We start from the raw sequence: 262,240 nt of genomic DNA, 5'->3' as shown, positions 1-262,240 counted from the left end.
CATCAAGCTGAACAAAGAATTTTTTAAAAATGAATAGAGTCTTCACTTGGGATGCAAATGATTTGATTTGGCTCGGTACGTTTTCAAGTTAAGTTAGAATCGAACCGAACCTATTCCAATAGCTCCTAAGAAATTAAAACTGGAACTATGACCCTAAAACCAAAGCGAGCTAAACCATAAAAATTGGTTTGATTCAATTATGAACCACGGTTGTGGAACTTTAAAAAATTACTAGAATAATATAATAGTGCAATAAGACACTATTAAAGGTCCCCAAGCTACTGATTCCAAAGGTTACCAACTATTTGTATAAAAACAAATAATAATAATAATAATAATAATAATAGTAAATAAAAGAAAAAAAAACTATAATTTATTTGATTAAGAAATTATTAAAAAATGTGTATAAAAATTATAATAATCTATACAATTTTAATAGCAGAAAGATAGATGAATATATTTGTGTATTTAAATTGGAGTTAATTTTATTTATTTATTTTTTAAAACAGTATGTAAGCTTTAATGATGGGATGCATACTTCACAAAATTTTTAAAATTCTATAAGTTGAGAATTCCATAGGTATCAAAATGATATTAGTGTTGGGAATTCCAAACTTTACCTTCAAAATTACTAATATTATTTGATTAAAACTTATGAAAAATGTATATAAAAATTCAAAAAATCTACACACTTTATAACAGCTTTAATTTAATTTAAAGATGAGATGCATGTTTCACTATTTTTTTATTTTTTATCACAGTTGAGAATTTGGTATCAAAATGCTATTAGTGCTGAGAATTTCAAAGGTTACCAAATATTTGTGTCGAAAATTTATAATATTACTTGATAAAAAAATTAAAAATATATACATATAAATTCAAAATATGTATACCCTTTAACAGTAGATATAGATATAGATATCTAATAAAAAAATATTAAAGTTAAAGTTAATAATGAAAAATATATATATATTAAAGTTTTGTTTACATATTACACTTTTGGCATGTTATTAATCTTTTTTAAAAATAGAAATGCATTCTAGAATCCGCAAAAGTGGTTTTTATTGAACTATTTTTAAAGTAAGCTTAATTTGTAAAATTGAATAATCCAAAATGTATCCAATTTGAGTTTGGTTTGATTCTAACTTTGATAGAAATGTTAGGATTGATTCAATTCTTATTTACTCTTTTAAACAAAACGTAAAATAAACAAAATTGTAAACACCCTTTTTAAATGAAACATGATACTGCCATTATCAACCATAATATCTTTTGTTCATGAATCTCGTAGATCCACCTACCCTATTAATGGAACCAAAAATAAAATTGGTCTTCATGTGAAATTAATGGAACCAAAGAGAAACAATTGATTCAGTTTGAAGCTTTTTTATAACTCAATCCCCATAAAATGAAATTTATATATTATTATTATAATATATAGGTCAGTGGCTAAAAGGATAATAGGCCTAAAGCCAAATCTTGTTATTCTATTATACATATCATATAAAATATATTTAATGGTTTGATTCGGTCCAGTTAAGTCTTATCGGACTCCAAACTTGAAACAAACAATTTTTGAAAGATTCCAAGATTAAATATAAATGATTAAAACCATAAAAAAAAATCAGACCAAACAAAATTCAAAAGGTATACAAATATTTTCATAAAAATGTTACGATGGATTCAATTCTGATTTACCACCCTTTAAACAAAATCGTAGCATCACAACCTCTAATTAATCAATATATTTTATATATATAGTAAAGAGTAATGCTATCGAAACTGAAAAATTAAGCTCATTAAAAATTACTGTATTCAAGTGTGAGTCTCTCATGTAATCTAATCAAAGTAATTAATTATTTTTTATTCATTTGTATTGGTTAGTCAGCTTAATTATCTTTACACTTTAAAAAACATTTCTTTTTAGTAGAGCAATAATCATTTAAATAGTTTATTTATTTAGGCTAGTGATATTAGCGTTCGTTCTACTAACCTCCTCTGACTCCACACTACAATTATCTTATAATAAAATTACAAAAAAAAATCTTACAACATATAATGTTAAGTTTGTCTTCTACGTTAACCTAAAATTCATTCGTCTTTCATCTTTTTTACCACTCTTTCTTTTTCTCTCGTGACTGAACAATACTCTATCCCTCTCGTCAACACTCTTTCACATTATTTACATCATCGAAGCTTTTTTCCGAAGATTCTTTGTTTTTTCTTTTCACTCCAAGACTTCAAGCTTACCAACTAACCAACATCACATCTATATCACTATTAGTTCCAGAAATTTTGTGAGTCTTCGATCTATTGGATTTGTTTGTCGGTTTACAATTTAGATCAGTGGGTGTATTTTGAAATATATCAAACTGTTTTTGGAAAAGTTAAAATATTTACTGACTTTTTTAAACGGCACAGCCGTGGACAGGGAAGAATTTACGTGACCTTAACGAAGCGCTCAATGAGGTTCAAAGGATAAATTTGTTATTTAGCTGCCGTCTCCATATTGATTCATCTTAATTTCTTCGATTTAATTTTCTACCTAAATTTCCCCTCTATTCTTACACATTAATTTGTTGACATTAGGTGAATACTTTATATTGATTTTTTCTCCTCCTTCCATCTTTCTTTCCATTATTGGTCTTTAATGTGAACAACCTTTGGATCCCAACAAAATTGAATGTCAAGAAATGGACAAAAGTAAAATCATCAAAGATTTCCTTGTTTTGTAGTGTTTCTATCTTCCTATGAGTGGTGAGATCATGAGAGATGGATTATTGAAATTAAAAAAGGCAGTTATGAAATTGAAAAATTTAGAAACAAAAAATGGTAACTGCTTTTACTTTGTGTTTTTTACTTTTGCTAATATATTGTAGCAAAGCAAAACCACGAAGTATGTTTAGTAATATTTGTTGTCATTTGAATAGTACCGAATCGCTTTCGAAAAAGAGACCAATGATACTTTTGATTACTTCTGCCATGGGCAAAGTTAGGATTGTAAAGTATGGGCGGCTAAAGATAATAAGAAAATTTGAAAAAGAACACAATAATTTTAATGTTAAAGATATGTTATATATATTAAAAAAAAATAGATCAAAAAACGATAATATTCTCATATATCAAATTAAGCTATAAAAATAAAAAAATCGAGTTTCCTGATCTCAGAGAGATTATTATTCTTCTATGTATTCTTTTGACTGATTTTTAATCAATATTTGTTTAAAAAGATGAGAAATTGGACCCCCCCTTTCAAGTTTGCAATTTCCTTTCTAGACCCCCAAACAGGCCAAATCCTTTGAGGGAAAATACCAATGCGTGTTGAGAGGAAGTGGCTGAAGAGCAGTAAAAATTAATTACATATCACATATGGATTGGGTTAATAGGAAAAGGAAAAGTAGTACTATAGATTGGGTTGATAGGAAGAAAAAATAATAGTACTAAAAATTGATTATATATGGACTGGGCTGATAAGAATAGTAGTACTAATTTTTTTATAAAAAAAAAAATTGGACTTGAACTATAGCCCAAGTTAGCCCATTAAAAGCTCCGCCCATGACTTCTACATTGTATTAAATAAAAAAAAATAAAAATATATTTTTATTTTAAAAAAATAAAAATAAAAATAAAAATAAAAATAAAAATAAAAAAACTTGCAAAATAATTAAGAAATATGTAATGAAAACAAATACAAAATGTGATTCGGCTTATAGCTTAGGTTTTCAAGTGAAGATTGACAAAATAGTTTACCTTGTGAAGAAAAAATGAGATATATAGACGAATCTCAAAAACTCTATATTTTGGAATTTTCAGAATCCAACCTAAACAAGAAGATATACTAGAATTTGCATTTATTTTTCATTGCATACCTAGGCCAGTTTGGTAGATATTTTTGTTACGTGTTTTGTATTGTGGGTGGTATATCGTAACGAAACAAAATATCATAACATATTTGATAACCATTGTTGTCATTATATGTTACCGAAAAGAGGTCCAAAAAGAGAAAAAAAATAAAAAAATTTCTAATTTTATGTTATCAAATATGTTTTCAATCACAAGTGAATACACTTTATAATAAAAACATTGTTTTGTTTTCTATTAAACTAAAATTATAAAATGAAAATGAAACGAGTATTGTTAATTGGTCAATTAAACAAGAAAAAATAATACGACCAATTAAAATTTTCTAATTTTATGTTACCAGACATGTTTCCAATCACAAGTGAATACACTTTATAAAAAAAACATTGTTTTGTTTTCTATGAAAACAAATCATAAAATGAAAATGAAATGAGTATTATTAATTGGTCAATTAAACAAGAAAAAACAATACGACCAATTAAAACAAAAAAAACATTTTAATTTGGCAATACCCGCGCCATGGGGAATCAAAGTATTACTTTTATTGTAAATGGATTAGATTCTTTTGATAAGTATTGCGTGCCAAAGGGTTGAATAGAATTTCTTGACCGAGTATTATTAATTAAGAACACACCACCGTATATTATATATATGATCAATTAAAAATATTAGGACAAAAGAATTTGATTAAAAATATTAGGACAAAAGAATTCTCTTCAACTTTGGCTTCAAAAGCATCTTCCCATCCAATTTACTTCGAATGACAACACACTGCCACGTAGACCCACTTCGTGATGTCTACCAACCTCTCAAATAAAAAAGAAGAGGGGAGGGGGTTAAGTGCATTCGACCCTTAAACTTTCTTTTCTTTCTCAAAAAATCTCCCTTAAACTATTACAAAGACACTTAATTTTCTAAACTTTTTCATTTATTGCAAAAAATTCTAAATCGTTAGTTTGCCGTCTGAAATCTTACGTACAAGAAGGCACGTGACACACGTGACCATGTAAAAATTTAAAAAGACAAAAATAACCTTTTGACCATTAAATGAATTATATGTACAAATACATATACATCCCTCTTCCCTGAATCATCTTCCACAACCCCTCTCTCTCCAAGCACCTTCACCGCCGTCCATGGCCACCACCTCCACTAATCGTCCATGGCCGCAACAGCAACGACCACCGATCTCTTTCCCCCCAAAAGATTCTTCTTTCCTCACAACCACCCCTACCATCTATAGTCGCCACCACCCCCTCTCTCTCCAATCCACCTCCCTTTTTTTTCTTTTTCTTTTTTTAACTTCGGTGATGACAAGAACGACAAAGAGGTGGATAATCATTAAAGAGAGATTTGCTTTTGTTGATGAGATCCGCCAACCTACATCGCAGAAGATGTGGCAACGTGTGTTGAAGCCTTAGGGTTTTGCAAATTTCGATGTTAGAAGGGGAATTGATTGAATTATTATTATTTTTTTTCAAAGGGTTGTAAGCATCAATTGATTGAAAAAATTGCATGTAAGAAATTGCAAAGATTGTGGTCAGAGATCGAATCGTCACTGTAAATTGCTAAAATACGAGATTGATAAATTAGGGTTTAAATTGGCCTTAATGACAAATTGGGGTAAGAAATAACTCACTCAACTTTTCTATTCATATATATACACAACAAGTCAAAAATTTCTAAGGTTTCAATTTGCAGGGGTGAGTGTTAAAACCATTTCAATTTGTAGAGGTGAGTCACCCTTTAAGTATATTGTTGTTCTTCGTCTTTGCTGAATTAAATTCCAAACGCACCAAAAAGCTATAATTCCCCTTGTTCCTTTCTAATCTCTCTCTAAAATCACTAAACACGAATTTGCAAAAATCCTTGACAAAAAATCATGAAGAACAAGTTATTGCTCTATTTTCAACCGTCGTCCACGAAACAAAGATAGAGACTAGTGCTTTGATTATCCCAGAGGTTATATATGTATATATATTTCCCAACATAAACAACAGTAATTGAACTAGATGAGAGAGCTTCATACACACATTTGAAGGAGGGCGTGTTTGGCGGGCAACAACTATATAACTGAAATAGAGTTGAGATAGGGTTGTGATGTACGTGTTATCATTTTACTGGACTTTGGAATTTCTTTTGCCATGTCAGCAACTGAGATTAGAAAATACTTTAAACGACATCGTTCAACTCATGGATAAAAACATAATTTTAATTTTTCGTTAACGGCGGTTGACCGTTTGTCCTGAATTGCCACAATCTTATAGTTTAGGGGGTTATTTTTAGTTTAGAAGGGTTTATTGCAATAGACTCATAGTTCAAAGGGGTTTAATGCACTTAACCCTAAAAAAAAAAGTAGACAATCATTTATGAGTGGCACGTGACGAGAGTTGACAAACAAGCAACTTCCATATGCCTTAATAATTACGAAGAAGGACAAGAAAACTCACATACAAATATACAATCAAAGTACTGTTCAATACTCAACCTCCCTTTGAGTATCACATAAATATTAAAGAAATATTACTAGGTACTAGTTAGTTATCCTTTTTTATTTTAAAAACAAATAAGTCCTTGAGAATTGGGATGACAATTTGACTCGCTCCCGCAATTACCCACCTCGTCCATGTCCCCTTTTTAGCAGTTTTGGGGGACCTTTTAGCTTATTTGGGCGGGGATGGTTTGATGTAATAAAAATCCGCGCGAACTTGGTGCGGGGGCGGGGGAGGTCGCCCTGCCCGTTTAGATAAACAAATTACTTAAGTACCTTTATTTCATTAGTATATATATATTTCTCAGTATATATATTAAGTATACTATATAACAATATTAAAGTAACAAATGAATTTGATTAAAAGAAAAGTTGTAATGATAAAGAACTGAAGATGAGGGGAAAAAAAAAAAAAAAAATCTATTTTAATAATAAATAAATTATGGTTTTAAACGGGGTGGGGCAGTTACCCGCGGGGTAAAAATATTAAACGGTTGCGGGAATAGGGTAGAAAGTTCCCTTATTTTTGCGATTTTGGGCGAGAATGGGGACATGGGCGGGATTTTTTAAACCTTTAGGGGGGAGGGTACACCCGCCCAAACCTGCCCCCATTGCCATCCCTACTTGAGAACTATAAAGTCCTACTTTTAATAAATATTTCCAACTAATTTTAGAATAATATTTTTTACCCAACATTGTCATTTCTTATAAATGCCTTAAATGTTATTTTCTTATTAAAATACAAACTATACCTTTTATCTATAATTTTTAAATTAGTATCAATATACAATAATAATGGAAAAATCACACAAGGACAATATTGAAAGAAAAGTAATGTAAATCAACTTACGAACTTAATTGGAAATATTCCGTATTAAGTTAAAGTAGGACGTAGTTGTCCATTGATATATATATTTTTAATTTATTGATCCTTTCAATTGAAAAGCAGGTCTAATAGATATTTTTTTATTAAATATCAGTAAATAACTAAATGTCTTGCAGTAGAGGGATACTCCATGGCCATCCAAAGTAGAGGCTCTGAAGTAAAGTAAGCTGTTTATATTTATATGTGTTATGTGTATATATATTTTATAGATTAATTTTATTGAGATGTTACAAAAATTCATAATTAATGATGAATTTCCTCCTCTGAAGTAAAGTAAGCTGTTTATATTTATCTCTCTTTCTATTTTATATCCTTTCTGGCTGCCAAACACATAATACTCATGTTTAATATTTAATTCTTTGTACTCATTCAATTATTCAAACACCTAAAATCATGAGTCGCTTAAATTAAAATATCCTCTCTCTTTTTTTAGATCATTCCTAGATGTCAATCTCATTCAATTTATCTTTTTTCATTTTTATAAGATAATGTGTGTGTGTGTATATATATATATAGATCGATCTCAATCAATTTATGTTGTTCTTCTTCGTTAGTTAGATCATGTATAGATGATTTTGTTTTTTCTCAAGAGATAACTATATCATCCAACAAACACACAGCATTCTATGTTTAATATTGAATTAATCACTTTCTTCTCTCTCATTCAATTTAGTCAAACTCCAAAACTTAATCACAAATTTTCTTCTTCTTCTTCTTCAATAAGTAGAATCATGAGTTGCTTAGAGTTAAAACGCGAAAATGGATACAATTTGCCTCACGCTCCCGACTTCGCGTCCCAATCCAGTGACGACAATTTGAACACCCCTTGGATGTTTTATTTGCTTTTATTTATTATTTTTCTTTTTTTACTTGTTTTGGTTAAGCAAGACTAGCAAGCCCATCGCTATTTTTTTGCAAGTGTTTTTTTTTTTTTTTTTTTTTTTTTTTTTTTTTTTTTTTTGTGTGTGTGTGTGTTTGTGTGTTTTTTTTTTACTATTTTTGTGGGTAAAGATATCAACGTTTTTTGTTTTTGTTTTTTCGGGCAAGTTATGTTGGCATGTGAGCTGCAAGAATAATTTTGTTTTGTTGTAATTTTGTTTTGTCTCAATAAGATTGTTCCGTTGGATTTTTGTTTCCATGAGCTTGGAATTTTTAATCCTTCAGTTTCTTTTTCTTTTAGGAATACTCTTTTCTAGTTTGAAGGTTTTTTTAACTAGTTGGTTAATTTGTAGTATTCTAAATGGAGAAGACTGAATCAGTTTCATGCCTAAAAAAGCTTAAATTTTATATCATGAATATTGAGTTGGCTATGATTGAGTTGTCTTACTAATGTGAAATCTAACCAATATAAAATGCTAAGCTAATAATGTGAAATCCAAATCCCCCATAATTAATGTTCTCTTAATTTCATGAATATTTAAATGTTCTCTTAGTTTCTTTATATATAAGTTTTTATTATTTTGTTGATTATAAAAAATAACAATAATTTGTTTTATACTTTCCTTCTCTTATTTTTTTTATTTCTTCGTTGAATACCCAGAATTTTTTTTTTTTTTTTTTCATTTCCTTTTTATTATTCTTAATGTTACACAAATTAGATGTGAAATTTAATTTTATTAATCTTACTTTCTTTTTTTATTCATTACCGCATGCTATTAGCTATGGTTCAGTTTTTTAAAAAAATATGAGTCACAATTTTTCAAAAGAGATTTTTTTTAGACCGAAGGAGTAATTCTCAAATGGAAAATTGATTTTAGATAATGGTCTAGATATTTGTTTTAACTGAACTTTTAATAAATTGCAACCAAATCGATTGGTTAAGTTTTTTTAAAATAATTTTTTATTTTTTTAAAATAAAAAATGTATAAAAAATTGTTTGACTGCTCAGTTACAAAAAACTATCTTTTTTGAAAATTGAATCAAATAGACGATTGCACAATATCTAATTGGTATTACCTTCATTCGTAATTTTTTTTATATATACCAAATAAAAAAAATAAAAGAAACCCATTGATAGCCTAATGGCTATTAGAGCATTCGCACCAGCCTCTCCTAATTTTGGCTCAAAAAAAATACCACTTTAGCTTTTTAAGAGTCACGTCAGCAATTTCAAGAACTGCGTTCTTTTAAACTTTTTTCTAAGGGCTATATTTTTTATTTTTTATCTTATATAATGAACACTCATTATATGGATAAAAAATTATAACTTTAAACATTACATTATCCATTATATGGATAAAAAATGATAAGACTAATATTACACAAATTTAAACATACATTATCCATTATATGGATTAAAAGTTAGGATTGATGTTAAACTTCACGATATGCTAGCAACATTCTAACTCAAATTCAGTGCCAGTTTGACTAGGAAACACCTCTTTAGCTTCTTTCATCTACACACAAAAATTAAGAATAAATTAAAAGCCAAATATTAAATTATTTACGAGTTATATTTAAAACAATAAATAACTCACCATATCATTGAAACCACTTAGGCGATTCATTTCAATATTAGTCATACACCTAGAAAATTTATTGATTCGCTTTCGGATGGTGAACCAATGATTCATCAAAACTATTGCATTTTGCGAAGATGAAACACCAAAATGTTGTACATAGCTCTCAAGGATTCGCATTCATAACTTTTTCTTCAAAGCTATTGCATTTTGGGAAGATGAAACACAAAGATGTTGTACATAACTTTCAAGGATTCGCTCCCGTAACTTTTTTCTTACTTTGATCGGCCTCTATATTCGCATCAGAAGTAATGGACATCCACACCCAACATAAAACCTCATTTTCGGTAGTGAACCAATTTCGATTTCAGATAATCGGGAATCCATGGAATTTGATTGAGTTTGAAAATAATAACTAAGATTGATAAAATAAAAGATGAAATAGCTTGAATTTTTTTTTCTTTCCCTAATTGGTACTCACACACACATGCCTCCACTAAGGCTCGAATCCCTCTTATCTCTTTGAGAGGTAGGGGCCTGGTACCACTAGGCCACTAGCATGTTGGTGAAATAACTTGAATAGTAGAGAATAAAGATGGGTTAGATGTGATGAATGATGGTAGGAGTTATGTATTTATAGAAGAGAAATAAATTTTTTATTTTTATTTTTTGAAAAAAGTTAAAAAAGAAAATAGATTAAATTTTTTTTTTTTAAAAAAAATTATAGCCTTTAAGGCATTATTTGTGTAAGCGAAAAAATGCCTTAACATCCAAATGCACTATTTGTGGCAGAAATTTAAAATTTAAAGCAAAAAAAGTTTAAAAAAAAATCAAATTTTAAGGAAAAAAAAAAGTAGGTTTTTTAATTTATTTTTTGGCCCAAATCGAAACATTTTTTGGACAAACACCGTCTAAAAAATATATTTTTTATTTAATAAATTTTATTTATTTATTTTTTAGAAGAGCTTAAAATCACCTATTTTTGAGTTTTATATTTTTTATTTAATAAATTTTATTTATTTATTTTTTAGAAGAGCTTAAAATCACCTATTTTTGAGTTTTTTCAAAAAATACCTGTTCCCAAACAGGGCCTTGTGGCAGACCATTGCTGCCAGATGTCAAAAAGAAAACAAGGCTCCTAACGTGTTTTGTCAAACAAAAAATTAAAAAACAAAATTAAACTGATCGAGCTCGGGCTCGCGATATTCTAAGAGTCAGCCTCCGAGACAATATGGGCCCGTCCAATTTCTGCGAGCCCGTTACAGTGAATTTGGGAGCCGAAACCTGGGAAAAGGCCCTTTGGCCATGGCGCTGCGGATGCTCTTACCCAGCAAACACAGCAAAGCCCAAAATTACAATCAAGCATGTATTTCGTTACTAACATGACAAACAAATTCAGAGTTATATTGCATATGTACGTATTCAGGATTAAATTGCTCAAAAATACTCACTAGATCACAATACTTCTTTATTGAAAAAGTGTTGCACTTTTGTTAACAGTTATATCATTATTTTATACTCATAAAAAGTTACACTTTAATATCACAATCGTGTTAAATATATATTTTGAAAAATCTCAAAAGTATTAAATACGTGATCAAAATAAAAAAATAATTAAACCAAGTATTTGGTTCAATTATTTGCATATCACACGGTTTTATGCTATGAGTTTGTTGTTTTGTGTCCACGTTACTTGCTAGTTTAACATGATATCTTAGGAATACCGAGAATTTAGTATTGAGTAAATGGTGAGATACTGCATGGAAGTATCCTAAGATTTTCAATATTTTTATGATTACTGCATGAAGTTTCTGTTCAATTAAATTGAATAGAGAATCTTTATATTTGCAAATTGAATAATGACAGAAAATCGGATAATTATTTGTGAACTTTCACCGGATGTCTTTCAAAGGTGACTATTCAATATCTTCTCTCACTTCACGTGACTTGGGTACTGAGCAATTGGGTGGATTTCATCTTCAACCTCACAAATTGCATGAATCAGATTTAAACAATAAATTACAGATACTAAATCAAATCATGTGCCTAGTCTCAAAGAGTGTTCTTTACTTAAGCCTTTGGAAATCTAGTGAAGAGTTCTTAAATTTTTATTTTTATTTTTATTTTTTCAAAAGAAGTCCGATAATATGTGAGAAAATTTTGAAATTGTATCAGACTCACAAGCTTCGCTTAGCGTTGATTGTGGCAAATCTATAGACCAAATTAGAACTCATGGACGAAATCAATAGATCGATTGAAACAAATAAAAAATTAAATAAATCGATACAAAGCCCCTCGGTTACAACATTGAAGATGTTCCCGTTGGTAGTATCTAGAAATTCCGATTTGCTGGTAAGAATACAAATTCATTCTCAAATAGATATTAATACAATCATACCTATATCTATACGTGTGTGCGCGCGTGCGCGCATGGAACTCCAAATGTCACCTCCCCAAGTTTTTCTTTTCTTTTATTTTTTTTTATTTTTGATGAGTAGCACCTTCCTAAGTTATATCCCTCCATTATTTTACAGTCAAACAATATATGCAAAGATGCACTCCAAATGATTATGATAACAACCTCAATTTAATCGATCAATGGCTTCAACTTATAATCCAATGGTCCTTAAAAATTAATTTAAGCATTTTATCATCTATTTTTTTCCAAAGCATCAGTCCAGTACTGGAAATATATAAAATAAAATAAAATATAAAATATAAAAAGCAGACAGATTCATTTTTTATCTTTATTTTCTGTTACATAGATTGATGTTTATTTCAAAGATGACTTTAACTTAAAACACTTCATCCACTGCCATCTTTATAGTTAAACAAAAAAAATTAAGTGTCAAGAATTATACATATGGAAGTTACTGATCGATCTTATTTTTCTATGCCAAAGAGACAGAAATATTCATGAATATAAATTTGAGAAAACAAGAACTCCACAACAAACAAGAGATAATTAATTTCATGAAATGTCTATCCGAGTTTAATTCCTGATGTTGTATTTGAGAGCACTAAACCAAATTCAAGGCACAGATTTGGTACTCCCAAACATAACTTAGATTGTACTTTCTGTGAACTTACTCAATGCCCATAAGAGTAATGATAGGGGAATCGAAAAGGAATCCTTGAATTAACACCGAATTTAACGTGGCTGGCTATATTTATCACGTGTTAAGCAATTATTTTTTGAAAAGTGTTTAAGTAGATGAGGTGGATAAAAATACGTCAGATTCGGAATTTATTCGGAAAAATTATTCGGCGACCCTATCATTTTTCATGTTTTAAAAGTCCAAAAAACTTTCTTGGAAGTTATATATATACAACGTACAGATGATGTAGGCAAAGGAAATAACTACCAAATTGTTCACAATTATAAATGTATTTGGAAGATTTCTTAGTAATTGACCTGAGGAATTAGTCTTCCAAATGCAAACTTTTCAAGCCACATTTGATCTATAAATAGACACCAACCCAAAGAACAAATATATATATGTACCTACTTATTGGTTGGTACGTTCTGTCTGAGCAATAAGAAATCTATAGAGCTACCCTCATTAATAATGTAAGTTAATTTCCGGCACAATGTACGTAATATTGCTGTATATCATTGTGGTTAACTCTATATTTTACAAATATGTGTTTATGTATATATACATGTAGATTATCACCTGTATCATCATTATTTGTTTGAAATTATAAGTTGAAACTGTATTCCCATATATTGTTCTGTACATAACAATATATGTGCATAGATATTTTTACAAGCAACTATATATATTCGTCTATATATGTGTAATGTTTATATTTTGTAGATTTTAATTAGTGAGATAGTTAGAAAAATTCTTTTTGTATCCTTCTTTAACTTTTTCCTTAAAAACTAATCTATCTAAAACACACACACACATATTGTATACTAAAGGTTTCCTTTCTTCTTCTTTTTTAACACACACACACATATAAACATATAGTAATTTTTTATTTTTTATTTTTCACATGCAGTCACGTTCAATGGACTACTCTATGAAAGCTCCTAAGAGTACTTGTGTTCTGAAGTTGAACATCTGCTGCTCGAGGTGTGAGAAAAAGGTGAAGAAACTGCTGCAAAACCTTCGCGGAGTCGATTCAGTTTTCGTAGACAAAGAAAATGGAAAGGTGACCGTCTCAGGCACCGTAGACCCACACAAACTCAAAACCCTACTCGAAAAGGCCGGCAAAAAAACGGAGTTTGTGTACTTGGCTCAATCCCATGACAACAACCATGACAAATATGCAAATTGTACCATCAACACCAATAGTAGTCCAAGGCCAAGGGATGTCGAATGACATAGATTCAAATATGGTGGCACAACTCAAGCAATTGTCCTCACAAATTCAACGGTTGAAACATGTTGAGTTCACTCATTCCAAGACTGTCCGGTTGACTTTCAAGGGCGAAGCTGACACCCACGGTGCCAAGATAGTTGTGGATGACAAGATCGTTGTGGATGACGGTGGTGGTGGTGGTGGAGGAGCTGCCCCGTGTCGTGGTGGTGGTGGTGGTCATCATGTGGTGCCCCATGGCTGCCATGATGGGGCTTGTGGTAGTGGTAGTCATCATGGACTACCTAGGAACGTTTGTGCTATGCACAACCAATGCGGTGGCGGGTACTGGCCACCACCGCCATGTGGGTGCATTCCTCCACCGCCCCCGCCGCCTCCAAGGCCAAGCTGGAACTATCCGTCAGGGCCACAGTATGTACCAAATTATGATCCAAGTGCACCTCCTGCGCCAGTTGGATACCCATACCACAGCCACTTCAGTGATGATAATGTGAATAGTTGCGTCGTGATGTGAGCTGCTACAACAATTTAGTTTCGTTGGACTTTTGTTTCGATGAACTTGGAATTTAATTTCCTTTTCACTTTTGTTTGCTTTTGTGAGTGTTTATGTTTGAAGTTATCGAATCAATCTTGATATTAAAATTAAATAATTTTTAATTTTAAAATCAAGTCATTAATTCGATGCTCTCAGACATTAGCTTTAGAAGTTTGAAAGTTTTTTTTTTTTTTGTTACTATTGTAAGTATTGATGTTACGTCCGGATGTTAGTTATGTATATTTGTCTATTGTTAAATTGTTAGTCATGTAAGTTAATTTTGTGATGGAACTTTGTAACTACCATACTTGGTTATAATATTATAAATGGAGAAGACTAAATCATTTTCATGCCTAAAAAAAATGAAACTTTATTAACAAGCGTTGGTATTGATTGTTGTTCTTACTTACAAAGACTACCAACCAAATATAAAATGCTAATTAATAAATGTGAAATCCAAATCCCTAGCTTCTCAATCTTTACAAGGTTGTCTTTCTTCCGTGAATATGACTTTGCATACGTTTGTTGGATAGTTTTTCTTAATTAAGTTGACTTACCTTAAAATTTATAGAACTTTTATTCCATATATCTATATCCTTCTCAATTTCTTTAGATGTAAGGTTTTTTTAAGCAAATATAATATGAAGTACAATACTTGAGTCCTTCCACGAGAGGATCATGAACTTTATTCTCCTAACTGAAGTGGTCCAATACAATTAATATTATCCAACTTCTTAGAGGTTAAACCCAAATCCAATTTTATTTTTTTTTCCAGAAAATATTAGATGACTAATATTAACTTCCCTCTTAAACACCATAGGATGATATGATAGATTATTATATAATGATAGGAGTATAGGACATGAACAGGATAATATATTTACATTATTATATTACTGTTGATATTTTTATAAATTAAAACACAAAATTTGAAATAATATAAATTATTTGTCATATTTTATATAGTGTTACTCACATGACAAACAACTTCATAGTTGAGAGTTATATTGCATATGTAAATTCTGAATAAAATTTCAAAAAAAAAAAAAAAAAAAACAACTTCTCATTATATCTCAATACTTCCTTATTGAAGAAATGTTAGCATTTTTTTTTTCTTATAACAATAAGACCAGGATTTTATACTTAAAATTTTATATTTCAATATTAAAAATAGGGTAAAGTGCAATAAACCCCCCTTAGCTATTACCTTTTTAACAAAGAACCTCCCTATACTATAAAAGTAGCAAACAACCCCCTGAACTTTGCATTTTAGTTGCAGTTTACCCACTCTGGTGATCTGCCGGCTGATTTTGATAGCATGCATGTCACGTGACGACTCAAATTTAATGACTATACCACCCTTATGAAGGTTAAAAGATCATAACACCCTTCTACTACTTGATCCAAAACCCCACCAAACAAGCCTTGTCATCCCAAAAATCTCTCATTATTTCTTCCTCAATCTCGCTCGACTGATAGTTATCTCTATATGCCTATATATATATATATATATATATATATATATATATATAGTTCAAAAAATGTGGAGGGTTATGCGTCCAAGAATTTTCAGAGGAAGCGTCGTCTAGGAAAAACAATTGCAGAGACGTGTTTCTTTTAGTCTTCGCTGAAGCTCTCACTGAAGCCCTCTCAGTTAATGGTCTGACCGGAGCTCACCGGTTTTTGAGATTGAGCTTTGTTATTGCAATCTGGAACACACCGGAATTTGGTCTAAGATTCGTCGGAATCAATGGAGTAATTAGCTAGGAGCTTTTTCCCATATTCAATGCAACTCTGGTTGAAATGGTATTCATTGGGTCAGTCTGGAGCTCTGAACTCTTACCCCTTGTAGGTAACTGAAGCTCTGTATCTTCGTCGGTGGTGTATAGGTGAGTTTCTTTGATTTGGTTGCTGCAACTTTCTAGGTCTCACCTGTTTTTCACGAATGAAGATTCTCCGGCTGTTTGGGTAGCTGAATCACAGTGCTTTTTAGGCTAGTTTATCACTAACTAAAGTTTTCTAGTTTGAACGCTGTAGCTGTCGATGGATTTCCTTTTTCTGTATATAAATCCATGAAGCTCCACACCTTAATTGAATCTTCAAGGCTCGTAATATATTCATCTTTTCATTGAGATCAACTACTTCAGATGAAGCACCATCTTTTGCATTTGCTATATTTGGTTGCTGACTTGGTCTTTGTTGCGTCCGGTTATTGCCAAACCCATCAAAATTCAAGTAAATGGACAATTGGTATCTTTCTCTTATATATATACACCCACACATATATACATAACAGAGTTGCTCTGTGTTTCTTGATTTTGAACTTCTTGATGTTGTTTTAGGGTCCGCAAAGTAGATTATCATATTCCAGTTTCTCAGAGACTTTGATTACATTATGGCTCCAAACTTGGCACGGCTAATTTCAGAAGAGACCCATGAAATTGTGACTTTGATTTCAAATGGATTAATGAGGGCATTTTTTGCTGGTTCAAACGGATTAAGGAGATCAACCATGGATCAATACAAATAGAGTGTAGTCTGTACTATGCATATACATTTACTTATATGTATACACAGTGGATTTTGTTGTTGGGAAAGAACTAAGAAGAAACAATGATGGTGGTTTGGTTAAGGGAAGAGATAATGGGTCAGTGGTAAGTTGCATAGGTGTCCACATTTTAGTGGCTCTTCTTATTACATTGGTCCCACATCATTTAACCAATTTTATATTTACATATGAATGTTAAACCACCCCTTTTTTATTTAAGGGGTAAAAATGTCTTTACCAATTTTCGGTAATTAAAAGAGCCGGAATAATTTTCTCTTTCCTAAAACTAAGCCAAATTCATAGTTGGAGGGGGTTATTTTTAATTGAGGGGGGTTGTTGCATTTGGGGTATAGTTGAGGAGGGTTTAATGCACTTTACCCTTAAAAATATGTTAAATATAGGTTTCGAAGAATCAATGACTACAGAAAGTGTTGTAGCCAACAAGTACAATGCGACACAGATACGTATACTTATACGGCCTGTAGACATATCCTTAATTTCTTCATACTGGTGTGTGTGTGTGTGTGTGTGTGTGTGTGTGTGTGTGTGTGTGTGTGTGTATCACCCCATTATCAATTATTGATGCCGTGCTGTGACTGCTTGTCAGTTGTTTTGTGTCCACATCATTCGTTACCTTGCTTGACTAACCATATGATCTTTTGTTAGTTGATACATTAATTAAGTTGATACCATATCATGTAATAGATGGGTAAAGAACGAGTACTTTAACATGATGACTTCATGAAGCTTATATTTGTGAATTTTATGGACTCTTTGGGTTTAATTAATGACTTTTATATACTTTATAGTTTATGCATTGATGTTTATTAGCTTGGACTTCGAAGTTACCTCAAGTTAGGGTTATAAAGAACAGCGTGACAATTCAGTATTCAAATTACCGAAGCATGTAAACAATTTAAATTCAGTAAATAATGATTGTCTTAGGCTGCATAAGAAGGAATATCCTTCTTATGATGAGGTGACCCAATAAAATATCAATAAATGTTAAAATTGTAAAAGAAAAAAAATAATAATAACTACATGGAATAGTCCTTCCCTCTTTCTCTCTCACGCAGATATATATTACTTCGGGTTTCTGATTTTTCTTTCCATTACCGGGGCATTCCTTTATCTAATAGATCTTAAGGATTTTTGTAGCTTCTCCTTTTTGAGTGTATAGGTACAATCTTTCAACCTTCCTACCTTCCTCATAAACAGAAAGAAATAGGAGGAAGAGGATATCTGAAGAAAGACTATCTGCATATCTAAAAAGTAGCAATAGAAGGAAGAGGTATCTGGTTCTATTATTTCAGTTATTGGTTGCTTTTTTTGCCTTCTTCTCGAGTGGTTGCCGACCCATTAGCCTGTCACCTGTATATGATTTTAGAAGAAATGGGAATCATCATCGGTGGTGTCATTTTACGGCTCTGGCAATAGGTTTAACTCCAGATCCATGACGCCGAGTTGGAATTTGGAACGATTCCATGGAGCTTGCTTTCTCGAGGAGGAGCTGATTGAATAGCCTATGAATACTTCTTAAAGTTTTTATTGCCTGTAGTCATGCCCCATTACATAACAAACAAGGGACAACAACTTTAATTATTTGGTTTGGCACCAAAGTTCACCTCTACTCACAATCCCACTAAATAATTCACTGATAATGAAATTCCAATCACGCCCCAACACACACACACACACACACACAAAAGAATTATTGCGACTTAATACAGAACAGATTGCTGAAGATTTTGGAGCCCATTTAAAATGTCAAAAAGACAAACGGGCAAGCTGATTCAGTTTTTTTCGGATGATTCGAGGAATTCGTTTTGACCCAAATAGACCATAGTTTGATCGGAAACTGCCTAACTCACAAAAATCAAGAGCTTTGTTGCTGAGGTAGGACGTCTTTCAGTCGAATTCAATCGTTTAGGATTCTGGAATTGCATTTTTACAATTTTGAATATTTCGAGATTTTTGTAAGAAGACTAAACGGATTCGAATTACTTTCCTTTCCAGAATTTAACAGTTTTTAGTAAATATGTTTCTTTCCTTATTTTTACAAAATTATCGAAGCAAGTTTGTTTTTGAGCAATTTCCTTGCGCCGCAAGTTTCCTTATATTTTTAGGGTTTTTTCTATACTGTTAAGGTTTCTTATTTATACGTACATGTACTTAAGAGAAGATCATTAATTCATTTATCAATAAAATTTTGGATTCCTTTGTGAATTCTCTTTTTCCTTGTGGACATATTCAAGGTACCTCACTTTGTGGATTCAAGGAAACACTCGTCCTTTGTGAACGGTTGATCCTTTACCCTGGTCTCTGATGATGATTGCTAGTTTTGCTAGCACCCATTTTGTCGACATTAATTGTAGAGTGAAGGCCCCAGCCATACATACTCAAGAATGGTTAGTGGCAACTGGTTTTGGGATTACTGACAACCAGGTTCGTGTATGGTTCAGTTCGAGTTCGTGCTGATGATGTGTCTCGTAACCAACCGAATTTAAGTTATGATCATGTCTATCCACGTAAGCCTCCAGCCTATACAGATTCTTTCATTGATGAGAAGATCAAATTTAGATAAATTGCAATTGATCCACACGTTGGGGTGGCAATTGTTACCGTCCCGTCAATAACAGATATGGGAACAATTTTTACATCGTTAGGGTGGGCATGCGTACAAATTTTAACCCGTCGCGGGTCACAGGAGAGACGGATTCTGATAAATATCCGTCCCACCTTATATACATTTTTTTTTAATTATATATATATATATATATATATATATATATATATTAAGTTAACCCTAATATGTAAAACAGTCTGTCGCCTCACTCCTACGTCCTCAATATCCAAAGATCAGTTCTCTCAAACCTTTCTTACCGCTTGTTGCAACCTCACTCCTCGGTGTCAAAAGGCCAAACAAAACTTCTCTTTATAACCTTTCATTTCCTTCAACACCCAACTCGGATCGTTTGGAGTCACCACTTAGGCAATATAGATCTCTTCATCTCTATCGCCCCCCTTACTCTTCATCTATTTCTTCTATACGTCTCTGAAATTTTCAAAAATTTGATTTATAAATCTTTTGGGTCTGAGTTATTTATATTTCTATATATTCCATATTTTCTCTTTGCCATTTTAGGGATTTTTTGTGAATGATGTTCTCCTTGCCATTTTAGGGTTATTTATATTTTTATATATTTAATATTTTCTCTCTGCCATTTTAGGGATTTTTGGTGAATGATGTTCTCTCTGCCATTTTAGGGTCATTTATATTTCTATATATTCAATTTTTTCTCTCAGCCATTTTAGGTTTTTGGTAAATGATGTTCTCGCTGCCATAAGCTACTAAATCATCACATAATTAACTAAAAAAAAAAAGTAATGGGGCGGTATGGCCAAGGCAGGCAAGGTCATAATTATCTCCCATTGGGTGCAACCTGCCCATCATCTCTATTCACACGACATAAACTATACATATAAAAAATTAGATCAGCCCGACGGTTTGACATTTTGACTTCAGCATCATATTGATTTAATGATGCATTTTGAGTGATGATGAAGAGAAATCATTTCCTTAAAAGGGGGAAATGAAAATAAATTAAGTTGATTCATTTGAAAAATCTGATGAAAAAAGGACAATTGAATTTGACAAAACTGAAGTTTCCTTTTCTGATCCGCACAAAGTGTAACCGTCAGATTTCAACCTATTGCAATTCATGTTTACATTATTTTTTAAAACATTTAGAGAGACGATTGTGAGATGCATGATTTTATATTAGCTAATTTTGGTGTAAAAAAGAAGTCCAATCGAATTGTAATTTTTATTTTATTTCAAGTCTCAGTGTCGAAACGGAATTACATGTGCAATGATGCCTTGCACATTTATGTTTAAATTTGGATAGGATTGCAATTAGGGTTTTCAATCAAAAATTACAATCTGAATAAGTCTTATCTCTAAATGTTTAAAAAAATAATGGCTATGGAGCTTCAGCTAGGAGAATCCGACTCAACTGGGACCTTTCATCCTCCTTCGTTTGCCCTACCTCCTCGACCTCCTGACCTCTCTCGCTTACCTGGGCACCAATTGTGGTAACCGATTCGAAAAGCTGTTGAGTCTGACGGTCATTTGGTTTAAATGAGTTGGCCTAATTAATCATGGGCCTTTTGTCTGCATTATTAATGCTGCTTTGTGGGCTTGATGTTCTCTCTAGTACTGCTTTTGAATAGCTTTGGGCAAAGTCCACCCTTTTCCCTGTAACTAGGGATGGCAACCGGGCGGGGCGGGGCGGAGATTTCATTCACCATCTCCATTCCTGATGAATTTTTCAATCCCCATCCCCGCTTAAAATTTTTCCACCATCCCCATACCCGCCCCCGCCCCCGCCCTCGATTCCTTATCCACGTCCCCGCCCCCGGCCCCGGCCTCATAATTTTTTTTATTAAAAAAATACATTTTTTCTTATTTTCATATATATAATAAATCTAATTTAGTAATAAATTATTATATGTAAGGGTATATTAATAACTTCACACTTAATTGGGGCGGGTTTACCCCATCCCCGCCTCCGGCGGGGATTCATAATTTGCCCCCATCCCCATTCCCGTTTAACTAAAATGATCCCCATCTCCACTATAAACGGGGCGGGACGGGCCCCGGCGGGGATGGAGAATTTGCCATCCCTACCTGTAACAATCAATCTTGTACATATTTATTAGTTTTTTTAATTATTTTTTTTTTCTTGTAAATTAATGTATTGAAAAAAAAAAAAAAAACCATTAAGCAGACTACTAATTCATATATATTTTAACTCCTCCACACATACTACTTTACGCAAATGCAGACGTACTAGTATATGCAAATCCTGTTTTTGTTAATGGTTTTAGATACATCATTGATTAAAGAAAAGAGAATATTTGTTGCAATTGAAACTCTTACCTTATTTATAGACATTCTCTTTCTTAATGGCTGGCTAATATGTATTACAATCAGGATTAGAATTTATTTACGAGAAACTTCTAAAATATCTACAACTCTAGATAATTCTCTACTACCAACATATTCTTCATTTTTTAAAACATATCCTCTATTCTACGCACGAGTTCAACCTTCTAGAATTCTCTAACACAGAATTTTAGTCAGGCCTCCCATGTCACTTGTGGCACAACCTCCCTTAATGGGGGCACTTCTAAATTTCAAAATTGATGGATATGTTAGAATCGCATAGTCCACTAATATTTTTAGACAGTGAATTGCAGTAGATCGCTTTACTTTCAACATTTTACGATAAACTTGCTTTATTAATATACCATGCGAGTCGATCCTGAATCTTGACTTACCCTAACCTAACCATGATTGAGACTAAACCCCACGTCCTTTTCAAGCCCACTTTTTTTTTTTTTTTTTTGGTTTCAAGCCCACTTTCATAGGCTTAAATCCCACACATAGGTGAACTCTAAGGTATTTTCCGACATGGCAGTCTGGTAATTTGTTGACACCACTCCTCGTCTGAGGACTTTCGAGCTAAATTACATAAAGCAAGAGCTGAAGTGAGAGTGAATTCAAGAGCGGGGTATAAAAACTGCAAAATTTAAGTCATATATAGTAAGAATAAGAGCGAAATTGTGCGTAAAACGTGAAAACAGGAGTGCGCCCGGAACATGAGAGCGACACCAATTAAGAAATATTGTGTAACTTAGCTTCCGAGCCTTTTGTACTGTGTTGAAATGAGGCAGTGCACCAGCCAGTAGGATCATGATGGAGTTGTTTCCAACATGCCCATGTTGGCAAGAAGCGATAACAATATTTTTGAGAGAAAAGAAATGAACAATAACATATATTCATGTAGGGATAAATTACAAGGAAATGGTAGTTTGGAAAAGGCGAGGGAAAAAATTAAAATATATTAATCAATTTATTATCATACATTAATGTTAAGGTGTAACCAAATGTATTATAATTTTTTTTTATTGAAGAGAGGTCATATTTGTACTCCCTTTCGTACACTTGCATCCCATTTGCCTTTAATGCATCATTCTTTATTTTCTAATCTATAATTAGTCATGCTATGAATTTTAACTATTTTTACATTTTTTTACTCTTCTTAGTACCTTTTTTTTATATAAAAAAAATGGATCATCAAAAGAAATAATTTATCCACCAGAGATAACTTATTTTTTGGATTCTTTTTTTATAATTTTTATTTTTGGGTTTGGTCAAAAGAAATAATTTATTCAACAAATATAACCTTTTTTTGGGAGATTTGTAAAAAAAAATAATAATAATTTATTCAACAAAGATAACTCTTTTCTTTTTTTGGATATTTTTTTTGTAAACTATTTTTGAATTTTTTTTGTTAGTCGTGTCAAAATAGATAATTTATTTAATACAGAACTTTTTTTTATGTCCTTTTTTTTGTCCCTTCAAAAGAGATATTATGTATAACTTTTTTATGTCCTTTATTTATTTATTTTATTTCCTTTTTTTGTTTAATTTCATTTTCTATGTTATTTATTTATTAATTATAATAATAATTATTATTTTAAGGGGAGGGTTTGTTTAATTTCATTAGGGGTGCATATAGTTTGGGTTGGACAAATTTTAGAGTTATTTTGAAATTAAATTGGTCCTCCCGAATCGAGGAGAAACAATTGATTCAATTCGATTCTAAACTTTTTTTATCGCTCTATTCAATATATATATATAATGAAATTTATATATTATTATTATTATTATTATATAGGTCAGTGGCTGAAAGGCTAATAGACCTAAAGCTTATTCTATTATATATATTATATAAAATATATTTAATGGTATGATTCGGTCCAACTAAGTCCTATCGGACTCCAAATCTGAACCAAACAATTTTTAAATGATTCCAAGATTAAATATAATAGACTAAAAAACCATGAAAAAATAAGATGAAACAAAATTCGAAAGGTCTACAACAATTTTGTTCAATTTATATTTTCATAAAAATGTTCCAATGGATTCAATTCTGATTTACCTTTTAAGCAAAATCGTAGCATCACAACCTCTAATTAATCAATATATTTTATATACAGTAAAAAGTAATGCTATTAAAACTAAAAAAATAATCTCATTAAAAATTACAAATTCAAGTGTGAGTCTTTAATGTAATCTAATCATAGTAATTAATTATTATTACACTTTAAAGAAAATTTCTTTTTAGTAGAGCAATAATCATTTAAATAGTTTATTTATTTAGGCTAGTGATATTGGCCACCACAATCCAATTATCTTATAATAAAAAATAAAAAAAAATTCTTACGTCATATAATGTTATGTTTGTCCGCCTTTGTTAACCTAAAATTCATTCTTCTTTCATCTTTTCTAGGGCTGCAAAAGAGCCAAGCCGAGCCGAGTCGAGCTCTAGGCTGTTCGGGCTCGGCTCGTTTGTTTATGGGATTAGCTCGGGCTCAGGCTCGGCTCGTGACGAACTCAAAACTTTGAGCTCGGGCTCGGCTCGTTTAACAAAAAAAAATAAAAATAAAATTCAAAATTAATTAGTATTCTACATGCCACAATACATTTTTCCATTGCTTTATCAATTATCACATAAGCAAAAAGAAAAAGGGCAAAAAAAAAACAAAGGTGCAGTAGTGCAAGCTTTTATGTTTCAAGAACAAATTAAGAGTTAATTTCGAAAAAAGAAAAAAGGACAAAATTGAGCATGAATGCATTATGCATTTTCTATGAAAATACAACACATCAAAAAGTTATAAATTCCCATGATAATAATATCTATAGAACCACTGAAATATTGCATATATTAAGTAAAAAAAGAAATCACAGAGGAAAATAAGTAGGAGATAAATTAATTTAGCTACCTGTGGCCATTGAGCATTAGTCTCTATAAATTTAGAAGAAACAGAAGAAAAGGCTAAACAAAATTGTCTGCAACTGCCTAAAGAATGTTTTGAGGTTGTCTAGATCCATGGAATTAAAATGAAAATAAAGTTTGCCCAAAAATTAATTGATGCAGTACCTAATTGATGGCGAGGACAGAGGATGGCCCACGATGATGACGAGGATGGAGGGACAGCGGCACAGACGATGGTAGGAAACGGACGACGTCCATGGCGAAGATAGAGGACCGCGGCAGACGATGACGATGACAGACGATGCGTTCAGATCTAAGAGAGAGAGTTATGGCTATTGAGTTGATTAGAGAGAGACAGAGAGGTAGTTGTGTAGATGGAAGGGTTGTCGTCGCCGGTGGAATTGATTCATAACTCGTGAGTGAGTGATAGAGAGAGAGAGAGAGACTGACGATGTTGTGAAGAAGAGGCAGATCTGAATGGTGGGGTGTAGTTTTAGGGTTTTTTGATATCTTACAAAATCAACGGATGAGATGGGTTCTAATTTAATGTGTGAGACGAAATCTTATTTGGGCTATGGATCTATAGTGGATTTTCTTTGGGCTAGTGAGTTATAATGCTTGGGCCATATTAATGAATAATATGAGCTGGGCCAAACTTAAAAATAATATGGACTAAACATTTTAAATGTACAATAAAAACAAATGGGCCTGATATATATAGAATGAGCCTGATATATATAACGAGCCTGATACGAGCTTTGTTTACGAGCCTTAACGAGCCCATGTTCACGAGCCTATGCGAGCCGAGCCCAACGTTGCTCAGGCTCGACTCGTTTAGTAAACGAGCCTAGAAATTGGGCTCGAGATCGGCTCGTTTGCTTAATGAACGAGCCCGAGCCGAGCCCTTAACGAGCCGAGTCCGAGCTGTTTCATTTGCAGCCCTAATCTTTTCTACCACGCTCTTCCTGTCCCCTTCCTGACCGAACAATGTTCTACCCCTCATCAACACTCTTTGGCATTATGCTTTTTTCAGAAGATTCTTTATTTTTTCTTTTCACTTCAAGCTGATCAATTCACCAACAATATCACATCCCTGTCACTCTCAGGACTAGTTTGGTAGGTGGAAATAGAATAAAATAAAGTGAAATTGAATGTTTTTAATTTTATTCTTTTGTTTGAAAAGTAATTTTAAAAATGAAATGTCCATTCTTCACCTTTCTCCGAGAATGGTCATTCCATCAAAATCATTTAACTTTTTAACAAGAGGAATAAACATTTCATTCCCTACTTAAAAAAATACGGAGTAAAAATAATAATATTAAAAATCGCTACTTGAACGATGTAATTTGCTAACACACTTTTCTCAAACTACGAGATCCAATAAAAGTTAACTTTTTCTTGATATTTCCTCCTCAATTTCCAAATATACATCAAAAAAATATATTTACGTATATATATATTTATTTAATTGGTTTACATATATATAGATTAATTTCTTTTTAAGCCATGCATAATCAACCGAGAAAATAAGAATGGACATTCCATTCTTATTCCATTTCCATTTTCATTTCCATTTCTATTTCATTCTCTGGTTCATTCTAGCCCTTAATTTCCAGGAATTTGTGAGTCTTCTAAAGGATTTGTTTGTTGGCTTACAAATTGGATAAGAGGGTGTATTTTTAAATATATTATACTGTTTTTGGAAAAGTTAAAATATTTATTGACTCTCTTAAACGGCGCAGCCGTCGGTGGGGGTGGAATTTAGGCGACCTTAACGGAGCGCTCGATGAGGTTCAAAGGATAAATTTGTTATTCTTCTCCCGTCTACATCTTGATTCATCTTAATTTATCTCAATTTCCCCTTTATTGTTACGCATTAATTTGTTGACATTAGGTGCATAATTTATGTTGATTTTCTCTCCTCCCTCTATCTATCTTTCCATTATTGGTAACCTTCCAATCCCTACAACATTGAATGTCAAGAAATTGACAAAAGTAAAATCATCTAAGGTCTCCTTGTCTTGACGTGTTTCTATCTTGTATGAGTTGTGAGATCATGAGAGATGGATTATGGAAATTAAAAAAAGGCCTGAGATTGAAAAATTTAGAAACAAAAAATGGTATACATGTCAATTGCTTTTATTTCGTGTTTTCTGTTTTTGTTATTGTATAAAAATACGAAGCATGTTTGATAACATTTATTGTCATTTGAATAATATCAAATCGATTCCAAAAAATAGACCAAAATCTGAAGCATAGAAATAATGTTTTTGATTGCTTCCGCACGGTAGTAAAAACACTATTAAATAATATAAAATAAAAAAAAACTTGCAAAAAAATTAAGAAATATGCAATGAAAACAAATACAAAATGTGATTCGGCTTACAGCTCAGGTTTATAAGTGGAAGCTGACAAAAGATTTTACCATGTGAAGAAGAAAAGAGATATATATATATACGAGAAGCCATAAGCAATACGTTCTTTTGATAAACCTTACGCTATTTTAACTAAATGGGTCACAGGGTAGAGTAAAATTTCTTGACCGAACATTATTAATTGATCAATTAAGTAAGATAAATAACATTATTAAGAAACACATGCACCACCCTATATTTTTCATATAGTACTACCAATTAAAAATATTAGGACAAAGAATTCTTTTCAACTTGGCTTTAAAAAAGCATCTTCCGATCCAATTTACTTATAATGAACTTTTTTTGGAAGATGACAACACGCTGCCACGTAGATCTACTTCGTCATGTCTACCAGCTCCTCAAAAAAAACGTAAGCATTCACGTAGTTCTCTCCTCGTCATTGTCAACGTGACCAAACCGCGTGGACAGATCATATTTCAGTGATTTCTAAATAATTAAACTTATTACTAGTAACTTGTACGTTAACTTTCAGACTCAGTCTAAGACCATCAAACCGCGTGGACGGATCATATTTCAATGATTTCTAAATAATTAAACTTAATTATTAGTAGTAACTTGTTAACTTTCAGTCTAAGACCATACAAAACTAAAGCAACATAGATAATTATATATATTGTTACCAAACAATCGTCGTGCTTAGTTTTGTAAGTCTGATGCTACTTGCTTACTTTTTTTTAAAGTAGAAGGTTAAGTTTCAGATGTTTCATAAATATAAAAATAAATGTGTAAGCTTAGTATGTTTGATGGTACTTGCTCACCCTTTAAAATAAAAGTCTGAAGTGAAAAGTTAGAGTGTTATAAAAATAATAAAATAAATATTATTCACACTGTATAACAGATGTGGAATTTTTCCACCAAACATTCTTTCTAGAGACATCTTTTTATTTTTTTATGTTTTTTTGGAATGGTTCTTAATTTCTAGAGACATTTGATCTCAATATAAATTTACACACATCACACGACAACATTCGATACCCCAACATACTTCTTTGTTTGCAGTCGCAACAACAAGAAATCCAGAGCCATCATCGTGTGTGAGTTCTCTGCCACAACTCTCTCTATATATATATGCCATGATATTAATTGTAGTAGTACATATTGTACAATTAATATTCATGTCTGTATCACATTATTTGTACATTCCTCTTGTTTGCAGTTGTTTTTAATTTGAGCAAGAAGAAATCCAGACGACCGTGTGTAGGTAAGTTTTCTGCAACAACTCTCTCTCTCTCTATATATATATGCCATGATATTAATTGTTGTATATATTAATTGTACAATATTCATGTCTGGATCATCATTGTTTGTACATAGTTCTTGATTGCAATTGCTTTTAATTTGAATCAGCATTATTTATTTGAAATTACAAGTTGAAACTGTATTCCCATATATGTGCTTTTGTTATTATTATTATTATTATTATTTGAAGGCAAGCATATATGTCTTTTATGTGCAACTATCTCAATATGCATATGTATGATGTATATATGTGTATATATAAATTCTAGATTAATTTTAGTGGGATGTTACAAAAATTCATAATTAATGATCTCTTTCCTCTCTGAATTAAAGTAGACTGTTCTCTCTTTCTATTTTATATCCTTTTTGGCTGCCAAACACATAATACTCATGCTTAATATTTAATTCTTTTTACTCATTCAATTATTCGAACTCCAAAAATCATGAGTTGATTAAAACTCAAAATATCCTCTTTTTTTTAGATCATGTCTAGATCTCATTTAATTTATCTTTTTCATTTTTATAAGATCATGTATATATATATATATATATATGTATATATATATATACATATATATAGATCTCATTCAATTTATGTTGTTCTTCTTCTTCAGAGATAACTATATCATTCAACAAACACACAGAATACTATGTTTAATATTAAATTAATCTTTTTCTTCTCTTAGTCAAACTCCAAAAATTAATCACAATTTTTCTTCTTCTTCTTCTTCTTCAATAAGTAGAATCATGAGTTGCTTAGCGTTAAAACGCGAAAATGGATACAATTTGCCTCAAGCTCAAGCCGCAACAGGAGGATCGGATCGCGTGCAGCTGAATGGAACATATACATGTCATTCTTATCTTTTTGGCTTCTCTGTAAATTCTCTATTACCTTACCTTATTCAGAAGATCGAAAAAAAAAAGGGTCAAAATAAATTTTTTATTATTATTATTTTTTTTAACTACATTTTAGATCATGTATAGGTCTATTAACTTTTAAATTGATTTAAAGCATACTAATTTTATTTTAATTTTTCCCAGTTGACATCCAATGGATTCAATAACTCATGTTTTCGAGCTGAACTGCCCTTGCGAGGAATGTGTGCAAAAAGTCAGGGAACTTCTGCTGGGAATGGTTGATGGAGTCCAAGGTCAAGGTCAAGGGTTTGATCATGTGGAAATAATCCAATCCAACATTATATTGCGGGCATCCAGGGATGGGGGCGAGAGTGGGTCGGGAATGCGCGGCCGTGGTGGCGCAGCTCCTCCTTCATCCCTTGGTGGTTACCAGGATGGTGGTTATCGTGAACCACCACCGCCGTCAAATTATGCTCCAACAGCGCCTCCAGAGACAGTTATGGGGCACCCATACTACACCCAATGGTACCAACCCGGTGATGATAATTTGAACCCCCTTGGATGTTTTATTTATTTTTCTTTTTTTAAATGTTTTGGTTAAGTAAAGCTTCTCCATCCCAGGGACGGCGGCGCGAGTGGGTCGGGAATGCGCGGCTGTGGTGGTGCAGCTGCTCCTCCATCCGTCGGTGGTTACCAAGATGGTGGTTATCGTGAACCACCACCGCCGTCAAATTATGCTCCAACAGCGCCTCCAGAGACAGTTATGGGGCACCCATACTACACCCAATGGTCCCAATCCAGCGATGATTATTTGAACCACCCTTGGATGTTTTATTTGCTTTTATTTATATTTATTTTTCTTTTTTTACTTGTTTTGGTTAAGTAAAGTATCCACACACTGACCCACAGCTTCACAAATTGCTCATCGCTATTTTTTTGCAGGTTTTTTTTGTTGTTGTTGTTGTTGTGTGTGTTACTATTTTTGTGGGTAAGATATCAACGTTTTTGTTTTTGTTTTTGTTTTTGTTTTTGTTTTTGTTTTTGTTTTTTCGGGCAAGTTATGCTGGCCTGTTAACGTGAGCTGCAAGAATAATTTTGTTTTGTTGTAATTTTGTTTTTCTCAATAAGATTGTTCAGTTGGATTTTTGTTCCCAGCCATGAACTTGGAATTTTTTATCCTTCTTTTGGGAATACGTACTCTTTTTTTCTTTTTCTTTTTTTATTTTCTTTTTTTTTATCCTCTCGGTATATCCGATCACTCTCCTATGGTGGTTAGATTTGGCTCCCTTACTCTAAAGAGAAACACTCCCTTCAAATTCTTCAATTTTTGGGCACTCTACCCTTCCTTTCTTCACATTGTTGCTCAAGCCTAGCAGTTGAAGGTTCATGGATCAAGAATGTATACCCTTGCGAAGAAACTTGAGGCACTGAAGGGTCCTCTCAAGCATTTGAACAGAAATACCTACAGTAACATGTCTTCCAGAGTTTGTTCTTGTAGAGATGAGCTATTTCTCTACCAGAAGAGCCTTGATCTTAATCCACATGATGCCTAGCTTAGACTTAATGAAAAGGAGTTGTCAAACAAATTTCCTGAGCTCTCCCTTGCTGAGGAGATGTTTTTTAAGCAGGAATCCCAAGTGCATTGGCTTCGAGAGGGGGATCAAAACACCTCCTACTTCATGAGGAGTTTCAGTTCCAAAGCAAATAGAAGAAAGGTGCATTCAATCTCTAACATTAATGGCAATTAACCTAGTCCAGGGAGAGGACATGAAAAGGGTTCTACTCACTCACTTTCAGTTAATTCTTGGACAAAGCTCAACCCAATATTCAGGTATGGCTAATTTCTCATCTTACATTTCCAAGTCTATCCCATCCCAATTCATTGACAGTCTCACATCTATCCCCACAGACTTGGAAATAAGATCCTGCATTCTTTCATTCCACCCCTACAAAAGCCCAGGTCCAGCTAATGGGTTTAACTCATCTTTCTTTACCAGTGCTTGGCCTATTATAGGCCAGGATGTTATAGCTGCAGCTATTAGGGATTTTTTCCTCTCAGGCAGAATTCTGACTGAGATTAATTGTTCCTATATAGCACTTGTCCCTAAAGTCCCTAATCCATCAAATGTCAATGATTTCAGACCAATTTCATGTTGTAATCTTACCTACAAAACTATTTCCAAGCTGTTGGTAATGAAATTAGCTTCTGTTCTTCCTTTTTTGATCAGTCCATGCCAAACTGCTTTTGTAAAAGGTAGGCACATAACTGAGAATGTTACACTGGCACATGAGCTCTTTAATGGTTACAATATAGCCAATCACCCTCCCAACTGTGCCCTTAAAATTGACCTTGCTAAAGCATTTGATTCAGTTCATTGGCAATTTATCCTTAATTCCCTCCACTTATTTGGTTTTCCCAACACTTTTATTAATTGGGTGTCTCAATGCATTTCTACTCCATCATTCTCACTCTTTCTCAATGGAGAGTTGTTTGGATTTTTTAAAGGTAATAGAGGAATTAGGCAAGGGGACCCCATTTCCGCATTGCTTTTTGTTGTTGTTATGAAAGTGCTTACCTTAATCATAGATAAGCACATTATGCTCAATCCAAGCTTCAAGTACCACTGTAGATGCAAAAAGATTCTCAATCTCCCATCTCACATTTGCAGATGATACTTTGATCTTCTCACATGCTTGCTTGACCTCAGTTCAAACTATACTGGATGCTCTTAATGTCTTCTTTTCATGTTCTTGCCTAAATATGAATCATGCTAAGTGCAAAGCTTTCTTCTCAAGAGTTGACAGTCAAACAAAAGCTGTCATTCTTAACCTCTTACAGTTTGAGGCTAGGAACTAACTTATTACATACCTTGGTTTGCCCCTTTCATCCACTTCTATCACTACAAGGGACTGCCAAACCTTAGTTGAGAAAATCACAAGAAGGGTGAGCTACTGGACATTTAAATTTCTGTCTTATGCTGGTAGAGCAGTCCTTATTAAGGTTGTGCTGTGCTCTATTCAATCATATTAGTCTCAAGCTTTTGTCCTCCCAAAGAAGGTCCTTGACCAAATCAACCAAATCTTGATGAGATTTTTCTGGTCAGGGGTTGACCTCAAGAAAAGTGGTGCAAAAGTTGCTTGGCAGGCTGTTTGTAGGCTTAAAATTCATGGGGGTTTGGGGTTTCCAGACCTTGAGCTCTCTAAAATCATTGCCAATCTTAAGCACTTGTGGAAGCTTTGTTTGAAAAAGGAAAATTTATGGGTGGCTTGGTCTTACAGTTATCTTTTGAGAGTTAAGAGTGTTTGGACTGCAAAACCAACAGCTCTAAGTTCAGGATTTTGGAGGAAGCTACTTAGGTTAAGGGACATGGCCAGAGGTATCATCAGGCATAAAGTTGGGAATAGAGCTTGTACTAGTTTATGAATGGACTTCTGGTTGCCCAATGGACCTATTGTCACTCAATTAGGCCTAAATGATATAGAAATTCTTCAACTGGACAGCCTTGCCACAGTTGATAGGCTAATTTTCACAAATCATTGGCTAATTCCACCCTCAGTGCAGTACCCACACTTCTTCCAATCACAGGACTTCCTTGATCAGCTCTATTTTCTTCCTTCACTGTCATTTAATCAGGATAACATTGTATGGTTACCTTACTCCACAGAAGAATACTCATTCTCACAAATTAACCATGTCTTACTTCTCTCCTCCATCTCCTTCATTTGCATGAAAGGATCTTGTTTGGTTTAAACATAATGTACCCAAACATAGTTGTATTTTTTGGCTTGTTGTGAGAGGAAGGCTTTACACTTTTGACTCCAAGCCAATGCTCAACCAACATTATGTCAATAAGTGTTATTTGTGTTACACAGATTGTGAATCCATGGATCACTTGTTTTTTAACTATCCTTACAGTACACAAGTTTGGAGATTCATCCAGCACATTGCAGGCTTGTACATTCTCCCTAATTGTTGGTCGGACCTGGTTAAGTGGTGTTCAAATCACTGGAACTCTCAAAGCTTTTTGACACACAAACTCCTACTGTCTGCTGCAATCTACTTCCTTTGGCAGGAAAGGAATACAAGGGTGTTCAGAAATGTTGAAGCACCTCCACAGCATATAATCTCTCAGATTAAGTCTTGCACCAGAGCCAAACTTGCTTCAATTAACCTAAGAAGGTCCTTAGATCTGACTCTCATTTCCACAGAGCAAGACGTCTATAGTCTTTTTCTGCAGGCCTGTTCTACCTCCTATTCTCAAAGCTGGTTGCTAACATGAGGTTTAAAATGTTTGTTGTTGTCACTTGTCTGTCATAGGTGGTGTCTCTGTCAAGGGTGTATGTTACTGAATGTCAATAGTCCACCTTGTATGTTGCTGCTACTGAACTTGTGTTCACTGTCCTATGTGTTGCTGGTTGTAGTTTTTGGTTGAGTTGTTTCTTAGTTTTTGTCCTACTATAATTGGGGCTTCTTGTACAATTTTTCATTATTTATACACAAGCTTACCTTTTAACCACCAAAAAAAAAAAAAAAGAAAAAAAAAGGAGGAGGTTTTTTACTATAGTTGGTTAATTAGTGGTATTGGAAAAGACTGAATCAATTTCATGCCTAAAAAAGCTTAAATTTTATATCATGAGTATTGATTTGGCTATTGTGAAATCTAACCAATATAAAATGCTAAGCTAATAATGTGAAATCCAAATCCCCTATAATTAAAGTTCTCTTAGTTTCATGAATATTTAAATGTTTTCCTGATTAATGTTCTCTTAGTTTCTTTATATATAAATTTTTATTATTTTGTAGATTATTGTAATTTTTAGACTTATGTACAACTTCCCTACAATTTATGTTATATATATATATATATATATATATATATATATATATATATATATATATATTTCTAGTTGGTACTTACACACACATGTCTCTACTGAGACTTGAACATCTAACTTTCTTCTAAAAAGTAGGAGGCTAATGCCACTAGGCCACTAGCCTATCGATTTTTTTTTTTTTGTGTAAATTGTTATATGCTTTCCTTCTCTTATTTTTCTATTTCTTTGTTGAATATTCAATTTTTTTTTTCATTTCCTTTAACTAAATAAAATTTAAAAAAATATCTTAATGTTACACAAATTAGATGTGAAATTTAATTTTATTAATCTTACTTTTTTTTAACTCATTCCGCATGCTATTAGGTATGACAAGAATAAGTTTGTTTGGTTAAGTTTTTTTTTTTTTTTTTAAAAATATGTAAGTCACAGTTTTGCAAAAGAGATATTTTTTTTTTTTTTTGGGACAAAGGGAATACTTCTCAAAGAGAAAACTAATTTTAGAGAATGGTCTAGATATTTATATTTTTTAAAATTGTATAAAAAATTGTTTGACTGCTCAGTTGCTAAGGATGTTTTAAAATAACCATCTTTTATAATTTTTCAAAAAAAAATATTGTTTTTGACTTCTTTTCGAAAACTAAATCCAATAGACCGGTTACATATATCTACTAGTATTACCTAATTTACCTTCTTCATCCGTACTTTTCTCTATATTCCAAATAAATAAAAAATAAAAGAAACCCCATTGATGGCCTAACGTGACAGAGTTATATTGCATATGTATGTATATTCCGGATTAAATTGCTCAAAAATGCTCATTAGATCACAATACTTCTTCATTGAAAAAGTGTTGCACTTTTGTTAATTAACAGTTATATCATTATTTTATACTTATAAAATATTACACTTTAATATTGCAATTGTGTCAAATATATATTTTGAAGAGTCTCAAAAGTATTGAATATGTGATCAAAATAATATAATAATTGCTGTTGGGGGAGAAATTCAAGCGATCCGATATGACACCATTTTCCTGGAAAGAAAAGAGTAGAAGATAGATGAAACTTGACGCCAAGAGCTCTCTGACGATCAAGTCAGTCACCGGAGGTCTAAAAGAAAGGCAGGGATTTAATAATCATTTTTTATCGTACCTTTATTGACTGGTAAGATCTCATTCTTATAGTCGTTTTCCCTTAGTTCATTTGCTAGATCAGAGGAGATCGTTTGTTGCCAAATTTGTCGGGGATATGATTTACTCCTTTAACTTTCTCAAATTGTGTCAATGTTATCCTTACCCTGTTGAACGACGTCGTCTTTCAATATTCTGTCATTATCCTGGATAAGAAATGTTATTATTCTTATCCAATGGAAATCTTTATCTTTGATAACTAAATATTATCGTTCGAAAGTAGAAGAGGTCTAGCGGTTGGTCAATACTTAGTTGCATTTATCTTTAGGTCAAGGTAAGTTTTTTTTCCCTATCAGTTGCCCCACATTCCCAAGCTTGCTCGTCTAGCTTTGGGAATGTAATTTTTTTTTTTTTTTTTCCTTTCTTTGCCCTAGGAACAGTTCCCGCGGGTACTATTCCCACGGAGTATTGTTCACATGAATAGTAACTTCTTTTTTTTTCCTTACTCTGGGAACAGTTCCCGCGGGTACTGTTCACATGAACAGTTTCCCTTACCCTGGGAACTGTTCCCGCGAGTACTGTTCACATGAATCGTATTTTTTTTTTTTTCCTTGCCCTGGGAACTGTTCCCGCGAGTACTATTCCCAATGGTGGAATTAATACAGATACCAAAGCAAGGTTCTGTTTTGGAAGAGTATAGATTTAAACCCATGGTCAATTAGCCTGGGTCCTTTTAGTACAGGACATTTATCTTACTATCCCTTATAGTATGGTGATATTGATTACAAGATTCATTTAGCCCGGGTCCTTTTAGCACATGACTTTTATTTACTATTCTTTATAGTACAGGGACATTGATTATGGGATTCATTCAGCCCGGGTTCTTTTAGTACAGAATATTTATTTACTATCCCTTATAGTACGGGGATATTGATTACGGGATTCATTCAGCCTGGGTCCTTTTAGTACATGACATTTATTTTCTATCCCTTATAGTGCAGTGTTATTGATTACGTGATTCATTCAGCCCGGGTCCTTATAATACTGGACACTCATTATCATCCCTTGTAATACGAGGATATTGCAAGTATAAAGATAACTGACCAAGAACTAATACAACTGAAAGGAATTTTATTAAAGACCATCTATTGCCTCAAGGCTTATTGAAAACAAAATAACACGTAAGGGAGTCACCCTCCATTTAAAATGATTAACTGAGATACCCCAGTCTTTATTTTGAATAACTTGATAAGGGTAATTCCAGCTGTGAGACAATTATTAGTCGGTATACTTATCTGAGTCCTCCTCATCGTTTTGGTTGAAGAATGATTTCTTATAGCTGGTAACATTTTCATCCTTGGTGAAAGGGGCTGACCTCTTCTTATCCTCTTCTTCCTTTCCTTTCTGTGCATTCATGGCGTTTTCAGCGTTCATGTGTTTTTGCGCTCTGATCAACAACTCTGTCATGCTGGTGAGAGGTTCTTTAGACAAGGCGAACAAGAATCTGGAGGTTTGGAGTCCTCCTATGAAAGCGGTTAAAGCCACGTTGTCGTCCACCTCTTCTACCTGTAACATCTCTGTGTTGAATCGGGTGATGTATTCCTGGATCGACTCTCCCTTCTGTTGCTTCACGGTAAACAGGTAGGTGGTCGGCCTCCCATGCCTCTGACCTATAAAGAAGTGGCTCACAAATTGCTTACTCAGTTCTTCGAAGGTGTTGATGGTTCCTAGCTTCAGCTTGTTGAACCAAACTCTTGCCGATCCCTTAAGTGTAGTGGGAAAAGCTCGGCATATGATTTCATCTGGCACAGTGTGTAAATACATAAGAGCTTGAAAGGTCTCCAAGTGATCAAGGGAATCTTTGATCCCATCGAAATTTTTGAGCGAGGGCATCCTGAACTTGCTAGGCAGGGGGAATTTCATAATAGTGTAGCTGAATGGCAAATTGGTCTTCTGCACCAGGTCATCTATGGTGGCAGGACCTTACCCTTTCATAGCCTGCATTACATCGTCCATTCTCTCCTTGAGATCCTTGATCTGCAGTTCGAAATAGGTAACTTTCTCCGTCTTTTCTCTAACATAGAAGGTTGTGCCTGTCTGAGGCTGGGGATTCCGTGGAGGCGGAAAAGAAGGTTCTCTGTGTCGGTTTCTGACTTGGCTTTGTTTTGCCTCAAACTCGTGAGAATGATCGTTTTCTTGGTCCTCCTCGTTTTCTCCCCTATCATTCAGATTAGGAGGATATGGGTCGGACAATTCTTGTTGAAATGGTGGTCCCGCTGGGATAAGATGTTGCAGGATCTCTGCATTTTGTTGGATCAACTGGTCCATATCCTGATTCAGGGTTTGGACTTGTAGTTATAACGCTACAAGCCGTTCTTGGTCATTCTGGACGCCTGGGTGTTCACCCAACCCTTCTCTTTAACTGGATCCTTGCAGAGATGTTTCTTTTCCAGTTACTATATCGGACCGCAAGTGCATATACCCAACTGAGTAATTTATTGATTTAAGGGAATCGTCGTTCCCACAGACGGCGCCAACTGTTGGGAGAGAAATCCACGCGGTCTGATACGACACCGTTTTCCTGCAAAGAAAAGAGTAGAAGATCGATGAAACTTGGCTGCACCGGTGTGGTGCCTGCCAATAGCTTTCCGACGATCAAGTCAGTCACCAGAGGTCTAAAAAAAAGGTAGGGGTTTAATAATCATTTTTTGTCGTACCTTTATTGACTGATAAAATCTCATTCTTATAGCCGCTTTCCCTTAGTTCATTTACGAGATCAGAGGAGATCGTTTGTTGTCAGATTTGTCGGGGATATAATTTACTCCTTTAACTTTTTCAAATTGTATCAAGGTTATCCTTACCCTGTTGAATCACGTCTTCTTTCAATATCCTGTCATTATCTTGGATAAGAAATGTTATTATTCTTATCCAATGGAAATCTTTATCTTTGATAACTAAATATTATCGTTCGAAAGTAGAAGAGATCTAGCGGCTGGTCAATAATTAATTGCCTCTATCTTTAGGTCAAGATAGGTTTATTTTTCCCTATCATTTGCAAAGCTTCTATAGCAACACAATCGCAAAGCTTTCACTGTCTGCACTGGTTTACAACATCTGGATGGAAAGAAATAGGAGAATTTTCAATGGTTTACAACATCTGGATGGAAAGAAATAGGAGAATTTTCAAGAGGAAGTCTCTGTCTCAAAATTCACTTCTCCACCAAATTCTGGACTCCATTAGATTGAAGCTCATGTTTGCAACTATCAAGGATTCTCCAAATGCCAGGCGTATCATTCAACACTGGGACCTTCCTTCTTCAGTTATCCGTCCGCCAGCAAAACCGCCTGACCAGAATTGACGTGCAAAGTGGAGTCCATCTCCATGATCAGTGCTTACTGCTTTGATGTGTAATGGTCACATTTGGTTTCTTTTGATTGGACCGTAAAGGCTTGGGCCTGTTTCTTGTGGGCTGCTTTCATTTGGTTAGCTTGGGCTTTCCTACCTATTCATCTAAAATATTAACTTTACCTTTCAAAAAATAATAATAATAATAATAATATAATAATTAAACCAAGCACACACCATATCCAACGTAAATTTAACGTTATTTTTTACTGTGTGAAAACGAAATATAGATATATGAATCTCTCAAACCATAACCTTTATATAATATACCTTTTTGTCTCTCTATAGTTTGGAATTTTCAGATATCAACTTAAACACATCAACCTTAAATATATCCGGTTACAATAGAGAGTATGAATCAGATCAAAACACCCCAAAATATAACGGGTATAAAATTAGCAACAAAACCGAGCAATTGGGACCCGAACCTTGAATTTATGCTACAAATTAATCAGCAACTTCTTTATTGCTTTAATCCCAATCAATTCAATTTATATAATTTGAGGGTTTGTAGATTTAGAAGGTCATGATTTTCAAATTAAAAGAATAATATTTGAAGATTTGTTTTGACTTGTTATTTGTACAGAAAAGTATTCTTTCAGTTTTCTTGAAATATTCCTCATGTTTATCAGGAAAGAAGAAAGAAGGGAAGGGAGAATGGAGAACACAAGAAAGAAGAGACTTCCGTGGCTGAAATATCAAAGGGTATTTTAGTTATTTCATTTACTAAAGTTGGAACTAGGGAGAAACTACCAAGAAAGTACATTAACTCCAAATATCACCTCCCCAAGTTATTTTTTTTTTTTTTATTTTTTTTTTTTATGAGTAGAACCTTCCTAAGTTATATCCCTCCATTATTTTACAGTCAAATCAATAAATGCAAAGATGCACTCCAAATGATTATGATAACAACCTCAAATTAATCAATGGCTTCAACTTATAATCCAATGGTCCTTAAAAAATTAATTTAAGCATTTTATCATCTATTTTTTTTTTTTCAAAGCATCAGTCCAGTACTGGAAATATATAAAATCAAATATAAAAAGCAGACAGATTCATTTTTTATCTTTATTTTCTGTTACATGGATTGATGTTTATTTCAAAGAAGACTTTATTTTCTGTTACATGGATTGATGTTTATTTCAAAGATGACTTTAACTTAACACACTTCATCCACCGCCATCTTTATAGTTAAACAAAAAAATTAAGTGTAAAGAATTATATTTATATATAGAAGGTACTGATCTTATTTTTCTATGCCAAAGAGACCGAATTTATAACGACCTTTATTCTATCCAAACATAATATTGTCCGCTTTTAACTTTTCGAACCAAAAACTTCACAGGGGTCACTCATCTTGGTATTACGTGCTCGGAGTTTTGGTAGGTTCACGACCATTATGACGCGTTGTGTCATAGAAAGATGTCGAATCTATATATAGCACTTACCCCATTCACACCAAGCAATGTAATATTGTGCACATATAGCTTGCCTAGTGTGATAGCCTAGTGGTGCCACCTGCACACACTCACACAAGATCGCCAAAGAAATATTCATGAATATAAATTTGACAAAACAAGAACTCCACAACAAACCAGAGATAATTAATTCCATGGAATGTCTGATGAAGTTTAATTCCTTGATGTTGTATTTGGGAGTACCAAATTAAAATTCAAGGCACGAATTTGATACTTCCAAACATAACTTAGAGTGTACTTTCTGCGAACTTACTCAATGCCCATAATAAGCTTTACTTAATACCATAGTTTGGCAGCGATTGTCATAAAAAAGAGAGAGATATATGGAGAGAGACTTTGAGAAAATGAATCTAGATGATGTTTGAAACCGTGTTCATATATGTTTAAAAAATCCAAACAACTTTCTTGGAAGTTGTATAGATACAACAGATGATGTGGGCAAAGGAAATAACTACCAAATTGTTCTCAATTATAAATATATTTGGAAGATTTCTTAGTAATTGACCTTAGGAATTAGTCTTCCAAATGCAAATTTTTCACGCCACATTTGATCTATAAATAGACACCAACCCAAAGAACAAATAAATGTACCTACTTCTTGGTTGGTTCTGTTTGAGCAAGAAGAAATCTAGAGCTACCCTCATTAATAATGTAAGTTCATTTCCACCACAACGTACTCTAGATCTATATGCCATAATTAATATTGCTGTATATATATTTACTATATATCATTTCTCGAACCGAAGCACTTTCTATACGTATATCATCGTGATGATTGTGGGATATTATAGTAGATTTTTTTTAACATATTATAGTAATTTTCTTTTTTATTTATCACATGCAGATGTCACGTTCAATGGACTACTCTATGGTGGCTCCTAAGAGTTCTTGTGTTCTGAAGCTGAACATCTGCTGCTCGAGATGTGAGAAAAAGGTGAAGAAACTCCTGCAAAACCTTCGTGAAGTCGATTCAGTTTTCGTAGACAAAGAAAATGGTAAGGTGACCATCTCAGGCACCGTAGACCCACACACACTCAAAACCCTACTTGAAATGGCCGGCAAAAAAACCGAGTTTGTGTACTTGGATCAATCCCATGACAACAACCACGAAAATATGGAAATTGTACCATCAACACCAATAGTACTCCGAGGCCAAGGGATGTCGAATGACAATGATTCAAATATGGTGGCACAACTCAAGCAATTGTCCTCACAAATTCAAGGGTTGAAACATGTGGAGTTCACCCATTCCAAGACTGTTCGGTTGACTTTCAAGGGCGAAGCTGACACCCACGGTGCCAAGATAGTTGTGGATGACAAGATCGTTGTGGATGACGGTGGTGGTGGTGGTGGTGGTTCTGGTGGTGGAGCTGCCCCGTGTTGTGGTGGTGGCCATCATGTGGTGCCCCGTGGCTGCCTTGATGGGGCTTGTGGTAGTGGTAGTCATCATGGACTACCTAGGAACGTTTGTGCCATGCACAACCAATGCGGTGGCGGGTACTGGCCACCACCGCCTCCATGGCCAAGCTGGACCGCTCCGTCAGGGCCACAGTATGTACCAAATTATGATCCAAGTGCACCTCCTGCCCCAGTTGGGTACCCATACCACAGCCCATTCAGTGATGATAATGTGAATAGTTGCATCGTGATGTGAGCTGCTACAATAATTTAGTTTCGTTGGACTTTTGTTTCCATAAACTTGGAGTTTAATTTTCTTTCACTTTTGTTTGCCTTTGTGAGTGCTTGTGTTTGAAGTTATCGAATCAATCTTGAAATTAAAATTATATAATTTTTAATTTTAAAATCAAGTCATTCGATGAGTCATTCGATGCTCTCAGATAATAGCTTTAGAAGTTTGAAAATTTTATTTTCTTATTACTATTGTAAGTGTTGATGTTACGTTCGGATGTTATTTATGTTTATTTGTCTATTGTTAAATTGTTAGTCATATAAGTTAATTTTAAGAATGTGATGGACTTTTGTAACTGCTATAGTTATTATAAATGGAGAAGACTAAATCATTTTCATACCTAAAAAAAAATGAGACTTTGTTAACAAGTGTAGGTATTGATCGATTGTTGTTCTTACTTACGAAGACAACCAACCAAATATAAAATGCTAATTAATAAATGTGAAATCCAAATCCCTAGCTTCTCAATCTTTGCAAGGTTGCCTTTGTTCCATGAATATATGACTTTGCATACCTTCGTTGGATATTTTTTCTTAATTAAGTTTGACTGACCTTAAAATTTATAGAACTTTTATTCCATATATCTATATCCTTCTTAATTTCTTTAGATGTAAGGTTTTTTAAGCAAATATAATATAAAGTATATTACTTGATGAACTTTATTCTCCCAACTGAAGTGGTCCAATTAATACAATTAAGACACCTGTTTAAATTTTTAATTTTTTTAATAATGATTATTATCCAACTTCTTAATGGTTAAACCCGAATATAATTTTTTTTCTCACCCTATTTAAATTTTTTTAGAATCCCTTAAACCCAAATTCTTTTTTTTTTTTTTCGGAAAAAAATTAGATGACTAATATTAACTTCCCTAGTAAACACGATAGGATGATATGATAAATTTTTATGCAGGGATGCAATGATACGATAATTTTTTATATAAGGATAGGAGTATAGGACATGAACAGGATAATATATATACATTATTATATTACTGTTAATATTTTTATAAATTAAAACACAAAATTTGAAATAATATAAATTATTTGTCATATGTTATATAGTGTTACTCACATGACAAACTTCAAAGTTGAAAGTTATATTGCATAGGTAAATTCTGAATAAAATTTCAAAAAAAAAAAAAAAAAAATACTACTCATTATATCTCAATACTTCGTTATTGAAGAAATGTTAGCACTTTTTTTATATTTTTTTATAACAATAACACCATGATTTTATAGTTCAAATTTTATATTTCAATATTAAATATATGTTTAGAAGAATCAACGACGACTACACGAAGAGTGTTGTAGCCAACAACATACAATGCGACACAGATACGTATACTTATCCGGCCTGTAGATATATTCTCTCTTCATACTGGTATGTATATATATATATATATATATATATATATATATATATATATCACACCATTATCAATTTATAATGCCGTGTTGTGACTGCTTGTCGGTTATTCTGTGTCCACTGGACATCACTCGTTAACTTGCTTGACTAACCATATGATCTTTTGTTAGTTGATATATTAATTAAATTGATACCATTATCTTTTGTTAGTTGATATATTAATTAACCATATGATCATGCAATAGCTGGGTAAAGAACGAGTACTTTAACATGATGACTACATGAAGCTTATATTTGCAAATTTTATGGACTCTTTGGGTTTAATTAATGACTTTTATATACTTTATAGTTTATGCATTGATGTTTATTAGTTTGGACTTAAGAGTAACCTCAAGTTGGGGTTATAAGGAACAGCGGGACAATTCAGTATTCAAATTACCCAAAAAAATTGATATATAAGTGCATATAAACAATTCAAATTAGGTAAAAGCGAAAAAGAAAGGCCCAATTATATAACAAACAAGAGACAACAACTTTAATTATTTGGTTTGGCACCAAAATTCACCTCTACTCACAATCCGACTAAATAATTCACTGATAATGAAATTCCAATCACGCCCCCAACACACAAAAGAATTATTGTGACTTAATGCAGACTAGGTTGCTGAAGTTTTTGGAGCCCATTTAGAACGTCAAAAGGTTAAACAGGCGGGCTGATCCAGTTTTTTCCAGATGATTTTGACAAATCCGTTTTGATCCGAAAAAACTCTAGTTTGATCGGAAACGGTCTAACTCACAAAAAGCAAGAGCTTTGCTGCTGAGGTAGGACGTCTTTCCGCCGAATTCAATCGTTTAGGATTCTGTAATTGTGTTTTTATAATTTTGAATATTTCGGGATTCTGTAATTGCGTTGGTATTTAACAACTTTTATAATTTGTTTCTTTCATTATTTTTACAGAATTATCGGAGCAAGTTTGTTTTTGAGCAATTTCCTTGCGCTACAAGTTTCCTTATATTTTTAGGTTTTTTTCTATGTTGTTAAGGTTTCTTATTTGTACGTACATGTATTGCACAACAAATCATTAATTCATTTATCAATAAAATATTGGATTCCTTTACGAATTTCTTTTTCCTTGTTGATATTCAAGGTACCCTACCTTGTGAATTCAAGGTAACACTCGTTCCTTGTGAACGTTTGATCATTTCCGCTACGTCAGTTGACGATTGCTCGTTTTGGTACCACACACTTTACCGACGTTGATCGTAGAGTGAAGGGCCCTTGGGCAGCCATACATACTCAAGAATGGTTCGTGGTAACTGGTTTTGGGATTGCTGGCAACTAGGTTCGTGGTTCAGTTCGCGCTAGCTGATAATGTGTCTCGCAACCAACCGAATACGGGTTATGATCATGTCTATCCACGTAGGCCTTCAGCCTATGTGAATTCTTTCGATGATGAGAATATCAAATTTAGATAAGTTGCAATTGATCCACACGACATAAACTATACATATCCGGACAATCATAAGTTTAAAAAATAATTGGGTCAATCCGCCTGTTTGTCATTTTGATCGACTTCAGCATCATATTGATTTAATGATGCATTTTGAGTAATGATGAAGAGAAATCATTTCCTTAAAAGGGGGAAATGAAAATAAATTAAATTGATGCATTTGAAAAATCTGATAAAAAAGAGGGCAGTTGAATTTGACAAAAACTGAAGTTTCCTTTTCGCACAAAGTGTGACCGGTTGGATTTCAACCGATTGCAATTCACGGTTACATTATTTTATAAAACATTTAGAGAGACAAATGTGAGATGCATGTTTTTGTATTAGCTAATTTTGGTGTAAAAAGAAACCCAATCGAGTTATAATTTTTATTTTATTTCTAATCTCAATGTCGAAACAGAATTACATGTGTAATGATACTTCGGTTTGATGCAACAATGATACCTTGCACATTTATGTTTTAAGTTGGATAGGATTGCAATTAGGGCTTTCAATAAAAAATTACAATCTGAATAAGTCTTAAAGGTCTCTCTAAATGTTTTAAAAAATAATGCCCACGGAGCTCCGGCTAGGAGAATCCGACTCAACTGGACCTTCCATCCTCCTTCGTTTGCCCTACCTTCTCGACCTACTGACCTCTCTCGCTTACCTGCCCCAACATAGGAGCAAGTTGGGCACCAATTGTGGTAACCGATTCGATAATCAGCAGCAACTCTGACGAGCAAGAGCCGTTGAGTCTAACGGTCATTTGGTTTGAATGAGTTGGTCCAGTTAATCATGGGCCTTTTGTCTGCATTATAAATCGTGCTTTGTGGGCTTGATGTTCTCTCCAGCGCTTTTGACTAGCTTTGGGCGAACTCCACCCTTTCCCTATAACAATCTATCTATCTTGCAAATTCCCAAAAAAAAATCTATCTATCTTGTACATATTTATTAGTTTTTCTAATTATTATTTTTTTTCTTGTAAGTAAACGTATTGAAGTATAAAAATGTACAGAGAAGACAGGTCCAAGGTTAATGTATTAAAGTATCCAAATATAACAATAAGAAAAGAAAAAAAATCCAATAAGCAAACTACTAATTCATGTTCAAAATGGTATATCTTGTTTGATTTGAATTTTATGTTTTTGAGCTACCAATTAGTGTTCAAAATGATGTATCTATTACTCCTGTTGTAATTTAAGTGTCGCTTAGGATGAATGGTAATTTTTAAGGAGACATATGGACATACATTGTATGTCTGAAAAATTACTAACTTACCCTTTTAAGTTTTCAATATTGAAGTTTAAATTTTTTAACTTAAAGACCTATATAGAAAGATGTGAAATATATTGTTTGAAAAAGAAGAGTGGACTATTATTTTAGGACAGACAAAAAAGAAAAGCATCACACTTATTTTGGAAGGGAAGGAATACATGATTATTATAAATATTTCAATTTTTTATTTTTTAACTCCTGTACTAAATATTACTATTTAGAATCTATCTAAAATCCTATTTTTGTTTTTAGATACAACATATTTGGTTCGCTTTTGAAAGGATATTTCCACAGCCACTCAGCCCTTTGAGTAAGGCTAATTCTCACACTTTCTGCGCTTGTAGCGCTTCTAAATTTATCTCCTGCCTCTATTAAATAAAGGAGAAATTTTGCTGCAATTGAAACCTTTTTCCTTATTTTATAGACATCCTCGTTCTCAATGGACGGCTAATATATTTATTTTCCAGAAACTTCTAAAATATCAACAACTCTAGATAATTCTCTACTACTAACATATTCTTCTTTTTTAAAACATATTCTCTATTCTACTTATTACTTCAACCTTCTAGAATTCTCCAACACAGAATTTTAGCCAGGCCTCCCATGTAACCTGTTGTGTTGTACCTTTGGGATTTTGCATTTGTAATATAGCCTTTGTTCATGGTGCCCTTTTTTGTACTGCATTCTATTATCAATGCATCTTTTTTGAAAAAAAAAAAAAAAAAAAAAAAAAAAAAAATTGGAAGCAATTTACCCTTCACAAAAGTTGGCAAAGTTGATTGAAATGCGTTTTTGCTATGTGTTTTCGAGTACAAAATCATCCATTTGAATTTAGAATTGAAAATTAAATTTTAATTAAATTTCTTTGAATTCTAATTTCAAAGCACCAATTTATGCTTCCAAACACAACATTTAGTTTCCTCCATACAAATGTGGTTATTGTGATAATGAAAATAAATTACTTATGCCAACACGATTAAGAAGAAAAGACAATGGGAATCTGATAGGTTTAATAAAATACAATTCATTTAAAAAGCAAACCAAATATTATTCATGTTAAAATTGAATGGAAAAAAAATAACATATGAAAACAGAAAGCAAGAATATATATAGTGGGCTATTAGGCCTTACATTCATATCGCACACATCTCAAAGGGCTACATATATTTTATAATATCTCTTTTTATACATAATACAATGGTAGAGGCTCCTCTATATAGGAAAAGAAATTAAGAAAAGTGAAAGAGATAGAAAATAAGAAACAACATTGAGAAGTGAAAGAGATAGAAAATAGGAAACAACATCAATATTAGAGGATTTTTCTCAACTGATTCCCCTGTAACAATAAATTTTCAATAATAGGAACCAACATTAATATTGGAGAATTTTCTTGAAGATTTTTCTCAACTGATTCCTCTCATAACAATAAATTTTCGATAATAGGAAACAACATTAATATTGGAGGATTTTCTTGATTCCTCCAATGAGGATAAACATTTAATACTCCTTCTCAAGTTGAAGCATGAATGACATGAATGTCCAACTTGCCACTGAGATGACAAGTAACAACAAGTGCGAATGATAAAGAGGTATAACAAGATGACCTCAATAAAAATGGATCCAGAAATCTGAGATGAGTAACCGTACCCTCCATTAATGGCGTAGCCACACAGGGACAAGTGGGTCCCCACTGAACTTTTAATTTTTTTTTTTAATTTTTCCCTTTCCCAAATTATTTATAAAAAAAAACATTTCATCATGATTTTTTTTCACACTTTTGACTTTGCCACAAACAAATGGATTGTTTTCATCACATTTTCAGTCTTTAACATTTTCCTTTCCAGGAGTTTTCAACATTCGAAAAATTCATAATCCAAACAAAGTAAGCGGAGCAAACATTTACTAGTAGCTATAGACTCAATTCAGTTGTACTGCAATGCGGCAGACAGGTAATCTGATATATTTGTTTTATCATCTAAATTTACGATTAATATTCTTTGATATTATAATTTTAATTAGAAAAATTATTAGTTATTACTATCAAAATTATTTTAGGGCTTATTGTTCGTTCAAAATTTAGTTTGTGTAATTATGTTACTAATTATTATTCTATAAATAAGGCTTAATTTTTTTTTTTTTTATTTGCAGCCCAAATTAATGAAATCACATATTCACTTACTCTATCAAATTTTTTAATTGATTGGATTATCTGGTTATAACTTATGAGGTTAGTTATCTTCATATCTTACTTTCTATTTTATTTTTTTGATTTTTAATATGAATGAATTTTTATTATGAGTAAATTGACAATGTAGTTATTAAGAATTTTTATTAAGAATGTTTCTTTTTCGTATCTTATTCTTGATTCAGTGTATATAATTTTTTTTTAGTATATTTAATTAAAGATTCATAAGGATATTCCTAGCTACGCCACTGCCCTCGATTGATAAGGAGGTGTAAGAAGATGCCCTCAATAAAAATGAATCTAGAGATCCGAGACAAATAGCAACAGCCTCAATTGATGAAGATGTGTGAGAAGATGACCTCAATAAAAATGGGTCCAAATATCTGAGACGAATAGTAACAGCCTCAATTGTTGAAGATGTGTAAGAAAACGACCTCAATAAAATTGGATTAGAAGACGATAACCAAAAAATGGCTATGATGAGAAGAGAGAAATGAATACATAACTTTGTTTGCTCTAATACCATATTAACTAACATCTACTCTAAAAGTTTAAGCTGTTGAGAGGATATAACTTTAATATTTAAATCTTTTAACACGCCCCCTCACGTGTGGCATTTTTTTTGTCGAACATGTATTATTTCAATTTTTTAATTAGGGTGACAGTGAGATTTGAATTCGAGACATTTGGCTGTTGAAATGATATACGTGATTCAGGCACTAAAATTTACATTCAAGGTACAGAAACCTCAAAGGGCTACATATATTTTATTATAATAATCTCTCTTTTCATGTACAATATGTAGAATGGTGGAGGCTAATGGCAAACAGAAGCATTTAATAAATTTTCAAATCTTATGCATGTGATTTTGAATTAAATCAAGAAGTACTAAAAAGTGATTTCATACATTTGGATGATTGATTAATCGTTAATACTCCAAGAACAAACAGCGAATTAGACTTACTCCTCCTTTAGCATTGAACACCAGTCTACCTTCACCTCTATATCTCCGGAATACACAAGTTTATGGAAACCCTATATCTCTCACTCTCGTTATTTTGTATGTTGTCGTTATGTGCATGTATCTACAGCCTCAACAACTTGAGAGATCGTATATAGATGAAGCTAAAGATGAGGATCAAAATGGATTCTTATCCTAGCTCCAATTAGATAGGGATAGAGTTATCTCATAACTATATTCCATCTAATTAATTATAATAAACACCATAATATTATTATAATTGCATGCACTCTAAGATTTAGAAATTACAACAAGGCCCAATCCTACTAAACAATTACATATAAGCCTCTTCACTACCGAATATCCATAAGTAGCCCCAAGGAAACTACACACCGTCTCACCTAAAGTATACTTAGTTCTTATATTCCAAAAGATTTTTCAAAATAAATATTTTGAAAAATAATTTAGTAAACATTTTACTAAAATGCCCTGGCTAGGTTTCAGTGATCAAACTTATTAAATTTCATCAAGGGGATATTCTAACTCTTATAAAAAGTGTAGATTGCATGTTGTGCATTTGTAGTCCCACAAGTACTTCAACATTAGCCACCCAAGATACCGTGGTATTGACCTTAAAATATCTCACACATTGGTAATTCAAAATGACTAGTACTAAAACTTGAGTTCATTAAATTCCTCAGGATTTAAAGGCTACGGATTTAGTAGATAAGCAGCACACCAAAATAAAGACAGTACTTTGTATGGTGTGATATTTTGGTGATCCAGTTTTGTGTACTTTAAGCATACTAACACACTAACTTAGAGTCAACTACTCCAATGGTCTAGACAAACCATCCTATCTCAATGCCCAACTTTTATCACCGATTGCGAACGATGCCAAGGTGTAAGAAACCGGTGAGCTCAAATCTCATGCATGTAAATCTCATTCACACACTTACGTCACCTATAATGCAACTTGAGGCCTAAAATGCATCTCATGCAAATATAAGAAAAAATCCAATGCATGAATATTTAATTTAATAAATCATATTTATTAACTAAATGTCAAATATTAAAAAACAAATAATTGGATCTTAGAGCTCATAATCCCAACAGAGGCTCTTTTCTATATAGGAGAACAAATTATGAAAATGGAAAAAGATAGAAAATAGGAAACAACATCAATCAATACTGGAGGATTTTTCTCTATTGATTCATCCCGTAATAATAAATCTTCGATAATAAGAAACAACATCAATACTGTAGGATTTTTCTCAGCTAATTCAACGATCCAATGACAATAAATCTTCAATTAGTCATAATCATATTTAATCAAATGATACTATTTAAGACAGAGTTGCATAGATACACGATAGAAACTCTTAAGAAATTACAACAGAAACACCAATATTTGGATAATTTCATTGTGTAACTTATACAATTGGACCAAAAACCGCGCCCGGGGGGGGGGGGGGACATGTGGTCCAGGAAACAATCAACCTTTCTTAGGAAGTGCTATAGATAAGAAAACTGATGAGACTGCAGTGAATAGAAATACAATGAGGAGAAGACTAGCAGCAACACTTGCTTTGTTGAAGAAATGGTTGATGCTGGATCCTAAAAAGAAGGGCTTCAGATCTATGGTCACACCAAAGCCTGCAGCAGCACCTGTGGCTAGTATGTAGGACATAACCTGCTCAAACACATATATCTATATATGTCAAATTCTGAACTTAATGTATATACTATATATAAAGCTTGTTAGACACACACATATACATGGCCTATTAACTAGATAATATGAATTAATGTATAGACTGTAAAGCTTGTTAAACTCCTCATGTATAAACAAAATCCGAACTTGCATGGAGTGGTTGGATGCCTTAGAGTGGGACCCACGTCCTCCATTTCGAAGGACCTATATATATATATATATATATATATATATATATATATATATATATATATATATATCACCTAAATCCTTAATAGCTAGCCGGATGTTTTCAAGTGGAACTCATGCCTTCCATTTCAAAAAAACTGTTAGAAATATGTCTAAAATTCATTTATGACATGGCAAAAATCTTTTGGCTAAAGAAGTGTGATGGTAAAGCTTCCAAAGGAAGCTTTGAAATTCTTGGGCAACAAGAATAATTCTTGGGCAACAAGTGTCATATGGCTTCCAAAGGAAGCTTTGAAATATACTTGGACACTAAGTATTTTTGGGCTATATATAGCCTTGCACACATTTGATGAAGGCATCCGAGAGGCATCCAAGAGTAAGACAATATTCGAAAAAATACGAGATTGGGAAATTTAATGACAAGAAAATAAATAGGCACACACAAACGAGATAAGGATTTATATGTAGTTTACCCTCACAAATAGGGTTATGTCCATGGGCGATAATGATTCGTATCACTATAAAGAAGAAGATTACAAACTGAAGAACGTTTTGATTCTTCCTCACAATAATCTCTCTTCTCACACCACTCACTCACCAACAAAGAAGACTCACTCAACACTCAAAAAATACCCCAAATAGTATATGATTTACACAAAAAGAAAAACCCACCCAAATACAAACTTCAACTCTCTCTTGAAGATTGTACACACAAAAGGATTTTCTCACACATACAAAACCAATATACTCTCTTGATCCGAATATTATCTTACTCTTAGATGCCTCTCGGATGCCTTCATCAAATGTGTGCAAGGCTATATATAGCCCAAAAATACTTGGTGTCCAAGTATATTTCAAAGCTTCTTTTGGTAGCCAAATGACACTTGTTGCCCAAGAATTATTCTTGTTGCCCAAGAATTTCAAAGCTTCCTTTGGAAGCTAATTTCGAAGCTTCACCATCACACTTCTTTAGCCAAAAAAAAATTTTGCTATGTCATAAATGAATTTTAGACATATTTCTAACAAATCTCCACATTGACTAAAATTCTCCACCTTGGCAAAAATTTCGAATGAGCCACAAAACTCCATCCTTGGCAAAATTTCTCCGCCTTAGCAGAAATGATAAGACAACATCATAAAGAGTCTTTCTTCAACACAATGTGAGTAATAAAAATAACGCCATCATCATCTCCAACACAAAACAAATTAATAAAGAATTTTAGTTAAGTTTGAGTCATCCTCAAACTTAACCCTCGGGCTCTCATTTTTCAACCCATGCATGTCTTGCGCAGGCACAAGCATACCTTCAGTATTTCTGTCAAACTTTAAACGCTTATCAAAGATACCCTCAGAAATTCTAAGTTTGACATCTCCTTCATCAACCTTCTCCAACCGCCCACTAACCACCGGTTGGTAATGAAAAGTCATCTTCTCACCCTTGTGGAGAATAGGACGTCCTTGACTTTTCCTCGCATCTCTATTGTGACCAACTACTTGCCTCCCACACATCTTAATGGCACTTGAATGGACTATCTCATTGCCACCAAGATTATATCACACCTGTCCTCATGGGTCTGCCTCCCTGTAAGGACTGCTGCAATTTCGGTTGCCATCTGAAAACGGATTGTATTCTCCCACTATATTGTGTAGTCCCCTCACAACCCTTTTGAGAATTAGGATCGTAACTCATCTTTCTAACCTTTTTTTTGCCAATACCTTACTGAATAAGCAGGGCCTGCATCTTAATGCGCCAAAGACTGAAACTAATCTTGCCATCAAATTTCTCAATCTCGTATTTTGTCGACATCTCAAAAAACTCCCCAAAAAATTTCTCGGTGAATAGTATCGAATTTGTGAACAGTACCCGAAGAGTATATGTACATAATATACGAACCGAGCTCTGATACCAGCTTGTTATGAAATAAGGATTGAATAGGAGTTTATGAGAACAAGAGAAAAATAATGACAAGAAAATAAATAAGCACACATAAAAAGGGACAAGGATTTATACGTGGTTCACCTTCAAGAATAGGGTTACGTCCACGGGCGATGATGATTCGTATCACTAAAAAAAAAAAGATTACAAACTGAAGAACGTTTTAGTTCTTCCTCATAATAATTTCTCTTCTCACGCCACTCACTCACCAACAAAGAAGACTCACTCAACACTCAAGAAATACCCCAAATAGTATATGGTTTACACAAAGAGAAAAACCCACCCAAATACAAACTTCAACTCTCTTGAAGATTGTACAAACAAAAGGTTTTCTCACACACACAAAACCAATATACTCTCTTGATCAGAATATTTTCTTACTCTTGGATGGCTCTCGGATGCCTTTATCAAATGTGTGCAAGGATATATATAGCCTAGAAATACTTGGTGTCCAAGTATATTTCAAAGCTTCCTTTGGAAGCCAAATGACACTTGTTGCCCAAGAATTTCAAAGCTTCCTTTGGAAGATAATTTGGAAGCTTCACCATCACACTTCTTTAGGCAAAAGATTTTTGCCATGTCATAAATGAATTTTAGACATATTTCTAACAAATCTCCACCTTAACTAAAATTCTCCACCTTGGAAAAAATTTCGAATGAGCCACAAAACTCCATCCTTGGCAAAATTTCTCTGCCTTAGCAGAAATGATAAGACAACATCATAAAGAGTCTTTCTTCAACACAATATGAGTAATAAAAATAACGACATCATCATCTCCAACACAAAACAAATTAATAAAGAATTTTAGTTAAGTTAAGTTTGAGTCATCCTCAAACCTAACCCTTGGGCTCTCATTCTTCAACCCATGCATGTGTGCCTATTTATTTTCTTGTCATTAATTTTTCTCTTGTTCTCATAAACTCCTATTCGATCCTTATTTCATAACAAAAACATATCACTACTCATCCAGAACCTAATACACTATACTTTTTCCGGGAAAAAATGCTAGATAAATGAACATGATAGTGTTTGGTCGAACTATGTTCACACACACATGCATTTATCTTACAAAATATATAAGATGGAAGCTTGAAAGAAAATAATGGGAAACATTTAACGGGAAATTAAATAAAAAGATACAGTGGAGAAAGAAACATGAGCATCTTGTATCACTCATAAACATATGCGTATGAAGGCCATATATACCTTATCACCAAAGAAGTCAAATTGATAGAGTCCGTCACCACCAAGCCGTTTCCCCATGCTCACTTGGAAGATTGTAAACGCAGTTTGCAAGAGAGTATATGCAATGCCAAACACAATTGTTGCAAGCATGTAACTGCAATTTACAAGTTCAAGCATCATTATATATATGGATTAATTTCAAACTGACGTATACACTCTGTCGTCTAATATTACTCCATATAGAAGCATATACTTATTATATATATATATATATACACATATATTGCATCTAATAACCAAGCTATTGATAATTTTTAATAAACCAATTTTGTTAAGCAGAACTTGTTAATTAGAAACTTAATTACAATATATAGTATCAATCAAAAACATAAAATAGGATTTTTATTAAGATTAGCTAAACTTTTTTTATAGATTTAATAAACAAATAAAAATAGAGACTACTATGTCAATATTTTTATTGGAATTTTGGCCAAATCTAAGTGAATTTAATGTATTCATAAGATGCACGCTTGAAGACTTAATTTGTATATAAGTGGATCCCAAAGTGTTTAATTAAAGAAGAGTTAGATGATGACAATTATGCGCTTACCGATAAGCATAAACATCATTAAACCGAAGCTTTATATTTTCCAAATTGATATACAAAGTGGCAGTGTTGGTGGTGAGGATGATTAGCGATATCATTAGAGAAATGAAGGTGACAACCCTCAGCGTAGGCGCAACCACCGATGAAACGGTGGTGGACGGTGGAAACACGGAGGTGGAGTACGGTAGAGGCGCCATCTAAATAATTTCCAGATATAATTTTTCTGTGTACTTGACGAGTTAATTAATTTGCTTCGATTGTTATTCTTTTATATATAGCAAATTACTCAGAAGCTGTATCGTAGACTTTGGGCCTGCGGGGAGGGGTTGACTTTGAATACTGCGTCTTGATCTGCCAGATTCATTGACCTAACTATGATAGAGGAGCATAGAAACAAAATTCTCTGCCGAGTTGTTTGGTTTGATTGGTTTCTCATTAACCCTTCCTAGGTGAGCCGTCAACGGATAAGTAGGAATAGCATATTAGGCCATGTTCTTTGAACAATTAAAAAAAAAAACACATTTTAAGATAGGTATGCAATTGGTACTTAATTTTCTCTACTTACAATTGATAGATGAGAATTGTTTTTCACAATTGATAAGTTTTACCACTCAGGTGTGAGAGATGGGTTGTGCTTCTCATATAGGAAGGGTTTAGTGGATCGAGATATTGGTTGTGGTGTTGTATTACATCGGATGGATTCTGAATCTCATGGTTTGCAATCGCAATATCGGTTACGGTATCATTTATAGTCGTAATGTAACATATTTGGACGAATATCGATGTAAATGATCGATTTATGGAGGTATATAACGGTATCGAACCTTTAGAAAAGAGTTACGGTAAACTATGATTCCAATACTTATATGTATAAGAGTTTACATGTGTGTGAGTTGGAATTTGCCCAGTGTGTATAACATCACACCGATCAAATCCCAACTCTTATATTATTATTATTATTATAAGAGATTGAGACATAACCTCATTTTTTTATTTTTTTATTTTCAGATTGAGACATAACGTAATTGACTAATTCTATACCATTCCAACTTTATAAAAAAATTAAAAAATAAATAAAATTGACCAATCTCTCAATGTAAATTAACTAAGAAAGTTTTACAAATAAGGGGAGAGACATCAAACAACCATGTAAAAAATTTATGTAAGTATATTAATTACTACTATATTTAACATGATTAGGGAGGAATGGTAACTCAAACAAATGAACAAATAATATATGTTAATAAATGGTGTCATCTTCTTAGAAACTTCAAGGAGACAAGTGGAAAATTTTTGTTTTTTTATTTGATTTCATTTTCAATATGGTCCCCAGTTGTATCTACGGTTGGTGAAAGTTGACAAAATTACGACTTCCAAGTAGATAGACTCGAAGCTTCAACATGGCTTCTTCTTCCTTGACACAGTCTCACACAGTTATACTCTTAATGTCATGCAAGTTGAAGGAAACAATGATGAATTTTTTTTTTTTTTTTTTTTTTTTTTTGGGCAAAGACAACAAGACAAGAAACCTAAACTTCACAACACAACACTCCACACCCTCCATAACAAAAGGCACAATGGAAGAGGGAAGAGTAGGCAGAAAGTGATCCAATCCAAGCCCAGGACGTGAAAGAACAGCTAAAGCATGAGCCACCCGATTACCTTGGCACCAAACATGAGACAAGGTAGCAGAAGAAAATCTTTGAAGATCTCGGGCAATATCAAAACAAATAGACGCAATTTTCGCTAAACAAGATTTGCCATTCAACACCCCATCTACAACAACTTTAGCATCCGATTCAAACCATAAACAAGAAAATCCTAAAGCAAAAGCACAAAGGACAGCACGCTGACAAACCACAGCTTCCGCCTGCAACGAAGAAGAAGCGGAAAACGGACAAAAAACAACTGCTTGAATTACTGCCCCTCTAAAATCACGAAAAACAACTCCGCCGCCCCCCAATAACGACTGCCGACAAAAGGAAGCATCAAAATTACATTTGACAGTTCCAGGTGGGGGAGCACACCAAGACGCGACTGAAGGACTTGCTGTCCTAGAAGTAAAGATGAGCTAAGAGACCGAGCATCTTTGAATTCCCAAAAACTAACAACTGCTTTTTGAACTACAAACTCCGGCTCCCATAAAATCCCATCAAAAACTAACCGATTCCTTGCCTTCCAAATACCCCAAGCACAAAAAGAAATCAAACTAAGAATATCCGCAAAGTCCGAAGAAATCATAGCCTAATGCATAAGAAAACTCCAACCAACCCTAAAGGAAGAAAAAGAAATACCTGAAAAATCAATACACAGTGGAGAAAGTTTCCACACCTGTTAGAATGAGGGCAAGAAAAAATAAGATGCACAACAGTTTCGTCCTACAAATTGCAACGAGGACAAATAGACGAGCCAGTACACCCGCGAGACAATAAAGCCACACGAACTGGCAAAGCATAAAAATAACATATCCAAAGAAAATGTTGCACCTTAGATAGCGAACGACACCGTCAAATAGAGGACCAATCAATAGAATGAACTGGAGGTCCTGAAAAAGGAGACATTGACACAACCAACCTATAAGCAGACCGCACGAAAAATTTACCCCGACCTCTCCGGAGCCCAAATAATAACATCGGGTTTATCCCAACGACTTATATGAATTTTAAGAATTTCCTGCACCGTAAGAGGAGGAAATAACTGAGCAAAACATCCACTTTCCAAGAAGATATAGCAGGGTCAATCAACCCCGCCACGTAAGAGAATGGAACAAGATCCTGAAGTGGTGAAAGTTTCTGATCCATCATAAGGACCAATGATCATCCCAAATATACGTAGAAGTGCCATTCCCAATCAATGATCGTAAGCCCTGCCGCAATAAAGACTAGGAAGACCAAACACTACGCCAGCCCCTAAAGAAGCATCCAAGAAAGACGAATTTGGAAAATACTTAGCCTTCAGAAGCTGATACAACAAACTTTGCTTCTAAACCTGAAAATGCCAAACATGCTTCGCCGAAAGCGCTAAATTAAAAGCCTCGAGATCGCGAAATCCAAGACCACCCAAGTTCTTACTCCAGCAAAGAAGATCCCAATTAACCTAATGAATTGCCCGATTTTTATCCTTATTACACCACCAAAAGGAGCGAATATGTTTCATCAATCTTGACACAGAGTAGTGGGAAACTTAAAAGAAGACATAACATAAGTAGGTAAAGCACTCAAAACCGCCTTAATCAACACTTCTTTCCCACCCGTAGACAAAGACTTGGTTTTCCAACAAGATAACCAATCCTGAATTTTAGTCAGTAAAAACTGAAACACGTCCCTTTTGGATCTACCCAAAATAGCTGGAACACCAAGATACCGACCCTGCAGCCCCTGATTGTGCAAACCTAGAGATCGACAAATAAAATGGCGATCAAAACCTGTGGTATTAGGTGAGAAAAAAATTAGAAGATTTAGAGAAATTGACTTGTTGCCACTGATCAATGTTGATCAGTCTCTCTTTTATTCCATCCTTATCACATCCTCATTACAAATTGGGAAGACCAGTCTTTATCTTTCCTCCTCAAAGTATTTTAGTTATGGTGTGATAAGAAGTGCCATATATATATATATATATTCACTTTGACCCAAAAAAAAAAAAAATCATTGTCTTAAAATTGAAATTAAAATAAAAAAAATTAATTCAAAATATAAAGCATACAAACGAAATTATCCAAAAATAAAAATCACTTGAATCAGCTTATTGAATTGTAATTCAAACATGGGGTTAAACAATCTGTCACCAACTAAACCACATATTTTTTTGAATTTTGTTTATTGTGCGTGCGCGTGTTTATATATAGGGCTAAAATTATAAAAACTTTTCTCAAATTATTAAAAACTATTCATTAATTTTCTTAACTAAAGAAATTATCATATCAGTCCTTCTCCAGTTTAATACCCTCTAAAAATAACAGGATCGTGTCACGTGAAAATCACATGCAAGAATTGCATCATTGACCAAAATATCCTTATAATTTGTAATGACAAAATTATCTTTCTCACACTATATTTGAGTGTAATAAAATATTAATATATTATCAAAGACATTATTATCATTTCGAAATAATTTAATGATTCCGTCACAAAAATAAGGCAATGTCATAATTTTTGCTAGTTCGGAGTTGTTTAATAATTGAAGAGTTATATGACCATTTTGAAAACAAAATAAAAATTTATATGACCATTCTGGAAACAAAATGAAAATTTTACTGTATGATTTTAACTTATATAATCAATTCATCTGAAATTCGCATGTCACCAATGTGCCGCTTAGGCATCTGCGTTCGACATGCCGTTAATGATGGTTGGACTAGGAATTAGATTATCTTCATTTATTAATTAGTCTTTCATGTGGATTATGAATTAATTGTGCCATTCTAACGTGAGAATTAGGTGTCATCATTAGTTGTTGTCACGTTATCCTAAATTAAGACTTTCTTAGTAGTTTTTCTTGACTTCAACCAGCTCTTCACTATTTAAATTAGGTCTACAACTTGGGCAAGTTGAATGGACTTGGCATTCATCTCGGGTTAGACCCATATAGAAATTCTTTAGCCCAAGCTAAGCCCGAGCTGCCCCTACATAACTAGTCCAAGGTCGCCTCAGAATAATTTGTGTGTAAAAAATAAATCAATTTATGATTCACCCATGACTTGAACAAGTATAAATCCAAAACACACTACCAATTTAGCTGTCACACTCCTGTAATGTAAGTATAGTTATAAGAGGGGTGTTAAACACAGTCGCGGGCGCTATTGTGGAATCTCAATCGCAACTTTAGTTGTTGACACGTGTATTTTTTTTTCCCAATAATTAATTATACTATTTATCTGCCAACTTCCTTTTGGGGCTCTCGTTATGTATAATTACTATACTAGCCTCTTATCCTTAGAAAGAAATTGAGAAATCATTTGGGGAAATTCTCTCTTCAGAAACCTCCATGGTTCTATCTCACTCTAAAATTTTCTTTTTTACAAAATTCCATATCTAAATGTTTGAAGTTCTAACTCTAAAATTTTCCTTTTTACATAAGTCCATATCTATTTATTCAGTATTCTTTGTATTCAAAGTATTTCTCTGATTTTTCAAATTAAAAAATATATAAAAAAAAAAAATCAAGTAAAAAAGTACTATAATCTAGTTCTCTCTCTAAAATTTCTTTTTTTGAAGTTAAATGTTTGAAATTCAAATCTAATTTTTTCAGATCCGTATTCTCTGTTTTAAAGTATTCGGTTATTTTTCAGATAAAAAAAAAATCAGATGAAAAAAAGTATAATCTGGTTTTCTTGCATCTGTCCTTTTTTCTCTCTAAAAAAAACTAGCTTTCAGCTTCGATTCTCTTCAGATCTGATTTTTTCAGATTCATAGTCTCTGTATTCGATGTATAGCTCTGGTTTTTCAGATCCAAAAGAAAAAGAAAATGAAAAAAAAATCTATGAAAATTCAGATGAAACCTTGAATGATTTCTCAGTTTCTTTCTAAGGGTGAGAGGCTGCTATAGTAATTATACATAATGAGAGCTGTCAATAGCTAAAGTTGAGACTGAAATTCCACCGTCGCGCCCGCGACTGTGTTTAGTACCCCTCATAGTTATAAATATATACTCTCTCCGTCCCATAATAAAAGTGTCATGTATTGAGAACCGTGACTCACAAATTTAATCATTTGTCCAATTAAGTGAATTTGATAATGCAATTTAAATATCACTGAAAATGATAAACACCACTTAAAATGAGATAAAATTTTAATTGACAAAGTTATCACTTAATGCTGAATGATGATTTTTTTTAATAATATTTATCCTTTAATTACCACTTAATTCTTAAAATTTTCAATACTTAGGTGTTGTTTGATTATTCAATTCAGCACTTAATTCTAAATATATTAAGCACTGATCCAATTAAGTGCATTTAATAATGCACTTTGTATATCACTGAAAATGGTAAGCGTCACTTAAAACAGGATAAAATTTTAAGTGACAAAAACATCACTTATCACTGAATGTTGAACACAGGAAATTAAAAAAGATTTCAAAAAATATTTATTTTTTAATTACCACTTAAAAACTTCAACTCTTAAAATTTTCGGTACTTAATTTTCAGTTTTATCAAATAATACCTTAGTTTTCGTTATTTATTTCGAATTAATAATTTGTTTTCAAAATGTTATTTGTCTTTTTAATTTGAACAATTATTTTTGTTAATAAAATATTATTTTATGTTTTATTTTATCAAGTAATTGCCCCCTAAAATGAAATCCCAGCTCCTCCTGCTTCATGCATGAGTTTTTACCATATAACACTATTGCTTAACAAATTAAAATATAATAAATTACAATCACCTTCGTTAAAATTACACCTATATTCTTCTCTCTTATTTGAAGAAAAATTACACCCCCTCTCATACTTAGATATTTTTGTCCAGTACGCAATTATTGTTGGAAACGGGGACATTAAAAACATAAACTTTGGATGAGGTTTGGAATAAATTCCGCTAATAATTTTTTGTGGATCTCTAGATAAGCGCGTTTCTCTCCGCAAGGAGATGAACGTGGTATATTTACTTTCTTAAATTCGTTTCCGGGTGAATGAGAAATTAGCTCCAAAATATGGTGTTTTGATAAGCCTAAATGGGTATGCAAAATGTGGGAAGTATTTGTCCCACATGGAAAAAATGTTGAAAAAAATTGAAATTTAAATAAGCTGAGTTTAGGATTTGGGCTTGGGCTTGGGCCTAGTTGTAAAGTCCAAATTATTCTTTTTTGGAATTTTGGATTAGGCCTAATTTTGGGCTGGGCTTATTTAAATGGGTTTCACAAATGGGTGGGTTTTTTGGGTGGTTGGTTTTTTGAATTAAAAAAAACTACTTTTTAGTTTTTCTAAAAGGTTACACCTTTTAAATTAAAAAACCATATTTTAGTTTTTCGAAAGGATTACACTTTTTAAATTAAAAAACCACTTTTTAGTTTTTTCAAAGGGTTGCACCTTTTTCCGAACCATCATGACCCATGGTTGCACTCACTCAAAAAGGCACATTGCAATCTATTGGAATGAATGTGGTTATTGGTGAACAGACACCATGTGAACCATTGCAACCTATTGGAATAGATGTGTCTAGTGGTGAACAGACACTATGTGAACCATTGCAATGTGTCCAATAATGAAGAGATACACCCAATCCGAAAAGACATTTCTGTTTCTATAAATACTCCCCTTTGGATCATTTGCAATTCATTCATTTTCATTTTCTTCTATCTCCCTCTCTAGACTTGAACCCAACCCAAGTGGGTTCAAACCATAGGTTAATGGTTCGAGCCACTTAGACCCTAATCCAATTTCATCAAGCCATATTAAGATTGGTCCGAACCATTTGGTTCGGATTACACCAAATTTAGCATTTATATAGTATATAGATGCATTTTTGAGTCAAAGAGAGTATTACACGGAGGAGGTTCGCCGTATCCACGAGTTTGTAATGCTGCTACTGGTGGATGTAAATCTTTGTATCCTGGGAGATAGAAGCCACTGAGTCCGTTAGTACCATAGCGAGGCGAATCTGTCTTAAGGACATAGTATCCAATACTAGCCTCGGTCCAAGTTCATTCCTTGTATATTATTATTATTTTATTGCTTTATTTTGCATATTTAATTAAATATAGAGTTGTATATTTAATTAATGATTTCTTAGCATATTGTTAATTATCTCATGACATATTAGTATAAGGGTTGTTATATCTTAAAAGTCACATTAAGCATATATTTTTCCAACAATTATACAAAGACATCATTAAAAAAACAAAATTAAAATTTTAAATTACTAACGCAATATTAGAAAGTGATTTCTATATTTGGCGACATCAATTCCAAATTGAATTAAACTTCCTTCAATTTCAAATTTATGGCACTTCCAAACAAAACATAGAGTTTAATATTTTAAACAAAATAGAAGGTTAATACAATTATAAATTGTGATTTACTCGTTAAAATTATGTGTGAGTAAAAAGAGTAATGATACAAAAATTGATGAATAGAGCCGCGAGACTGCTTCTTCTCTTAAATGTTTATTTCAATAATTGTCACAACAAACCATACGAAATTCACATATAAAATTTTCGAAGGGAAAAATATACCGAGCATCTCATGGAGCGCTATGTGAACGTATTGTTTATTTAAAAATAAAAACAAATTAACTTTAACTAAGTCAAAAAAATATGTTATCCGATTATCTTTGCAATTTTTACCTTTTTTTTTTTTTTGCCCTTTTCTTAATTTTAAAAAATAAAAAATTATATATTTTGGATAAAACACCTTAAATATGTCAAAGAGTTGTAATTTGAATAACGTTAAGACTCTATTCGTTCCGATATAAAATATTCTTTTTAAATTTTTTTTAAGTAAAATATATTTTTTATTTTTACTTTGTTGTATTTGGTAAAGATTTACATCGAGTCTATTAGGCGGAATATGTAAAATAATTTGTCGAAAATGAATTAATAAGTTATTTTTATTAAATTTTAATATTTCTTTTTGATAAATATTTTACCATAACTAAACACAAAAACATTAAAAAATATATATATTTTCTGAAAAATATTTTACCTCCAAACACACCATACTTAAATGTTTAAGCAATTTCTACTGTTATTGGGGGATAATTTTGATGATTTATCTAAACAGTGACTAGAGTTCACTGACGTTATTGGGGGATAATTTTGATGATTTATCTAAACAGTGACTAGAGTTCACTGACCGGCGATGACTAACTGCAGCCGTCGATATTAAATACATTTCTGTATCGTTTTGTGGCCTCTTCGAACTCAAATCTGATCAAAAGGCGTTTACAATTCCACAGATCGAAGAAGGTGCAGTTACAGGTGCAGTTATCTTCCATGGAGTTTAGGTCAACAGATTCGTCGACATTCTTCGACAGAGATCGCCACATACACTTCCTAGAGATGATGTACAATCTCTTGCCGTCCGATTATCAGGGCCAAGAGATCAATCGCCTCACTCTCGCCTACTTCGCCATCTCTGGCCTCGACGTTCTCGGTGCCCTTGATCGCGTACGTATATATATATATATATATCTTTCAGTTTGTTTTCTCAGATTCAATTATAGCTATAACCCTAAATCCCCAATTTTGAGTCAAATTTGTAAAGTTTATTGGCTACTACGAAGATCTGGAATTGCGATTATGATGAAAAAAAAAAAACGAAAAAGAGAGTGCTTGAGCAGTTATATATATATATATAGGTTTGTTTTGTTAGATTCAATTATAGCCATAACTACCCTAAATCCCCAGTTTTGAGTCAAATTTATTGGCTTCTAAAGAGATCTGTTATTGCAATTGTGATGATAAAAAATAAAAAATGTTTGAGCCGTTAACTATATTCATTTTTTCTTTCTATATTGTTATATATATATATATATAGCAATGAGACATGAAACACACTCGTCGTTATGGCAATTCTTTTGTTAATGTGTCATGGTTTTTATTTTTTTTTATTTTTTTCATACCTTGTATAGATTTGTTACATTGCCATGCCAAGCTCCAATGTCATTACGGCGATTCTTTTGTTAATGAGTCATGGTTTTTATTTTTTATTTTTCATACCTTGTGTAGATTTGTTACATTGTCATCTTAAACCAAGAGCAAAGCTTCAGTAAGTATGTTATCTTATGCAGATGCGATTTTTTTTTTTTTTTTTTTGACTAAAAATACGTGTTAAAGGGGGAATTCGATTTAAGTTTAAATTAACAACTCATCATGACGTGAACTCCTGTGCCTCATAGATTTTTGGTGTAACTTTGTCATGCCAATAGTGGAACTTCAATAAGTGTGCTATCTGTTTTGTGCACTTGGCAAAATAGTAAACGGTTTTTGACAAAGAAAAAATAATAATAAGAAGAAGAAAACCTTGTATTGTTTGAACAGCCTCTTAGATTGGACCTGACATTAACCAAGGTTCAATTACTTATAGTCATGGCTGGTGGTGATATCTCCATGAGTGTTTCCTTTTCTCAACAATGTGTCTGATTCTACTCATTTGTTAGGTTGACAAGGAAGGGATCATTAGTTGGGTTTTATCATTTCAAGCTCATCCAAGGAATGAGGCTGAACTGAACAATGGTACGGGATTCTTGCTAAAAAAATGTGAGATCTTAGTCTTGATTTCAAGTATTATGCTTGGGATGATACTAATTCGTTATATGGGCTATTTGATTTCTGCAGGACAATTCTATGGGTTCCATGGTTCAAGAAGTTCTCAATTTCAATCCAGTGATAATGCGGTATGACAAGATGCTATGACCCGAGTTTCGTATTTAAAGTAATGGTTGTTTGGATCAATTGACTTAGACTGGAAAGCTTATAACTTCATGTATTTTCCTGATTGTTTCATGTCCTAATATATTTGTTCCTGCTTTTAGGTTTGGATTCCAAATGGAAGTCACCTGGCAAGCACATACTGTGCACTAGCCATATTAAAGACTATTGGCTATGACCTGTCACTAATAGACTCGGAATCAATTTTGAAATCAATGAAAAACCTTCAGCAGCCTGATGGGAGGTAAGTTTGCTTTCTGCTTGACAATTCTTGTTCTTGGATCACTGGCTCTTCATGAATTTAATTTTTTGGAAATTCCTTACAAGAGTGATGATTTATTTTCTCCTAATAATAACCTAGCCATATCTAAATAAACTATAAAACAAGATGTGCTACTATTTTTGCATCTCCTACAGCATATGATACACATACTAACAAAGAGGGTAAAAAACTTACTGCAACCAAGGTATAAAACTGAAAGACTTGAAAGGACTAATAAAATTTGTAAGAACAATGAATCCTGGCAACTCCAAACAATCTCCCTCAGATTAATAAGTTAAAAGAAAAAGAAAGAGAATTTTTTTTTTATCAACTTAACAATGCAAAGTTCCTTATTCTCAGTTTCATATTCTTCTCCAACATAAGCACCAGAAACTGCAATGCGGTACGGTTCTCCAATGGCAGTCATTTCCTATTACTGGTTTGAATTGCCAACTTCGAAACTAATTGCAGGATCACCATCTCACTCCTAAAAGGGAGGATCTAATTTTGCAGAACACTCTAGCCTATCATTTCATACCGTGAAACATAGCAAGCTGTATAGCACCTTATACCATGAAGCATAAGTATGTCTATTCCATCTATCCCTTGTGCTCTTACGGTGTCAACTCCTCAATTCCTCCCTTCCTATTGAAGATCGATGTATAGACAACACATTTTTGTCTATATATGAGCTATCACTTTCAACTTTTACCTTGTTCTCACACCAAAATTACATTCAACATAATCAGTGTCTTGCTTATTATACAAATTAGGATTCTAGTTGGTTTGCAAATTAACAATTAATACCCATGACCTATTCATTCTTGCAAACGTATCACAAGCTCTCCTTCTCTGTGACTTCTGTCATTTCATTATTGATGAGACACATAGCGATGGAGTTCAGTGCTGCGTACCTTGCTTCAAGTATAATGAGATTAAAAAGCAACTTCCTCTCTGATTTATCTCCACTTGGTTACTGTTTCACTATACGTGTCCTCAATTACATCAACATCTTATTTGACATTCCTTTCCATCTCACCGTAAATCTGACATAGTTTTTATATAATTACTGTGTAAGTTTCGGTTTCTTTTTAGTAGTTAATAAAGACCTTACGGAGGTACTTTTCCTCAATCTGCTTCTTCAGTTTTCAAAATAGACCACTTCATTTGTTGACCACCCTTTCATGAGGTCAAACTGATTCTCTTAGCTTAACATTTTTCTGTTTGTCACAGTTTTATGCCCACCCATACTGGGGCAGAGACAGATCTCCGTTTCGTGTATTGTGCATGTAAGAAGAAATATGTTACCATTAGGTTGTTTTAAGTTTGAATTTTTGTTTGATGAAAAATCACTATAGCTATTTATGTCATCAGCTGCAATATGTTTTATGTTGGACAATTGGAGTGGCATGGACACGGAGAAAGCAAAGGAATACATATTAAATTGCCAGGTTTTAAAGCATTAGCTCTGCCCTTTATCTGTTTTCCCTGTACCGTCTTTCCTCTCTAATGATACATCTTTCTATCCTTCATAAGTATACTTCTGGCTATAGTGGTTGTCATACATACTTAAAAGTAGCAGTGTTTTTGCAGTCATATGATGGTGGCTTTGGGTTGATTCCTAGTTCAGAATCTCATGGTGAGTGGTTACAAATTCTATACCTTTTTTTCAATCAGTTTATTCTCTGTTATTCACATTTAGGGTATCCAACCAGTCATTTGCAACAGTGTTTGCCTTTATTATTCTTTTTATTTAATATTATAGCTTCATAGTAATATTCACAATTTGTTTGGTTGGTAGATGCATGCATAGAAAAATATTTGGCTGTCGGAAGCCATAATGATTAAACTTTGTTTTTATCTTTTCTTAATAAATTAACTTAAATGAAGTTGAATGGAAGAAGCTGATGGTTAAGTAAATTTGTCTATCAATGTTATAGTCGGCGCATTATTTCGGATTGTAACTTTACCTAGGAACATTTGATTTATTTGCTTGTCTGTAGCTTGGGAACAGTTATTATAGGGATTAAGGGCAACAATTTTCTCATATGGCATTTATTACACACATTACATTATTTTAACAACCAGGGTTTCTGTTTACTCATCCTCAATAATTTTCTCGTACTTTCCTCTTGTCCTATCATTATCATCACAAAGAAATTTATTAGCACAAACAGAAGACAACTTCACTTAAAGTGGACCATTTTGCCAATCCCATATTATCTCATTAACCGTGTGTTTCTTGTTCCTTCTACAGTTGTATTTTTGTCAGAAGATAATAAACATGTAGACACTCTAATCTGACCCTAAAAGTGGCCTCTTCTGTTCCTCTTGGCTATCCCCAAACTCAAGTAGTACTGTAATTCATTTAGAGAGGCTAGTTGGGTAGTGAGTGGGGTTTCAATTCCCATATGACGTGTGAGGTATTTGACAGACATCTGACGTAAATTTGCCAAATCATTTATTACCTTCTTTTGTTTTCTTCCCAAGAAGTTCTTCAGCAAGAACTGTTGGTGTATTTGTTTGAACAAGTGTTTTCATTTTTCGTTACTAAAAAGGAAAAAGAATCTACATGAATCACCTCCTTCTTATATTTTTATCTGTTTCAAAGTTGGATTATCTCATAATACTCATGGAAGGTATTTGTTTTAGTGGCACAGGTGGTGCAACTTACTGTGCTGTTGCATCTCTCCGATTGATGGGATTCATTGAGGACGATCTATTATCTAAAAGTGCATCCTCTGGCATCATAAATGTGCCACTGCTTCTGGAGTGGACCTTGCAGGTTATTTTCTCATTCAATCAGCAGAAGATAATGACTTTACCCTGATGCCTCGATGACTCTTCTTTTAAATAGCAAATAGACAGAAAGGCCATTCAGAGCCCAACAACAACAAATGAGTAAATGCTCATGAAAAATGATTGATATAATTCTGGTAGTCTAGGTGTTTTATTTGCTCTGAGAGTAACTTCACTCCATGTTTTTTTTCCGTGTTTTAGAGGCAGGCAGCTGATGGTGGATTTCAGGGTAGATCCAATAAGTGTAGTGACACCTGTTATGCCTTTTGGTAAGTTCAAGAGCACCTTCAGGAGTTCTATGGGCCTACATTTCTTGTGGCTTGACTAAGCAATGTGCTTTTATAGGATCGGAGGAGTTTTGAAGATCTTAGGCGGCCACAAATTGGTAAACGAGAAAGCTTTACGCAGATTCTTGTTAACCTGCCAGTCCCAGGTACTGCTACCTCTCCTTTCTCTTTTAGTGGGTACCTGTTCATCCCATTTATACAGTTAAACTAATTATGATGGTCAAGTTTTCCATCATATGGACTGCGATATAGTGGATTTTATACCGTGTGAAATTCCTAGTGGTATTGGGGTTACTTCCATCCAAAGTCCTCTCTCTCTCACACAAACACAAACGTGTGCTAATCAAAAAATTTCATATTGTGGACTCTTCGGATAGTCCATTGTGCCCAACTCTAATACGGATAATTATAGTTGTCATCTGTTTATTGGATCACTTGCATGCTTTATATGGTTGTCTAGAAGACTAACCTTAAAAATATATAAATTTTCCTATTAAATGAATCGATGGTGAACTAGCTTTTCTTTTTATATATTGAATGATTACAAGAATCCAAAAAATGTATGAAAAGAAGTTCCGATATAAACGTTGAAACCCTCTACTTCATGTAAATCTGTCTCATGTTTTTAAGATATTGTTGATAACGTTTTACCAACATTTTCTCCAAACAATATTTTATATCTTCCTTGATGTAACTTTTGAGCTTCTGATTCTCATTCCTCCTATTTGTTCCCATGCCAGTATGGTGGTTTCAGTAAATTCCCAGGGCAGCTACCGGATATTTACCACTCCTACTATGGATTTTCTGCATTTAGTCTTTTAGAAGAACCTGGCCTGAACCCAATCCGTGTTGAATTGGGAATGACATACGTTGCTGCCCCTGGACCTTGATTCAAGTGTTCTTCATGCTCGCTCTTTTACTGTCATCTGATCCGGCCTCACTAGCATGCCAATTAGATTGCAGTGTGTTTCAGAGAAAATATCATCAGAGATATAAATTATTTTGCCTTTTTCATTCATTGTATGTTCTCAGTTGAGAAAGAATGTAATCTAAAATGCTCGGTCTGTTTATTTTTTTAGCTAGGCTCGGGCTCTACTTCGTCTTGAGACAAGTTCAAAATTGAATAGGGACTGTTCGCGTGTTTGTTACTCGACTTGGTCTGCCATGTCTATGTTGTGTTTATTTATGAGTAAGGGGGTGGGAAACATTTTGAATTACACATTTTTCATGTTTAAACTTGACTAGTTTTACAAACTGAGTTCATTGTTGAGCTCATGAACTCAATCGTTCAGTGAATGAATGAATATAAGTCCTTTAACAAGTCGAGTTCAAATTTTCAAATTGTTAATTTCATATGTAATACAGTGGAGATCAAAACAAAATCAGGCTATGATATTTGGAAGATTAATGCTTTCATCAACAAGCCTCGTTTCAACCCAAGCGGGGATGGGCTTGAGACACCAAACTCTTGAGTTGAAGTTGACCTATAAGTTCAACTCACAAAATCATATATGATCTTGAAATGTGTTGTGTGATGATGAGATATCAAAATGAGTGTCTTTGTTTTGCTTGTTGGCTTTTCAAGCATAGTGATGTTGAACAGTAGATTCACCGGTATTAAAATATGAAAAATAGGTGAGGAAAAAAAAGTGATTCTTTCTTTCGGCCAATGCACGCATGAGATATGGTCACGGGCAAGCAATTAATTGCTTTAATTGTAGTGTAGGAAAACTTCCAAAAGCATCAACCTGCCCACAAAACCATCACCCATTCTTTTTCTCCTTTTGTCGTTTGTAAAAATAGTACCTCCTCTCGTATTAAAATTTGTACGGGACAATACAGATTCTTTTTTCCTTTCAGTAGGGTTAATCACGATGTTTGTACATTTGCGTCAATTTGCTTCATCCTGACCTGAAAGTATAGGTTCGAACAGAGGAGGTATTGCTCCATCGCGAGTATACGGCACATTAAAGTTTCTCCAAACTTTAAACTAAGAGGAGTTTCGTGCACTATATTAAATTTTTTTTTAATCAATCTTGTTTGTAGGTTAATAATCAATGGTCACAATCCGTTTGGGGATCTTCCCATGGGTGCATATAGTGGTGGTAAAATAGGTCATGACCTACCAATCCGTTTATCTTTATCCGCTTTAAATGAATATGAGTGAATCATTTTAAGATATGACTCAAAATGGGTGATTCATATTCAACTCATTTTTGTAGATGATTAAACAGGTTGAATATAGGTCACTCATTTTAAATCATGTTTCACCCATTATATAAGAAACTTGATTTCGCATCCTCTATTTGACTCAAATTCACATCTTCTTCCTTTTTAAAATTCTCTCACATGATTTCAAATTCTCTCACTCTCCCATTCTCTCTCTAAGATTCTCTTGCATCATCCTCTTTCTCTTTCTAATATTCTTTGCAGTATTATAGTATTATTTTGTTACATCCACAACACATTGTATCGTGTATTATAAGTGCTCTGCTTTCCTACTTAAGGGATTCCATGGAAAGGTGTGTTAGAGCTGCATCAATATTCTTAGTTTATCTACTGCACCAAAAAAAACTATAATAAAATAAATAAATAAATCTAAAATAAAATAATATTTACCTTCATGCATGTCTAATCATAAAATAATATAATATAAATTAAAAGAATTTGTTAAATAAATTGGAAGATTCACAATAATCCATATTTTTTTTACAAGCTTTTATCCATATAAAATCAAGAACTATAATAATGAAATTATCTAAAATAATAATCTATTAGCGGGTCATGACGGATTGATCTAGTCTATTTTGACCCAACTCATATTTAACTCGTTACAAACGGTTTGAATATAGGTCATAACTCATATTTGACCTGCTCATATTCAACCCTGCCCAAACCCGACCTAACCCGACCGTTTGCCACCCCTAAGTGCATATTATAGGATTGAACCATGTACATTCAAGACAGGATTACAGTACCATGAATTAGCAAGAAATGTTAGGTTAGAATATTGAACTCATTCTGGAGCATTAGGTTAGAATCTTGAACTCTTTCTAGAGCATTCAAACGTAATAACCAGGAACACTATCAAGAAATCAACAGAAAAATAAGAAATCAATCTAAAAATAAACACACCACACCCAAAGAATACAAATATTTACGTGATTCGGCGTAAGCTTACATGAAGATAAAACAAACAATTTTACCATGTCAAAAAATAAGATGTTATAAGTTTCAGTTCCCAAACTCTCAGTCTCTATCTCTCTAACACTCTCCAACATTGACCATCAATGTTGCCTCACAGCACATCCCAAACCCTAAATGCCTTGTATTTTGGGCTACAAGAGTTTAGCACGCAAAAAGCTCATTTTTCCGGTCAAAACTTAAACACAACCTGAATCAAAATTCCGATCACACCATCACATTATCCTCCTTGTGGTATTACATATGTATACGTATGCAAAACATTGTGTACATATATTGTACTCTGTACAAAACAATTGGGTAAACAAAAACAAAAAACCTTGTGGTCCTAAAATATTACAGTGCTATAGACAGACGCATCTGTACTAATATCACTCACATGAATGATTACAGGTATCAGACAACTCAGCGACATGGAGATTGAATAAAACAAACCACCTCACAGGTCCCCGCACTATCACCAGTGTCAGACCATCTCTCACCATCATATTGCCCAATTTGCACAGAATTCTGTCTCCCCATTTAAAATTCAAGTTCCATTACAACATTAGGGTTTTGCAAATCAACGATCACATTCATCCCAAACACCCCTAACTAAATTATGAATAAAAAAAAAATTAAAAATAAAAAAAAACCCAAATCTCAAAAATAGAAAATTTCTAAGGAAAAAAAAAAAATTCATTTGGGATTCCTGTTAGGTGGTACAGTGAAGAACTTGATTGATCTTTCTTTGTTCTAATTAGCAACAATTAGTGTGACAGAGGACCCCATTGAATTTGAAGGAGCTTCATCCATCATCTTTCTTCTATGAAGTTTGTCCTCAGCATCCCTCAAGAACTTGAACTTTGGTGGTGGTGATGACCTAATCCTATTGAACTCTGCATCACTTGATGACTCAAATTTGGGATGTTTGCATTTATGGTGACTGTGTGAACAATCCATGGGTGTGAGAGGTGGAGTGAAACAAGATGGTGAAGCAAGAGGCGTCAAGAATGGAGGAGTCTCCACTGTGAGGAGCAGATCACTCAAGCTCCTACTCTTGTTGTTGTCATCCTCGGATTCCAAATCTTCCTTTGTTTCTTCTTTGATGGTGAAGAGAAATCTTGGTGGGCCAGAGAGGCTTTGGAGCCTCATGAGCTCAGTGTCCTCTCCAAAGGGTTTGAACCAAAAGTCATGAGATTGTGATTCGTCATGGACATGGGTGTCTGTGATTGTTGTTGTTGCTGCAGAAGAGAGCTGTTGAGGGTCTAGAGCTGTGGAGGTTAAAGAAGATGGCTTTTTGCAGCAAAATGTGTACAAGAACTCTCTTTCAATGTCTCTGTTGGTGGTGGTGAGTCTCTTCTTCCACCATAGCAAGTAGTAGAGCTCACCAATTAGGGCTAATAAAAGACACCCAAAAACAAGACTCAAACCTAGCCCTACACCACTCAGAGATCTCATCTTTTTTTTTTGCATATGTATATCATCACAGAAAAAGAACACCACCAATGTGTGTGACCCCAAAATCAGTTAGTATACAATACAATACAATACTTCAGACCTTTTGGGACTCTCAGAGAAAAAAAAACCCCAGTGAAGAAACATTTTACTGGACACTTCTATTGAGTGGTCTCATTCATTTGTGAACAGAACAGAAGAGAAAACCCAAGAAGTGAAACTTTTGACTAGAGCTCAGAAATACCACTCTCTCTCAGCTTCCCTCTTTAACATAAGCACAATATATACCAAAAGTCTACATGCAATCTCACAAAACCCGAGTAAATCTGCTTCGCGTGGAGGGAATTATCTCTTCGTGTTATCAATTAATTATATCTTATTACAAAAGAAATAAATAAATTTTTATCATTATATATTTTTTCATCAGTTTTTGTAAAGGTTAATATCACAGTTATTGAGGTAAACACTTAAGATGAGGGAATTTATTCTTGTCTTGAATACACAATGAGTTATTTTTTAACTCTATTTATTAAGGTCTTACAAACACTTAAAAGATGAAAAAGAATCTATTTTTATCCTATACATAAGCTTTTTTTTTTTTTTTACTAGTAACAGAAGAAGACATGATACTTGAACACGGATATACCCGTTCAGAGAATTAGACGTTCTATTAATTAGGTAATGTTTTACGGACGAGTCCTTAATGAATTCATGAATAGCACAAACAATAAAAAATGAAAGAGTATGTTGTTAGACTGTATTAGGATTGGAAAAAAAAAAATTGGATATAGGTATCATTACACATGTAACACCATGTCATGGTCACAAAACCTAAAACAACTACCAAGCAAAAACAAAAAAAAAAAAATGACACCCCTTTTTATAAAAATCATATTCTTTAATCATGATGAATGATTATAAAGCTTTTGTAATCTTACTTTTTTTTTCACTTTAAATCACAAATAATAAGCCATCCAAATGTAATCTCATCTTACAGTGTCAAAATCAGAAACAAGAACCACAAAAATCTAAATTGGGTCTCTAAAAAGTTTAGATTTTTCAACCTTAAAAGCACTACTTATCTTTGGTTTTGTGCACGAAAAAACACTAGAGAAAGGGCAGAAAGTCGGCAAATCTTTTACTATTAGTTTATATGGGTCACAACCCTCGAGGGATGGTCACATGGGATCACAAAGAAAAGAAAGCGATGTGTCATTCAAATGTGTGATTATTATTATTGTTTATTTTTGGATGAATGTCCCAAACCCATTCGTTTTTTTTGTCAACACACTTAAAGTGATATGCTCGTGTGTGTGTGTGTGTGTATATATATATATATATATATATATATTTTTTGATATTATTATGAAATGCCTCAAATATAAATAGCAATATTTTTTTTACATTACTATCCCTACAAGCATCATGTAATGTATTAATTATCTTATAGTGGACCTTGCTAAGAAAGTTCAGTTTTTGTCTCCCTCCTAGCAAAGTGGGCCGAAAGATTCATAACAATTCAAGGCTAAGCCCAAAACAGTTTTTGCTTCCAAAACCAACAAGAAAAAGAAAGGACCCTACCCAACCCACATCAGTTTTGGACAAACCCAAAATGGGTTGAGGTTTTCAAGAGGAATTTCAGTCATCAGAGATAGTTATGTACAAACTTAATTCTTGACATTATTTTTACAAAATAATTTGTTGAACATACATTTCTTGGTCTCATACACCAACCAATAAACCTCTATGTATTAGAAGTAAATAGTGCCCAATGGGTCAATACGTGCAACATTTCTCGTAATCAACAACATTCAAGAGTTCAAAGTGATTAGCGGTTGGAAGCATGGCCGTATTTGGATTCGTTTCTTAAAATACAAGAGGAAGGCATGGCGGGAGAGCGACACGTGGGACAACTTGAATGGGAATATAGCCACATATCGATGCATGCCACGTGGTACGAGTGCATACACACGGGCAAGGTCCGTAACTCCTCACCCTCCTCAAAATCACACAAGCAAATCGCACACGTGCTATCTTCTCCCACAAGGCCCGTACCCTTCTGATGCTTATGGGCTGGGATGGGCTCTGCCACCGGATTCTCCACCGCGATCTGTATTTCTCCGAGTTCGGACACGATTATGGGCCGGTGTTGTGGGCCACCACGACCGCGCAGACAGCAGCAACAAGCGATTGCATAGTAGTATATAAAGGCAGCAAAAGCTATAACTCCAAGTGGAACAAGGAGATGTCGAAATTGGAATAGGAAAGAGATTCCATGGTTTGCCATGAAGAGATATCAGGAGGGTTGAAATGCCTAGAAGAGTTCATTTTAAACTATGTAGCTGTAACGGTAATTTCAAGATGAAATATTTGTCTCATTTGTGCAGGCTTGGAGCTTATTATAAAATTATAAGTACTGGAGGCCCATACGAGTGGTTGCATTCTAGGAGGGCCTAGGCCCATTTAGATTATAGTCCAGCCCAAAGTAACTATAGGTAAAGTTATGTATTTCATGGGTTGAAATTTGGGCCCAAATTCTTGCTTGGGAAATAAATGTGCTTCGTCTTGCTTGTTTGACTTTTGCACTCGAGATAATTTTTTTTTTTTTTTTTACCATATAAATTAAATTGCAAATATGATGGAAAAAACAAGTATGCTGCATTGTCAATATAATGTTATTGCAATATTATAAATCGACGTAACATGTTGTATTACGTAAATGTATTGTATAACTATTGTATAGATATTATATCTGTAACGTAATATGTTGCATCCTGATATTATATATTGTATTATTGGTTTAAAGTGTAGTACTAGAGAAAAAATACATGAGATAATCCGTTATGCAATCTATTGTCTAGAGGTGATTCCATCTTTTCTTTTGATCAATTTTTTTTTTTTTTTTTTCTTTTGATAAATTCTTCCAAAACAAATAGGTGGTATAATAGTATCACGACTAAATACTTTGTTTGGTTGCAAGGATGAGAGAGGAAAATTATGAAGGATTTTTTAATCTTTTTGTCCAAAAGAAAGAAAGAGAGAGAGGAAATAGGAGGAATGATACGAGTCTCCTGTACATGAGATACTTTCAAAATTGGACAAATCCGACTGAAGAAAGAGAAAATAAAATAAAATTACATTAGCATGAAATTAATAGTGGAAAGTATAAATATAAAAACTCCATTGCGAGTTTGATTAATACTCCATATTTTTTTAAGAAAATTATGAATTGTAATTATTTTATAATTTAAATAATATGAAACTTATACTAATGAAATAAAAGGCATTATTGTAAGTTTATAAAATTTTCTATAAGATTTTTATTGAAATTTTTTTAAAAAATTAGTTGACTGTAAAGTTTTTTCTCTCAAAATTTTGTTTAGGAGAAGTAAACTTGAAATCAAAAACTTTCTAATTCCACACTCCCAAATCCCAATTGGACAAGAACAGTGACGTGCCTTCTAAATTATCTCACCGCCTATATACATATATAGAGAGAGAGAGGAACTGTGTCGTTTTACAAGTCCATTAATTTGCTGAAACTCTGTTTATCTCTCTGGTTAACTTTTTCCGACGATCTCCGGATCTTCTCTGTCTCTTCCATGGCGTCTCCGTCCCAAGCAAGCCTCCTACTCCAAAAACAACTCAAAGGTAGTAATCAGTATATATCTTTTGAATCCTCCAAATCTCTTTTCCAGTCGATTTGATTATAGGGTTTCAAATTTGGTTCTGATTTTTTGGGTTTCAATTGGTTGATCGGTGTCCCTCTGTATAGATCTCTGTAAAAACCCAGTCGATGGATTTTCAGCCGGTTTGGTCGATGAGAGCAACTTGTTTGAATGGAGCGTCACCATTATTGGTCCTCCTGATACCTTATAGTGAGTGGTCTATTCGTTAATTGTGTAAAGATTTAATTTTTATGTTCTGGTTTCAACTTTTTACTGTCATATTTTTGGATTTGATTTTGTTTGGTGTTTCGCATTGGTAAATTTCTGTTTGAATGAATGGGAGTTAACGAGGCAAGTATCTTTATGGGTTTTGGGGTACTGATTTGTGAATTGGGTTGTTCTGATTATTTGGTTTGTAATTTTTGGTTTCAATAAGCGGATGGTCAACTTTGCTTGGGTTTTCGTCTTGTTTTCTTTGGGGGGTTTTAGGTTTGTGTAATTTAAAAAGCAATCTTTTTAGTTAGGTGATTTTGGATCTTCTTTCTGCTTGATTGTAAATTTGTTCGTGAGGGAAAAGTGGTTTATTGAGCATAGTATTGGTGTGAATTTTCACTTATCAAAAAAAAAAAAAAAAAAAGAAGTATTGGAGTGAATTTTCTGGGTGGCTAGTGTTACAAGTATGATAAGAAGTTGGGATTTTTTGGCCTTTTACGAGTACTCATAACATTGGACTGAATATCATCCGTTTTTTATTGGGAGGAAGTTTCACCTTTTGTTTTATAGTCTGTTATGTTCCTGTAAAATTGATGTCTTTGACGTGTTCTGAGGCCTTTTAAACTCAGTTCTGTGCTTTTACTAGTTCCTTCACGCCTAGCTTCTAACTCACTCTCTTGAAGAGTTGTCAGTCAAGATGCGATTATTAAATTGTTGTTTTTTGCACTCTATACTCGGTTAGGAAGTTAGTTTAGGCTGACATTGGTTTCATTGCTTAATTAGGCACATTGTTGTGTAGGATCATTGTGGTCTAATTTATTTATTTATTTATTTTTTCTCTCCTCTAAATCATTAAAATTTTGCAGTGATGGGGGTTTCTTTAATGCCATCATGACATTCCCGTCCAATTACCCAAACAGCCCTCCATCGGTGAGGTTTACCTCCGAGATGTGGCATCCCAATGGTTAGTAGTTCTCTTCTGTATTTAATTTTGCTGTATGCTTATTTGCCTTTCTGTCATGTTTGCTAACAAAGGATGATGGGCTACAGTTTACCCTGACGGGAAGGTGTGCATTTCAATTCTTCATCCCCCTGGTGACGATCCTAATGGCTATGAGCTTGCCAGTGAGCGTTGGACGCCAGTTCATACAGTATGATTCGATGCCATTTCCTTGTGTCATTGTTATGTTTCCTGTCCAGTTTTTTGGAGTTATCACACATCATTCCATTCTATCTCTTCATCATCAACTTGTTTATGCTTATACACAATATTGATACTGATAATGTTCTTTGATTGAGTAGTTTCTTTAGTAGCAAGATCCCTGATGTGACTGATACCTTCACACAGTAACTAATATAAGTTGTTAGTTCTGTTCTCTATCATACAAACCCGTTATATATAGGCATTTGGATGAACTTGCGTCATTCATGTATGCATGTTCTTCCCTTCCTACTTTTAGAACTTAAACAACTGATTTGGGAGTCTGCACTTGTTTGGACTGATGGCACTTCCAATACTAAACTACACATGGTTCATGGAGGGGAAAGAAATTAACACAAGACGGAAAGAAATACGGTCATCTGGTAACTTCTGTCATGCATGATTTCCACTGTATGACTTGTCCATCTGATGACTTCTCTGATTGGTAGTGCTACTTGGGATAGGCCAGTTTGAAGGCCAACTGCGAGGATAGAATATTGAGAATCTAGACCGTGCAAGATTGAGGTGCTTGTTTCTATCCCTACACAACTCCAGTTCAGTTCAGCGTGCGCGTGCTTGAGTTAGGTTGGGTGGATTTATTTTGTATGGTGCTACTCTTCATCCTATTGGTGCATCGGAAAAGATAACAAATAAAATGGGGATTCCTGAGTATGAAAACCAGAGGAGGTTAATAGACTAAACAAGATGATAATTGAGTTCAAAATTTTGCCCAGATTTTTTTTATTTTTTTAAGAATATAATTTGCTTTTCAATTCTTGATACACATTCCCTTGCTTCTACTACATAGAGAAACTATCTGAAGATGGCATTTTGAGGGAAAGATTGAAGGAAAATCAAAACCCTTGCTGTACGGAGAAAGTTAGAAGAGTATGAGTGGGGGGTGGGAGATGCATGTCTTTTCCACCTACTACCATGCAAATTTTGGAGTTCTAGGAATTCCACGATTCCTCATTGACCTCTGCAATAATGCCATTAGCAACCTTCTCAAAAGAATATGCAGAGATTTGATTGGAAGTAAGGGTAACCAAGATAGGTCATTACCCTCAATGGTCCCCGTAAATCAAGGGTGCTGGGAAGGGTGTACTGAATACGACCTAACCTTTGGCGAGCTATACAAACTGCCTATTTTCAAATTTTGGAAGTGCGTTTTCATGCTTGGCCCAAACATTTTACCTGTGCACTAAGTTATGGCCCCTATTGGAAATGTTCGAAATAAAAATTAGAAAACTTCATGAGCGAAGGAAAGGAATTAAAGTTTTAAAGTGAGAGTGATGTTATAAAATATCAACTATGAGTTTTATGCCATCATATGAGAATTATTAGGGTTGGATTAATGAGGTTTTGTTGACAACTTATTTTTGCAGATGCTAAGCCTTGATCTTGCTTGTCATGCTTTTTAGTTTTGGCTTGGCATTAGGTGGAAGAGTTGGAGATGGTTTTTCAGTCACTTAGAGCTGATAGATGTTATAAACACATTAGCTGAATGAAAGGCCAATGGGGGAAGATTCACCACACAAAGGCTTGCAAATTGTTAATGATAAGACAATGGAAAGAAAGGGATGTCTCTCTAGTACATAGTTATTAAAGGCCGAAGACGCACTGCGGTGCCAGCGTCTCCTAGAGCCTAAGAGCAAAGGCGCAGGGTAAGGCGCTAGCCTGATTAAAATAGGTTGCGTGTGTGATAAAAATGAATATTAAATATAAGTATAGAAAAAAAATTAGGATATGCAACAAAAACTAGTGAATATAAAAATTGAGGAAGTTTTTAACATGTCAATTTATGGATAGCTATAGTAATATGCAGGTATATTTTCAGTTTGCATATGAATTCGATTACATCAATGTACAGTTAGATCAAATCAGGATAAATGCAATGCAAGTAATTAGAAGTTTTTAAAACTCAAAATGTTGACATATCAACTAAGAGAATCAGGTAAAGCAATGCACATAATTTTATTTATGTGCATGTGCATTTACTAAAATCAAATACCGTTAGAGATATGCAGCAATCATGTAGATTTTAAACATATAATATATTATCATAAGACTTAATTAATGTATGTAGGCAGCCATAAGCTTGTGAGTTACTTTTAATATACGTAGAGATTAAACAATATGATCAATCGAATATGACCATGATGTGATGTAGAGTAAGCAAATTAACGGTCATTAAAAAGATAAACTATATGAATTGATAATTAAAAAACAAGAGCACTTTTTTTGTGTGTGTGCCTGGAGCCTGCTAAAGGGAGCAAAATTTATGTGACCCTGATTGAAAGGGCTTGGCTGAGTCTCACCTCGCCTGGGAATTTTCTGTAGCCTAGGCACGTCTTTAACAACTATGCTCTCTCTACTGTATTTTTTTCAGAGTTCTTAGGGGTGAGGAACTCACTTATCATATGAGGAAATATTTCTGAGAGGTCTCAGTTGATGGAGGTCGGTTTTGAAATATCTTGTTGTCTTACTTGACATTTGTTCAGGCTTTAGACCTTCTAATGCTAATGCGAAGGATCAAGGGTGTTCAGAGAGTTGCTTCTATTGTTTGGAAGAGAGAACTTTGTTTGTTCACTGAAAAATGTGCAGCATTAATGAAATTCTTATTTAAACACATACATGCACATACTGCAAGTTTTATTCTCCCTCCTCCTTTCATGCATCACTTTGACTTCACATAAATAGTCATTTGTTGTCTTGCTTTTTATTTTGAGGTATCTAAGATAAATCATCTAATCCCCCGCCATATTAAAAAGCGTTTTACTAGATCAACCTATACCAGTTCTTTTTGCCTATTTATTTAGATTATATCACCAACTGCCATTGCACCTGCTATCTTTCTGATGTATACATCTATATAGAATACAACACTGATCAAGACTTCTAATTTGCAGGTAGAAAGTATAGTTTTGAGCATTATATCAATGCTTTCAGGTCCTAATGACGAGTCTCCTGCAAATGTTGAGGCCGCAGTAAGTGTCAGCGTTTTTCTGTTCTCTATTCAGATTTTGATTACAATATGATCATGATAATTATTAAATCTAGAAAAATAGAAATCCTTTTTTTCAAATTCCATGTTTGTAGATTATTGACACTTAAAAAATTCTTTAGATCCAGATTCAGAAGTCTTGGATGAGCTCGATAAGTTTTGGGTCATCCTTTATGTGTAAATCCAAATAGTGAACTAGTGACATGCGATGAGTAAATTTTCGTCACCAAGGAGGGAGCTAATTTGGTTTCTATACAAGGATGATAGTTAAACGTGTTATTCTTTTCCTTTCTCGGGTATATAGGAAATTGACACGAGGCTTCAACCCGATTCTTTAAATTAGAGAGATCTCTAATTGTCCCGGATATCCCCATGGGAGCTGACAGTTTTCCTCTATTGCCCATTTTTCAATTGCTTAGACATGTTTATGTGCCATTTGAATTTATTTGACGAGTTTAAACCACCTAATTCAAAATGTCGTGTGCTCATCAATTGGTTGCTCTATGTTTGATGTTCTTTTGTTCACTTCGCATCGAACTCATCTTGCAGAAAGAATGGAGAGAGAGAAGGGATGAATTCAAGAAGAAAGTCGGACGCTGCGTGAGACGGTCTCAAGAAATGTTGTAAAGTATCTATCATTGCCGCCGCCACAGTGCTGACTGTGACACCACAAGAAACCGTCATATTTCACGGTGTGCGGGGGGACTAGCTATCCATCGGACTACTTATTGCTTTGTGTAGAATTTTCATTTTAAGTTTTGTTTCTCAATCTATATATAACCTATATTTTGTTTTTAACATCATTGATAACTTTATAAATTAAGATAATTAATGTTGAAATGTGATCAACTTTACGTCTCAACTGTTCTTGAACTCGCATGGTGCTTGTTTTTGTGGATCTTCATACTTAAACTGTTTGAATAACACTGCCTAGTCTTGTCTATCGTCTCATTTTTTCCTGGACACTAGAAAACTTGCATTGAGAGAGTAAATTGACTAAATTTGTAGTTGCCTCGTGTTATTGTGTGTATGGTAAATATTATATAAAATATAAAATGCAAACGTTGGTTCTCTACCCTAAGATAATGATTTGGAGTCGAAAAGTCCAAAAAAAAAAATAAAAAATCGAGTCCGAAAGTCAAATTTTTTTTTTTTGGGGTCCAATAGTCAATTTTTATGATCAAATTCTATTGAGTTTCGAGTCAGAATAACGATTTGGGGTTGAAAAGTCTGATTATCATGATGAAATCATCCCCTCGTTGAACAAGAATGGCTGTCGTTATCATATGATAATTTGAATTGAAGGATGATATAAAATCGGTCTGTATCTAGTATCATTATAAAATCATACCCATAGTAAATGTATTCATCATGGATAGTAGTTCTACCAAGGTCATGATCGATATCAATATCAGTGTTTTTCTTGAAAAGAAAACCAGAATCTCCTGAATTGGAGTGAGTTATTTATAGGCAAGCAAGCTTTTTCAATCACCTTGTAGTCATGGAAAAGGAACTATATCTAGATAAATATGCCCATCCTGATGGAGATTTGGGAATCCACAATGTTCTATGTGTAAATGTACTGGCTTTGTGTGTGAAAGGAAGAAAGTTGCTTCACTATCATGGTCCATTTACATCTTATATTAGAGGAATATATCCTGCAGAATCTTGTGTTATCTTCCATCCCGGAAAAGAGGGATCGATCCAACGTTTGAAAATATCTGAAAAAGAAAGAAAAGCTGCTACAGAGTCCAGACATAAAATTTCAATATTTATACCAGCCAATGGATCATATAGGTTTGATTTGTGCCTCTTATATAGATCGTTGTTTGATTTCATGGTCAAAAATCGGATAAAGCTTAGAGAAAATGAGTTCAAATCTGAGAAAATCGTCCCTTCATACAAATATTAACCAACCAATATGTATCCGGTCTGTCCTTTTCAGCATCTTTGATTCACAGACCGTCATTTTAAGCATGTGTACGTGAGAATATAACTTTAAATTTAAAATCGTCACGATGTATATATGTCAACTAGTCTATATCTACCTAATACGTCATTTTCAGCATCTTTGATTTGTAGAAGCGTCTTTTTTTAGCACTTGTAATAATACGAATTCAAATTTAACACCATCACTTTTTACAACTATCAACTAATCATTTTTAACATGTGTTTGGGCATTCTAAACACGTTATTTAAAAAGGTTATGTTGCATTGCAAGGGTAATTAGTACACCACAATGTTCAGGATTCTGTTGTCATTGTTTTCCGATGCCCACCTCTGATATAGAAATTTCAAATTAAAGTTGTACAAAGTGAAAGGTGGACTGAGGTGACACCCTCTGATATAGAAATTTGATTTTGGGATTTACCTTAGTACATAATCACCAGCAGGACCTAGGTGACACCCTCTAATATTATATATATATATATATATATATATATATATATATATCATATACACACACACACACCCCAAAGTTGAACCTCCTAGTCCTAAACAAGAAACAAAATAAATAGAATACCCAAGTTGAACCTGAAATTGTCTTAATTGAAATGAAGCTATTATACATCAATTATTTTGCCATCATGTTAATAGCATTATAATAATTATATCTTTTACTTCTATAAATGTAATCAGATGTATTTAGCATTGGATCCCGTATCACAATTCTTAATTGTACGACCTTAATATACATGTCTAAATAGAAGATTCATGTTGAAAGATTTGTGTCTCCAAGAATATAAAAGGTGTTATTCTATATAAATAGTACTAATGGCACATATTTATCAATCGATGGAGTTAAAGTTTTATAGTTTTAAGAAAATAAAGTTGGTGACATGAAAAAATACTATTCACTTTTACAGAGGTATTACTTCTAGACATATAAATATCACTTTTTATGCACGCAGATACCGTTTTTTGTGTATTAGGTATCACTTTTGTTTTAGGTAAAGAGAAACCACTTTTATTCACACAGGTACCACTTTTTGTGCATCATGTATCATTTTTTTGTGCAACACAAAAAGTGGTACCTGATGATAAAAAGTGATACATATGTGTCTAAATATGATACCTCTATGAAAGTAAACGGTGTTTTTTCATATTTTTATTTTTTCTAAACTATAAAACTTTGACTCCATCAAATGATAAATATGATTCATTAGCACCATTTATATGTAATAAACCCAATATAAAATCATAAAAGTTAAAAACTATTGTACATCACCTCACCTCTTAGGTATGTTAACTTACTAAAAGATTAGTAGCATTTGGGGTTTTAATTTTCTTATACATAGAGAGAAGACATTCACAAACTTACTTACGGTCCTTTTGGGGTTTGAGGTTGCTGTTGAAATAAAAAAATATATATTTTTATCAGTAGGTTAAAAAATTACAATTATTAAAATACACATTATAGATTTATAATAGTATTTTTTATAATTAAATTATTTTTAAATTTATTGGGTAACAATATTTGTTTAAGCACTTTAAACCTGAACAAACAAAATATGGAATTGAATCGTACCTGTCATTACCAGAGTTATTACTCATTTTGTACTTAATAAGAAGGATCTCATCTCAAAATTATCCATGACAGATTTATATCTGTAGCAAATGTGGATGCCTGGATGGAAGTGAGGGTAATTGTTTTTAATAAAATTGTCTAATGAAAAAGAGTTACCTAAAATATTCAACCTCCATCAAAAACATAGTTTTAAAAGTTCCAAATTATATCTTTATTCAAATGCCCTACCAAGTTAGATAACTATTAAAAACAATTTTAATAATTATCAAACACATCTAAACATAATTTTTTAAAATAAAAATATAAGTTAAATAACTATTAAAAATAATTTTAATAATTATCAAACACATCTAAACATAATTTTTTAAAATAAAAATATTTTTAATGATTACCAAATACATCAAAACCTAATTTCTCGCTTTTAAACGGTTTGATTGAAACAAAAACCCGCAACTTTTTCCTGGAAGAAAATTCTTGTAGGATTTTGGGACAAGGAAAGAGATTTGAACAAATTTAAGGGTCAAGATCATTCAAATCAGTGTGGAAAGAAACTGCAAGCCCACCTATCATCTTTCACTAAGAGCAGAAAACAGGGAATAAAAAAGTAAATCAAACTACAAAACAACATTGACGGAAGACCAGAACCAACACATACGCAACCAACCACTTCAAATTTGAAAATGTCAATCCCACCCACGCTCTAAGCTCGTGTAGTCAATTTCTAACAATTCTAATTAGGGCCGCAATTCGGGCGGGTTGAACGAGTTTGAGGTATAACTTGAACTCAACTCACCATATGAAATGTTAAACTCAAATCTAACACTAACCCTATCCTCAACCTTAACTACTTAACCCGAGCTTAACCCATCTTTTTACTTTTAAATTCGGACTTACAATTCGGGCTTAGATTCCGGGTTAAAACTTCGGGTTAATTCGAGTTACTCATATGGCTAATCTTTATACCGAAAATTTAATATGATCTTGAATTAGTTTTATATTAAATTACTCTTACAAAAGAAGAAGTTTAAAGGCTTTTTATAAATTTTTAATAAATTACAAACAAATTTTCAGAAAATTAATTCTCCTAAATGCTAACATACAATAAGTTAAGATTTAATAAAAAAAGTTGAAAAGAAAAAAAGTAATCGTAGTTTAAATTTTATATATAATGTATTTAAAAGTAAATATATATATATGAAAATAATATTAGAATTCGGGTTCGGATTAACTCGGGTTGCTAGCGCTTCAACCCAAACCCAACCCTAATTAAACTTGAGTTGAGATTTTTTAACCCAAGCCCAATCTTAATTGTAAAAATAATTGTCCAAACCTATAAAAAATCGGGATGGACTCGAGTTAGGTTCGGGTTACTCAACCTAAATTGCACCCCTAATTCTAATGCATCGTAATCTTTTTTTTAAATACCAACCAAATAAATTTTTATATAATTTATTTTTTCCAATCCTAAAAAAATATAACATGTAATGATCATATACATTATATATGGTAAGTCATATTATTATTAATATTATTATTTTTTTGTTGGGAAAGTTATATTAGCTAGCGATCGACAGTTGAATAGTGTATTTACTTCAGATATGATTCAATGGTTTATTTGCTGGACTATGGAGCTTAGCAAGCCCAAGTAGTGGGATGTTCTTTGTGGCCAACTTCCGCTGCTCCTACAGTGACTTACCCGGCTTGGGTGGGGAGGCGTCATTCAGAGATGATTAGTCAGATCCCTAACCATTCTGGACACGGATCTGTGAAGGGCTCAGTGGGAGCGAAAAAAATTTATTATTACATTTTTTACCCTTAAATTTATATTTTTTTGCATTTATACCCATAAAATCTTGAAATAGTCTCAACTGAAATTATAAAAAATAAAAAAAAAAAATAAAAAAAAAACCTCTATATAAATCTGCCCCAGGTTAATTAAAAAAACAAACACTGGATAGTGTTTTTAATTTTTAAAATCATAAAGGAATTGTTACATCATAAAATCGGATCAACCCATATTTTATCGATTCTACTCTCGGTTTTTGTTTGACCCGAATAATAATCGTGGGGACATTGAACTTCACGCGCCAGTAGAGGGCGTGAAGGTACCAGACCCTAAAGCGAGAAGTATTTCGAAATGAAAAGATGTTAAAAAGAAGACACAAAAGCAAACAAAGTAAGCTGCCTCTCGAGTCTTGCCTTTCCCTTGCCTCACCACAGTCTTCCTGCTTGCTGTCTGGCTGCTGTCCACCGTGACCTCTCTCTCTCTCTCTAAAATCTCTTTCCTTTCTCTCTCCTAAACCCCCTTTCCTTTCTCGTTAATTTTTGTTTTTTCACCTTCCAGATCATTTCCTCTCTTTCTCTCTATACACATACAAAATTATATATCTATCTTTCTCTGTCTCATGGAAGTCTTGCCATGTCTCGTGACTCGAAAGTCCCAATCCAAACTCATCGCCATCATAGAATCAATTTTTCCAGAATAAAAATCCGAACTTTCCAGGTTACTTCGCTCTCTCATGACTTCTCACTTTCTCTCTCCTCCTCCCAATCGTTGTTTTCTCTCTCTATAACGCCGGCGGCGAAGATATGCGGTCCCCACGGTCGCTCCGCAACGGCGGCGGCGACGCTCCCTCGCATCACCCCCGAATCCAAACGCCTCCTCACTTCCAATCCACCGTCTCCGTGCAGAAGCTCCGGCGATTCAACACGCTGATTCTCGTGTTCCGGGTCGCCGCGTTTTGCTTCTCTTTCACTGCTTCAATTTTCATGATCACTAACTCCAGAGGTTCCAATTCACCTCATTGGTACGACTTTGATGCCTTCAGGTATAAATTAAATGCTTCCTTTTCTCTGATGTGTATAGTCTCCTTGTTAATTGGGTTTGGTTGCTGAGAAAATGTAGCAAGGAAAAGAAATGTTTCAAATTTAAGCTACCTAAGCCAAATGCACATTTTTGCCTATCTGGCTAGGTACAGTCAGTTTTTCATTAGTTTCGAAAAAAAACAAAAGATTACTAGAAATGTGAGTAAGAAAGAACTGTTTCTTTTCCTCCGTTTTCTCTGCACCCAAACAGATAGCAGAGGTAGGTTTTTGCAATTAAACTGAAGAGAATGGTTTAACAGGTTCGTTTTTGCTGCGAATGCTATAGTTGCTCTATACTCCTTATTCGAAATGGGAGCTTCTGTTTGGGAGATTTCCAGAGGGGTCACTGTCTTTCCAGAGATCTTACAGGTCTGGTTCGATTTCGGCCATGATCAGGTTCTCTCTCTTTCTCACTCTATATAGACATACATATATATATTGCAGCTATTTCTTTCTTCAAATTTGGGAAATTATCACCTTCTCTCTCCTCTCTCTCTCCCTAAATTTGAAGAATTTTGTGTTTGGATGATGTGATGTTAGGTTTTCGCGTACCTGCTACTGTCGGCGGACTCGGCGGGGACGGCGTTGGCTCGGGAGCTGAGGGGGACGGACACGTGTACGGCGGAGAGCGGGTTCTGCGTCCAGACAGATATATCGATCGCCTTGGGATTCGCCGGATTTCTGTTCCTAGGGCTATCGTCGCTGTTGTCGGGATTTAGGGTCGTCTGTTTCGTAATCAACGGCTCTCGTTTTCATATCTAGTCTAGAGTGAGAGTGTGTGTGTGTGTGTGAGAGAGAGAATATTTTGGGTGCGTGGAGAGTGTTCTCTTTTACCGTGTACCGTACTGTGATTTGGACTGATTTGATATGGTCTGGGTTTGGGTGCTTCTTCTAGGTACAATGTTTTAGCTGGTGTGTTACTTACTGTGCATATGAGAGCTCTGTATTCTTTATTGCTTACCGCTTTGTCCTGCCTACTGATGTTAACTTAAAGGAATTATGTTCTTTGATCAAGGCAATTGGTATTAAGTTTGTTTATGGTCATTAATCTGTTTCAATTCGGACTCGTTTGTTTGTAACACAACGGTTGTTTGTGATTCAGCTCCAGTTCGTGTTGGACTCAGAATCAAAAAGTTGAGCTCAGGCTTGCCTTACCTTGTTTGATCAAGCTGTTGAACACAATTCAAAGTTAGAACCATACCGAGCCAATAAAACTGTTCATACTAAACCAACAAAGAGATTAAATTATAACCAAATTGATCAGAAGTCCACAACAATTCTATCATACAGAAACGATAAAATCACTAAAACTAAATCAACCCTTTTAATTCAATTTTTGTGGCCTAAACTTACCTATAAATTATATTCTAATATTAATTACTTTTGGCCTTAATCAAACTATATTCAATCCAATTTTTGCAATGGAGATACAGTTTTCTCTATTATCTATTTTACAAATGGGAAAGAGATGAAAAAAATTTGAGTGATAATTTTAGTTCAAATCAGATAGAATGAATGCTTAAGAACGTTGATAAGTTCTTCTCATACGAGTAAAAGGTAAACCGTACTGAAATTGCACTAGAATGAACATGAAGGTTACCACTACAATAAACTTCAATTTAACCGTGTACATATCTATAATTGTCTCGTACGAATAAACAACAAAGACAAGAGAAACAAAGTGAGCTCAAGAACCACCCTGCCAATTAAGAAAAGGGAAACTTTCAGGATAATGCGTCGCCAAAATGACAGCTATGAAGATCCAAATCATAAGGAAGCCGATAATGGCAGTCCTCACTACTTCATCCCTGTTCTCATTCACCCTGGGATCACTATGATAATAGAGATCTGGCGAACTAACAGACGGATAATTTGAGAGATCTGCAGTTGGTTTCATCCGAATGATCTCCGTATTCATATCCTGTATATCAACAGGGTCTGAACATTTTGGGCATGAACACTTGCCACCAAGAAAGGGAGGGAATGCCTGAAGATACTCAGAGAGAACCTTTCGGTAGTTTTCTCCAACAATCCTCAGTTTTTGCTGCGTGGCAGGTCTCAAGACCTGCAAGAACTATGGCTTAGTAAAAAAAGTACTTGAATTCTAGTGTCTGAAAGATAATAGCTTAAATTGCCAACAAGCTGTCATAAAACAGTGAGAATATTGCTGTGCCAAAACTGTTTAAAAAATAAAAAGTAGACAAACTAGGAACACAAAAATTGAAGCAAAAAGGACGATAAGCATTTGCCATAGCTTCTATGAATCTGTCTGTGATTAGATGGCTATTCATACATTTAATAAGGCTTCAAATGATCAAAAATAACAAAATTTTCTTTATTCAGCAAGGAAAATTCGATGTCAATCTGCAGCAGGATACTGGAGAAGACACAAGAATAAGTATCTTATGAGTCTTTAAGGGCCAGTTTAATTTCAGAGAATTTGAAAAAAGGAAACGAAATGAGAGGAAATTTTATCTTGTCTGTGTTATGAAATTATGGAAAGAAATGGAAGGAAGAGGAGGGGATCCCTCCAACAGTGCTTTTGCCATCCTTCCAAAAACAGGAGGAAACCGAAGGAAAGGATAGAAGTTTCGTTTTCATAATGCCGATTTCATCCTTAAATTTCTTAATAACGAAAAATAAAATACCACTTGGTCTTTTAAATGTAAAAAGGTATAGCGACAAATTTAATAAAACATAATCCTATCCTCTCTCCCCAAAACATGATAAAGTGTTAACACACTAACACGATGAGAGGTTGGCAATATCCTTTCATTTCTCACATAATTAATGTTATTTTTTCTTTTCTTTTCCATCCTGCTATGCTATACCAACATACCCTAAGAGATGAAAGAGCTTACTTGAAATAAAGTTCGTGTTATCACTCGGGCAACTGGAGGAAGCCGTACAACAATCAAACAGCAAAGACGGTTCGGGTAATGGTCTTGCAAAAGAATAGCACAAGACCTCATCACTTGCATGGGAAATCCAAATGGAGATATTCCTTCACAATCCATCAAGACTGTGATTTGAGGGTTTTCCGCATCAACCAGGTGCAAAACCCCGTGTTCTATCTGCGAAACTGAAGAAGAAATAAATTATCCTCTTGAAATTTATAAATGCATCAAAATCATACGAATAATAACAAATGAAATAATAAGTCAAAATTCAATAATGGCCATTATATCTTTGGGATTTCAGAAGTGATTTAAAAATATAGGAATATATAATTTACAGGGGTCAAATGTGTACCAACTGCTTTAGCAAAGAGAGATCTTTCATTAGATCTGAAGTTAGAGCAAGCAAGTCCAAGGCGAATAATGAGGCAATGTCGTTGCTTCACATCATATCCATGCCAAAAGACCCATTGTGACCAAACCTCAAGTTCTTGTGGTGAAAGAATAGTGTAAGCCTGCCTCCACCGAATTGTCTTTTTGACTGATGATAGAAACTTTTTGAACACACCATTGGCAGCTGCATAAAATCTACGAAGCTCTTCCTCATTAAGCCTGCAGAGATGCTACCATGTCATGCTTCATGACATCTAAATAGAAGGTATCATAATTATTAATTGAACGATAACTAACTATTAATCACGATGACTATCCCAAGTACTAGAATTTTTTTGCTTGAATGCACACAAAGACAGAACTGGCACAATAGGACTCCCAGGAACCTAACAAGTTCAACTTATAAAATGAGAATATCCTAACAGGAAAAGATCCACAATTGAAAAAAGTAAATGCCACAACATGGCAATGGGATATCACCTTTCTGGTAAAGCAATACCCTGCTTCTCAAGCTCTTCGTGGAGTTGTAGCATCCACTTTTCAGAAGGTAGGTTTTTTGGAACTTCATTGCAAGACCTGACAAGCCCATATGGAAACTGAGTTAAAAAAATAAATAAAATAAAATTTGGTGACAGGACAAAATCGGATTCTCTGAGACATAGAAGTCACAAGGTGCCAAAGAAATAGCATCTGGAGATACAATCGAACTAGCATAAATGTGATCATGTTACATCTTCTGCATTAAAATAGTAGCACTAGATTTAAGAGAACTCAAGCTAGAAAACTGTAATATCATGGTCAAATTTAGGATTAGGCTTGGCAGATGGCATGGGAGATGCAAGAATTCCAAAAAGTAATTGGCATTTTTAGACATCTAGGAGTTGATGAATATAACGATATGAAAGAGAAAAGAGCAAACAGTCATTAACTCTGTGCGCGCGGGCATGTACGTGCGTGTGTGTATGGGGGGGAAAGTAAGGAAGGAGGACTCAGTGAGCCTTATCATCTGGAGTTAATTGACCCAAAAAACCTAAATAAAACAAATAACTAAATTACTAAAAAGCACCATTAAGGTGGGTATCGGGCCTGCCTGGGGTTGAGACCTTGTCCCAGGCTTGTCCCAAAATCAATTTCGGGCTTAAAACATCCAACTCAGCCCACTCCATAGTCAATAACAGCTCAGCCCAAATAACATCAGGTCAAACAGGCAGGCCTCGGGCTTGGTGGCCCAATTGACAGTGCTGCTGACATATGGTCACTAAACCAAGTAACAGACACAGGCACACAGCAATACAAAAACCTTTGGTGGCTGAGTTTCTGGACTCAACAATCATAAATCATCATGACCAATAAAACATCAATACCTTAATCTTAAAATGCAAGAAATAGCAAGATATGCATACAATAAAAAATAGTTCCATTAAAAATATGCAACCAAAAGGATAATAAAACAAGTGCTATATATTACAAAATAAAAGAAAATGTAATATTAATTATCTTAAAGCAGAAACTATTAATTACCTTGTGTCAGAGGTTGACAATTGGTCAGACACGGCTGATGGTGATTCAGCATGTTTTTGAGAATCGTTAGAACTGTCCAACGCTTTTTTTGCATATGCCGGTTGATCAGAGAAAACTGTTGCAATTGTGAGGACTAATAACGGCCTTGACAACGTCTGGTAAAAAACAAAAACAAATTATCACTTCTAAGAAATTCAATAATTAAAAAAATATAAGATTAGAAAAATTAAAAGAATAACCATAAGCCATTAGGGGAAAAGATCACAAGAAAACAGACAACTGTTACAAGCAAGAAAATGATCAAAAGTGTTGTGTGCTTTAAGAAAGCCAATAACCTTTAATTCTTGAAGCAGTAATAAATAGCATACCCTTCTCTCATATAATTTTAACATACACAAACACAGACTTTATGTAGTATTAATGCTGCATGTGTGTTGATTTCCGCCTAGTTAGGCGAAGGAAAAAAAGATCATCTCAAATGCACTGGAAACTTATTCCATTAGGTACCACTTCTCTTTGAAGTCCAATATCAAGTGGTGGAACTAATATGAGAAGTCCACAATGGGATGACCAGATGGTCTAGTGCATGAACGAGAATCAGTGCCCATCACCAGACTATTTATCGAATATCTGTGTTTGAACCTATGTGGTGTGTGTTAATAAACCAATGACTAATCTGGACTTTAATATATGCAATGCCATATTTCTTTTTCTATTAAAAGAAACTCCTACTTGCGATCTTTTCTTTCTGCAGTACTGGATGTGTAATATGTACACATGGCCATGGTTAAATAGTCATTCTGATTTTTAGCCAACCATATTGTAGTCTAAACTACCATTACCGTTTCAAAACAGGTGAAGTACCCATATTGTACACTCTATGTTACATAAAAGCACTGTTTTAATCTAAAAATGAAAGAAGAATGTTTTAAATATAAATATTTAGTTGTGTCACCATGTCCTTAGATTTCAGGATTTAATAAATCCAAACATTAGACATATAATCAATCCCGAGATACATAACTGAGTCCACGCAACGTAGGAGCATAGTATAGAAAAGGATACATGAGAATCAATTATGATAATTATAATTAGCAGCACATATGGCATCATCTTGATGGACAATCGACTCAGAAATATAGGATATTCACTTCAATTCATGATGGCATGAATCCCAATTTTATATAAATTGAAGTTCGAACTCAACAATAATTAAAAGATCATTTTGAGAATCCCTCTCCATAATTGACACTTTGAGAAAGCTCTGCCATTTCATGAGCTCCTTCTCACTCTAAGATCCGTCACAGTTTATTTCTCTCCAACCGATAATTTTGACAACTTATAATAAGAGAAGCGCAATTAAGATTGTGATCATTGAGGTGTGCAAAATTTCCATAGACACCACTGAATCCCTATCCCATTTTCCAGGTTTTGTCATGCTGGCATTTTTGTAACTCTATATCATGTCACGTCCATATTTTGTATATGCATTGATGCTACGTAGAAGATATGAAACACAACAACAATATGATAGTTGAACAAATAAGAGTTATACATACATCTATAACCACTAACCTGCATGAAATTAACCAAACCCTTGAAAGGAGCCCATCTTTGGATCCACTTTAATGGTGGATAGCAAACAAGTTGCAGCGCCTGGAGACCATGCCATACAAGAGGACAGTTGGCCATCGAAAATCTTCGAACTATATCTAGTGCTACGGTTTTCAGCAGAAAGAGTCCAATATCACCAATAGCTCCACTCCCCGGAATACCTTTTCTCATTGAAGTAATATGTTTTAAAGTTGTTTGTGTCAATCCCTTGGATGTTGAAGCAAGTACAGATCTTTTGGACAGCTTGTTACTTGCAATGAGCCTAGGCCCCATGTCATTATTGGAATGCCGAACACGTAAGGAATCTCCCATTGAATTGGATTAACAAAGCTCCAAGGTCCAAATCACATCCTCAATCAACCAGTAATCAGTATTTCTGTTCAAGTTCCGAATGATACCCCAAACTCAATATTTCATTTCCCATTATCAATTAAGCACTAGGGCGCATTTGATAATAAATGCTTCGAACTCTAATTGCAAGGTTTCAACTTCGTGTTATAAGCACCTGCAAAGACCACCATCAGAACATGCTCCAATTAGTACAGGTGAATCCCTAGCATGACAACAACGGATTTATTATAACACTAGCAACATCATGTGTTGTGTGTGTATATTTATATTTCAGTTGAGTAATCCGCATATGATAATTCAACCGAACAATAAGTTAAAATTCAATTGTTCCTCTTTCTGATTTCCAATCAAAAAGAAAATTCTAAATTCCTCAAATTATTATCAAAAAGTTTTAAGAAAAAGATTAACGCTAAGACAAAAGCTTGATTCCACCGAAAATCACAACGGAGACAAAATTCAAAGCGAATCCCATACTTTCTGATTCACAAACTAATTTAGCTTAGCACAACTATTCCTTATATTCAAATTTTAACTCCTAATTTCTTTTATTAATATTATTTTTTGGAAATTAAAGCAAGTTTAAATTATTAATTATGATTAAGAGATACAATCAGATCCGAATACTAGCGTAAATACCTGAACAATCGATCATGTTAGCTAATCATAACTAGAGAAAGAATCAAAGCATCACATGAAGAATGAAAAAAATAAAAAGAGGAGAAAATTATAAATGATTAGAACAAAACTTGAAAAAACTACATTAGCATACCTTAAATAACACCTTCATTGCGATGGAATTTGATAATCACGACGTTTTGTTTGATCGCAGAGTTTAAAGGATAAATCCAGAACGAAGGAGAAGGTTAGGGCTGAGTGATTTGTCGGGAACGATCTTTGAAGGCGACTCGAAGAGAGATTATTGACTGAAAATTTGTAGAGGGGGGAGGAAAATAGGAGGGAAGGGCACGCGTATGTCACGCGCGCCGTCCGGTGTCTCTAAAATGAGATTCAGGTATGGGATTCTGATACCTTGCCACGTGAGCATTAAAAAAACAAGAAGAGGTTGGACACGAGAAATTTCCAAAACTATCCCTCCCAGCGGAAATGTGATGTGGTAGGGGCAGGATCCTCTACGGTGGGTCGGTGATGAAGTTTCAAAACATCCCTCCACAAGGCCCGTGAAACTCCGGTTTTTAACCGTAGCGGTGACTCCAGATAACAGTTGGAAATGAAGCATACAAAACCAAAATTTTGGACAAAATTTTGAGTTAGCCTTGTTAAGAATTTCTTACATGATTTATAGTCGAACGTGTTCCTTTCTATAAAGAAATGAATATAGTGTATTTACTTTCTTAAATTCGTTTATGAGTGAATAAGCAATTAGTTTTAAAGTAAGAAATTTTTAAGAGTATACAAAATGTGATAAGTAATTGTCGCACGTTGAAAATAAAATGAAACGAGTTTATATAGTCTAAATTTGGGAAGGATTTTTGAATTCTTCTTTTCCTCTCTTTCTTCTTCTCTGACCGATTAACAAGTTTTATTTTATTATATATATAACTATAATAATAATATAATATTATAATAGATGGTACACTAGACCAATTTTTAGACAACAAGAACTGTTTGCACTCAAGAAAAAAGGAAACAATGTATTAAAAACAAAATGAAAGTATCAGTCATGTTGGTGACCCGTCTCATTCACGCTCAAACTTCTTTCCTTTCACCCAATAAAAAAACGAAGAAGAAGAAAAATTTCTTAATCATTCATTTAAATATCTTCCACTCATTGCTTCTTCACTCGCTTTAATTCCCTCCTATAAAATTCAGTGTTATTTAAGTGGGAGAACAGAAAAAACGAAGAAGAATAATAGTTTCTTAATCATTGGGAAAAAGAATTACAGTATATTTAAAAATGTAGTGGTGTATTGTCAAAATCTAATGATAACACATCAATGAAAAACTGAAAAATCAAAATGTAACAATTCTAATTCTTTTGACTTGTGTAGTTCAAAACAATGTTGGGCTATAAGGAACACATGACTTCATGAGCCTAGCAGATGCGCTCAGTATTTATATATATGTATGTATATATTGGTAGGAAGAATTTTTGGTGTTCCTTAATCAATATTGTTAAATAAAAAAAATAAAAAAAAAAAAAAAAAAAAATGGTTAAAGAAGAGAGGTTTTAATGGACAAACTATAAGAAATAATTGTAGTTAATGAGTATATAGCAAGAAATAGATGAATTGTGACTAGGGGTTTTTATTTTGATATGCTCTTATGATCTTATCTTATCTTCTTTACCAATCTATTTATATAAATGTCCAGTAATTGTCTATTAAATTTAGACTGTATTTGCTTTTTTTAAGATCTTACTCCTTCGAATTCATCTCAATCTCTCCCTAGTACAGGCTCTATTTTTGACCCATCTATTCGTATATATACATGTGGTTTCTATATACTGTATTTACATAATCTTCATTTGCTAATTTTTTCTTTATTCTTTATTTCATATCTCAAAATTATCAAAGCGTAATATTGGAGCCAGTAACAATCTACAGGTTCAGATTTCATTCTCTCTCTAAATTTTACTTCTTGTCGTTTTGTTCTCTTCATTTTCTTTTTTCTTTTTTTATAATAAAGAAACTTATCATAGATTTTCTTTTTTCTTGTCTTTGATTGAATTTTTTTAACTAATCAATATATATTATGTGTTTGTTGTGAACTTGTGATGCTCTGTTAGTTGTTTTAGTAGGTGGGTGCATTTAAAACCTAGAATTTGTAAATTATATTTAGGTGTGGGAGAAAATTGAAGTTGATAGAAAATATTTAAATTTTGAGGATAAAGTATTCCGACACCTTCGGAGGTTGTTATAAATACAATCATATACTCAAGTTTGATATTATTAACAAACACACACCAATGGTATCTAACATGTAATGAATTGACATTGTTGCTCTTTCACTTTTATATTAACCCATTTGAATGTGAAAATTATCTTTCTAACCTAAGATCTTACTATATTTGTTTTTTTATATATAAATGTCCAGTAATGTCAATTAAATTTAGACTATATTTGCTTTTTTTAAGATCTTACTCCTTCGAATTCATCTATCTCTGTCTCTCTAAAACAGGCTCTATTTTTGACCCATCTATTCATATATATACATGTGGTTTCTATATACTGTATTTACATAATCTTCATTTGCTAATTTTTTCTTTATTCTTTATTTCAAATCTCAAAAGTATCAAAACATAATATTGGAGCCAGTAACAATCTACAGGTTCAGATTTCATTTTCTATCTAAATTTTATTTGTTGTCGTTTTGTTCTCTTCATTTTTTTTCTTTTTTTCTTCTTTATAATAAAGAAACTTATTATAGATTTTCCTTTTTCTTTTCTTTGATTGAATTTTTTTAACTAATCAACATATATTATGTGTTGGTTGTGAACTTGTGATGCTCCGTTAGTTGTTTTAGTAGGTGGGTGCATTTAAAATCTAGAATTTGTAAATTATATTTAGGTGTCGGAGAAAGTTGAAGTTGATAGAAAATAGGGTAAAGTGCATTAAACCCCCTTGAACTATTAGTCATTTGTAAAAAATTTTCTTGAATTACAAAAAAAACCCCTGAACTATGATTTTGTTGCAATTTACCCCCTTAAACTATTGGTCATTTGCAAGAAACCCCCCTGAACTACAAAAAAATCTTCTGAACTATGATTTTGTTGCAATTTACCCCCATGACATCAGCTCCCGGCATCGAAAATTTTGAAAGACCAGTTTACCCTTATAACACACTGCGTCGTTTTAACTTATACACTTCTTACATTTTTTTTTCTGCCAAAAGATATTTTTCACCCAACACAACCCAAAACAGAGAGCTAGAGAGAGAAATAGAAGAGACTAAAGAAATCCGAGGTCGGCGGGATGGCTCGGTCTCAGATGATGGCAGCTTGTGCCCGAAGGACTCGGCTGTGATGAGAGCTCGGTTGACTGAGCAGTGAACTGTGGAGGCGGCGGCGAGCTCAAGGGGGCTCGGCGGTGAACTGTGGATGACTATGTGCTCGAAACACGGACGACGGTGTGCTCGGCTATGGAGATGGCGGAATGGGCCAACGAGCTTAGAATGGACCAGAGAGCAAGGTGAGCTGAATGGCGGGTAAGACGGTGATAGCAATGGGCTGACGCAACGGTGCAGAGAAATGCGATATATATGGCCGACGGATCTAGCAGGTGGTGCAACGGCTATGATGGAGCTATGATAGGAGACCCACCGATCCTAGCAACAGATTCCTTGGCTTATCCAAACACTCCTCAGACGACATCTACCACTTCGATCCCAGCCACAAATTCATCGGCTTCATCGTCCCTTTCAGTCAATCAATTCGCATGGATGGGGTAAACTGCAAAAAAATATAGTTCAAGAGGGTTTTTTGCACATACCCCAATAGTTCAGGGGGGTTTTTTGCAACTTTTATAGTTCAAGGGGTTTCTTGCACATACCCCAATAATTCAGGGGGTTTTTTTGCAACTTTTATAATTCAGGGGGATTTCTTACACATACCCCAATAGTTTAGGAGGGTTTAATGCACTTTACCCTAGAATATTTAAACTTTTAGGATAAAGTACACCCATAGATTACTACAAGGACAACCATATATAAGTTAAGTCATTTTTGGACAAAGACACCCTCTACGGTTGATATTGTTAACAAACGCACCCTAATGATCTCTAACATGTAATGAATTGACATTGTTGCCCTTTAACTTTTATATTGACCCATTTGAGTGTGGAAATTACCTTTCTAACCTCATCTAGGTTTAGTACGTACAGACCCATTTGTTTCCTTATCTCCTCCCTTCGCTCTCTCTCTTCCTCCTCTTGTCGCCCCAACACCAGTCGCCCTTTTTTCCCACGACATCGCGAGCAATAATTCCACCAAACCACCACCTCTTCATCCTTCTATATATATATATATATATATACACACACACACACACACACACACTTAAGGCGACGGTAGTAACGACGAGCTGTCGTCAAGGATGAATTGCACCGGTGAATCAGATGATGATGATGATGAACTAGAGGCCTTCGATTTGGCTTGGTCGATTTCGTCTTTCGTTTCGGCGATGACAGCTCCAACATCGCCCTCATCAACTATAATAGTGGCGAAGTAGCTGTAAAAGGTCTCGACGTTCTTGTCGGACTCAACACCCACCACGAACTCGCCTTTCGAGCGCTTATCACACTAGCTGAGCGTGGATTTAAGGGCCAAATTGAGGATTACTGTCATGGGTAGTGGAGGTGAAGCTGGGTGGTGGCGGCGATGGTAAGTGGTGGGGGGTGGAGTCGTGGAAATTGCTGTGATGAATAGATAGAGAGAGATAAGGGGTGGGGCAGTGGTGGTGGCGATGGTGGGTGGTGTTGGAGTAGTAAAAGGACGAAGAGAGAGAAAAAGAGAAAGGAAAAAGAAAAGGGATGTAAATGGGTTGTAAAGGGGAGATAAAATAGGCTGTAAATAGGTTGTGAAGGAAAGATAAAGGAGTTGTGTGTGTATATCTATATACCCCCAAATCGTCCACGCACGACTTCGACGGTGGTCGCGGTAAAGGCAATGCCGACACCACCATAACTTTCACTCCTAAGCGGAAGGATCCAATGAGATGCTGTGGGTTTGGTGGTGGGATTGAGAGGCGATGACCGTTGGTTTGGTGGTGGGTTTGTTCATTTGCTGGTTTTCTGTGATGGTGGTGGTTGTTTGGGACTAGTATGTACAGAAGTTAGAGGGGTGATATACTAAGGGTAAAAATGTCATTTAAAAGTTTGATATTTTGCAGTTTAAATTAATTAAAATTATTGAAAGGCAATATTGACTTTTCACAATTTTAAGGGCTTGTTTGGATTCATTTTTTTTACAAGGGATGCCTTTGTCCAAAAATAACTCAACTTATATATAACAGTCCTTATAGCAAACATAGGGGTTTATTTGGCCGTATGTTCATATAAATTTGAGCAAAGTCTCAATTATGCTTTTCTTTTTTCAACATGTATGACTTGCAGGTTCTTGCAACTCTTTAGTTTTCTTTAGATTACTAGAGAAAAGTTCCTTCATGGTTAGAATTTTATTGTTGGCAATTTTATAAATTGTAATTCGAGAACCATTTTATTAAATTTATATTAAGGGATACTTTAGTCATTATAATATCACTTTGCAACAAAATGGATAGTTAGGGAGTTTTATGAGGTTTGTTGACATAGTTAGGGAGTTGTATGAGGTTTCTTGCCAAAAATTTAAAGTACAGATGGGAATTTATGCATTTTGCTCTATATAATAGGAGTAAGGGCATTTTTGTCTCCAAAACATTTTCCATAGACTCGCATCCACTATGTTAACAGAGAGAGACGGTTGGCTTCATTTGATTGGTTCGTAACATTTTGTTAACATAAGCTGTAGAGGTTAGACCAATATTCTATGCTAATTGATAATTTCGGCGTTGATTATATTTTGTACAACATGATATTTAAACATGTTTATACTTTATAGATGGCTGTGGGAGTGTTTTCCGGACAGTAGTGCCCAGAACACATACAAATGATCTTAAGATTCTGAGACATAAATCCATGCTAGCAAACAAGTTAAACACATAATACGCACGGGATATTTTTTTTTTTATTTTTTAAAAAGTTACATTAAAATAGTTCTACAATCCATTTTAAGCTGGCAATTAGGAGAAACTTGCAGCCTAGTTGCCTTCAGCCTAATAAGTAGACTATTTAACCTCTGCCTCACAGCCACATTATGATGACCTAAAAAAAAAAAAAAAACCGAACGGAAAAGAAGTGAAATTCCAAGCGAAGGAATAACCATCCTAACTACGCAAACAGAAATGAGAAAATATGGTAGTCATCTAAGCTCTTCAAAAATCTTCGCAATTACATCAATAACAGATTTTCAGTTGCCTTCATACTTGGGGTCAGCAATCACATAGTGGTAAGCAATTACCAAAAGAAATATGAACATGCCAAGAAAATTGGCAATGAATCCCAAGTCTTGATCATCAATCATCTGCAATAACAAAACCACAAATTCCAACATTTCAGTATCAAATTCCAGTATTCAAAAGTAGAGCATTAGAGTAGGAAAAATTTGCATAGACATTTTCATTAAATGGGATGATCAATGAGCAAAGTGCATTCTAGTTTCACTTCCCTTTAAATTGATGGCTACAAGGCACTGTCATGGTGATTCCCATTTTCCATGATCATAGACAAAAAGAAAATTCTCTGCATCTTATTATAATTCTATCTCCCAAGAGGAAAATGCTAAGTGCAGTCGCGACTGCACTTAGCTCAGCCGTTGAGCATGTGGGGCTCACGTGGGCTGAGCTTGCAAGTAGCAGCTCTTACCTAAAATTTTGCACATTGCCACAATAATCTGAAGCATGCCATATGCAAAATGAACCAATTACCTGAAAATGCTAATCAATTACTTCTAGAATGTGCAACATGGTATGCATAGGTTTCTAATCCCTCCAAAATTCAAAATTAACACAAGATAACTGCAGATACATGCACTGGCATGTTGTGGCTAATACAAAGAAATGACTATCTTGGCCTTAGGTCTTAAAGTTTTTTTGGACACACGAAAGCCGGTAGATGAATCAAGATTCACAAAGTTAATTCATCGTCATCCTTGCCTTAATCCCCATATAAATCAAGAAACTTACAAATTTAATCATCCAACCTTTTCATCCTAGCACAACAGGCGTCTAGCCTCTACGTAGCTTTACTACTACTACTACAACTAAAACTTTATCCAAACTATTTAGGATCAGCTGCATGAATTCAATTTTTTCATTCCGCCCTATCTAAGGCCATGACCTTAGTCAAACTATGTAGCCGGGCATTTTCAATTTCCCCTGGTGAATATATTTGAAAATTTCTATCTGAAAATGTCATTCTGCTCTTGAACATCCAAGTTCCAGAATAGAAGAACTTTTACATGTATTCCTCAAAGATATATCAAATCATATCTGATGAATCCAGATATAATTGGGTCAACACACTTTTTCAAAAGACAAAACGTCGGAAAAGAAGAGGAGGAAAAAAAATCATTCGGTAAAAACTAACTCTTATAATTTTTCTCAGGTGCCCGTTCCTTTTGATTCTAAATACTACCATGCAAAATTTCTTCCTAAAACATATCCATGTTCTGAGAACAACCCGATCTCTGAAGCTAATTAAACAAACCTTTAACACACGGACACTCTTCCTCAATGGTGTCCCGATTGAACTCTCTAACAACCATCTAAAGATACCTAGATCAAATCATTTTTTCCAGCAGTCACTGCCCAAAACTCCCTGTGGAAGATACCAAGGCACCCAAGACCCTTCCCAACAAATCAGGTGGTCGCACACTTAATCTTACCAATCCTAACGGTGACCACAGTAAAATGCTACCAAAACAGAAGGCTTCACTTCCCATCATGGAGGCAAGTCAACCCAAGCTTATGGAAACACATCCTACAACCCACAACTACTGAAGGTAACTTTTCACGAGTCACCCTTCTCTCTTCCACCCACAACCCTACATAGGGTAACCTAACTTCTCTACCATAAAGTCAGTACAAGGACCAAACCGAAGAACCATCCCTCTCTTCTAAAAGTAGAAGCAACCCACACCTGGATTGTACACAACCACACAATTCGTAACTTGTCCAATGCATACGAAGTCCCCATTTCAGTAGTACCATCCGGACATTTCGTCAAACATATAGTTTACACACGATAATCACATCAATATTTGCAGATAGATAGCTATTTTACGCCAATCAAGTTCATTTTGAGCATGCAAAGCACAGTTCAACATTTTTAGCATTTCAGTAAATATATTCATGTACACAAGGAGTCCTTTTTCTTTCAACATTTGCTTGCGCATGGCATATATATATTCAAGCGTGTAAATCATTTCTATAGCATTATAACGCATGCTAGCAAACAAGTTGAACACATAAGCACAATAATAGAGTTATGGTCAAGGGCATCAACACACCCCTATTCCTAAAACTACTCAACACAACGTCGAACCCTATCACGCTATAAAGAAGAAAGGTCGACCCAGAATGACACCCCACAACAATGACAACATCGAACTCATAGGGTTAACAAACCCTCTCCAAACCCACATTACCCTAATGTGAATATCCCGCGTCCATGGCAAAGTAAGGACACACCATCTTCTAACCCAAGGCAAAACAATCAAAAAGGGATACATGTGAATGTGATGCTCTAACTACCCGACACGACGGCTCCTGAATCAACACCAACAGGTGGCCTACATTCTCTGTGGCGGGTGTTCCGTGGCCGGGTGCAAGAGACACTGGCAGGCAACGTGATGAAGAATCGGGCCTGACCCGAGAGCTTAAAGACCACATGGCCCACACCTACTATTAGAGACGTGGGAAAAAAAGATAGAATTAGAGATTTTTGTTTATTTATTATTATTATGGGATATTTCAACAATTTATGATTTTATTTATGGTAATAGGTTGATTAGGGGTTTTCTTTGATGCCTATTTATATGTTGGTTCAAACATTGTGAAAGTCAGCTTTAATGATTAATTATTGATTATTATTCAGAAATTATTGTGTTTCTACTCCCTCAATTCTGATTTCTCCCTCTATGATTCTTTTCTTCACTCTAATTCTGATTTCTTTCCCTATTATTCTTATTCTATTTTTCTCTCAATCTCTTTCTTAACCTCTTTCTTATTTACTTGAATTTTGTTTTCAAATCGCCCCTACCCGCTGTTGCATCACTACTGGTGCACGATTCCACATCGTCTGGATGTGGAAAGGGAAAGTGTTACATATGTAGGTTTTGTACACTCCAATTGATACGAGGCCTTTTGGAGTAAAACCCAAGAGCAAAATCTTGTGGGCTCGGGCCCAAAGTGTACATTATCAGACTATGTGGTGGAGTGAGTCGTTACAAATGGTATCAAAACCTGACCGAGCCAGAAGTGTGCCGATGGGGACGTCGGGCCTCCTAAGGGTGTGGATTGTGTCAACCTTGTGGGCGGGTGTGCCGTGGGTGGGTGTAAGAGGCACTGATACCACACTATCAGGCTACGGGTGCACGATCCCACATCGCCTGGGTGTGAAAAGGGGAAGTGATATATATGTAAAATTTGTACACTCCAATTGGTACGAGGCATTTTGAGGTAAAACCTAAAAGCAAAATTGTGCGGGCTCGGACCCCCGACAATATCATACCATGTGGTAGAGTGGGTTGTTACACTCTCCACTTCACAATACCGACAACTATTGCCCAGGGTCACTCTACCCCCAATCTATTTAAGTGAGATAAGGTAAAGGAATGGAATATACCCAAATCAACCCACACATTACCCCGTGACATGGACACAAGGAATGTACCTCGAGTCACAGATGGACCTGCCGAAAACCCTATCGGAGTCACTGCACACACGTCGACCTGCGCCCCATGTCCCTGATGACCACTCCCCTAACACCCAGGCTGCTGTCTATATTGGACTATATTAGTCTTTGCAGGGCGTTGTTGTAGCCCCGTCACCCTGTGGGCATCTCCTCCCTTCTGTGGACAATCCCTCTTGAAGTGACTAGACTGACCACACCGGAAACAAGTTTTTTGCACCTGTGGACACTCGGATTTGGAGTGACCTGTCTGCTTAGATTGGACTATAGTAGTCTGTGCAGGGCGTTGTTGTATCCCCGTCACCCTGTGGGCATCTCCTCCCTGTTGTGGGCAATCCTTCTTGAGGTGACTAGATTGACCACACCGGAAACAAGTTTTTTGCACCTGTGGACACTCGGATTTGGAGTGACCTGTCTGTTTAGATTGGACTATAGTAGTCCGTGCAGGGCGTTGTTGTAGCCCTGTCACCTTATGGGCATCTCCTCCCCTCTGTGGGCAATCCCTCTTGAGGTGACTGGACTGACCACATCGGAAACAAGTTTTTTGCACCTGTGGGCACTCAGATATGTAGTGACCTGGCTGTTGACACTGAAAGCATATCACCCTATCCCGAGATCCCATAGGTGTGGAAGCAGGTGGTGTTAACCGTGCCGGCCGTTGTCTTGTGAGTGAAAAGCACTCTCTACTTGCTTCTTTTTCAGAGGACCCTCTGAATGAGACTCCGTGTCCTTTGACTGTCTTTTGGAATCTCTAACACTTTGCGAGTCTCGTTCCTCTTTCTCCGCCATCTTAGCCCTCTTAAAAACCCCGGAATAACCAAGCAAGTCCACGATCGCACTTTTGGGCCTTATGTCAAGCCTTAGGCCTTATGCGAATTGCCTAGTCTTTGTGCTCTCATCCGCCACTATATCTGGTGCAAAACGGGACAAAGAAGTGAACCTATCCTCGTACTCTTCAACATTCATATTCCCTTGGACTAGGGCTAGAAATTCATCCCTCAAGGCATTCATAACCGATATCGGAAGGTATTTCTCGTGAAATAACCCCAAAAAGATTCCCCAATCCATCCCTTCCACCATATGGGTGCTCGTGACAGACTCCCACCACACCTCTGCCTCCCCCGTGAATTGATACGAGGCAATGAGAACCCTCAAGTTATCATCCCCAATCCCTAGCACATCAAGTGCTTTCGTAGTTTGCTCGAGCCAATCCTTTGCTACTATTGGATTTAGCGCGCCCGTAAACGTAGGAGGATCTAAACTCAAAAACTCCTTTAAACCCCTAAAAAATCGAATTCCTTCCACGAGATCTCGTGAAGCAGGGGTTGCTCCGCCACGACCTCCGTGTGGTAGCATAATTCTAAAACATAACAAAGAACAACGATTAATGATAGATGTGAATCAATTAATCATTTCTAAGCACTTTGTACACATAGACGAATCAGACTCTTCAAAACTACGTAAGTCACAAGTCAAATAAGAAACTCAAAGTCAACATGTAACCCGACCTTTACCCTTCATCCCTAAGGTTTTCGAACCTTAAGTTCTGATACCACAATGTCACGCCCCGAATCCCAAAGACTCGGTACATGAGTGAAAATAAAAGGGAATTGGACCCAACACCCGAGTTCCCAATGCGGAAGCAGACCTTACCCCGTCAACCTAGTTAACTCTCCCCCAATCTCACATAAGATGAAGAATCCCAAATCTACATCGAACCCAAATGCCTCAAATCGGAAAACTAAACTGATCAACTTGAAATGGAAGACAAGGGGAACGACTTTCTCTCTTGGAGTTTCTTCAAAATCCTTATCAGGCCCTCAAATGTAGAGAGAGAAAATGGATCTATGGAGGTACATATATGTATGTATAGAGGGAGAATGAAGAGATGATGAATGGTTGGTCAAGCCCTCTCTTCCACTTATATACTCTCCCAACTTTATGGGTAATTACACTAATTAACCCAACTCTTTAAATGAAACTACTCTTTACCTCCTAGATACTTAATGAAATTACCTACCTTCCACCACACACTTGTTTATTAGGGCTTTAGTGACTTTCACTTGGCCTTCGTCAACCCCCGAGCACTCTCGGCTCAACCCGGACCCACTCGCCCGACTGCAAATGAACCCAAACAAGAAAACAATGAACCTGTAAAATCCCAAACACCAAGTAACAAACCCAGACACCCAAAATAAATTCCCTCAGGGCAAAATCACATCAAAACACACATATAGGAAAATATATATATATATCCGGGTCTCTACAGTTTAGAAATGTCTGCGAGTCTCTTTAGTCCATTTTAAACGGATAAACGGACTAGGCAGTGACTTATCAAAACAAAAAAAAAAAAAAAAAAAAGGGACTAGGCAGTGCATTATATTAGTACAACATTGGTGAACTACCCTACCCATTCACATGGGAAACTAGATAGAATAATTATCAATAGAATTGTGTACAACTTTAATTCGAAAATCCAAAAAACCCTAATTCAAGACAAAATTACATAACATAACATTATATATAGAAACAAGAATAATGGAGTAAAATACAGAAGCTCACCAGATAAATAATAATTACATTGAAACCATCACTACCACATATAACAGATCGAAATCCTTTTTCTTTTTTTTTTTAATGCGCACGCGCGCGCGCGTGTTCTAGACAAAGTGAGCCAAATCTGAATTTGATCATAGAAGTTTTTTGTGACAAAACTAAATCTCTTCTTGTTCTTAAGCAAATTTAACACACGCTTTCTTGATCATATCGACACAAACAGAAAGATATACAATCAAAATCAGATGATTACACACTTTAAATTAACCTAGTTTACTGACAACACACATATATCGTAGGGGACAGATCAAATTAAACCAGATCCAATACAGAGCCAACTAAATTACAAGGTATTTTGTGTTGTTTCAACACTCATAACTCAACATCAAACAAGTTTCCAACCAAATGCCCTGTTTAATTAAGTATTTCTTAGTATAATCACTGCGATATATAAATAATATATAATTATACACACACGAACTGCATATATAGAGAGAGAGAGAGAAGATCACATTAGCATACCTTCGTTGGGTGGAATAGGATATTAGATGTGAAACGGAGATGAGATGAGAGTGGTTTCTTCTCAGACTGGTAGAAAAAGCTTGAAACTCGCTTTTGCTGCTTCGGGGTAGACTTTCCTCGCTTTTGCTGCTTCGGGGTAGACTTTCCTTAGGGGTATATGTGTAATTAAGAAAAGGACTTGGGAGCATTCTGTAAATTTAAAAGAATAGATGGGTTATATAATGGGAAGAAAAAATAAAAACAAACAAAGTTTGTGGCTGCTGGGATTCGAGCCCAGGTCTCCACGGCCACAACGTGGAATTCTAACCACTAAACTACAGCCACTAGTTGTTCTCCACGTTAAAGTATTTTTTATTTATACTTTCTAAGATTGATTGGTCACTTAGAACTCTTCTTATTACAGTAGACGTACTTTTATATTTTTAAAAAAATATCTAATTATACTCGTATATTTTCATACTCATATTTTTTTCTCACTGTATTTTACTAACTATGCTACAGAGAACCTGAGTCTGGTACTACATATTTTGTTTCAATTTTGATGAAAAAAGTGTAGCAAATCATGGAATATCTTTAGGACAGTGAATCAACATAATCAAAATTATTTGAACTCAATTTATTTATTTACAAACTTAATTTCAAAGCGAATTTCAGTTTTACAATAGATCTAAGAGATAGAGGATCGGGATTGCACTTTATGTTTGGTTGAATGTGAGGGATATAACAGCAAGGAATGATGGGTATATTTATTATTTGCTCTCCTTCATCCTTCTTTTATGGTTCCTTTCAACCAAATAAAAACATTGGTTTAAATTCCGATACGTTGACCAACTGACTCTGTTAATATTTTAATTAAAGCTCATACTTTTTTTATATTTTAATAAAACATTTCAAAATCAAAATAATTTTATTTTTGAAAAATGATACTCCGTATTTCATATTTGAAAAATAATATTTTTGATGATTTTAATATCCCGAGTTAAAACGACAGATATAAAAATATGATGTGGTTATTCAAAATTTTAACTTAAGTAAATATCATTACTATTCTTGTTTATTTCCATAAAATACTCCATCTCCCTTTCCTCATATTTTCAGTTTTCTATAATCCATTTCCTTATCTTTTTAGTTTTCCATAACCATATCATATTCTTTTTCTTTTTTCACATAAGTTTCATGGTACTCTAATTTAATAATTTGATTTATACAAAATCTAGAGCAAAAACTGCAATGTTTTATAATTTTTTCATGCTTCAATTTTTTTTTTTTTTTTTCAAATTTCTCTTCTTCTCTTTGTTTTTTGGAGTTAGATAGATCATTACTTTTGATCATTATAGCAATTAACAAATGTCTATCAAAGTAATAGATTGATATTAATGATAAAAAATACAATCTGAAGTTTCTCAATAGTCCTTGAACAGATGTAATTTGAAATATAAAATAAATATACATATACATGATGGTTGAAGCTTTAATTACCAACAAAGTTACATAAACTTAGAAAAAAGATAACAACTTTTTAAATAATCAATTACCTTATATTTTAGGGGAAAAAAAAAATACCTTATATTTTAAAATGGATTACATTTTATTTAACGCATAGCCACATAAACTTGATCAAGTAGTAAGTTTTTATTTGTCGGGTCAAATAGCAGGACTCTTCATATTTACTCTCTACGTGTTTTTCCTTTTCGACAAAAACAAAGAAAGAAAATATCATAATTGTTCCCAAAAATGGGAAAACTACACTTATCCTTTGAGCCCTCTGAACACTATAGTTAGAATATAATAACTACATAAGATAGAAATGTAAAATTCGAAAGAAAAAAAAAACACATATAAAGACCTACGATTCAATTGTTTAACTTTTACCATCGTGAATTATTATCCTATTTCAATTCTTTAAGAATGAATTTTAAAATTTTAAAATAATTTTTAAGAAATTAAGTAAATGCTTCCAAATATACCATCAATCTATTTCTAATTTTGTCACTAATAAGTGCTATGCCTAATTTTTGTGCCAAAAAAAAAAAGATAAATAAATAAAATTCTGCTTTCCTTTTTTTATATATTAATTGTATCTTTTTTGGTCCGCTTAGCTAGCATTACCTAACATCATAAGTGAGAAGTGTTGTTTTTCTTTTTAATAAACAAATATAAATTGTGAATTATACATGTAATCGTATAATTTAAAATTTAACACCTAAACCCGAATCTTTAATCATGTTCAAATCGTGTCAAACGAAATTAAAGCAGGCGTAGGTGTCTCCGACGTGGCAGATAACTCAGGTAACGTACAAATACAGAAAACCCGCCTGCATGCGTATCGGAATTTTCCATATGGACGAGCTGTAACTGACGTGGATAAAGATAAAATCAACAGTATGATTTGTCATCCACTATTGGGCATACAATCAAGTGTACCAAAATTACGGTGTTCTCTTCTCAACAGTCAAATTGGGTCCCACAATAATACTGATCCACCACCATCATGCATATATCACGGAGACTCACATGAAATGCGTGGATACACCCGTACTTAAGTATAACCTAATTACGATGTGGTGCTGTTTGATTGGTAACTGAACGAAACGGGACAGAAACTGCTAACTATAATATGGTGCGTAGATGTGGTATATATATATAGTGTACCACTAATTTTATATAGTGTTGATCAAAACCCTCTACTAATTGACTTCAATCTCAAAGGTAATTCCTAGTGTGTGTGTGTGAATGTGTGTGTCAGTGTGTGTGAGATTTAGATCTGAAATCGTTAGATGTGAGCAGGGAGAAGCTATGATTACGCTATACATTTCGTGTTTTTGAAGCTTCATTATTGTCTCTCTCTCTAGTTGGTACCGTTTGATAGCTCAATTTCATATTTCGCGAATTCTTCTATAAAATTGTTTCAGTTCTCTATAATAACCTCATATAGAGAACTTCAATTTCTGGAATTGCCTTCCGATTAGTTTCAACGATCAGGTGATTAGTACTTGATTTGTTGTGATTTTTTCACAAAAAAAAATAGTGTTGAGTTGATTTTTTTTGGAGTAGTTGTTTTTTGGTTTTAAGTTTGAAACTTGAAGAAGTGTAAAGTTTCATTTGTTGAATGTCTCATGAAGTTTAGTGAAATTGATTTGAGTTGTGGGTTTTGTTTGATTTGATGGTTATTTAGGGTTTTGGTTGGTTTTGTTTCAGAAATTCAAGAAGGGATCTGACTAATGGATAAGGAAGCTTCAAACGGAGTGAACCATGCAACTACAAAACCACCTCCCAATCCCTCTCCTCTGCGAAGTGCCAAATTTTTTCAGGTGTGATATGCATAGTGATTGATTTTAGTAGCTGCATTGTATGTATAGCTAATGATCTCTTATATTAATTTATTTTTTCTTATATTTAAGTAACTTTCATTACTATTAATTCTGTTGAGCCCACAAGGAGTTGGCGTATAAGATATTTTTCATTAATTGGGGATTAATGGCACATGCAGAACTGTCTGCAGTTATTAGAGTGACAGACACTTTGGGTGCTCAAATTTTTAGTTTTCCCAATTAACTAGGAATTATAAAAAAAAATTTCCCTTGCGTATTTGTGAATCGTTTATGTTTTGGTAATTTTGTTTTTGTTTTTTTAAGATTCTTTTGCAATTGATCCGATATTCAAGTGAATTTGTCAAATCGGCTGCAAAGATATATATATTATGTATATATATATGCAGATCTGATTCTACCATTGTTTTAGACATCGGCTTAAAATTTGCGAGCCACCATTGTGGTGAAGTGATGGCATTTTAGGAATGTGAAAATATTTTCTTTCCTAATACATGTCATAGCTTTTGGAATTACCCCTTAAAATCTCTTTCTGTTGATGGCAGGCCAACATGAGAATTTTGGTTACTGGAGGAGCTGGATTTATTGGCTCTCATCTAGTGGACAAATTGATGCAAAATGAGAAGAATGAGGTAAACACTTTTATATGTAATCCTCTGTTATGTGTTTGTATGGATCCTTTCGTTGGTAAGGAGAAGCTATTTTAGTATTCGTGATTGTAAGACTGAAAAGAACAGCCACAATGTGGTTCCCTGTAATGGTATTTATCAGATCAAAGATGTTTGTATGCTAAATATTTTTTATTCTACTTCAGGTGATTGTCGTGGATAACTACTTCACTGGATCGAAGGACAACCTAAAGCAATGGATTGGTCATCCAAGATTTGAGCTTATTCGTCATGGTATGTCATTCTTGTATAGGGACGTGCTGTCGAGATCATCTTCAATAATTCTTTCACTTCAGGATGTTGCAGCTTTATACTCCTGATGAATGATTCTGTTTCTTCTTAATTTGTTTCTTGAATCTAAATTTGATTTGGTAACATCGTTTGATATGATGTAATGTATTTTCATGCAGATGTCACAGAGCCATTGTTGGTTGAAGTTGATCAAATATACCATCTTGCTTGTCCTGCATCTCCAATTTTTTACAAATACAATCCTGTAAAGGTGTGTCCTCGAGAAAAAAAAAATCAGCTGTTTAACATGTCTTTGTCAGGATTTAATTTCTCCTGTTGCATGAACAGAATAATTTTCAACCAGGAAAAATCTCGTTTTTAAAATGGCAAATTTTTTTTTTTTTTTTTCCGTCTGTGCCTGTTCAGCCAAAGCTCAGAAACTTAAAGCCACTATACATTTCCACACTCTAAAACTAATTTCATTAACACCAAGATTAAATTGGAGTTCTTCCCCAACTAGCAGTGTCATATCATCAAATACAACCTGATGGCGTGACCTAGCTACATGTTTGGCTGTATTGGTTAGCAGCAAAGGGGAAGAGCTACACTGTAGCCTGAAGGAGAACTAATATTGGAGTACCAAGAGACTCCCGTTAGGGATAAACTGCTTTTTGATGCATTTTCTATAATGAGCCATGGAAGTGTGCTTGATGAGTGTACATTTTGGATTTTTTGTGAAGTTTGACTTCAATCATTTATGATACTTGACAGACAATCAAGACAAATGTGATTGGGACATTGAATATGCTTGGACTTGCCAAGAGAGTTGGAGCAAGGTTGGAAACTGCATTTCTGTCTTTTTGTTCTTGATTTTATAGATCTCCCAGTTGCTCAAGTTATTATAATGGCCAACAGGATTTTGCTTACATCAACTTCAGAGGTTTATGGAGATCCTCTTGTGCATCCCCAGAATGAGAGCTACTGGGGTAATGTCAACCCTATAGGTATGTCTAGGATACTAGACTTTATAATTGATGATTAATTTCATAGTTTGATTATTGGATGCAATTCTAGTATTTGAGATTATAGCTAATGCAGGAACAAGAATAGGAAAGCAAGTCCATAACAATTACAATTACATGTACCACAATTTATTGTGCAAGAATATATTAGGACAATTGTATGGCTATGGGTCTTATTGTATCTCATTTTTGTTAGGTTTAGTTGAATCATTATAGGTTTAGAAGGCTTTATTTGCTGGAAAGTTTTTTATATTTAGAAGATGCTACATTCTAAAGTTTTTATTTTATATATAATATACATACTTACATATATATATATATATATATTTAAGTAACATTTTTTATTTGGTTAGAGTTTATATATTCCAGAAGTCCTACTTTGGCTTGGGTTAGCAGTTTTTCATGGATTGCAGTCCAGCCTATTGGTAGCTTGGAAGTTCTCTGTTTTGATATAATTTGGATCCCATTTGGTTAAAATATTGAGTACATCTCTAGGGTTACTAAAATAAGGCCCTTTGTTCTAAAACAAGATTAGAGTTGAACTAATGGTTTTCTTGGTTAGAATGAGTCTGGAACTCCTTATTGATATGAATGTGGATCTCAATCGAGTCTTTGAGGAGTTGGTTTCCTATTCTTTCTCTCTCTAAATTTTCTTGTTTTCTTAGTTTCTTCTGTTATTGAACTGGTTATCGCAATTCTTCCCCCCCATATCAAACCAAAACTTAACATCTATTGTTCTTCAAACCCTAACCTTATCTCTCTCTCTCTCTCTCTCTCTCTCTCTCTTTTCTTTTTTTCTTTTTTTTTTTAGCAATAACATCACTTTTCCTTGTAGTCAACGATAGAATAGAAGTACTATAGGTTGTCCTATTTCTATTTCTCATTATTCAGCTAGAGGATTATTTGCTTTTTTTTTTTATAAGTAGCTAGAGGATTATTTGCTTATGATGGTTTTTTGAGGACCTATATGAGAACTTGGTATAATTATTCTTTTATGATGTATCTGTTTTTGGTACAAGATATCAATAGAATTGTTACACTTACATGTACTAAATTCTTAAAATTTCTATCAATAGCAAATTTATTAGGACATACATTCATCACATAGGGATGTTATCCTTTGTACTTTACAGGGGTTAGGAGTTGTTATGACGAGGGAAAGCGTGTGGCTGAGACTTTGATGTTTGATTATCATAGGCAACATGGAATAGGTCTCTCTCTCTCTCTCTACACACGCGCACACACACACACACATATATATATTTGTTGATTTTGTTATGTGGAACAATAGATTGTGATGCAATTTCTAACTGTCTTAAAATGTTGACTCCATAAAAGAAATAAGGATTGCTAGGATCTTCAACACTTATGGACCGCGCATGAATATTGATGATGGGCGTGTTGTCAGCAATTTCATAGCTCAAGCAATCCGGTAACTTCCAATGCCACACAACTAGTGTTTTTGTGTACCTTAAGATTCAACCACTTGAGCTCATTTTTATTCTTCTTTCCTCATGCGTAGTCTCAGCGTATTCCTTGTTATATTCCCATCTCATCCATAGGCAGAATTAGTGGAGATTTGTATTTAATTTACTTTGGAATGTTAGCCGTTACTTATTGTTGTCCGATGATGCAGTGATGAACCCTTGACTGTTCAATTACCTGGGACACAAACTCGGAGTTTTTGTTATGTCTCTGACATGGTATGCATAAACATTGTAATATTGGACAATTCAAAATTGATTCTCTATTGTGTGTTAATAACATGCCTCCGCTCTTGTTTTCCATTTTTGAAGGTTGATGGTCTTATTAGACTTATGGAAGGAGATAATACAGGGCCAATCAACATTGGGAATCCAGGTTATGATTTGTTTGATTTACAAGAAATGTGGTGCCTGGACTCAAACTCTAGCCATGCAGAAAAAAATATATATAAAAAAATTCCCATTACGATTACTAACACCGTGTTTTTATGCACAGGTGAATTCACAATGCTTGAACTTGCTGAGACTGTGAAGGAGGTGAGTTTTGAATCTTCTCATGTTTCTGTTTAACTTTTAAATCACACCCCCCTTCTTTCTTAGAGAGTAAATCTCTCTCCAAGTCGTCACAAGAATTTGAATTTCTTGCTGTTGTAATTAAAACATGTTCCATCCTGGTTATTGGAACTCATTAAATATTTATATACCTACACTAGTGTCAAATGTCCAAATATCACCATTTTCAATAGAAATGGAAATTAGACAGATATATATAAATCATGTAACGCATTCGATGTTTTGCAGCTTATCAATCCTGAAGTGAAGATCATAACTGTGGATAACACTCCAGATGATCCTCGACAGAGAAAGCCAGACATCACGAAGGCAAAGGAGTTGCTGAGCTGGGAACCTAAAGTCAAGCTACGTGATGGTCTTCCCCTCATGGAGAATGATTTCCGCACGAGACTTGGAATCTCAAGAAAGGAGTAAAAATGGCGGGGATGAGCAAGTTCTTGAGAAATGCTTGAGTCTGGCTTTTCTATGTCTGTGCTTCCATTGTGTGCCCTTTCCTTTTTCACCCTCTTTCCTTCTATTATATCACCATGTGGAATAAGTTGGTACCAGAACTCCTATTATACTACATAGTTACCATATAAGCACACACAGAATATGCCCTCTATTGTGGGTCTTGAGCCAGTACTTGTTTAGTATATAGAAAAGAAATTTGCTGATTTATGGGTTAAGTCAATAATATACTTGTCTTGTGTTCATCAAAAGAACGCATAGAATAGAATTGTTCGCTTGTTTTTTTTTCCTTTGGATGAGAAAATGAAAGGAAAGGAAGATAGGAGCGATGGGAGATATGATTGTTGCATGATTTGATAATTATGCCATTCCATAACTAAAATAAGGTTTTTCTACAAAAAGGACCAAAAATAAATAAAGAAGAAGAAAAGAAAAGAAAGAAGGTGGATGCATTCTCCCTCCTTCCTCCCACTTTTGGGGGGCAAAGAGACAGTTTGGTCAAGAGGGGAGGGCTTCATTCCATTTATTAATTTCTTTCTCTTCCCTCTTCCTCTCTACCAAACAAAAATTTATTTCTATCCATCATCTTTTCGTGAAATGCCAAATAGGAATCAGATATAATCCTGTTGTTCTGCAATAACAAAACCAGTAAGTGTTCCGAAAGGCCATCCTATCTGCTCAGGTGAATGTAATCCTTGGGAGAAAGACTTGTCAAATATTACTAGATTTTATTACGTGGTCAAGTTGTGATTGACCAAGACCATGTAATTCCGAGCTATGTAAAAAATCTCTATTATAACACCTTCCTACCCCATACATTCACTTTACATGGTCAAGTTTGATTGACAAGATCATGTAATTCCGAACTATGTAAAAAATCTCTATGATAACACCTTCCAACCCCATACATTCCACCTGAAAAAGTGGGCCTTCCAACCCCATACATTCCACCTGAAAAAGTGGGCGTAATAAGTTTCTTTAGTCTGCACAAAAAGTCAGTTCGCTTGTCTCAGGTCTCAACATAAGCTCATATATGATTACTTCAGAATTATTAGAGTGACTCCAGTGATTGCAAAAATAATTTTTATTTCCAATTAAAAAGTATTTACTTATTTTGACTTCTCATTTCTACACTGTTCGTGATGACTGATGAACGGTTGCTATAGGGCTGAGATAACAAGCCGTAAAAGGTTTTCACCTGATTCACAATGATGTGATTAAACTGGTTGTGTGGAGGCTTAAGAAACATAGATGTTCTTTATTTGATAAGATACACATTCCATAGAAATTTGCTGGTGAATATGCAATCTGATTAGTGACTTAGTGTCCATGGTTAACTAACAATTCTAAGAGATGAGATGGCGAACGGAGTCTGCACACACGCATTGAAAAGAGCTGTTTATTTGAACATTATTGACGATACAGAACCATCATAATTCCCATAACATGAAACTAAATAGAAAACAATAATTGAATGAAATGTCCATCAAAGAAGATTAACAAAACAATTCAGTTGCATAAAATGATATGAAGTAAAAAGTATGTGTGTTGGACTGCGACCAGATTTCTAGGCTTCTGCTACCACTCGACTCTTGGGTATTCTTTCCTTCTTTTTACTGACTTTTTTCGTTTCACCCCCATCTTTTGCTTCTGTTTGGTCCTCAATCCGTGCAAAGACAGGCTTTGGTTGAGCCATGACCTGACCACCCTTTAGACCACCCCATTTGGTATCATTCTGCAATTGAAAGTCAGTTGCGTTAGTATGATACATAATTGAGAATTTTCGTATAATATATGCATACAAATATAGTTGTAAATGTGTGTGTGTGTGTGTGAGAAAGAGAGAGAGAGGGACCCAAGTAATGGTATTGAATTGTTCCTCTGAGTAGCCAAGCTGGGAATATATTCTCGGACATAAGCTTGGTGTGATTGGGAATAAAGCAATTGCTATAATCCTCATTGCTTCCAATATAATTACAAGGTCCTGATTGAAAAATAAAAATAAAAACAATAATAAGAAATTTAGAAACAATAAAATTGGCAAGAACACTAACACAAATTCTGGCAACTGATGACAATAACACATATATATTGAACAATGGGTTTTCATTGGCTCAGCCAAGCTAAATTCAGGACTAGAGAGCTTATTTCAAAATTTGATAACCTTAAGCGTTCAACTCTAGAATCTTGTGCAAAAAAATTATAGGGAGAGAGACAAGAGAACCTTTGCTGCAGCTTCAGAAGCAGCACCCCCTTGCTTAAAAAGAGACCATGGCGCACGTTCATCCATGTATAAATTCCCAGCATTCCCAATCTCTAGCACAGCCTCACATGCTGACGATAGTGAGAGATTTTCATAATTAACCCGAGCCTTCTCAACCTATAAAATGGAAGAGAGTGAAGTTTAGGATCAATTGGAAAGGAGGTCATAATCTATGGCAAAAGGTTATAAGTTGTCAGAAAACATGTACAGTTCCTATTTCCTAAGACCTTCAACTCAATTCAGCTAAAGTTTATAAAGACTCAAAATCCAACTTCTCGGATCTAAGAGATGAATCATTTTGCGCATAGGTCGTCTTGCCTTCGCTCACTGCTCATGAATTAAAACCTAAAACAACCTAGATGATATGCTGCAAGAGGATGGCACAACAGTAAACGTGATACACCAAAAGCATTTCTTTTTTTCTTTTTAAGTAACATTCTACTTTATGGAAAACGCTTGAGCATCAGCGCCACCGATGGGAGTTCGAGTCTCAAAGCAGCCTCTTTGGAAAATACCAAAGGTTAGATCTGTTTCAAATCCTCCCTCCCAGGACCCTGCCATGGCGGGACCAAAATTGAAATGCTCTTTATTCTACCTAATGGAAAACTGAAGTTTGTTATAGTTCTCGTGGCAAAGGGAATATGCCACAAACAGAGCAGTGCAATTAAATAGGAAGTAAAACTAGTTGATGGAAGCATGAAGTCGCCACTCTCTCCATGTTGTTCCCTCTTGACATCTAAAACCCATATAAGGTTTATTCCCAATGGGAATGAAAAGAATAAGATAGTAGTCAAACCTATCAATATGTGGACAAGAAAACATGTGTTGGTGTGCACGTCACACTAATGACATATGGAATGACCTAGGATTCCCAATTCACTTGAAAACGAATTAAAAATTCATGAACCCAAATTTGGGTCAAGGATCGTGGGGGTGCTAGCAACAATGAATCTATATTTGATCGAAAATTTGAAGGTCATTTTTCTGCATGCAACTCAGTCCATCATGCTTAGGGTCTTAATGCAGCATCTAACAATCAAACCATGATACCACCCATTGATAACATTGAACTCTAAAAGGATATAAACATGTAAGTCATCATCTGACAGATTACAAGAAGAAGCATTCTGAAGGCACTCAACACTTTTATCATCTTACAAATTGCCAAATCCAGGAAAGTCCACACCCTTCCTCTACCAATCTTAGGCCGCAACACATTAATCTGGTTTACCCAACAGAGGAAATGAGAATATACAAAACTTTGGTATGCACAGTATCAGCTTGTAGAGGGAAAAATCTGCGCAACTTGTTATTCATATGAGCAAATCTAAATGTAGGGAAGGCCACCCGGTGGGTCCCTCATCATCATGCTTCAGCAGGTAAAGAAATGTTCAAATCTATCAAGTACATTTAGAAAAGAAAAGAAAAAGAGAGAGCAAACATATTATTTTGATTAAGCTAAAACACAACCAAATTCAAATAGTCATTTTACTCAAGTCCAAGCATATGAAATAAAGGAAAATTTCAGTTGAAACATTACCAGCTTCTCCACAGTGTCCTTGAATGCATTTCCTTCAGCTGCAATGGCCGAATCCACTGCCAAAGTTGATTGGCAATTCTTTTTCAGAAGTCCGAGTGTACGGTTCAAAAGATTCCCTACACAAATAATTTTAAGGTTTAAACTTATATATCATTATCTCAATATCAGAAATCAACCAAAAATAATTAGCAAACAAATCTTTATACTCCATTTTCGGGAGAAAAAAAAGGCGATACCAATTGTATTGGCAAGATGTGCATTGACCATATTGACGAAACGGTCCTCTGAGTAGTCCCCATCATTACCAAATTCCACCTCCCTAATGAAGAAGTACCTAACAGCATCAGGCCCAAATCTGTGCACCAAATCATTCGGTTCAATCGTATTGCCCAGTGACTTCCCCATCTTCATGCCATCCTAAAATTTTAAAAATAAAAAGTATAGCTGCATGAAATGAAAATAGGAATATGAGATAAATTATTAAAAGCTTTATAGTCACTTGCACATCTACTGTTGTTGCAAGTCCGAACAAACATTGATAATATAGTAGTCTAAGGTAATATCTGTCTAATATCACAGTCCATAAATAACAAATTGAGACATCAACTAAGGTTTTAAACCCGATTAAACATGATTATGAATGCAAAAAATTCAAACTTTAGGTAAAAAATAAAAATAAAAATAAAAAAGAAGAAGAAGTCATAACTAAGCATTTTATGTGAGTTGGCTCAGATGAATTATATGATTGTGGGAAGGGAGTTCAAAGTGCAAGCGAATATGTCAACGTGGCCAATTCAAGAATAGAAAAAAGTCATGGGCAGTTTGGACACAACAATAAAAAAAAGTATATATTTTTGTAATATACAAATATCATATGAAAGGGCTAATATTTGATTGAACAGAAAAATATCAGTCTGTCAAACCTAACAAGCAGGCTCAAGTAGGGCCTCTGCAAACAACGTTAAAGATTAACTCAATACCCATTCCATCATCAGGGTATCTTCAATTAATAGGTATCGCACTTTGTAATGAATTCTTTATACGGATATTATAAAAAATGAACATGACTCTAATTAAATTTCCAAGTTTATGTACTAAAAATTGTGTAAGAAAAAATTCATAAAATTTGATATTTGTAATTATAATTACATTTACTACTACTCGTTATATTATTTTCTTTAAAAAATTCTCTTTCCTATATCAAAAAGTGTGTTTGACGCGTGGCCAATCTCTGCCCTGTGTACAAAACTCAAAGATCAGTATGCTCATCCTATTTCCAAAATCTTCGACAAGGCCTTTAACAAGACAAAGAAGTGCTTGTACTATATTGGTCATTTGCTTAGGAATCTAAGAAGTGCCCATCAAACGTCCAGAATTATGGAAGTTATTTCTAAATTACAGAAACATCCAAGAAATGTCGAATACATATCTAGGAGTACTGAAGAAGTGTTGGTATCTGAAATGGATGGGGCTCTTCTTTAGACATGTCCTTGATACTTAGGCAGTTAGGCAGACGACGAAATGTCACCATGGTTCTGCAGTGAACCCATAATTGCCTTTCACTCCAGCTGGTATTTTACTTCTAATCCAGAAACAATTCAATTCATATCCTTGCAGCCATTTACCACTTGATTTTTTATACAATGTAGCTGATCCGTTGAGTTTTAACTTGTTAGCAAATATGATAGTCACGATTTATGGATTTGACTTTATTTATGCGTATGTCTAGGCATAGAATATGCAATGATTTTATTCAGTTTCCTTTATTGTAATATTAACATGTGCTCTTTTTAGTATTCATATATGAGAGTTGTGAATGAGTGTATATAAATCTCATTCAAACATTTTAAATATTTCTCTTCTCTTTCTTCTATATTGTATTTCTACTTGGTATCAGAGCCAGGGTGGTCCGACTACAATGAGGTCATTGCTAGTTCGGCACCACCCATTCGGGAATGCTCTAAGGTGACATCGCTCATCCGGGAGGTGTCAAGTAGGCAGGGTGGTCCAACCTCAATAAGGGCGTTGTGAGTTTAGTACCACCTATTCAGAAATGGTCTGAGGAGACATTGTTGATTCTTTCAACTATATTGTTTAAACATGTGTATGAAGGGGAATGGTCTGAGGAGACATTGTTGGTTGTTTACAGTCTGAGGAGACACATTGTTGGTTTTATGTCTTCTCAGACCATAAAAAGAAACAACTATGTCTCCTCAGACCATTTATGAAATGGTGGTGTCAAACCCGCAACGCCCTCATTGAGGTCGGATCGCCCTGCCTACCCGACACCTGCTGGATGGGCGATGCCACTTTAGACCATTTCCGAATGGGTGGCGCCGAACTCGCAATGCCCTTATTGCAGTCGGACCACCCTTGCTTTGATACCAAGTAAAAATACAATATAAAAGAAAAGAGAAAAGAAAAGAGATATGTAAAAGGTTTGAAAGAGATTTATATACACTCATTCACAACTTTTGTTGGAAATTGTCTCAAATTCCTATTCTAATTAGGATTCTATTTTAGAGTTGTATTCTATTAGGTAATTTCTTATTTGGCAAGTCTTGGCCTCTAAGAAATTGTAATCCTTGTCCAACAAGGAATTATGTTTGTAACTCTATAAATAGGTACATATGTTGTAGGTTGAGACTTATGAAATTGAGAGAGATGTAGTCTCACGAGGGAGTTGATAGGTAGAGGTAGTATGCGGATTGATAGAGTAGGAAAAACACCAGTGACGCTAATAGCGAGGAGATAGGCTCGTGGAGTGGTATATGGTGAAAAGACATGTACGTGGTGTTGGTACTCTATTGTTGTAATATCTCTACGAATCATAGTGGAATCTTTTCTTATCCATGGACGTAGGCTGTTTTTGGCTAAACCATGTATATCTTGTGTTTGTGTGTGATTGCTTTGCTGGCTTTTATTGGATCCTCATTGTTCGCGTGCTTCCACTGCCCAACAACTTTCATATTTATATACTAAAAAGAGCACATGTTAATATTACAATAAAGGAAACTAAATAAAATCATTGCATATTCTATGCCTAGACATATGCGTAAATAAAGTCAAATCCATAAATCGTGGCTATCATATCTGCTAACATAACTCAATTTCTATTAGAAGCTCCTCAAAAAGGTGGTCCAACCTTCATAGGTAGCATCTCTTCATTCCAATTGGGATAAAGGGATGGAGAGAATGGGGTAGAGCATGAAATATAGTGAGGGGGTAGCCTTGTAGTCCAATATACAAAACAAAGGGGACGAAAGCATTCTAGCATACAAGAAGCTTCTAATGCCCCTCATGTCTGTCTCATATCCTTATTTCTTTTTGTAATAAACGGTATCACAAGGAGAGGTGGGGGGACAAAAAACATTTTTTATTAAAAAAGTTCACATATAAACAGAGTAGATGTAGCTTACAGCAAGAGTATATTTGGTATCATATCATATGCTCAACTGCCCAAGTATCCAAGTAAAGTCCAGGAGACAAGACAACAACCAGAGCACTTTGGTTAAGTACTCATCCAAATTTGCTATAAATATACTCACAGAATTGTTATCAAAACTCTAAAAATCTAAAGAGATTTAATCAAGACACGGGATATTTTTAGCTGCATATCCAACTATGGTACCCGGTAAACAATAACAAGGAGGTTAACCAGTTTCAGACAAAACCAGATCCACCAAAGCTTCTTAACTAATTACCACCGGTATGCTGACTACACTAATCGTTAATAATAAAGATAAATTTTAGGAGGCGAAGTTGCTAAATTTAAAAAGTTTGATTTGTTTGAAGAAAAATATATATATTATAGTATTAGGCAACTCCAAGCTTCCGAAAACAATAAACAAAAAAAAAAATTTAAATCGTTTAGGCAAACCTAGGCAACTTCCAAACATAATGGTCCGCGTAGACCTGATGCATGTCACCGAACAAACCAAATAATAGATGTTGAACAACATCAATTAGACATGAGGAAGATATAGTATGACAACTTGCTGCATTACCATTCTTTAAAGTTTGTTCAACCTAACATTCGGAATGTGAAAATAAGATTTATTTTACAAGTAGAAATCTTATTGCAACCAAAATACATGTGAAGTAGCATGAATGATATGAATATTTCAGCCATGCCTCGGTATCCTTGGATTTGGCTGATGCATAGACACATGCGTGCACCCAACACAAAAAATCCAAGCCCATTAATATGCCTTTAGATAGAGATTTTACATGAAAACAATAAACATTTAAATGAACTTGGATAAATCGCCAAGTTCTAGTGTAAAAAAAATAAAAAATAAAATAAAAAAATAAAAAAAAAATGAAAAAGGAAAAGTGGGGGCCTGGCCCAATGCACAAGGCTCCCCTACAAATGTGAGGTATGGGGAGAGTCAGATGTACACAGCTTTATCCCCGCTTGAGGAGAGGTTGTATCCGTTATTTGAACCCATAACAATGGAGCAACCTTACTGTTGCACCAAGGCTCACCCTCAAGTTCTAGTGTTCTACAACTAAATGCTATTTTAAGAAGGCTTAATGCCTAATGTAAGCCAGATATTGCTATACATTGAAAGGGAAAAATAAAAAATAAAACAAAATAAACTATAAGTTCTATACCAGGTTTTATGTACCTTCGTCAAGAATCCATGGCCAAACACCATCTTAGGCAGGCTTAGTCCGGCTGACATTAACATAGCTGGCCAGTAAACTGCATGAAATCGCAATATATCCTGCAAAAAAATAAAAATAAAAAATAAATCAAAAACATGAATAAATAAAACATAATAATTTACAAACTTAATTGTGTAATTGGTTGAATAGATCCACCCATGAATCAGTAGGAACAACATGAAAGATGGAAAGTAAGGATTATATATCTCAAGTCAAATTTCCGAAAGAAAAAAGGATTATATACCGCAAGTCTCTTAAAGCTAGTGAAAGAATGAGACAAGTGAAAACTGTAGCAGATAATAGAGGCAAGAAGTAAGAATTAATATGTAGCTGTTCCAACATCTCCAATTACCGACAAAATTTCAGGAATATGAAGGAGGGTGATTAATCTTATAGATGGACCTCACCAGGATAGCAGGACCAAGATATTTGTCTAAGAACCTTGATTATTGAAAATCCTTCTTTGAATTTGATTGAACAAACACAAACCTTTAATTTAGAAACTGTAATACATGGTCGCCTTGGTCACACCATCGTTTACCAATTTAGGAACAATTTATCTCATGAAGCTAAAACTAATAACTTAATTCCAATTTTCTTCTTCTTCTTCTTCTTCTTCTTCTTCTTCTTCTTCTTTATTTATTTATTTGAAGAATTTAGAGAGGAAAATCGCTACTTGGTTATCATGATCTGAAATTTGAGCTGAATATCCCAACTTGGCTCCTTTGAACTAACAAATAGACTTTAGTCAATTAGTTCTATCAAATCCTTTGACCAGACACAACTTAATATAATAAAGGTGGCATTCGTCTGTTTCTAAAAGCTCCAAGTTAGAAGAAATTTGATGGATTAATGTTGGAATATCATATGATGTTTGAGCCATGTTGGTTTCATTTTAAGGTACCAGACAAAAAACATGAAAAAGAACGCGCATTCTGAAATGCAATGAAAATGTCATACCTTGCCAATTAAGTGTACTGAGGCTGGCCAACCTGAAGAAACTGCAGTTTGTAAATCAGGTTGTTCTTTCTCCTCTGACAGTGCAGATATGTAACTGCTTAAAAGACATGAGAGGAAGGGAGGGAGAGAGAGAGAGAGAGAGAAGAAAAATTCTTAACAAATTTATTTACAGAAAAAGGTCAACACAATTATTTTATATAGCAAATCAATAATATCTAACAAAAAATATAAATTAATTTTCAAAAAAGAGGTGTTATTGGTAATTGAACAGCGACTTTATTATATCAACTCATTTTTTTCTTAATACATCAGGCACTTTGTTACATCAACTCTGCTTTGAAGGATTTGAATTTTGGCTCCAAACTTGGAGATACAGATGGGGAAGGTTACACGTACTGGCTGATGTTCTGGATAAATGAACAAAATCGCAGTTTAGTCTTGGCTGAGAAAAATGATATAACGCAGTAGTGGCATGGACGGATAGACTGGCCTCATAGATTGCATTCTCTATAGCAAGAGCCATCATTGAATTACACCACAAAAGTCGCATGGCAGAAACATAGCAACTCCAAACCATGGACGTAAATTTTGATAAAGTCCAATAATGATCCAATGGACTCAAGTAAAACACAATTTAAACAGAAACACAAACAAAAAGAAAACCACATGTTTACAGTAACAACTACAACAAAAAGTTCGAGACACGGACAATAACCAAAACAATACATGGATTCTAAAAGTCATCATGGGAGTATGAGACAGATAAAGGTTTGAAGTGATAAAGTTAAAAATACAAGCCCAATAATTATGTTAACTTTGATGGCTAATAAACATACAACATGAAATTATTCCATAATACCAAAGGATGAAACAACATTACCCCAGTAAAGCATCAAACCATACATATATAGTCTGCTTGGAGTCACTGGGAACTGCAATACCCCAATCCACTGATGCACGAGATATAGAGAAATCTCTCAGTCCGCTTCTTATCCAACTTTGTACCTAAAAGAAGTTCTATTGGTATCATTGAAGAAAGTGGAATTATAGAATGAACCTTCAAGCTAAGTCATTAATGCATAGGTTCAACGTAAGTGATGCAAGAAAGAAGCAATAATGCTATTCACAGAGCATTACTATATGTGGTACTAAGTGTCTATATATCTGGGCACTTGAAGATGGAACAAAACAAAAACAAAAATTATTTAGAATAGAAAGATGAGCCGATTTTAATTTGACAAAATGAAAGTTTAAGGTTATCTTATATGAAGTGGAAGTTTCTCCTTCAATTACTATTGTAAAACCCTTTTGAACCATACACATGGAAGTTAAGTAGTTAAACTAGCCATGGGGATTAAAGCATGCTTTCAAAGTTTTAGTTCATTTCAGAAGGCCAGAAATTCCGTGTAAATGACCAACTACGCAGTGTGTTGGGAGGACAAGATTGGAGAAAGGCTTAACCTTTGGCATTAAATTCAATTCAAAAGACCATGAAGGATTAGTCAATATGATTTTATAATAAATGCTGAAAAGAATAGTTCGTAAATTCTAGAGCAATCTTCATATTTTTTAATGAATATATTCTCTCTCATGAAGTGGCAGAATCAGCTAAAAACAAATATATATATTTTGAAAGCATGTATAACCAACTTCAACTCATATCAAATTTTCTTTTCTAGAATACATATGATATATTATGACAGTTTCTACAAAATGTAATTAAAGCAAAAGCAGTCAAAGTTCTATAAGTTGTAATTCTTTTGAACTTGGCACTTAAACAAAATTAAGTGATTGTATTCAGATCCTATATTCATGAGGATCCAGATTAGATCCCCTACACTAAAAGAAAACTATTTTCAACTCATGCAAGTCAGTCAGCAAAGTATAAATCAGCATTACCAGAACCTTAACAAAGGCTAATTATGCTGGGTTTCAATGACTTGAGGTCTCACCTCATTTAAACGAAAAGAAGGCTGCACAAAATCTGGATTTTGTGTCAAAGTCTCTTCCAAGCGCTTTTGATATTTTGAAAGGGCAAAAAAGTAATTGTCCTCTTTCCTTGGGACACATGGCTTTAGATGCATGGGGCAACAGTTGTTATCAAGCAATTCTTTCTCATCCTGTGGAATTTTTTGGAGCCAAAGATAGTGCATTAATAAATTATTACTATGTAAAAAGATGTAGTCTAATCAAAGAACAGAAAAGAAACACAGAAACATAAAAGACATACTTATGCTCAAGCAAATGATAAACATAAACATAAAAAGGAGAGAGAGATCAAAAGGAAGGAAAGCAAAAAAGAAACCAAAAGCAAAACATTTGTTTCACCAAACCAAGTATTCACTTCAATTTTCAAGAAGTATACCAGCACCAGAAAATCACCAGATTCACCACTATATCAATACATGATTACAAGTAATATCTTTAAAGCTTCAGCCACATGATCTAAAAGATAGTAAAACTAAAAACGACTTAGATTACAAGCATAGATAGGAAATGCATGATTAGTATAAAATACCAATGTCTAACCACTCACTAAGGTATGAACCAACAATTAGGCTGGCTTCACCGGTGAAACCTCCTTGATCATATACATTCTAAATTATTGTAATCCATTAATACATTAATGTATTGACAGCTAAAAATTCCAATGTTATTCCTCAAAGATATATACACTGAAAGGAATTATGATCAAGGTGGTTCTTATTTCCATTACAAAGTGAAGGTAAACATATATAATTTGGGATCTTCCCACATGTACTCACATGCCACCAATAATTTTCATGGCATAATTGGGGTTCATCAAAAATACTGGTACGAGTATAAAATACCACAACTCCAAAATTGCAAGTTTTAACACAAAGTAGTACCTTGTACTCCTCACAATTGACACAATAAAGCCCCTCATAGTCAGCGCGGTAAATGTCGCCATTGGCAAGAACCCTAGAGTAAAACTCCTTCACAATGGCTTCATGTTTGGGATCAGTAGTCCGAATGAACTTATCATAAGCTATGTCTAACTGCAGTCAACAAATTAAAGAATAGAAATTCTCAAACGAAGAAATTCGCACAATAGTTCAAACATTCAATAGAAAACTATATAATGCGTATTGAAGCTGAATCCCTATGCTATAGAATTGTACCTCTTTCCAAAGCGTCTTGTAACTTTGGGAGATGACATCACAATGTTCACTTGGGCTGGAATCACGGGTAGCAGCAGCAGTGGCAATCTTCTCCCCATGCTCATCTGTGCCAGTAATGAATATAACTTTCTTTCCTAAAAGTCTCTGTCGCAAGAAATAGAAATAAGCAGTACACCCGAAAAATCATAGTGCAACCCTAGAAATGATTCAAATGTTACTGCTAAAACCTCCATTTGCACTCATCTAATCCTGTTTTCATATATACAAAACTATTCATATAGACAAAAAGCTTACTTTACAAAGTTCATGAATAAAGATAAAAAAGATATGGTGTTAAAGGCAAAGCTTGTTTCAGTTTCAAATTCTACTTCAAGTAGCAGAACTTTTCGCCCAGAATCAGTGCCACCAACAATGCAACACCGCCACCATATGAGACATTTCACTGTAACGTTAGCATCACATTGTTGTCCATTTATGAAGAATTTGAATAAACCAGCATAAAATTAAAGTTTGCTTATGATTTTTTTTTTTTTTTTTTTTAAAAAAAAAGAAAAAAAGAAAAAAAAGTAGATGTTGCTTATTAGCTACCAACAGAGCAACAAAATTCAGTTCAATTTCTGGAAAATGTATAAAAACAAAAGCAAGCTGAAATTGAAATCTCATATTCTATATTGTCATCTTCTACTAGTTGTCTTAATTGAGGTATGACAATCAAAACAATAAAACATACCATACTCGGTAATTCTCTTTTCCTTTCACTTTCCCATCAACCAAACAATAGATAAAGAACTTTACAATTACTAGTAATTTAATCCCAAAAAAAAAAAAAAAATGGAGGAAAATCCAATGAAAGTGGAGATAGGGTTTGATTGGAGGTCGAGGAAGGGTACCTGAAATCTGGCAATGGCGTCGGCGGCGATGGTGGTGTAGGCACTGCCCATGTGAGGAGGGGCATTTACGTAATAAAGCGGAGTTGTGAGGACAAATGGTTCAGAGCTTTTTCCGAGCTGCTGAGTTGCGTCGTTTGGGAGATTATTACTGGTTGTTCTGCAAGTGCAGTACAGAGCTCGTTTGGAGGAAGACGCGAACAGGTTTTGACGAAAATGGAGTTGATTCTTCAGATTATGTGCCCCTCTGGAATAGTATAAGGTTGATGATGAGAACAACGAAAGGCTGTTTTGTACAGAGAACTGTACTCTCCCCGCCATTTTTAACGGCGGAACCCTCTCTCTCTCCCCTCCTCTCTATCGACTCTTTGCGTCTCTTTTCACAGACACACACAGTATTCATTCATCTTCTATTCTTCTTATCAGTAGCTTCAAAAGCACAAAATAAAATGGGTTGACCCGTATGGGTGTCAAACCCTCGAATCCACATGGCAAATGCCATGTCATCAATAATGGCCCAGTTCAGGGTAAACAAGCTACCTACATTAATAGTGATGGCCCACGTAACCTAATCAACGGTCAAAGTTACCCTGGCAGTAGCATATTTTAAATTAAAGAACAAAGACATTAGTTGAAAACATAACTCTAAATTATTTGGGATCCGAAGAGGTTTTTGTTTGATGGATGAAATTCAAGGTTGATCGAGCCACTCGGCCCGCCTGATAGAGAGAGAAATACTATTTTGACTCCCTAACATTTAACCCCATCTTATTTAACATTACTTTATAATTATTTGAAAAATTAAGAACAAAGAAATTAGTTGAAAGCTGGACTCTAAATTACCTGGGATCTGAGGAGGTTTTTGTTTAGTGGATGAAATTCAAGATTGGTCGAGCCACTCTGCCCGCCTGATAGAGAGAGAAATACTATTTTGACTCCCTAACATTTAATCCTATCTTATTTAACATTATTTTATAATTATTTAAAAAATTAATCCCTTCTAATTATTTGGTTAATGGACTCACGTGTGATTTGATAACATTACCCACTCTCACTTGGGTTATTAAAAGATGTGTTGTAGGGCCAAGAGAATGGGGACAAAAAGGAGGAAATGACCTCCCACATGGAGAGTATATCGCCATATTTTATTTGTCCACGTTTCACACCTTCATCAAGGGAGTCATTGATATTCTTGTATACTGACATCCTCTTTCTATGTCTCTCGAATTTATCCGCGCATACACCTCTCTCTCAATCCACCTCAAATCCTACTTTATTGCAAATTTGTTACTTTATTATAATTTTGGAACCCCCCTGAATATTATGTACCAAAAACCCGAAATTCTATTTGATCCAAATTATTTTATATACCCAAAATCAGAATTGAAAAAAACCACCCCCAGCCGAACTCGCAACCTAGTGCCCATTACCCAAAAAAAAAAAAACCTAGCGCCCTTACTAGTCGTTTATGAGTTTATGGGAAAAGAGTTTAGGGCAGCAGATCCAAATTTGCGAGAAGATTTCCTCTGTAGAACAAGAACAGAACAGGTGAGTCCTTCCATCATGTCCATGTTTAATTTTATATTCAAAACTTTGTCTTGTCTGAGGTGTGTTGCATCAACTTCACAAACCCAGAAACTGCATTTCCTTCAAAACCACTCATTATCATCATCGTCAACAATCAAATCCACAACTAACACTTCAAATCAACACTCATTCACGGTCGAGTACCTCGTAAAATCATGTGGGTTTCCTCCGAAAAATGCTCTCTCGGCCTCCAAGTACATGAACTTCAGACAAACCAGATTCTGTTCTCGCATTCTTCGGTAACCATGGATTCACCGAAACCCAGATCTCAAGTCTCATCAGAACATCCCCTCCGGTACTCTTGTCCGATCCCGAGAAAATCCTTTTGTCCAAAATCGATTTTACCACTCTAAAGGCGTTTCTGCCCAAGACTTTGCCAAAATACTGGCTGCAACACCAGACATTCTCAGAAGAAGTTTGGAAAGCCAAATCATCCCATCATAGAATTTCTTCAAGAAATTGTTCAAGTCGGAAGAAAAAACAATTGTAGCTATTAAACGTTTTTGCTGGGGTTTTGTTGTGACATATTTGCAGCACCCAAAATTGAAGCTCTGAGAGAAATAGGTATGCCCGAATCAAATATTGTCTCTCTCTTGGCGTATCAATCTAGAGCTTTCAGGACTACTACTCGTAGGTTTAAGGAGGTTGTGGAGGAAGTAAAGAAAATGGATTTTAACCCTAAGAGAATGAAGTTTGCTTCAGCAGTTCAAGCAGTGATACAAAGAAAATCAACTTGGGAAAAGAAGGTGGAGCCAGGTTTATAAGAGGTGGGGTTTGTCTCAAGAGGAGATTTTGGTGGCTTTTGAGAAGCGTCCGTGGTGTATGACGGTGTTGGAGGATAAGATTATGGAGATAATGGATTTTTTTGTCAATAAAGTGGGTTGGGAGTCTTCGTTTGTTGCGAGGAGGCCAGTGCTTATTTCCTTTAGCTTGGAGAGGAGGATCATTCCAAGGTATTTGGTTTATGAAATTCTGTTGTCGAAAGGTTTGCTTGAATCAGATGTCGGGGTCTCCTGAAAGTTACTTCCTAAAGATGTATGTGAAAAAATATGAGGAAGAAGCTCCTGAGCTTTTGAAGTTATATGAGGAGAAGTTGAATCTTTCAAAGTTACTATGATATGGGAAAATGAGGAACATAGTGGACTTTTTATGGTCATTCATCTCCTATTACAACTATACATTGGTTTCTCCTATGGTAGTGAATTTGCTTTTGTTTGAAAATTTGAAATACAACATGGCAATCAATTCACATTCATTAATCTTGAGCAAATTTGAGTTCTCTGTTTTAGTTCCGGCGGGCAATTGAAACTTGAAGCTCGACAACATGGTGCATTGAATTCTCTGGTACTTTTGTAGAGGTTAAGGCTTGGTGCCATATGCCATTGTCTGTGTATCTGAGAGAGCAGTCTAGGTGATCTTGGTTTTGTTCACAAGCTTGGAACTAGTTCAATTTGGTAAATTAATGATTTTGATTTTCAGTTGTAATGATGCAAACATCTAACTCAGTGTTGTACTTTTTTTCCCAGCAACTGTTATCTTCCTCTTTCGCTTAGATCATTAATGAATGAGATTATATAACATTGTTCTCTCTATGCAAGTGTAACATTTGTTGGTTCTATTCATGATTCAATCCACATAATACCATCTTCCTCCATTTCTGCATTGAGAACTTTCTTCAACTTTGAATGGGATGTCCAGTTTTGTCCAGTATAATTTCAGTTGTACACTTTTTCTATTGCTCGTCAATTTTGCACTTGTGGTTGGCATCGACGGCACAAACGCTATAGGCTGCTTAACTTAATGCATTGCTGTCATAAATCTCAACAACAAATATATCTACCCATTATTTATGATGAGTAGTCCATGAAATTTCTGTTCCTTTCGGCGAGTATGAAGTATGGAGAAGAAAGCGAAGAAAGTGTTAATAGATCAGCATGGAGAATGGAGTAGAACGAAGTTGTTGGGACAATGTCAATGGAGCTCTTGACAGGAACAAAATATATTTAGGTCCTTTTATTTACCTGAGTTATTATGTGAATGCAGTACAAACTAAAGCGACAAACCTAGCCTAAAATGGTGTCAAAGTCTGATGGCTTGATTCGTTTTACAGATTACAACAATGGGACAGGTAAGAATCCGATCTAAGACTCAAGTTACAGCTAAAGTTATGGTTAAGTGCAAAAGAGATTGAGATAAAAGGTTTATGCATGCTAAGATGGCTAAGAATTAGGCCAAGCTTATCAATTTATTTGCCACTACTCATATTGTCTGACTTTTCTCTGACTCTTACATGTGAATCTGCATCCATCAATCTCTGCTCTCTCTCACCATCTTCCTTCAGACTTCATAAAAGTCATTATTTTCAACCTCAAAACCACTCAAATTGAAACACCAGAAAATAGACACGCATGCATAGACACATATAGAGAAGAGAAGGATCTGAGCAGAAACGAGAAATATGTTTCTATTTAAAACAGGATCATTCAGTTACATCATTAAACACCTAATAAACCAACAAAGTGACAAAGCCCAGCTGCTACAAACCCTAAAGAATCAACCCCCAAACCCGTACAGAGTCCTGCCCTGCCTCTTCAGGGCATACACCACATCCATGGCGGTCACCGTCTTCCTCCTGGCGTGCTCGGTGTAGGTCACTGCATCTCTGATCACATTCTCCAAGAAGATCTTGAGCACACCTCTGGTCTCCTCGTAGATCAGCCCACTGATCCTCTTGACTCCTCCTCTTCTGGCCAGCCTCCGAATCGCCGGCTTGGTGATGCCCTGAATGTTGTCGCGGAGGACCTTGCGGTGCCGCTTTGCTCCGCCCTTGCCTAGCCCCTTGCCACCCTTGCCGCGGCCTGACATTTTGATGAGAGTTAGAGAGAAAGACTGAGATTTGTGGGGACGTTTTAGAGAGAGAAAGCGATTGAACTTGTGGTGATGTGAGAGATGTAGATGAGTGGGGGTTTATATAAGATGGGTTTGGGAGGTTTGAATTTGGGCGGGGTTATCATAGGCGGGACGTTTGAGTTTCGGTGTTTGGGGGGTCGATCCGTGTGCTGTGATTTTGTTGATTTTAGGCCGTTGATAAGGTTGGGATCGACGGTAGTAGTCGTTTGTTGGGAGGCGGAATAGTGACGTGGATTTCTTTTGTTTGGTGGGCTTTAATCTTTATCCAAACAATCCAACATTTGAATTATTATCATTAAACCCCCAAACACTTCCCATTTTGTTGAAGACTAGTAGTAGTACAATAATTAGAAACAAGTTACTTTATAACTAAATTTTAAAATTAATTAATTAAGAATACTTCAATTATCATTAAACCCCTAAACACTTGAAATTGGACAAATGCTGAAAAAAAAATTTATTTATAACTAGTATATTAAAAAAATCCAGTCATTTAATAATGCATTTTAGCCCTTTTTATATGTATGAGTCGTAGGACTATTTTGTGAGTCACAATTCCCAAAATCCCAACTATTATGGAACGAAGAGAGTACTATCTAAGCTTGATTTATATTATTTCACACTAATAAGCGATATACATAATATTTTTTTCCTGACATGTTTAATAATAAACATATTTGATATACACTAATCACGAAAATGTTACTAACTTGTCTCCATTAGATCTAATTTGTTTCAATTCTCCCATTACATTGTTATTTATTTTAACTAGCACATCTTGTCTAATTGAAGAAATCCCGAAGACCTTACTTTTTATTTATATAAAATAAAATTATAAAAGTATTTGAAGAAATAACATTTTTCATAGCCTGTTGCACTTGAAAATTATTTTATTTTATTTTATTTTATTTTTTTCACTTCTTACCGTGAGATTTTCTTTTTATCTAAAAAAAACAAGTCATAATGGCAATTCACTCATTGTTTTGATTAATGAAAATGAAAAGAAAGTAAAGTAAAAGACAAGTCTAATCACTTGTTCATAACCTAGGACCATAGTTATATATTTCTTTTAGAAGAGATCATATAATTGGACAATAGGTGTTTTGGTAAAGACCATATCTTTGGTTTTAAAAAATTAAGGAAATGAAAAAAGATTTGAGATGATAATTATGAAAACTACCAATCCTTTAAATAGTGAATTTTTTTCAATTGTTTGGCTATGTTTTTTGTTTTTTGTTTTTTGATAACTAAAAATTAAAAAATTGTACAGAAATCAATTTAAAATAGTGATTTTAATAACTGAGTATTTAAAAAACTGAACCATGCAAAGTTTTTATACATTTTTTTATTTTCAGAGTAATAAACCAATTAAGCTTTTAGATTAATGTCTTTGATAGTTTTATGAAAATAGTTTTATATTTGTTAAATTTTTTATAATTATTTTATGAGTGACAAACAAGCATGCGTTTTTTGTCTTTATATATATACATATAACGAAATCTCATTCTACACTTCCCCTCCTAAAATAAAAAAAGGTAGATTACATGTAGCTTTCTTATGGTTTGTCATAATTGAGTAATTTACACAGACCTCCCCTATGGTTTGCCCTAATTATAGGGAGTACCCTTCCTATTTCGGAAATTATGCGAACCTCCCCTGCTTTTGAAAATATCCTACATGGACATCCCTTCTGTTAGAGTCAACGACAAAAAATGATGACATCGGCTACTATTTTTCATGAAATGCAGAAAATACCATTGCCTATATTATTTCATATTACATTTAAAAGATATATATATATATATATATATATATATATAAACCAGAATATATATCTTTCCTCAATTTCTCTCTCTAAATTTTTCAACCGGCGACAGAGAAAGCTTCCAGCCATGAGTTCCGACGAAGGTAATGATCAGATTCTAATGAAGAAGAAAACTTTAAATTAGGGTTCGACCCATAAAGAATTTGTATGCCTTTTATATCATCAAACTTCAAATTCCACCTTTCTATCACTGTGTTTCAAGCTAGGGTACGTAATTGCCTTGACCCAAAAAAGATCTGGATTGATTTTCCCACACCGTCTCTTCTTCTTCGTCGTTTTCCCTTCTCTCTCCCACTATCTTAATTTGTTTTTCCTCTCTCCTGGTTCCAATTCATTGGTGTTCCTTTTCTTTCTCCAATTCTCGAATATATTTGTGGGTAGTGGTCATCTCGGTTTAATATTTAAATTGAGATTGGTTACTAAATCTCTAGCCTAGTTTTTTTTCTTGTTTGTGTTTAGATTTTTTATATATGTACCAAATGATGGATGCATCAATTAATTAACCAAGAGCCAGAATTTTTAATTATAATTTTTTTTTTTTTTTTTGATGAGTAAATCATTATATATAAAGAGATAAAAAGGCTTTAAGCTAGGTAGTCAAACCAATAAAAATTGCATAAACATACCTATGTAGATGACAATCAACAACAGCAACAACAACAATCAAAATTAAGACAGAAGGCTAGAATAAGAGAGAAAAGAGAACCAAGAACCGATGATGAATAGGAAGAGGGAGTGAACCAGAACTGAAACCATGGTTGGAGAGAGAGAGAGAAAAAAAAAATAGACCGATGAAAAACAAGAATATCAAGAATACCAACAGCGGCTCTCCTCTCTAAACAACCCTTATTTGAACCCTAATTCAAGGTCCGCAATTTGGATACGGTGAAGCGCATTAAAGGGTGAGAGAAATATGGGGAAATAAAGAGAAAAATTATATATATATATATATATAATATAGTCTTAGGGCTAGGAATTAGAATGGTTGACATGGAGAGAGAAGGAAAGGTATAGAAAGAGAAAATGTATAATTAAAGTTTAATCAATAATATATATAAGGGTAGTTTAGTAATTTATTGTAATAATTGGAGGGTATTTCAGTAATTTTGACAGCTCTGTTAGTATATTTGACGGTCCGTCACACATAAGAGAAGTCAGTGTAGGATATTTTTAAAAGTATGGGAGGTCCAAGTAATTTCCCAAACAGGAGGGAGGTCCCTGTAATTATGACAAATCATATGGGAAGTTTGTGTAAATTACCCTACAATTATAAAGACTTTCCTTTTGGTTTGAGAAATTATGTGAACCTCCCATAAAGAATGAAACTAACTTACACACGTCTCCCTTCTTACTTCATAGTAACGGATCGTCAAATGTACTAACGGACCTACCTAATTTACTTAAGTGCCCTCACGTTGCAATGGTAAATGATTGAAGTACCCATATAGTTTTTATTCAACGTGACATATATTATGAAAACTACCCATGATTATTCTCGTTGACCATTCTCATGTGCTAATATGAATGGCAATCTTCAATGGATAGCAACCAACAACTTATAGTTAGGGGTGGGCAAATAATCTGCGAATCTAATCCGATCCGATCCAGACCGGATTGCTAGCTAGACCCACGAATCGGTGGCGAATTCAAAAAAACCGAATTCGTAGCTCATGGATTGGGTTGTTAAAATCCGATCCGTTCCGCGAGTCCATTTCGATCTGATCCGTGAAATATGCAGTTCATCAATTTAAAATCTAGAATAACATCTATGTAATTGACAGAACATAATTTAATAGTTCATCAATTAAAATCCAGAATAACATCCATGTAATTGACAGAACATAATTTAATAGTTCATCAATTAAAATCCAGAACAAGCATAATAAAATCTAATAAGTATATGAACCTATTATGCATTCAATACAGATTTAGAAATCATGTCACAGTCCGTTAAATTGCTAAAATAAAATTAAGCAATTATATCTTGTACATCCGTTAAAAGCATGCATAATTGTTTAAACTTTCATACTGTTAAATCCATTAGTATATAGATATTAATTATACAATATGAGGTTTAATATAACATGAAATAATGTTTAAAGTCCTTAATATTAACCCAGGACAGTCCGGGAACCCCAAAAGTATCCAAACAGTGCTCCAAACAACATCCAGTTCACGTTTAGGCATGAGAGCAAGCTCTCAAAAGTTAAGAGTCAACTCTCAAGCAATGGGAGCCAGCTCCCCTACCTTGGGAGCCGGCTTTATGACTTAGGGAGCCGGCTCCCTTAATCCATGGAGCCGGCTCTCTCTCTCACAGAGAGCCGTGATCAAAAATCTTATAAAACCGGTTCCATTCCCTTGGGAGCAGGCTTTGTCCTTACTTCCTGTCGTCGTCTTCGCCTCCGACGATACTAAAAACACTCTGTAATGTCTTATTTAGGTTTCCGAAAGTCCGTCTATGTCCCAAAACTCTCTCAGAAACTTTTAAATCAAAGTATGCATCATTACCAAATTTTAAAGCAGAATATGAAACAATTTGTTCAACAATTAAATTTCAATTAATCAACACATAAATATGCTTTAACATCTGAATTACATGCATACATAATCAATTTTTAATGTCTGTTAAGTTCCCGGAGACTATTTAGGCATGCACAGAACACAAGTCAAAGAGAGAGAGTAAGAAATAGAACTTGCCTCTAGGTTTCAAATTGAAACTTTTAACCGTCCTTTGTCTAGACTTTCCGGCGACCTCTGATTGTCGTCAACTCCTTTGTTGCCCTAGGTTCAACCCACGAGTAAGCCTCAATAGCTTCTCATTGGTTCAGCCCCTTGTTTCCAGCCAAATCCTAATTCTTCTTCTCAGTTTTCTCTCAAACCTTTCTGTAACTCTCTCTGCCTCCATTGTCCCGTGAATAGGGTTCTAAACCCTTGATAGATACATAAGGTTATATTTATATAGGCTTATCAAAACCATAATCCTATTCATAACCTACGTCTAATAAGTCGGATAATCTTAAAAGAAAAGAAAAGAAAATATAAATATAAATACATATACATATACATATGCAGCCTTAACGTGCTAACCTAATATATACATATAATTTATAATTATCTATATATATATAACCTATTAACATAATATTACTATTATTATCATACAAATAAATAATTAATAATAATAATATTCTATCCTCTTAAACATATATACTCAAATATATATACAACCAATCTTGTATGGGTAATTATCCGTACCCATAAGCAACATCTATTCTAAAAGTCCATGAGACCTAACTGTTAGTCCATTACCACTATCCAAATCCCTCCATTTTAAACTAAAAATAAAATAAAACACATATTTAAACATCAACTAAAAATTACATTTAAATTAACACAACAACAATTAACAAATAAACTCAAACAACAATTATTTTAAAACTTAAGCACACGCTTATAATTAAACAAGTAATTCATTTAAACATATAACATGAAACCATATAAACATATAACCACGTAAACAACTAAAAATGCACATGAAATAAAATTTTAAATTTCAATTATATCCTTTTAAAAACTAGGGGTATTACATCGGTGGCCGAATAAAATTTGTCTAATCCATTGAGAGGAGATCGAATTAGGATTAATACCTAATTCGATCCGTGGCCACCCCTACTTATAGTATAGTACTATCCATCACACTCACCACCTTATAAAGTTTTCCTTTAAGTCGGTCCGCTTCTCAAACCCCTCCAGCAAGTCTACGCTTACCTTATTGTCTTCCGCTCACACCGTAACCTTCCACTCATCACCAAACTCCTCACCTTAGCATGCACCGCCGGCTCATACCTATACACTCGCAAACTTTTATTTTTAATATTTAACACTAACTCATTCCTCTTCAATTTCATCATCAAAGCCTTGACTAAGTTTCATTTCCCTCTACATGTCGTTATCTATCATCATCGTGTGCTAATTGCCCATATGTCATCAGCCAATTACATTTTCATGGTCGTGATAAAAAACGTACGCTAATTTATTTGCCTTGGGATTCGGTAGGGTTGTACATTCTCATGCTTTGGTTTGTGGGTACGGTATGGATTTTTTTGGTCAGGTTGCTCTTGTTAGTTTCTATGAAAAACGTGGCAATTTGGGTGCTGCTAAGAACGTGTTTGATACAATGTCGTAGTGGACAATTTTTGCTTATAATTAAATGATTTTTCAGTACGAGCATAATGGGTTTGCTTACAAAGCTATTGGGGTTGTTCCTCAATATATGGAATTATGGTGTTAAGTTTGATTCAGCGACATTTATGAGTGTGTTGTCAGCGTGTTCTTAGTTGGGGGCTCTTGGTCTCGACTGTTGGGTGCACGAGTATATAACTAATAATGGTTTGAAATTGAATGTGAATCTTGGTACTACATTGATTAATACGTATGCAATGTGTGGAAATGTAAGGAAACGATAGTAAGTTTTTTATCAAACGAGTGAACGAAAGGTTACGACTTAGACAACTATGATTTTTAGATATGGAATGCATAGTTATGGTAGCGAAGCACTTTACCTATTTCATCTAATCAGAACTCATGGGCCACCTCCCAACGACGTCACATTTCTTGCTATCTTGTGTTTCTCGTGCTTATGCGGGATTACTAGGCGAGAAGCGCTGGGCATATACAATTATGTGGCCAGATTTGGGTTTAAAACCAGGAGTGGAGCATCATTTTTGCATGGTTGATACGCTTGGACGTGCTAAATATCTCAAATAAGCATTTCAGCTCATAAAATAATTCATATTGGAAGGGATGAGGGTATTTTGACAATTCAATCTTGCTTTTTAAGGTTTGAAATGTTTTTCACTGCGGCTAAGGGTAATATGATAATTTTAATTTATTTAATGCATAACATCAATAAAATCCGTCATTGACTAGCATTGACGATTAAAAAGGGAGGTCTATATAATAACATTTCATTCTTATGGAAGGTTCGTGCTATTTCTCAAACCATAAAAGAGGTCCTTGTAATTGTGACAAATCTATGGGAAGTCCGTGTAATTTACCAAATTAAAAAGTATTGTATTTCATTTATTTTCACTTTACCATTTGTTCCCAACTATGAAAAAGTATAAGCATCATCATTTCAAAAAAATTCAAAAGTTATCAATAAAAAAGGAGAAAGATTAATATATATTATATATCATTTTCATTAATATTTATCTAACAAATGATGTTATTTTACCATTTGTCTGTTTGTCGCGTCATTTGTATACAAGTCTCGTGAAGGGAACATGGAAGAGGATCCTCTCTAATACAAGTGCTTAAAGTGCATATGTAACTAGGACGGTAAACGAGTTAAATTTGGGTTTGAATTTTAGGCTTACATAGTAAATGAGTCAATCATAAACAGTATTGGATTCGGCTCATATACGTTCATGAACATGAACTTGTGTAATCTCACACATGTTTGTACATAAGCCTTATAGGATCATAAACACGTTCATAAATATAAACTTGTATAATTCATGAATATAGACCTGTGCAGGCTCATTCAAGTTCATGAACAAGTCAAAAACAATATTAAAAACGAGCTTAAATTGAGTCAAAAAAACTTTTGTTATGAAACTGGTTGAGTTTAAGCTTTCTAAAATAATACTGAGTAAATCTTAAGCTGAACTTGCCACAATCCTAAGTTGAACTCGAACTGAGTTCTCTAAAGAGACTCAAGCTCGACTTGACTCGATTTATTTACAACCATATATGCAATATACATATTTTATTACTTCGTTAATGCAACAATCACCCAGCAAATTTATGTTATTTCACAAATAATCACAACACATTTAATTTGAGATAATGATAATTCCATTTTTTAATATATATATATATATATATATATATATATAGGGGTGGCAAAATATACCCAAACCCAAAAACCCGCCCAACAATTATTGGGTATTGGGTGACTAGTCTAGTTAAATGAGTTATTAATGGGTAAATCATTAATGGGTAATATATTTAATGGGTTGGTAGTTGGTTAAGAGAGGGTACCCACTTAACCCACCACACATAATATTTTTCAAAATTAAATTACTTTATTTCATTTTATCTCTCCTGTCTCTCTTGCTCCTCTTGTTTTCTCTCTCGACTATTTATCTCTCTCATCTCTCCCTCCTCGTCTCCCTCTCCTCATTTATCTCGTTTTCTCGTCTTTCTCTCCTCATTTATCTCGTTTTCTTGTCTCTCTCTCTCTCCTCTCGCTTTCTGTCTCCTTTCGTTTATCTCTCCTCTTTTATTTTTCCTACCATTTTTTATCTCCCAGGGGTGGCAATTGGGATATATATATATAAACAATCAATAATGAATATATCAATATAAGATCTATGTATAGTTGACGTATGTGGACTGGTCTTTGGTAGGGGTGTCAATTTTTACTGCCCCGTCGGGGCCCCAGTCCATCCCGGCCCGTTAATAACGGATATAGGAACACCTTTTATACCGTTGGGACGGATATGGATACAAATTTTGTACTCATTGAGGGTCATGAGGCGGGTAAAGGTTCAATATACATATCCGCGGGGCCCCGGCCCGCCCCGCTAAGCATATAACTAGATTTAATATATATATATGATATTAATAACTTATTTGGGATGTAAACTTGGTATTAAATTTACTTTTGTTTTGGTTATGGTGGAAGTTGAAGTTTAGAACTTCTTGTGATTTGGTTGTATTAAATCATTGTTTTTGTTGATTATGTTCTCTATGTTATGTGCATGTTATTTTTATTTTTATTTTTGTTGGGATTCATAATTTTATTTATGTTGTGCCATTCCCAATCTTTCCACATTTAAATAGCAGCAGCTTAAGTCCCAAAAAGTAGGAGAAAAAAATTTGTTAGTGGAGCGGGCACGGGGCACAATATTTCCTAACGAGACAGGGCTCGACATGAAAATTTAACCTATCACGGGTCGCGGGACGGGCATAGACTTGACAAAAATTAAATGGGGCAGTGCGGGATTTAGGGAAACCCGCTCCACATCCGCCTCGTTGCCATCCCTAGTCTTTGGTTAATTGGTGCCTGTTTTGTTAGGTTTTCTATTTTGCTGGGCCTACTATTTTTGTACCTGGGTTTAACTTTGCAACTCTGTGGCATTGCTTTTGTTGCCCTATCCATTAGGCTTGATTTTATTTTGTTTTGACCCTAGGTGTGCATGTACAATTCTCTTATTTCTATTTATTTTACTCACTTACTTATCAAAAAAAAATAAAATTTGCCCCTTCAAAGAATGTAAAGAAAAAAAAATATAATATGTATTTCTATTTATAAGAACTGTTTTTAAAATAACAAAATTATTATTATTATTATTAGTAGTTGCTTTTTTTATTTTAAGTACAAGGTTTTGATATCAGTTTTTCAATTTAATACGGTAGTGAATGAAATCTTATTTTAGGGGGAAAAAAAATGAAGCCTTGTTTGTCATTCTGAATTTGCTTTTTCGATATCACTGCAAAATAAAAAAAAAAGATTAACCCGTTTTGATTCGCTCATTTGAACCATTATTCATTTATAACCCACTATTGACAGGTTGAGAATGAACTACAGGCCCATTTATACCCAATCCAAAACCCGTCCAAACTCACCCAATTGCCACCCCAATATATAGCATGATAGGGTTACACTTTGGTCTTTCTACCGGCAAAAGCAGATTCATTTGACGAGTCGAGAGCTGAAACGCGTCGTTGTAATTTGCAACTGAGAGAGAAATGAGGAAATTCGATCCATGGCCCGTTTTCTTCAGGCGAGAGTGGAGCCGTAACTGGCCATTCCTGGTCGGTTTCGCCGTCACCGGTGCTATCGTCACCAAAATGTCTCTTGGCCTCACTGGTTCGTACCCTTCTCTCCATTTTTAGTACTCCATTTTTACTTTGCACGTAGACATCGTCACAATCTGTAATTGAATCTGATCGTTTCTATATTCATACGTTATGCAGAGGAGGATGCGAAGAACTCTCCATTTGTGCAGAGGCACAAGAAGTATGTATCCGATCTACCCTAATTTCACAATTAACATCAAACCCTAGATTTGATTTTTCTGTCTGATTAGAATTTTATTCTGTTTTCAATTTGTTTCAAAAGTTGCATTAAAGTGATGATATATCCCAATCTATTTTGTTTTATGCTCATATGGAATATAGATGATTAATCGGCACTTTATGTTTGCATAAGTATAGAAATATTATTAGGTTTGATTTAGCTCATGTCGGAAAACACATAACAATGTAATTGAAATGATTCACAGAGACATATATATTTATGTATGCATGTAATTACATTTTCGTTTATAAAATATAATTCAATTGAATAACGAAGATGCTATACGTTTTGTTAATTGTGGGTAGTGGACTGATTTGTTTTGCTGTTCCATTCCTTTAGAACTGGTTAATTATGTAATTTTGGACCATGATCCTCTACGTTAAAAGAAATGATATATAAACCAAAGTGTCTGGCCTATTTGATGCACCGAAATGTTTTCAATTATGAGATGGCTTGACATGGTGGGTCCCATGTCTTCATATTACCATCTGATGTTTGAAACCATTTCAGTTCAAGTATAGCACGATTCCTAAGTTAAAAGTTGTCTACACTATCTTAAGTTGAATTTATATGAGAGGGACGCATAGCCTTTTTTCCAGATCTAAGGTTTAGAGAGTTCCACATCACTCACGATAAAACATTAATATAAACAGTGTCGTTTAACCAAAGGCGACATAAAGGAATAGGGAACGCCTCCACGGTTAACTCATACCTTCACTAAACCACCATCGCTGCTTCTGGTCGATGCCACAGTCGTCATCATCATCATCAGTAAATGCTCCAATATAGCTACTGCTTCTTATTATGAACTTCTGCATGAATGCAACAATCTTCTATATGAATATATATGCGTGTATAAATTGCATATATACACATACACACACACACAACATTGCTTTGTTAGTGATGACTTTGAAGGGTTTGATAAGGCGTTGAAGGAAGTTTTTAGATTTGGTGATGGTTGGTGATTAGCCCTCAAATAAATTGAAGAGTTTAGTGTGATGAGAATTTGCAATTCAATCTTCTGGGCGGGGATTCGATAAAAAAGAAGCAGAGGAAGATATTATTAGGCTATTGTTGAGGTGGTACAACGACAGATGAAAGATTTCGTTGGTGTTCCAAATTTGTTTTGGACTTTTTAAATTATTGATGCTTAGAGAGAGAGAGAGAGTAGTTGGTGGTAGTTCGCCGATGTCATTGTTTATCATAAGTCAAAATTTTCTTTATTTCTTTCTTAAATGATGACCTTGCAATGCTCTAAGCCGTAGAGAGGAAGAAAATAAATGTGTCATTCTGAAATAAATTCAACTTACGATAACGTAGACAACTTTCAACATAGAGGATCCTAGTCCCTATTTTTAATGCGTCTTCAATTTTTTTGTATCATATATTGGGTTGTGGTTAATGTTATATGGATGATAATATTAACAACTTGTAAACCTATGCAATAATAGGAGAAATAAAAGGAGAAAAAGAGCAATAATAGGAGGGAAAAAATAGAAGAATAATAGAGGAAAACAAGAAGAAATAAGGGAAGAACTCTGAATATAAATTATCAAAACGTAATAATCTCAATGTATCAAACCTTATTTATATTATACTGAATTAAATCTTAATCAAAACACTAAAATAAAAAAAAACTAAAAATAAGGATATATAAAAAGTCTAAAAAGATAATACTCCTTAATCCCAATGGGTAGTCTTGGATTTTTACATGTATTGTAATAAATCATATTTGTTGGACTTTTTTTATTAATGAATTTCGCATCCAAAAAGAAGTAGTGAAAACTTCAAGTTGTTTTGGTGTGACTGGTTATTGCAATAGGTACTTTCACTGTTCACGTTATTGTGATTAGTGATATCATTCTCAATATTGTAGAGCGGTATGATTGTGCTACTGTATTAGTGAAGTAACTGGGTCTTTGTCTCTTTCTAGTCAATTTGTTGTTTCATCTTTATTTTTTTCCCGAAAGTTCAAGCAAACCCCCCCCACCCAACACACTACACTAGCACATTCGCTATGGTCATTATGGTTTTTTGTCCATTGAAACAGTTTTTGTAATCTCCTCTGAAATTGATAAATATCTTAATATAGAAGTTGTCACCTACTTACTTATTTCAGAAATGTGATTGCTTTGTTTCTATATTTTACTTACACTTAAACAGTCCTTTGACTCTAATTATTCTGGACAACCCTCTTCTCCCAAGATACACCTATACCTAAACTATTCTGTAACAATCCTTACCAGAACCATTAAGAAAAGTGTTAAACCTTGAGAAGTCATGCATCATAATATTTTTTGCATTTGATATCGATTATTACATCAAAATAACTCCTTGATATTGTCCTTGTTTCCTTTTTCCCTTTTCCCTATTCCTAGAATCTCATTGTGTTTACCGTATACAGTGCCATGAAGATGCATGCTGTATTTTGTTTTTTTCTCTTTCATTGGGATTCATGGTATTCTTTCCCTTAATATTGTTCAATGAAAATTAATATTAATAAATGTGATATCGAAAATTAGAGAAAACTTCAAGTTTTTTTGTTGATAGTGTGGCTAGATACTGTAGTAGGTATTGTTCACTGTTCCTCCATACAAAACTTATAAATATTTTCAGGATCTGTACAGTAGAATAATGACTAAAGTTTGTATTATGTGTGGGGTGATTCATGATTTTTCATCAAGGATAAGTGTTGAGACCATATATATTTAGCATAGTTTAGTTGAAATAACAAAGGACACATAACGAGATATTTCATGGTGCATGTAGTTTCTGATGACATAGTAGTATTGGATACTTTCAAAGGAGTCTAGCAATAGAATTGGAAACATGGAGAAATTTGTTAGAAGCGAAAGACTTGAGAAGTAGTAAAAACTAAAACAAAGTAATGTTACCTGGACTCGGGTACATGTATCGGGTACAGGTACTTTATTTACGCATCGGATGTGTCAAAATCTCTAAATAGGACACATGGATCCTGCTAAGTATTCATATTATATAATATTTCTATTTTATTTTCTAGAATAAAGTAATGTTTTTATGTAACACGGTGTTTTGAAGCAATAATATAACACAATTGAATTATTGGATGTGTTTTTTATGTTCATGTGCAACCAAAGTATCAGACGGATCAGACACATCCCATACCTATGTCTGAGTATTGTGTGTCGGACACAAGTACTTCACTTGCTTTTGAAAAGTTCATGTAACATAACTGGGATGGATAATAGGATTGACTAGAAATGATAGGGTGATAGGGTGAATAATCAATTTGTGAGGAATAAATTAGGAGTGACGAATGTTAGTGATAAAATAAGAGAAACCATGCTTATTAGGTGGTTTGGACATATATAATGTAGACTTGTAAACGCACAGTAAGGAAAAAAAAAAAAAAAGATTAATTTGCACAGAAGGTAAGATAAAGAGGCTGACCAAAGACTAACATGGAATGAACTAGTTAGAAATGACTTAAAAATTAAATATTATTGGAGACATGACTTAAAATAGAAAGAAATAATTTATGTTGCCAACCCCATTCACATGGGATAAAAGCAAGACTGATGATGATTATTATTCACTATTCACTGTTCACATTTTAACTATCAAGCTTCATGCTGTTTTATCAGTGAACCGATGAGTTTTTTTTTTTTTTTACTTACATTGTTTTACCATTTTGTTAAAATGGGCAGGTTTATGGTTTTTAGTCTGTTGAAATGGTTTTTATATTCTTTTTTTCAAGTTGCTGAATATCTTAGAAGTTCTGGCTTGCTTTCTTCATTTTTTTTTTGGTTGTTGTTGTTGATAAAGTGCGATTGCTTTACTTCTTTCTTTTACTTAAATCACTGAAAAACCTCAAAGAACCTATATTATATGTGAGAATCCTCTTCTATCAAGCTATACCTATACTAATCTATTCTATGGCAATCCTTTACTATAACCATTAAATAAAGTATTTAATCCCGAGTAATCATGTACTGGACTATTTTGTGCATTTGATATCAACTATTGCATTGAGGTATCTTGTACTTTTAGAATTGGCCTTCTCTGTGTGTGAACAAATGTGCCAACTGATCTTGTGCATGTTCACTTTTTTATCCCTCTTTCTTTAATTTCATGGTGCGCTTTCTTTGGATGAATTGCCATGAAGATGCATGTCGTTTTCTTCCTAACATTGGGTATCTCATGTTGTCTTTAATTGGATATATTGCAATAAAGGCCCAAGTTGGGCGTACGTTCTTTATGGTCTTTGGTAGGATGGAGAGTAAAAGGAAGAAAATGGGGTGGGAAGGTAGTAGGGGAGAGGGAAGTGAGGGAGGGCCTTTCCTTTGGGCCCACCAAATTCTTTCTCCTAGAAGAGGGGGACAAGATGAGGGCCGGAGCTCCCCTTCCTTTTTTAATATGCAGGCTTTCATCCCCTAGTACGCCCTTCCATAATATGCAAGGCAATAATGTTGAAATCACCTGGTGGACAATCCTTCCTTATTTTTCTTCTTACTGAACTAAACAGTCGATAAATGAATAGTGTTTAAATTTTTTGGGACACCTAAAGACAAACTTGTTACAACTTCATTTTAATTTCACATATGTTTTTTGCAGGTGAACTTTTAAATTCCAAAGGCGCTCTGTTGGATTGACACTTGATTCGATGGAAAGCACTGCTGAATTATTTTTCTTGTTTCTTCTTGCCTAGTTTTCCTTTTTCCCAAGTACTAAAAGGAGGATAATGTTTGATATCTGCTATTCTGGAATTTCGATTCAGCTGCGACTGCTTTAAATAAAAATTTTGTTTAAAACACAAGATTAGTTGGATTCATTTGTTATATGCTTGATGGCTTCTTTTTGCATCAAATGATGCCGAATGCTTGAAATTCCCTCAATTAAGTAGGTTACTGCAAGGTCGAGTACGAAGGGAATAAATTCCAGTCACTGTTTTTTTCCTGCAGTTTTGCTGGTTGGTGAATTTCACAACTATCAATGATGTAGTATGGGTAAAATTTCACTTTTTCGAATTTACATACAGAGTTACAGGTGAAATTTCACCATTTCAATAACCAATTTCGCTATTGGTTGAATGATTTGACACATTGAATATTTGCTCATCCCTAGTTTCTTTAGAGCCTAAAGGTTAAGGGTAGAGTTTTCTTGGGACCTTGTGAATCTTTTCTTCTTTCCTCCTTTTTGTGGCTGATTGCAATGTATTTGTTTCTTTCATAACAAATCCTTCCCTCAAATAATTTAGAGAAGATTCCATCACTCAGGCATGAATTATATATATATATATATACACACTATATAAACAATCTCATCCCTAAACAAAGACAAGTTGATCACAATTTTTTATTACCTAATCATTGGGAAAAAGTAAAAAAAAAAGGTTTCTTGTTTTACATTGTTTTGGTTTTGTTTGAGATCAAATATCTAGAAAGGAAATGAATTGCTATGGTTGTGTCATCTAGTCATCCCTCCAATATTGTGTAGTATTTAATGGTTCTCATGCCATGTGAGGGCAAGTTGCAGTAGCATCCAATGGTTCTTGTACGTTATGTCCACTTCAGTCACCATCGTTAGTCGACCACCAAGCATTTGATTGAGGCTGCCAAGGAAGGACGAAATAATTATCGGTAAGAAAAAGGATAAACTTTACGAGAGCTGCTAGTGGCCGTCGGTTTTTTATTTATTTATTTATTTTTTAAGGATTCGATATCATTATATATTTTCGTAAATCAGTTGATTTGGTCGATTTATACTAATATTCATTTTAATTCGTTGCACCGCGACGATACCACGATTGTGAATTATGGTTGCAGGGTTCTAATTGTTTAATTCTATTCATCAAATGAGATAAATTTTAAAATGAAATGGGTATAAATATGCTGTTGAAATTACCTTATCATGTTCCTTGGGTACAAGTTCAATGTATCTTGGATGCATGTTCAATGTATTCACGAACACCTAATCACTCAAAATATCACTCAATTTTGAGTAGTGACTATTGTTGTTTAATGTCTTATTTAAGCATTAGAGGGTACTTTATCATTATTAATTTTGAATTGGGACTATGGTTGTCTAAAATCTTATTTAAGCATTAGAGGGTACTTTGTCAAATAATGACAAAGAAAAAGACATTAAACACAAATTGAGGGGCCCATAGAGTTTATATGAGACAAGAAGAAGCATCAGACAATTTAAAGAAAATTAGTGGCGGACGTAAGAATGTTGTGCCTATGACAAAGAATAAGGGCATGTTTGGTAACTTTTTTGTTATAACTGTAAACAAAATAAATATTTTGTTGTGTAGTATTTTGAATGGTATTTGGAAATATATTTGGTCACAATCATTTGTTGTAATATTTTTTTAAATAAAAATATGAAAACATATCTAATAAAAAGTATTGTAAATTTGAAAAGTATAATGGTTAGTTTAAAAAAGTTATTGAGTTTTTCATAAAAATAAATTTTAGGGTTGATCCTAAAATGGTATTTGGATTGCTACCATTCACTAAATGTTTTAATAATGTGCAAAACAAAATAGTTTTACCAAATATATTAGTACCTGACAAAAACAAAAATACCAAAAAACAAAACCGGTATCAAACATGCCTCAAATGAATCTAATGGTGATTTTTGTTTTCGCTTTTTGTTCTGATCTTAAGATCTCATTGGTACAAATCAATTAATAAGGAACAATTTTTTTAAAATATAACACAAACAATTTTTTTTTTTAATGTAACACACACAATTTTTTTCCCGATAAATAATTCTAATTTCAGTAATTATTGTAGGATCCCACAATGAATAAATGACTAGATGAAGCTTTATAAATTAGTTGTGCCAGTGCCAGTGCCAGTCATGATTTCCATGAATGTCATTTATCAGTTGGTGATTTCAGTATGAAAAATGATAAATATCATGAATTTATTTTTATGAAATGAATTTTGAATGGACGTGGCTTAATTTTAAAAGAAAAGAGTTCTAATAAAAGTACGTTTTAATGTGTATTCACGATTTGCAAAAGAAGAACAAAATTATAATTAAAATTAGGTTTTTATTCATCTTTGTATCAATGAAGATAAGACTGTAAAACACATAAAAGAATAAAAAAAACCAAAATTAAGGTTTTATAACTGTAAAACACACCGTTGAAGAAAAAACTATAATCAAAATTAGGGTTTTATTTTCATCTTTGCATGGATGAAGGTAAAGAAAGTAAACACAAAAGATATAATTAAAATTAAAATTTTATTTTTCTCTTTGCATTGATGTTGTAAGACTTTAAACAAAAAATGATATCATAGTCACATACACTAATAGTGGCCATAACTCAAAAATTTTCAAAGCATTGATCGGGAATTTATCTACTAGGTAGATGATAATTTGTTACAAAACTATCATAATCCCAATAAATTCTAAAAAGGATATCAAACAAAAAATCAAGAAAAATAAAACAAAGTCTTATAAATCTTCACTAAAAGTTTTAATTTTTGTTAACTAGAGAGATAATTTAAGTAATACGTTTGGACACTCAATTAACTCAAATAGCAAAGAAGGTAACAAAAAATAAAAAATAGCAAGTTCAAAACGGAAAATAAGTGGCTCAGGTAAAATTTGAGAAATATGAAATCAAAATTAAGAAAAACGGTGCCATATTTCCTTTCCTGACCCGGGTCATGAATTAAAATTCATGATATGTATCCCTGCTTAGTCCCAGTATATTTCACACGAAAGGTCATGTTCAAGACAACTATTATAATTTCGTGAATAACTCTAGCAAAATAATTAAAATATTAATAATTAACACATTCAATGGTCAAAAACTAGGGTTACAATTTCGTGAATAACTTTGAGAAAGTATTTACCTAAAAAACTTTGACAAAGTAGCAAAGTAACAGGTAACAATCATGATTGTCATTTTCTTTACGGTGATTCCAATGAATGTTACGTGAAATCAATCACATTAAACGGTTCAGAAACAGTAACCATAATTTTGTGAATAATTATAACAATACTAACAATTAAACTTAATTAGTCGTGTCATTGACAGTCATAATTTTCATTTTTTTGTTGGTGATTTCAATGCATTTCACGTGAATTTCATCACATTTAACGGTGATGTACAGTTTATCCTATACATTGCTTGACCATTCAAAAAAAAAAAAAAAAAAACGGTTACACTGTGGTAAATAACTCTAATGAAAGTACTTCTAGCGAAATAATTAAAATACTATAATATATTTTAGAAATAAACTCCTAATAAAATAAAATTATATAAATATTTTTGAAGATAGACTTGACTAAATAGTAGAATGCACTCCGTGCAGCCCTAGAAGTATGGTGTCATTTTCATCCACAAGTGATTTTTTATAGTACTTGTTTTAATATATATATTTATTGGATTAATTTGACCGACACGATTTTAAGTTTTGTTAAATATTATTTTAAAATTTCTTTTAAAAAATATTATCATCCATACCTCAAATCACTTTTCCATCACAAACACTGTCAAAATTGGTGTGCAATGACATTTTTACCCTTTTTTATTTTATTTTATTTTATGTCTTTTAATTTAAAACCTTATAATTGTAAAAAGACAAAATTACCCCATCCTCACCCTCAGTTTCAATCACACATTCTCTCTTCCAAGCCGGCACGGCCACCCCCATCACCACACCATCATTGCTAGAGTCGACCTTTTAACTAATCTACCTCTTCTTTCTTCTCCACTGCCAAATTCACTTGTGTTACCCTTCATCGCCAATGATTTTTTTTTTTTTTTTTTATAATTATAATTATTATTATTTCAATAAACGGTTCTTTTGGTTCCTTTTCCTTTCCTTTGAAGGATTTGGAAAGAAAAGGAAAAATGGAGAAAACTTGGAAGGTTACACATAAAGTTTCCTTGTTTGTTGAATGTAAAACACGTAATTAGTGAGAAAAATAGAGTCCTATACATAAATATATTCGTGTATATATACACACATATACATATGCGTATGGTGTTTTTCTGGCTTGTCGATGGAAATTCCTAGAAATTTTAATTCGTCATCGCAGCTTTGGTCATTGCTTTTGGATTACTTCACCTAATGAAGAACACAGCATCAAATTACCACCAACTTTATTAACCAAACCCAAATTTGTTCAAACCCTAATCTTCTCTCTTCATCAATTGAATTCACAAGCCCTAATTTTTCATTCAGAATGTTCTATTCTTTACAACATCAGCACACGCCAGACTTCGACCTCCCAAAAATCCAACAAGAACAATCAGAAAGAGAATGAGATGCTCTGTTTCCCTTTTCAACTATTCCCTAACTACAATTATTCCACCTCCAGACACAACAATCCATCAGAAACAAATCACACCACTTGTTCTTAGTAAATCGACGTCGTTAATGTGTGTGCATCCATCGGAGATTTGGTGGTGGATAGGTGGAGATCATGGTGGTGGTGCCTCTGTTAGTTGTTGGGTGTGGTGGTGGTTACTACAGGTGATTTTGGGGTGAGGTGGCAGTGGCGGTTATGGGATATTGCCACCGTGGTGGTGCTGGGCGGCTACCAGTTGCAGTGGTGGTGATGTAAGAGGTGGTTGCTGAATTAACGACACACCTCAAATACATATATATATATATATATATATACACACACATATTATATACACACATATTATATACATACTCATATATATATATATATATATGATTGTAAATTTGTAAAATATTTAGGGATAGTTTAGGTTTTTAGTATGTTTCTTTTAAATTAAAAAATTAATTTTTTTTGACAAAGTCAAAAAAATATTTAAGTCATCTTATATAACGTCAAATGTCTAAAAATAATCGTTAAAGTGTTAGTGAAAAATAAAATAAATATTAAAAAATAATAATTTTCAAAAATTATTTGAAAGTGGTATTGCCAAACTTAAAGCCACGTTAGTAAAATTAACCCATATATTTTTTTTCAAACTCTTTTTAATAAAACCATTAAAAAAATAAAAAAACACTGTAATTCCACATCAACTTGACTGATGGACTACAAAATTTGATTTAGAGAGCAGCCAAAAAAGTTCCCACATCATTTTCAACACGTCACGTCACAATAAATCATTTTTCGAAAAGTCACGACACAATTATTAGGCGCTGAGTCATTTATCTGGCACTCTTGTTCCAGTGTTCCGCAAAACACCAGATTTAAACTCCAAAAGGCTCTGAAGTCTGAACCAACTTAGGTTTGTTTTTACACGTGCTTATTTCTACGCCACTGGAGACGCTGACGTGTAATGACGTGGCTGTGGACCCCACGCAAAAGCCGACAACCTCCCCAGAACCAACCCCTGATATTGTATTATACCTATAAGAGAGAGAGGTCCAGCTAAAAGCTAGCCTGGACATTGCCGGGAAATCGAAACCCTCCGGCGATATTCAGCCGGGTCTTTTGAAACCGAAAGATCCTAATTGAGTTCTTCTTTCAGTCATTATATGGTTTCGGTTTCGAACATGGGTATCCCTTGGGACGACGTCGTCATGATCCAGTCTGGCAAGAATTCCGGCGACCCTTGCGTCGTGACGGTGAACTGCCTCGACAAGGCTGGGCTCGGGTGCGATGTCTGCCGAGTCGTGCTCGAATTCGGACTCTGCATTACCCGAGGAGGTAAGCAATTTTGGGTTCTAATCTCAGATTCGTTTGGTTTCAGTGTCTGGTTTGTTATTAGATAGATTTTAACATCTTATCGTTTTGTTAATGGAATTAAATGAGATTTCAAGAAATTATTGAATGTGGGATCTTCATTTTTTTCATTTGTTTTATATATATTAGGAGTATGAAAAGGAAGAAAATATGGAATTTATGGACAATTATGATGGGATTCAATAAATTTGGTTGATTGGTGTTAATTTTCTAATGCTAAAGAGGAATTGGGATTTTGAATCTTATTTATGTATTGGATAATCATTTGTGTTGAATGATAAATTCAACAATTTTAGGTTCTTAGATGATGGAGTTATTGACTAAATATTAAGCATATTGACAGATTCTTAATGCTGTTAATGAGGCTAAACAGGTACAAGGTTTGAGCTGTTTAATGTTTCGGGTTTGTATATGGCTTTCCTTGTGACGTCCCAGATCTCTCCGGAGTAAGGAGAGTGTGTAAAGCGGATAATATCTACACAAGGGGCGGGTCATGACATTCCCAATCCTCTTCCCTTTTTTTTTTCTCTCTAAGCTAGCTTGAAATTTGCAGGGTATTGCTTCTGTAGAATATTTGAAGTGCTTTTTAAATTTATTTATTTTTTTAAAAAAAATTTCTTGCTTTCACTTGCAATGAAATCAACAAACCAACATACCACCTGTACTTTCCATTATCCGAACTCGGCAACAATGCCAACAATGTCAGTCCACCATCATCACTAGAAATGTTAATGCACAATTATAAGAAACTCAACTGCCTCTTTGATCATCATTAATTCCTCCGATGCTACCAAGTACGAGCAACTTTACATTCTCATCTGTTTATTCTGGTGGAGCACCTTTGATCAATTTTGTGATTTATTATGTTTTTCCCTTTTCATAGGAAGTATATATATATTTTCTTAATAATTTTTTAATGCAGATTTTTCTACGGATGGAAAATGGTGTTACATAGTATTGTGGGTTGTTCCACATCCAAGCTCACTGAGAGTTGATTGGGATAGATTTAAAAACCGGCTTCAGTCTTCATGTCCTTCATGTTTGGTTTCATACTACTTGAATCAGCAGTCAAATGTTCCCCCACCTTCCCCAATATACATGTTCACAGTGTTTTGCGTGGACCGGAAAGGATTATTACATGGTGATTTGAAATCATTACTTCTTGTTCTATGTTAATATAATTTTCTCCTAAAATGTCTGATGTTGTTGTGCCTTTTTTTTAGATGTTACTAAAGTCCTTAGTGAGCTTGACCTTACAATTCAAAGAGTAAAAGTGATGACAACACCAGATGGCAGAGTATTGGACCTCTTCTTCATTACAGATGGCATGTGAGTCTTTCTATTGGATAATTTGTAAAATTAACATCAATAGGCATCGGCATCCAACGAACTAAGCTTCCACTCAAAAAAAAGTATGCATATTATGCTGTTTCCGTTCTTCAAACTGCTTTGTTGCGTTATTGTGACGTATAAGTAGCATCACTAGCATCGGTAGTTCGTCTTTAAAAAAAAATTCAATATTATCGTTTTTACGTTATATCAAAATTTATTTCTATGCTGTGTCACTAAACTTATAAAAAATAGGTATAATTTTTGTGTTCAATTATCATTAGTTAATATATAATTCATATCTAATAAACCATGTACTCTCACAACCATTAAGAGTGGTTTAGTGTCTAGACTCTTGTATGGTTTGAGTTTTAAACTTGAATGTAATTTATGTATATTTCGAGATTTTTGTTTTCTCCTCGTGTTTTGTGAGTGTGAGAGTGTGAGGAAATCATAGGAGTAGCACTCACTCTACAACTTGTTGAGTACAAATGGAACCACTACCATCATCCTCTTTGATGGACGGGTAGGATGCATTAGAGTCAACAGTTAGGATTTACTTTCTTTACATAGTCTCTACTCTTCTCTAAATTCTTTCCAACTCTACAAAATCCTACAACATTCTAGAATCCTCCAACGGTCCACACAACTTTGAAAGCTCCAGAACCTAATTCTCTACCCTTGCCAAGCAGATGCCAAGTCCTCCTCAGCGCTCGCGTGTCGCCTCCGTGCTACCTCTTTTGGCAGGGGGTTACAATAAGCTCTGCATAAGAACATAATTTGACCTTCACTGACTTAGTTGATGAGATTCTTATATTGACTTTAAGAGCGAATCCCTGATATGTTGTCCAATTGACATGCTTCTGCTCTTTTCTTCTGAACTTTGTCCATGTTTGCTCATGTAGTAGTTTTAAAAATAAAACTTGTTTTCCCATGTCATTGTTTTTATGGATATGCTTTTTGGTTGGCTGGTGGAAAACAAAATTTACACAATACAGAATCATATGGGGGAGTGAATTTTAGTAATTGAGTCTTAATCTTTATTATTTGGTATTGAATCTTTCAGGGACCTATTACACACACAGAAGAGACGAGATGACACATGCGAACATCTAAGTGTTGTATTGGGCGAGTGTTGTATCAGCTGTGAAATTCAGTTGGCGGGGCCTGAATACGGAAGTCAGCAGGAATTCTCTTCTCTTTCACCTGCAGTTGCTGAAGAATTATTCAGCTGTGAGATGTCAAACAAGGAAGCTCATCCACAAGCCATCAGCCCCGCTAAGTCTAATGTTAAGAAGACTACTATTAAAGTAGATAATATTTTGAGCCAAGCACATACCTTGCTTCAAATTCAGTGTGCTGATCAAAAGTGCCTCTTTTACGATGTTATGAGGACTTCAAAGGACTGCAATATTCAGGTATCTCATTAAGAGTTATTTGTAATTCAACTCTAGCGGGGTATAGGAGTTTCCATATTCTTAAAGCTGAATCCATATTGAAATAGAATCGACTGCACACGTCTTCCCCTTTTCGCAAGTGTCTGAACTATATGGATCTAAAGTTACTATTTGCCTGATCCAAAGCACTTCACTTTTCATTTTGTTAATCTTGCTCAATTTGTCATTATTAATTTGGACTGGCAGTTAGAATTAAGTTTATTGGGTGGCTTTGATCACCTGATTGGGTAAATTTTATCCTACGAATTCTTGTGTTTAGGACCACCTCTTTTGCGTGTCATCATCATCATCCTTGCCTTAAATCCCACATGAATGGAGTCGGCCACAAGAATTATCTTTTTTTCATTCTTTTCTATTACAAGCCAGCTCTCCTATAATATTTAATTTTTTAAATTTCTAATCATTTCATTTTAACATCAGTCACACACTCTGTCTTTTACTGTCTATGCAAATTAAACTTTCTCTTCGTATCGGTGCATCTCTAAGTCAGTCCTCTCTAATCTTGTCACTCATAGGCGCCACACCTAAGTTTTCCCCTACATTTTGGTTTGCAACCCTATCTCTTCTAATCACTCCTATCATCCACCTTAAAATCCTCATTTCTACTACATCTCTGCCTTTATTCTAACATTATATAATAGGCCACATCAATCTATGCTTGCAACTGTTAGTTTGCCAATGCATGGTTCTGTTCTTGTTTCTCATATAGATTGCTTATGGAAGATTTTCTCCAAGTGTGAAAGGCTACCGGAATATCGACTTACTCGTTCAGCAAACGGATGGGAAAAAGATTGTAGATCCCGAGAAGCAGGATGCTCTATGTTCTCGTCTGAAGGAGGAAATTCTTCATCCATTGCGAATTACTATTACCAACCGTGGCCCCGACACCGAACTCTTGGTTGCCAATCCAGTTGAGTTATGTGGACAGGGAAGACCTCGTGTTTTTTATGATGTTACATCCGCTTTAAAGATGCTTGGGATATGCGTCTTTTCGGTAAGAAATACTCAGCACATTCTATCATCATCATTATTTTGAAATATGATATTCTGTGTACTTATAAGATAAGGGCTTGCTCGAGATACTACCACTTGGCTCCCCCATCACATTGCCAGAATTAGACATTGAAATTTCATATATTTTCTTCCAGGCCTGTCGTTTTTCTTATACACACAGACACACACACACACACATATATATGTATTGGTGTGTGATTAAACTCGGTCTTCCACTGGTCTACAGGCTGAGATTGGAAGACAATCAACATGTGATCGTCAATGGGAAGTATATAAATTTCTTTTGGATGAAAGCCCACAATTCCCATTGGCAAGCAGTAGAGCTAGAAGTGAGATTGTGGACAGAGTAAGGCGAACTCTGATGGGCTGGTAGGCTGCTCCATTACTGAATTTGGACATCCACGAAGAGAGATTTTGTCTCAGAAATGTCTCCGCGAGCTTTCAACTATGGTTGTGCAAATCGACTGTATTTGCATTCAAGTACATCCATTCCAGCTTGCTGTGAAAACAAATCAGCGTCACAGTGGCAAAGCGGATCGGCGGCTATAAACCGCAGCGCTTGGCAAAGGAAACCATCAACCTTTCAAGATTTTTGGTTTCTAAGATCTATATATGAAACATTTTGTATTTCCTTGTTTTTTTCAGTCACATGCTTACTACTTTTTGTTGTAGTTCTAGCTTTGCAGCGCTACTGAAGTAGTAGCATGGAAAATATTTTCTTCAATTCCTTGTCCGCCTTGTGCACTGTATGTTCTCCTTTGTTGGTTGATATTGGTTATTTCCTTTGTCAAATATCTAGGGTAGCATTGCACAAGTGACTGTTCTCGGGATTCGAACTCATGTTCTCACATTTAACAATACAAGCATTTTACCTGCGAGGTTGAAAAGATCGGATTGGATAGTGGAGAGTTGCACAAGTTGCTGTCCTAAAGCTGCAAGGCCTTCCTACAATCCAAGTTCGCTAGCTAGTGTTCTCCTTTGTTGGTTAATATTGGTTATTTCCATTGTCAAAACATCTAGGGTGGCATTGCACAAGTGACTGTAACTCACGTTCTCACCGTTGACAATCAAAACATTTTACCTGCTAGGTTGAAAAGACCGACATGGATGGTGGAGAGGCACGTAATCTGCTGTCCTAAAGCTGCAAGGTCTTCCTACAATCCAAGTTTGCTAGCTAGCGGTCTTCTTTGAGCACGTTTACGGTGACAAGTGTGCATTGTTCTTGTGTCTAAGTTGCCAAAAGACTATATAAAATATGAAATGTAGTACTTGAAGAGAGTAAGGAACTTAACGGGAGAGATTTTGGAGGGAAAAAAATTCTTAGTAGGAAACGGTTTAACGGCTGAAAAAAATGAGGGTGCATCTTTTGTGGTGGCCAATCATAATTCAACTCACAGCTTTAACTCCTTTTATCATTCGAGTTGGTTTTTAATTCAAAATTTCAATTTCCAGATATTCTGAGTTTTGTCTATATTATTATTATTACTACTACTACTACTAATGTCTCCTAATTTCAATATATTTTTTTTTTCTTTTTTTTTTTTTGTTAAAACCAACTTTTGAAGTAATTAGTTTTACTTTGTCTTCCTTTCTAAATGAGGAAGGAGGACTAAATTTTTTTTGGGTAAGAAATTATCATGCTAATTAAATTTGCTGTCTTTCTAGACAAGGCAATTCTTTTTCTCTTGGTGTGAATGTAACCTGTCCCGATTCTGCTTGTTGATGTGGCTCAATAACAAATATATATATTATCTTTAATTATAAAATCATATTTATTTTTTTAAAAAAATTAGAGTACGTACTGGAGAACTTAATTATTATTTTTCAATTTTTTCTAAATTTATAATTAAATATGATGTCTCCATTTATTTACAATTCCCATGGAATTGAGTACATCCCTATGCGAAAGACTTAAATATTATCCAAATAGTACAAGATTAAAAAAAAAAATTCTCAGATTCTTTATGTTACTCAGCATTACCAATTTTTTGTAAAACTTTCTTTCCAATTGGTCACTTTTTGTTTTACACATAAGGCATAATTTTAAATAATAGATCCCACAAAAAAAGTATATAAAAAAATAAAAATAAAAATAAAAATCACATAAAGCACATTATGCTTTGTGTCATGATAATACCTTAATCATACTTTGAATTAAAGAATTTTTAATCCACGTCCACTTTAAAAGAAATAAAGATAGAATTAGTGAATTATTTCTCATAAATGGAGAGAATATTTTTCATGTTTTGCCATCATCATAAATGGAATCACATGAACTCATTCAATGGCTAGGCCGCAAACACGGCGTCGTATGCCCAAAATTGCTCTCCTTGATTTTGTCAAATTTGAGAAGAACCCATTTAGGATCTCTAATCTCTCTCTCCTCCCGGGAAAAAAAAAAAAAAAAAAAAATCTCTCTCTTCCGAACCCAACCCCCCCCCACACATAATCTAGGGTTTCATTCTTCATGCGTTCACTTCTTGTCCAGCCAAAATTTGAACAAGCGAGAATACACTTTACATTGTCCATACCATCACACGATCAGGTACCATTCGAATCTTGTATTATAGTTTGATTTTGAACTTTTTTTTATTCCATACTGATTGGCTTATTATGATGGGTTCATCAGATTCAAGGCGTTGCCTTTTTAAATTCCATTTTGTTGATGCATGTTTGGTTGTCCCAAGAAATTGAATGCCATCATTGTAATTCATGTAACAGTTGAAGAATCTCATATTCATTATCTAAATTGCGTTGTAATTTATTGGATGGTTTTACATTTATAGTGTTTGATGTTCTTGGTTTGATTGGAATCTTGATTTTCTGGTATTATAAGGTGTCAGTTGAGAAATGTTTAAGAGTTGATTGTGTAGGATTGATTTCTACGTAATTGGAAGATGTGGGTTGTTTGAAATTGTCGTTTTTCAACAATCATCTGTAGTTTAAGGTTTGAATCATTGGTTTACAGTATGTTTGAGATTAGGGTTATTTGTCGACCATAACGGGGCATTTTCATCCGTTTGTTACTGTTTCTGAGCTTTCCAACAGTCAATTCATATTTGGTGGTGTTCTACACAATTGGTGTTCGGGTTTGTAGTTTTGTTTAAATTTATTTTACTGTCAGCTGCAAATGATACAAGCATGATTGCTTGATGTTTGTTCTGTTATTATTAAATTGTTTTTTTTATTATTATTTTCTTCTTATTAGTGTGTGTGATTTTCTAGATGAGTTTAAGGTTGTGTTGATTCAGAGTTGGTAAATTCTGGATATTCAAGTGATTAAAGATGAATACATGTTCATTTTTCAGTGATTCGGATTTTGTGGTGACATGGACAGGGGAGCTTTTAATGATGTTTCGTTGCTGACTTCCAGAGCCCTCGGTGGTGGTCTCGAATCGTTGTTTTTCTCATACTTCTGAGAAATTTACGACGCAGCGATCGATATGACTCCCGATAGAAGCAGAAGCCCTCCACGAGCCAAGAGATTCCGTAGTAATGAACGTGCATCTTACCGTGATGCACCTTATCAGAGAGATCGACGCATGTACAGGTGTGTTTTGTTGCTCTTTTCAGGAAAAATAATTTTTTTTGTCTACTTGTACATAAATTTATCTAATAGTGTGATAATCATATTAGTTGCAGCATGATTCTTGTTTATAGAGTTCTGTAAAATATACTCTGGTTATTTGCAACAACACCATTCTCTTTATATTTATTAGCTACCCGGTTTCCTTCTTTTTCCTAAGTTATTCTTTTTGCTTGCTTTGTACTTTTGTAGTACAACTTCTGTTTAATTGTTTTTGGTTTACAAAGTGAGACTGGTGATTTAATTGATTTCAGTTTACAAAATGAGAATTGCAATTATAATGCATTAGATGGGTTCATGGCAATATTTATAGTGGCAACAAAGGACATAACAGACCAGATAACATTTTCTTTCTCGTCATATCAGTTTTATTTCTGGTTGAGAGTGAATGTGCTCGTAATTTGCAAATTCATTTTTTGTGAGCTTTCCAGCTGCGCTGGAGTGGCCATTTGTGCGTTCTACTGTGCTACTTGACATATTATATCATACAAAAAAGTGACCAGAAAAGTGAGTTACTTAAGGATTCAACTTCTGACCTGTTGTAAGGAAGTGTGAGTATAAACTCCTGGGCCACCTTTTGTTTGTGATAAACTTTTTTGAATTTATTTATTTAATTTTTATAATATTTGAATACATCAAGTCAATAATAAATAAATATATTTGTACATATATTTACATAGACACTCCATAATCAAACATAGACAGAAAATGATATATAATATATATGTTTATGATCATGTACCATGTGAGATGAGTATGTAAATGGACAATACTCTCACACTCCTGCTTTGTGTTTTAGGTCAAGGCCTCTCGCATTTTCTGTCAGTGCTAAGTTTTTTCTAAACTAAAAATATGCCAGCAACCTTCATTTCCTTGTGAATTGTGATTATAAGAGTTACTATCGATAAATTTTAAGTTTGATTGTCTGCCATTGCTGCTAGTGTAGTAGTGGAACGTATGTGTCAAACTTGTAATTGACAATCTTAAATGCTTAGGCATATGCCCGGGTTGTTGTAAGGTTCTTAGGTTTTGTATTTTTTATATGAAGGCATTACACAGACTCCTAATAATTGTGAAAGGGGGGTAACAGCACTCAAATATCCTTACTTGGCTGCTTAAATTGAAATCTGTCTAAATTCATTAGTTTGACTTTCAAACTGGGGTTTTGACCAGATTTTGAAGCTGTGGATATCGGATGAGTATTTTGGAGGGAAAAGAAAGAAAAGAATTCTCCTTCTGTTGGGAGTACATACCGGAAGCTACTGATTACAGAAAATGCGGCGATCTTCTTCTTTTTTTTTTTTTTTTTTTTTTTTCTCTCGCTTAAATTGAACCAGTTTATACAAACTTCATTGAGCACAAGAGTTATGAATAAAAAAGGAAGGCTTTAGGATACTTCCAAAGACTATATGGAATTACATCTAGGCAGCATAAATCATGATATCTTTATTGTATTGCCATTGGTAAGCTATTATTCTCGGTCCAATATTAATGGACCTCGATATTAAAATTGAATAACTATATAGTTGAACTCACTTTATTACACCCGACAGTGTGAGCTTTTATTGTGTACCAAGAATTGCCTCTCTATGGTAGTCCCAATCTGAAGCATTATTCAGGCTAGCTTGCCTTTGTTGATGTCATTTCGGGTCATCAATTTTATTGATTCTTGTCTTCTACTTCCACCTTTGCCTTTTTCAGCTAACATATAGTTTTAAACTATCTAATTTCATTTGATTTGTTGATTCCTTATATTTGATTTTTTTATTTTTTTGTCAATAGTTGGTTTTTTCCTTTACATTTAGTATCTCTTAACATTTATCTTTGGGTTTATCCATACTTTTCAACTCCAGGCAAGATTATCTTTGCAATAAATGCAAACGACCAGGGCACTTTGCCAGAGATTGTCCAAATGTGACCGTGTGCAACAACTGCGGACTTCCTGGGTAAGATGAATATAATTTCATTCTGGAATCATCTCGCATTTATTACTGAATTAAAGCGTCTAAGAAATAATGTGACAATACTCCAGAACGCATATCCACAACGATGGAATTGAAATGAAACTGAACTTTAAGATTCAATCATCAATTAGTCTATTTGATCCATTTTGACTTGTCTTGCATTGAACTGCTTTGGTAGTTGGCCTGATTAGCAGTTCTTTATGTTGTTGTAAACAGCTTCACTCGTCATGGAAAATTGCAAATATAAGATAATTTCCTGGCTCCCAAAGAGCAAAGAGTGGCCTTGGGCTCAGATGTACCTGATGCTTTAATGATCTGATCTTTTGATTAGTCTTTTATGTTTTGTTTTCAGTCACATTGCTGCTGAGTGCACATCAACAACCATGTGTTGGAACTGTAAGGAGCCAGGACACCTTGCGAACCAATGTAAAAATGATCCAGTCTGTCATATGTGTGGTAGGATGGGTCACCTGGCTCGTGATTGCTTCAACCCGAGTCTACCCGCTCACGATGCAAGGCTCTGCAACAACTGCTACAAGCCAGGCCATATTGCTGTTGACTGCACCAATGAGAAGGCCTGCAACAACTGCCGTAAGACCGGTCACCTTGCCCGTGACTGTCCCAATGATCCTGTCTGCAACATCTGCAATATATCAGGGCATGTGGCCCGTCAATGTCCAAAGTCAAGCCTGCCACCACCGGATATAGTAGGTGGCCCTTTCCGTGACACGCCTTGCCGCAATTGTGGCTTTCAAGGCCATTCAACTCGTGACTGTGTCGCCATTGTCATCTGCAACAACTGTGGTGGGAGGGGCCACCAAGACTTCCATTGCCCTTCTGTCCGAATGTTTGACCGTGACTTTCGTAGGTGTTGACTTTGCTACTGGTTGGATTTATTAGGAGGAACCACCTGAAAATTTTCTATTACGGATTCGTTGATTTTTAGCAAGAGTTTTTTTGTTTTCGTTTTTTTTGGGTGGAATTTGGAATGTTTGGAGGCTTGTGTGGGCACGCTTTTCAGCAAGTTGGTGTAGCAATCTTTTCTTTGGAATGATGATCTTGTTCTTGTTTTTCTTCTAACATAATTGATTTGCAACCTTATGCAGTTGCTACTTTGATCTATTGTCTATGATCAATGAAATTAATCACTTTGTATATATATATATATATATATTGATAAATAGATGTTGAAATCCTCAGGATTGTGTGTGATATCAGTTGGTTAGCCTTAGTCACACGTTTCAAAATATGTATCTTTTTTAAAATTTAAGTTCACGAGGAAACATGAACTTAATCTATGTCTTAATTTGTAAATTTAAAAATAATGATGCCAAAATTAGAAATTGTTGATTTATGGAGTATTATTTTTTTCTCTCTCAAATTTTTAAGAAAATTAAAGAAAGTTTCAATATTTCTAAAATTGACTAAAACACTTATATTGCGACAATTTTTGTAAGATTTGTGAAAAGTAGAATGAATCATTTAAGACTTGTTTTAATCCAATGGTATTGAGTAATTGATGATTTTATTGAAGGAAAAGAATGGCTCCTTATAATTTCTTTTAAAGGCAATTTTTATTATTGTACTGTTTTTGTTAAATTTCTTCCCAACTATATTCTTATTTTCGCACTAATTGATGACAATTACATCATGAATTTTAATTTGCATCCCTATTATTATTTTTTTTAAAAGATAAATGGGCTCCTAATCTGATGCCAAATCTCCGTGTAAATATTATTTTTACACATTGTAATTTAAAAAGTATTTAGATATGATATCCCTGCTCAACAAATTTACTCCTACACACAGACTCATTCAGACAGGTCCAGAGTTATAGGAAATTCTTTACAACTGCAAATTAAAAGTAGTTGATGAAACATTGTATTGGGATTCTGAAATATTGAATCTTTAACATACATTTGCTCCTTCATCACTAGTTCTTCTTGTTATCCATATCATGTGAATTTTGGGTCTTAAAGTTTTTTAAGGATAGAAATGTTGTCGATTTTGAGGATGTGATGGTTGCATAATACACTAATATTTCAGTCAAATTTGATCAATATAATATACTATTTCTCTTTATAAATAATTTGTTGGTTTAAATGCTCCAAAGAATGTATCTATACATGTTTGGAGAATTTAAGAGCATCTCCAACCGTTGCGTATATATTTTTGTGTAAATATGATGTGTCAGAATAGATTTATACAAAAAATTTGTACTACCTATTTTTAGCTCCAACGATTATTTTATACTTTTTGTTTAAAAAAATATCCCCTTTAGAATCCCTGACCTGCATACTTTTGGTAATTGTTACCCACAAAAAGACCGAGTCTTTCATTCCCTCAAAGACAAGTCCCTTACACTAGTTATGGAATGAAAAGATTTAACAAAGTTATATATGTTGCCCTTTACAACTTGCCAAAGAAGTTGAGGTCTCCACCCTTTTATAGACATATTTCTACTCCATGAACGGTTTGGATAGATTACAAATGCAGCACTACGATTAACTCTTTAGAATAGTCCATGAAAACATACATTGTTATCCTCTCTCCAAAGTTTTCATGTATTCTAGAATTTTTTACACTTCACCACCACAATCAAATTAATCTGTACACAATTACCAACACTCTAATAATTATTTAATATTTATTTTAATTATTCATAATTTAAATATATACCTGCTTATTTTATATATGTTCTGCTAGATGGTGCTAGTTAATCTAGACAAAATTAATTAGTCCAATAAACATTCAAAGATAATCTTAAAATACCATAAATCTATACCATGATAACCAGGATAATGATGGAGACCCGTTCAATTAATTAATTAACGGAAAAGAGTGCCTACGTTTTTTGATTAATTATATATATATATAGGTAGTACATCCGATTAATTAATTACACTATGAATACATGATTATATTTAATATTTTATTTTAATTACAGTAACTATTATAGTCCTATATATACGTGTGTGTCACGTGTGTGACTTTGGAGCCAAAAAGTCAACTTATATTCCATTTTGAGAAGTAGAAGCAGTTTGAGGAACTCATTGATGGAAGAGCTTATGTGTAAAAAAAGCTAATTTATTAATAAAAGAGGTTATGCCGTTGTCATGAGGAGTTTTGTGGCCATAAAGTGGACGACAATGATTGGAATTTTTAATAGAAATGAATCGTCCGATATTTGTCCCCTCTTCAATTCCCAATGAACAACAAGATCTTGACCTATTATTTGTTCTATTTGGTCGATCTGATACTTAGTTAACTCTTTGATCTTTATGTTCCCACTTATACCTAATTGATAACGAATCTGAATGGCTTTTTGAGGTCCAATTCCATCCATTTTTGTTGAGGCAATTCTTACTTGTTCATCGGCAACTGATCTAGCTCCTGAAATATATGACATTCTTGATCCTTCCTTTGACTAGTCTTCTCGGCTGGAATCATAAATGGGGTGTCTCCTCTCGGAGAATCTTTTGGATAGGTAGTAAATTTTGAAAAAAAAAAAAAAAAAGTGTGTAAATGGTGTATGCGCGTTTATTTTGCCAATGCAAAAAAAAAAAAGAAAAAAAAAAGTGTGTGTAAATGATGTATGCGCATTTTTTTGCCAATGAAAAAAAAAAAATCATCATTCAAAATAATAAATGACCTCCAAATTATGCACAATAATTTATTTGTTTAGTTGTTGAATTGTGATTAATCAGATTCACCTTATAGTAATTTTTATTTCTATTAAATATTGTCAGACTTTAAATGCGTAACGGGATTCTATAAAAATTAATGACACAATAATATTATATGAACCCACGTAAAAGACACTTTTTGATACCTCGTCCTTAATTGCATTAAATATCAAATTTTATTATTTCTAAAAAATTAAATTTCAATATAGTGGTTTTTAGACTTAGAGCATAGAATTTTTTTGGGAGTTTGATTTTTTATTTTTTATTTAGAAATATATATATATATATATATATATATATATATATATATATGTATATATATATATATATATGTTTAGTTAATTAATGTATTTCTTTTTTAGAGCCATGTAATATTTTCTTCCGAGCCTTTCATGGGGCATGGAAAAATTGGAAAACCGATAGAGACGCGGGCTCATTTATTTTCTTTTAGAAACCTAAAAGTGAAGAGAATGAGTGAATTATATTATTGAGAGAAAACTTGTGAATTGGATTAATTAATGTATTTCCCGGTTATAAAGAGAATTCTAATAATCAATATGACTAATTGTATAAAAAATTAACTCTTAATTTATTGAACTCAAAATTAAGCATTTCTACATTAATAAAATATTTAGAAAAAATGTATAAATAAAACAATTATATTATAGATATTAGCACGGTAAAAGTTGACATGCAATGTTTTTATTAATTATATATTTAGAGTTCTAGTATGAAGAGAATGCAATTAAATAATAAAATAACGCTAAAAATTGATTTATGCATAACCCTTCATTTTAAAAAAAAATAATAAAAAAAAAATAAAATAAAAAGTGACATGTCTAAATGACAAAAATGTGAAATCAATAATTTAGTCTTAAAAAATAATTAATGTAAGTATTTAATTATTAATTACAAAAATGTATGGAAAAAAAAATACTTACTGAGATTTATATAGTTGTATACATATATAGGATAATAATAACACAATGTTTTTAGCAAATTCTATAAATAGAGAAAATATGTACAGAGTGTGTGACAAGGCCCAAAAGAAAGAAAACCAAACCAAGAAACTAAATATAGCTCCAGACAAACAAATGCAAGCCCAAAGGCAAGACTGGCCCAATGGAAGAGACCCACTACAACTCAAACATTTGACTGTTACTTTTTACGGTTAGTTTGGAAGACCTCTCTCTTGATACCGCGAGGAAAGAATTGGGGAGATCCAGTCTGAGACAAAAGTTAAAATCTAGACACTAGGACCTTCATAAATTTAAGTCCCATTGTTATAACAACCTTCGATATATTACCAATTAAGTCATTAAATTTACTGATATAAACTAACTCACATAAAAGAGCGTGCGCCAAAATTTGAGTTGCAGGAGTGTGAGAGCGAGAGTGCAAGCAGTGCGAAAAACAGTGTTAGTTTGGAAAGAATTGTGTGACTTAAAATATAATATCTCTTCTTTAAAAAAGGAAGAGTTTAAATTTCATAATAAACAATTTATGAAATGTGTATGTGAATACTTACCTAACTAGAAAAGAAATTATATAAAATTATATTTATAAGGTCATGAGTTATATTTATATATATAATAAAATTATATTATTATTTTATTACCGTATCATTGTCTTTTTTTATAAAATTATATATATAAGAAGTTGAAGAGTGAGGGAAAGAAAGAGTCATTACAACCAAAAGAAAAAAACAGAAATAGAAAAAGGGTTTTGTTTGAGCGGGTTAAGATGGGTATCACTCTTAACCCATCATTGACCATTGAATTGTATGAGTACCCACTTTTTACCCGTTACTGAACCACTCGCTTAAATTTAAGTGTCCAAATAATTTAATTTTTGTGAACAAATTTGAGCGGTTTAATTAGTTTAGACATAAATTGTCACTCCTAATTGAACCCAATCTTTTTAAGCTGACATGGCTTGAATTTATGGGATTTGAAAAGCAATGAGATTATATACATACTTAGTCCTAGAAATTTAGATACCAGAACAGGTGTTGAAGTAAATATTCCAAGATCCTTCTTCACACCCTTTTGGCCTAAGCTTCCCCATCTATGTGGTTTGATTTTGTTTATGGCGATTAACTACATAGGATGAAAGGGAGGAGGGAGATGACAGCGAGTCCAATGGACAACCCTGTGTAATTAGGGATTTTTGTATGTAATTAGTTTTTTTTTTTTTTTTTTTTTTTTTTTTTTTTTTTTTTTTTTTTTTTTTGGATGTGGTTTAGGTTTTAATCTTACTTTTGAAAAGATTTCAGATTACATCAAGTGCCCAAATAATTCGAGGAAAACTCGACTATGAAAAATATCTCTCTTTCTGTGCGGCAATGGAGGACGTGGCTATGAAGAAGAGAGATTTTCTCTTTTTGTGCTGCAAGATTTTCTTCAATTTGAGGCACGTGAAAACTGAAGGTGATTAAAAGGGTAGTATGGTCATTAGATAATTAAAAGGGTAGTATGGTCAGACTAAAGTGGAATAATATGAACGTGAGTGCTTTTTTCCTGTTAATTTTAGGTGGACAATTAATGAAATGAGGTAATGAGATCATGTTTAGAAAAAATTAGAGGGTTGTATAGAAAAAAGGGAAGGTCCAAATATTTCATCAAATAACAATACGTTTAGAGTATCTCCAGCGGTTGTTAAAATTTTTTTTTGTGTAAAATATACACTGCCACATATGATTTATAAATTTTTTTCATCTCCACCAGTTCGTTAAGATACATTGCCACATCACCAATGTATAAAAAGGTTGTGTATTTTACATAACCACGTAAGCATATTTTCTCTCTCCTTCCCCTTTCCCCCTTTCGGTTCTCTTTTTCTCTCTCATTCCTTTACCCCTCTTTGTCTCACATTTTTAGAGCGTCATAGAGAAGAATCTGCAACTGGCGGCAACATAAGAACTGTTTGACCATCTTTTATTTTTCTTTTTTAATAAAAATAGTTTAATTTATCACTTTCGTTTCATTTTATCTTCTGTAATTATCGTTGCAGATTCTAGGGTTTTTCTAGATTTTTTATCATTTTACATTTTATTCTAATGAGATAAATATGTACTAGCCAAATATTAGATATATATTTTAATCACAATTTTATATAATTATTGTTTGATGCATAGCTATACAAGTTATTATTATTATTATTATTATTTTTGTGATTAGTCTATTAATTCAATCGCAATTGTTGTTGCATATTATTTTGTCTCTGTAGAAAGTGAAATATAGGAGAAAATTATTATTTTTTTCCTAATTGAGAAGGATTAGGACGTGAGGTTTTATCGCGAAAAAGTAAATGAATTAAGTAAGTTTGTAAAAGTTATGTAGAGTCTTGGGTATGGTTGGAAGTCTTTTGGCTAGGGTTGGAAGTGGTTTAGGTATGTTAACCCAGTTGAGGGTTTTGTGATTAGCCATGGAGTGTGAGAGAGAAAACGGTGGTAATGGTGTTAATCGGAGTTTGCACAGTTCGTGGAAGTACAATGAGTAAGAAATTTGAATTTTGTTTGGAGGTTTAGTCCCTGCTTAATTCTAAACTAGTAGTTCAATTTTCTGTTTTCACATTGATATAATAAAACTCAAAATTGTTATTTTAGTCTGCTTGGTGTTGTATTTTGAAAACAGTTTTTAAAAAATTAGAGTTAAATGAGTTCAGTTTTTAGAGAACAACTTTGACTTGTTTTAAAAATATTTTGAATTCAGTTTTCACTTTTTTTTAATACATTTTTTTTTTAATAAAAAAGAAATTCTATTGAAAATTTTCATCTACCTCTCAAATACATATAAAATTATTTCCCCAATAAAATTTAAAAATAAGTTAAAAAATGAGATTTCTTTTAAGGAGAATAATAAAAAATATAGTTGTCGTTTGTACAAATCTTTATTATTTTGGTAAGTAAATAATTTGGCAACTGAAATAAAGAAAAGAATGTTGTTGTGTACAATGTAAATTTGTAAGAATGTCAATATGCTCAATATTTTTTTTACCAATCCTCAATAATAGTTATTTGTAAAGTTTTTATTCATCTTTATTTGACAATGTTGTGAAAACATATGTGAGGATGTTTTGTTAATTTTTTCAAGTCATGTGTTCGATACACTTCATGAGTTAAGAATATATTTAGAATTTGTAAGAACTTTAACAGAATTCTTCTCCTTCGTTATTTAAAAAAAAAAAAAAAAAGAAAAGAAATAACTTAAATATGGCTATTTGTGCAATTATTGTTAATTTAAGAATAATGCACATCTAATACTTATAGTGATACACAATACTCTTTAGTTTTCATGAAACTATTTTCAATATAGACAATCAAGTAGATTTATGAGTTTTTGTTTTTTGAAAATTATTTTTGTAATTTTCTCAACCAAGCATATTTTCAAACTAAAAATTGTTCACTGTCCTTGAAAATAGTTTTCGAAGTTGTAAATCAAGGAAGGCCTTATTTGTTAGTACAGTGATCAAATTGAATACTATAGGGGAGATTTAATGATTTTAACCCTTAAAATGGTATATTGGTCATATAATATTTAAAAAGTTGGCCTTCCCGCAAATAAACGGAATGGAGATAATATGATGATTTTTTCAAAAGTAATGGAGTTTTTAGATTTTTTAATTTTTTTTTAGTGTAAGAGAGTTATCTGAGTGTTTTGATATAGTATAAAAGGATTTTACGATTTTAACCTTTAAATATTAAGAACACAATATAGAGAAAGAATTATACATAGATGCTCAGCTATTAAATTTTTTCTTTTCTTTTTTTTGAGTAAGTTTAGAAAACTTATTTAAAAAAAAAAATTATTTCAATACTTTTAATTGTATTTCACAAAAAAGACAAAAATGGACCACGAAATTAAACCCAAAAAAAAAAAAAAAAAAAGTGTAAAACTTGGAAATAAGCCTCGAAAGTTTTGCTTCTGAATTGATGAGAAAAAAAAAAAAAAAAAGCAACTAGGAAATAAAAGTGAATTTGATGGATACCTTTGCTTATGAATTAAACGAATTGATGAGTGTAAAAAGCATTAAAAATGCCAAAGCATCATGAAATTATTGAATTATGAGTAGGCAAAAACATAAGTAAATGCTGTTAACATATGAAGTTATGCTGTAATTAGTTGACTCATAACTTCAACAGTAGCTCGGGAAAAATTTCTAAAATTATAACCGAATTTGATTTTTTTTATAGAGTGCTCTCTCCATTCTTTCTGTAAACCCTGTAGGTCTGAGGGGTCTTGTCCACATTAATACGGATGGAAAAGTGATTTGGTACATATGAATTAGGTGTTAGTACTATCAAATAACACCCAACCTTTATATTTGGTATTATTTGACATACCCAATTTTTAATCTAGTGTCTCGCCAAACGTCCTGGGAGGCGCCTCGGTACTCGCCTTGCGAGTTTAGGCCTATACCCTTATGCCTTAATTGTGTTTTTTTGTTTAATTCGATTGTCAATTTTTGTCATTTTACATCAAACAAAATTTTTGTTACTAAAATAAATAATAATAATAAAGAAGCAAATTTCCTACACTATCGCAAAAAAAAAAAAAAAAAAAAATAAAAGTACATTTAATATTGTTTCGTTATAATTAAAAGTGAATATATTACTCCCGTAAGTCAAAAGCGTGCAAATGATAGAAATGTTTTTTTTTTTAAATCTTCATAACACGTCCATTATCTCGTATTAAGAGAACATACTTTTATCATATTTTAAATAATGTTTTAAATGGGAAACAACATACTTATTTTTTTTCTTAGTTGGTATTCACATACATATGTCTTTAATGAGGTTTGAACCCCTAATCTTGCTATTTGAGAAATAAGCATTTAAAACCACTAAGTCACTGTCCAGTTCGTAAAAACAACATAAGACAACATGTAACATTTATCAATTAATCTAATAACCTTTGTGAGATTGGCATCTCATGTTTGTGATTTCAAATTTCAATCAATCTAAACGTCAAAACTATGATGCTATATTTGGTGTGCATGAATGGAATGGAATGAAATTTGGAATGGAATGAGAATGAGAATGGAATGGAATGAGTATTAACATTCTTATGTTTGGTGTGACACGGTGAATCGTTATGGAATGGAATGATTATTACCATTTTATTGTTTGGTTGAGTATCATTAAATCTGGAAGGGCATGCCTTTTCTCAAAAATGCCCTTTTCATTGGAGGAAAGAAAAATAAAAAAATTATAACTAAACTAACTCACAATGATTGAATATTTAATTTAAGAAATTGATGTAAAGGCTAAAAAGTTATATATATATATATATATATATATATATATATATATATATATATATATCAATCTTAATAATATATAAAAATTCGTGCACCATAAGATCAACTCAAATAAAGTTAAGGAAATAAATAAATCATCAACCCAACAAAAAAACCTGGTAATATTTTCAAGTACTTGTGTAATTTTTTTATTTTATTTTTTTTATTGTAGATTTCTTGAAAATTCTAGTTTTGATAAAATTCTAATCAAACAAGGTTCTCCAATCATCCAATGATGAACTTTGATTACACAAATGTTTCAACACAAAGATACAAAAAAAATAAATAAAAATAAAAAAGTGATATATTCAGAAGATAAAAGAAATTTAATACCTACTTATCAAAAATAAATAAACAAAGAAATTAATACTTGTAATTTGTTTGAAAGTCCTGCAACTTTTTTGTCAATGGTAGCTCTGGGTATATTCAGAAGAGAGGGAAGATGAAAGACCTTTATCACGTCTAATAAAGAAGCCGATAAACATGAAAAATAGAATGTGAAAGATTTTTGGTGAATGCGAAATATTTTTGCTTTATTAGAATGTAATTAAGGACTTATTGGGAATATTACAAAAATATTTTATCTTACTATGGAATGGAATGACCATTCCATAGGTTTACTAATGGAATGGATTTTCATTCCATTGGAATGGTCATTCTATTCCATTCCTGCACACTAAACAACTGAATGGTTGGAATGAGCATTCCATTCCATTCCACCAAACGTAGCATGAAAATAAACAATGGAACACTAATAATATGTTAGGTAAATTGCACTAACACTCCTAAGGTTTTAGTTAACGCCTCTCAACGGACATTCAATGGCTTTTTATATATTGACACCCCTTTTAAACCTCTGAAACTATATAAAATTACATTTTAACCATTTGATTTGTCAACAACATTATTTAAATTATAAAATTACAAATTTAACATCTTAACTAAATTTAATGGACCAAACTAATCTCTTCATCTTTTCTATACATTTAGATATAGTTTAAATATAATAATACTTATACCACCACCACAAGTTCACAACATAAATGTAAAAAATAAAATAATTTTTTTTTTATTTTTAAAATAGTCGAATAAACTGTACACCACCAGAACCACCACACACAAACAACCACAGTAGAAAAAAAAATTAAAAACAACTATGGATAATCCATACTTATATATCCCAAATGCCATCGAAACCACTATAACACCGAGGCAATATCACCAACACACCCAAACAAACCACCATAACCATATCCAAATCACACCACAACAACCACCATCAGAGTAGAAAAAAAAAAAAAAAAAAAAAAAAAAATAGACATGTCCGAGATCAGGAAGAGGGAGTAGGAGTGTCGGCGGCTAGGTACTAAAATGAAAAAGAAAAAAGAGAGTTAAAAATTAGGATAGAGAAAGAGACTTAATGATGATGATAGTTTTATCAATTAAAATGGGCTGATATTTTGTAAATTAATTGAATTAAATAATGAGGGGCAAATATGACATTTGAAACCACAGGTGGTATCATTGTTAAAAAAGTCATTGACTTGCATTTGAGTAACATTGACCGAAACTTCAAGGGGTGTCAATACAATTTACTCTAATATGTTATCGCAATCTGGAATATAATATGAAATAATGGCATGGTAAAAAAATTCTACCGAGGAGGGCAGTGGAAAACTATCCTAAGATCATCTTCAATGGCTGTGTGTATATATATAAATATATATATTTGTATAAATCAGATGTGTCTACAATTTTGTACTACTTAATTTTAGCTCCAACCATTATTTTATACTTTTTGTGTAAAAATACATATGTCAATAACAACAAAGCACGTGTCACGCCCAATACCCCACATAATTTTTACAAACCTACTTAGTATATAGTTGATTCGTTAATGGAATGAAAAAAAAAGGAAGGAAAGAGAAAATATATTAATGTGGCTGTGTAAAAAAGTTGCAAAATACACAATTTGATAATGTATCTTAATATACTTCCGGATATTAAAAAAAAAAAAAGTTTTACACATTAAGTATATTTTACACAAAATGGTCTTTTTAACACACCACTGAAAATACTAAGGAAAAGTTGTTGGGCATTGTCCATTATATATATGGAATGTTTTCTTTGGACTTATATATTTGAATATGTTAGATCGCAAACTGTATTTGAATATGTCAGATTCCCAATCATGTTTGTTTTTGAGCCAAAATTCATTGTAAGTACCATTGTAATTGTGAAAAAACTTCGATATGTAATTGCTTGAGCAAAACTCTCTATAACTAACCATTTTAGATATAATTTAAATTCACAAACATTTTTAAACTAATAAGCAGAAAATAATAGATTATCTATATTAGTTTGAAAGAATCAAGTAACTTTGAATACGAATAAACAATAATATAAGTGTGACAGTAAACAAACTAATCTTCTTGTAGGCAGCTGGACTTGTACTTAATTGGAATGGAAATAGCATGCAACCTACACAAAAATGGCTTCGCTTGAGAACAATTAGTTATTTTTTTAATTAGTTATATTATTTAAAAAGACTTCTTAATATGTATTTAAAGGTCACATAAGTTATGAACAGTGAATCTTTTAGGAATATAGAAATAGTTAAAGAGGTTATACCATTAGTCCGGACTAATGGCACATTGGTACTTCATACATGTACTATTTAGCTTCTTATATCATGTTCACGCTTATAACTGTATACATTTGAATCACGATGCATGTAAACTAAAATTTTCATTCCAACAAAAAATCGTACATTTTTCTTCATTTTCTGAGCTCTTGAGGATACACCACCCAAACAGTACACTTAGGTTAAAATCAGGTCTCGCAATTTATAAGTCTAAACCCCAAGGGGTAACCTAATGACACACACTCTCTCACCTCTGCAACTTAGAGATTCGAGATATGAATCCCCTTGGCGCCACCCTAAAAGATTGTACGGTGAGAAGGAGAGTGCATGTGCCCGGTAGCACCACATTGTAGAGAAAAAAAATAAAAAATAACTAAAAAAAATAAAAAATAAAAAATCTTACAAGTCCAAGTAACCAAACTCAAGGATGCTCTCAAACTCAAACTTGCCTCAAAAACAGCCAGATATACAGGGAAATTAGGAAGAGCTATTCTCAAATTCAAACCCATGTCTTTTTTCTGGGAAGTAGAATATAAAGAAAATTCAAACCCATTGCCAATCAATCTTAGAACAGACCACACTATGGGTTCTAGACAATCATCAGTTGATACAAGTACCATAAAGTGCAGAAGAATGGTAAGCAGCCATTAAATTGAAGTGGTAGTGTTGCCGGTTTACTGTAGGTCCAATGTAGGGTTCGCAAATGTCAAATCAAAGTAACAGCAAAGGCAACTGAACATTTTACTAGTCATCTAACAGAACATTGACACATACCAGCCATCTCTAACAGAAACTCATATATTGATTGCAAATACCAAACAGTGAATGGATTGACGCATAGATGCATTTATTGAACATAGGATCATCGGAGTCCATTCTAGTCCTAGAAGGCATGCATGAGTTCACAACTCTTGAGCACCAAAAACATTAAAGTCACAATTTAGATAAAATTCATGCATTAACCTTTGACTCCCATCCTGCAATTACATACTCTTTCGCATCCTTGGTTTTCTGAAGTGACTCTCGAGAGAAAAGCAGCTGTTGAACAAGAACACAAATGTCATTGACAGTACGGATGAATGAAGTGACCATTGGTACTTCCGCACCTTCTAAAGTAAAATCTATGGACTCTCCAGATACATCAATTCTTATCCGCCTGTTCATAAGTACTTTTCCTTCTCCTATGTAGACTTAATTAATCCAGAATGAGTATCTAGACTGCAAAAGTCGAAAAAGATACATATGCCAAATGTCAATAATCTCAAATAAGAAAGTAAAATAAAAAATAGGAAAATTCAACAGGGGCATAGACAGGCAAAATCATTAAAGAATTTGACATGAAGATCAATTAAATAACAGCTTAACGTAAATATGGGTCTCTAAGGTGTTGCCAAAGTCTACAGAACTTGGAAAACAAGCATAATAAGGGATTCTATGCATTTGGAGAAGCTTCCCTGTTTTCATGGGTATTACTTTAAATAACACTAGGACATAGAAACATACCGCAAAATAGAACATGTCATCCTCTCCAATTGACTTTGCTTTGCTATATATGGTAAATATGTAATAAACAGTCCAGATAGTTGCAGATGTTCAAACCGGCTTCAACAGCTCGAGAGCCTACACATCTCCCAAACATTAATTAGTAGGCGCACTGAGGAAAAAATTTCCAAATCGCTTGTGTATTAGCTGCACCCAAGCATATAAAGAATATATGAAAAAGTTGAAAATCCCCAACTTCAATTAATTCCCAATAATTGAGACACAGGAAAATAAATGTACATTACAAAAAAAAAAAAAATCTAACAGAAACGAGACACGATTGCCACGGAAATAGTTGACAACACGGGTCAAGGGTGGGAGAGATGACATTTCATAGGTGTAAACATAAGCAAGAACTCTGTATAAACCTGGATGGATAAAGAAGTAATCATCTAGCTAACCCCGAGCAGTTGGAATTAAGGTATTGTTTAATTAGAGTTGTGCAAAATATCTAAACATACAAATCCGAAATCTACAACATCAGCATATCTATCCTTAAGAAAAATACAATCTTTACGCTTAATATTTAATGCTCACTATCCAAAGATATAGTCCTAAAAGGCATGCATGAGTTCACGACTCTTGAGCACCAAAAACATTTAAAGTCACAATTTAGACCAAAAGCTTTGGCTCCCATCCTGCAATTACACACTCTTTCGCAGCCTTGGTTTTCTGAAATGACTCCGGAGGGAAAAGCAGCTGTTGAACAAGAATACAAATGTCATTGGCATTATGTACATATATATGTCTACAGAGAGAAATGCTTGTTTTTTCAACTCCAGCGGTGGTAGAAGTTTAAAATGTAGCACAAGCTGCATTTTCTTATAATAAAAATATGCTCAATTTAATTGATTTGTGATATTTTCCACGTGCGACAATCTGTTAAATTCATATCTATAATCTATTTGAAATGAATAAATAAATTTTCTGTAAGGTTAAGCATTATACATCAAGGAAACTAAATGGTATTACAAATTCTTGAGTACTTTACCACAATGTGAAGACTGAAGAGGTCTCAAAGAAATTGAATGGCTCACTTATACCTATTAAACCTCACTGTTCTAAGGTAAAAGTTTATCATCATGGGTGGGCCACTGTGGAAAATGACAGCCGCCTTGTAAATCAAGTGATAACTTGAAATTTTGACATTCCTCAATCACAGTGATGATGATCCAAAATTTTAGATGCCCCTGTTCTAAATGTTGAACTCTCTTCGTAAACTATGTAAACACTATGGCACCATTAAAAATCAACCACTGTCTAAGCTTCCCCTGGTGTAGGTGCAGAATTTCGCTCAACCAATAATGATTGAGAAAAATAAAACAACTCACTCAACAAATAATGAAAATAAACAAGAACAGTATATCGAGAAGCGTAGAATTGCTTGATCGCTTTATTGGAGGTCTTAGCCTCTATTTATATACAAAAGATTGCAAAATTATGGTAGGACTCGCGTTGCTTGCCCTCCAATTCTTTCTATATAAACATTCTTTTCTAATAGAGTTCTTTCCATTGTCGAATTTTCCATACATAGAACTTGCCTTGTACAAAACTTCCTATCTCAGAGTTTTCCTTCTACATTAAATCCTTCAACTGGTAGGACTTGTGCATTCTTGGGCTGAATATATTTTGATCCGGCTGGGCTTGAGTAACAGGCCGGATGTTAAATATTCATAAGCTGGGCTGATGACTTCTTGATTCAGCCTTGATGGAAGTTAGAGGACAAATAGCAATGGTCTTGGGCTGTAAATACCCTCAATTTGGACTTGAGCATGATGGGCCTTATATGTCCTTGGAATGTAGATATGGGTAGTGGTGACGTGTGCGCTTTTTATTGGAGGGAGTTTTTTTCCCTCCACACTTTGCCCCAAATTTCGTTTTTAATTGAGCGACGTGTCACGAAGTGATTCCTAAGACGCTTGGAGGATGGAAGACACGCATGTTGGTTGGCAAAGAGCAGAGTTTGACTGGGAATGGTTCCAGGGAAGGGGCGTGCAGGACCACAGGATGGTACCTCTTCAGAGTTCAGGCAGGTCGACTCGGTTCAGTTCGAGGTGCTTGTCGCTGGTCGTGGACTTGACTATGAAGAAGGGAGTTGGCCATCCCTGCACAAACTGGTCGGGAGCTGGAGCCGTTCCCCTGACGAGGCCATGGCAGGCCGAAACCAGTCAGCATGTATCCTTGGGAGGGCAGGTCGTGGTGGCTGACCAGGGTGCTTGCGCGAGTTGAAGCAACGCCTTGGTGCCTCACGGGCCGTGCCGCTGCGCCAAATCTCTAGGCCCGTGACAAATGGTATCAGAGCAGGACTTGGGGTAAAGCACGGTGGGGTGCCCCCTTGTCGGTCCGGGAGGGGTCAGAGAATGAAGACGGTGCATTGAAGTTGCGTCGATGTGGAGGAATCAATGCAGTTGGGAGGGAGAGCCTCCATCTCCCCAGGAAGAGGCGTCCGTTGAAGTTGCGCATTGAAGGGCCGGAGGGCCGCGCGCACCAAAGTTCGTGCTTAGTCCTTGGGTGATGCAAACCATGGTGAAGGGCGAGCATCAAGTCGGCAGAAGGCCATTGCTTGCTCGGGATGCCGCGGAGGCGGCATGACGGAGAAGAGTCACGTCCTTGAGGAGTGGACGTCCCCTTGGTCCGAGGCCTATCATTGGGTGAGTGCAGTGCAGGGAGCTGCACAAGGAAGCGATGGTGGGAAGGCGAGCATACCGCATGGAGGCAGACTTTGGAAGGGAGTGGACGCAGTAGTGAAGCGCCGCACTGCGACGAGGACGTCGCAGGATTTGGGTGGGGGAGAATGTCACGAAGTGATTCCTAAGACGCTTGGAGGATGGAAGACACGCATGTTGGTTGGCAAAGAGCAGAGTTTGACTGGGAATGGTTCCAGGGAAGGGGCGTGCAGGACCACAGGATGGTACCTCTTCAGAGTTCAGGCAGGTCGACTCGGTTCAGTTCGAGGTGCTTGTCGCTGGTCGTGGACTTGACTATGAAGAAGGGAGTTGGCCATCCCTGCACAAACTGGTCGGGAGCTGGAGCCGTTCCCCTGACGAGGCCATGGCAGGCCGAAACCAGTCAGCATGTATCCTTGGGAGGGCAGGTCGTGGTGGCTGACCAGGGTGCTTGCGCGAGTTGAAGCAACGCCTTGGTGCCGCACGGGCCGTGCCGCTGCGCCAAATCTCTAGGCCCGTGACAGACGGCTCCTATTAAAGAGGGAATTGAAACCGGTTTTTTACTTTGCTTCAGAAACGGTTCGAGATCTTTCATTATTACTCCGTCATATAAGATTTTGCAAGAGTTACATTTGCCCTTGCTGCACTTCTGCGTTCTTCATTCCATCGCTTTGTCAGGTTAGTCTCGCATCTTTCTCTTCAATCTTTCATTATGAGTACTTCATCTACTCCCGAACGTATAGACCTTGGGGATTCTGAATCCACACCTTCATCTTCCCCCGTTGGCATTAGGGCTCCCCCTCCTAGGGTTTCTACAGATCGCCCTTTGTTGAATCCATTAGGTACTTCCCCTCTTCCAACCGAGACATCCACCTCAGGCTTTGATTATGTTCTTACTCATGAAGAGAAGAGAGCAATCATCTCTATTCGCCGCATCAAGTTTTCTATTGCTTCGGTAATGGAAGAATTTGATATTCCTGAGGGAGTAGAAATTGCAGAATATCCCGAGGGTGCCGATTTTACCTCTGGCGAGGGAATTGAGGAGGATGAGTTGCTTCTTTCGGTGGGGCATCTTAACGCCCTCTGATTCCCTCTTCATCCCTTCTATCATTTAGTTTTCAATAAGCTGGGTCTTGCCCCCCTTCAGGTAAACCCTAATTTCTTTCGCATCCTTTCGGCACTGTTGGTGCGCCGGAAATTAGAGGCTCTGGATTTGACCCTTGCCGACCTTCTGCTTACTTACAATATATCTAAGCATGGGACCGAGCCTGGTCGCTTCTTTTTTACCTCTCCCCTTCATCAAAGGATATGCACGAACCTTCCTTCATCCGAAAAGAAGTGGAAAGAAAGGATGGTTATAGTTAAAGGAAAATGGTTCGTGCCCCAATCAATTACGCTCCCCATCCCGCGCAAGTTCGGGAAATTAGGTATAGAATACTTAACCTCCCTTCATACCAAGTGTTCTGGCTGTTTTCCTTGCCAAGTCTTAATGTTTTGCCGTACTTATGAGTTTCTTGGTGTTTTTTCAGCTACATTCCCATCCTCCGCAGCAAGGAACAGACTTTCTTTTCTTGAGGAACGAGTCTGGAGTGACCCCTCGCCTATCGAGGACCTGCTAACTTCTTCAAACCTCAAGGATATTGCTTCCAGTGTTGTTACTGCAGACCTCATGGATCTATCTTTACCATCCTTTGACAGTTTCCCCATGATTGAGGAGGAGGTACGGAGGGCTGAGGCTTTAAAAAAGAAAGCCGAAGATGCCCAACCTTTGGTTGTTATTAGATCAACTGAGGATGAGGTGGAGGTTGAGGAACCACCAATGAAGAAATCTCGCCTCAACCCCTCATCCTCTGGCAAGGGCAAAGTCCCCTCTAAGAGCAAAGGGAAAAAAGCTGGAGAGGCCGAACCTAAAGATGAAGTTAGGGCCTTTGTTCTGGCTGAGACTGGGGCTCCTTGGACTCTTTCCTTCACCAGGGCGGACAGGTCAGTCCTGCACTCAGGGGATTCTGTGATTACAGACCCTTCGGCTGCACTGGCGGTGGCTCGAGGAATGTGGCTCCCAAAGGACGAGGAAGCCATCAGCCAAATGGAGTTGGAACAACTACTCCCCTCTGCCCCGGTCCGGGCCATAGAGGTTCGCATTGCTCCTTCAGAATTATGTTACTCTTACTTGCTTATGTTTCTACTTATGCTTATATTTGCTCTCCTGTTAAACAGAGTCTATACCACACCATGGCCCTCTGCGCCACTGCTGAAGCTCAATCCCTCTCCATCAAGAAGCTGGAAAAGGATCTTGACAATGCAGAGAAGAGAGCCACTACTGCCTCTACTAATCTGAAGATAGCTTCTGAAGCCAAGGATGCGTATAAGAGGCAGTTGTCAGCCTCCGAGGCTAAGGTGGATTCTCTTCAGGCCAAAGTTCAACGCCTGACCGAGGCTCTTACTACTTGCTTCAAGGCGGGGAAGCAAATGCAGAGGCGCTACTCCTGTCTGGCACACCTGGCTAGTGCTAAAGCGTTCCGGTCTGGCTATAATCAGGGCTCAGGCCCTAAGACGATGGATCCGGAAGCTTTTGACAAGCAGGTGGGGGTGCACTTCCCATACGATGAAGGGCCAGAGGCTTTGGAAGCTGAAATCTGCTTTGCCGAGATGGTGAAGGCGCACCTGAAGGGTACTACTAGCTCGTTTGCTCCTGCGGCTTCAATTCCTCCTACCCCAAGTCCTAATGTAGTGGATGCTTTTGAATCTACTCCCTTCGATCAGAAGAGGAAGTAGAACCATGTATTTTGTTTTTATGGACAGCCTGTTTGAGATAATGAATATAACTTTTTGTTTTAGGCTTACCTGACTTGTTTTTGCTGTATGCTCTTGATACTGTTCATATTTCTCTGACTGGTAATGTGTTTAAACAATAAACATTGTTTTTATGCTTCGGATTTATGCTATCCGTGAAAACACAAGGATTGTGGGAAGAAGGAGATCCTTTTAACAGTTTAGTTGATATCGCAGGATGATTCATAGGGACAATGATTTAACTGTTAAATGAACCCTCCTTGCCTTTTACTTGCCTGCAGTAGACGTATACATACTCTTTCCTTCTCGTGTGTTCCTGATGTGGGGTGGATTCTGATGAACTTATGATATATCCGCATCCACAGGGTATTAAACACTTGGAGTCCGGAGGAAAGAGTTCTGATCCGGGCACTAGAGGTCTAAAGCGAATTACTCCTCGGCACTGAGTGTGGAGGAACATTGCTGAATAGGACACTTAGGGTCTAAATCTGTCTCGGATACTTAGGATTCGAGGCGAATTATCCCTCGGCACTGAGTCGTGGAGGACTAGTGCTGAATAGGACACTTAGGGTCCGAAGCTGTCTCGGATACTTAGGATCCGAGGCGAATTATCCCTCGGCACTGAGTCGTGGAGGACTAGTGCTGAATAGGACACTTAGGGTCCGAAGCTGTCTCGGATACTTAGGATCCGAGGCGAATTATATATTCCCTGGCGTGGAGCCGGAGGGGGGTTTTGCCGAGCCGAACACTTAGGGTCCGAGGCGAGATTTTTGCCGAGCCAGACACCTAGGGTCTGAGGCAAAATTTTTGCCGAGCTAGACACCTAGGGTCTGTGGCGAATGACCTACTCTCCGGCGCTGAGCCTGAGGGGAGGTTTAAATAAATCACTCCTCGGCGCTGAGCCAGAGGGGAGGTTTTGCCGAGCCGGACACTCAAGGTCCGAGGCGAATGAACTACTCCCCGGCGCTGAGCCTGAGGGGAGGTTAAATGAATTACTCCCCGGCACTGAGCCTGAGGGGAGGTTGTGCCGAACCGGACACTTAAGGTCCGAGGCGAATGAACTATTCCTCGGCGCTGAGCCTGAGGGGAGGTTTAATGAATTACTCCCCGGCGTTGAGCCTGAGGGGAGGTTGTGCAGAACCGGACACTTAAGGTCCGAGGCGAATGAACTACTCCCTGGCGCTGAGCCTGAGGGGAGGTTTGTTTTATATTTTTCCTGAAACCACTTATCATGAGGCCGAGGACTCAAAAATGATAGGAGGCCAAGAAAGCGAGTAACAGTGGCTGTGAAGTTTTCCATTCGTTGACTTTGGAGACCTGCCTCCTCCACTGATACTCCCTTCTTGGCAACCAAATGTTGTGGACCACGCATATATGAACCGCATTTCTTTTCTATTTCTATCCGATGTGGGACATAGACTAAATTTTGTCAAAAAGGTCGGTGTAAGGAATGCCTCTGGTATTGAGCTTGACAGCCTTAAATACCAGTGGGCCCTCCTTACACCGTGATTAACTATTTGAATATTTCCATATATAACAGAATGTGGCACATACTTTTTTGTCGATGTGGGATAGAAAGGTTTAAGCACAGGCCATAACTCATGTTTTGTTACCTTTTTTCCCTTTGTTTTTTGTTTTTTTTTTTTTTGTGAAAAAATCAGACGAATGCCATGCATAGTATGGCCCCCCATTTTTATAACAAGAAACAAAAATAGAGGAAAGTTGTACTGAATATAGAAGCAAAATAAAGAAAAGCTTGGCTGACTGTGGACATACGCAGCTTTATTTGTGAAGAAGTTGTAGCAAAATGGACAAACTTAACTAATGGAAATACCTTTTCAGGTGTATTGCGTTCCAAGGACGCGCAATGGGACGTCCGCCAGCTTCGGCCAAACGATATGCTCCTTTCCCCACTACTTCGGTAACCCTTTAGGGTCCGGTCCAATTAGGTTCCAGTTTCTTTACATGAGCTGTCTCCTGCTTCAAAACCCAATCGCCTACCACAAAGCTCCTGAATCTGACGCGTTTGTTATAACTGTTACACACCTGCTGTTGGTATGCCGCGAGACGAATTGCTGCTGCATCTCTCCTTTCGTCCACCAGATCAAGGCTATGTTCGAGTTGTTGCTCATTATTCCCCTCCAGTACCAAGGATGTCCGAAGGGTTGGGATTATGGACTCGGTAGGAATGACAGCTTCGGATCCATATGCCATAGCAAATGGGCTTTCTCCCGTGGGTCGTCTTGGAGTGGTTCGATAGGCCCAGAGCACTTGAGGGAGATTCTCGTACCACTTTGTCTTCAATTTCTCCAATTTTTTCTTTAAGCACCCGAATATCGTGCGATTAGTTATTTCAGCTTGCCCATTGCCTTGTGGATGACTAACTGCAGCCAATTTTTGCAGGATTCCATGTTCGCATGCTCATCTACTACGAGTAGCTTTATGTTACTCACCCCTACGATACTAGAGCATATTTCAGGTATAGGACTCAGGATTTGAAGATTCCATTGCTCCTTGGATGGCTTACAGTTTCTAAGTTTCTATTTTATGCAAGTGTTAGCATAAGATGCCTCTTTGTAGCCCTATTTGTTTAAACTTGTATTCGTTGATTCGTATATGTAAAGTGTACGTAAGTACACTCTTTTCAATATATTTAACATGTATGAGATGAGGGCGAAGGCCAATGACATGTATCTCGTTTTCTATGCACTTTTGTTTTCAAAATTTATTATGAAAATATTGGAAAATGTTAAGTCATTACTTCATAACTTTCGCATCGGGTGTTGGAATTTCATATCTTTTCTGCCCGGATTCAGAATCAGACGATTCTTGAATCTAATTTTGTTAATTTTTCATTCTCCTTCCAATGGTGTGCACAGTGGCACCCTTTTCAGTGAGAAATGACCATTTTGCCCTTAGTTGATCTCTTTTCGGGTTAGGCATTCTTGCTTCATTTGCTTGGCTCATTTGAATTCCGTGGCTTCATGGAGAGTCATTTTGGGGCCTAAGGGATGACGTACATCTCTTGAGGTCATTTGGCTTCTTTCGCTTCCGCATTTCGGATCCATTAACGAGTCAACTTCTGGTTCATCACTGACGCACCGGGTTGAGAAATCCGGGTCGTTACATTTTAGGAATGTGATATAATAAATGTATTATGCGTTGGGACATGATAGGTTATTTTTTAGGCCCAGTGAGGCTATTGCATTTTTTTTTTTTTTTTGTATTTCAATAGGTTGTAGATGGACTTTTTCTGTGAAGGTCATGTCAAAATTTTATATATTTTATTATTATTATTTTGGTATCTTTTTGGGTCGTTACAGCTAAGTAGTGAAAATCCTATATTGCACTCACAAACTTAAAAGAATGCAAATTACAAAAAGTTACACTATATCCAAGATATTCCATACAAGAAACGAAACCGCAATGTGATTCGCATTAAATTATTTAGCAACCAAAAGTCAAGAAGCACTTTTTACAATTTAACAACAAATTCTTTACCACAAATCTTTTGTATAACAGTATAAACAAATCATTCATGATTCCTAATTATAATATGCCAAAAGGTATAATTATAGCATGGAGACAACATTTTTTAGCTTCCAATTTTTATTCACCTTCTCATCTCATACTTCCCATAATTTATTGATCTGCAATTCTTTCCTAAGAAAATTGTGAGTGTGGCCAGCGTGTGATCCCACGCGCCTGTCTTGTAGTTGCGCTGCACTATATAATTCATTTCTAATGATTGATCCTATGGTTGATGATCCGGTTGCACCTTATGATGGTGTACCGCAGTGCACCAGATTACCCCCCTTCACTCCGGCGCTGCCCTTGCCGCCGGCGACCCTCCGTCCGCCGGAAAAAAGCCGAAAATTGCAGAAAAAATTTAAAAAAAATTTAAAAAATTAAATTAAGCCCAAAAAATTCCAAAAAAATTCTAGAATATTCCTGAAGCCTAATTTAACCCTTTTGAACCTTCTTGAAGATTCATAACATCTTTTGATGAAAATTACATGGCTTTAATAAATATTTACAATTTGAAATACAATGGAAAAAAATTAAATTATATCATTAAACTTTCAAATGGCTAAATCGAAGTCTTAATTACATTCATCCAAAGATAAAATTATATTTAATTAACCTATAAGCTTCATCTATGGTCCAAATAATACATCATCATTCATTCACAATTATGCATACATCATCATACATCAATATATATATATATAATTTGGATCCATGAATGGTGATGATTTTCATAAAAACATGATCTCTAATAATAAATCAAACCATACTCTGATACCACTGTTGGGAAACGTGCAAATTTTAAAAACTTTTTGAGGAATTTTCATACATAGATCTTGATTCATCATATAGAAACAAGTTTTATACAAAAATAAAATATGACGTATAATTCAATTAGTAGATTGAATACTTATATTAAAGGTTTGAGTAAATTTTTAAATCTTTCCTCTAAAGTGAATGTTCTCACTTATTGTAGATCCCTTTGTAAGATCATTTCTCCTTCTTCTTGATAGCCATCTTCCCTTTAGGAATCACAAATATACCTTGATAAATGACCTTGGAGGTAAGGCTTGTGGTAGGCTCCTTTAGAAGAGAAACCAAACCCTAAAAACTAGAGAAAGAAAATATATTCTTTCTTTTCTTCTAAAAAATATACCTTAAAATATACCTGAACCCTTGTATATATAGGCAACATAAAGATAAGGAAAGGAAATAATAAATCCTTTTCAATCTCTAATTCACATATCTCAATTCTAATAGGACTCTAATATTAACTTAGGCTATGGGTGAGAATCCTTTGGGTTTACTATTTTTTTGGTTACTATAAATTAATAATTGGTCTTGTACATTAAACCATGGACCCAATTCAATTAATTTATAAATTAATTTCTACCCCACTAAAAGAAATTAATTGCACTCCAATTAAATAGTAAATAACCTCTAAATCAATGTTGCACTTTGACCCTTCCATGCATAATTATTTATCGAATTATAAAACCATCAATCCGACAACATAATTAATATAATTATTTTGTTACCTTTGATTATTTCCAGCTTGATCAAAATAAAAGTTTGTTTAACAAAAATAATAATTTAAATAAATAAATATATAATAAATCAATTTGTCTAAAAACACACGAAGGCCTTCGAATTTACTTTGTGATCAACCATAATCAATACAGAATAAATACAAGTAGCAATGATGCAAATAGTGAAAATATAACCCTCTAACTTTTAATTACATAATTACCCAAAATGTCGGTCTATGGATTCCGAAAATTCCGTCGAAAAAATCAAAGTAATTACTAATTAATAAAAGAGTTTATATTTCTCTCATGCTTAAGAGTCAAATGCCACAACAGTGATAGGGAGCAATTGCATACGACGGCTCTCGCAATATATCTTAACCTAACGCGGATTCAATTCAAGTCTTAGTTAATAGTGAGTCTATCCATAATTACGGACTATGAATAATTTATGATTATTATTTATATTCATGTATCGATCGCCATCACATACATATATAAATATCTTTTGTAATCAAGTGGACACTATCAATTCCACAATGAATCGAAACATAATACATTGAATTAACCAATTATATAAATTATAAATATTTTAGATATGTCAGAAACATATGTCACTATAATCCAAATAAGAATTTGCTATGCTAAGGCATATAAATCCCAACACCTACATCTTTCCATTCCATTCCCACTTGCATTCCATTCCTACCTCATTCCATTCTTACGCACCAATTAATAATGTTTCGTAGTTTCAATGGCGATAGTCCTGACTCTTAAAAAGACAATAACGAAAGTGATTATTTTGTCACGGACTTGGACCTTTCCGAGCTCACGTGTGGCCTTAAACACGTTCAACCTCCCTTGAATTGTTAAGTTAGCCTACCCGAGTGTGCTAGCTTAGTAAAGACTAAGGCTGGACAAGTGCTTGCTTGTAAGTGTATGTATAGGAAGAGAGTTAGGTCGGTTAGCAAGAGAGTTTGGGAATGTAGAACTTGTATTGCTTACAAAGAGAAGATTACAACTTAGGTTTCTTGGTGAGGAGCAAATGAACTCCCACCTCCTATTTATAGGCCTTTGGCCCTTACAAAAAAGTTCTAAAAATGTACAAGTGCATGCGAAGTCTAGAATGGAGTTCTAGAATCCTCCAAAGAATAATCTATATAACTCTAGAACTATCTATAATGTACAAGACAAGTCTAGAGAATTCTAAACTATTCTATACAACTCTAGACAAGTTCAGAATAGACTAGACAACTCCACACTATTCTAGAGAATTTCGGAAGTTCCATACTTGTGTAGAGAAGTCTAGAAAACTCCCAGTCCATGTAGGCTGCCATCTCATCTTCTGCTGGGCGCCTGCGTGGCGTGACAATTTTCTACAAAAGAAAATGTCCTGGGGTAATTAGCTAAAGGCTTCATAGATTCAATGGCAATACTCTTGACTGAAGATCAATAACGAAATGACTTTTTTTTTTTTTTTTTGGAGGTAACACAAATTTCTTGAATGGCTTTTATGAAGAAGAAAAACCAAGTGAATTTTTCTTGACAGTCTGTATATGATTTATGTGTATTCATAATGCCGTTTTAAATTTTTTTTCGTTATATTTTGATATGTGTGTGCATTTAATAAATAAAAAATAAAATAAAATAAATTTTGACGATGCTGATGGATCATTCATAAAAAGGATAAATTATAATATTTCTGACCGAAAATTGTTAGTCCACGGTAAATTGAACTTCAAATTAAACTCCTCCAAAACACTAAGTTCACGTGAGGGCAAGCACGTATGTGAGTGAGTACGTTTCTTGTCTAGGTAAAATTTTTTTAAAAAAATAAGAAAACAAAATATTCAAACTTTCATTTTCTTTTCTTTGCCTCGACTTTCTCATCAACCAAACGGTTGTTATAGAAATTTAAGCTGCAATCATGATTCGCAGTCGCGGTATAGGTCGCGGTGTAGCGGCCTCTGTCGAATATCGGTGTAAACTGGTTGGTTCATAGAGATGTGTAATAGTATCGGACCCTTATAAAGGGTTACGAACCGACCTATACTACGAACTATGGCTGAAATTGATTACAACTTGTAACATTGAATCAAGGTCCTTGTTTTACAAATGGATAAATAAAATTACTTATGCTACAATTATAATCTATATGAAATTGTAAAATTGAATTTTTTATAAAAAAAATTCAAACCTAATTGCTATAGCAAATTAATTCACAATAAAAATACTGTCACTGATTTGTTCAGGTTATTACTCAACATTTTATCTTACATTCGAAATCATTTATGGATAAGCACTGATTGAATCAAATTAATGTTTTGTAGCATTGAAAACTCTTTAGACCCTCTTTTGCAACTGTTTTTGTTTAGTATTTTTTTTTTTATTATTGCATATGGTGTTCCGTAGCAAAGTAAAATATGGAAATATATTTGATAGCATTTGTTATGATTTGAATAATATCGTGCTTGTTTTCAAAAATGGCCAAAATTGAACACAAAAAATAATAATATTAATATAAATAAAATAAAATAAAATGTTATTGTGAAGATGGAAGAAAAATAGCCAGAATCCAAAATTGCCCATTTGATCAGGAGGAAGTGTTATTCCACATTAGAAGTTTTGTGACAGGTGGAGGACCTAGCCCAAGTTGGGTCTACCCATTCAACATACTCGCCATCTGGTTCGGCGTTTTAGGTTTGGGATTCTCGAGCCAATATTCTTTTCGGACAATTAAAATTTGTTTGGTCATAGACTTATTGGGCTTTGGCCTAGTCCAAAATATTTGAAATCTTGCAAAACCCAAATGATTCGGATTAGTTGGTTCGGAAGGTTCGGGTGGGCAAGCAGTTATGATCTAACTAAAGCGATGTCGGTTCAGCCCGAATCAGTGAAGATGTGTCGGTTTGGGCAGAACGCCCATAGCTGGTTCAGGCCAACCGAACTGATACCATATCTATTCCGAAGCAATATGTCACGGGCCTAGAGATTTGGCGCAGCGACATGGCCCGTGCGGCACCAAGGCGTTGCTTCAACTCGCGTAAGCGCCCTGGTTAGCCACCACGACCTGCCCTCCCAAGGATATATGCTGGCTGGTTTCGGCCTGCCATGGCCTCGTCAGGGGAGCGGCTTCAGCTCCCGACCAGTTTGTGCAGGGATGGCCAACTCCCTTCTTCATAGTCAAGTCCACGACCAGCGACAAGCACCTCGAACTGAACCGAGTCGACCTGCCTGAACTCTGAAGAGGTACCATCCTGTGGTCCTGCACGCCCCTTCCCTAGAACCATTCCCAGTCAATGAATGTTCTTAGCCAACCAGCATGCGTGTCTTCTATACTCATGGCGTCGTTAAAAATCGGATCGTGACAAATAGGTATGGTATCATTTTCTGATTAAAAAATTAAGGCTGTGTTTGGTGGAATGAAACTGGAGTTTTGGAATTAGAATTGGAATTGAAATTAAAATTGGAATAGAAAAAAAAATTTATTTAATTTTCTAAGTTGCTTTTCTCCGATTACACTAATTCCATCCAAAATTTCAATTCCATTTCTACTAAACATAGCCTAAGAAATATATATATATATATATTTATATATATACACTCGATTGTAAATAAATAAAAAATGTCACAACATAAATTACCAATGCCACTATACATGCCTATTAATAATGAATGAAAGAGTATCAAAATTATATTACAGAGAATTGATCGCGCCAACAATCTCATATTCGAGAACAAAACATAAGGGCCAGAATTCATTATACACACACACACCTGAAAATTTTCAAATAAAAATATATTAAAATCTCAGAAAAAGATTAGTTGGGAACCAAAAAGAAAAATCCATAATTAGCTCACTGTCACTAAAAAAAAATTATAAATCAGCCAAGGAGATCAATTTTTGAGCCTCTTTAAAATAAGTTCATCATCCTTCTTTTTTAATTATGCATCAATTTTTATAATTACCTCGGCTTTTATCATCCTAATATTATTTATATATCTCTTTATTTATTTGAGAAATACTTTGTTATTTGCCTTCAAAAGAAAGGCATGATTTCTAAAAAGTCATATTTGGCCATGAGTTCTAAGCGATGACCGGTCTAGAATTTTTTTCTAGTGGTGACATTGAATAATAGTACAATTAATTTTTTTTTGAAACAAGATAATAAATACAAATGGGTAACTGTTGATTGACAAATACATTTCTTTAAAAAAAAAATAAAAAAAAATTGATAAATACTTTAATAATTGTATATGATGATTTTTCACCTTTGGAATTGTTGTGTCTCATTTTCAATCGGATTATATATATTTATGTTCATACATATAATTAAATATGTATGTATATATATATATATATATATAGATAAATAATATACACAAATAAGATTCACACAAACTATTCAATAAAAGAAATGTGAACAATTCTATTTGTTCGCCAATCCTCAAGTCACGAGCCAAGGGCACTGAACGAACCATCCAGTAGGCAGTAGCCCATGCATAAATAAAAATTGAGATCAAATTTCCAACTTCATAAAAGAATTTAAAAACTAAATCTTGCAAAATTTCAAATTTCAAATTTCTCATATCCATCCAAATACTGTGAGAAAAACTTCTTTGCATCCGAGCAATATCCAATTGTTTATTATCGACGTGGGCAATACACATATGCAGGAGCTAGGAAGTGTACTTCAATTGTAACTGGGCATATTGGCCAATTGAGCTCCAATGGCATAATAGACTAAAAGTATTACTTGAAAACTACCAATAGCATAGGTAGGGATGGCAATGAGGTGGCCCTTCTCGTCCTTGTTTTCTCACCCTTTGTCCAAAACCATTTAGCTAAACCCCTAGGGACTTTTTTCGTCCCCGCAACACCTTGGGCTTACGTCCCTAAAATCCGTCCCGCACAAAAACTTAAATGGACCCAAAAAAATGTTTTAAACAGGGCAGGGTGAAAGTGTCCCTACGGACCGTTTTATTTAAGGTTAGTCAGATACCCTACGAGAGAGGATATTTTGTCAATTCTGGGTATAACTGAGGGCTGATTTATGATTCGGCTTACAGCAAAGTTAATTACTCTCCACTAAAAAGAGAAATTTATATACCACCGAGTATGTCTCCCGTCAATATCCAAAGTCCAGTCTGTCTCCACCAGATATAGAACGAGTCCCTTGCCACGGAGAAAAACTTTAATACTCCCGTTATATTGATGTCATGATATTAACGTAATTTGTAGTTATATTGATGGCATGATATCACCGTAACTTACACTTATAATACTCTGTCTGGATTGTCATCTGCAACATCTGTGGCTGAGAGATCACCAAGACTACCAGTGCCATTCTGCCCATTGGTGTATAAATTTAAACTTCTTGTTCTTATTGATATGAAATTTTAAGCCTAAATTTGGATTTCCAATATCAATTAAACCGAATTCAATAATGTTTGGTTTGATAGATTGGACTTGATTTTTTAAAAATATTTTAACAATGATAATAACAACATCAGCCACAACCAAAGGGATTATTAAGCCTAATTTGTATTTCCTCTTCGAGCTTCACTGTGCTTGAAAGATGCAGCATAATACAATGCCTATAAATAACACATTTAGCCTCTGTTTGTTTTGAAGTAAAATATTCTTTCTTGAAAAGTATTTTTATTTTTCAAATAAAATATTCTTTTATTTTTACTTTGTCCGTGTTTGACAAAGGTCTAAATCAAGATTGGGTCGAGTTTATTAGATTGAACATGTAAAATAACTTACCAAAAATTTATGAATAAATTATTTTTATCAAATTTTAATTTCTTTTTCTCCGTAAATATTTTACGACAACCAAATACCATAAACTAAAAAAATATTTTCTAAAAAATATTTTACATCCAAACAAACAGAGCCATAATGCAGACAAAATTTGTAAGAACTGAAGAGCAGAAATTTTTAGATGGTTCTGGGACCATTGGTCTTGGCCCATGTATATTGGATACGTAAACCAAAAAAAAAAGTTCATAGAAACTTACCCATGTTCAATACAATTGCTTACGATGGTGATTTGCCTGAAACCAATGGTCCAATTGCTTACGAAACTAATGGTGATTAACCCGAAACCAATGTTCTCCGAACCATCTAAAAACCACATGTGAACCATAATCATGCCAGATACTCTACAAATCCAAATCAACACAAAAAGATCATCATTCGAAAATATTCACAGGAAGTCCTAAATTAGAGATTCGGTTGCATATTCTACTTGAATCAAGAAGAGTAAAATCATCTGCAATCGCTAAGGGTTAATCCAAAAGGAAGGGAAAAAAAAAACATGTGAGATATCCGAAATCTTAATTTACTTCATTTTCCTTCTGCGATCCTGGGATGAAGACCGAGAGTTGCAACAAGGTGAATAGGAACAATGCCGGTAGTAAACAACAACACCACATATCATCAAGTTTGCAATCTTGAGATATATGTTGTTGTCCTTTTGAGAAATCACAATAATCTGCATCAAAACTTCCAGTAACGCATCCCATAAACTGAAGTCACGGTAACCATAGAGGAGCTCCCTAAACACACAGTACTCAGTAGTAAACGATATCCATGCAAGGCCATAGTAGATATCCTCCACCAAGTGTGACAAAATAAAAAGTGCACATAGATGGAGCAAACACGTTGCGGATTTTGCAAAGCATCCAATCTGATGTTCATACATAGAATTTTGTCCGAATTTACGCCGAGCATGTGCTTCGTATACAATTTGTATGTGTAACATCATCCCAATTGGGAGGATAGTAGATCCAATATTCATATGCCTCTCAAAAACATTCCTTATGCCTTCTATATTAACGAAGCAGCACATGCCAGCAAGAGCAGACACCACTCCATACCAAAACCAAAGTTCACCAATGTTTTCTGCATTTAAAAGTAAGGTTAACTATTGAGCTCACAATAAAATTACCAATATAACAACAACCACACAACAACAATCATCATAAGGGTAAGTTGTAAAAAAAAAAAAAAAAAATCTTTGAACTTGTAGAATGTTGCAAATAACCCTTGACATTACATAACTCCTATCGGATGACAGTGTTTCCATTGCATGCCAAGTGACCAACAAGTGATAGTATTTCCATTGTAGGCATTGTGGAGAATTGAGAGAGATTCAACATTTACGAAAAGTATATCCAAATTTGATAATTTAGATCCATTTATAATTTGTTCTATAACAAATTATTTTTTTTGGATGCCATTTTTTTTCCTTACAAATATCACAAAGAATGATATATTCAAAATAGAGATTAATAGAATAATGTTGCATTAATATATGTGACACACATGCATGCGATTAAAAAATATTATTGTTGCTAAAGAAAAAAAAAATTTCCTAAATGAAAATCTTTTCTATTGTGTCAGAGAATAGGCAAGTGAATTTCTTATTTCTTGTGTACATGAAGGGTAATGTGTAATGAAATCCAAATGAAGATGAAATAGACAGAACCAAAAACCAAACTGAACAAGAAGTACGAAAAAACACTTACCGTTGTACTTTTCTCTGTAGTAGTTGTACTTTTCTCTGAAGTAGTAGGGTAATTTTTCTGATAACCAATATACAAGTTGCATTCTCAACCAATTTATTGATATTTCGCAGCCCATCTGTTATAAACAACATAACCCCAAATTTCATTCGGCTATAACCAATCCCAATTCTACAATTCTAGTACAGGATCTTTTTGAGTTGGCAAACCAATAATAATAATAATAATAATACTTTTAGATGCTTTCACAACACAATATGATGAACAAAAATAATGATAATAACCTTTCCAGTTCTAAAGTACTTCAACCTAATCATCCGAGTTTTTTTCCACAATTTTCCAACAAAGAATATACATTTTCAATAAGCACTTTCACCTAATAATATTTAGGGTTAATTTCACCTAGACCCCCTGAGGTTGGCGCATATTTCACCTAGATGGAGATTTGGTTTTTAGCGACCACTTAAACCCCAATTTGATTTTTGCCCTCAAACACATGCAAATGGACATATTTACCCTCAAAATTTTAATACTACAAAATATCTTTAATTTTAAATGACATAAATGCCCCTCTCTCATCTCTCTCGTCTGTGTCTGCAGTCTCTCACCCACCCCCTTCAACCACCAACACACCACCTCAAAAATGCATAAACACCCACAAACCACCACCTCTGTAATCAATCAAACATACCAAATCCTACACCTAATCACAATCCCACAATCAACGCCCCAATTCACAAAATCGGACCATGTAATCAACAATCCACAAGAAGAAGAAAAAATCAACAATCCACAGCCTGCAAATCAAACCTAAACTCGGCAACGATGGCTGCCATCGAGACCCGCAAGACCCAACAAATCCCGCCGGAGACGAATCCGATCTAGAATCAGACTCAAACCATGGCAAAGACAAGCTCAGCACCCCGTCGTTGGAATTGCGCCACAGGCGCCGATCGACATCTTCTTGAGGAGAGCAATCACGGCGTGTTGGAGGTCCTCTTTATCGCCATCGACGGCGATTGGTGACTGTCGATGCAGATCTTGACCGTCAGCTAGAGGTCCTCCGGCGATTTGCTCTCGATTATCTCCGTCGAGAAGTTCTCGCGTTGCAGAAGACCCAAGCTCAGGGACCGTCCGGATGATAGTGAGCTTGTGGCTTCGGATGATGGCGGCAACGAGCTTGAGATTCAGTCATCCCGTCCATCGCCGAGCTACCTCATCCTAGCCGCTTCGATCTCACAACCGACCGCCGAGAGTCCATCCCATTCGCCGACTGCTGATTTAGTTATCCCGTCCATCGCCGAGCTCCCTCATCCTTGCCGGTCAAACTCAAATGTGCACAGCTGCAGTTCATCCACAGCCATCGCCCGAGGACGCCGTCGCTGTCATCTTAGCCGCCGCTAGTCATCCACGGCCGAACCGATCTCCCAACCCCCGACCTATATTCGACTCCCCTGTTCTATTTATTGGGCTCCTCTCTCTCTATATATGTGAATCATTCTCTCTCTATATATGTGAATCATTCTCTCTCTCTCTTCACAAATATCAGAGAGGTCTCACTTTGCCAATCTACACTCTCGCCTCACTTCCCCAACAGAAGATGGTGTAGGTTAATTGGGACGATTGTCGGAGAGGAGGAGGAAGATGAAATGTGTGTTGGGGGCAGTTTAGTCACAAAAAATAGTCAACACGAGGTCAAAGGGTAACATAGTCATTTAACACTAAAAATTGACATTTGGGGTGTAAGTGAAATGTTAAGCCACTAATTGGGGTTTAAGTGGTCGCTAAAAACCAAATCTCCATCTAGATGAAATATGCGCCAACCTCAGGGGGTCTAAGTGAAATTAACCCTAATATTTAAATCGCTCCTTTACCCAGTTGTGAAGATTATAACCACTTTATTGATCGGTCTGGGGGGTTTGTTAAAAAAAAAAAAAATTTGTTCAAAATAATGTTAAAGAGGTACCAAGGGCAATAATGTATGAACATGATCAATACTTCTACCTACTGAAAGAGGTAATCATTGTAATATATATATATATATATATATATATATATATATATATATATATATGTTTTCTCATTTTTCTCAACTGCCAAACAATTGTAAAGAAAATCACATCCACATTGGAATATATAAAAATAAAATATAAAACAAAAAACTTTTATTTTTTTCAACACCATATAAAAATAATAATAATAATAATAATAATTAATGCAAAAACTAAAAAAAACACCGTATAACAATTGAAAATTCATCTATTAAGCCATTGTCAGTGGAAAAATAGGAGAAGGAATGAGATTGTGGAGATGGAAAATACTGAAAGGGTGTGGTGTGAGCAGGAGAGGGAGGTACCGGAATTACGAGGATGTAAGAGATTGTAGCCTTGTAGGCTCTTTTTTAAGTCCTAACTGTAAATTTTGTTACTTCTAAATCTTCATATTTTATAGGCACTTAAATAGTCTATATTTTATATTTTATATTTCAAAAGGAGTCGTCGCTGGGTCTGGGTCACATTCCTTGCAAATAATTATACGAAAGAGGCGACTTTCAATAACAAGAATATAATATATGTACAATATTATCGAAAATTAAGTTGGAATATTTTTAAGATTTTAACAAAAAAAATATAGGTAATTTTGTAACTAAAAAAAATTTCAGAGCCTTTACAGGTCCCCAGTGTCATTGCAAGTAATTGACAAACAAACAAACAACTACATACTCCACAAAAATCTAATTGCCGTAAAACCAAATTCAACATGGAATAACTTTTCTCATAGTTCATGCCTTAAAATCATAAATTTCTCTTTTTTTCATTGACGTTTGGGTCTTAAATTCATGTTAGTATGTACAAATTTTGAAAATTAAGAATTAGTATATGGAACAATTTATTTGGGGGGGGGGGGGGGGGGGGGTGGTAAGTAATTGTTTATGAAAAAAAAAAATAAAAAAAAATAACTCATTACACAAAAAGTTAATTCTCTGAACCCAATTAGAGGAGATGGTTCGCAGAGCCATGAAAACAACAAGGGTCTACAAGTATTGGGCTAAGCTAATTTTTTTCTTTTTTTCCAAACCCAAGGTCATAAAGATGATAATTTTATTTCCTGATTTGAAGAAACTCATATGTATAACAAACATATATATAGATTACATACCTTCGAAACAATTACTGGAACAGGCAACAGGCAATAGATCTATCGATTTGAAGACGAGATTCAGGGTCTGCAGATTGTGATGAGAACGGCAGGAAGGGTTTGGAACAGAAAATCGGTTTTGGACAACCGAAGTAATTTAGGCTCTCTCTCTCCATATATATATATATATATATGAGGAGGAGTACTAGAGTGCGCTCCGCAATACTAATCACGCAGTGCCCACTAAGATTTTAGAGGCCCACTAGGTTAATTAAACAAGAGAGAGTACAGTAATAAATTTCACATCACAGTAATAAATTTCAAACCGCTGTCAGTGTATAAAATTTAACAAAATATCAAAAAAATAAGGGTAATGTGCAAAAGAAACCCCATAAACTTTACTCTCTCTCCCAAAAAACCTCTCTGAATTATTTTTTTAACAGAAAACCCCCTAAACTATCACACTTTTTACAAAAAAAGCCAGGTGACACTGTTTCAGTAAATTTTGGCCGTAAAATAGTCACGTGCATATGCTGTAAATTGAAAATGCCAATCCTACCCTCTTTCTCTCTCTATATCTAAATTCTTTCCCAAATTACAGACATTGGACCCTGCAATTTATTGTTCTACAATGAGACATTCACCAATTTGGGAAGAGAACTCAGCGTCGGAGGCACGACACCGGTGAACTGATTGTCCCGGAGCTGCAAAACGAAGAGATTCGCACACTGAGACAGGTCCGGGATAGGACCCGTGAACCATCGCCGAGCTCACCGCGCCTACCAAAAGCTCATCACACAGCCGCCGGATCTGTTCTCACAGCCGTCTTCTTGTCTCCCCCAGATCCGTTTCGAGCTCGATCCACCACCGCCGAATCTGTTTTCATCAACCTCGCAATCGCAGCCTCCTCCTCTCCGATCGACCACTACCTTATCGACTATGGCTCAACTGAATCCATCACCGTCGACGTTGACAACCGCCGTTTCGTCGGCGACTCTCCGTAGCTCGAACGATCTCACACAGGGATTTGAACCCACTTTCAAATTTTGTCCCGGTTCATTGTATGCCAGTTCCGGCCCAAGTTCTTGGTTGTAATAAAACAAGAGAATCGACATAGAGAGAGAAGATCTAAGCATTAACGGTGCAATCGCAGCGGCCAAAGTGAAGTCTCCGGCCAAAAAATTAGTGCAATAGCAGCGGCCAAACCATTAAAATCTCTGACAAAAGAGGAGCGGTGCTACACCGAAGTTGTTGATACAGAGGTCTCGGTAGAAGGAAAATTCTCCACGTTGATGGTGGTGGTGAGCTGGCTGCCGGGCGATTCCGGTGACTTGGAGACCTGTACCACGGCGACACAAGGTCGCCAAGTAGTAGATTTGGACATGGGTCGCCATGAAGTCGACCTTTCCAAGCTGTGATGCACCTACGTAGCCGCAACCTTGCGGTCGCTTTTTCGCGACGCCGATGACCACTGCCGAAGCAGTGCCTCCATCATCGGGCATGAAAAGGAAAGAGAGGGGAAGAGAAGGTTAGACAGAAGAGAGAGATAGAGAGGGAGGAGGGGGGAGGTTCGTACAGTAGCTATGTTGGTGTTGCAATAGATGAGTTAAGGTTTCAAAGCTTAGCTTTCACTGGTTGGTTCAGCGATGACTTTGTTTGGCGTTGAAGTTTTGGTAAAGTGATAATGAGTTGTTCAAATATTATTGGCTGTTCACAATTTGTTTGACACATCAGCAATAGAAGCCCATCAAACACTAAAACGGCGTCCTTTTATAAAAGGGTAATTTTGTAATCAAACATCTCCGGTGACCTTTTATGCCGGAGACTATTCATTTTGTCCTTAAATTGTACATTTTTAATAGATCATGGGGTATTTTTTAGTTTAGGGGGGTTTTGTGTTTTTTGCTGAAAGTTCAGGGGGGTTAAAGGACCCAAAAAGTAATGCTATGTATTTGATTCTACAATTACTAAGTCACATAGGAGAGAATATTGGGTACCCCAAGGTTACCCCGTTTGCATTGACACCTGCTAATCCAATTAAAACGTGACATGTTGCTAACTTTTCACATCAGCATCACGCTCAACATAGCAGCAAGAAACTAACAGCAAGAAACTAACGGAGACGTCGTCAACTTTCTTTCTCTCTCCTCAGCCCTTCATCCCACCTTCTTTCTCTCTCCTCGTTGCTTTTTTCAGAGGACCAAGTTATCTTTCTTTTTCTCTCCTCAGCCCTCCATCCCACTTTCTTTCTCTCTCCTCGTTGCTTTTTTCGAGGAACCAAGTTATCGATTAGGGCAGAGACGAAATTCTTATTTCCCACATAACTATGGTTACAATGAGTCTCGTTCTCTGTGTTATTTCTCTCATGAGTTTTTGAGGTTGATTTGCAAGATTTCCCTGTAGGTTCTCTGAAATTAGCTTTATACTATTTTCGGTATCACTTACAGGGTAATCCTCGCTTCTCCTGTGGGGTAGCGAATTCCAGGTTGGACTTCTGGGACATTATGGCATGCTGCTCGGAGTTCTGGACCAGCAGCTCTATGTTTGGCTATCAAAAGGACACCCAAAATTACGGTAGAGTTCATTGAAAACAATTTCATTAGGAAGCTATTAGCATATGTTCTTGTTGATTTAGCTGGTGTTATCAAATCAAAATACAAATTTTGGAAAGAATTTTGCTTCACTAACTTGAATTCGGCAGAATCCTTGGATAATATTCGCCAAGAAGGTGACATTTAAAATTTTTATTCCAAGCTAAATTAGGGAATTCAAACCCCAGTATAACTCAGTATCTGAATGTACCTATAGTAGTATAATTTTGTAATCCCATGTTGTGCAATTAACTAATTGCAGTATCTATTTGAGGTGCATTTAGAAATCCCACGAACATTGAATGGTTTCATTATCTTTATGCCATGTGCAATTTCAGGCGAGGATTTGGATGATAGGTCATCCGAGAAGTACGTTGATTGCTGTGAATCCGGCGAAGAACGATGATAGCAACGGCGCGAGAGAATTGGTGGCAAAGACTGAATCGGCGATGTGCAATTTCAGGTAAGGATTCTTGGTTCGGTCGACTGGTGCAGCGATGGCGATGGCGATGGCGGCATGGGCCGACGATGGGCTGTGGAGAGGACTGGTTCGGCCGGCTAGTGCAGCGATGACGATGGCGATGGCGGCATGGCCAGCGATGGGCTGTGGAGAGGTCGATTGTGACCTTGCGGTGCGGCAACGGCAAGCAAGAATTGGCCGGCTGGCTTTACCAGTTTTGACACAAGCGGCCGACAACCGATTCACTTACGAAACCTATACTGGTTATCTAGCCTTGTGTTCAAAATCCTTATTTTTTTGTTCATTATTGAGTGATTAAAAAGGGTTTAGATGGAAGTTATTGGGTCTTTGTTTGTTCGTACAGGGAGTCCAATCCGGCTTTCTTGTTGTGCATACCAGCACGTTTGACTTGGTACTCGTTGATGGTGATTCCGACGACGTTCACGCTGGAGTGGGCGGCAATGGCGCACATAGGGCCTCCAACTTGGTCTCTGAAAAAAAAATTTACTTGAGGAGAGAGAAAGAAAGTGGGGATGGAGGGCTGAGGAGAGAAAGAAAGTTGACGACGTCTCTGTTAGTGGCTTGCTGCTATGTTGAGTATGATGCTGACGTGAAAAGTTAGCAGCATATTGGACTAGGGTAGCAGGTGTCAATGCTGACGGGTACCCTGGTGCAAAATTGCAGAAATTGAGAGTGAGATCAATTTAGACTAATTATGTCACTAAGTCAATGAATATACGCGTGTGGCAAATTGCCTTCACGTGATTCACGAGTATCCATCCATCCCAATACTTTTGATAGAGCTTGGGCCTTGATTGAGCTATTCCACAAGTCTGGATAAAGAAGCTGGGATGGTCCTGGACTCTGTTGGTCCATTGAAGCTCACATTGATTTGGGTCCTGACAATGAATTCAGAATTTGAATTAAATATAGGTTCTTTGTTTGGATATAAAATATTTTTATTTTTTATTTTAAATTTTTTGATATTTGGTTTTTCCAAATTATAATAATATATATATATATATTTTTTCGGTTTCTCTACAGTATAATATTTCTTACAGCATATAATACTAAAACATTTCCTTGAACAAAAAATAAAAATATTACAAAATAATGATGATACACACCACTAGTAGTAGCTTTCCGTTAATACCAAGTCAAAGGTAAATCATTAACCATAATTTTTGACAATGTCTTTAGTAGACTAAGTAGAAAAAAAGGAATTACATGACCAAATCATAGGTTCCCAAGTGCTTCAAAAGTATTCATTCAAAGTGCTAACTTAGTTCAATCATTAATCAGTAGTAGAGTGACCATTTGGTATCAGTTGTCTAATTAAGAATAAGTATCGCATCTCTGGAGGATAGATTAAAAAGGCTCTGGCTTTGACAGGATCTGCATTCAAGAATTCAAATGAAGTCATTCGGCTACTGAGATCAAGCTCCTCAACATCCATTATAGCATATAAAGTTCCGAATAATTTATGCAAGGCTTGCTCTTCTCATATGCATCAGCTAATCTTGCCATGTTATTTGAAATTGCATTCATGGTTTCAGCAACATTATCCATGTTTCACGGTTTCTTTGAACGACGTTTAGATGAGCTTGAAGTACGTTCCTTGGTTATCTTTACATCCAGTTGGTTGGCTATCTAAAAAAAAAATTCGGTTAGTAATATTAATAGAAGATGTACGTGCAAATAATTAAGGCATTTTAAGTATGGGCCAAAACAAAAGAAAATACCACTCATCATGTTAGCTGCGTTACCTTGCTCAGTAGCAGAATAATTTTCTTCTGCATCACCTAAGTCATCCATGTTAACTTCTTCGTTAAGGTCCACTAATGGTGTATATTCCTCCCCAGTGTCATTCATTGGTTTTGACTTCTTAGCATTTATATCTTTGGCTGAATTAGCCCATTCTCCAGTTGCATAATCATTGCCACAAACTATAGCCAATTCATCAAGCATGTCAATTCTCTTACCTCGTAAACCTTTTGCATCGGGATTCGCCTAATTAATGATTTCAAACAAAAAATATATATGCAAAAGAAAAATATCAATATGAATCCATGTATCTTTAATAAATAAATAAATAAAATTAAAGAAAAATATCAATATAAATCCATGTATATCTTTCAATGCTTGCCTTTTAAATATTAGCAGTAACTAATTTATCCTTACAATCATGAGAGACACATATTTAAGAAACTGTTTCATACATAATTGTATTGTAACTATGGTTTGAAATGTGCACAACACAAAATTTTTTTAATCTTCCAAACAATTACTTACTTTTTGCTTTTATATTCAAGCTCAAGATTTTACACAAGATACGAAATTGTGACAGTTTTTTTACGAAACTGTTTAATTGCAACTTTCAAGTATCACGTTCAGGTAGACTCTTTTTGGTCACTTTAGGAACAAGAAGACAAAGTTTTGCATATGGAAGCACCCTTTCATGAAACTATGGAAAGATAAGATTCAATAAGTCCTTGTTGGGTTGTGCTTAGAATAGTGACTTGTTCATAGTATATTCAAAGCATAAACAGACATATTGCACCTCTTTTCTCCTTTTATTTATTCTCATTTAATTAGTGATGACTAAAGTAAATTGTGGCATATATTGCAATAAATAATTAAATTGAAAAACACTACTATGTTCAAAATAGCATGCTATACAAATAAACTAATAAATATATTATCAATTAAAACTTTACTTTAAACATCTACATACCGCAACATATGTAGTCCACACTTGGTTGCTGCATTCCACCATTTTCATCACTGGATTCCAAGCAAATCCACTTTTGCTTAACATTTCCTGAATGAATCTATACTTTTTCTTGATAGTCTTTAAGTGATTAACACAATGCTCTCGATTTAGTGACAAGTGAAATTTTGAATTTAACACTGAATAAGCTGTAGTATAAGCATGATCTTTAAAACCTTTATCTATCTTATAACCCTCGTTAGCTTGATGCATAAGTTCCAAAATAAGACATTGATCCATCTCTTTTGACCATATTACATTCTTTCCCTTTTTCTTGGCATCTCCAATGTGACAATTAGACCCGTCTTGCTCTATTCCTAATATAAAATGCTCATAATAATATATTCAATAACTAATAAATTTATGTTGGAAGAAAAATGACTAGAAAACTACAATTAATCATCAATTAAATACTATGATGATAAAATAAAATAAAAACATATTTACATTCCAATAATAAAATTGTCTAACAATCAGAACCTCATAAGTTTTCAACAAAGCAAAAATACACATCAATAAAAATCCTATCAGTGTCTACTACTAAAATCATTCCACATTTCTTTTATTATTTGTGTTCGAATTCTCTTTCCTTCCCTTCCATCTTCAGCCCTAGTCAATTGATTGTCAACAGGATCATGAATAGGAGCTGATTGAGTGCCAATCTCGTGACCAACATCATTTAAAAGTGGATCATCTGGCATCACTCCTCGAATGTGGTTGTGTATTATTGTAATACCCCTAATTTTAAAAGGATAGTCTCGGTATTTATTTATTTGTTTTAATTATATTGTTAATTATTTAATTGATTATTTGACTAATTACTTATGTGTTTAATTGAATTAGGTATTTCTTGATTATTTGATTATGTGTCTATGTATTATTTGTATTTGTCTATGTGTTAATTGTTTAATTAGATTATGTGCTTAAATGGTGTTTTGATTTATTGTAAATTAAATATTTTCTTTTCTTTTATTATTTTATTTTATTTTATTTTTCTTTTATGGTTATGGTTAGTAGTAATGGGCCAACCAATTGGGTCCCATGGACTACTTGGATAGGAGGTTGGATGTGTGTGGATTATTACCCATGGATAGTTGTGTATGTATATATATAGATATATATTATATACATATATAAAAAGAAAAATAACTTATTAATTACTTTTATGGTAACTAGGATAATAATATTTAATCTTATATATATGTTTTATATTTAAATAATAAAAATATACATAGATTTGATACGTGTTATGTTTTAAGTTACTTTATAATATTATGGTAACTTAAGTATTATTGGATACTCCATTAATAAATAATGGAATGTGTATAATTTATTTATTTAATAAACATATACATAAATTATATACATAACATATTTTACTTACCTTTTTAATATATATAAAAGGGAAAGTAATTTATTAATTACTTTTATGGTAACTTGGGTAGTAATATTTAATCTTATGTATATGTTTTATATTTAAATAATAAAAATATACATAGATTTTATACGTGTTATGTTTTAAGTTACTTTATAATATTATGGTAACTTAAGTATTATTGGATAATCCATTAATAAATAATGGGATGTGTATAATTTATTTATTTAATAAAGATATACATAAATTATATACATAACATGTTTTACTTACCTTTTTAATATTTTAATATTTATTTTTTTTAAGTTGACTTAGATTGCGAAAAGGGTTAGGGATATTTTATTTAACCTATAAATATATAGCTATAGGTTGTAAAAGGGGTAGAAATATTCACGTGATATATTCTAGAGAGAGAGAGTTAGAGAGGGAAGGAGGAAAATGAAGGAAGGAGGAAAAAAACCATGTAGAGAGAAGATCAAGGAAAAAGAAGTTTAACTTTCTATCCGAAAGTTTAAGGCAAATTCTTCTTCTATCTCTTTCCCTTTGATTCGTGTTTCTATGCAGACCTAGGAAATTCCAGGATTTATTAAACGCATAAAATTAAATAATTATGCATGTTTAATTGGATTAGAACATAGGTTTTATGAAATTGGTTCATATCTGTTCTTGTGTTATGAATTGATAAATGCATGATTTTGATTTGATTTTCGGTCTGAATTTTTATATGTTTACATTATATATTTTTCATATCTATAGAATGATGGAACGTAAAAACATGCCTAGGATTCCTGAACATTAAATAGGAACTAAGTTTGGATTTAAATAAATTTAAATAGACTCAATCATAATGATGCTTGCTATTTGAATATTTTAAACAAACGAATGGATTTAATCTTTTAAAATGTTTTAGCAATTAAAATTAAATGTGTAGGATGAATTCGATATGGAGAATGTTTATTTGACGGTATAATAAAATATCATCTAGTATAAGATTCAGTTTGTATAGGACATATGATATAGGAAGCTTAAATAAATAATAAATCATTCCTATTTTGTGAAAACTTGATATTATATTATCATAATTATTTCTGGATTGTTTGATGTATTTCCTTAATCGTTATATCAATTGTTGGATTGTAATTTAATACACCGGTATGGGATGGTGGCATTTTAGGGACGGATTAATTTATCAGTTAAGTCCTACCTATTTTATATAAGGGAATGGATTAACTAAAATGTTAAGTCCTACTTATATTCAAGTCAGGTTAGCTGAACAAGTTGAATGACTTATGGAGGATTAATTTATTATATAAGGGAATGGATTAACTAAAATGTTAAGTTATACTTATATTCAAGTCAGGTCAGCTGAACAAGTTGAATGACTTATGGATGATTAATTTATTATATAAGGGAATGGATTAACTAAAATGTTAAGTCCTACTTATATTCAAGTCAGGTCAGCTGAACAAGTTGAATGACTTATAGAGGATTCATTTATACTGGATATGATGGTTACTAAATTATATATATATAAGTATGGTGCCATGATATGAGCTTGAGTCTCAGGATCAGTGGTTAGGGTGCGTATATCGCCAGGGATGTGTAAGTAGATATAGTATAGTTGTGTACCCTGGTAGGTATAGGTACTCATGCCTACTATATTTGCGTTTTGCATGTTGCCTACTATTCAGGTTGAAACAACCCTATAGTCTAGTGATGTTCCTTTAGTGTATATATATAGATATATACGGACTACTAGTTACTGTTAGATTGACTAGGATGTATACGTGTATCGGATCTCTGCTTGGACTGTAGTCAAGTAGAACTTGTTTGTGGGCCTGACCCACTATTATTTTTCAGGTGTTCATCAGGAGTAGAGGTTATTCGTGCTGAGCGAGGATTAGTCTACTTCATTCTTCCGATGCTACATAGGAGTTCCTTTATGATTCAGTTTCCTGATTTAGACAGTTATTGTTGTCATTTGTTTAGTTTGGATTTTCTAGGGGTCCACACAGTATGGATTCCCGAGTTGTATTTTGGAGTATTTTGGAGGATCAGTTGTATCCGAAGAGTTTATTAACTAATGGAAATATATTCTGAGGTTTATTATTAGATTATCATTTTAATTTCTTGTCAGCATTTTATTTATTCTTCTTTATTCTTTTGTACTCTGTGTTCATTTATTATCAATTTATTTTGATATCCTCTGGTATTCGAGCGTGGGCCTGGCCAACCAGCATTCGGAAATCCGGGGGTATCACAGTATATACTCTGAGGTTTATTATTAGATTATCATTTTAGTTTCTTGTCAGCATTTTATTTATTCTTCTTTATTCTTTTGTACTCTGTGTTCGTTTATTATCAATTTATTTTGATATCCTCGGGTATTCGGGCGTGGGCCTGGCCAACCCGCATTCGGAAATCCGAGGGTATCACAGTTGGTATCAGAGCACTCTAGGTTCAAGTGTCCTTAGGAATGTCTTTCGTTATGTGACTTCCGCGTTGCGTCTCTTAAAACTTAGAGCCCGTATAAAGATTCGTTGTACTCTATTTACGGTTTGTTAGGAGGAGCTAATGTCAATTATATTCTGAGTCATAGAATGGTTAGCACTAAGAAAAGGATGGGTTCAAGGCGAAAGTGATAAAGACCCAAAGGAGTAAAGGAGCATGTTATCGATTTTGTTGCCAGAAAGCAGTGTTAGGGGTCGATGGTTTAGGTTCGTTTGGCGTTACTTTAAAAGTATAAGCGAAGGAATGATTTAGGTGCACGTGATAGGTCACCACATATCGGGGCCAATACGACTTCAGTTGATCTAAAAAATGAGACAAGTGAGGAGTAGGAGCCGAAGAGGATCCTAATGGAGGAGATTTATGTGCATCCAATAGATAAGGTACTAAATCTTGAAGATGGATAATCACGCGAGGTGATCTGAATTGCTAGTAGTATAGCGAATGTTATTAGTAGAATTGGGGTTGATCATCCTACAAATAATTAAGTTTTCTCATCATCTCTAAAAGAGGTATATAAGAAGTATTGTTTAGGAGTTTGGAGATCAGATGTGTTCTTATCAGAATGAAATACATAATTTTTAAATCACATACAAGAGGGCATTGGTATTATGTTGTGACGTTCTAATTCGCTTTAAAAAGCCAAGTTAGACAGTTGACATTCCGCATATAAGAAGGATGAGGGTTAAGCCTTTGGTATTTGCTTAGGCAAACATTTATGTTTTTAAGCTGTGTTTTAAAGGATATGTTTTGAGGTTGGATGAATATTTACGAAACTATAAAAGGAAATTTTGAAACAATCTAGTAAGGTTGATGTCAAAGGAGACTTTCTTTTCTAGAAAGAACGATGTCCTAAGTAGGAATATATTTTGTTTTATGTGTTTATCATACGGGTTTTTTTTTTTTTTTTTTGTTAATTACTCGGGATTTGGTATGTGGTTTAGTTGGGGATACAAGTATGTGATCAGCCAACTATTGTTTTAATAACATGGAGTAATAACATTATTTACACTAGATTTGTGAACGTACGATCGTATAATTTGGTAGATACACATAAATCTAACCAATCCATTAGACCTGGACATGTGTCATTATGGTGTGTTTTGAGATAGGATAGTTAAACCATCACTACGAGTCAAATAATCTAGAACGATTAGTTTGATATACTTTACGTTAAGTCTGGATTCGTATCATATTACAACACCATGATATTGGTGATTGTTAATGTTTCGGTATGTGTGAGGTAGTGGTAAATAAAGATCACTGTAACGCCATGATGATATATCAGAGGTGCTGGATTTGTTGAACATCTTCTTGAAAATTTCAGAAATTGTTACCAAGTCGGAAGGAGGATTTAGTACTGGATTAAGTACTTATTGGAATGACACCGAGTGAGGATAGGAGACTGAATAAATATTCATCAGTAAATTCTTAATCAAGAATTTATTCAAGAGGGTTTGTCATTAGAAGGAATTTGCCGGTGTTACACTAGAAGGAGGAAACTAAGTCTCTTCATTTCCATAAATAATATGGAATTATTATTATTTTTTTTTTAGTCACAATTTGCAACAATTAGCTGTTGCAAGGAAATTGATGACTTATGTAGAGGATGAAAGATTTCATATTTTTTTGAAGTTAGACAAAGAAGTTGGATTGTTATTAACTTGTCTTAAAGAAGAAGGGTGTGTCAAAGATAAGATGGTGAGGCCAAACACTTATATAAAGATGAGGTGCATGGTATGTGTGGAAATGTCATAGTTTGTTGACTTTCGTTGAGTTAAAGTCATAGTTGACTATTGATAAATATAATTACCGATTAATTTTCAATATCGGCAAGTTTATCACGGATCAGTGGTGGATAGATTTAGTTACAGAATTCGCTTTTGAAGATATTCCAATTTAAACGTTAGGTACAGACGAAAGCTGGTGGTACCAAACTAATGGTACTTTCTATAGACAAATTGGATGGAGGATGCACGGACTGAGTTTCACAACTTTTAGTTCTTCATCTTGGTGGAAACATGATGCTTCACGATAGGCAGGAGAAGGGACATAGTGATTTATCTCCACGTCTAATATTTATTAGATAGTAAAGATGGACCATCAAAGATCACTAGATCCTTTGCAGCCATTTCCTATACTAAAGTGGAAACGAGAGAGCATTTTACGGATTTAGTTGTGGGATTTCTGATTTTACACAAGGGTCAGGATTCTGGATGAAATATTGGTTGATTGATACATTAGGTCAGCTTGATTCTTGTCTATTTCAAACTGGTAGGACTTCAGTTCATACGAATAGAATGGATCACGAGACGGTTTAGATAGATTACAGTGGTGATTCACACTTTATATCAAGTTTCGTCTGGTGGACACAATGATGTAAATGGATGCTCTCAACAAACAATAGAATATTTAAATCTTTCAGTTAGTTGTTGAGTTATCAGATGCATTTATAGCAAGTGTAATGACAACACTTGTTATTACTACGATAGTTGAGAATGTCAACTTTGAATATTGGAGCTGACCTTAGAGACGGTATTACCTTACTCAGATGGAGTTTAAGGTACTCGAGGAGGATTTAGTAGTTTTTGTAAATAGTGATATGACGATCGGGCGACTGAGCTAAAAAGTTTATAATTTTTCTCGGTGTGCTCAGACGGTTAGAAGGTATATCATGACATCAAATGTCGGTTTTGGTGAACAGATACGGATAAGGATGCATATATAATTGCCCTAAGTGTAAAACCTGCTACAAAGGTGGAAAGTTGATCATCAGATATCGTAAGAATCTTTAGCCACTTCCTATAACAAATATGGAAGTTGAATTAAATAGGAGTGACGGTCGGTGGGAATGATCGACATTGATTTAGAATTTCAATTTTCCATATGGAATCCGAGTGGTGGAGTGAGAAAGATCGCTTGAGGATATAAATTTGAGTGATGCTTATTTTAGAACTTCATAGTAGTTCTATAGTTCAGTGATAGTGGTATTATAACATGTGGATGTCTATATTAGTAGATGCAAAGTGTTATTTCGAAGGAGCGTTATGAAGATTTTGGAGCAGCAGCTCTACTTCATATATATAGACGGAGGAATTAATCGAGAGATTAAATTAGACTATAAATGATATGTTTGAGGCGTATATCCTAGATTTTCATGGACAGTTGGAAGTGATTACTTCACTTGTCGGAATTTTATCTGTGATATTGTTGGCACAAGGAGGTTAGTGTGACAACTTTGGAGGTTTTGTATCTTTCACAATGCATACCTCTCATTTGTTGGTTGAAAATGGAAGTAAGGGTTGTACAATCAGACCTTGACTTCATTTAAAAATATGTCGGAAAAAGATACTTCCCTTTGTACTGAATTGCGCGCGGTTGGGAGGCGACAGTGGGATGTTGTAAATAATTGAACTTGTATACTAGAGTTTTTCTATCAGGGAGTAGTTTGCTCATTCTGTTTTCCATGTAGGAAGAAAGACGATTTTTGGAGAAAGGTCAATTTTACTTATTATATTGACTTTTAGAGGATTGTGTTTTGCAATTGAGGCAGTCGCCTCTGAATTAGCATTACCAAATTATTAGCACTGGGTGCATAGGAGTTTGTGCGCATATTCTATGGCACTTGGAAGTAAGTAGATCATTCTCTTGTCGACTTGGGAGGATTACATTGTTATTTGATACAACCTACGCATCGTATGATTATTATGTTTCTTAAAATATAAGAACCCTGTATACCACTTGGTATATTGGAGTTAAGTGGAGCCCTTATAGTGAGGTTGCGTCTACTTAGGAATAGGAGGATGTTTTTCTTTCACAGTTTCCAAGCATAATGGAAGAAAGTAACGGCGAATTCCGAGGACGAAATTCCTTTTGTTAGGGGGGAAGAATGTAATACTCCTAATTTTAAAAGGATAGTCTCGGTATTTATTTATTTGTTTTAATTGTATTGTTAATTATTTAATTGATTATTTGACTAATTACTTATGTGTTTAATTTAATTAGGTATTTCTTGATTATTTGATTATGTGTCTATGTATTATTTGTATTTATCTATGTGTTAATTGTTTAATTAGATTATGCGCTTAAATGGTGTTTTGATTAATTGTAAATTAAATATTTTTTATTCCTTTTATTATTATTATTATTATTTTTTTATGGTTATGGTTAGTAGTAATGGGCCAACCAATTAGGTCCCATGGACTACTTGGATAGGAGGTTGGATGTGTGTGGATTATTACCCATAGATAGTTGTGTATGTATATTTATAGATATATATTATATACATATATAAAAAGGAAAATAATTTATTAATTACTTTTATGGTAACTTGGATAGTAATATTTAATCTTTTGTATATGTTTTATATTTAAATAATAAAAATATATATAGATTTGATACGTGTTATGTTTTAAGTTACTTTATAATATTATGGTAACTTAAGTATTATTGGATAATCCATTAATAAATAATGGAATATGTATAATTTATTTATTTAATAAACATATACATAACATATTTTACTTACTTTTTTAATATATATAAAAGGGAAAGTAATTTATTAATTACTTTTACGGTAACTTGGGTAGTAATATTTAATCTTATGTATATGTTTTATATTTAAATAATAAAAATATACATAGATTTTATACGTGTTATGTTTTAAGTTACTTTATAATATTATGGTAATTTAAGTATTATTGGATAATCCATTAATAAATAATGGGATGTGTATAATTTATTTATTTAATAAAGATATACATATTTTATATACGTAACATATTTTACTTACCTTTTTAATATTTTAATATTTATTTTTTTTAAGTTGACTTGGATTGGGAAAAGGGTTAGGGTTATTTTATTTAACCTATAAATATATAGCTATAGGTTGTAAAAGGGGGTAGAAATATTCACGTGATATATTCTAGAGAGAGAGAGTTAGAGAGGGAAGGAGGAAAATGAAGGAAGGAGGAAAAAAAGCTTGTAAAGAGAATATCAAGGAAAAAGAAGTTTAACTTTCTATCCGAAAGTTTAAGGCAAGTTCTTCTTCTATCTCTTTCCCTTTGATTCGTGTTTCTATGCAGGCCTAGGAAATTCCAGGATTTATTAAACGCATAAAATTAAATAATTATGCATGTTTAATTGGATTAGAACATAGGTTTTATGAAATTGGTTCATATCTGTTCTTGTGTTATGAATTGATAAATGCATGATTTTGATTTGATTTCCGGTCTGAATTTTTATATGTTTACATTATGTATTTTTCATATCTATGGAATGATGGAACGTAGAAACATGCCTAGGATTCCTGAACATTAAATAGGAACTAGGTTTGGGTTTAAATAAATTTAAATAGACTCAATCATAATGATGCTTACTATTTGAATATTTTAAACAAACGAATGGATTTAATCTTTTAAAATGTTTTAGCAATTAAGATTAAATGTGTAGGATGAATTGGATATGGAGAATACTTATTTGACGGTATAATAAAATATCATCTTGTATAAAATTCAGTTTATGTAGGACATATAATATAGGAAGCTTAAATAAATAATAAATCATTCATATTTTATGATAACTTGATATCATATTATCATAATTATTTCTGGATTATTTGATGTATTTCCTTAATCGTTACATCAATTGTTGGATTGTAATTTAATGCACCGGTATGGGATGGTGGCATTTTAGGGACGGATTAACTTATCAGTTAAGTCATACCTATTTTATATAAGGGAATGGATTAACTAAAATGTTAAGTCCTACTTATATTCAAGTCAGGTTAGCTGAACAAGTTGAATGACTTATGGAGGATTAATTTATTATATAAGGAAATGGATTAACTAAAATGCTAAATCCTACTTATATTCAAGTCAGGTCAGCTGAACAAGTTGAATGACTTATGGATGATTAATTTATTATATAAGGGAATGGATTAACTAAAATGTTAAGTCCTACTTATATTCAAGTCAGGTCTGTTGGTCTAAGGATTTAATCTAAAGGTCAATCTTATATTTTGATGATTACAAACCATTAATGATGTTTATGCACTAATATTTTCCTTTGGTGCTATATAGTTGATCATTCAATTCAATCCTCAATAATGAGCCAGAAGCATTCCAAGTACTCAAGCAATGGATTCAAGGAAGCATTGAAGTTGCAAGAATTCAAAGATTATTCAAGTACTCCATCAAAGGCTAACCGATCATGGTCAAAGATTGAAGAAAAGGGTAGATTAGATGGTAAGAGCTTAAGATTTAATGTCAAAGATAATTTGAATATATTTGAAACTCAAAATTCAATCCATACATTGCATTCCCATTTTATTTCTCAAAGAAAATAAAATCAGCTCATGATCACATTCACAGGACTTAAAGAATTTCATATTAAGTATCATAATGTGAGATGGAGAAGGCTCCATAAAATAAAGAGAAGGCTCTTTTCTCTTATTCAGTGAGCTCTGAAAAGGTTCTTTTCTTTAACTCCAGTAAGTCTTTGAGAAGTATTTAAGAAAAAGAGAGGGCTCAATCAAAAGAAAGAGAGGGCTCTTTTTGTTCTAAGAAAGCTACGAAAATGGATCTTCAAAATAAAAAGCAGGCTCACGTTTTTATTGAGCAGGCTCTTTCCAAGGAAAATGAACAAAGAGCAGGCTCTTTGGTTTTCAAGAGACGGCTCTCTTTAGGGTTTTGAACTGTAACGTAAACATTTTTATTAAATGTTCTCAACAACCTCTAATAGCTATATTGAACTCTGTTGATTCTATAAATACTGAGGTTGGTCTTCAAACTGAAATACACATTTACAGAGAACATTCTATCATTCCTTGAAAAGTATTAAAGAAGTATTCTGAGCTTTCATTCCCTCTCTGTTATTTCATATCACTGTAGTAATTCTGAGCTTTACGTATATTCATCTTTTCTATAGTTGTGAGCTAAACTCTGTAATCTATCTTTGAGAGATTCTTGTACACTTGTTTCTTCAAATTTCAAAGCTATTGTAAAGGGTTGGTGTAACCCAAAAGAAAGCCTAGGAGAAGGGTGTTCTCCTAGCAAAGAAGAGAAGCAAAATCTTGTTTCAAAAGTGAAGGTTTGCTCTCCACCATTAAGGAGAAGCTCTAGTGAATTTGGGAAGTCTCAAGGGGGATCTTGAGCCGAGGAGTAGGAGTTTCCGAACCTCGCTAAATCACCGAGTCATTGTTTGCAATCTCTTATCTCTATCTCTCTTATTTTTGTGCTTTATTTTGCTTGAATATTTCAATAAACTGATATTTAACAGTTTGGTAGAAATATAATTTTTAAATTAAAAAATTGATCCTTGACTCTATTCACCCCCCCTCTAGAGTCAATTAGTGACTAACAAGTTCAGCTGAACAAGTTGAATGACTTATGGAGGATTAATTTATACTGGATATGATGGTTACTAAATTTTATATATATAAGTATGGTGCCATGATATGAGCTTGAGTCTCAGGATCAGTGGTTAGGGCGCGTATATCGCCAGGGATGTGTAGCTAGATATAGTGTAGTTGTGTACCCTGGTAGGTATAGGTACTCATGTCCACTATATGTGCGTTTTGCATGTTGCCTACTATTCAGGTTAAAACAACCCTATAGTCTAGTGATGTTCCTTTAGTGTGTATATATAGATATATATGGACTACTAGTTACTGTTGGATTGACTAGGATGTATACGTGTATCGGATCTCTGCTTGGACTGTAGTCGAATAGAACTTGTTTGTGGGCCTGACCCACTATTATTTTTCAGGTGTTCGTCAGGAGTAGAGGTTATTCGTGCCGAGCGAGGATCAGTCTATTTCATTCTTCCGATGCTACATAGGAGTTCCTTTATGATTCAGTTTCCTGATTTAGACAGTTATTATTGTCATTTGTTTAGTTTGGATTTTCTAGGGGTCCACACAGTATAGATTCCCGAGTTGTATTTTAGAGTATTTTGGAGGATCAGTTGTATCAGAAGAGTTTATTAACAAATGGAAATATATTCTGATGTTTATTATTAGATTATCATTTTAGTTTCTTGTCAGCATTTTATTTATTCTTCTTTATTCTTTTGTACTCTGTATTCGTTTATTATCAATTTATTTTGATATTCTTGGGTATTTGGGCGTGGGCCTTGTGATACCCCTCGATTCTAGAGCCACGGGTGATCAAGTCCGAGTACAGATCCGAGGGATACCAAACAATTAATATGTAAACAAACAGAAATAAAACTGAATTAAGAACAAATTAATAATACGCTGAAAGAAATCTAACATAAGAATCCTCAAACTTGAAATAAATAAATTAATATGATTTAAAACCGTACAACTCGGGAATCCACTTAGTGGACCCCTAATCCCAAATCCTTGAATAAATTTACAGAATTAAAATCCAAAATTTAAAATAGAAAGGAAATCCTATGTAACCGGAAGAGTGAGTGTCTGTATCTGCATCAACACGATCCAGCTCTAAGACTGGTACTGTCGAAGACCTGAAAAATAATAGAGTGGGTCAGGCCCACATGTAAGTCCTGATCTACTACGATCCAAACAGTAATCCGATACGCAGATACATCCTAGAAAGACTCAACAATATCTAGAGTAGTCCATATATGTATATATAGTACACACTATAGGACGCTCGCTAGTCCAGTAGGTCTGTCTCAGCCTGAATACAAGGTATCATGCAAATACGCACCCTAAGGTGGGCATGAGTACCTAGACCTACCAGGGGACAACACCTATGTCCAGTTATCCATCCTAGGCGATATACGCGTCCTAACCATGGTCCTGAGACTCAGGCTCATACCATGGCACATATAATAAATATATAAAGTCCGTACTCCTCCTAATATAGAATATCATCCATCTGTGTAGTGGTCTGATATCTGTATAATAAATCCATCCTGAAACCATAGCAAGTCTTTCAATTCACAATTGATATGACACATGTAGATGATGGACTTAACCTCTATGGTTAATCCATACCTTAATCTAATTTAAATAGGTCTTAGTATTTTGAGCTAAGCCATCCCCAATATGACACCGTCCCATACCGGTTCATATATATACATCTATATAAGTAGGACTTAACCTTTTTATGGTTACTCCGACTCATTCCAAATTAGGTAGGATTTAGTGTTTGAACTAATCCATACCTAGTATATCACCGTCCCATACCGGTACATACAATCCTCCAGTTCACGTAGTTATTAACACAGTACAATTATTTATTAACCACATCCCAGAATAAGCATAACTATAGTTTAGCACGTATACAACCAATTTATGCATCCAATATAACATTTAGATATCTCATTACAATTCTTTACATATATGAAGAGACTGTACAAATAGCCCCTCCAGCTAACCCAGTTGACGGAAACAGTATTAGATACAAATCAACCATAATCCATTATATGCATAATTATCATTTAATACCTATAACAAGTCAATAGGAATTATAACAGAATCCAACCATGACATTTTAATCATTTAAAATGCTAATACACGGCTTAGTAATCCAATCCTCCATAAACTCCTTAAATTGAACAGAATTTATAAAAGAAATATATATCAACTAATTCCAAATCAAGAATCGATGGTTACAAGCGCTTACTATTCTTATACTTCTGTTGAGATATAATTAAACCATAAATTATATATACCAGAAAAATTCCAAGTTCCAATAAATGGTTTGAATGTTCAAAACAGTTAGCAACTCCCGATTTTTCTTAAATTTAATTTGCTCCAATCCTTAACCCAATCATGGATTAATATTTTCCATAGTATAACGGGTTTATTCCAAACCCAACAACAATTTAAAACAGCCTAAACAAAGTTCCAAGAACCTATACAGACCAAACAGTGCACAGAAACAAAATTTGATGCGTTCAACTGAGAGAAGGCTCATTCAAAACAAAGAGCCTGCTCTATTTTTTCAACTAATCTAGGAGCCGGCTCCTAGATGCTAGAGCCGGCTCCACCTTCCTTTGGAGCCGGCTCTAAGGTAGAAAGAGCCGGCTCCTCCTCTTCTTGGAGCCTGCTCTCCTCCCCTTAATTGCCGTCGTCCGTTCTGCTGCTTCTTCTTCGACTGCGGTGTTTTCCAGACCTCTGTAAGGTTCTTAATGGTTGTTCTAGGGTTCAATCTTAGTTCTAGGGTAATCTTAACCCACTGATATGCAACCACGATCTGAACTAGACACAAGTCTTACAGCAACGATTACATAATTTCTGATAGCAACTTTAGACAACTTACAACAGATTTATTTAGTAAAACTCAAAACTGTTTTAAAATCTTGTTCTAGGGATTAAACTCATTCTCAGAATAATTGTAAGGCATCCAATCATATTACTAATCTTAATAAAACAGGCTTAAACGTAAAAGACACAGATAGCAGAAAATCAACCAGTATGCAAAACAGTTAACTCACTGAGATCAAATAAATTCATATCTGCATGGAAAACATGTTATTATGTTTGTGTCAATCCGTTTTATCTTTTTTTAAAACCCTGAAGTCTAACCAGGTATGCACAGAACACGAATTAAGGGGAAAGAATAGAACAGAGACTTGCCTTAAATTTCAGATTTGAAACTTAAACCACCATCTCTGAGTTCTCCGTCAACGTTGTCGACTACTGTTCTACACCTCCGGCGCTCTTGGTTCAATCCAGAAGCAACCCCGTTCTTCCCCTTGAACCTCACTATAAATCCTCAAAGGTCTACTCTCTATTTTCCTACAATTCCTCACTATTGCACTCTGTATTTTCTCTCTGTTTCTTAGGTACGTGAGAAGAACTTTGTGTACTTTTATAAAACCCTAAACCCACATTAAACTATATATTTATAGAACCCAAAATCTTAACCTAATTCTAATTCATTTACCAACAGGAAAACAAAACCCTAACATCTATTCCCTAACTATGTCGGCGACATCCGTGTAAAATAAAACCCCCAAGTTACCATAAAGAAAACAGTACATTAATTAAATAAAGTAATTAAATAAGTACTAAAAAAATCAATCAAGTAATAAATTCAAGTTATATAATACTAAGGCAATTAATTTAAATAAATTCAAATAATATAATTAAAACAATCGCAATTAACATGTAAATTAAATACACATAAATATTAATTAAATCAATTAAGCAACCACAATTAATCAATGAAAAAAAAAATTAAATTAAATTTTCAATTCTATCCTTTATTAAATTAAATTTCCAATTCTATCCTTTTGAAAAGTAAGGGTATTACAGGCCTGGCCAACCCGCATTCGGAAATGCGGGGGTATCACAATTATACAACAAGCGATTACCAACTTCACTTGATTTTCAAAGCCAAAATTGGTTCATCCACTAGGATACGAAAATGTTTTTTTAACACCCCAAAGGCTCGTTCAATTGCGTTCCGTAAAGAAGAATGCCTATAGTTGAACAATTCCTTTGGCGTCCTAGGTACACGTCCTCGTATTTCGTTTAGGTGATATCATGTACTTCTGAATAGGGTAATATAATGCTCTAATAGAGGAGAGCCTGCATCTACCAAGTAGTATTTACCACTACAAATTACAACACCTAATTTTAGTAAATTATTATAAATTTAAAAAATGTTTATGAATACTATTAACTTATATATATACCTGGAGGACATTTAAGTTTATGTCCTCTGTGCGTAGCACAATGTAAAATTCTAGAATCGGCTGCTGAACCTTCTCATCCAGCTAACATATAAGTGAATTTTAAATCAAATGTGTAGCTGCTAATACATTTTGTGAGGGCCATTTTTTCTACCACGGAATCTTGCTACGTGTTCAATGGAAACTTTCACGGGGAGATGTGTACCATCAATTGCTCACACAATCCTATAATAAGGGAATGACCTGTGAGTTAAAAAAATATGTATTCTTAATTAATAAGTTAATTTCTTTTAGTAAGAGAATACCTTAAAATATGGCCACATTCTGTTGTTGTCACGAATCTCATTAGGCGTCTCTGTTCCAAGAGTAGGTTATTTTAAAAAGTTGTCTTCCATGCCTATGATTGCATCTAAGACTGTATTGAAATGTCGAGATATGGTTTCACCGGATCACTTAAAATAAAATTTTGCACTACGATTCTTAACATTGTGGATACAATGTGTAAAAACATTGCAAGTTGCTCCTCAATACTACAATGCACAGCCTCCCGGTTCCTCTAAATATATATACAAATCTTTGAAAGGATTCCACATTCATGCACAATAAGTTATGACAATGTTCATTGGATCGTGTGACATCATTGACAAATTCACGTTGAGTCAAATAACAATTACATTGTGGCTTCTTATCAAAGTGTGTTAAATAATATACCCCATGCAAATAAGCTACAATGCCAACAAGCATTGTAACAATGAGATTAAGTTCTTCATCGTGTTCATCATTCATATCCATCTGTCAAGTTTAACAAAATGTGATCAAATAAGAACAAATGATTAAAAAAACAAAATTGGCTTACAAGTGATCTGAAATAAGAGATGGCATTTTTGACTTGGTATACACATTTATATTAATATATTACTATGTTCTATATTCATAAATCCATACATAAAAATGTGTATAAAACAAAGTGAATATAAACCTAATTTATAGTAAAATTTAATCTGCATACACTATAATCCCTACAAGTGTATCTTTCCCTGTAAAGAATCAATCTATATATGACAATATTGGAAGCTATATTCTAATTAGATGACATATATGAAAATTTAATTTTACAAAATTTGACATCACTAAAAAAATACCTCTTGAGCTGTAGCTGAGATCTGGAAGAATTGTATCCTACAATTAAAACATAACAAATTATCATAAACTAAAAATGGAACCCAAAAATAACAAAAGGAAAATATTACAGTAATTTGAAACAGCAACTTAAACCAAGCATAAAATTCCATAGGATAGTACTGAAAGAGACATATTATCATCTGATGAATAAAAAGAAGAAAATAGTGAATGCATTATCCACAAACAGCTAGATGCAGAAAAGTCAACAAATTTTTGACATTCAAATTATGTAAAGACTTGGTAGAAAAAAAAAAAAGAATTGCTAGAAGAGAATCTAATATATTTTAGAGCAACATTGAATAAATACTCAGGAAATTATTTAATCCAAATGAATGACATGAAACGATGAGCAGACATGAAATGATGAGCAGATCATTAACTCTTTTAACACAAAAGAATGTCACATTCCCCAAACCATGGTAGCCAGGTGATATCCTCTTTTTGTGTCCCACAATGAAAAATTACTGGGCAAGCAATGCTCGGTGCTGCATGTTTAGCTTTTGTTTGATTATAGAAAGATCATGTTACCTCATCAGGTAACATCACACAAATGATATTTTAATCTCCATTGTTTAAGTTAAGAATATGAAGGAAAGAATGACTACAGTCAAAGTTTATGATCTAAGAAGTGGATCAAAAAAAAAAAAAAAAAAAAAAAAAAAAAACAAAGAAGAAGTGGATCTATGAACAATTTAATTAAAAGTATACTCTAAACATGATCCAAGAAAAGACACACGTAACAAAAGCACTAAGACCAAATCCAGAAAACAGAGAAAGTTTACCAAAAAAATATTTCTCAGTAAAATTGAACTAATTGATCATAGCCTATGCACTAAGAGTCTCCATATCAACTACATATAAATTTAAGTATATACAATATTTGATGTTTGTCTAATATTTTCGTGCATATATCGATGAGCATGTGTTTCATTTTTTTTACCGATGCAAATTGTCCTACAAATTTGTATGTATTCTTAAAAACGAGAAACATATAACAGAGGAAAAAAAAAAGAGCGTATGTGATAACCCTCAAAATTACACTATTTATATTTTTATCAAAATATATATGGGATGGAGAAGAAAATAAGATATAATATTATGAAGAAAAAAAGAAAAAATTGACAAGAAGAATAAAAAATACCTCTCTCTGCTTTCAAACTACAAATTGTTCTCTCCTTTCTTCCATGTTCTTTGCTACCCATCACCATTATAGTATTACCTAAAATCCCCTATTCCTTCTCGGTCCTCATTAAGGCCGACCCAGCAAGTTCACGAAACTATGCCTCAATCTCAACCTCGCTCTACGATTCAAGCTACTATCACGGGTTAGGGTTCGTTTACAATTATCACTCTGTGATTCTTGGTGGCGTAGAGAATGGAGGCTTCTCAAGCCATCGACTTCAAATCTGAACATAAGAGGTCGTTGGGAGTATTTGTAAAGCTAAAGTTCTGGCTTTGGTTGGAATAGAGAGAGAGAGGACGTAGATGTATGGACGGAGATGTGAAAGAAATCGAAGTGAGTTTCAAGGTCGGGCAGAGATGTGAAAGAAATAAAAGTGAGTTTAAGGCCGTTTTAAGCTCAATCTCCTCTAGCTGACGACTGACTATTCCAACCCCAACCCTAGTTTTCATCTGACACTTGCTATCAACAGTTATATATATATATATATATATATATATATATATATATATTATGGAAAAAAAATATCTTAAGAATTCATAGCTTCCAAATATATATATGAAAGAAAAATAATTCCATAATTAAAGAAAAAAAATAAATGAATTTTGGATGCAGCCATAAAAATAGAAACAATTAAATTAGTAATACATGATTGTATAAACAAACAATTTACAGAAGAAGAAACTCACCTATTTACCTTTTTGCAATTTTAGTGAAGAACAACTCTACTTACCTTTTTAATGAAGTCTATAATTTAATGAGGAAGAACTAAAGAGAAAACTGATATGGGTATAATAGGAAACTAATATATTAAAGTGCATAACTTTTGCGAGAAAGTGGATTTTCGTGTGTTTTATGCGCGAAAATTTTTGGGGAAAGTTTTTACATCCGGGAATCCTATTTTTTCCAAAATTTTCACTTTCCCTCTGACCAAACGTGTAAAAAATTTAAAAATTTTCCTTCACGCTAATCAAACGAACCCTCGGTTTTTTGTTTCCGAGAATAACGAAATTCGTACTTCCAAGACCTGCACACTCCAATCACCACCACCATCACCATTCTCTCTCAAACTCTCATCCATGGCTGATGACAACACCCTCAAATGGGTTAGGGTTAACGTTAACCTACGTATACCACTCCCAACCCTAGCCACCAATCACCTCACATTAAAGAGTTTTGTGTTGGTTCTTGCTGGTACAATCACAGCTTTTTACCGATCTCATCCACAATGGGCTGAAAAATTCCACTTGACGCCATATGTTACGATTGTCTTGATATTTCTTTTGGTTTGTGAACCGATTAGGGTTGAAGGATATTTCTTGGGGTTTCTTGTGAAGGGAAGTATAGAGTATCTCAACCTCCTCTGGACAACAGCAAACGTGAGTTTCGTTCTCACAACCGACAAGGCTAAGGGTTTGATTGATGTACCCGGGTTATTGGCAGCGGCTTTGGTAAGTTGTCTTTCATTGCTTTTATCTAGTCTGATAACCACTGGTGTTGACTTTTCTTTGCCCATGGTGTGTCTTCAAATCTGTTTGCACATGGGGTACGCGATTGAGAAAGAAACCCCCCATACACAACATACGGTATTGCTTGTGTCCTTGTATGCAGCAATCATTGTTTTCAGCCGAGCGTGGATGGAGTATCAAAAAGAGAGGAACCGTCATAGAGAACCTACAAACAGGGTTAATGATGGAACAAATGGGGTTATTCCAGCTGAAACTGGCAATTCTACGAACAGTGTTAATCATGGAACAAATGGGGTTGAAACTGGAACTGGCAATGCTAAGAATCCCTTGCTCAACAAATTTACTAAGCAAGAAAAGGGAAAGGAAAAGAAGGAAAAGATGAGTGAGGGAATTGTGGTCAGAAAACAAGATCTAGCATTGGGAAAACATGTTGGGATTTATATGCCTTGGCATAGCAAATTCCCAGGATTATAATGACATATGTTCCTGACATATCTGAAATATTTATGATTTATATAATTGGTGAATTCAATGTATTATGTTTCGATTCACTATGAAATTGATAGTGTCCATGTAATTACAAGAAATATTTATATATATGTATGTGATGGCAATCAATGCATGATATATAAATAGTAATTATAAATTGTTCATAGTCGGTAATTATGGATGGACTCATAATTAATTAAGACTTGAACTGGATCCGCGTTAGGTTGAGATATATTGCGAGAGCCGTCGTATGCAATTACTCCCTATCACCGTCATGGCATTTGACTCTTAAGCATGAGAAAAGTATAGACTCTTTTATTAATTAATAATTACTTTGATTTGTTCGGCGGATTCTTCGGGATCCTTAGACCGACACTTTGGGTAGTTATGTAATTAATAGTTAGAGGTTTATATTTTCAATATTTGCATCATTGTTACTTGTATTTATTTTGTATTGATTATGGTTGATCACAAAGTAAATTCGAAGGCCTTCGTGTGTTTTTAGACAAAATGATTTATTATATATTTATTTATTTAAATTATTATTTTTGTCAAACAAATGTTTTATTGTGATCAAGCCAGAAATAATCAGAGGTACCAAAATAGATATATTAATTAAGTAGTCGGATTGATGACTTTATTTATCCGATAACTAATTATGCATAGAGGGGTCAAAGTGCAATATTGACTTAGAGGTTATTTATTATTTAATTGGAGTTCAATTAATTTCTTTTAGTGGAGTAGAAATTAATTTATGAATTAATTGAATTGGGTCCATGGACCGGGCCAATTATTAATTCATTGTAGCCAATAAAATAATAGGCCCAATGGATTCTCACTCATAGCCCAACTTGATATTGGAATCATATTAGATTTGAGACATATGAATTAGAGATAGAGAAGGATTTGTTGTTTCCTTTTCTTTATTTTTATGTTGCCTATAAATATACATGGTCTATGTATATTTTAGGGGGTGATTTTTAATGAGAAGGAAAAAGGGAATAAATTTTCTCTCTCTAGAAAATTAGGGTTTATGTTCTCATCTAATGGAGGCTCCCACAAGCCTAGTTTTCCAAGGTAATTCATGGAGGCTTATGAGTGATTTCTAAAGGCAAAATAATTACCAAGAAGATGGAGATCCAAGGAGAAGGCATCTTACTAAGGGATCTACAATAAGTGAGAACATTCACTTTAGAGGAAAGTTTTAAAGGTTTACTCTGACCTTTGATGTAAGTATTCAATCCATTAATTGAATGATACATCATATTTTTATTTTTGCATAAAATTTGTCTCTATGTGATGAATCAAGATCTATGAATCAAAATCCCTCGAAAAGTTTTTAAAACTTGCACGTTTCCCAACAGTGGTATCAGAGCATGGTTTGATTCATTACTAGAGATCATGATTTTATGAAAATCATCATTCATGGATCCAAAATTATATTCATATATATTTTTATTGATGTATGTTGATGTATGATTTAATATGTTGATATATATTGATACATGATGATGTATGAATAATTGTGAATGAATGATGATGTATGGTTGGGCCATGGATGAAGCTTATAGGAATATTGAATGTAATTTTATCTTTGGATGAATGTAATTAAGGCTTTGATTTAGCCGTTTGAAGGTTCAATGATGTAATTTATTTTTCCCATTGTATTTCAAGTTGTAAATATTTTTAAAGCCATGTAATATTCATCAAAGGATGCTATGAAGCTTCAAGAAGGTCCAAAAGGGTTAAATTATGCTTCAGTAATTTTCTGGAATTTTTCTGAATTTTTTGGAATTATTTGGAATTTTTTGAGGCTTAATTTAATTTTCTGGGAATTTTTCTGATTTTTCTGGAATTTTTCGGCGTTTTTCCGGTGGCCGGAGCATCGCCGGCGGCGAGAAGAGGCGTCGGAGGAGGCTGGAATCAGATGTAGTGCATGTGGGGTGAGGAGGTGACATATGCTGGCGCGTGCATTGCACGCGCCAGCCAAGGTTGTATGGCCTCCATGCGCGTGCAGGCGCGTGGAGGCGTGTCCCACGCGCCCCACGCGCGTGCCAGCGCGTGGGGGCGCGTGCCTTCACCTGCAGCATGCCCCAGGCGCGTGTGAGCGCGTGTAGGGCCCTCCAGGCGCGTTCCAAGCAGTGTTTTGCTTCTCCTGGTGCGTACCAGCCTTATGTGGGTGTTTGCAAGCCGATGGATGATCTTCCCGCGATAGTTAGAGTAGTTAAATGTTAAAAGCTGATTCCATTGGCCATTTTATTTGCTTTATCTGTCATTAATTTAATTATGCGATGTATGAAATGCATGGAATATATAATTGTTAATTAATTATTATTCATGCATTGGATCCATGATATTTATTTAAATGGCTTGATTTATATTAGTTAAGTTTTGAAAATTAATTGGATCTAATTACATATTAATTTGAGGGCACTTATTGGGAAACGCAAAATTATTTTTTGTAAATTATTTTTAAAGTGTGCTTCAAATTAAATATTAGTAAATCGTTTAAAGTCCAAATATTTTCTAAATTTAATTGGATTAAAATCAAGACGTTTTGCATGCATTATATCATGTAAATGAATAAAATGAAAGCCCTAATTATGGATAATTAAAAATTGAGTGGGAGCGGGAATTTTTATACATTGCCCCATGGCCTTCGTTATTAACACCATTGTAATTAGGTTTTCAAAAATAAGGCCCCACGCATGATTTGAAGAGTCTTAATATTACAAGAATGGTTATCTCATAAAAATAATAATATTAAATGTTCATTGTAATTAGATCTTTAAAAATAAGGCCCTACGCATGATTTAAAGAGTCTAGATTATAATGACAAGATATTTAATATTTTATTTTTCATTAGAGCATTAATAACGTTATACACTCAATCTAAAATCAATAGTGTTAGCTCCCCAACGGAGTGGTCTATACTAGGTGATTTTAAAAAGGCTAAACATAATCGGAAATCATTTCATATAGATAGACAAGGCATTGTCTTAAGAGATATAGAAATGATGGGATTTGCTTGCCAATAGCAATAATGAACTTCGCCAACCGAATAAATTATTGGCGTATTGGTTATTCGATTTTTCATGCAGTGGTTAAAGGACCCACATTTTATTATTTTAATGGAAGTGCTCGCCTAATAGCAAATGAATCTCAATAATAGTAATAATGAACTCCTCCAACAGGATAAGTTATTGACATATTGATTGGTTGATTTATTATGCTACACAGTTGAGGGACCCGCATTAATTAAAAGGGATTGTTCACCAATAATGATAATGATATCTTGTTCGATTGAGATTTATTGTATTATGTGGTTAACAAGCTCATTTTAATTTTAAATATGCATGACATTATTAATAATTCACCTTGCATATCGTATGAATGCATTTATATTCAGATTAATTATGTCTAATCCAGTTTATCTGCTTGCTTACATATTCAATGTAACTGGATCTCATTAATATTGACTGAGAAAGGAACTTAGATATTTTATTCACAATGTAAGGGTACAAATGTATTTACTACTTCTAAACCTAATCCTTTTACTTTAAGATACCCAAGAGAACATTAATGCTTTGAATAAGTGAAATAAGGCAAATGAGATGACTTGGTGCAATATTCTAGAGTTTACCTCGAATACGCTCCAAAGCTAACATTTACATTATTTTATTTTCTCCAAGCATCATGTTAAAATTTAATAAGACGTTTTGGTGAGATTAGATAGAGAGTATGCCAAAGTACTATGTCAGACTTGAATAGCATCAAGATAGCCTAAGGAACTCCAGTATGAAATCGAATTTTGAAAAATGATCGTTTATTATTTAAAAATTAGCTGGAGATCAATAAGGCTGACTTGGGTGGTAAGTTTTAAGTTGACATGATTATTGCCTTGTTACCAAACTCGTTCTACTCTGTTAGAGTGAACTAAATAAGGAATCAGTTTGAGTTCACACTCGCTGATATTCTTATAGAATTGGTAACAGATGAAGGGATAATCAAGAGTATGGGCGTTCTTATCAATCTAACCTAGTCTATACCATCTTCTTCTAGGCCCAAGTGGATGGGCAAAGCAAAGAAGAAGGATGATAATAGGACTAGACTAGCACAAAACATGGGTATTCAAAAAGGTTAAAGGGAATAAAGCAGTGTATGTTGAGGGCGAAGAAAACTGTTTCTTTTGTCGCTAACTAAAACACTAAAGGACGAACTATTTAAGCAATGAAGTGGCATAGGAAACTATATATTTAATCATTGAGCCATGTTATGTGGTTGCGTCTATTAATTCCTGATGGATAGATTCTGGAGCCACTAAACATGTTTGCAATTTATTGTAAGGATTTCAGGAATCCAGAAGCCTTGATGATATGGATATATATTTATCTTTTGACCTGATGCCAAGGTTATAGTTAAGTCAGTGGGAGTATTACATCTGAAATTAGAGAGTATGAGGATATTAGTATTAGAAAACTATCTTTATGCACAGAAGTAAAACGCAATCTCATTCTTATTTCACTTTTGGTTTATAAAAACTGTGTTGTTATTTTATAAAACTGGTTTTATAAAATTGAATAGATATGCGATTGCTTCTGGTGCATTGAAAGATGATTAATATACTATAATCACAAACTCTTAAGATTTGCAGGATGTAGAAACTAATGTTGCATCTTCTAGATTGAATGTTAAGAGAAAAATTGTTATTCCTGACTCATTGTATTTTTAATGTCTATTTTTGGGTTGTTATCAATCAAAATAAGATTCAAAGATTGGTCAAAGAAGGTTAATTACCTAGTGAGGCAGGGGAGCCTAAACCAAACTTGTGAACCCTGTTTTGAAGGATAGATAACTCTTAGGGCTTAATCAGCTAGATGAAATAGACATAAAGGACAATTGGAGTCGGTATACACTGACACGTGTGGTCTTATGAACATCCAAGCAAGATTACTCACGTTTTGGATAAGTTTATCTGATGCAACACAAGTCTTAAACTCTTGGTATTTTTTGAGAAGGTTAAAACTGATGTGGAACACATATTAGGTAAACTTATCAAGGCACTTCGATCTGATCGAGGATATGAGTATTTCTTGGGATAGTGCAAAGACTATATAGTCAATGAGGGTATTATGTACCAGTTTTCCGCAATTGACACTAAATGTATTTAGGTGTCAAATAAGAATAATAGAATTCCACTTAACATGGTTAGATCTATGATCAGCTATGCTACATTATCTCTTTCATTTAAGAGTTTAGCATTAATGACATCGATGCGCATTATGAACTGCATTCCATCTTAGTCTGTCTCAAGGATACCGTTGAGCTGTGTTTTTTACTAAATATTAGTTTGAATCATATGCACATATGGGGTAGTCTTGCACATGTGCGCTTGATATGGACAAGTAAGTTGGAAGCAGATCATAGGCATGCTAGATTTGATAGCTACTCTAAATGTCACTAGGATGGATTATTTTATGATCTCAAAGATAAAAGTTGATTGTTTTCACTCACTGTTTATCTATAGGAGAATCATATTATGAATAACATACCTAGTAGCATAATGTTAGAGAATTTGGTATGAGTACCGGATGTACCACATGTGAACACACTATTTATAGAGATTGAGAATAATATATGAATTCCCTATTGATGCGTTAGCATCATCTACTACATAGATTCTTGCATCGGTACATTGATGTAGTGGGAGGATTATCATCCAATTCGACAGAATCATATTTTTAGGTGAGACCATTATGGACATCCCTGTTAAACATGAGTTGGACCCAGTAAGCTACACGGAAGCGTGAACCGATGTGGATACAGATCGTTTTGGTGAGTTATTATGAAATCAGAGTTGGAATCTATGTATTCTAATAAATTCTGGGATCTTGTAAAACTTTCTAGTAGGGTGATTCCTATGGAAGGCAAGTTAATCTACAAAAAGATACCAGAAGATTTCTTAGTGAATAAATCATGAGTGTACAAGGGAATGTCATTATTTTTCTGATTCTATATATATTGATGACATCCTACTCATTTAGAATGATGTGGAAGTTTTGTCATCAATAAAGAGGTAGTTGTTCAATTACTTTTAAATGAAGGATTTTCAGGATGTAAACTAGATTCCTAGGATCAAGCTTTTGTAAGATCATGGTAAAAGGAAAATAGGCTTATCTTAATAATCCTACATTGATAAAGTTTTTACTAGGTTTGGTATGCATAACTCAAAGAATGAGTTCTTACTTTATTGATATGGATGGCTCTCTCTAGTAAGTAGTTTTTCAAGACTATCAAAGGAGATTGAGCAAATGAGACTGGAACAATATGTTTCGGCATATGAGAGTCTCATATATACCATGGTCTATACCAAACAGGACATCCGCTACACAGTAGGGATAGTCAGTAGAGATCAGTCCAATACTGGACTTGACAACTGGTCTATTGTGAAAAATATCATTAAGTACCTAAGGAGAACCAATGATATCATATTCATTTATGGATGTGATGATATGGTCCTAGTCAGGTATGCTAGTTCTGATTTTCAATCAGAAGTAGATACTATGAGGTTCATGACTTAGTGTATGTTCACTTAATGGAAGGGAGATCAGTTGGTAGATTGTTAAGCAGATTTCAACTGCTGACTCAAACCTGTAGGTGGAATATATTGCAGCCTTAAAGGCGGCAAAGGAAGCCTATTAGTTTGATCTCACTGATTCAGAGGTTGTGGAGTATACTAGCCAGCCTATTGAGCTATGTTGTGACAATAGTGCAGAAGTAGTCCAAACCAATGACCCAAGGTTCCATAGAGGAACAAGATACACTGAGAGGAAGTATCATGTTCTACATGATATTGTCCGGCAAGAAAATGCACTTGTAGTTAGAACATTGCATTGGAACACAACTTTGTTGATCCATTATCAAAGGTGTCATTGATCAATAATTTTGATCATCATCTGGATAACATTGGAGTTAGGTGCAATTTGAATTGGCTATGAGGGTAAGTGGGAGCTGTTGGGATTTATATGCCCTGGCATAGCAAATTCCCATCTGGATTATAATGACATATGTTCCTGACATATATGAAATATTTATGATTTATATAATTGGTGAATTCAATGTATTATGTTTCGATTCACTATAAAATTGATAGTGTCCTGTGATGGCAATCAATGCATGATATATAAATAGTAATTATAAATTGCTCATAGTCGGTAATTATGGATGGACTCATAATTAATTAAGACTTGAACTGGATCCGCATTAGGTTGAGATATATTGCGAGAGCCGTCGTATGCAATTACTCCCTATCACCGTCATGGCATTTGACTCTTAAGCATGAGAAAAGTATAGACTCTTTTATTAATTAATAATTACTTTGATTTGTTCGGCGGATTCTTCGGGATCCTTAGACCGACACTTTGGGTAGTTATGTAATTAATAGTTAGAGGGTTATATTTTCAATATTTACATCATTGCTACTTGTATTTATTTTGTATTGATTATGGTTGATCACAAAGTAAATTCGAAGGCCTTCGTGTGTTTTTAGACAAAATGATTTATTATATATTTATTTATTTAAATTATTATTTTTGTCAAACAAATGTTTTATTGTGATCGAGCCAGAAATAATCAGAGGTACCAAAATAGATATATTAATTAAGTAGTCGGATTGATGACTTTATTTATCCGATAACTAATTATGCATAGAGGAGTCAAAGTGCAATATTGACTTAGAGGTTATTTATTATTTAATTGGGGTTCAATTAATTTCTTTTAGTGGAGTAGAAATTAATTTATGAATTAATTGAATTGGGTCCATGGACCGGGCCAATTATTAATTCATTGTAGCCAATAAAATAATAGGCCCAATGGATTCTCACTCATAGCCCAACTTGATATTGGAATCATATTATATTTGAGACATATGAATTAGAGATGGAGAAGGATTTGTTGTTTCCTTTTCTTTATTTTTATGTTGCCTATAAATATACATGGTTTATGTATATTTTAGGGGGTGATTTTTAATGAGAAGGAAAAAGGGAATAAATTTTCTCTCTCTAGAAAATTAGGGTTTATGTTCTCATCTAATGGAGGCTCCCACAAGCCTAATTTTCCAAGGTAATTCATGGAAGCTTATGAGTGATTTCTAAAGGCAAAATAATTACCAAGAAGATGGAGATCCAAAGAGAAGGCATCTTACTAAGGGATCTACAATAAGTGAGAATATTCACTTTAGAGGAAAGTTTTAAAGGTTTACTCATACCTTTGATGTAAGTATTCAATCCATTAATTGAATAATACATCATATTTTTATTTTTGCATAAAACTTGTCTCTATGTGATGAATCAAGATTTATGAATCAAAATCCCTCGAAAAGTTTTTAAAACTTGCATGTTTCCTAACAAAACAAGCAACCGCAGTCGAACCTTGTGCGACCTTGAGAAAGGATACAAAGGTGTCCATAGCAGGTAAATCTACAACACAGACTCATTCAGACAACCGTCCCAGAGTTACAGGAAATTCTTTACAATTTATTTTGGATCCTTATGTTTTTTAAGGATAGAAATGTTGTCAATTTTGAGAATGTGATGGTTGCATAATACAGTAATACTTGGGTGTGGATGTTAAGTTTATTGTATGTTTTATGTTTTTCGTTTTATTGTATGTTTTATGTTTTGGGGTTTTGTACAACTATATTTTAACCTTAATCTAGATGAATCCTTCTTTATCCTATCTCTCTTAGTTCTTTAAAGGTTCTTAAATTGCTACTTGCCCAGAGATTATCGACTAGTTGGGTTTATGTTCGGAAACTTTTGTATATTGTCATGTTTTTCATATTTCAGAAATGTTAAGTGCTTGCCTGAGCAGTTGAAGCCGACCCAAAATCTGTAAAATCTGTAGCTATCTGGACTGTTTATTGGCATATTTATGTTGCAATCCAAATTCAATTGGAAAGAATGGTATGTACTATTATGCGGTATGTTTATATTCCTGCTGTTATTTTAACTAATACTTTGAAAACAGTGAAGCATCTCCCCTCCCTTATTATGCTGTTTTCAATGTTATATATGTAGATTCTGACAACACCTTAGAGACACATATCTGTATTAAGCTGTTATTTAATTGATTATCATGTCAAAATCTCTAATGTGTGTGTCAGTCTAGGTGTATGTATCTTCATTGGCTGGGACTCCCTTACTTGAGATTAATGACCTTTGGCATATGTATCCCCTTTCGACTTCTGCACTCTAGTTACTCATTCTGGATCAATGATATAGATTCTCTATGTCCTTGTCTTGCCACTTAAGGGCAAATTTATAATTTTTTTTTATTAGGGCGGGCAAGAAATGTTTTGATAAGGGCGACCGAAGAGAATAAGAAGCACAATCAGTCCGACTCATTGCATTCCGGTCAAGCGTGAATTCCTTAGAAACTGCCAATGTTCTTTCGGTTGTTCCATGGGAATGTAGGGAGGAGAACTCATAGCTCAGCTTTATCGGGTGAGGAAAGTAGCTCAGACTTTCTTTAGGCTTTCCTGCGCCCTTGACGTGGAAGCACTATTCAATTACAGCTTTCACTTGCTTACTAACTGTGCTTCGAAACCTTAGGTTGAATTTAGAGGGTTAGGGGGCGCCCCTTAATTTACTTGTTCTGAATTCTTAGTGTGAAAGGCAAGCTTTCATATGAGTGGTAGCCTTGCGAGTATTTTGTGGCCCCTTCTTTGGCAAAGTTCGTTCTTCCTTGATAGTCAATATCAAATTTATTGATTTTGTAATTGGCCTGTAGCATGTACTTGAGCATCTGTACTGCTGAATAAGTAATATATGGAATAAGGAAAAAAATGAATTGTAATGGACATTCGCCTATGTCACCTTAACTACAGGAAAGGGATACCATGATAGGGTTTGGGGAAAATACTGTCCGAATTCCTGTGCTTTCATGTTAAGTTTTCCCTTGTGCTCTTAGGAATCAAATAGCACAGCACAGAATCTGAGAATAGCCAAATAGAGCATAACCACATAACTAGAACTTAATGCGTAGAGTGTTTTGTTTGTAGGAGCCAAAAGACGTACATTTTGGGAAAAAAAACATATACGAGCTCCAAGGAATATACAACAATGACAAATGCTCCTGGCAACATGTTAAACATTACTCTAGCATAAATATGAACCATAATAAATCTTATAATGCAGGTAGGAATGCTATTTTATGATATTTAGAAACCTACGTTTCATGTCTGTACAATTTGTTTTGAATTCTTTCTTTGTGCAGATTGTTAGGTTGTCATCAAACTGGGGAACTTATGGTGCAGAAAACCTTTATAAGTGCATCTATTGCCTTGTTTTGGCTCCACCCACTTATACAATGTGCTTAGATATTTTAAAAGCTGATTTGCATTCATATCAATCTGTTTCAGATTGATGCATGGGGCAATGCTGGATAAAGTGTTAATTTAAGTACACATATATTTTTTTTTTTTTTTGGTTTTCTAAAAACATGTGTGTGTTTTTATGTGTAGAAAACAATTGGGTTTGTGTTATTTATGTTGTGATGATTGCTAGGTTTTTGGAGGTCAACCCAGAAGGGAAAGTGCCTGGAGTAGCTCACTTGCTTGTCGTGCTGTTGAAAATAAACTTGATTTTAGTATTTAGTATTTTCAAGTATTTTTGTATCCATGATGCATGTGTTAATTTAGCATGTTAGTGGATAGTAAATTGTGCTAGTGGGAGTTTTGCCTACTAAATGGTCATGTTAGTGGGTTAGTGGGAGTTTTGCCTACTAAATAATATGTTAGTGGGGTTTTAAGTTTCATTTGCATTTATGTTTTGAAGCCTATATAAACCCATGCATTGTACTCATTTTCTATCAAGTGAAATAAGAAATATTTTCCTCCATTTCTATTCTCTTCCAAATAGTATAGTGTTGTGTGTGTAACTAGGCCACTATTTCCAACAAAGTGGTATCAGAGCAAAAGCCAACAAAGTGGTATCAGAGCTAGATTTCATATTTAGAGCTAGGTTTCATATCAGAGCCTAGACGATCCTGAAGGCCAGACGAAGTTGATCCTAGAAGGTTCAACATTTGAGAAAAACATGTTTCTCCTTGATGAAGATGAAGGGGAGAAAATGTATTTTCTTAGTGAAAAGATGATGTTCTCTAATTACAAGAGAATGAGAATCATCATGACTTCATACCTCAAAGCATGCGATTTGTGGGATGTTGTTGGAGAAGAGCCAAAGAATGGCATGTCCAACAAGCTTCATGAAAAGAAAGAAGATAAGGCATTGGTAGTGTTGCAAAAGGCAATACATCAAGAAATTTGGGAGTATTTTGGAGAGTCCAAAACTCCAAGTTGTATTTGGAAGATGCTCGAGACCATCGTTTCCAATCATAGAGGTGAATCACTACCCATGGAGTATTGGGTACAATGCTTTGAGAATGATGAGTTTATGAAAGATGATTATGAAAGTCTTGAAGACAAAGTTGTGGAGAATGAAGAGGTGTATCATGCAAAAGAAGTTGAAGATTTTGGAGATTTAAAAGTTGAAGGAGAATTTGAAATGGTGAATAAGGAAGAGGTAAGAAAAGGTGTTAAAGAAGAGATTGAAAAAGTGAAGGAGGATGAAGTGAAAATAGAAGATTTAGAAGAAGGAAGTGCTAAAGAAGAGGCAAAAGTTCAAGTTGGTGAATTAACATCTTCAGGTATGGTTACAAATTCCACCTTGAAAGAAGTTATATTTGACTTATTTGATGAAATTATTATTTCTTCATATTCATCAAATAATGCTTATTTTGTGAAGAATGATGAACTTCTCTTAAAGAAAGTTGTTCCAAAGAAGTATAAGATTGAAGCCCAGGATGATAAGAAATTCTCATATTATTTTTTAAAAAATAGTTCGGAGAATTTTGTAATTGATACAGGTTGGGTGAATATGGAATTATTTTTTGACTCTAAAGAAGAAGTATATGTGAAGTTGAAGATCCATAAAAAATTTAAGAAGAAAAAAGATCGATGGTGTGCTTGTATAAAGAGGATGATATATGATTATGTGAAGACATCAAACAAGCATTTGAAGAAGTTTCACAAGCCCTACACATCAATGGAAATGGGCAAGAAGATTGAAGCTATTGAAGGAGGTGGAATTGAAGATCAACTATCGAACTTTTGATCAAGCCCCCAAGATTAATAAGAAGATTTTTCAAGTTACAAAATCAAGTTTAAAGGGGGGTGTTGAAAATAAACTTGATTTTAGTATTTAGTATTTTCAAGTATTTTTGTATCCATGATGCATGTGTTAATTTAGCATGTTAGTGGATAGTAAATTGTGCTAGTGGGAGTTTTGCCTACTAAATGGTCATGTTAGTGGGTTAGTGGGAGTTTTGCCTACTAAATAATATGTTAGTGGGGTTTTAAGTTTCATTTGCATTTATGTTTTGAAGCCTATATAAACCCATGCATTGTACTCATTTTCTATCAAGTGAAATAAGAAATATTTTCCTCCATTTCTATTCTCTTCCAAATAGTATAGTGTTGTGTGTGTAACTAGGCCACTATTTCCAACAAAGTGGTATCAGAGCAAAAGCCAACACGTGCGAGATTTTAGAGCAAGGATCCTAGCAATGGGTCAGAGCAGGCTTTGTTTGATGAGTTGAAAGCATTGGATGAACATCTCAAGCCCCATGTAAGTGTGTAGACAAGAGCACTTACATATCCTAAACAAAGGAATCAAAATTTGAACTTAATGTTTGCTTTAGAAATCAGCACTTTTTTATTAGTGGATATAGTCAGGGACATAAATGGGAAAATATTTCCGCTATTGATTTGAGTTTGGCACCGAAACTGTACCATCTCGAGGTGGCACTTGGCCGTTTCAAGAACTGGACTGACCTTGAACGCATAACTCATGTCAATAATTATATAAAGGTATTGCAAATTTTTTTTTTTTTTTTTCATCTTTTGTGTGTGTGCATGCGTGCTTGGAGAACTTTCTTGCCGAAATTCATCCAACCAATAAAAAAGTAAAAAAAAAAACGAACACAATTTTCTCAGGAGAGAATTTCAGATCAATAAATTATGGGAAGCATGTGATGAGAAGGTGAATAAAAATTGGAAGCTAAAAATTGTTGTCTCCATGCTATAAGCATGTTATACTTAGGAATCATGATTTGTTCAAAATCCTCATTTTTTTGTTCATAATGAGTGATTAAAAAGGGTTTGGATGGAAGTTATTGGGTCTTTGTTTGTTCGCACAGGGAGTACAATCCGGCTTTCTTGTTGTGCATACCAGCACGTTTGACTTGGTACTCGTTGATGGTGATTCCGACGACGTTCACGCCGGAGTGGGCGGCGATGGCGCCCATAGGGCCTCCGACTTGGTTCTCTGAAAAAAAAATTTACTTGAGGAGAGAGAGAGAAAGTAGGGACGGAGGGCTGAGGAGAGAAAGAAAGTTGACTACGTCTCCGTTGGTGGCTTGCTGCTTTGTTGAGTATAATGCTGATGTGGAAAGTTAGCAACATGTCATGTTCTTATTGGATTGGGGTAGCAGGTGTCAATGCTACGGGTACCATGGGAGTACCAAGTCACATAGGGCAATAGAGCAAAAGAGCAAAACCGTCAAAAGTAACATTTTTTAAAAGTGAATGCGTTTTGAGAAGTCTGTCTATTAAATTTAAATAAAATTATATTAATATAAAGTCATGACATACATATTTTGTATTTTTTGTATATATTTAAATTTATAAATAAATATTTATTATTATTTATTTGTAATATTCTCAAATTGAAAAAAAAAAATTTACTATTATATTTTTAAATATTAATTATAGAGTAATGTTATTGCGATGGTGCCCTCACAATAGCACTAACGAGTTCTCCCATTCTAGCCACACCATCTGTGTGAAATCATCTATCTGTGCTCTCTCTTTCGTAAGAGAGACAACTTCTTGTGTCCTTGTTAACCCCCTCTCGTTTGATGGTGTCCTAAAGTTTCACCATTTGTATCCCAGTGAAATTGAGAAAAAAAACCATCAATGAAATAAACTAAGAAAAACATGAGAAAAAAACCCATCAATCCAGCACGAAAATATACACCGATGGCGACACCGGAGGAAGAGAGGCGTAGCTGAAATCCCAACTGAGGAAATTCGCCGGATCTGACGTCCGGGCAATTTCCAGGCGTCGATTCAATTGTTGGTTCTGGTTTTTGAGTACCTTTTTGTTGAATTGAATTTTGCCATCTTCATATTTCTTAAACCCGAAATTGGCTTTATTTAGAGGTGGAGGCATGAAAAAAAAAAAAAAAGAGGGTTTTGCAGGAGATTCTCTTTAGAGAGAGTGATCTTTCTGTTTTAGAGAGACGATCGGCGAGGACAAACCTCTTCCACCGCGAAGGACAACTTTGATGGTTTTTTTTTTTTTTTTTTTCTTGCTTGTACTGGGTTTTCTTGGAAGAGGATGATTATAGTTCGTAGTGAGTTGACTTGACTGAATAAGGAAGAGGAGAGAGAAAAGTACTGTGTCATGAATTACTTCTCTTTTTTTTGTCCAAATGTTAATGAACACAAATCGTGTAGATTGAATGGGAGAGCGCTGTCACAATAGTATACCTTTAATATTACATATATATATATATATATAAAATTATAGTGTAAATAAAATATATATATATATATATAATAATATAGGTGTTTCGTATCGCGAATTAAAAAAATAAATTAACAAATTGTAAAAATTGAATTAGCTAATCTAATTGGCAAATCGCCTTCACGTGATTCACGAGTATCCATCCATCCCAATACTTTTGATAGAGCTTCGGCCTTGATTGAGCTATCGCACAAGTCTGGATAAGAAGCTGGGCTGGTCCTGGACTCTGTTGGTCCATTGAAGCTCACTATGATTTGGGTCCTGACAATGAATTCTGAATTTGAATTAAATATACGCTCTTTGTTTGGATGTAAAATATTTTTATTTTTATTTTAAATTTTTTGATATTTGATTTTTCTAAAATATTTACCAACCTGGTAGACCTGCCCGAGTTACACCCCTACGTGGAGGGTAAGGTCAACCAAACTTAGAAAATCGAAAAAATAGGTAGATGGCGAACGCTTTAGGTAATTGTTTAATTAAAATTCAATCAAAATGTTTCAAATCATTTATAGATAAAATAATTTACCAAATAATAAAATAAGTTACCAATTAAAATAATTTCTATTCAAGATTAAAAACAACTTTATTTTTTCTATTTTATTTTATTTATTGCTAACTTTTTCCTAAATATAAAGATATATCTAACCAATTAAAATTAAATAGGTAATTTTTAATTAAAATTCAATCAACATGTTTCAAATCATTAATAGATAAAATAATAAAATAATTTACCAAATAATAAAATAAGTCACAATTAAAATAAATCCTATAAGTTACCAAATAAAATAAACAAGTTGGGTATTAAAATAAAATAGGTAATTATTTAATAAAATAATTTACTAAATAATAAAATAACTTACCAATTAAAAGTAATGGGAAATTGTTTAATTGAAATTCAATCAAAAAGTTTCAAATTATTAAATTAATTACCAATTAAAATTAAATAGGTAATTGTTTAATTAAAATTCAATCAAGATGTTTTAAATAATTTATAAATAAAATAATATAATAATTTACCAAATAATAAAATAAGTTACTAATTAAAATAAATCCTATAAGTTAGCAATTAAAATAATTTCTATCTTGTCCAAGGAAAAAAAAATAAAAAATCTATTAAAGCTTCACACCCAAAGTCAAAAAAGTAGTTAAAATTATTTTATGCACTTAATTACTTAATAAGTTTTATTTTTTTATCTTTTACTATTTTATATTGTTGACCTATTATGATTTACAATTATTACCAATGGCTTAAAATTATGAATTTTAATATTTATCTAAAATTAGTATTTATATCATAGTTAATGATTATTTAAGTCAAATTTTGTAAGTCAAATTTTAATCTTTACACTTAGAATACTATTTGTTGCTCATGATTTATAAATATGCAAAATATATATATATAATTTATTTTGATAATTCTCTTTAATTTTTAATTAAAATTATAAAATAACTTTCGATCACTTGCGTGCTTTTTACTAAAATATATATATGTGTGTATGCGCTCATGAAATAAGGATGAGAGAGAGAGAGAAAAAAAAAAAAAAAAAAAAAGAGTAATATAAGGAAGGCCCTGAAAATAGAAAGAAGAAAGTAATAAATAATAAATAAATAAATAAAACCTTTTAAGTTACCGTCAAATCTTTTTATGTGTCGGTGATTAATAATTAACATAATTATTTTAAGAAAATTATAAAATTTGCATTTTAAAACTTCCAAATTATCTCTTAGTGGCGCGCTCAGTTTTTTGTTTCCGAGAATAACGAAATTCGTACTTCCAAGAACTGCACACTCCAATCACCACCACCATCACCGTTCTCTCTCAAACTCTCATCTATGGCTGATGACATCACCCTCAAATGGGTTAAATGGGTTAGGGTTGAAGTTAACCTACGTATACCACTCCCAACCCTAGCCACCAATCACCTCACATTAAAGAGTTTTGTGTTGGTTCTTGCTGGTACAATAGCAGCTTTTTACCGATCTCCTCCACAATGGGCTGAAAAATTCCACTGGACGCCATATGTTACCATTGTCTTGATATTTCTTTTCGTTTGTGAACCGATTAGGGTTGAAGGATTTTTCTTGGAGTTTCTTGTGAAGGGAAGTATAGAGTATCTCAACCTCCTCTGGACAGCAAACGTGAGTTTCGTTCTCACAACCGACAAGGCTGGTTTGATTGATGTACCCGGGTTATTGGCAGCGGCTTTGGTAAGTTGTCTTTCATTGCTTTTATCTAGTCTGATAACCACTGGTGTTGACTTTTCTTTGCCCATGGTGTGTCTTCAAATCTGTTTGCACATGGGGTATGCGATTGAGAAAGAAACCCCCCACACACAACATACGGTATTACTTGTGTCCTTGTATGCAGCAATCATTGTTTTAAGCCGAGCGTGGATGGAGTATCAAAAAGAGAGGAACCGTCATACAGAACCTACAAATGGGGTTATTCCTGAAACTGGCAATGCTAAGAATCCCAACGAAAAGATGAGTGAGGGAACACAAGGCAAGAACAACACTGTTACAAAGATGGCTGATTATGGTCAGAAAACAAGATCTAGCATTGACACGTCCATCTTTTTTAATTAGTCTTTTATAGTGGTTTGAAAGTGGTTTTATGTTTTCGGATATAACGTAACGGAAACCATAATCAATTATTACGATTTGTGAATTATTGTCAACCTCACATGTAATTTTAAAATATATTAATACATATTTTTAGTGTATAACTTGTGATTTCATGCCATTATGAATATGGAATATTTATTATGCATTATTAAAAGTTAAATTACTAAATCTAAATTTTAACTAGTAGTAATATAAAATTTTTGCGAATTATTGATAATATTAGTCTCGCTTCTCATAACAATTGACTGCCGGGACCACGTGCTTAAAGAAGCCTCAAGAATGCTCTAGAATTGGAATTCTGACATGCATTTGTGCAGATAGTTAATCTCTCTTGTCCTGGTGCCTTTCTCCTAGCACCTCAATGCACTCCCTTTAATAGTAGGTCCCACAAAAATTTTTTCTATCTTGTCCAAGGAAAAAAATAAAAAAATTATTAAAACTTCACCCCCAAAGTCAAAAAAATAGTTAAATTTTTTTTATACACTTAGTTGCTTAATAAGTTTTATTTTTTATATTTTACTATTGTATGTTGTTGACCTATTATGATATACAATTAATATTAAAATTCATTAATTATGATTTACAATTAATATTAAAATTATGAATTTTAATATTTATCTAAAATTAGTAGTATTTATATCATAGTTAATGATTATTTAAGTAAAATTTTGTAACTCTTTAAATTTTAATCTTTACACTTAGAATACTATTTGTTGCTCATGATTCATGAATATGAAAAAAAAAAGTACATTTGATTTCATTAACTCAAATAAGTTGCTAATTAATTATTTAAAAATAAAATTTATTTTGATAATTCTCTTTAATTTTTAATTAAAATTATAATTAATTATTTAAAAATAAAATTTATTTTGATAATTCTCTTTAATTTTTAATTAAAATTATAATTAATTATTTAAAAATAAAATTTATTTTAATAATTCTCTTTAATTTTTAATTAAAATTATAAATGACTTTCAATCACGTGCATAATTTTTACTATTATATATATATATATATATATATATATATATATATATATATATATATATATGCACTCATGTAATAAGGATGAAAGAGAGAAAAAAAAGTAATATAAATATAGAAATATTTTGGGCCTAGTATTAAATTTCTCTATTTATTGAGGTTTAATAATAGAATAAAATAAAAAATTTAGGTAACTTATAATATATAAGGAGGGGCCACTGGATAGCTATTATTTTGGGCCTAGTATTAAATTTCTCTATTTATTGTTGTGTATTTGGATTATTTGTTGATGCATGAATCAATTTTCAATGATTGAGCCTAAAGCATAATTTTTCGAAGACACATCGCTCCTGCTACCATTACATTCAAGGCTGGAAATTTATGTTTTTGTTGCATTTTATTTTTATTTTTGTTTAGTTTTTTATTGCTAAGGAACTAGCAATATATAAGTTTGGGGTCATTTGGTGAAAGGATTGGAAGGTGGCGCTGTCGAAGGTCATCTAACCAGTTAGAAGATCCATCCACCTGTACAGATGAACATCAGCTCAGAACTGTTTTCTGATAGCAAGGGTTTTCGTTAAAAAAAAAATGGGTTTTTGAACGAAAAAGCATCGTCACGACAAAAAATTCTTCTGCTTCTTATGTGATTGACCCTCGGATATAGCATTCGTGCTCCTGTTGTGCTTATAAGACTCTTTGATAGCCTTACTGTCTTTGCTTTCGGCCTCAACCACTAAGGCTTTTCTCACTGCTTTTGCATACTCTGTCGGTTCTAAAATGTTGTCCTAGGCACATCCTGTTCCTTAACCCGAAGTTGATGATATCCAGAACACAGATCAACCTTAGAGAAATAAGTAGCTCCCGACTCAAAACGGTCCTTCCTCATTGGTCAAAAAGTGGCTCTCTTGAAAAAGGTTGCCCCCAACCGCCATAGGAATGGCCATTAGTGGCCTTGCAGGAGTAGGTGCAGCTGGCTGAATATTCACAGATGGAACATTTTGCTGTGTTTGAGGAATGTGGTATGGCCATGGTTGGCCAGGTTGATCATGCCAAGTCTTGGAAGTATTTGAATAAGTATTGAAACTTTTATTTAATAATTTTCTTTTATGAAAATTTAATTCACATGGTTGTAATTAGCATGAAATCAACTTGTAATGTGGGTGGAAAGCAAAATCATGGTAAGCGGGCGTGCTAGGAACTGCTGTTGTTCCAAAGTGGACATCCGAACAATATTCCAGTTAGAGATTGCAGGGATCAGGCGATTATACGAAGATCTGGAATGATCACCTTCGGAGGTTCTTTTTGCCTTGAAAAAGGATTTCCATCTCTATCCTTGTACATCACCTTCTGGTTGAAAACCACATTTCTACTTCTGATGATTTTCTTATTCTGATTATCCCAGAGTCGATAACCAAACTCATCTCCATCGAACCTTGAGAAATGATACAAAGGACTGTCCATAATAGGTTAATCTGCAACACAGACTCATTCAGATAAGTCCCAGAGTTATAGGAAATTCTTTACAATTGCAAATTTATTGGTGTTCTTTAGATGAAACATTATATTGGGATTGTGAAATATAGAATCTTTACCCTTCTTCACTAGTTCTTTTTGTTATCAATATCTTCCTTTTCATAAAGGAAGAATAAAAATTTGAGGAAATTGAATGCTGAAGTTACAATAAGAATAGAAATACTGATATGTTGTGGATTTTGAATAATACTATAATGTGGATTTTAGATCCTTGTGTTTTTTTAAGGATAGAAATGTTGTCAATTTTGAGGATGTGATGGTTGCATAATACATGTGATGACCCGGCCTTTTTCAACCTTTTCCATTTTCGGCAATTTTTTTTTTCGTCTTTTTCCTATTTTGTCTTTTCCTTTTTTCATCTTTTTTCCGTTTATCGTTTTTCCTTGCGTAACCTCACTCCTAGTGTTCGGATTTGATTCCGGTTTTGCATGCATTCATGATATTTGATTTCCATGACATTGGTATTTTTACTTTTGTTGAAAAGCATACTAGTTGCTTACTTTATTCATAAAGGGCACGAATACATACTTTAGTGTAATTATTCATAACTTTTGGGGTTTTAGTATAATTATGTAAAATAATTATTTTTCGTTTTAGGGACCTTTTTACAATTTATTTTGGAAGATATTTTAAAAAAGGACCATTTTGTAATTTTTGAAAAGTGTGACAAGTGTCACACTCTCATGGAGCCATTTGTTGGCATTTGGGTGAAGAGACTTGGCACCATGACTTCTTGACATTTGGAGGGTGGAGATTCACCCACTTGTTGGCCTTAGATTAGTGCACATGTAGTCATTGCTTTGTGACAAGTGTAGGCTTAAGGTTAAGCCTAGGGTGGAACATTATATTAGTGATAAGTGTAGAATCAAGATTTAGTCTTGCATTGTGTGTGTGAGAGAGGTAGTGTGAGAGCGCATAGTGAGTTGATGATGTCTAGCCCTTCTACTCACCATTTTACATTTTACCTTTTTCATTTCATTGTCTCTCATGAACCCTAGCCAATCCACCATTGGAGGAAAGTTTAGTTCATAGCTTATCCCTTCAATTTGGCACACTTCCATACACCTTAGAGTAAAAACCTTGGGAGAGAAAATATTCCTTCCACTCTGCTTTTCAATAACCCTAAACCTGTTTTACATTTTGAGCTTGGTTGTGTTTACATTCTAAGTGTTTTATAATTCTTGGGGTTTAATATATATTGTATACATACTTTTAATATGATAGTCTTGCATATTATAGGAAACCCTCACATCTTGACTCAGGGTTTATTGATTTAAGCATGTATGATATGTGTAAACCATTTGTAGAAGAATTATATAATTTAGTGATGTGCTAAATTCTAGTAATTTCATATATGTTGTGATATAGACCTCTTGTATAATTATAAATATATATACAAATTCTATTGACTTGAATTGCTATATTTGTTGTGATAATAATTCTATGTTCTTATGAATTACAAATTGTGATTAATTTAGAAGCTTATTGCTAAAATGTTGATAATTAATATATAGAGCTTATTGTTGATGCATGACTTGAATTGATAAGTTAGTGGTATTGTATTGTGCATAATATTATGAAGAATACTTGTCATTTAGTATGCCATTCTAGACTTGGAACCCTAAGACATGGTTTGTGCGGTTTCAAAGTACTTGTGCTTGTAAGGTGGTCGATATGCTTTATTATCTATATATATGAGTTTTGAACTTGATATATTTTGGATTATCTTGGGACATTGTTTAAGTGACATGACTAAAGTTTGGCTTTAGTGCGGGAGGTATGAGTTCTCCCCAATTGAGATAGTGCGCACTAGGGTGGTCTTCCCAGCAGGTTAATACTCGGAATAACCATTTTGTTCTTGGTTTAGTCCGAGACGTGATGTCCAAGTATTCCACTAATTGATTTCGTATTAAATTTCAAGTTGACAACAAATGCTTAATTGTAGCTTGAAATTCTTGTTATTGGCGAATTGATGTTGTTAAGTACATTGATATTGATATGTATTGCTAAAGAATCATTCAAGTTAGCTTAAGATGATCCCTTAGAATACCTTGAACATAAAAGTTAAGTGGAATGCTCCCATGTATTCGTCTATATTGATCTTACAATGATATTGAAACTTTATGGTATACACATATACTTCTTCCTACGAATAACTTGATTAATCACTCTAGTGGTTTGGGTTGTTTTTCAGGTAAAGAGAAAATGTTCTTGGATGCTTATCATCCTCAGAAACTTTTGAACTATTTGAAGCATTTTTGTATATTGACATGCACTTGTTTAGCATGCCTTCCTTTTGGATGTTAAATTTTGTATACCATGGATGTATGGTATTGTAGAAGCTAAGATGGCTTCCTTGATATGTAATGTATATCTAAGAACACTTAAAGATGTCTATTTTGTATGCATAACATGATGCCAAGTGCCATGTACATTTATATCACATGTATGCTAGTTTAATCCCATAGTTTGTCTTATGAAATTATGAGAATTCGAGGTTTGATAGGTCGTATTTTGTATATGACATGCTATGTGGCCATGGGCTATTGGAACACGTGTATTTATTCATTTTACATATGCGTGTATGTTCACTTTGGCACACAACACCATTTTTGATGAAATGAACACTTAGAGTAGCATTCATTTTCACATTTTTGCTAAATCAGACCTCAAGGGCATTTTTAGTATTTCACTTGAAAAATAAATGTTGGTCTTGACATGGTTGACCAGAAAACATAATTTTAAGGGGGTTACTTCACAATTTTTTTTTTCCAAAAAAGGCCCAGAAAGTCCTTAAAATCACATTTCAAGTCCTAAAAGCTGCTAAGTTTGTCTGCAGGACGAGCGCTTGTGCATGGGGACGAGCGCTCGCATTTAGGGCAGTAGGTTTTTGCCCCTGGGCGTGTGTAATACCCCTAGTTTCAAAAGGATATAATTGGGATTTAATTTTTATATTTTTGTTGTTGAGGTGCTTATGTGATTATGTGTTTAGATGATTTTATGGTTTGTGTTGAATTTAATTAAAGGTGTGTTTAACTAATTTGTTTAAATTAAAATTTTGTTTTAATTATTGTATTTAAATTGGGTGGTTTGTTTAGTGAGGTTATTTAAGAGTATTTTTATTTATTTTAATTGAATTTCTGGTTTTAATTGTTTTAAATTGTTTATTGGTTTGTTAGTTTTTTTTTAAAAATGATTTAATTGGATTAAATTAGAAGTTTGATTATAATGTGAACTTAGGGTTATATTCTTTTAGGAATTACGGTTTGGCCGACTGGGGTTAATTAGGGTTTCTGTCTCTAATTACAATTGAACCTAGGTTTTAGTATTTCCTATATATATACTGTTATAATTCTGTAGGAGGGTGGTAGAATTCTGTTTCACGAACAGTGAGTTTTTGAGAGAAAACAGAGAGAATGAGCATTGGGGTTTTGGGCCAAGAACCAAGGTTGAACCAAGGAGAGGAAGAAGAGGTGTTGCTCGTGGGTTGAACCTAGGGCAACAAAGGAGTGGTCGACAGTCGAGAGGTCGCCAGAAAGTCTGGACAGAGGACGATTAAAGGTTTCAAACCAAAACTGTAAAGGCAAGTTCTATTCTGTCTCTCTCCCTTTGCCTGTGTTTTGTGCATCCTTTGATGATCTCTAGGATTGTATCTGAATTTTAATTGAATCTTACATGCTTGGAATATGTTTATTAGATCATCTGTATATGTGTATATTGTCTGAAATTAATTCTTGCAACTCTGTTCTTCGTTGTTTGTTTCAAAGCATTAAATTGGTCGTTGTGTTATGTCACTATATTAACTTGTACTGTGGTAAATTAAGGACTGGGGATTAACATTGTATATATATTAGACAGTGAGGACAAGTTTTAAGGAAGAACAGAGGGGTAGGAAAGGGCCGGAGACGAGGCAGATGGTCGGAAACGAAGAGGGAACAAATTGGGGCTCTCAAAGGGGAAAGAGCCGGCTCTAGGCAAGGAGAGCCGGCTCCCCCTTGTGAGAGAGCCGGCTTTAGGCAAAGTGGAGCCTGCTCCACTTGTTTTGGGAGCAGGCTCTTTCTTTTTGTGCGTACACTGAAGCAGTTGCGCCTTGTTTGGTCCAACTGTGGGTTTTTTGAACAATGTCTGGGCTACTGTGATGATTTTAAACACTAATTCATGGAGTATTAAAGCCCTAAGATGCATTAATTTGTTTTTATGCTAATGTTTTAAACAGTAGGAAAATCTTAAGTAAGTCGCAGGCTGTTTAAGGACTTAACGGACCGGAAGGATTTAATTGTGCAAACTATGTCTAGGAATTAAAAAGGGTTGGAACATGGATTCCAAACAATATTACCATGTTATGTTAGAGCCTCACATAATAAATTATTGTCTTAGTACTATTGGATTTAACAGTAAGAGGGAAAGTGCAGCGGTGCAGGCTGTTAATGGAAGGAACGAATTTAATTGCCTAGTTTAATTTCAGTAATTTAACGGAGTATATTTATATTTAAAAATCTTGTTCTGGTGGCATGCTAGGATCATTTAATTAACAAGTTTGATCTAGGCATATCCTGGATGTTAATTGTTGAAATACTAAATACTTTTCTGAAATGCATGAACTTAAGCTTGTAATCTTAATTGCGGTAATATTAAGCATTTCACTGCAATTACTTGGATTAGGGTTTGGACTTAAATTGCTGAACTAGTACTTAGGTTCTGTCAATTTAATTGGATGTTGGCCTTGAATTAATTGAAGAATTAAATATATATTTTCTGTCAATTCCATGGATGAATACTGGGATTTAACTTGACGAATTAGTAAACTTTGTCTCGTTTGATTACATGGATGGATTCTGGATTTGTAGTTGATAACTTGTTTAAATTCTGTGTTTATCAACTATATGGATAATGTGGACTTTATTTGATGTACTGCTTATAATGTTGCATCATTTACGGATCATTTGCATATATGCACCGGTATGGGACGGTGGCATACGGAGGGATGGATTAGGTCACAACGCTAATTCCTACCCATTCATATATACGGAATGGATTAACTAAAACAGTTAAATCCTACATGGTTTCATGTCCTGTCAACTAAAACAGTTGAATGACATACTGGATGGTTGTTTATATTTCTGCGTTAGGATGGATAGGGTTTTAACTAAAACGTTTAAATCCTGATTATATGTTGTGTCTTGACCAATGAACTATTGAACGACACAACATTGTATTTGGAAGGAACTTATATATATAATTAGAGTGGTGATTTAATTAAAACATTTAAATCCTAATTTTATGTCGTGTCATGGCAATGAATCAGTTGAGCGGCACTACATTGGTTTGGATGGGAATTTATATATATAAATTATGGTACCGCGATTTGAGCTTAGTCTCATAGTCGACGGTTAGGGTGCGTATATGCAGTAGGATGCGTAGCTAGCTATGTTGGTTGAGGTATACCCTGTTAGGCTTAGGTAGTCATGCCCACTCAGGTGCGTTTTTGCATGTTGCCTTCTATTCAGGTTGAGACCCTCAGCATAGTTAGTGAGAGTCCTGTAGTGTGGATATATATTTATCTATTACAGACTATATAGATATGATTGAGATGTCTAGGATGTATCTGCGTATCGGGTCTCTGTTTGGATTGTAGTTAGGATAGAACTTGTTCGTGGGCCTGACCCACTATTATTTTTCAGGTAACGGACGGTTCCAGGTCTTAGATCTTGTTCGTGCTGAGCAGAGACGACTTCTCAATCTTCCGACGACGTAGGCGGTTCCTGTATGGTTTAGCATCGGATTCTTTTTTTCGGTGGTTCATTTCTCAGTGATGATTTTATTAGGGGTCCACCAGATGGATTCCCGAGTTGTATTAGAAATGGAGAATTTGGATGCATCAGAATAATTCTTTATTAATTTAATTTTATTCTGAGGTTTCAGTATTTGGTTTATCATTCTAGTTTCTTTTCAGCAAATTTTTATTTATTCCTGTTTCCTTAATTATATTCTATGTTCGTTTATTACTAATTGGTTTGATATCCTTGGGTAATCGGGTATGGGCCTGGCCAACCCGCATCCGGAAATCCGGGGGTATCACAGCGTGCGCCGTACGAGCGCTCATAGCTCTTGTACGAGCGTTCGTCCATCCCTTTTTTAGCACTGCACCTCTGACTTCAAATTGTCATATCTTCCTCGTTTTAACTCTGAATTGGTATGTTCTTGAGTCTAAACTGATCGCATCGAAATAAGCTTTCCAATGGTACCAATTAGAGTTTCAGATTTCATTTGTAGCTTAAGATATTCAAATTTTAGTAGAGGGGTGTCAGTTTTTGGCTTGAACCGGGATAGGGTTTTTTTTCATTCGACTTCAAGACTTGTTATCTTTGCCGTCCGGACTCCGAATCAAGTGATTCTTGAGTTCATCTTTGTTAATTTTTTGTTGTTTTTCCAATGGTATGCACGGTGGCATCCATTTCAGTTTGAAAAGACCATTTTACCCTTGGTTCATTTCTTATCGGGTTTGATATTCTTGCTTCATTGCTTGGCTCATATGAGTTCCATGGCTTCATAGGGAGTCATTTTGGTGCCTTAGGGATGACATACATCTCTAGAGGTCAGTTTACACATTTTGCTTCCGCATTTTTGGATCCGTCATCGGGTCACCTTTCGGTCATCACTGAAGCACCGGGTTTATAAAACTTGGGCCGTCTCAATACAATAATACTTTAATGTGGATTTTGGATACTAAGTTTAGTGTATGTTTTATGTTTTGGGGTTTTGTACAACTATATTTAAACCTTAATCCCAAATGCTCGGGGTTAGCTAGATGAATCCTTCTTTATCCTATCTATCTTAGTTCTTTAAAGGTTCTTAAATTGCTACTTGCCAGAGATTATCGACCAGTAGTGTTGTGTTTATGTTCAGAAACTTTTGTAGATTGTCATGTTTTTCATATTTCAGAAATGTGTAGGCTCCTAAAGTGCTTGCCTGAGCAGTAGAAGTCGATCCAAAATCTACAGCTATCTGGACTGTTTATTGGCATATTTATGTAGCAATGCAAAGTTAATTGGAAAGAATGGCATGTATTACTATGCGGTATGTTTATATTCCCTGCTGTTATTTTAACTAATACTTTGAAAACAGTGAAGCATCTCCAAATGCAAACACTTCCTTATTATGCTGTTTTCAATGTTATATATGTAGATTCTGACTACACCTTAGAGACACATATCTGCATTAAGCTGTTATTTAATTGATTATCATGTCAAAATCTCTAATGTGTGTGTCGGTCTAGGTGTATGTATCTTCATTGGCTTTCTTACTTGGGACTCCGTTACTTGAGATTAATGACATTTGGCATATGTATCTCATTTCGACTTCTGCAATCTAGTTACTCATTCCAGATCAATGATCTTTGTCTTGCCATTTAAGGGCAAATTTATATATATATATATATATACATATACATATATATTTTTTCTGATAAGGGCGGGCAAGAAATGTTTTGATAAGGGCGTCTGAAGAGAATAAGAAGCACAATCAGTCTGACTCATTCCATTCCCATCAGGCGCGAATTCCTTAGCAACTGCCAATTTTCTTTCAGTTGTTCCATGGGAATGTAGAACATTATTAGAAATGACTTTAAATTATTAGTCTATGATATAAATGATTGACTTGAAATAAAAAAAAGGACGATGCTCAGTATTTCTTTAAGCTTTCCTGCGCCCTTGACGTAGAAGCACTATTTAATTAGAGCTTTCACTTGCTTACTAACTATGCTTCGAAACCATTCCCATCAGGCGCGAATTCCTTAGCAACTGCTAATGTTCTTTCAGTTGTTCCATGGGAATGTAGAACATTATCAAAAATGACTTTAAATTATTAGTCTGTGATATAGATGATTGACTTGAAATAAAAAAAAAAGGACGATACTCAGTATTTCTTTAGGCTTTCCTGCGCCCTTGACGTAGAAGCACTATTCAATTATAGCTTTCACTTGCTTACTAACTATTTCTATTCGAAACCTTAGGTTAAATTTAGAGGGGCCCCCCCTTAATTTACTTGTTCTGTATACTTGGTGTGAAAGGCAAGCTTTTATGGGGGTGGTAGCCATGAGAGTATTTTGTGGCCTTTTTTTTTTGGCAAAGTTCGTTCTTCCTTAATAATCAATATCAAATTTATTGATTTCGTAATTGGCCTGTAGCATGTACTTAAGCGTCTGTACTGCTAAAGCAGTAATATATGGAATAAGGAAAAAAATGAATTGTAATGAACATTCGCCTATGTCATGTTAACTACAGGAAAGGGATATCATGATAGGGTTTGGGGAAAATATTTTTTGAATTCATGTGCTTTCATGTTAATTTTTCCCTTGGGCTCTTAGGAATCAAATAGCATAGCACAAAATATGAGAATAGCCAAATAGAGCATAACCACATAACTAGAACCTAATGTTTAGAGTGTTTTGTTTGTAGGAGCCAAAAGATTTACATTTTGGGAAAAAAACATATATGAGTTCCAAGAAATATACAACAATGACAAATGCTCCTAGCAACATGTTAAAGATTACTCTAACATAAATATGAACCATAATAAATCTTATAATGCAGGTAGGAATATATGCTATTTTATGATATTTAGAAACCTACCTTTCATGTCTGTACAATTTGTTTTGAATTCTTTCTTTGTGCAGATTGTTAGGTTGTTATCAAACAGGGGGAGTTATGGTGCAGAAAACCTTTATAAGTGCATCTATTGCCATGTTTTGGCTCCACCCACTTATACAATGTGTTTAGATATTTTAAAAGCTGATTTGCATTCATATCAAGCTGTTTCAGATCTGTTATGAAAAAAAGGATTGAATAGGAGTTTATGAGAACAAGAAAAAAATAATGACAAGAAAAAATAAATAGCGCACACACACAAACGAGACAAAAATTTACATGATTCGACTATACCTATGTCCACGGGGAGAAGACAATAATATTTCACTATAGAAATAAAGAGATACAAGGCAAAATGGCTTACACCTAAAATCCAATTACACAAAAGGCCCCTCACCCTAAATGATACTGATACACTCACTCGATTGATTTTTGGGATGATAGAGGCTTGAGATACTCTTGGCTATTTATAGCCAAATGAATCACCAAAATACTTGTTGGGCAAGTAGTACAGAGCTTGGTGATCACGTCTCCATAAAGTTGTAAATGCAAAGTAATTGTTGACCAAATATGTTCTGTACCTATCGCATCATTTTTTGCCACAAGTTATACAATATGGCTACAAGACTTAGTATAATACTTGATCTCCAAGGTGATTAGGTAATGCATGATAGCAGCTTCAAAATTTGAGCCATAAATTACTCAACAAGATGGATGCATTGCCATACTGGATAAAGTGTTAATTTGAGTACTTTTTTTTTTTTTTTTTTTGTCTGAAAACATGTTTGTGTGTTTTTATGTGTAGAAAACAATTGGGTTTGTGTTATTTACGTTGTGATGATTATTAGGTTTTTGGAGGTCGACCCAAAAAGGAAAGTTCCAGTGATGAAATTCAACGACAAATGGATTGCTGATTCTGATGTCATTGTTGGAATTATTGAATAAAAATACCCCAAACCCGCCCCCCACCCACCACAAGTAGATTCTTATTGCTATTTCATTTATATTGTCACGGTTTTAGCAAGATTCCATCTTTTGGTTATAACTTGGAGGTTCTTGTTTAGGATATCTTTTTTCATGCATTTGTTTATTCTTTCATTTCTTTTAGTGTCAGCAAAAAGAATTTAACTTTTGTTCATCAATATGTATAGAAGAGATAGAAGAGGTTAGTTTGGTCCCTAATAGCATGTAGGGTTGTGGCTATACCTCTAGGATCTTCATCAGCTGGGAACTTTTGTTCGACCTTTTTTCTGTATTCCTTTGTAACTGGGAGGTAAGGAGAGGCTGATGGGGTGGCAAAGGTATAATCGATCCATACCAATATATATTTGTGTTCAGAAGTGCTATGTGGAAGTTTCATGTTCATGAACAAGTAACATATTAACTGTCAGAATTACAATCATTAGGATCTACTTGTTGGAAATTAAAAAGAGGACAACCAACTTTGCTCTATTTTGGAAGCCAAAAAAGACTGAAACTGATATATATTATTTCTAAAAACACAGATATTCTAAATCACCACACTATTACACTGCATACGGCATATGTTAATTTATAGAAAAAACATATGTAGTGGTCATCCCCACTTTCTTAGAACATGCTGAAAGATAAACATAAAAATAGGAACAACTATCTCCACTTCCTATTCTGCAGTTAACAATCAAACACTAAACCCAATAAACTAGGAAACTAAAAACGTGGGTGAATTTACTACATCAAGGATAGATTTGCATCATCAATTTTCATCACTCCCCCTTGATGCAAAAACTGGAAACACCGAGAGAAGATTTGAATTTAACAAATTTCAGATAAGGGAGTGCTTTGGTGAATCCATCTGCAACTTGATCATTGGTTGAACAATATTTCATCATAATTATTCCTTCCACAACAACATCTCGAATGAAATGGTGACGGATTTCAATGTGCTTTGTTCTTCCATGAAAAACTGAATTCTTTGTCATTGCAATTGTAGCCTGGTTATCACAATAGATCTCTGTCTCCTCTCTCTGACATTGATGTAAGTCTTCCAAAATTCTTCGCATCCAAATAGTTTGACAAACAGCTAATGAAGCTGCATAATACTCAGCTTCTGAAGATGATAATGCAATTGTTGCTTGTTTCTTTGAAACCCAAGACATAGCTCCTGAACCAAGATTAAAGATAAAACCACTTGTGCTTTTCCTGTCATCTGTAAAACTAGCCCAATCACTGTCAGTAAAACCAAGCAATTTAAAATTAGGAACTGGTTTATACCAAATCCCAAAATTACTTATTGCCTGAACATAGAGAATAATCCGTTTTGCTGCTCCAAGATGATTTGCAGAAGGATTATGCATAAATCTGGAGATTAAACTCACTGGAAACATGATATTCGGTCTAGAATGAGTCAAATACAACAATCCTCCAACCATGCTTCTAAAAACCTTTTGATCAGCCTTTGGAGTCCCATCATTCATTGATAACTTCTCACTTGTATTCATGGGAGTAGAAAAAATCTTGCAATTTGACATATTAAATTTCTTGAGCAAATCTAATGCATATTTTTCTTGAGAGATAAAAATACCATCATTAGTTTGCTGAACTTCAAGACCAAGAAAAAAATGCAATAACCCCAAATCAGACATTTCAAACTCTTGCATTATACTCTCCCTAAATTATTTAATGAAAAAGCTAGAAGATCCGGTGTATATAATATCATCCACATATACACATGCAATGAGAATATCATCACCTTTTGCCTTCACATACAAAGTAGGTGCACTATCACTTCGATGAAACCCGTTTTGACGAAGATATGAATCAAGTCTACTGTACCACGCTCGTGGAGCTTACTTTAATCCATATAAAGCCTTTTTTAATTTGTAGACTTTCTCCCCCTTTCCTTTGATGACAAATCCTTGTGGCTGTTCAACATACACATCTTCTTCCAAATACCCATTTAAAAAAGCAGATTTAACATCAAATTGAAATACTTGCCATTTCATTTGAGCTGCTAAGCTTAAAATCATTCTGATAGTTTCACATCGAGCAACTGGGGAAAAAGTGTCAAAGAAGTCTATACCATACTGTTGCACATACCCTTTCGCAACAAGCCTTGCCATGAATTTTTGCACAGTACCATCTGATTTGTACTTCATTTTGTAGACCCATTTCACACCAATTGCATCATTCTCAGGTGGCAAGTCAACTAGCTCCCATGTTTTATTTTTTTCAATTGCTGCCATTTCTTCTTGTATAGAATTTTCCCACTCTTGTATTCCTTGTGCCTCTTCATAACTTACAGGTTCTGAAATCATAAGAGAAAAAGTGCATAACTCATAAATTTCTTTCAAAGACCGAAACTTACATGGAGGTGTATCAGTATCAAGAGTAGGATCCATATGGCTGCTGTCTTCACTACTTAGATCCCTTGAAGGAGTGCTCCCCAAAGAAATTAATGATGGAGAGGATTTTGGAGTCGTTACTTTCTCCATACTTTGTGTTGGCTCAGCTTTATCTTCAACAAATTGGACAATTTGATTTTTTTTTTCTTTCCAGAAACTATTTTCATCAAAAGCAACATCTATGCAAATAATTAGTTTCTTAGTTTCCGGATCATACAACCGATAGCCCTTGGTTTTATCACTATACCCAACAAAGATACATTTATCACTTTTCCTATCAAGCTTGGTACGGTCATTTGAGTCGATCAAAGAATAAGCAATACTACCAAAAACTTTTAAACGACTTACATTGGGCTTTCGTTTCCACCAAGCTTCATATGGAGTTATATTACGCACCACCTTTGTTGGAGATATATTAAGGAGGAAGACTGAAGTTGCCACTGCTTTTGCCCAAAAATCATTTGGAAGCCGCTTGTCACTCAACATACTTCTAGCCATTTCCACAACTGTCATGTTCTTTCTTTCGGCGACCCCATTCTATTCAGGAGTTATTCTTCTCGTCAGTTGCCTTCGGATGCCATTTAGCTTGCAAAAAGACTCAAATTGGTTTGATCGGAATTCTCCCCCTCTGTCAGTTCGAAGAGTTTTTAAAACATGCCCACTTTCTTTTTCTGCAAAAGCTTTAAATTCCTGAAATTTCTCAACAGCTTCTGATTTGTAAGTAAGAAAGTAAACCCAACTCATGCGAGTATAATCATCAGTAAACAACAAGAAATATCTACTATTGTTTAAGGATGGAGTTTTTGTCGGGCCATAAATATTTGTATGAACGAATTCTAGAGGCATCTTTGCTCTCAAAGCTTTTCCGACTGGAAATGGTAAGCGATGCTGTTTCCCATAAATACAACTTTCGCAAAAATCATCGATACAAATAATAGAAGGCAGACCAGACACCATCTTTTTCTGACTCAACAATTTCAGCCCATTAAAATGCAAATGTCCATAACACAAATGCCAAAGCCTTGACCCATCATTAACATTGGCAACCAGTTCACAATCATCAAAACATGAAAGATGCAGAGGAAACATCTTGTTCTTAGTCATTTAAACTTTAATAAGAGGCAAATCAAATTTCCCCTTTTAATTTCACATATATCATCATAAAATAAGACAGTATATCCCTTTTGAGTCAATTGTCTAACACTCAACAGATTATAAGCTAAACCAGGAATATAGAAAACATCATTAATTGATCTTTCAATACCTGTCTTGCTCTTAACCACAATGGTTCCCTTGCCTTCAATTTGAACTTATTTATCATCACCAAGCCAAACTTGCAACTTTATTGATTCATCAAGAGTACGGAAGAGACTTCTTTCCCCTGTCATATGGTTACTACAACCACTATCTAACAACCATATATCATCTTTGCTTTCATTGGAATTTAAACAAGTAAGAAATAAATTACTTACTTTTTCCTTCGATGCAGTAAAATTAGCTTCTTGTTTTTCCTTTTCCCAACAATATGCTTCAGTATGGCCAAATTTCTTACAGTAATAACATTGCTTTCCCTTATAATTCTGTCTATAATTCTCTTTATCACTGTGATGGTTGTCTCTATCACCATTTTGACGACCCATACTAGATCTGCCTCGTCCTCTTCCACGACCACGATAGCCTCCTCTTCCTCGGCCTCGTCCTGCATGTTTCTGATCCGTGGAAATGCCTTTAACACTTTTCTCACTGTTAGAAATCTCCACCTTGGCCTGAAATGACTGCTCAATATTTTTCTATGATGATCTATTAATTCTTTCTTCATGAGCTAGAAGAGAACCCATTAGTTCACTAAGAGAGTAAACTTTTAAATCTTTAGACTCCTCAATAGTAGTGACTACATGATCAAATTTTGAAGGGAGCTTTCTTAAAATCTTTTCTACAATTTTCTGATCAGAAATTTCCTCACCAAATGCTTTCATTTGATTTATAGCAATAGAAACTCAAGAAAAGAAATCTTGCACAGATTCACTACCTTTCATGAGAAGAGTCTCGAACTCTCTGTGGAAGGTCTGGAGTTTCACAATGGTTATCTTGTTGTCTCCATGAAATTCATCCTTCAAAATAGTCCAAGCTTCCTTTGATTTCGTGGCATTTGAGATGCGAGGAAAGATTATATCTTTCACAACCTGCTGCAAAACAAGTAAAGCCTTCGCATCCTTTTTACAAAGCTCTTTCAACTCAATCGACTTCAAATCGGTTGCCTTCTCAGCAGCCTTAGAGCTCTTAATATCTGCATAGCCAGATTCGACTAGATCCCAAATATCTTGTGAAATAAAAAAGTCCTTATCTTAATGCTCCAAAATTCTTAATTTTCTCTAGTAAAAATAGGGATTAAAGATTGTGAGAGATTAAGGGTATTCATACTAGTTGACATGATGAATTGCTCAATACAAGAAAATACGTCTCCTTGAATTTTGCTTTGAATTTTGTTGCTGCAACAATTCTTCAAAACCACCAACACACCCAACACGAAAGAACCCAGCGCTCTGATACCAAAAATGTTGGAAATTAAAAAAGAGGACAACCAACTTTGCTCTGTTTTGAAAGCCAAAAAAGACTAAAACTGATATATATTATTTCTGAAAACACAGAGATTCTAAATCACCACACTATTACACTGCATACGGCATATGTTAATTTATAGATAAAACATATGTAGTGGTCATCCCCACTTTCTTAGAACCTGTTGAAAGATAAACATAAAAATAGGAACAATTATCTCCACTTCATATTATGCAGTTAACAACCAAACACTAAACCCACTAAACTAGGACACTAAAAACGTGAGTGAATTAACTACAACAAGGATAGATTTACATCATCAATTTTCATCACTACCATACTTGGACTTGATTGCATGTATCAGGTGCGGGTATGTGTATAAGCGCAGAGCCTCCCTGAATACTAGATCTTAGGATACATAGACTTGGCTTGAAACGTGTCTAAAATTTGGATACAGGTTTGTGTACGTTAAAGTGTAACACTCGATGCTGATGTTCTTTAAAATATACTTAATAATAATTCCGTCTATTTTAGAAGTAGGAAACCATTCTTTGAAATAAAATTTGAGCTTTTCTTTCTTCCATCTCAAATTTGAGTATCCAGGTGTTCGATTTGGGAATATTTGTTGGACAATTATTAGCATATGTATACCCTGTCATGTCAAAACGGGTACGTTACGAGAAATCTTCCGTTTAACACATATTAGGATTACATGTAAGATACCCCGTCCCTTTACATGTCTTCATCAAATTGTAGCCAAATCAGCATGTGCAGTAGTTTCAATTCTGTAATCAAAATGGGCAAGGACTTCTAGACTTCCTTCCCAGAAATATGTAATTTTGGAAACACACATGATTTTTTGTTTCAATTGACAAGTGGTACTGGAGAAGGTAGCTTTTGGGGAAGCCTCATTAAAATCTCTGCATGGTTTATGGTAGTGATTTGATGGCTAACATTAATTTACTGAGAAAGTGGAAGTTCAATCACCAGTAATTCTGTAAATTTGTTTATTTTTTAAGGTAAAATTGAATGTTTATCGCAGACATGTATTTTTAACCAATTACATTTTTTAGTAGTCCAAAATTGTAGACACATCAGATTTATATATATATATATATATAGACAACCATTGAAGATGATCTTAGGATAATCTTCCATTGCCCCTGGTAAAATATTTTTACCATGCCATTATCTCATATAGTAGTCCAGGTTGCAATAACATATTAGAGTAAATTGCAATGACACCCCTTGAGGTTTCGGTTAATGTTACTCGAATACAGGTCAACGACTTTTTTAAAAATGACACCCCCGTGGTTTCAAATGTCATATTTGCCCCTGATTATTTAATTCAATTAATTTACAAAATATTAGCATATTAATTGACAAAACTATCATCATCATTAAGTCTCTTCCTCTATCCTAATTTTTAACTCTCTTTTTTCTTTTTCTTTTTCATTTTAGTACCTACCCGCCGACACTCCAACTCACTCTTCCCGAACTCGAACATGCTATTTTTATTTTTTCCCGTTGTGGTGGGTCTGGGCTGGCCATGACTTTTTTTATTTTATTTTTTTTACTCTGATGGTGGTTATTGTGGTGTGATTTGGGTGTAGTTGTGGTGGTTCGTCTGGGTGTGTTGGTGGTGTTGTCTTGGTGTCGTGGTGGTTTCGGTGGCATTTGGGACATATAGTATGGATTGCCCATAGTTGTTTTTAATTTTTTTTCTATTGTGGTTGTTTGTTTGTGGTGGTAATTTTTTTTCTACTGTGGTTGTTTGTTTGTGGTGGTTCTTTATCGGACTATTTTAAATAGTTAATTTTATTTTTTATATTTATGTTGTGGTTGTGGTATAAGTATTATTATATATAAACTATATCTATATGTATAGAAGAGATGAAGAGGTTAGTTTGGTCCATTAAATTTAGTTAGGATGTTAAATTTGTAATTTTATAATTTAAATGATGTTGTGGACAAATCAAATGGTTAAAAGGTAATTTTATATGATTTCAAAGGTTTGGAAGGGATGTCAATGCACATTTTTGAAACCTCAATGGATGTCAATATAAAAAAAGTCATTGACCATCCACTGAGAGGCGTTGACCAAAACCTCAAGGATGTCAGTGCAATTTACCTAACATATTATTAGTGTTCCATTGTTTCCTTTCATAGTTTTGACGTTTAGATTGATTGAAATTTGAAATCACAGACATGAGATGCCAATTTCATGAAGGTTATTAGATTAATTGGTAAATTTTACATGTTGTCATGTTATTTTTACGAACTTGGTAATGGCCTAGTGGTATTAAATGTTTATTTTTCAAAGAGAGAGATCAGGAATTCAAACCTCAGTAAAGACATATCTATATGAATACCAACTAAGAAAAAAAATAAGTATGTTGTTTATCATTTATAACATATTTGAAATGTGATAAAAGTATGTTCTCTTAATATGAGATAATGGACATTCTATGAAGATTTTAAAAAAACATTTCTATCAGGACTAATATACTCACTTTAATTATAACGAAATAATATTAAAAGTACTTTTATTTGTTATGGTTTTTTTGTGATAGTGTAGAATTTTTTTTATTTATTTAGTAACAAAAATTTTGTTTGATGTAAAATGACAAAAATGGACAATTGAATTAAACAAAAAAACACAATTAAGGCATAAGGGTATAGGCCCAAACTCGCAAGGCGAGTACCGAGGCACCTCCTAGGTGGGTGCACCCAAGCTGGCATTTGGCGGGACATTAGATTAAAAATTGGGCATGTCAAATAATACCAAATATAATACTAACACTTAATTCGTATGTATCAAATCACTTTTCCATCCGTATTAATGTGGACAAGACCCCTCAGACCTACGGGATTTACAAAAAGAATGGAGAGAGCACTCTGTAAAAAAAATCAAATTCTGTTATAATTTTAGAAATTCTTCCCGAGCTACTGTTGAAGTTATGAGTCAACTAATTAGAGCATGACTTCATATGTTAACAGCATTTACTTATGTTTCATAATTCAGTAATTTCACGATGCTTTGGCATTTTTATTTCCTCAATGCTTTTTTTCCTCATCAATTCGTTTTAT

General features: G+C 34.3%; 19 protein-coding genes and 1 non-coding gene across 26 annotated transcripts; 9 read left to right on the top strand and 11 right to left on the bottom strand.

Moving 5' to 3' along the window:
- Positions 1-14,042: 14,042 nt before the first annotated feature.
- Positions 14,043-14,540, top strand: LOC132314331 (uncharacterized). The gene has a single exon (XM_059813207.1). It carries the CDS (start codon positions 14,043-14,045, stop codon positions 14,538-14,540), a length of 498 nt encoding a protein of 165 aa, XP_059669190.1.
- A 26,397-nt stretch (positions 14,541-40,937) lies between these two features.
- LOC132314923 (uncharacterized) lies at positions 40,938-42,093 on the top strand. Its single transcript, XM_059813693.1, has 2 exons — positions 40,938-40,988; positions 41,182-42,093. Exon 2 carries the CDS (start codon positions 41,182-41,184, stop codon positions 41,989-41,991), a length of 810 nt encoding a protein of 269 aa, XP_059669676.1. The 5' UTR covers positions 40,938-40,988; the 3' UTR covers positions 41,992-42,093.
- An 8,708-nt stretch (positions 42,094-50,801) lies between these two features.
- Positions 50,802-55,154, bottom strand: LOC132314330 (CASP-like protein 4D1). The gene is made up of 3 exons (XM_059813206.1): positions 54,942-55,154; positions 54,353-54,485; positions 50,802-50,999 (listed from the first exon to the last, which is right to left on the bottom strand). Exons 1-3 carry the CDS (start codon positions 55,133-55,135, stop codon positions 50,802-50,804), a joined length of 525 nt encoding a protein of 174 aa, XP_059669189.1. The 5' UTR covers positions 55,136-55,154.
- Positions 55,155-63,760: 8,606 nt separating this feature from the next.
- LOC132312043 (geranylgeranyl transferase type-1 subunit beta) lies at positions 63,761-69,935 on the top strand. The gene is made up of 11 exons (XM_059810260.1): positions 63,761-64,045; positions 65,038-65,113; positions 65,216-65,274; positions 65,413-65,552; positions 66,804-66,859; positions 66,945-67,021; positions 67,164-67,209; positions 68,231-68,355; positions 68,571-68,638; positions 68,715-68,802; positions 69,397-69,935. Exons 1-11 carry the CDS (start codon positions 63,872-63,874, stop codon positions 69,544-69,546), a joined length of 1,059 nt encoding a protein of 352 aa, XP_059666243.1. The 5' UTR covers positions 63,761-63,871; the 3' UTR covers positions 69,547-69,935.
- A 2,226-nt stretch (positions 69,936-72,161) lies between these two features.
- Positions 72,162-73,576, bottom strand: LOC132312042 (uncharacterized). The gene has a single exon (XM_059810259.1). The coding sequence runs from the start codon at positions 73,313-73,315 to the stop codon at positions 72,596-72,598; it is 720 nt and encodes a 239-aa protein (XP_059666242.1). The 5' UTR covers positions 73,316-73,576; the 3' UTR covers positions 72,162-72,595.
- Positions 73,577-75,125: 1,549 nt separating this feature from the next.
- On the bottom strand, positions 75,126-75,584 carry LOC132314329 (RING-H2 finger protein ATL67-like). Its single transcript, XM_059813204.1, has one exon. It carries the CDS (start codon positions 75,582-75,584, stop codon positions 75,126-75,128), a length of 459 nt encoding a protein of 152 aa, XP_059669187.1.
- Positions 75,585-76,789: 1,205 nt separating this feature from the next.
- On the top strand, positions 76,790-82,245 carry LOC132312041 (ubiquitin-conjugating enzyme E2 7). Its single transcript, XM_059810258.1, has 6 exons — positions 76,790-76,948; positions 77,073-77,175; positions 78,045-78,142; positions 78,229-78,329; positions 81,289-81,366; positions 81,933-82,245. The coding sequence occupies exons 1-6, from the start codon at positions 76,900-76,902 to the stop codon at positions 82,008-82,010; spliced, it is 507 nt and encodes a 168-aa protein (XP_059666241.1). The 5' UTR covers positions 76,790-76,899; the 3' UTR covers positions 82,011-82,245.
- Positions 82,246-87,083: 4,838 nt separating this feature from the next.
- Positions 87,084-88,821, top strand: LOC132312040 (CASP-like protein 4C2). Its single transcript, XM_059810257.1, has 3 exons — positions 87,084-87,740; positions 88,038-88,173; positions 88,318-88,821. The coding sequence occupies exons 1-3, from the start codon at positions 87,502-87,504 to the stop codon at positions 88,537-88,539; spliced, it is 597 nt and encodes a 198-aa protein (XP_059666240.1). The 5' UTR covers positions 87,084-87,501; the 3' UTR covers positions 88,540-88,821.
- Positions 88,822-89,313: 492 nt separating this feature from the next.
- On the bottom strand, positions 89,314-95,572 carry LOC132312039 (uncharacterized). The gene is made up of 7 exons (XM_059810256.1): positions 95,323-95,572; positions 94,164-94,707; positions 92,589-92,743; positions 91,548-91,643; positions 91,030-91,286; positions 90,639-90,859; positions 89,314-89,842 (listed from the first exon to the last, which is right to left on the bottom strand). Exons 2-7 carry the CDS (start codon positions 94,512-94,514, stop codon positions 89,465-89,467), a joined length of 1,458 nt encoding a protein of 485 aa, XP_059666239.1. The 5' UTR covers positions 94,515-94,707; positions 95,323-95,572; the 3' UTR covers positions 89,314-89,464.
- A 5,625-nt stretch (positions 95,573-101,197) lies between these two features.
- Positions 101,198-108,254, bottom strand: LOC132312038 (dolichyl-diphosphooligosaccharide--protein glycosyltransferase subunit 4A-like). Of its 3 annotated transcripts, XM_059810253.1 has the most exons (3): positions 108,095-108,254; positions 101,499-101,627; positions 101,198-101,368 (listed from the first exon to the last, which is right to left on the bottom strand). In XM_059810253.1, exon 2 carries the CDS (start codon positions 101,625-101,627, stop codon positions 101,514-101,516), a length of 114 nt encoding a protein of 37 aa, XP_059666236.1. In that variant the 5' UTR covers positions 108,095-108,254; the 3' UTR covers positions 101,198-101,368; positions 101,499-101,513. The 3 variants fall into 3 exon arrangements, with proteins under 3 accessions (XP_059666236.1, XP_059666235.1, XP_059666237.1); XM_059810252.1 differs by having other exon boundaries at positions 101,198-101,627; XM_059810254.1 differs by lacking the exon at positions 108,095-108,254 and adding an exon at positions 107,037-107,060 and having other exon boundaries at positions 101,198-101,627.
- LOC132314328 (uncharacterized) lies at positions 105,087-105,805 on the bottom strand. Its single transcript, XM_059813203.1, has 2 exons — positions 105,704-105,805; positions 105,087-105,605 (listed from the first exon to the last, which is right to left on the bottom strand). The coding sequence occupies exons 1-2, from the start codon at positions 105,803-105,805 to the stop codon at positions 105,087-105,089; spliced, it is 621 nt and encodes a 206-aa protein (XP_059669186.1).
- LOC132314327 (uncharacterized) lies at positions 105,884-106,372 on the bottom strand. Its single transcript, XM_059813202.1, has one exon. The coding sequence runs from the start codon at positions 106,370-106,372 to the stop codon at positions 105,884-105,886; it is 489 nt and encodes a 162-aa protein (XP_059669185.1).
- Positions 108,255-108,346: 92 nt separating the features above from the next.
- Positions 108,347-108,418, bottom strand: TRNAH-GUG (transfer RNA histidin (anticodon GUG)). The gene has a single exon. It is a non-coding gene; the product is annotated as a tRNA-His (tRNA).
- A 2,253-nt stretch (positions 108,419-110,671) lies between these two features.
- LOC132312037 (UDP-glucuronic acid decarboxylase 6-like) lies at positions 110,672-116,105 on the top strand. 3 transcript variants are annotated; one of them, XM_059810249.1, is made up of 13 exons: positions 110,672-110,803; positions 111,293-111,405; positions 111,969-112,055; positions 112,238-112,325; positions 112,502-112,593; positions 113,094-113,158; positions 113,238-113,326; positions 114,478-114,555; positions 114,683-114,776; positions 114,981-115,047; positions 115,141-115,204; positions 115,325-115,365; positions 115,630-116,105. In XM_059810249.1, the coding sequence occupies exons 2-13, from the start codon at positions 111,316-111,318 to the stop codon at positions 115,813-115,815; spliced, it is 1,041 nt and encodes a 346-aa protein (XP_059666232.1). In that variant the 5' UTR covers positions 110,672-110,803; positions 111,293-111,315; the 3' UTR covers positions 115,816-116,105. The 3 variants fall into 3 exon arrangements, with proteins under 3 accessions (XP_059666232.1, XP_059666233.1, XP_059666234.1); XM_059810250.1 differs by lacking the exon at positions 110,672-110,803 and adding an exon at positions 110,821-111,076; XM_059810251.1 differs by lacking the exons at positions 110,672-110,803; positions 111,293-111,405 and adding an exon at positions 111,608-111,704.
- Positions 116,106-117,236: 1,131 nt separating this feature from the next.
- LOC132312036 (methionine--tRNA ligase, chloroplastic/mitochondrial) lies at positions 117,237-129,736 on the bottom strand. Its single transcript, XM_059810248.1, has 12 exons — positions 129,319-129,736; positions 128,429-128,572; positions 128,156-128,305; positions 127,238-127,405; positions 126,166-126,290; positions 125,286-125,379; positions 124,286-124,384; positions 119,891-120,071; positions 119,655-119,770; positions 118,076-118,231; positions 117,707-117,835; positions 117,237-117,586 (listed from the first exon to the last, which is right to left on the bottom strand). Exons 1-12 carry the CDS (start codon positions 129,634-129,636, stop codon positions 117,419-117,421), a joined length of 1,848 nt encoding a protein of 615 aa, XP_059666231.1. The 5' UTR covers positions 129,637-129,736; the 3' UTR covers positions 117,237-117,418.
- A 3,606-nt stretch (positions 129,737-133,342) lies between these two features.
- On the bottom strand, positions 133,343-133,843 carry LOC132312035 (histone H4). The gene has a single exon (XM_059810247.1). The coding sequence runs from the start codon at positions 133,765-133,767 to the stop codon at positions 133,456-133,458; it is 312 nt and encodes a 103-aa protein (XP_059666230.1). The 5' UTR covers positions 133,768-133,843; the 3' UTR covers positions 133,343-133,455.
- Positions 133,844-143,279: 9,436 nt separating this feature from the next.
- On the top strand, positions 143,280-148,527 carry LOC132312034 (ATP synthase small subunit 6, mitochondrial). The gene is made up of 3 exons (XM_059810245.1): positions 143,280-143,516; positions 143,624-143,666; positions 148,326-148,527. Exons 1-3 carry the CDS (start codon positions 143,396-143,398, stop codon positions 148,327-148,329), a joined length of 168 nt encoding a protein of 55 aa, XP_059666228.1. The 5' UTR covers positions 143,280-143,395; the 3' UTR covers positions 148,330-148,527.
- Positions 148,528-154,090: 5,563 nt separating this feature from the next.
- On the top strand, positions 154,091-158,930 carry LOC132312031 (ACT domain-containing protein ACR9). 2 transcript variants are annotated; one of them, XR_009483161.1, is made up of 6 exons: positions 154,091-154,370; positions 155,329-155,547; positions 155,630-155,735; positions 156,802-157,153; positions 157,928-158,186; positions 158,433-158,572. XR_009483161.1 is itself a non-coding variant. In XM_059810242.1 (6 exons), the coding sequence occupies exons 1-6, from the start codon at positions 154,199-154,201 to the stop codon at positions 158,577-158,579; spliced, it is 1,281 nt and encodes a 426-aa protein (XP_059666225.1). In that variant the 5' UTR covers positions 154,092-154,198; the 3' UTR covers positions 158,580-158,930. The 2 variants fall into 2 exon arrangements, 1 of the variants encoding a protein (XP_059666225.1); XM_059810242.1 differs by having other exon boundaries at positions 154,092-154,370; positions 157,902-158,186; positions 158,433-158,930.
- A 135-nt stretch (positions 158,931-159,065) lies between these two features.
- On the top strand, positions 159,066-164,876 carry LOC132312033 (uncharacterized). Of its 2 annotated transcripts, none has more exons than XM_059810244.1 (4): positions 159,066-160,751; positions 161,544-161,756; positions 163,646-163,738; positions 164,109-164,876. In XM_059810244.1, exons 2-4 carry the CDS (start codon positions 161,650-161,652, stop codon positions 164,629-164,631), a joined length of 723 nt encoding a protein of 240 aa, XP_059666227.1. In that variant the 5' UTR covers positions 159,066-160,751; positions 161,544-161,649; the 3' UTR covers positions 164,632-164,876. The 2 variants fall into 2 exon arrangements, with proteins under 2 accessions (XP_059666227.1, XP_059666226.1); XM_059810243.1 differs by having other exon boundaries at positions 161,515-161,756.
- Positions 164,877-194,585: 29,709 nt separating this feature from the next.
- On the bottom strand, positions 194,586-199,297 carry LOC132312030 (uncharacterized). Its single transcript, XM_059810241.1, has 3 exons — positions 199,134-199,297; positions 195,978-196,092; positions 194,586-195,351 (listed from the first exon to the last, which is right to left on the bottom strand). The coding sequence occupies exons 2-3, from the start codon at positions 196,090-196,092 to the stop codon at positions 194,789-194,791; spliced, it is 678 nt and encodes a 225-aa protein (XP_059666224.1). The 5' UTR covers positions 199,134-199,297; the 3' UTR covers positions 194,586-194,788.
- Between the last annotated feature and the right edge of the window lie 62,943 nt (positions 199,298-262,240).

Source organism: Cornus florida, unplaced genomic scaffold (genome assembly GCF_030987335.1).
Source record: "Cornus florida cultivar Cherokee Brave unplaced genomic scaffold, ASM3098733v1 CherokeeBrave_3.0.0_Hap2_Chr06, whole genome shotgun sequence".
Classification (NCBI taxonomy): domain Eukaryota; kingdom Viridiplantae; phylum Streptophyta; class Magnoliopsida; order Cornales; family Cornaceae; genus Cornus; species Cornus florida.
The sequence above is the reverse complement of the archived record's forward strand: the minus strand, read 5'-3'. Positions and strand labels throughout refer to the sequence as shown.

What these genes read in the sequence shown, in the direction of transcription:
- LOC132314331 (XM_059813207.1), top strand. Translation starts at nt 14,043, where the DNA reads ATGGTGGCACAACTCAAGCAATTGTCCTCACAAATTCAACGGTTGAAA.
- LOC132314923 (XM_059813693.1), top strand. Translation starts at nt 41,182, where the DNA reads ATGTCACGTTCAATGGACTACTCTATGGTGGCTCCTAAGAGTTCTTGT.
- LOC132314330 (XM_059813206.1), bottom strand. Translation starts at nt 55,135, where the DNA reads ATGGCGCCTCTACCGTACTCCACCTCCGTGTTTCCACCGTCCACCACC. An exon ending in AATGATGTTTATGCTTATCG is followed by an intron (nt 54,486 to 54,941) that starts GTAAGCGCATAA and finishes TGTAAATTGCAG; the next exon opens with TTACATGCTTGCAACAATTG. An exon ending in TTGACTTCTTTGGTGATAAG is followed by an intron (nt 51,000 to 54,352) that starts GTATATATGGCC and finishes GTGTTTGAGCAG; the next exon opens with GTTATGTCCTACATACTAGC.
- LOC132312043 (XM_059810260.1), top strand. Translation starts at nt 63,872, where the DNA reads ATGGAGTTTAGGTCAACAGATTCGTCGACATTCTTCGACAGAGATCGC. An exon ending in TTCAATCCAGTGATAATGCG is followed by an intron (nt 65,275 to 65,412) that starts GTATGACAAGAT and finishes TCCTGCTTTTAG; the next exon opens with GTTTGGATTCCAAATGGAAG. An exon ending in CTTCAGCAGCCTGATGGGAG is followed by an intron (nt 65,553 to 66,803) that starts GTAAGTTTGCTT and finishes TGTTTGTCACAG; the next exon opens with TTTTATGCCCACCCATACTG.
- LOC132312042 (XM_059810259.1), bottom strand. Translation starts at nt 73,315, where the DNA reads ATGCAAAAAAAAAAGATGAGATCTCTGAGTGGTGTAGGGCTAGGTTTG.
- LOC132314329 (XM_059813204.1), bottom strand. Translation starts at nt 75,584, where the DNA reads ATGGCAAACCATGGAATCTCTTTCCTATTCCAATTTCGACATCTCCTT.
- LOC132312041 (XM_059810258.1), top strand. Translation starts at nt 76,900, where the DNA reads ATGGCGTCTCCGTCCCAAGCAAGCCTCCTACTCCAAAAACAACTCAAA. An exon ending in ACTCCAAAAACAACTCAAAG is followed by an intron (nt 76,949 to 77,072) that starts GTAGTAATCAGT and finishes CCCTCTGTATAG; the next exon opens with ATCTCTGTAAAAACCCAGTC. An exon ending in GTTGGACGCCAGTTCATACA is followed by an intron (nt 78,330 to 81,288) that starts GTATGATTCGAT and finishes TCTAATTTGCAG; the next exon opens with GTAGAAAGTATAGTTTTGAG.
- LOC132312040 (XM_059810257.1), top strand. Translation starts at nt 87,502, where the DNA reads ATGCGGTCCCCACGGTCGCTCCGCAACGGCGGCGGCGACGCTCCCTCG. An exon ending in TACGACTTTGATGCCTTCAG is followed by an intron (nt 87,741 to 88,037) that starts GTATAAATTAAA and finishes ATGGTTTAACAG; the next exon opens with GTTCGTTTTTGCTGCGAATG. An exon ending in TCGATTTCGGCCATGATCAG is followed by an intron (nt 88,174 to 88,317) that starts GTTCTCTCTCTT and finishes ATGTGATGTTAG; the next exon opens with GTTTTCGCGTACCTGCTACT.
- LOC132312039 (XM_059810256.1), bottom strand. Translation starts at nt 94,514, where the DNA reads ATGGGAGATTCCTTACGTGTTCGGCATTCCAATAATGACATGGGGCCT. An exon ending in GTTTGGTTAATTTCATGCAG is followed by an intron (nt 92,744 to 94,163) that starts GTTAGTGGTTAT and finishes GTTTTTTACCAG; the next exon opens with ACGTTGTCAAGGCCGTTATT. An exon ending in TTGTCAACCTCTGACACAAG is followed by an intron (nt 91,644 to 92,588) that starts GTAATTAATAGT and finishes TGGGCTTGTCAG; the next exon opens with GTCTTGCAATGAAGTTCCAA.
- LOC132312038 (XM_059810252.1), bottom strand. Translation starts at nt 101,627, where the DNA reads ATGATTGATGATCAAGACTTGGGATTCATTGCCAATTTTCTTGGCATG.
- LOC132314328 (XM_059813203.1), bottom strand. Translation starts at nt 105,805, where the DNA reads ATGGCGGAGAAAGAGGAACGAGACTCGCAAAGTGTTAGAGATTCCAAA. An exon ending in GTCCTCTGAAAAAGAAGCAA is followed by an intron (nt 105,606 to 105,703) that starts GTAGAGAGTGCT and finishes ATATGCTTTCAG; the next exon opens with TGTCAACAGCCAGGTCACTA.
- LOC132314327 (XM_059813202.1), bottom strand. Translation starts at nt 106,372, where the DNA reads ATGCTACCACACGGAGGTCGTGGCGGAGCAACCCCTGCTTCACGAGAT.
- LOC132312037 (XM_059810249.1), top strand. Translation starts at nt 111,316, where the DNA reads ATGGATAAGGAAGCTTCAAACGGAGTGAACCATGCAACTACAAAACCA. An exon ending in GCCAAGAGAGTTGGAGCAAG is followed by an intron (nt 113,159 to 113,237) that starts GTTGGAAACTGC and finishes AATGGCCAACAG; the next exon opens with GATTTTGCTTACATCAACTT. An exon ending in TCATAGGCAACATGGAATAG is followed by an intron (nt 114,556 to 114,682) that starts GTCTCTCTCTCT and finishes ACTCCATAAAAG; the next exon opens with AAATAAGGATTGCTAGGATC.
- LOC132312036 (XM_059810248.1), bottom strand. Translation starts at nt 129,636, where the DNA reads ATGGCGGGGAGAGTACAGTTCTCTGTACAAAACAGCCTTTCGTTGTTC. An exon ending in GCCATGGATTCTTGACGAAG is followed by an intron (nt 120,072 to 124,285) that starts GTACATAAAACC and finishes TTAAAATTTTAG; the next exon opens with GATGGCATGAAGATGGGGAA. An exon ending in ACATCTTGCCAATACAATTG is followed by an intron (nt 119,771 to 119,890) that starts GTATCGCCTTTT and finishes TTATTTGTGTAG; the next exon opens with GGAATCTTTTGAACCGTACA.
- LOC132312035 (XM_059810247.1), bottom strand. Translation starts at nt 133,767, where the DNA reads ATGTCAGGCCGCGGCAAGGGTGGCAAGGGGCTAGGCAAGGGCGGAGCA.
- LOC132312034 (XM_059810245.1), top strand. Translation starts at nt 143,396, where the DNA reads ATGAGGAAATTCGATCCATGGCCCGTTTTCTTCAGGCGAGAGTGGAGC. An exon ending in AATGTCTCTTGGCCTCACTG is followed by an intron (nt 143,517 to 143,623) that starts GTTCGTACCCTT and finishes TACGTTATGCAG; the next exon opens with AGGAGGATGCGAAGAACTCT.
- LOC132312031 (XM_059810242.1), top strand. Translation starts at nt 154,199, where the DNA reads ATGGTTTCGGTTTCGAACATGGGTATCCCTTGGGACGACGTCGTCATG. An exon ending in ACTCTGCATTACCCGAGGAG is followed by an intron (nt 154,371 to 155,328) that starts GTAAGCAATTTT and finishes TTTTTAATGCAG; the next exon opens with ATTTTTCTACGGATGGAAAA. An exon ending in TTGGGATATGCGTCTTTTCG is followed by an intron (nt 158,187 to 158,432) that starts GTAAGAAATACT and finishes ACTGGTCTACAG; the next exon opens with GCTGAGATTGGAAGACAATC.
- LOC132312033 (XM_059810244.1), top strand. Translation starts at nt 161,650, where the DNA reads ATGACTCCCGATAGAAGCAGAAGCCCTCCACGAGCCAAGAGATTCCGT. An exon ending in AGAGATCGACGCATGTACAG is followed by an intron (nt 161,757 to 163,645) that starts GTGTGTTTTGTT and finishes TTTCAACTCCAG; the next exon opens with GCAAGATTATCTTTGCAATA. An exon ending in AACAACTGCGGACTTCCTGG is followed by an intron (nt 163,739 to 164,108) that starts GTAAGATGAATA and finishes TTTTGTTTTCAG; the next exon opens with TCACATTGCTGCTGAGTGCA.
- LOC132312030 (XM_059810241.1), bottom strand. Translation starts at nt 196,092, where the DNA reads ATGGGCTGCGAAATATCAATAAATTGGTTGAGAATGCAACTTGTATAT. An exon ending in CTACAGAGAAAAGTACAACG is followed by an intron (nt 195,352 to 195,977) that starts GTAAGTGTTTTT and finishes TTTTAAATGCAG; the next exon opens with AAAACATTGGTGAACTTTGG.